Genomic DNA, 245348 nt, shown 5'->3' with positions numbered 1-245348 from the left:
CAGGAGATGGACTAGAAGCCTTTTTTATCCACTTCACTCACTGTCCTGGCATTGTGCTGCCTCCAAAAACCAGGGACACAGCAACGGATAACACCGACCACCCAGAGAAGACTGTAAGAGCTGGATGAGCAGGTAGTGGTATTCACACAAATATTCTCCCAGCTTCCAGCAGTTTGCAGGCCAGGGACGTCCTGAGCCAAGGACACACTTTCCCCCAAATTTGGTGAAGTATGAGCAGCTTCAGTGCAGGGAGCATTAGGGAGGCCTAGTTTTCCTAGTAATAGTTGAGCAGGTATTTTGAGAGTATCCAGCTGTAACCTTCCTGGCTTCCTTAATTTCAACTGACTTGCTGATAGTTAAACTGACTTGCTGACTTGAGATAGGTGTAATTTCAACTGACTTGCTGACTTGAGATAGGTGTAAACAACCATACAGTATGAACCTTGTTGATTATTGTAAATAAGAATATTTTCCAGCCAGTATCTGTATCAGACTGTCTTGAAGAGAAACTCTGTTCATTCCTTTAACTTTGGATTGTTTTCCATTTAATCTGTTTTTGCAAACTGGAAGTGCATTTCCCTAACTCTAGTGGAAAATGAAAGAAGGATTGTTCAAATTTGTCCATGTAACAGAGTTCCACTCTCTTTACAAAATCTGAACTTGATGTTTCCCATCCCCTGAATTACAATGAAGCTGAGTTAGTCTGCTTGAGTTAAAGCCATCCTCAAAGCAAGGACAATCTCCTTCCTCACATCATTTCATAAAAATCATCTTTGCCATGACGTCCACAAAAAAAAGTCCTTGCTAGGTAGCTCATATGCCGTGACTGCTGCTAACTATTCTGTTCACAATAATTTCATTTTTACCTTGTGCATCCACCTTCTGTTACCATATTCAAGTACTTCCTACTTATACTCTGGTTTTATATTGTCTGATACATGAACTGTATTTTATCTGTTTGCATTGTTTCTAGTTCAAAAGGGCTAAGGAGCTAGGTGTCACCATTTTTTCCATATATAAGTAATAATTTATTCATTGCAGGCATTTTACTTTTACAAAAACCTGTAGCATGGACTCTTACTATCTCGCAAACATTCAAAAAAAGGAAAACAGAGGTTAGAATTAGAGAGTGTATGCTTCTTGGGGTATAGCTGGACTTTTGATGAAATATATGACAGTGTATGCATTTGGATGGTTAGGGGTTGAAGTTCTTCATTTCAAAATGTCTCATTCTGTAAAATTTATTCATTGACAGGTATCACAAAATGAACTGTCATCTGTTTTCTTAATCTGTGTCTCTACAAATAGTTCTTTCATTAAGGAATACGTACTTTATGTTTTGCAAGTTTTAATTTGACACTAGAAATTCACTGTCTCCAGAATTACCTGTTTAATTTTCAACTTCGTGTACTTTTTAAACTATACAATTAACTTCATTTTTGTACTACCTTAAAATATGTACTAAAATGAGTATTACAAGTTGATGAACTTGTTTGCTGAGATAACAAAGCAGGAAAACAATAGGCTAATGTCACAGACAAAAATACTTATGTGACTGTGCTCCTATGTGTGTATATTTATTATTTCCATGTATGGTGTCCACAGGTAACTAAACTTTGTACCATTCTGCAATAAATAATTGTATAAGAATAAAATAATTCATAGGAAATTCTGCTTGGTGCAAGCTGAGGTCTGTACAATGGTTCACTATCACTGCATCTTCTTTTGTATACATATGGGAAAACATAGAGATGAGCTCAAACTCATTCTGCTGAAATACATGGTAATCTAGGCACACTTAAGGCTAAGTCCTGCATTTTTCTTAATTACTTGAAAAAGAATCCAAATGAAGTACTTAAGCATTTGATATCTTTTCAGGCATTAGTGATATCTACCACTTTCTAAATAATATTTAGGTAATATTTAAAGAGAATAATATTTAAATGAAGAAGTGTTTATTACCATTTGGCAGCTGCTTTGTTATTTAAATAATTGTCTCAGATGTCTACCTTGGATGTGCAAAGACAATGTTGCTATATTTATGGTTTTAGCAAGTGAATGATGAACTGACCCTTTTTACTCTTCTCCTTTCAGAAGAACGGTCTTGTTTAAGTAAAAAACTTCTGAACACTGCTTAAAGAATACTTAAATATCAGTCCAGGATGTCTGTTTTAAAACTCCATAATGTGTTACTCTGTGGCTAGCACTGCCAACGTTCAGAGATGCTCAGAATGCATTACACTGTCTATTTATGTTGTGAAAAACAGTGAAGTTACACAGGCCTAAACTACCCTCTTATTTTTAGTATTTCTCATGTAAATGAACAAGGGGGCAGAAAGCTTTCTTCTCTGTCCCCCTCTCTCAAGGCAGGTGTACCAAGTGTAAGTAAAACTCCTGTAGATGAAGATCACGTGCTTGACGTTATACTTTCTTTACTCTGGCAGTGGTGTGGTAGAAGTAGCCTGGACCAGTTCAGTAAAATCTACCATTAAAACCTGCCTTGGTCAATCTTTACACCTTGGTGCTGCTGTTGCCTTTTCTTCTACAGGCTGACCACACGTGATGCTTCAAAACACTACTTAGGTCTAAATTATTTAAACAGACTAGTTAAACTATTTAAGCAGTCTAGTTAAAGCTACTTTGTAAAATACTGCCAATTTTTTTCTGCACATCTTCAGTGGCCATATTCCTACAATACATACCACCTTTACAAACACAGAAAAGCATTTCTAGACAGTGATTAAAATCATATTGCACATTTCTAAAATCCAGATGTGCTTTCATTTCTTTTTAAACGTGCTCCTTGGTATCTAACTGTTAAAGCGAATTAGTGTATAATATATTTCATTTAAGTCTGATACAGTTTCTTCTTTATTTTTCATTGCAACTTTATTTGTATTCACAGAGACTGAATGCCCAAAGGAATATAAATGCCTAACATTTCCATTAAGTCAGTGGGATTTTTGAGGATTCTGAAACATAAATAAAACCTCTTATTTCAGCTTGATTTACAGGTATGGAAATTATTTCCCTTTGTATAATTAAAAATCATTCTAAATCGAGCCAGATAAACATGTTTACTGTATTTTATAACTGAAAGGTTGACTGATAATCTCAGAACTCAAAAAATAGCCTTCTACTAGTGACACTATTATGGAAATTTATCTAATGTGGTTAGTATTTTTTTTTAATCTAGTCATCACTCAGTTAAACAATAGAAAAAATAACAGACGTATGTTTCTAATAATGGCCTCTAAATTTAACAGAATGAGAAAAGTTGACTGGAATTCAATGAAATCTCAGTCGAATTCAGTAAAAACATTAAAATATATTCGGCATCAGATGTCTTATCTTTACGTAAACATTGTCACAAAGGATCCTGTTTTAAATGAATGCTAATCCTAAACTGATTGATGTGGATAATTTCTATTTTTCTAATTTTGTTATTTAATAACATTTCAAATACTACAATCCTTAAAATGTTTAACAAAAATGAAATGAAACCTTTTTTGTTTGTATAGCTAGTGTCCTCCATTTTACAATATCATTATAGGTTTTAATCCTGAGATTTGCACAAGTAATAATCTACTTATAATCAGGACACAATGCAGTGGATAATGTAGCAATAGAGCTATATGTATTAAGAAATAAAATGTAAAAGGAAAGAAAGCATATTGGAGAAGAATAAACACAGTAAGAGCATCACATCTATGTGTTTGTTTTCATTTGACTGTTCAAAGTACAGCATTCATATTTACATTCATCCACAGGGAAGACTTGTCGGCATCACTCAGCGGCTGGAAGCAAAGAACTAAACGTGATCCTTTTGAGTCTTGTTCAAAAAATAATTACAAAAGACACCTGGATGGTGTGGTGTCCAAAGATTGCTACATGCTGTTAGCACACAAATAAATGCAATATACAGAGTGCAGTTGTTCATCTATGCCCCCACTGATGAGTCTGTACCTTGAACTGACACGACAGCTGAGGCACACCAGTTTGATTCTGGGCAAACTCAGTGTTACCCTCTCTGCTAGGATTGCCAATAATTTTACCAGTCCTAACAATGGTTTGATTATACGATGTTCCATCAAAACTCTTTTAAAATAAGAGTCCGGTATTACCTCCTATCTGTTCCATTGTAACAGTTGTTATTTTGCTTTAGAGGGTTTAAGGAGTGTACAAAATTACCTTTTTGAGCTAATAATTTTGTTTCTTTAGATACTGTTTTTGCCAGCGACAGGTATTCTGTAATATGGTGAGAGACTGTGTAAGAAATCTAAGATAGAATTACAGGTTAATCCCACCTTTCTTAGGGAAAATTCACATTAACTAGGGAATTATATGAAAAAGTAGATAATAACTGAAAGTATTAAATGAAATGCTTATGCATACTATAAGGAGGCATTAATGATTAAAATATGTCCTCTGATCAATTTAATTATCTATTTAGTACAGATAGATAACAGAGATCTCAGAAAATAAAACAAAGAGATCCTGCACTGTAACTGAACTTCACAGAGATTTTGGCCACACCAACCTGAAATGGTGAGGCTACAAATGCTCCTGGAGAGGTGAAAGAACAGCTCAGATTCTCTCCTAATAGATGAGGACCATATTCTACCTGTGTGAGCTTGGTTCATCTCTCAGCCCCCTCAGATGTCCCTGCTGACTGTGCCCCACAGGACAGTCCTTGGCTGAACAGCTGCATGTTGTGCAGGATTCCAGTTTACCAGAAGCTGGCACAGGGGATACTTCCCACTTGCTCAGATGAAATGTTAATTCATTCTCATTTATCTCATCCCAGAGAGGATCCTTTTAAGAGGAATCGTACATTTTCTGGGTCTTGATTCATAGCTGAAGCAGCCTGCAGAAAGGAATTAACTCAAATAAAGTGGTATTGTTTCCATGAATACTACTTCAATCATACTATTTTTTTATATGCAAATAATTAGTTTCAGTTAACTTAGAGACTTAAAGAAAAATACAAGCAGACTGCTCCAGTAGCAAACAGCACTTTCAAAATACAGGTCAGGACTTTAAAAACAGTTTTACTCCATGTATATATTTGACCCTAATCTTTCTTGTCTGAACATGTGAAAGCATCAGAACATAAAAAATGAAAGCTGAAATTCCATTTTTCGGTGATTAGATTACATTTTCAGTATTAAATGGCAATGAAAAACAAAGAGCTCAAAGATGCAGATTAAAAGATACAATTGCTTTTCCTCTTTTTGTGCACATGGCAGTAACGTGCGCTGAGAAAAGAGTTGACCTTATCCAAAATTATGTATGTGACCAGTCTAACCAGTATAGCTCAATAATTAAACGAATGTTTCAGAGCTCCACAGGAACATCAAGGATAGTAACACTGTATGCTCAAAATCATAGTCACTTGGAAAAATCATGACATTATATCAGGAAATGTTTTATGTCATATAAGGATTTTTTTCTCTTTTACAGTTACTCCCTTCCCCTCTTTTCTTTTATTAGCTCCAGTTACTCAGGAAAGCTATATGCGTGTATTTATAAATAAAAAAATACTTATATCAAATGTGACTTTTACATATACCCTGATATACGTGTGTGTGTGTATAAACAAAGTTGTTCTAGGCATTGGAAATCATCTAGAGAATGTAAGTGGATTAGATGATTTCTAAATAGCAACCCTGGGCTGCTGGAGATAAAATTTGTACAGGTCGCTATTGACTGCTCCTCCAAGTGGGGCTGCTTAGCCCATCTCAACATAGGCTGGAGGATAAGCTGTCACTGCGTCTCCAACGTCCTTCCTCAACACTGAATCTTGCTGGAAACTCTTTTTAAAGTCAAACACAGTTCAGTTGCAATGAGTGTTAAGTACTTGCTTTCCTATCAAGTAAGAAAGCTGAATTCTCACAAAGACAAAATAGAAATTTTATTCTTATAAGCTGGCGCCTGCTCCTGATTCATGGACTTCTGAAGACATTATCCCAAGAGATTCTGACAGTTTCCTGAAATACTGGCACCAGAGATTCAATCACTGCTCTATCTAGTAAGGCACTTAGCAAGGTTCTGCTGTACTTTTAAACCAGGAGATGTTGATGGTGTTTTTCTCTGAGTTAATAATTTTTACTAGCTGTAGACAGCAGTAAGTTCAAAAGAGACTGAACTATTTTGGAAACGCATGCAATAAATAATAATGGGTATGCTTTAGATGGTTGTCACAAGGCTCAAGGACAAATTCTAAACAGCATGACTCTGGCATTTTAATGGCTAAAATATGTTTTCCGTCTACATTGTGAAATAGAAAATGCTGGCAGACAAAAATATACATGCAAAATTGTAAGTGAGTAAAACTGCTGCTCTTTCAGTCTCACTATAAAGATAGCCATTAAAAATATTTTATGATCCTTTGAAATCAAAGAACGCCTGATGCTCTGCAAATTTGAATGCATCTTCAGAATATGTTTTAATAGAGTTAAGGCTACTTATAATTCATTTTAAATAAACTGAGGTACAGAAAGGTGCCAGGATCAAACTGGCAAGCTAGCGGCCAAGACAAAGCTGGAATCCAGCATTCCTCACTTTCAGATCAGTATGTTTAGGACTGAACCATGCAATATCCTGTATGAAACTCTATCGCATACCATACCGGTGTAGAGGAAGAACATAAAATTCAGTACACTGAGTGTCAGAAAGCTTTAACAGTAATAACTGCGAATAAATCAAGAAATATTTGTGGATATTCACCTAAATGTTGGTGGTTAAAAATGGAGGTTCTGAACAGAGGTGCAGAGTGTCTCAGAGCTGCAGAAAAAGAGGACAACACAAACAAGCTGAAGGATATCTCTTTACTGAGAATGCAGTTAAAGTGCAGAACTAACTCAAACTGCAATGGTGAACATAATGAAAGTATTATTAGATAAGCACTTAGAAAATGGTAAACCTACAAAGAATGCACAGATAGGTGGGTAAGCTTTTAGGGAATGTCTGGCTTTCTTCCATCCTTCAACATAATTTTAAACTGTTTATTTGATTGCAAACATTTTTTAGATGTTTGTTAGGTTTTTTTATGCTACATTTGTATAATCCACTGCAATTCTTTTTCAAGAACAGTATAATACTCTGGCAGCATGACTCTCTAAGTTGCAAGAAAAAGTGAGGACAAATATTTTAGAGAATTCAATCAGTAATATAATGACAGCTGCTGGATTTGAATACGATATCTATGGGTAAAGGAGGATGTTGGTGAAAGGGGAACGTTCTTCTGAATAATTCACTTACTAAAGCGAGAATGGTACTACCTGAACTATGGCTTTTCCAATGCATGCAGTGACATGCGTTGTTGTATGTTTATAGTATTTAATTCCTACTAAGAGTCCAGATTCCGCTGTTGTGTAAGTGACATACAATGTTATGCACCTTTGCATGGAATATAATTTTCTTTGTGTTCATCAGAAAGCACTTAAGGAAAAAAGTTATCTTTTTGGAGTCAGAATTTCTAATCATAATTAGCTCAAGACACACTGTGGTATCGAGAGGGAAAAGGGGGTTGGAGGCATTTTCATTATAAAAGAGATACCTTATTAGTCCTGTGAAAATCTTCAAACATGACAACCTTCATTAATGTGAAAATTCAGCAACTTAAATTCTCTTACTGATTCCAGAATACTTCACAAGAGAGAAAATTAGATGGAAAAAAGTTTTTATATTAATTTTCTTTAGGACAGAATTCTTTACAGGTGTAATCACCTATATTAATAACTGTACCCTTCATCCTGGCAGAGGTAGTGTGACAGTGTGCCTTTAAAGTGACGTATTTCAATACTAAGAAAATAGTAGCATGTGCTGCTGATGCATCTAAATCATAAGCAGTATTGCAGACTCTAGCTAAGAGAAATGAGCCTTAGTTTTCCCTGGAGTTGTGCTTCTCTTATAGTCCCAGTGTCCTGGAAGTCTTTTGCTTGTGGAAAGCATTGAAGTAGCTGCAGATAAGAATAGTAAGCATTATTTCTCTAGATGCAGATGACCTGGAGTGGTCCAAAGATGGGCAAAACCAGAGGGGAATAAGAGGTTAGAAAGAAGGGGAAACGGAAAAATACAAAATGAGACAGAAAAAGGTTTTCCAAATCAGAAGGAGAAGGCAACTCTGTTAGTAAGAGAAGATCAGGTCTCATGAAATATTGAAGAGAAAAGTAAAAAAAATAGGCCTAGCATTTTCCCCTGGAGCGATGGAAGCCCCTACGTTGCACTCACTTCATGCTGCTTTTAATTCCTGATGCTAATACAGGGGCATCCCCTAGCGAGCTAGATACACAAGAGTATCACTGGGGAGACACAATTATGATCTTTAAAATTTTACACCTGAGGCCAATTTTAAGTACTTAGCTAAATATATAGTTTGCATATTCAGCGAATTAATTAAAATGTATGTATCAGATAGAAACATAATGGTCCTTGGATCTGTTTTCTGTATCAGTGTTTATAGGTACATGTGAATCTCTCTTAGTTTGTTAGTCGCTGAATGAATAGGTGTTATTTCATGACTCATGAAAGTCTGTTGTCATTTTACATGCAGAAGTCCTTACCTGGTAATTTTAATACATTAGTACCCAAGGTTACTGGCTTTTTTAAAAAAGCTTAAGCAAGGATCTGCAGTCCTGTGACACTTACAGTTCTATCCTGCTCCTCCACGTGCACATTGTAGATTCAATATCAGCTTGGATAATATTTCAAATATAACTTAAATGAATGCATTCTATACACTTATTTTCTGTAGGTTCATGATGGATATGCAAACATTTACCATCCTCATAAGCTTTTGGCTTAAGCACAATGAATCTATAGAATTGTTGCTTAAATTAATATGGTCCCATAAATAAATTTTAAACATTAGGATTTTGGTTAAGGGCATATTGGAAGACATTATCATTTTTCCTGCAGCCCCAACAGGTCTTTATTAAAAAAAAAAAATGCACCTAATCTTTTACTACTGTTAGAGACCATAAAATCACCCAGCTGCCTGCTTTCTTCACCAAGTTGTTGCACAAAAGTATGTTGAGACCAGTTTACAAAAGGGGTCCACAGCTGACAGCAAACATCAACTCTAACAATAAAAGTTAATTTTGAAGAAAAACAATGCACAAATATATTGATGGACCTTTTCAGATCTTTCCATGATTAATAATTCAGCGGAGGATGATTTGGGCCTCTTACAAATTTAGAAAGCTATGATGATAAAGGTACTGTATTAAGAAACCTGAAAACCAAAGTCCTATATTTATACATGACTTAGAAACAGCCTTAAGGAATATATTGCACTGCCAACATATCTCTTCTGTAAGCTAAGGAACCCTCTTCAGAGGAAAAGACTGTTCAAGATCCATGTCTAATTAGTCTATGGCCTTTTTGCCAAAACTACTAACATAGCATTCGACTTTATAGACTAAAGAGCACACCGTCACAAGACAGAAAGGTTGATAACCACTGAGAATACCAGTTTTCACTGGAAGTTTGATCACTGAGGACCAGACTAGGACTATCAGACTTACTCTGTTGCTCTTTTAATAGCCATCAGACCATACTGTCTGTCAGAAATAGTACATCATCTTCACTGAGATATGACCCAGTTAGTGACTGCGAATTGACTCTCACTATATTCCCTTTACTACTCCTTTGAGATAAGGACCCTATTATCTATTACCTCTGTCTTTGTAGAGCATGTAATTTCTTATGAAATTTACTCATTCAAAAGCTAGTATGTTTAAAGCTCTATATTAGATGTCCCTCAGTCACTGCCAAGAGGGAATGAAGTTAACACTAAAAGTTCATCAATGTGTCTAGTAAACAGCAAGAATAAAAACAGATTAGTGAGAGTGGTTTTCACATTTGCTCTGCAACACTGAGTTCTGTAAAAGAATATATACAAGTCAGAATAAATTTCCATATCAAAATGCAGTCAACAACAGGAGACTGTATTTTGATTAGCATAGTAAATTCCATATTGGTCAGCTTACAAATAAACTGGGGAGAAGAATGAGAAGGAAGGAATATACTCGAGATCTTCTGTCTAAAAAGATGTTTCTTTTCTTACTGAGGGGAAAAAATTATCATTATTACAGGTCTGGTGCTTTCTTGTTTGCATTTAACTTTAAGAATATAAACTAGATCCATATTTTGGTTTTATGCTTAGTTTTTATCTTTCATTCTCCTGCCTTGATTTTTTTACATCTATTTCTATATATATAAATATATAATATATATATTTATATATTATATATATAATATATTATATATAATAATATTATATTTATATATATACCTTGCCAGCTTGTTCTTACAGGAATGAATTCAAGCACTCAGTCCCGTTGGCTACTTGGAGACTTGGCAAATATACACCATTGCTGAGCCATTTCAGTCCTTGCTTTTAACTGCTTTACAGGCCATCAGCTTATGGAAGTACTGAGACAGAGGAAGTCATGTCTTGCTAATGCCAATTTTTTAAAAGTAAAAGATGAGAGAAGAAAAATAAGGCAGAGAAGGAAAAAGAGGTCTTCCCAGCTTTTGTTTGCTGGTGGAGATGAGACCACAATCTCAATATTCCTTATCTCTGGCTTATCTATTCAATGTATATCCCTGGATCAGGCCCAGTAATGATGCAGTTTTGAGGAGGGTGTGCGGGGAAGCAGGTGGACTTCTCCAAATCCCAGGGATACTAAAGATGACAAAGATGACAGTAGAATTCCTTCCATCCTCCCAGCCTTTCTCCACAGCCACTTTTTAATGACACTTTTTAATGACTTCAAAAAACATGAGCAGAGTGATCCCCCCATTACCCTGCCTGCTAGCTAATTCTAATTGCCAGCACATCAATTATGATCCATTAATTTCTGGTTCCATTCTTCTCTTGTTTACCAGACATGATGTCAACCCAGTCCTTGGGTTGTATCAGTACATGTTTTTGTTTTCATTAGTTCAGCAAGCCACCCTCTCCACCATCTCTCTCAACAACCGTTGTTATAGGCAAATACGACACTTTATGAAATCTCTCACTTAAAAATCCAGCTTACAGTTAGGTTCGGCCCGATAAGACTTCAGTGATTACAAGAGAAAATCTAGTATGCGAGGGTCTCCTAAGAATTGATCATCTTTGCTCTATTTAAATGTTAAAGCTAATGCCATTACAAATTCAAATTATCCTGCCCTCTAGACCTGTAATAACATTTAAGTAGGAAAAGTATTATGTGCTGCGTTCACTTTGACAACTGTGTCACTACCGAGTGCTCCTGGTACCGAGAGTATTTCCACAAGGGCAGTGTTGGTTTTATTCACCCACTATGTGCAGCATGTCAAGTCATTCTTTTCACATTACCCACTAATTAAAAAATAAACATGTAGTATGACAAGTTAGGTTCAAAAATCTCTGAAGGACAGACCTGCATACAGCAAATCAGCTGACACTTTGTGCCCTCAACTATGACTTACTCCTATTCTCTTAAATTACATTCTACTGGCTGATCGGTTCATAAAGTAAATGGACAGCTGCAGTAGAGAGCAGACATTTTAATAGTAGAGTGCTGTAGACATGGCTGACTGCCAAAGCACACATTGTTAAAGCAAGCAGCATAAAATGAAAAATTAAGATATTGGCACTAAGACCTACTGGTAAGAGCTGAGGGGCAGTAAAGGGCACAGCAATAATCTAAAAGATTTTTTCCACTAGATTAAATTTAGGACAGGCAAAGCATCCTTGCTTTGGAGAAGTGTTCTGCAGTGCTGGGAACTGTGGTGAGTCTCAAACATAAAACACCCTGTTGGCTGTCCTGGCCGCCACAGCTTCTCTTCTTGGCCAGTTAGCAATTTGGTATAATCGTTCTTTATAGCACAACTGTCGCAGCTGGACACACCACCACACGGATCAGTTCTGAAATGTACACTGTCAGTAATCAATACATATTTTAATGTATGTGTTTTATTTGATACTCTATTTTGTTTTGTTTATTTGGAAAACATCAACAATTTCTTGAAATTGCCTTTTGCCTGAAACAGATGCAGAATAACAGCAGCAAGACAAAAGAATACATTCAGATGCTCCTTCCTCAGTAGCTGCCACCGTTATCACCAGTTAACAAACACTGCATATGGCAATGGTTTCGAGAAATTCTCTAATTAAATGGCTGAGCATTCATTATTCAGGAAACTCCAACATATGATTGCACATCCCTTCATCTGGGTGCATAACATTGTGCTCCAATCTTTACTTACTTATCATCATGTACTGTTACTCAAATAGTATCATGATTTTTTTATTGCTGTCCTATACAATGACTACAGTATAGGCTGTGATGTGTCTTTATTCCCCTCAGTAATTCTGTTGTCACTGTGACCCACTGCCTCTTTATTGACTCTGACTTCTTTACATAAGTTGTATTTTACTCCACAGATGCATTTAAATAGTTTGTCAGCATCTGTATACCATCCCATTTGTTTCTGTGCCTGAGAGTACACCTTCCTTTGGAGCAATTCAGAGCTGAAGCAATTAAGCAAACAGCTACAAATTGAGATGGTGAGACTCTTCAACCATGTCTTATAGGACCTGTGACTTAATATTACAGTATAATCCTAAAAAATTTTTTTGCTTGTTTGTTTATATGGAGTCTGTCTAGGAGTATTCCCAGTGGTCCCTGGAAAGCATGCCTAAGAATTAGAAGTCTTCTCGACCTGTGGCTGTTCACAAGCAACAGGCAATCAGAGCCACAGATTTCATTATTTGGAATCATTTAGACAAAACCAAAGGTATGAAATACAGCCTGTGCATGTGCCAGGAAATCTTGTCAGCTCGATGCAGCGAGATTTTCTCTCTCAAAGCAGAGCAGCTCTGAAATTTTTACAGTGAATCATAAAGAACGTCCTTTTGTGAATTTTTATTATAAAGCAGGAGCATTACTAACTCTTTCAATGATTTGCAACGTTTATAGGGATTGAGCCTGAACATCTTCAGCACAGTAATCATTATTCATCTGTGTTAGTCGAGCATAGCTCAGCCTTCCCTATGTTGCATTGGGCAAGAAAGCAACGTGTCTGTGATGATCAGCAAAGACAGAGCCGCGCAAGGTGATGAGAAGAGGGAGAGAGAAGGGGAGATCTACTCAACCAGGACATGGGAGTTTTTGTGCCACATCCAACCATGCTCACATGGGAGAGGGGAGGTATATGCCCCCCCCCCCCCCCCCTTTTTTTTTTCTTCACACCACATAAATCCAGGATATTTACCTGTTGGTTCAGACTATAATTGCTATCTCATTGGACAAATTGTGATTCTTACACTTTAAGGTTAGGACTTTAATGTAAGGTATTGGTCTGACCTTGCTCCAGATTATTTTTAGACACCAGGAATGAATTACTGTTATGAATAATGCTGCTTTCAGACATTTTGGATTAGCAACCTATACAGAAGAGCTTGGGAAACATTACTGATTTCTGTTCAGGGGCTTAATATAAGCAGATGAAACCAATGGAAAAAAATTAGCCTTTTTCACATTACACATTTTAACAGGAAAGCGTGTGACATTTGTACCATCATCTAATGTCTCTTATGCAAATCATCTCAACAGGGTATGAAACAAAAAGTAGATTCATTCTCCTAAGCTTCCTCCATGAAAGTTGCAGTTTGGATAACCCTGTGTTTGACACCCTAATCAAATGGTGTTTAAAAATGCAAGCCTCTGAGATACATAACCAGATAGAACTGCATCCATATGGATTTTTTTGGACTTAATCCATATGGCCATAACTGATTGCGACTGTCCACTCACTTTATTTTAGAGCAGTCAGAAAGCCTGGGTCAATTTCTCAGTAGAAAACTGAATTGCATTTGCATTATGTTAATACAGGATGAAGAAGCAGGCTGAATATAAGGAAAGGTTAAAACCTGGCGCAGAAAAATCAATCTGTGTCTGCTTATGCATGCCTTCCTTGTCTCACGCTGTACCAGTCAGGGCTGATACAGATATTAAGCTTCCTTCCATTTTAAGCAGCATTATTAAAAAGACCTGCAAAGTGGGACAACTTAGCAGCTTCATATCGCTTTAACACAATGTGAAGACTAATCTCTAATATCTTTATTCAGGACACTCTTTCTCTGGGTTCTCTGCCAACACCCTTTCCCTCAGCCCTATCTCAGCAAGGGAAGATCTAGGTCCCAGAGTGATTGAGGTCACTGGGGCAGCCAGCCCCAGTGATATAATCACAAGGCTGCAGACCACAGGCATTTCAGCCTGCCGTAGCTGACAAAATCACAGCTCCTGGCTGACCCACATTAGGGGAGAGAGACTCACAGGTGAGCCAGCCATCGATACAGATGCCCCAAGGCCCACAAACAAACAGAATTTCTCACTGATCCTCAGTCTCTTTGAGAGCATTTTAAGCAACATTTGTCACCAGGATCTCTGAAAAGAAAAACACCACTACTGGTAGTTAAGTGATTATATTAAAAAGGCTACAACAACAGATTCTTTTCTGAGGGTTTATGGAATAGGCTAAGTCTAATCAGGGGCTGAAGATTGAAGCCTAATATGAATAATCTTTATCCTAATACCTCTAACATATTATTGCTGATAAAGTTGAGCTATCAATAGGAAAGTCAATTTTAAGGAAAAAAAATTGAAACACAGGTATAAATTAGTGAAGCTGGAGTCAAATATAAGTTACAATGAGTGCAATAAAAAAATATCAATTTGTTGCATCTTCTAGAGATGAGACTCTCAGAGTAAAAAAAGTAATGTACATACTCAGTAAGTTCAAGGTTAAAGTAACACCAAGGCTCACTTATTCCAGTTCCTTGCCTTCTGAGATCCTCTCTTAAATTTTAAGGCTTCAGTGACATCTGCTGTTGAAGACCTATTTAATTAATTAGTTGTAATTTGATAGTTATTCCCTCTAAGTGAACACATCTTCCACAGAGTTTCTGATATTCGATTCTATTTGTAAAGTTCCCTACCACCACAGAAACCCTTTAATCTGATCAGAAAACCTCTGAGACTGAGCTCTTTTGTTGTTCTGTTCATCTGACAAGCTGTTAAATCAGTCTTGTTTCTTTTAAAGCAACAGAGATTTTCTCTCTGCCTTCCTCCTGCTCTCCCTTCCAGTTTTAATACGTGGAAATTGCATGTTTAACTGCCAATAAAACTATTCCCTATGCATTCAAATTCATCAGTAGAATACCAAGATGGAGTTTATGATCAAAAAGCAACCACGACAAAAGGCGCTGTGTAAAATGATCCCAAAACTTAGTAAAGTAATGCTTCTCTGCTCTCACAATAGCCTTTAAGGAGGACTAGCAGAAGAGTACACTAAAGATTACCCTCATTAATTAATCTGTGGTTCCCTTTCATGTGCGAGCTTAATGCTCCCGAGAGCAGAACAGAAAGGCCAACAGGCTCCTGTCAATCCGCTAATCCAAGCAGTTCAAGAAGGGCTAAAAGTCTGATTCTTCAGCTCAGAGCAGAAGCAGAAGAATTCAGAATTAAACGCACTGCATTGCTGAGTTGACACCACCAGTTATGTGATATGGTGATTACTATCCTGGATAAAAGGTGGTGTGTCAACATAATACCCCATTAACAAGATATGGTCAAGCAGCACGCAGAATACTGCTGTTTAGTTGCACTTCTTTCTTGTCACTCTGGAAAAAAATTATTTTCACATTAAAATTAATGACCCACACTTCTGTGGTGCATTGGAGTTAAGGCTGCAGAGTTGGGGTCCAGAATTTTGCATCCTGGTTCTGCTATAAAATTGCTGTATGAACTTGAGTACACCACAAAGTCAAATCTTCAAAAGCATTCTACATTTCTGGGTGATCAACTTTAGACACCAGGTTTTTCTCGAAGGAGCACCCAGTACACCCATAGCAATAATGGAAGTGACTGGAATATGTGAGTGTTTTGCACCCAAGAAGCCCTAGACCAAGGTCTACCAAGCTGTTCGCCCAGAAATGGAAGCATTTAGCATTAAAGTGCCTCTTGGAAATACAAATCTTCTATCCCATTTCACAGAGGTTTTGTGGTTGATACATGAATTTCCCAGTGTTTAGGCCCTATTTATTAGTATTACTGAGGTGTCAATGAATAAAAAGTAAAATGCGATGGAAAATGTAAACTACCAAAATTCTGACTCCTGTCTTGTATTGTTACCAAATATTAGACACATACTAATAGTGCATTGTCTGAATTGCTTGCAGACAAGGCAAAAAGATACAAAACTGTGACATTTTAATTTTAACATTTGAAGCCCATAGCAGGCAGTGACTTTGTGACTTTTTAACTTTATTTCATTAAAACACTCAACACGTTAGAAGTCAGAGGTGAAGGAGTGAAGTAAAGAAGCCAAGGGGAAACCTGCTGTTGCCCCATCAAACTTTCAGTCCTCCACTTCATTGTAAGCCAATGGAATTTAAACAGTTACCAAATGTAAGATAGTATTATTTATTTATAATCTTTTTAAACTGCGGCTGTGACTGAAACATCCCTTCGCTGGAGCATTTTGACCTTGGGTACAGCTGTAGTAAACAGAACCAGTTCAACTTAATATTTTTTCCTCACTGGAAGGGATCCAGATCCAACTTTAGCAACTGTTTGTAGATTCTTAAGAGTTTCTGTAGAAGCTGCCTAGGCAGGGCAGGGTCCAAGGGTGTGAAAAATAACTGGCTGAGGAAGAGAGACCCCTCTACCAAAAAGAGGTAAGCATCAGCAGTCCATAAATTTAAAGAACTATACTAAGTGGTAAGGAATATAAACTCCATTTTAGCTAATCTTTTTAGGAGTAAATTGTTGCACAGTGTAGAATTAAGTAAGAAAAAAAAAACAAGCAAAGAGAATTCTCTCTTTCCAAAATGTGTTTACAATGTACTTTGAAGTTGGATACATTATGCATTGTTATATATTATTAAATTCTAAAACTGTGGCTGTCATAAGACTTTTTTGCCAATATTTATCAACTAAAGAAAGCTGCTTTAATATGGAAAGCTTATTCCAAGGTTATTTGCCTATTGAATCAAAACCACACAAGTGTTGTACCAGTGAGAGGTTTCTCTTACACAGAATAAGCAAATATTGTTCAGTTTGCATTTTGGACCTTGTCACTTCTTTAATGAAGCATTGGTTGTATTTTTACTTATTTGTATTTGTTAGGTTTCTTGAACTATAAAAAAGCAAAAATTACAAAGTTGTCATTTAACAAATTGAAATATGCTATTTTACTAACATATGAAGTCTAACTAGTAATATTCTATTAGTAATATTAGTAAGTCTATTAGTAATATTCAATATTCTGGTAAGTCATATGATACATTACCTGAGAAATTCTCTTCCACGTTTAGACTTTATGACAAAGTCTGACATATCTGATTTATTTTTTCCATTCCAACACAAGTGGAATATGGATAATAATATAGACCTCTTTTTAAATTAGTTTTCAGGAGAGAGATAACTAGAAGATTTAACTTTATTTAGAATACAGTGCTTACATTTTGCAGAAGCCTTCACTGCACAACTGCAGTGCAAACCTGATACCCAGAAATCCAAGGCTATACTGAAAGCAAGAAGATCTGAATTTATAAATTAAAAGTTACACAGTTTAACTGCCTTAAGAAGCTAAGAATCGCATGCTGCTAGAGCTCTCTTTCAAAGCAACGCTCATGTTCTGGCAAACCTCCTGCACCAACGCAGCTTCCTCTGTGGGTCAAGTCACACGGGGAAAGATGTGTTTATGCAAAAGAATCGCTGCTGTGAATAAAGTTCCTGCAGTCTGTCACAGGGGATTTGTCTTCTGCTACTTGGAATGCCAAGACTCTGAAAGAATGACAAGAACTAAAATAATTAGTGTGGTTTTTTTTCAGGATAGATGTTAATTAGGCTGCTATATTTACTCAGGTAAAATTATGTTTTTACTAATTGAATTAACATCATATTTTGAGCTAAGTAGGTGCAGGATTGATCTTTTTTTGAGCTTCCTGATACTCCAAACTAGGATATAAATTCCTAAAAAAAAAAAAAAAAAACAACCAAAAAAACCCCAAACAAACCCCCCCCCAAACCCAAACCATATTTTAGCTTATATGAAAGTTTCTTTATCAAATAATTTACAGTAAGTTTAAGTCAGGCTTTTGTATATATATTCTTCCTGAAATAACTTCCATTAGAAGTGAAGGACTTGATCCCTAAGTGAAATATTTTAAACACAAACGCTATGATTATCTCTAAGACCTTCACTACTAATTGCACATTTTAATAAAAGAAAGTTAAATACTCTTAAGCTCGACTTGCAAAAGCTACTGCAAGAGTGTAATGCACTTTAATACTCGCTTTCATTTTTTCAGGACCCTATGGGACTCAAGCTGTGAATACCTAGTGACAGTTCATCATCACGTACCCGATCTTACATCCTCTCACAGCTAGACATAAAACTCCCCAGGCTGCTTTATTCTTTGCTAAAAGATTAGTAGAACCAGAGTGCCAATAGTACACTGTCCCCTGAAAGCTGTGAAGGGGCCAAATACACAGATGAATAAAACTTCAGATACCCTCTTTTCTCCGGTCTGTTGTGAACCCTTTTTCTTGTTTATCCAGCTGTTTTACACATGCCTTCCCCCTTTCTGCATCTGCTGTAGTTGTTGTGAAAAGCCTCCATTCGCTTTTCCATTGCCTTGAAATTATGCTCCAAAGACTAAGCGTCTCCTTTTAAATGACTTAAACACTTTTCTAGTCCTTAGACTTGCAAAAATGACCAGAAATATGAGATCAAAGGGGAAGCTAATATGTTGATGCCTGTTCAAGTCCAAGACCACCCAAAACAATCAATTAGTTTGAGAAATGAAGACTGCTGCATTCATCTGAATGTTAGTTCTATTACTTGCAAGTGCATATAAAATAGTGCTTAGCTGAAATTTCCAGCTAACATATTTGTGACAATTCTGAGCTTCTTGCCCCACATTTGCCGATACCCAAATTGCTGTGTCCTATTCAGATAATTCCACTATATTTGAGTGGTTTTAGTATAAAAATGTAGCTCATAGGTAGCAATTGCTAGATAGCAACCTGAATTCCATCACAGTACTGGGAAATACGCTTGGATACCTTCTATCATTATTGTTTCATTCAATGAGATAAATTCAATTTTAGTTTCATTTGACTTATGTAAGAATCTTTGAAACAAGTAAAAACAACAACAGCCAGTAACCCAATTTCTTGTTAGTTCTTTGTACTATGATTTGCAAACCCATGGATGTCCCTAAAGTAAGACTGACCAGGAGATGGAGTTCATATTTTAATGTATAATCCACTGCTCTTAGGCCACACACAGGCAGTAAGTAGGCATCATCTTGACACCAATTCTGCCTGCATGCTAGAATTTTCCCAAACATTACAATGACTTAAATAAAAATTAAAGTGAGTTCCCTCAAGAAGCTCAACTCACTCCCGTTTGCATGAAAAGACCAAAGTTTGAAACACAACAGTCCTAGAAACACCCTTGAGCACATTTCTTTTAAAGGCTGGAAGAAACAGATGGCTTTTGAACCCTGATGCTATTGGCACTGTCTGCATGATTAAGCACTGTATCCCCATTTGTACTGATCAGGGTCAAATCAGCTCTAGCCTTTAATTCACCCTAACCACTGAGTATTTTTTCTAATTACAATATATGTCATTACCTATTCCTACAGTAAAGATAACCTACTGAACTCTAATGAATCAATCCCATCTGCCTTGCTGTGCATATACTCAGCCATTTCACCGCTCAGAATCAAAAGAATTCACCATGGCACACAAGCTAGGAATCAGAAGTGCTGTTCCATGTATTGCAATGTAAATTGAACAGTTATTCTGGGTTGCATCATGATTTTCTGCAGAATTTTATTATAGAAGAGTTTGTAAGGTCATTCCCATGAGAACCTTTGACAGCCTGCAGCGCCAAACACAAAATACAAAGGCACGGACACTGTTCTTCAGCTGAGAATTGATGGTCTTTTGTGAAGGACAGAGATAAAGGGCACCGAACAGATGCATTCCATCTAAACACCAAATTTTAAGCTCCGGTAGGAGTTCATACATTATAGATTGAATTCTGCTGACTTTGACACCTGGTTTGGATCAGAGGCATTTGAGCATCACCCCAACAGGTAACAGATGTGATCCTGGCAGCTACTACAAAGTGATATTCAGAGCCCTCACAGATCTGTTGATGTCCTGGAACACCAGTGCAATAGTTCATTTTATCCTACCAAAGATGCCTTCCAGGCAGGAGAGCTGTGGAAGGCCCGTGTGCCATGTGTTAAACTCAAAAACAATTTAGAAACCGCTGCTTATTTAAAGAGGATTTAACTACTGATTCCAGCTCATTCTGCCATAGACAGGAAGGTTTTGCAGGAAAAAGAGGACAACAGCAGTTAGATTACTAACACTGCATCAGGTTTAAAAACAGTTTTCACAGGTTTATAGTTTGGGGGAGAATAGATTTGCTATTTTTTCCCCCTTAATTGTGCACATTCAATATACTTCATCTCCTTACATTTTTTCCTTCCATGTTTTTCTTCTTGCTTTCATGCCCAACTGACTGTTAATTTAGTAAGACAAGGTGTGGAAAAAAGCTCAGGAACAAAATCGATTCAAAATTGCTAGAAACAATTGTATGCGATACATGAACTGACTACAATGCAAGAGGCTGAATTCACCAGGGAGGTCAGACTCCCTGTGCAGAGGAGGTCTGCTTGCCCCCATTATTTTGTACTACAACATTATCAGCAGCCAGCAGGGATGGAGTTTTAGGAAATATGGAGACCACGGCCATGTTCTTCAACAAAGCCACTGGCCCTGCATTTGCATGCCTACAGGATGGCAAAGAAAGCATACGCATCCTTCAAACAGACACTTTGAAATTTATGCCCATAAGTAGTATTTTACTGTTAAACTGTACAGAAGTCATAGTTCAGCAAAGAAGCAACTTGAGCTGGGAAAAAGATTCATAGATTGGGACAATTTAGGCTGGCAAATATTAATTCTTACCCATTAACTCACAACAGATCCCAGGTGTCTGGATGAGTTACAACAGAGCAGCAGAGCTGCACAGAAGTTGCTTAGTTGTGCATATCAGTAGTGGTAGAAAAAAAATATCTGCTTTGATCAGCCCCGCAAGACCTCTGTGGGAATATTCTCTTTCCTCATGAGGGTGTTCTTTGACACACAGCCTAGTTACGCTGGCAGAAAGATTTGATCTCTCAAGACTGGCTGATCTGAGTTGGCCTGCAATTATACCAGTGGCTGAGAGGGAGGATTGATTAAGTTGTTACATTCTTTTGGCTAAAACACACTTGTGCACATTACGTACAGCTTAAAAGTGGAAAGAGATGTTTCTAGTTTCCAGCTTTTCAAGTTCAGCATGATCCACCCTAGGTATCTCTCTCATTTCCCAAAGGAAAGGCTTCAGAAAATTTGGCCCGACATGCGAGACATCTTCCAATCAAATTTTTATTACTAGATTTTGGCAAGAAAGTCAGATTTCATTTTCAGATTCAGATATGTGCTTCTGAAGCATGAAGAACAAAGGGCTTGTTTCTGGATTTCTCCACTGCCAGTCAGTGATCTGCCAATAAAACACAAACACAGCAACAAACCCCAGAGATTTTGTCAGCATAAAACTGATGCAGAACAACCAGAAATCTGTAATGGTGGATTAAATACCAAGTTCTCACAGAAGGGATGCACCAGGGATGAATTTCTATAGGGAGGGATGTTAGATCAGTATTGTCCAGCTACCCACTGTCAGCTGGCCTGGAGGGTCTCCTGGGTCGCCCCAGGCCAAACAGCACCAGGAACACCAGAGTGTCCCATTAGTATTAATTATCGAAATAACAGGTTGCTTTCTAACAGCTTGGTACACTATTTTCTTTCTAGTCTGGAATTAGCATAAAGAGTAGATGACAACTGCCAGTTTGGACAGAAAAGCAAGATTACATGCTGTGTATCTGTGGAGCTTTATCGGTTCAGGAGAAGGATTATACGACATGGTTGCCTGCAGTACCAAGGAAGGAGACAGAATGACCAAAAAGATCAGTTCTAGCCTCATGGTCTCCTATCACAGGCTAGCCTGATTTTGGCCTGAAATATCATACTTTATTAGCAAGGTTTTGATAGATCAAAGAAAGGATTAAGTGGGTGTAACAGTCCATTAATGCAAGTATTTCATTATTCCATCTGCATGTAGGAGGCGTAAGAGTGGAGACCTTATGAAAGAGCATAAGCAGTCTTCAGTAGGCAACATAAGCACAGATCTACAGCTTCACAGAAAACTGGTCTAGGAAAGATTTGAGAGGTCATTTAGCAGTTTTTGGGGGGTTAGCAGGAAAGGCTATCTTAAGTACTCCTGATAGGACCTGTGTCTGTGGAATTTGGATCAGGCCCACAGCAGCTGTATTAGGATACAGAGGATGGTATCTGGGACAACTTTACTGCATCATCTGAACTGATTGATACCCGGAGCCAATGCTCATCTACAGGGTGAGCCTTTGTCATGGTTTAACCCCAGCCAGCAACTAAGCCCCACACAGCCACTCACTTACTTCCCCCAGTGGGATGGGGGAGAAAATCTGAAGAGTAAAAGTGAGAAAACTCGTGGGCTGAGATAAAGACAGTTTAATAGGGAAAGCAAAAGCCGTGCATGCAGGCAAAGCCAAACAAGGAATTCAGTCACTGATTCCCATGGGCAAGCAGGTGTCCAGGAAAGCAGGGCTTCATCACACCTAACGGTTACTTGGGAAGACAAACACCATCACTCCAAACATCCCCCCCTTCCTTCTTCTTCCCCAGCTTTCTATGCTGAGCATGACGCCATATGGTATGGAATAGCCCTTTGGGCAGTTGGGGTCAGCTGTCCCAGCTGTGTCCCCTCCCAGTCTCTTGTGCACCTGGCAGAGCATGGGAAGCTGAAAAGTCCTTGATTTAGTATAAGCACTACTTAGCAACAACTAAAACATCTCTGTATTATCAACACTGTTTTCAGCACAAATCCAAAACATAGCCCCATACTAGTTGCTATAAAGAAAATTAACTCTATCTCAGCTGAAACCAGCACAGCCTGTTAAAGGGAAAAGTGCGATGTGACATCTAATTATGACATTACATCCCATGATACAACTTCAGGCCAGGACTTGGGGATGTCTCTTCGCTTCTTACATGACTGAAAAGTAAGCTTAGCCCCGACTTGAATATTATGTTACTTTTTTTCTTTTCTTGGCTTCTCTGAGATTTTAAAAATGAGAATCTGTGCTTAACTATTAACTACATTAAAAAACAGTTCTGTTAAGTGTGCTTTAAGGAAGTACATTCATGTTCATAGAATAATTATCATATGATTTAAAATAAAATTTGACCTATACTCAGTTACTCACATAATGGAAATCTCATTGTACTTGTACATCCACGTATTTATACTTCTCATTTCTACAAAAAGTCAAGCCTTTGTGTAGGGCAGAAATCTTTTTTGTATTGACTATTTGATATCATAATCAGGACAAATTCAAGCAGAGAATTACCACATGGTATCAATACCATCTAAAAAAAAAAAATGAAGATCTGAGCTTCGTATCAATAGCTGCGGTAACAGAAATACTATTAGAAAAGAAAGAGTGCTTAAGTAGACTATTTTTCTAGAATGTCTAGATATTCTTCCTTTTTTCTTTTTCCTTAGGGCTAAGCAAAATATGTAAAGTCTTGAATAATTCTTCATCAACAAGGATTAAAATAAATGCTTTGCAGCAATGTGTGGTTTCTCTGGATTTTAGTTTGGAAAAATATTAATGAGTTATTTCACCTTATTGTTAGAATCTAATTGTTGTAGTAATTATTACACGTTATTTACTCTTGATTATCAATGGTAATACAGCTATGCTTGTGTTATATTTCTGCTTCATTTTGACAGACATGTGGATGTAATAATTTAATTAAATTCTTTGCATTCCTTTACTGACTTGGAGCTTATAATCACTAAACACTTTTCAGTCAATGGGATGCTTGACAGTGATGCCATATAACATGGACTAAATCCAATTCAGTTAGTCACTCTTGAGAAAAAGCTTCAGGTTGCTTTTGACAAATATTCTGGCACCAGTAACTGAACAGGCTGATTACAATTCAATCTTGAGGTAGGGATTTGCATGATTTAGTGTTTCAAGCTGCCAAAGTACAAGCGAAATAGCTATCAGGGTACATCCTCATGGTGTTAGAATGGCAATAACAGGAGTTGCTCTAATGTTCTATCTAAAACATAGCCACTGAGCTACAATTTTCAAAGGAGCTCAGAAAGCTAAAACATAGTAGAATAGGCCTATGAACACTTGCTGAAATTCCTTGCAAAACCAAAGCTTTAGATAACAAATGAGATCAGGAAAAGCTTCCTGCGAAGGTAAGAAATCCTATCCCAGTTTCTCCCCCACTAATTTCCAGAGAGTTTGATACATAGCCTTAAAAAGGAAGCACTATTATTATACTATGGAGCTGCAAGTGTTAGCAATTACTTCTAGCATAAGCATGCACAAATATTTTGCAAGCAAACCCAGGAACACACTGCTACTGCAAATGCTTTTCCCCTCCCATCAGCTTCAGGAATATTTCTGACCTTTCCCACAATGTCAATTCCAGTAAGACTCTTTCTTTTTACACTTTTCAATTAACATAGCTGCATATTAAAGTGCAAACAGAGCACAAACTTTTCTTCCTAGGCCACAGCAATGAATGTTTACTGAAGGTCTAAACTATTATTTACAGTAGTATTGGCTTACGCATGTGAAAACACAGTTTAAGTATACAAGGCCAAATCCTCAACTGGTATGAGACATGCTCTCTTCCGTGTAAACACACCTCTGATGGGCAGACCCTTTCTTTGCAGAAAGCCTGAGATCAGAATTGTTCTCCTACCATCGGAAGCAGGGAAGTGTGGGTGAAAAGACAACACAGTGAAAAATTTATACTAAGTGCTCACTAAGATATATTGGGCCAGGACCTGATCTCTCTTATCCTAGTTATTAGATTAGTCCTGGTACACGTTACTCAACTAGCAGTGGGGCTACATGGTGTCAACGTGGGTGATGCAGCAGCCAACCTCTCATTGGTCCCATTTCTGAAGTGATGTACTTTTTACTCTCATGAGACAAGAGCATTTAAATATGCGCTAGTGGAAAGATTGATCCCCTGTGCCAAGTCCCACCATCCAACTCTGCAGTGTTGCCTGCTTGTTTTTCACCATTATTACATCTTTTTCCCTAGCAGAAAACTCCTCTCGTACCTTCATGGAGGGGAAAAAATTCTCCACGTCCTAAAGACAGGCTAGGTATCAGAGCCACGTGGGTTAACTGAATGGGCCAGGGAATTGATTTGTCCACAGTGATATAGCAGAATGATGCATCACAGGATGATGCTGCATCACAGGATGATGCTGCATCACAGGATGATGCTGCAAAATGAGAAATCATACCTTGAGGGATCCAAGAGGAATTTTCCTGGTATCTGAGCACCAGAGATAGGTGTCTACAATAAATTTTAATGTGCTCAAGAGACTGAAATGGACCTCTGTAAGGTCATCCAGCAAATTCTGCAGCAATAAACAAAATGTTTACCACGCAAGTGAGATACAAGTTTAACTTGCAAACTCTACAGAATTTTCCTTATGTTTAATACAAGGGACAACAGTTATGGGACCTTGTTGGAAAATTAATCAAACCTTTCCCCACTCACCCTTCACCCTGCAACAGCTTTCCCAGCTGCAGACTGGAATGCATTCAGCTCAGCTCCTGCCCGATCAGATTCACAAACCAGCTTCTCTTTTTCACTCTGACTTTTGCCTGTTGTATATAAATAGCTTGAAAATTCGAGAAGCTACCTAATCTTGTATCAATGAGTTAATCTTTCAGCTCTTACCGTCATCCTAATTATGCCAGTAATAAAAACAATCAGAACTGTAATAACAGTCATTTCTTCAAAGCCTTTATCCTGTGGCACCTAAAAATCTCCTTGGCCTCAAATGAGAGTACTCACAAGGCAGGCTGTGGAAAGGCAAGGACACAGCCATCCTCCAGGGACCTGGCCACCTGCGCTGAATGTGCATGTCACAGCCAAACAGCAAGGGTCACTTATTTTTTTGTTGTAGTCATTTGTCATCAGTCAGGCAGCTTCCAAGACAGCACAGAAACAGGCTTTTGTGCTAGAAGCCTAATCCTAACCACTTCAGCATATTGTACGCATTACTTTCTTCATCATACTATTGGAGGGTGTTCTTTCTGAGCTACCATGTTCAGAGAGAGCACAGGGTCAATGCCAAAGTTTCCTCCTGGCCATGTAAAGAAAGAGCGAGGGGGGCAGTTGCTGCCTAGCAGCCCTGAGAGCTGGCTGCATATTGAATATACTGTTACCCTGTGAAGGTACTCAGCCTCTCAAACATCACGTCCCAAGGGCACTGTACAACTCTCAAGAGCTAGTGGAGCACAGAGCACTACTGTTGCTTCAACCTAGGCTACAAAGCAGATGCTGCAGCTAACCTATTTCTTCATAGCACTGTTTATTAGTTTAAGCCTGGCTAGACGCAGTATGGTGAATGCATTTTGGGGTTAATTCTGCCCAGATGTATGACAGTTTATGGGAATTGCTTGTAAATACCCAAACCCTAAATCCAGCCTATATAAAAGGGGAGAAAAAAATTCCAGGAGAAAAGGAAAAACAAGTTTCAGCAGTTAGCACATTGAACAGAATATGCTGTGCATCTGCTCTTCAGTTACTGCAATGACATTTGTAGCTAAATTGCCATATCTAAATGGTGATGCTGTAATTATAGTTTAGGAGCTTTTTCTATTCAGGATAGCCATTTTCTTCCTTTTATAACTGTCTCAAGCTGTATAATAGCCTGAAGTAGATCATGTAAGTTCTAGCCCAGATATACTAGATGAACAACATAACCATTTTTAATTAGGTAAGTAAAAGTTTTATTTTAAAGTACCCCATGCCACAGACCGTTGTTGTTATGTGCATCTACCTAACAGCTCTGCTTCTTCCCAGCTCATAAGCCTATTCATGGCAGTACCTAGACATGTGAGATTAACACTTGCCATTGCATCCAAGCCCTTTCCCTTTGCACACAGACAGTCTTTAGTGCAGTCTTAAATGACCATCTGGATCTCAAACAGCAGGAGCCAATGTAGGGCATTTTTATGGACTGCCTTACAAACATAGGAATACTGCAGAGCTGTTGAAGAAGTGCTCTACTCCTGCTGGTTTTCTAGTGTATTTGCTGGGGTGCTGATGGGATGCGTCAGGTTTTGGAGATTTCTGCATGAGTCACTTCTTTCTATTCCAGTTGCAAGCACCTCAGTGACAGGGATTTTTGCCTTGAGTAACAACAGGTAAGTTGCATCGATAACCTGGTACTGTCATGGTTTCACCTGCAGATAGATGCTAGGATATGTAAATCCTTGGCACGCAGATGGCATTAGAGTGCCAAAGCAGTCTTATAGTCTGCATATCCTGAGATAGAGACTGCAGCTGCAGCAGCAGGGGCAGAACCTGGGCTACATTTCATAGACACTTTACACTATGGGCACACAGGACTCGCTGCTAGTGCATGGACAATTTTGCCCTGCAGGAGCTGGGGAAGCCCTGGGGTCAGGCCAAGGTGGCCCAATAACAGCTTATCACTTGCCAGGTCCCTGGTTAATCTGACACTATCCTGACATTATTAAGGCTTGTAATGTATAGGAGCTCTACCTGCTGGTGTACAGACTTCCAGTCAATCTTCTTCCCACCCTGGATGACTAACAGCACTTCCTTGTGCTAGGAGCTGCTGGGGGGCGCAGTGGAGAGCCAAACACATTAGCCTCATGTAGCCCTTGTGCTGGGAAACTTTTAAAGGTGGCTGTGCAGCCACTGCACAAAGAGAACGACATCTGGAGCCCATTCCCACATTACTTTCAGGAAACCTACCCATTGAGACGTACACATTGATGTACTCCTTTATTGCTTGTCTTCTTTCAGTCATTTCTTACAGCTCTGCTATAATTACAAGCCCTACCCATGCCTCCTGAAGTCAGCAGAAGATTCCCATTGGAGTAGTTCCTTTGAAGTTTTTTTTCCATAGTCAATTTAGATTTGAATTAACATTACAAATTTTCTACTGTATTACTTTCATCACAAGTCTTTTTATGCAGTTGAGTAATTAATTTCAATTCTCAGTAAGGGCTTTCATTAAAGTATTGCTATTGTTAAAGCCTTATTTTCACAAAAGAATGGGGTGTTCTTCTCTGGAAAGATATTTAAACGGTTCCTCAGTTTTAGATAAAGTTGCAGTGTGATTGAAATTACTCATTATATACTATTCAATTTAAGTTTTATAATGTTTCCAGGCCCATATCTAAAATTAAAATGAAGGCTAACTTTTTTTCACATGCTCATACAGGAACTGCATTATTTCTGGCTCCTTAGTAGCCAGTTGTTTTGATTTGAATTCACATTGTACATAGATATCTACAATAAAATAATTTAACAAACTGATATGCTCTACTTAATAATTTCACATTTTAAAATAAATGTAAACTACAGGTGACCGCCTACATTTTTTATTTATACATTGCCTCAGCAGCATGAGATTTAATTATTCTATTGAGTTTTATATAGAATTTAAATCTCTTTTGTTCCCTTTTTCTTACATGCCCATGAGGCACTAACCAGCGCTACAGCATTTTATGTACATGTATCAAAGACTATAGGAAACCAGCATGTGAGATCCCAGTTCTCCAGGCTCCACATGGGGAAGGGAGCTGGGAGAAGAGGTTGCCATGTAAAACCTTTGTGCTTTGAAGTTGTTTTTGCAAACCTGGTCGTAATCCAGATTCTGCACAGCCAGTACAAACTGGAACCAGCGTGGGGCATCTCAGCATCTACTCTGCTCCTTATATCCACTGAGGGTGTGAAGAACAGCCGTAGTTCAATGTACTGACCTCCACCCTCCCTCCTGTGTCTTCCACCCTGCCTTGCTGAGGCTGGGCTCAGAGATGCCCAGTGCCTTAGCTGCAGCTCCAGGATGTCTCCCCTATAGGATGGTTTCTGTGCTATTTCCAAATCCTCTATCCGCTGCTAGACCAATGAGATGGAGCCATAAAAAAAAAGCAACAACCCTACCCTAATGTATGGAGAGGCTGACAGCAAGGAAGTTAACTGTCACTGAGGGGAAAAAAAGGACCCATTCCTAATGGGCACTGCTGGGCAGTGTGAAGGCTGACCTCAGCTGCAGCACTATCTCAGTTGGTCTGCTCTCAGTGCTGGCTCTTACTGGGGGCCCTCAGAGCCTCGGGCTTTTCTGTGAGGGGTTCTGGCTGGTGTCAGGGAAGAAATATAGTGTGGTATGGGGTTTTGTATAAAGTGATACGGTGTCTGAGTATTGACTCCCTACCCTGAAGGCTGAGAATAGGGCTTGACCTCTTCCTGCACACATAGTGGTTGCTTTGTCCAGGTTCTGGAAAACTGGGATAAGTCTAAATGCTTATTATTTGACTTCCTGCATTGCTTTTCAGAAGCAAGCAAATTATTTCCTAAAGAAAGAGTGGAACAGGTATGTATTCTGTGAGAGCAAACATGATTTTTCTGTCTGTGTTTTGAGAAGGAATAAAAGGGCAGCAGTAAACAGCAAAGCTTCAGACTCAGTAAGCTACTTAAAGCAGCTGTGCTGATGCCTCCAGCTAGCAATGTGCTCATTTCAACAGCTGCATGGCATAAATAGAAGCTGCTCACTCTTATCTCTCAGCTAAATACAGGCCTATGGGCTTTAACCCCTGTAAAAAAATCCTGTACTGTTCCTTCAGGGGAAAGCAATTGTTTCCTAATTGAAATGCCTCTAGCCACATAAACAACAAGTTAAATCACCAGGAGACCTGCTATGGCTTCCTCTTGTGTACATACTGAGAGTCCCTGAGGTCTCTGCTGGGGTCTGAACTAAGGGAATCTGACCTGCTTACTTATCCCAGTATAGACATTGTCCAGACTATCAAAAATTTAAAAATATTACAGCTATTAGCTGAACACTTAGCACATTTCTTAAGCATCCACAAAAATATTTCAACAAGATGCTGTAAAAGCCAAGATTTTCCCATATTTACACTTTCTTGTTTTAAGAGCATATCCAAGTCTCCCGTACGCACTCCGAGGCAGACTTCTAGTCCATTAGCCACTTGTACACCACAGTGGTCTGGCATGTTTCTGAAACTTCTGACTTTGGCGAAAGAAGCAATTCTAATGTCTCTTAATGCAACGAGGCCAACATAACAGCTTCACAGCAATGTGGCTCACTATAAGGGAAGCATAGCCAGCTCCCTCCCACCCCCAAGTTTGTACTATAATAGCACAGAGTGCTGTTATACCAAGCGCCAAACAAAAACCGGTTTGTGTTGCTAACCATCAGCAAAGGCAGTACATCAAAAGGACGACATCACAAAAATCACAATGCAGGTCAGCAACCGCCATCTGACTCTTGCTAAACACAGTATTTGATATACATTTAAGCTGTGTGTGATCCCTAGGCAGGGAACTGTGGACCACAGGTTGAAGAATCACCACAAGACAGTGGTGCTTTCTCTACAGAAGCCAAGTTCCCCCCCCAGCTGCTGCCTCATATAAACAGTTAGTGTCAGATTTAGGGTTTGACAGGAAAGGACCTTGACTTGATATTTCAGAAGCAACTAGAACTCCAGCATAAGTTGTTTTACAGAGTCTTTGGCATTACACTAAGAAAGTAAAAAGCAAGACATGACTTCTAACACTTGCTTATTAAAAGTAATAAGCAAAACATTCCAGCTGCAAAACAAATAGATATTGTCTAGAATTGTTTGCCTTCCTGTAATTTATGTTAAATAAAATCTTTTAGACATAAGAAAAACATTTTCTAAATATAACTTACACTGTCATCTCCTATGTCCCTCATAAATGGCTTTTCAGTTTTTGTTAAATAAGACTGTTTATTGGATACCCCAATTTGTATTAATCCTTTTTGAGTTTCCTAGTGAGGTGTACAGAAAAGTATAGATTTAAAATGTAGAAGTGATTATTGTGGAGTAATTGCATTTCTTCTTAATGAAGGGAGCTGTTTAACAGCATGCACTGTAATAGAATTTTATTGCATGTATGAACAGGGTGTTAAGTAGTACTTCGAGAGTACAGAGCCTGCAGTGCACCTGACACCACATCTTCAATACAGGAGTAAGTTACCCTAATTATACAAAAGATATATTCCAAGATGAGGAATTTTACTTGAGAAAAAAAATGAAAAAATGGGTTTGGGGGGGCTTTCTTTCCACTATCTGCTGAATTAATGATATTTCAGAGTATTTAATAATGCTTTGCAATCAAAAGTTGAGGCATGAACTATGAAAGCTTCTTTTAATAGAAAAATCCCAAGGAGCTGTTCATATATTCTCTTCTCAGAGCTGAAAAATGATGATTTATCTATGGGTCTAAAAACTGATTGTATTTTTCAAATTGAAAAGTCATAGCAAAAATAGATGTTACAAGTATTTCCAGATGCAGCCTTGTAATTAGCATCAACAGCTACTTAGTGCATTATGCTAATTATGTTACCCAAATACATGCAAATAATATGAAAAATGGGGGGTGGGCATTCTTCACTGCCTTTACAGTATTGGGCAATTATCCAATTAGACTACAAGATGTTCAAGACAGCCAGGCATTTTTAGAAACATTACTGATTGTGTGGAAATGTAACTTATTTGTCAAACTGCATGAATTTTAAGGCCAGAGCTATAAGACCTCCCCATCCAGATAGGATGCGAGAGGTAGCTGTTAAAGAGAAAGCTTTACCAGTAAGGAGAGCTGGTGAGACAGAAGTTTCAGGGGATTTGTAACAGGATAGCAAGCTTTTTACCCGTATGTCACTGGTTCAAATCCTGTCCAGATGGGAAATGAAAGTAACTAGATGCCTTGGCAGCTGGCTAAATGGGTTTGTATTCTCAGACCAGTTTTAATGGGTGAACTCTCTCCTTCAGACTCCAGGCACCACTGCAGGCGTGAGCACCTGCTTAGAGCAGGCGTTCTTCCTTGACACGCTACAGTTATGATCCCTAATTACCAGTGCAAAGCCCTTTAAGATACTGAAAAGTGTTTTGCAGTGCATGGAATAGATGCTCTATGGACCTCGCCACACTAAGTGGCTCCATTTGGTTTTTTTCACATTAGCTCACGATTTGAAATCACAACTGAGGCAAAACTCACTAATTGCTGTCTTTGCCACCATTTTGATTGATTCTAATGGGAGCAGGACAGGACTGCTTCATGTTTCAGCTCCACCTCCTCAGACAGCAGACAAGCTGTAAAGTCTAGTCCAAACTGAAAAAGCAAGATTGGAGTAGCAGTATCAATTACAGGGCTGTCTGATTATGTGGCACTAGACTAGATACCATTACTCCCTTCTCGCCCTGTGCTCCTGGCACATTAAAGCTTCTAGTGTTGCGAGCTCAACTTCGCTGACATACCAGCCATACACCATGGCCCTCAGAGTGCTTTACAATGAATCCTTATTTTGTATGTAGCTGTATTATACTGCACATGAGAATAAATGGCACAGCTGTTAAGATTTATGGCAGATGTATGGCTTTATGTTGCCGTTTCCTGAATGTAGATACACATGCAATTTGTCACAGTATAGAAAGGGGTCATTTTCACTAGCTTTATTAATCCTGAATAAATAATGATGATAATCACCTACTGCGGGCTCAGTTTATAGTTTAACCTGCATCTGCTCCCAAGAATCAAAGGCAGAAAAATATTGTTGAGGTATTAAACGATAGCTACCGTTACACTTTCAGGGCATTACACAAAATTGCAGTCATACAGCTCTTAGTGATTTTAGAGAGAATCATGTGGCTTAAATGGTATGTAAGGGTTTGAAAAATCTAGGAATTAGAAGAATCCATCTGATCTGCTCAGCATGCTGAGCATTCAAGAGCAGTAGTGAACACTTAGCACAAATAACTGAGGGAAAACAGGTTTAAAAACAGGTTTAAAAATTATTGAAGCTCCTAATATGCACTTAAAAAGTTAAGTTGTATAGAGATCTCTGGAGAAACCTCTGAAAGAGGCAAATAAAACTAGGAAATTCAAGAATTATTCTAGAAAACAGTACAAGTCCTTAAGGAGGTATGTCACAACTTAATACATAATATAGCAGTACTGTTAAGTAATATCTAAACATCACTCTGATTCAAGGCCCCAACTCTGCAAGTGGGCTTATACACAAGCTAAGCATCTCTGTTTTTCAGAGTCAGAAAATGGCATAATGGTGCTGTTTTCTAAAGCAAGCACTCCGTTTTTACTTTTCGCTTTGTTAACCCAGCTTCCAAACACAGGGCTGTTCTATCCCAGGCAGTGATGCAACACGGTGTAGATAATCTTCCCAATTCATACCTTGATGTAGTATCTCCAGGGAGGTTATGCTGCAAACAAGCAAAGGCAGATATGGCTACAGAGGTTTATATGGTAAAATCCTCTATTCTCGTTTAGATGCTCATTTTATAAATAGTAGTGGGGTTCATTTTGTCCATTACTCTTGTGTTTTCTAGCTATAAGTTAGGAGGTATAATGCAGCCAAAAAACATTAAGCCTTTCTGTCTTCCAGAGGCTTAAATCTAGTACAAAACAAGACATGACTGACAGAGGTAAGCATAGGAGTACAAAACCAATAAACCAGCATTGCTCATTGTGACAGGCAGCAATCTCAGCACACCAACAGCATTATCTAACTCTTAAACCTCTTCATTTGTTGTTGAGGCAAAGGACAGTTTGGAAGAGATTCAAATGGAGATTCACATGGATATTTTTAGTCAAATTTTTACTAATGTTATGGAAAGCCCAGAGGAATTTAAGAAATCTATTGTACTGAAATAAAACATAACAAGACCCTTGCAGCCAAAGGGATGGTGAAAGTTGTTGTCGTGGGCCAGCCAGAAGCAAGGTGTGCTACCTCACTGCAAAGGGGTCGCAGTCGAAGGAGAGATCAACAACATGTGCTAGAACAGAGCAGGGTAAAAGATGTGAAACTCAAGACAGACTTAAACAAGACAAAGTCCTTGCCTCGGCATGCCATGAGGATGAAGGAAGGTTTGCTAAGGTTGGAGAGGAGCATACTACTGTAACAGATATGTGAAAGGGTTACAGTCTGAGCAGGAGGTTTAGTGTGGACGGAAAGGAAGGACGGTATCCTTTACAGCTTTAATTCAAGGTCAGCTGTAGACCCCTTTTGGACATAAGGACATTTGCAGGGGTCTAGATGATATCGACACAGTGGATATCACCCTGAGTCACAGCAGGACAGTGGTGATGCCTGCAGGAGTCAGAAAGAAAGAGCTCAAAAGCTGTGCTAAGTTGGACACTGACATGGTGCCAGCAAGACTGGCCAAGGCTTTTATTTGGAGGGAGGGGATAACAGAAGAAGGATGCTGAAGGGTGCACATAAAGACAGTGGTTACCTGGGGCTTTGCAGTGAAGATTTCCTGCAGCCAAGCTGTAGAAAGAAAATGGGATCAAAACTCCTGTGATCTTTCCAGCAGCCTCTCAGACCATTAGAGAAAGATCTTCCAGCAGATACTGCTGAAGGGCAGATAAAGGGCTAGACAATGACAGCATCACAGAAAGCAAAGGACAGGTTTTGGGAGGAAGAGCATAGGGAGGGGTATGGAAGGCAGCTGACTGGCCCAGAAGGATGAAGAGGGTGTGCTTGATAGGAGCTCTGTGGGGTCTGAGATCTTTATGAGCACAGGGAGAATTAGCAGAAAAAAAAAACCAGAGCCCCAGGGCCATGCTGGGAGAAAACAGACTCCAGACAGCAAGGATAGACAGCAGTCACATCACAGAAGTAAAGGGGAAAGCAGGCAGAAATTGGAGAAGCAGGTGGAGATCATGGGTAGATTTCCAAAGAACATTCTTTCACACTTTGTGTTACCAGCTAGCAGATGCACGTTTCACATTGTCAAGGTTGAGTTCCAGCTTCCATTATAACACCTCTTTCACTCCCTCATCACTTTCTGAAACAAATTCCTTAAGGATTTTTAAATTCATAAATTCATAATTTAACACACTCCATACACTATTGATAGTATACTGTTCGACAAATGACATGCAATAGAGATGTGGTATCACAAGTCATGTGAGAAGTGACAGGGTCCATCTGGGCTTTGGACCTCAGTTGTGCATTTCTGCACATTTGACTTCAATCTTAAGTTGTATTTCCTGATAAATGCTTGATTATCAGTTTTACTATTCATATCAGCATTATACATACAAAACATGAAGACAAAAGGATAAATACATTTATATATGAAATATACCTACAAAATATCATTCTAACACTAGATGGAAGAAAATATTTCCCAGATGTAACACAAAATTGTTTTAGAATTCAAGCTGAAAAATGCCATCGTTATTTCTTCCTAACCTGTTTTTTCTAACTACATATTCTGAAGGTCCTATTTTTTTCCTGGTAACAGTTGTGTTGCACTTTTCCACATGTAGTTCCTCCCAGATGGGAATACAAGGTTGGACTGGAGAAGTTTATGAAATAGAAAGAATATATTTTCTTTAAAATATGAATGCAGGTCATTACTTTGCAGTGAAATATTAAAGTATTAACCTTGTTTTGCAGAGGGGAAAAAACTAAAATCCACGGGGATGTCACAGAATGAACCAAAATGGGCAGATTTGTTGCCTGCAGCCTTGTGTTCAGCCCCCACTGTCACAGCACTCCAGACGCCATCCAAGCTGCTTGCTGCAACAGCCATGCACAGCAAGGGTGCTCAGAGGGGACACAGTACCAGCGGCACAGAAGCGCAGCAGCCCTTCTCAGGGGCAGCCCATGGACTCTGATAACTCAGGAGCCACACAAGTTCACTAGTAACAACACCATGCATAACTGCTGTAACAAACTTCATAAAGCCAACTGGCCAATACTTCCATCCTCGGATCTGGGACAGCAGAGTAGGGGGGGATTTCCCTGCTACAAGAAGCTGGCACGGTCTGCAGCCTGCTCCAGCAAGTGACCCAAACGTGCAATATGCTCCACGTAACGTGAGCAGGAAGAACCTCTCTGCAGCTCCAAGTGTTCAGCAGCAGCAGTCTGCGTATCCTCCCAGACAGGGACCTCTGAAGTGTTTACATGTTGAAACAGTGACTAACGCAGTGAGGCCATGCCTAGGGCTCACAAAAGTAGGCAGCAATAAGCTAGCAAATGCAGAGCGTGATCTTTATCCAAGCCTGTGCAAAAAGCCTGTCTGAAAAGAGGTGGAGTAACATCCCTCCCAATGCAGGACAGACAACATCTGGCAATGATAATCCATCTCTAGCTGTGTTACACTAGCTGTGACATACGAGAAAGTGAAGTGGCAAGAGGATAAAAATAGTGGGTGAAAATTCCATGTTAATCTTAGAGGATAAACACTTTATATTGATCTTTCAAGGACTAGCTTCAGATATATGGTCTTTAAAATAATTTTTTTTAAATAATGAAATCACTTCATGACTGCTCTTACGGCTTTGTTTTTACTAAAAGACTAATTATTAGCATTTATTCATTTCTACAAAAGATACCATCAAGGATGTGCAACAATATATATTGCTAGCTGAATACTGACTAAAAACAGCATTTACATGACTGGCAAGTTTTAAATTCAAATGTTTTAATCATAAACCAAAGCAAACTTACATAGAAAGGCAATTTAAGGATATTTCTGCATTTCTAATTGTTTTTTGTCTGTTATAGGCCTCTCAGTTATCAGAAGTGCAGCTTTTATCCTCAACTTTGAGCTCAGCCTGACAGCAAAAGAAAACTTTTCAATATTAACCTTTCATTTAGTACCCTCTGCTGGCCAAAACAAGCACAGACAGGGATGCCAAAACTCCAACCTCCACTATGAAAAAGATGCTGAAAAAAACCATCAGTGACCTTCAGCAGAGATGACCTAATCTGTCACAGGGGAGAAAGCTAACAAGCACACTCAACCCGCAGTAGAAAAATCAATGCGATGCAATCTCTCAAAGCCTAAGCAGATTTTCACAATGCAGGAAGTGTCACAAGCGCTCTCAGATGTATCATCAGCTCTATTCACTTTCCTAGCATTAGCTTTTGTTAAAAATAAAATTGCTGCTTAGTCACCAGGAAGGAATGGTGAAAGCCTTACATATTTGTCTTCTCCTTCATCCTCCTACTTGAGGAGGAATGTATGAATCGCATCATAACCTGATCTTCCCTTCTTCTCTCTTTCTACAGTGAAATCTTTTAAGTGAGAAATTTTTCAGTAACTATTATGTATGATGATTTCCTGCCATGAACTGTACTGTCTACAGCTGGAGACACAGACCATCACTGAGCAGGCAGGCAGGGAGCACCTCACCTCTCCTGCAGGCTCTCCCTGCAACCCATGAAGTGCTTTCCTTTGAGCAAGCTCTCGGGCATGGGCCACCTTTCAGCACTGCCCTGCTTTGCACAGTGATTTGCAGCCCAGACTGCTCTCTTGGAGGCACACTGCTTTGCCTCCTCTGGTAGGGGGGCTGTACCTTGGCTATACTCAGGTTCACTTGGCTATACTCAGTTCACCACTCTGGCTGGCATACAGGGTGACTCAACAGGGTACACCTGCTCCAGGTTTTGCCGTAAGATGACAAGAACAGTCACCTCTATGCATAGCTGACTGAGCAGACCGAATAGTTATCCCTCATCCAGCAGGCTTTAGTGTATCACAAAAATATGATCAAGGTAAACTGAGCAATTGCTCTCAGCCTGCGCTCTGCTCAAAGTTCACTGCTGCTTTTCAAGCCCAGGAAAAAGCCTTCCTCCAGCTTGTATTGATCTATCCTAGGCTTTACTTCTCCCTACAAACTGCTAGGATGACTGGCTTGACTGATGAGAGAGTCACCGACCAAGCAGAGCAACACATTTGTCAGGCTCAGCTCTTGATCCAGGGCTCCAGTGCAACCTCAATGCTGGCCCTGGCAGCTGATACTGCAGAAGTGTCTGCTTTCTTCTTGAAATTACCATCTCCGGCACAAAAGGGTGAAGGTAAAGGCAGAGCTCTCCTCGTGCATTTTCTTTCCTGTTTCAGGAAAAAGCTCTGCAGGCTCACAAAAGGTAGCAAAGCTGTTGGACAGTCGTGTCAAATAATGGAAGCCAAGCAGAAGTCTGAAGTGTATGTGTGCATTCACAGGCCTGCCTCAGGTCAGGATGCAGCATGCAATCCTAACAGCCTGGGGAAACCTGTCACTGTGCAACACCACCAAAAAGCTCTGCCTACTCAGTGGTATGACATGCAATTCCTTTTTGTCTACAGGTTATAAAAGCAAAGCCAAAACACTTCACCAAGAGTTAACCATCAGCACAGAGACAGGGAAAGGAGAAGAGGAACGTCTAGGGAGATTTAACACAAAAAGAGACCAGCCTTGCTTACTACTTCTTCGTAACCACATCAGGGAAGCACTTTACTGCCAAATATGTTAGACCATGGTCTAGCCCTGTCAGACAGTGGTTTTTAACTATGTCCTCATGATTAGGGTAAAACCCCAAAGATCTGGCTTTGGTTGCATATATAATCTTGTGACCCATGCTGTAAACAGTCACAGGACTGGCATTTTGTAACAAAGTCATGACCTTAGCAATTGCTGAAGTCCAAATAAACCACTGGCTGAATGGGGCTCTTAAGTGGCACCTTGAGAAGGAGATGCCTTTGCCAGGATCCACAGGGACCCCTGAGCAGCTCTGCCAGGCTGCCCAAGCCAGCAATGTGCCTGAAACAAGTCTGTCAGCAGGGGAGAAGCTCCAGCAAGCAGCAAGGTGGAGGTCTTGTCACAGCCTTTGCCAGCTACAGAGATTTTTTTTAACCCTTTACCCCCATACAATGGAAAGCTTCCCAGCCACCACAGGTAACTGTTAGCTTTCTAGATCTCATGTGATCCTCCACCAGAGGCTTTTGGTTTTCCCTCCTAGCGTGCCTTTGCCAGAATTTGGAAGGATAAGGCTCCCTAAGTAGAAGTGCTTCATCTTTCATATTTCTCATCTTTGAGGATGGCAGGGAAAGAAGGAAAAGCAGAAAGCAGGTACTGGGTATCACCTACCTAGAACTGCCTAGAAAGACTGCCAGCAGGAATAAGGTTAAGGTAGCTCAAGAAGCATCACCCCAGACAAGCTCACCACAACACCCTGATTTCTGCTGGTCCTAATGCAGTTCCCCATCTTCCTGCTACTGCTCTGTACACCAGGTGAACACCTCCTGACCAAGCCTGGCTCAGGAAAGGCAATGCACCAGCTCTCCTCATGCCTTCAGAGGCAGCCCCAGGCAGGTAAAGGGGCAGGGGGACAGCCAGGCACTGTAGGCCAGGTCTACATGAGCCCAGCCAAGATACAGCAGGGGCTCAGACAGGGAAGCTATGTTCATCCTTCTCCAGGCCACTTGATCTCTGCTTAATAGCAACACAGCCACCTAAAGTTCCCAGGACAATTGCCAGCTCCAAGTCACATCTGTGCTGTACTCATGTATTCAGGCAAGAAACCAGATGATAAAGTAAAAACAGGAGAGGGGTAGAAAAAGATTCTTCCTAACTATAGTTCATCTGCTTGAAAAAGCCTGTTTCAGTAACAGGTTCATTGTGAGACCTTCTGGAGTACCTTTCTACCTTATTCAGTCCCAGCTTTCTAATGTACCTCCCAGGTTGTTGAGGACCAACCATGGCATCAGGTAAGATCACTCACATGCTCTGGTATGCGTTCAGTCCTGTTTTCTGTCCCGTATATGCTAGTTACCTATCTTTTTTTTTTGACCTGTCACACAGTGCTGAGCAGTGCACAGTGACATCCAAGCCTTTGCCCAAGTCATTAGTTAACCGGTTAACAACTATTCAGTACATTTGCATGGTTTAAATTAATTTGTTCTTCCCATTAGCATTATATAGCATTTATCGATTCTGTATTTAATTTGCCATTGGAAAGCACTGAAATCTGAGAACTCCTTGAGTTGCCATCATCTCCATCTCACTTAACCTCAAAAACACTGTTCCTTGCATATTGCGTAATTTAACCTGAGTCTTAACAAAATCTTGAGGTACCTCATAATTAACCCAGCTTTGCGCTGAAATTTCACTAAAAAGCTTTTCATCACATTGTCTTTTAACCTGTCTGTAAACCAGGACATTGCTTTAGTTCATAATAACTTAGTATTTTAATAAGCTCTTAAGCATGGTGTTGGCAACAGATTTTTTTTGATATCACAAGCAAAGTATGCCTTTGTCCACTGTTCTGTTGGTGTACTTGAAGTTCAGCAAATTAGAGGAACATGATTTCCTTTGAAGAAGCCATTAGCCAACCAAGTTTATAGAAGGACTTTTAAAAAACTGTTTAACTACTACTGCAGCCAACAACACATGATGGTTGAAGTAAGACTTACAGCTCTGAACCTTTGTATCACTCTTGCTTTCTCACATTTTTAAAAATACATAGAATGTAGCTGAACTTCCACTATTACAAAATGCTTTGATTGTCTAAGTTTATTCCTTCCTTCCCTTTTGGGAATATTGCAGTGGAGAGTCCACATCTTGGATCATAACAAAACCCACAAACGTGGCCAGCAAGGGCTGAAAAAGCTTCATTGCTACACCTTCCCCCGACATAGTGTGCTGAAGTATTTTTCCACTAAATCTTAAAGTGAAAATCCCCTCCTGTTAAATAATAACACATCATTTCTATAAATTGGGCAGGCAGAAAGTTCTGCTTCCTTTTCCAGATGCGCTTCTCTGTTTTCACTCCTCTTAAGTGCAATGCATTTCATTTCCAGGTGCATTACCTGAGGCCCAGGGGATGGGAAGGTACCTCCTGAAAGGTTACATCTCTGGAGAACTCCCCCATCTTTCTCTAAGAATGATCGAAGTCTGCAATAAAGAGCTGATGTGTTGAGTGCTCAGCAGGCAGCAGTACCTCCTGGAGCTCCAAGTTTAACTAAAAATACAACAGCAGGGAGCCTTCAGCTGCACATTTTGTACTTCCTAGAGGCTTTTACACAGCCACCCAGTTAGGTGTACAATGCTGGTAAACTAGACTCCAGTTACCTGTCCTGCCAGCACAGTATAGCAACTTAAAGTTTATGGATTGGATTCTCATCTCACTGAGCCGATTTTTATGGTAGCTTTCAGGCAATGTAAGCTATAGTATAAGATATGAAGAATAAGCCAGTGAGTTGCTTGTTAGGGCGGTGACATGCAGGTGGCTCCACAGAAGAGCCTGCTAAAAAAAACCTGGCTAGTACTAGCATGGATAACATTACTGGCAAACATTTAACGCAGCCTAATTTAGGCTCATGGCTAATATTACTATTGCTTTATATGAAAACTAAGTAGACTTTAGCTACGCTCATTTAAAGCAATTCACAAGTTATTAGCTATCATACACTAAATAAGGATGGTATTTCCAATTTACAGCTCTAGAAGTTTGCCTGTCTCTTGCAGGTATTTGTATGCTCCTCATTTCTCTGAAATGCTCAGACACTGTAAACATTAATGACTTACCTCTCCCACTCCTGGGAGAGGCGTACTGTTTCTGTTGAACAGATGCACTGAGATCAGATTTGCCCAAGGTCATTCAGAGGGACAGCGGAGAACTAAAATATTTTTCAAGTCTTAGTTCAGCCTCAACTAGGAAGCTTTTTAGCCTACACCAGAGAGGACAAACTGAAAGATTAAACCTTGAGAACTATTCCAATCAAACAATAAGCAAAGCATCATGTTTAGCACAGATGACCTCCCTTTTGGCCTTGTTGAGCCAGATTCATGAACTTTAAGACCAACTTTTTTCTAACAGTGGAAGAGCCAATATTGTATTCTTGGCCAAACCTGTGTACTGTTAATCTATTTTAGTCACACAAAATCCAGCCTAGAACTGAGGCCCCTTAAACGCTAATCTCTTCTACACATTTCTGCAGATAAAAATCAGGACCAATGCTTTCTAGCACTAGGTATTATTTGAACCTAAGCGGGTGAGAAGCAGAAAAGGAGAGCAGAGGAAGGAGTGGGAAAGGAATGAAGGAAACAGATGAAAAAGAAATACCAATTGAAGAGAAAAGTATGAATGGCATAAGAATACTGTGCTTTTTTCTCCTCCTGTCTATTCCTCCTCCATCACTTAGTTGCCTTCCAAACACTAATTCTGTTACTTTCTGCTTCATTCCTGGCACTGGCAAGCCTAAGCATTCCTAAATCGAAAGTCAGGCCTTCAGAATTACTTGATTGACTTACAGATCACACAGATCTTGAAAACAGCACCCCTGCAGTGTGCCTGCAGAGTTCTTTTCTTCACACAGAGCATATGCCCACAAGGAGCTTAGAGTAACAGCTGATACACTAAATACTATTAGAGAAGAGAAAGAGCTTCTTACTAGCTCTCCTTAGCCCTGATGTACTAGACCGAGGCCAGCTATCTAAACCACAATGTTCTAGAGAGTTTTGCATTTAAACTCAGACATTAAAAGGACAGGCATGCATACCTATACTAAGCCCTTTACTCTGCTTTCTGATTTTCAGGTTACTAGGATTTGCTCAGATCTTGTTTCTCTGCCATCATATGGACTTTTTTTTTTTTTTTTTTTTTACACACAGAACCTGTAAATAAAACTCAGGAGAATTTAAAAGAAAGCCAGAGTTAGCAATACTCTGGCTTTCTTTCAAAACTAAGCTTATTGTAATTGATATTTTGCTCAGAGGTGTGTTGCAAACACTCGGGGCATTGCAGTGTTCCCACAATTCTTCAAAGAGAACAAGTCTGTTATTTGCAATCCACTGTCCATCCTCTGAGTCCTGTGACACATATGGAAGCAAGAAGGTTAACCTGGATGAGTGGATCAGCTGTTTGGTAGATGGCTCAGAAACCTGGTATGGGGATTTCACAGAAGTAGCAAATCCCTAAAACATTCTGTTCGCATGGGAATCAAGTAAATAACCCCTGCTGGGACCCCTAGGTCACCCAAGCACACACTTGGAGTTTCAGTCTACAGGGTAGATTTGTTATACATATATTTAATTATCTCATAGCCAGAAGGCTATAAAATTACCTGGTTGATAAGCTACAGTTAAAACACATAGCAGTCCATGGGCTCCCAGAAACCAGCCATTTTAAGTGCCAGCAACACAAAGCAAAGAAAACCCACATGGAACAAAAGAATTATTTAGTAGTCAGGAAACAAGCAGGTTATTAAAATTGTGAAGGAGACCTTTAATTACTTGCAGCAATTGTGGGAAACATTACCAGTTACATCTCTGTAATAGATTTGAATTTACAAGTCATCACTGGAAGGCTGTAATCAATCCTGAATTTGTTTTGTAAGCCAGTTCAAAGAAAAGTTTAAATATAGAAACAAATACTGTATCTTTTCTACGGAAAGAAGAGATTTTTTTTTTTTATTTCTACCAGCTTCACATTTCCAGCAGATTATCTTAAAAAAAGCTTTTAAAATACAGCTGCAATCATCAGGCTTGCAAGGTATTACAGAACATGGAACCGCAAAAGGTATTAACTCCTAATATCATCCAGCTGAACAGCATGAGCTCATCTGGGCTTAACCTTCTGAATCCATTCCATTTGTAGGACCCAAGCAAAAACAATAAATCACAGCTAACAAGCAGGCGATTTTTATTTTAAACATTAAGAAGGCTGGATGACTTCTTTTGCATCTCCATTAAGGAACCAAATTTTTCTTGGAGAGGGAATATTTATCCATTCATGGCTGTTATGTTCCCATCAGTGCCAGCCAAATAATTCGTAAGGGATCATCTGGAACAGCATATCCCTTTGAGCTCACAGATTGGCCATGAACATACTGTATTTCTCTCCAATTCATTTGTGAACACAGAACAAGGAGCACAGGGCTGGCAGGTGGAGCACAACCGCCAGTTAGCACAGGGACTTGGGGACACAGCATCACACAGGGTGCAGATCTTTGCCTGGCCCAAATGAGAGGGAAGTTCAGCAAATTGGTTGCAGCATATGGTGGAGAAGGAAACCCATCTCCCATCTCTCACTTGTACTTTGGCTTGTCTATTCATAAATGTATTGGTGGAGCCAAAGCCACCCTGGAGACCTGCTCAGAGCAGATAGATGGGAATGGCCCTTGGGCTGCAATAAGCCCCAAACAGGGAGGAGGCGGCCCCACAGGAATCAGTCTGTGTGCTAAGTTGCCAGTGAAGGGAAGGTGGAATAGCAGGTAAAAGGCAATTCCAGTATGAATTTGTTCAGTGAGTCTCTAACTGGAAAGACTAAGGAATTCAAAAAGGTCCAAACTGCTCCCTCTTTACCCTGCCTGCAACCAAGCTGACAAAGAAAAAATTGGGACAATAGGCCTTAGGAAAGCTTTGTGTTTGGCAGAGAAACAGGACATTACTAGTGGAACATCTAAGAAAGTTCTTTGCTGTTTTCCTGTGACCGTTGACCATAACCTCTGCCCATTATCTGTGCCTGCAATGTCCCTATCCTCATCATCCAACTAGAGTTAAGCGGGAGCTTCACTCAAGACTCCAGTGAAGCAGGACATGCCAATACTCATTTCTGTGCACTGTTGGGCAGTCTTTGGGTATCCCATCCCCTGAGGTAGCTGCACTGCCACCTTGGGAGGGCGCAGAGGGAGGCACTCTGAAATGCTTTGCTGACCATCCTACATGAAGGCGTAACACAGGACTGATCCAGCAAAAAGGATCTCTCCCTGCCCCCTACCAAAATCCCCCACCTCCGTGTCTGAGAGCAGCCTTCCCAGGCTGAAGTGCCCTCCAGCCATCCCTGCCCATACAGGCTCAGCAATAAGAGCAAGCCCAGACTCTGGTTCCCTGTACCAGCACCATGCTGCTGTTTAACCACCTGGCATTAGCCCCGACTGTGTAACTGCCTGCGTAAGGCCTGGGAGGGCTGGCAGAGAGCAGGAACCCTTCTGGGCCCCTCTGGTACCTCTTGGCCCTAAGAAGATTTTAGTAAACGAGCATAATGATGTCAGTGGGGAAGGGAATTAGTGCTCAGAGCTAAGCGCAGACTTAGTGCACAATTTCATTGCTTTCAGTAGCAATGAGCCAGGTGGATGCCAGGCTCTGAAGAAAGAAAACTACAAGTCTTTCCTTTTATTCCCCTTCACCCTTTCAAAAGACTAGTTCTAGAAAAATTAGTGGTCAGGGCAGTCAAACACTGAGTGAAGGGAAAGTTGTCAGAAGGACAAGATGTACCAGAAGAGACACAGAAGCACCAAAACAGATACTGAACAAAGTGTTGTGGATAGGATTATAAAAGCTGAACAGCTCTGGCAGCCTCTCTGCTCAGCCTTAGCTGAAAAGAGGACTCACTACTTTAAAAAAAAAAAAAGAAAAACAAAACAGAGAAACTTTCAACTTCGGTTTCTAAGCTTCCCCAGCATGTTTCCCTCCTGCACAGGCAGGAGGGCTGAAGGGGAAGGGCTGCTGTCACAGCAACCTGACTGCATGTCCACGTTTCAAACTCATCTGGGTTGGAAGGCTGCAGCATGGCTGCTTTTTGGCATAATTACCCTTAAACCACCTGATTATTTTTCTTATTCCATTCTGAGTTATACTTCTTTTGGCACCTTTATGCATCCTGCCTGTACTTTGTTTTGAAATGAAAGCTCCCTCAGGAAGCACCATGGCAAAGCTGTACCTACAGGTCCAGCCTGAGCCATCCAGGACAAACCCAGTCCAAGTGATAACAGTTGAAGCTAATTAATCATTTACAGCATGTGTGACTTATTGCATAAGGCAATTAAAAAGAAGCAGAATTCCAAGTCTGATGCACACCATGGCACAGTAAATAACACATTTGTGGTTCTGGGGGCATGCTCCCACTTCTGCACAGCAGCTCACGCTGCATCGGGGAGGCCGTGCTCTCTACCCAGCAGAGGAGACCTGGCACATCTACCCTGTATTGCCCTTCCTCTGCAACACTCCTCACCACAGGCTTCGTGGGAGCTTCTTTCAAACATTTATCCTTTAATTATAAACCACACTGAATAATTATGCAATTTTTACTGATTAAGCCAATTTGATTGTTTGGGATGATTCAAATAAGCCACACAATGTTAGTTCTCATGAGGGATGAATGCACAAACACTTTTGATACAAATACCCCTCCCATGGTATTTGAACTGCAAATATTCATGTGCAACTATGACATTCACTTGTTCAAAAGGCTTTTATAGAAAGAACAGCTATAAGTTTATAGGAGAAATCCTGGAGCAGTCTGAACAAGCCTGAAATGAAAAAGGGAGGAGAAATTAACTTAAGACTCTAGTCCCTATTCAGAGGTGTTATTACACTCACAGCTGGTATGTGGCAGTATTTTCCTCCCTTCCAAACGACACTGCATAGCTCCATGCAGAAACACTATCCCACTTCAAGCAAATTTCAAAGGCAACAACCAAAAGGGGCATCTGCCTTCAGTTAAGAGCCAGGACTCTGGCTTTTCCCTCCCAATTACAAAGTACACATACAAAATAAGAAGCATACAACCAATAGAGTAAGGCAATGTAGGAATAAGATTCCCAAAAGATAATCTTATTCCTAAATCCCATAGAGAATCCCATAGAGACTTCTTGAGCACTTATCAAGTAATTTAGATTCACCTGCAGGACCACTGCTTGCTGCCTTTGTGCACAGTTGCTGCAAAATTACTTTCAGCTGAGGTAATTTGGCAAGTTGAATATCAAATTTAACTGCTATTTTGCTCTGACCAAGGCAGTGCGTCTGCTATGTGGAACTCTTCCTTACTGTTAGTTTTCACTGTTGATCCCACTGAAAATGGTGAGAGTCTGAGAGCAGAGGCTGGCTCCAGACCTTTTCGGAAAACAGCCTGCCAAGGTCATTGTCCCTGTCTGCATCCCTTCTGCCTGTTATTTATGTCCCCTGCCGCCCTGACAAGAAACACTAACACACAAAGGCTAAACAGCAGATTCCAGATTAGTTCTCACTGCACTGCTCACTGTGCATGTGTACCAAGTTGTAGGTGACAGAGAAAACAAGCAGCATTCACACACCTGCTGGGCTGACTCATGAAGCATATGCAGGGATGCTGCTGAGCAGAAGGACTTTCAGGAATTAGCTGTAAAGGCAGATTCAAAACGGGTGCCTCTAGCTACTTCCACAAACTCACAAGTGGACACCTTTTCCATGCCTGAGCTGAAAGAGAGCCCAGCACAGCTGTAGTCGTGATGGTTGAACTACATATTTGATTTTTGTTTTCTTTCTTTACCTAAAGAATTGTTAAATTCCTCTTTTTTTCCCTCAGCTGTCAAACTGGGATCCAGAAACCTGCCAGATAACAGGTAGCCAGCAATGAGAAACTGTGAATCCACAAAAGCACAATCCATTTCCTCTTTACCATTAAAAGGAGTCAGACCAAAAGTTGACCACAACTGCTGAGACACATGGGTTACAGCTCCTAGCCACAAAATACATTACAGAGCCTCATCTTTGCCTGCTCCACAACAACAGCTCTCCAAAGTCAAGTGCAGGGCTCCTGGACAGTGTGCTTGGTTGACTGCAAGTACAAAGGATGCTGCAATTGTAAACCTAGTTCCACTCTACAAGTCTTCCTGGAGGCATTGCAGTAAATCAGTGCAAAATCAACCTTGCAGGGTGCAGAAACCCAAACAGCATATGCCAGCCTTAGAATCCAGATGTGGCATGGAGATCTCAACTCCAGGCAGCCTCGTGTGGGAAGGAACACCCGTAAGCCACTCTTCAAACACAAGCACCTCTTCCACCAATGCATGAGGCACTTATACTAGTTAATAGATCACAGAGCAGTTAGTACTTGAGTGACAGAAACCATGTTGCTCCAACAGCTACATGCATCCTCAGCTTGCAATGGTTTGGAAGCAGGAGGGAGTCATCTGAATATTCAATGCCATCCTCATATTCATACTTCATTAATAGAGAGGAATTTCTTTCCAGAACTTTCATTTGTAAAAATGTAACTCTCAGCACTAAAGATTGCCCTACATGGCCCTTTAGCACTTGGCTAGGATCAGGAAGCAGCAAGGGCCAGCTGCTCCCTAAGGGACAGGGAAGGAGGTAGGCACAGTAACAGGGCTGGCAGGACAGGTGCCTTACTAGCCAGGGCCCCATCCCACACTACCTGAGCAAGGCAAGCTGGAGATAGCAGCCTAGATCTGACAACTTCATGGTGATGAGGAAGATCCTCGGTTAAGCCAGCCCACAGGTCTGGAGCAGCAGGACCCACCACCAAGCACAAGGATAGCTGAGCTAGAGACCAGCACCTCTGCAACACAGCTTCATCCAGAGCTAAAGGGCCAGGGCTGAGCTTAAATAGAGCTCCTGGGCCCATGGGCAGGGGCTGTGGGTGGAGCCCCAGGTGAGGCTGGTCAGGGCCATTGAGGCCTGTTAGTGGGACAAGTAAGGACTAGTTTCTCTACAAAAGGTGGCAGTTTGGTATCCAGCAGAAAAAGTGAACTATCCAGAGAGTTTGTGTGTCTTTCTGTAATATAGATGTTACTGGCTTGAGCTCATTGGAGTGCCTCAGAACAGCACTGATAGAGAGATAATAGCAAAACACACCAACCTGTCTAACACACTGATTTGTCCTTATCTCCTGGTGCAGTGTGACTTCTCTACTCTAAAAATTAAGTGAATATTGATGGAAGTTATTGATTAGCAGCTCTGCAGATAGATATCCTGTGTCCATACACAGAGCAGCCACTGCAAATAAAGACATGACAAATATAATGTCAACGGATGCAGCAAGACAGTGACAATTCTTCTCCCATGCTATCAGGAAGAAACTGGTCTGTAGAGTGGTTTCATCTGCACACAGAGTGTAAGCAGCGTGCTTGCTTAGGTTTTAGTCACTCAGTGCAATGAGACTGCATAGCCTCAGTATTTAAAAGGCACTTTCAAAACTATTTAAAGTGTTTATACAAGGTGATCCTTTCAGATCTTTCAGGGTAAGAAAGATTTCCATCCAGTTTGCATAATCTCCTTGTGCCCTTTCCAGTTCCTGGTGTGGCAGCAGGTTCTGCACAGCCTCTGACTGTGCTGGTGAAGCATTTGTATACTCTCCTGATCAAAAGTACCCAAACCTGATTATAATGAGAGGTATATTGGGGGAGGAAGGGAGAGACAGAGAGAGATCTCTCACCTGGAGAATAAGACTTAACACCATTTCACAGAGGGCAGTCATAACTCTCAATCACATTAGTAGATCCTAAAGTTACCTAGAGTTGAAAAGCTCCATATTCCATTACCAGAGATCAGGGAAGTGAGATGCCCTGTAATTTAACCCCTCACACAGTGGCATTTTGTCTCCTACTTGAACACTCTGGATGCTTTGAAAAGTGCTATTAACTCTTCGGAGTGATGCTAAACTACTGGCATTTTGCAGTTTCAAATACATATTGATTTTTTAATGATACTGTAATTCACCTTGTAGATCAAGGCTTCCACTTGTGCATTTATACTTTTATTAACTTGCATTCTTTTAGAGACATTATTTTGTCATAGTTCTTCATGGTAGTATAAAAAAATAAGTGCAATGATGTTAAAAAAAACCCCAGCCATTCTTGTCAGCTATTACCACTGAGGACAAGTAGCCATCTGACTGTCTGCATCTCCATCTATTACCAAAACTGCCCAGAGGCCCATCAACCTGTCCTGAGCTAAATGAATGCCTTTCGGCTCCTCACCAGGAGCTCTATGAACCCCAGGAAACACTCAAACATTCCTCTCCTGCTCACTTCACAATCAGAGGGAAGAATGAAGTATTGGGAACCTAAGGCCTGAATTTAAGACTTACAGTGCAATGTGCACTCAAGCATGCCCAAAATAGGCATCTTACTTGTGATCAGGTTGCTTATCTGATGTCAGAAAAAAGACCTAAGAGCTGAGGACCTGTTTGGAAACACAGAGCAAATAAATTTAGGACTTCAGTAGAGGTCAGGAAATTGAGGAATGGTTTGAGGGTTTTTTTTGGCACCATCTGACTTTGAATGGCAGTAGTGTGGTGTAACAGTGAATCAAAAAAGAGAATAAATGATGAAAACCTAAATGGACTCTCAACATCAAGCTGTGCTGTACAAATCTGTCCACCAGTCCATCTCAGATAACACTGCATCTCAGACAACATTGATAAATGCCCTGAGACAAACCATACATAGGAGTAGATTAACTGATTATCATTCGTTTCAGAAGGTATCCATCTACTTGTAAATGTCAGTCTTAAGGAAACAGTCTTGCCTCCTACTTAATCTGCTCTCTTCTGAAAATCAGACCAGCGACTGAACTTTTCCCAGTTGTAAATCCCCACAAAAGTGCACCATTCACAGTACTCTGGGTCTCAGCCAGATCCTCACCCCACCCTGCTCCATTTAGCAATGCAAAAAGGACAAGAGGGTCATGATCTGCAAACAGAAAACAGTTGACTTAAATGTTGGAGGAGCTGCACACTCACATACTTGAATTCTCAAGACTAATTCATGAGGGAGACAGGCAACCTGTGCTCTCATTTATGTCCACTCTGTGCAACAAGTGGCGTCACTAAGTGTGCAAGTTCTCATTCCTGTCTAAAAACAGGAATTTTTTCCCTCAGTGGAGAAAAGAACATGTCGTGGTTTAGCCCCAGTCGGCAATTAAGTACCACAGAGCCATTCGCTCCCTCTCCCCCCTCCTGGTGGGATGGGGGAGAGAATCAGAAGAGCAAAAGTAAGAAAACTCGTGGGTTGAGATAAGAACAGTTTAATAATTGGAACAACAAAAAAAAATTGTAATGAGAAGGAAAACAACAAGAGAGAGAGAGAGGAACAAAACCCAGGGTAAAACAAAAAAACCAAAGTGATACAACCGCCTACCACCCGCTGACTGATGCCCAGCCAGTCGCCGAGCAGCGATCGCTACCCCCCAGCCAACTCCCCCCAGTTTCTATACTGAGCATGACACCATATGGTATGGAATAGCCCTTTGGCCAGTTTGGGTCAGCTGTCCTGGCTGTGCCCCCTCCCAGCTTCTTGTGCACCTGGCAGAGCATGGGAAGCTGAAAAGTCCTTGACTAGTGTAAACATTGCTTAGCAACAACTAAAACATCCCTGTGTTATCAACATTATTCTCATCCTAAATCCAAAACGCAGCACTATACCAGCTACTAGGAAGAAAATTAACTCTATCCCAGCTGAAACCAGGACAGAGTGTGCTTCCCAAAGGCTCCAGGGTTGGAGACACAAGTATGAGGAATTCCTCCCTGAACTCCTTAGTGCAGACTTATATGTTGCACACTATGTGTTTTCTCAGGGATGCCTGGATGGAGCTGATATCCCTGTTTAAGCTGGAAATATTATTATTACATTCTACTAAATTTATACTTGTTTCTAATTATGATAATGTATCTATCATCCCTAGCATGGCTCCTTTCCAGCATTATAAATACACCTGTTCTTCAGCCTGCAAGAGCGCTGGACGGGTGGATCACATATTACAAATTAAATTTCCATTAATAAAGGTTCCTTCTTTCCTCATACCTGTGACAGAGAGGCACAAGAGTCATGCTGTCTGATATTTTGTCCTTTGGTTAGTGGCAGCTCTGCAAGGAGGGAATCTCTTCTTCCTAAAATACAAAGACACAGCAGGTGAGACATGAATCTAGGCTAAAATCTTTTGAATTACAGGCTAAAGGAGCAAGTACCAAATTTGTCACCAAGTATTGCTGCTAGTGTCCAAAAAGCCTATATGCTCTTCTCTTCTATTTTAGTTTAAAGAGCTGCTTTAGTTTAAAGAGTTCAAAAAGATTTCCCACATAGAAAGGGTTTTCCTCTCTGTGTGTCACAGGGACTTCTCCCTGTGAGGAGTACCTCCACGTCTGGTGCAATACTGGCTTGAGATAAGTCTCACATCTGACATTGCCCCCCACCACCCCATCACTACACTGTATGTCCCACTCCTCTGAACAGAAAATGCTTGTAGAGCTGTGCTGGGAGCTAAGAGAAGGGCCCAGCTGCAAATAACCCCACTGAAAGGGTTCACACCACAAGGCCAGGAATGGCTCTGAACGTTGGCATGGGAGAAGCAAAAGGGTTGTCACTGAAGAAACATGCATGCCGCAGTGATTTTGCTTCTAAAGTAAAGTCGTTCAAGCTGACATAGTGAATACATCTGATCATAGTCTTTACTTACTGTTACAGTTCTTTAAGCGCATGGTAAATACAGAGACAGTCTCCACAGTAAAATACAGAGGATTGTATATGTGGGCTTACCTTACAGAGCACCCAGAGCCACCGGAGCTTGGGCCTTCTCCCCAAAAAAAGTCTCCTTGCTTCAGGCCAGAGTGTTACACCCAAGGCTTGTCAGTCAAGCCTTCATCATTGCCTGACTCTTAAAGTCCCATTAGGGGCCGATGTAAAGTGTTAAAGCTGAGTCTGATTGTATCACCTCCTGCCAAAAGTAGTAGGGAAACATGCTGTCTCAGGACTCTGAAGGTCAAAGACAGAGGCCTAATCTGTGCTGCAGAAACTGTATACATCACAATACAATTGAGAAGCTGATGTACCATCTCTCACAGGTGCCTGCTGTCCATTAGAGATTGACAGAAATAGAGGTAATGTCTCCACACAGGAGTCATCAATCAGCTTTTTAAGATATGTTTGATGGCAAAATTTTCAGGGGCAGCACAACCTATCAAATTGCAGGCTAGCTTCTCTACATATGGTTCAGAAATTGGTATTTTAATATAGGGAAAATATAAGCAGCTTTACCCATGCTATGACTATTATAAGTTATGCTTTTATGTTGCTGTGAAACTATTGCTATTATTTCCAGATGGTTATTTAGTTGTTTTCATTTCTGGCACCTAGAATAGTTTGTGTTTTTGCCAGGGTTTGCAAACATTTCTCAAACTTTCTTTAATGTCCCTGACGCTGGGTTTAGTAAGAAGGCAAAAGTATTGTATTTCCCACTGAACAGAAAGGGCAGACCAAAGACACACACCTGCCCAGAATGATACACTGAGTTAATAGTGGAGACAAAATTAGAAATAGGGAGAAAAATGGAAACCCCAGTACTGTACTAAATGTTCTTCATGGGGAAGTGTCATCTTCACAAACAGCATTGCAGAGAATCATGATCAGGATTGACTGAGGCTGTGTGTTCCCGTGTGCCAGGCACAGTGCCCTCCCAAAGCACACTCAACTCAATGAAAAGTCTCCCAGTGATGGATATGAAATTAAATTAATTGGGGTAGGAACACATACTAAAAATAAGGAAGTGGAAGAGTAAGAGACAGGGCTCAAAGGAAATGTAACCAACAAATCACAGAAGCATAGAATCATTAAGGTTGGGAAAGACCTCTAGGATCATCTAGTCCAACCGTCAACCCGACACCTCCATGCCTACTAAACCATGTCCTGAAGTGCCACATCTACATGTTTTTTTAACTCCTCCAGGGATGGTGACTCTGCCACCTCTCTGGGCAGCCTGTTCCAATGCTTGACCACCCTTTCAGTAAAGAAATTTTTCCTGATATCCAATCTAAACCTCTCCTGACGTAACTTGAGGCCATTTCCTCTCATCCAAAGTACCGGATGTGACTTGTCTTCCTCTGTTTTGACCAGCTAATATTACGCCATCCCATTTTTCATATCCAGTTGCTATGGAAGGAGAAGCCTGGGGAGGACGTCTAGGAGAAAGTAGCCTTTTTCTTTTTTTAACAAATAAAACATGATCAGCAACAAAAGCCAAAACAGATTTTAATTAGACAGAGGACCTCTATAAGAGGACCTTAACAGCATGTGCAGTTTGAAGCCTTTGCATCTGCATATATAAATGCTGATATATATTGTTGCTTGGGTAATAAAATGAGGGCAATTCCCTCACAACTGCTTGGGAACATCAGCTAAAAGACCCTGACAACGACTGAGCTCTGGATCTGCAGCAGCTCGGCCACAGTTGGTGACTTTACAGAGTACCTCCAGGAGGAAGAAGAGTTTTAATCCTCTACTTTCAGAGAAGGCTCTTAGCATGTCTTGCAAAGCACATTTGACGTTCAACCTATCCTTGCAGGAAAGAGCAGCTTCTGACACTGTTTCCTACCAGCTTCCACTCTTTTTCCTCCCTGTTTAGCTGGAAGGAGTGTGGACATGTCAGCAGACTGCAGGCCATTAGCTAGCAGGGGCGGTCAGGGAGGTAGGTTAAGACTACTGAGCCACTCTTTGCCACCAAAAACCTCTTTGCAGTATGGTTTATGGTGGGGGAGCTCAGAGGGAGCAGGTTTTTCACCAAGGTATCATAGCAGTCTCTTTCTCTGAGCATTAATATAATCTGCACCTGTGCTCTCTCTGCGTAGCTTTTAGGCACTTCTGGCCAAGAACAAAGCCGCTCCCCAGGGTCAAGCTCAGCCTCTGTGAAAACACTCAGCCTGTTCCTCTGGTGTGGGGCCGCCTGGAGCAGCACGATGCTGTGAATGGTTTGCTGGTGATCACCCGGCATACGGACCTGGCACCTCTCCACTGCACCATGGTACACAGTGTGAACTTACGTCCCTCAGGCTTTCCAGATAATGAAGGTAGCTGCAGTCTCTGATCCTCCTGCGGGAGCTGCCAACATGGAAAAGGGCTTTTTGAGAAGTGGAAAATGTCAGGGAAATCTCTTATGTGGAAAGTTAATAGGTAGATACTCTTGAAGCAGCTTGGAGAAATGGTCACACACATTTCATTTTAATAAGTGGAAAACATGTGGTCAGACTGCCAGATTTGTCAGCCTCTTTTGTGCATTAAGCAGCTATATAGAGATGACGAAATTGTGGGGGGTTTCTATCTCAAAGATGAGGGGCCCACCTCTGGTTAAGCTGAGCTGTTTGTGGCATTAATCATTTTTTAATTGGCTTTTTTAACTGTGCAATTACAAGCACATTCTTAGCACCTTTCTAAACCAGAATGGGTTCTCTGGGCCAAAGGCTCAGCTTCATAACCGATCGCCCCTGTGCATAACTTCACTGGCAGGAGATGCCTTATTAATAATTCATGAGTAGCACTTGCAGATTGAGGCCCTCAAGCACTTTTACTGTTGTTGTGAAGAAAGGAAAAAAGGGTTCGCTCTGTAAAGGTGTGTGACATTTATATTAAAAAAAAACCAACAAAACTTTGAAAAGACTTTGTTGGCTTGGTCATAAGAGCACAATGGAGCTAACTTAATCATCTGCTCTAAAGTTCAGAGAGCTCACGTGTGGGCTTCTGAAACCCAGAAATAAAGCCAACTTGGCCCAAACAATATCTCATTTGTCTTGACCATTTAGACCGCTGACTTTCCTTAGGTGCCTGTTAGATTTCACATCTTCATATGAGTGCAATGTGCATTCCCTAGTTTAGCTTCCTTCTATGGCTGGATCAGATTGGCATGTTGGAGTGTGAAGGTGAATTTCATCTCCTTGCAGTCTTGTAGTTGAAATATGATGGCAGAGAGACATTATTCCTTTAAATGTGTTTCTCTGGCAACCTGCTTTGTATTTCTGAGTAGATCCTTTGAGGAAAATCTACTTTCTTTCCCCACCTTTCTCCCCCAACTCTCTTTTAGCATCTTTCTCTGAGCCAAGATGCTTTATCAGATTTTTTTCCCTCCATCAGATAAATGTGCATACTGCTGTCAAAAAACATTTTTAATCAATTAACAGAAGTTTCCTGCTGACAGCAGTGCAATCACTCAGCTAGCATGATAAAGATGCTCATCAGAGGCGATTATAAAGAGATTAATTCCTTTAGGAATTGACTGTAGCTTCGCTGACAACAGTGCTGGGAGCAGTTTTGCTTAGAAAGATATTCGCCTAGAGTAGACATTTATCAATGTTTAGTTTCCCAGCAGTTGTTTGTTCTTTATTAAAAGTTCCACTTCTCTGATTCTTCCCCTATTCCCCTGTGAAAAGGGGATTTACTAGCATGAATCAGAAATATAAATCTGGGATACCATATGTCAGACAAACTCATCCCAGGAGCCAAGTGAGGGGGGACATGTTTTTATTCTTTGGCCTATATAGTGCCAGGTTGTGGAAACTAAAAAAACAGATCACACATTCATGCATGTTGCTCCAGCCAAGAAAATCTGATAAACCTGCATTGTAAAAATGGAAATAGAAGAGCAGCTCCCCCCACCTGCCAGCACCCAGCCTTTAGAGGCAATGACCTGGAGCTAAAATGGTGTGCCTGTTCCTGCTCCCTCCTCTGCCTGACCTCCTGGCTCTCTATTCACCAACTCATTCCCTTTGCTCCTCAGACAGCAGCTCCTCTCTCTTCCCCACTGCTCCTCTCTGTCGCAGGGAGCAGATACTGCTCCTGCGCTGCCCCTGCCATCTGGAGCAGCATCCCTATTGCTCTGTGCCTAATTGAATTTGAAGAGAAGCAGGGAGTCAATCTCAAGAAGAGACATTGCCTGACCCTGCCTTATGACTCCTCCAAATGTGGTGTCTGCTGAGAGAATTAAACATCTCCTGAACCTCTGCTCCTTTTTGCTTCCACACATTCAACAGTTGCCTGCTATTTACCCTGTGGCCCACCATATCTTGAAATTATGCCTTTCTCCTACAGCCAGCTTGCACTGTAGCTTCCTTCTAGAGTGGCCCCTTCCGTGACAGGAATGTCCCACCCTTGGCCCAGTCCCAATCCCATGTCTTCAGAGCAATGAAATGTGTTTTTTCCTATGTGGAAGGGTCAGACATGGCCCCCAGCTCCCCTCTCACTGCCTGAGTTGTGTGTAAAACAACAGCCAGAAAAATAAGTTCTCAGCAGCCTGGGGGACAGACAGCACCCAAACATGAACAGCCCTTTGCATGAAGGGTTCGGGGCAGGGAATGTCAAAACCTAATGTTTTTGCTATCTATTGCACAGGGTAGGCCGTGCTGATAGATAACCTGTTTTATAGCTAGTGAAATCCAGCAACAAGCAACTTCTAATCATCACTTAAGGAAGGTATGAAAAAACATAATTGACATGCAATCCAGATGAACTTACAGATGCCAAGGCTCTGGCAATATCACAGCGTTAGGTAACTTATTTTTAGTATCAGTCCTAATATTAGACAGACACAAATTAGAATGAAGTCTGACCCAAGCCAAGAACAACTCCATGTAGGGAAAGAACAACAAGGCATTAAATTAAGTTCACAAAAGCTCACAGAGAGAGAAGGAAAGCTCAAGGATTTCTTATGATCACTTCTCTTTGACAACCTGTTTTTCAGACCTTCAAGGAAACTTCAGCCTGAAATGGTTTGGCATTACATTACCAGAACCCTCAAAAGAAAATTGGACATGGGAGCAAGAAGCAAGGGGCTGCAGTGAGTGGGGCTGGCAGTGCAGGCCATCACTTATGGGACAGGCTTCTCAGACCACTCCATGCTGAAGCAGTCCTACTCTGAGCAGCTTCCTGGAAAACTATGCACTAATAGGGAGCACTAACAAGGTGGCGAAATTTCATTTCATGCTGAAATCTAAAGACAAGATTCAGTAAGAAATGGCCACTGGGCAAGTGGTAAAATAAATGATGCCGGTTTCAGGAATAAATCTGAAAAGCTGGACAACACCAGAGCTAATCTAATGTCAGAAACAGTATTTTAACACAGACCGAGTCTGACACATAAGTAGCTATGTCAGTGAAGGGAGAATACCAAATTAGTCCCACATGAGCTTGTGGCTGTGCTTTCTTTGCATACATTGCCTCTGATTCAGTGCAAACCCAGTCCCAGTAAGCATTGTGTAAAGGGTGGAATTTCCCCACATCCTCTGTGGTCCTGCCTTTACAGTGCCATCACCACTTCTTGTCTTGTCATAGGACTCTCCAGAGGCCCATCCATGAGTCCAGGAACTTGCCCATGGAGACTAGGGGTCATTTCAATACAGCAGAGGCACAGAACAGGCAATATCTCTTATCCCTGCCCCAGATATCTCACGTAATCCTCCAGAATGAATGTGCCATTGGAGCTGCCTTAGTTTTCCCTAGTTCCCGTTGTGCTGCAGGAGCCTCATGGGATGATTTTGTGGAGTCACAGTAGGATCAGTGAGCCTACTCATGCTTTCTTGGGGATGGAGATGAAGCCACATGGTTCTGGAGTCAAGACAGAGTCACGGTTTCTACCCAGACCATGCTGGGACTCTAATGGATAACTTGTGATCTGCAGAACGTGGAGGCCAAACATCTGCCACAGGAAAGAGAGAGCACAAGGAAAATGAGCTGAGAGTATTTCAAAGGAAACCCCTCTTCCGCCCAAGGGCTGAGCAGTGCTCAGTCACTGCTGTTAGAAACTGCCTGGAAGCGTAGATATCAATGTTATGCTCGATCCGGTGTAGAAGCAGAGAGATTCATTCCATTTCATTATGAAATGATACCAAGCACCATAAAGTGTCAGCTTTCAAGTTCATAATTTATAAATTAAGTGTAAATAGCCCATATTCTGAGCTCCTCTCCAGCCGCTCATTTATCCTTCCCCTGTGAAAAATTAATGAGTCTATAAAATAGCTTGTAAATTTAGAGCAGTCATTTTTTTAAAAAAAATCAACAGTGCAATTTTCCTAGAGACCCTGAAGCATTAGCTGGCTGCAGCCACTGCTGTTAATCACTGGTCTTAGGCGTGCTACTATGCTACAGCAAAGGTTTTCCACCTCCTGCTAAGATTCCTGCTGCAGACCAGTGCCAGAGACAAGATAAAGCACTCTGGTTATTAGGCTGTCCTAATACAGCAATCCTTGCTTTCAGCAGCCTGGCAGACTGCTTCCTTCGGGGGGTACTTGAGGACTTAACATCTTATCCAAGACATCAGGAGAAGAATTAGCAAGACAATTTTTATAATCAAATTTTCTAAGTGGAAAATTCACCCCAGGCAAAACTTTTGGTCTGTGGGAAGGAAAATGAGCAGAACCAGATCAGCTAGCTCTGTTTCCGCTAAGAGCATTCCCTAAGGGACTCTTTCGCTATTTTGTGACCTTTTGGGCTCGCCTCTGGACAAAAAGCTGTGTTGGTCATTTTGCAAGGCCCTCTGCAACTTAGCTAGGACCTGTATTCCTGCCCGTTGGGCTGCACGCATTTACCAATCCCATGTAAAGATCAGAGAGGGGTAGAAGACAATCAGAGGGGAGTAGGAGACAGGTAGGCTGAGGAACAGACGGGGACAGGCACAATGCTCCTGGTGTTGGAGTCATGAAAGACCACAACAGAGGAGTGCAGAGAATGGGCAACAGACTGCTCCAGAGGTACCCACACAGGTGCAAAGGCAGCTTTCCATGCAGTTGAAGACATGCCCTTGCCTACCTTCATTCTCTTCTACCATCTCTGGGAACTTTGTTCAACACCCAAACAAATGTCCATGAAGCATATTCAAAAACAAAGATGTTCCTACACAAGAACTCTGTATCAAAATGCATTGCTGTTTGCTGGTCTGTGCTCGGCCAGGGATGCTGGTAGAGGACACAGGATTTTATGTCTGCTACGGCATCACAACAGGGGATGTTCTATATCACAAGGGAGGGTGATATCAAGAGATGCAGGATGAGATAGCTGTAGGTTGAGCTCCATGATTTTCTGTTCACTTTTATACTTATGCTTAACGTTTGGAAGGATTTGCTCAATAAATAATTTTGGCTAAAAAGTTGTTTCACAGAAATAAACTCTTATTGTTAAGCTCTCTCTTGAAATATCCAGCTTTTTTTAATTGAACAGAAAAAAACCACATTAGAGTAAACAAGGTGGAGTAAACAAAGCATGGAGATTACTTTTCCCCTTCTGTATATATATGTATGAGTACGTTCTGTATTCCTTCTATACAGTCTAACTCTGACTATCACAAGCAGTAGGTCGCTGTGACGATTTATGACAAAAGTGGCAGATTTTATTAGATGTAATGTTAACTTATTCATTAAATTCCTACAATCAAACATTAAAATGGATACTATTGCTCTGGGGACAAGACAGAGAAACGAACATAATAACTTTATCTCTGTTGCATGTAAAACATTTGTAATTGAGCAGAAAGCCTGATCCCAAATGCTTAAAAATATAAGGCTGGGGCAGCAAATGTGATTGGATTTCTTATAATCTAATCATTTTGCTCCATATGTGGCCCCCAATCTGTTTAGGATTGTTAAAATTCCTGGGTATTGTAGTGCCTTCCCCAGAGAACGCTGGGAAGAGTTACAGACAGCCTGGACCAGATGGGATGCCAGTGACTCCAGCCAGCAAAGGCAGAAAAGAGGACAGTGGTTAACTCCTTCTCTGCTGGCCACCACAGAGGAGGTCCAGACAGGAAAATTAATGTAGGCTGCTTTCCAATACTGTAAAAGGCAGTTTATAGTTTAAAGCTCCTGGGAGCAAACTGCTGCAGCCTGTGGGGACAAAGCAAGCAAGGACCAATAATCACATCCTTCTGAAAAATTGCTCAGTGCTGTAGGTGGAAATTTCAGTTGCTTGCAAATTCCTCTGGGTACGTGAAGGAAGGAGGGCTCCCAGAAGCCCAAGAGGGAAGTGAAATGCTGTAAATGAAACCAGCACCACTTGGTCAGATTGAAGGTGTTTTTAGAAAGCTTACGGAGTAGTGCAGGATCAGAGAGCCTCCCTCCAGAGCAGTGAAATTCGGCAGGCCTGTGCTTGATTTAAGAGCAAGAGTCTGGCTGCTCAGCATTCCCTGCCCCTCTCTAACTTGTCACTGAAAGGAGTTAAACCGGCACTTGAGAACCTCCACCATAGGAAACACTTGGATGCTCCTTGTCCACCAGGGTGGATTAGTTCTATTTATACAAGTTTAATCCTTTGGCATATAAAACAAGCGACACTGTAGCTAAAAACAAAATATAGGATTACCCTATTAAAATGGCGTGCTGATTACAGACAATGCCACTTCTTTCCTTCCTGTGACTTTCTTAACTGAGATAAGCAGCAGCTTTCAGCTAAGCTGAAAACCTCACCTTCTTATTCCTTACCTGCCCAAACTGTTATGCTGCTTTGATGGCTTGAAGAGAATTTTGTAGGTGTTTTCTAAGGCATTATTTAACAGGACTTAACCTAAAACCCTGAAAGCCTAGGGGTATGGTAAAAGGAAAAGGAAATGAAAATAGCAGCTCAGGACCTTCAATATGTTTTCCTCTTTAATTCATAAAGAAGCTGTTAGTGTAATACTGACTCCTGACTGGGGACTTGAAGATTTTTCTGCTGCACTGAATTTACACTTGTGGAGGAACAAATTCTGTCATAAAAATAAGGAATTTTCCCATTAAGTTGGATATAGTAACCTCAGAAGCAATCTCTCACATCCCGCAAGATCAGAGCTTTGCACAGAAAATCTCCCCTACATCACCTCTATTATTTCTCGACAAACTCCTCTGATTAATTACAATCATTCTTAAAAATATGGAATACGAAAATAGTGAGGGGTAATCATGTGTCCATAATCTTTAGATTGTTCCTTACTAAAAGACCCTTCAAGGCTATCTTTAGTTTCAACAGCATCAGAAAAAGATCATTTTCAAGTGTAAAGGTGCCAGCATCTTATCCTGGAGAGGGACTGCTAAGCAAAAACTAATGTGTAATTTTAGTAGATACAGCAATTATCACTATATAATTCCCTGGAGAACTTCTCAACGTAGACATGCCATTATGGGGGCTATGGATCCAAAACGTAGAAGGCCACTGGCTTTTTATCCTACAAAACCAATATGTACTGCCAGGACAACCCACCAGCTTCCAAAACAACCTATTCCTATACTCTCACAGGAGTACATGCTGCAGGAAAATTCCAAGTCTGCTTTTGACTTATAAGTAATTCCCTGTCTCTCCTGCTTATTAATGCCTCTGAATAGGAACAGACTAGGGCTTTTCTTATCAGACAGTCCTTTGAGTGATTGTGCATAGCCAGGATTTGACAAAACCTGGAAGAAATAGAAGCAGCTGGCCCACTGTGGTACCCTGGATAGGTTTTAAGTGCCAAACTTCTGCTTAGGCTCATCTTTCACAGCTTCAAAGGAAAGTGTGATTCTTTCTGGAGCCCAGCTGTGTGTCTAAGATATTTTTTGAGCAATAATACTAACCAGCAGTGTGTTAACTTCTCAAGGACGTAGTAGCTCCGGTAGCTGTCAAGCAATGATTCTGACAATCCCTCCACTTGAGAGGGGATTTTTACAGAAAATTTGCACTCCCCTTTCCATAGCCATAAGGACAAGTCAGAAGTTAGATTCTTTTGCCAAGAGGAATAGATTGTAACTTGCAGCCATGGAAAATGCAAAATGCATTTGGATGCTATAATTCCCCCTGCAGATCTGATATGGAAGACATTAGAAAATGTCAGAAATCCATAGCTACTTCCACTCAGGGCTATGAACATAGTTTATAAATGCTAAGTAGTTAAGAAGGTATTTTGCAGGCAGATAGGTAGCTGGGAGCCAAAGACTAAAAATTTCAACTCAGTTGTTCATAGGACATATGCATGCATGTGTAAAAGACAGAAAAGGAGAATATTACCTGTCTCATAACTGAAAGATTAGATTTCTATTTCTCCATGCATTTTTAATGTGCTTACAGAGTTTCATGAAACAGAGCTCCCTGGGCAGGGCTGGGGGCGCAGGGAAGTTGTCTGTGTTTCGGTAATGGCCTGGGTTACAGCCAAGGCCTGATCCAGCTGGGCGGCGATGGGAAGACCGTACCATCCTGTTACCACTCTCCCATGCATTGTACTTTCAGTCCTGGCACCTTCGGTGTGGGAGCAGTCGCTGGATGTTCTCAATTCTGGAGCTGGGCTCTGGCGAGAGCGAGCGAGAGTGTTGGACCACTAGGGGGGAACTAGAGCTCTCTTGGCCCTTCACATGGATACCGTTTCCTGATGAAGGTGACCTGACCATCTCAAAGGTAGGTTGCCAGGGCAGAGGAATTGCCTCATCAGAAATATATGTGGTCAATTTTTTTGCATGCCCCCTGCCTAGTACGAAGCAGTGCTGCATGGTTATCAGAGGTGTGCTGCACGGGGTGGGCTGGGGCATGCTGCGCAGCTCTCCAAGCATCCTTTTGAAAGGGATGCTGCAAAAAAGCAACCAAATGCTGCGGGCAGGGAGTGTTGTGGGACAGTGTGCTGCCAGTAGTACTGTCAGGAGCGTGGGATGCTCCTCTGGCTTGCAGGATCCCTCACCTGAATATGGAAACTGGGACTACAGTTCCAGGAAATACATATCTGAAGCATCTTTGAGAACTTAAGTGAGATCCCTGACTCTGTGCTCCATTTTCAACAGAGCTCCTTTGTTTTTAGCATTACTGATCTTTTAGCAGATCTACTACATAACAGAGTATAAATCAAGTCTTTGGTGTCAAAGGTGATCATCTCTTGCATTTCTGAAAGGTGTTGATGGCCAGCAGGGTTGGGACAAAAGTAGGATCTCTTGAACAGCCCTCCTGAAGTCACTGACTCAGCTCTGAGGTACAGCAGGGCCTGCTCATTACAGACTACATTTTTCTAGTGAGAAGTCTGTTGTATCAATTTTATGCCAAATCAAGGGTTTGATTTATCCCTGTTGTAACTCCACTGAGTTCAGTCAAGCTATATGAGTCATGAATTTAGCCTTGAACTTTCATGAAAGTCATGAACTTTCTCCGTAGAGAATACTGTTTTTTCCTTTGATACTGCTTCAGTGAACCTCTAAATTTACAAACATGCATCCTGCTCCAGCAAAGCATGTAAGCACACACATGTGGGAAGTATGCGAGAAATCGTTGTGAGAGGAAATGGACTACTTCCGTACTTAAACCATCTTGTCAGCCTCTTTCACCTGATAACCTAGCTCCTATTATTCAGTGGGAGGCAGAGCACTCCTTCAAGCATTTGCATTTGGCTTAACACAGCTGAAATGATGGCCAATGGAAAGACTCCCATTGACTTCCCTGGAAGCTGAATTGTGCCCTGGGTAATGGCTTGTCTTGATGGCAATGGGGACGTTCAGGGAGGATAAGGCAGTGAGTCCATCCCTTCTATAACAAACACTTCCACTGTGTCTGTAGTGACTAGGGATTTTACCAGACATGAGTGAGGTCTGCTCCTGAGCCCTGCCCAAAGATCTTCCTACTTAACAACACTGGTTACTTCCTTACAATTCTCGCTGTTTACTTCCACCCATGAGTGCCTCCAAATCTCAGCAAAAACACATTGTAGTGCCTACACTTATATTATGGCCAATATCTTTTCTGTCATGGCTTGTTTTCAGTGTACATTTTTTGATGCACCTCATCTGACCTACATTTCCCTCTTCCAGGCCTGCTCTGGGAACTTACTGGACTTCGCAGCATCTTTTTCTCATGCTTCTCTTTCATTAGGGGAACGGTTTGCTTCTGGCTAGGTGCTTATATTTTCATCAGTTCCCACGTCTGTTACCCAGACATTACCTGTTCTGGATTTCACACCAGGATAATTCATCTGAAAGATCCTATTTGCTATTTACCCTACTTTTGCTAGTTGGCTAGCATACATTTTGCAACATCCTTTCCTAGCTCGACAGTGCCAATACTCTGATCATATAGTGCCTGTATCAAGGCTCCCATACACTGTCCCTTTGTTAAAAGCCCGGTTGCTCAGCAAAATTTTTCTGCAAATGAATTTTTAGCAAACCTTTGATGAACATCATAATTATTTCTGCCATATTCTGCAGTGAGAGTACACACACTGTAAATATTCCTTTCCATTACACTAGTTGATAAACAAATTTACATTTTCATAAGGATCTGCTATGCAGAATCTGTTGAAGCGTCTTTCGACTTCTCTCTCACCTGCCCCTCTTCTTAGCAAACTTTTAGTCTTGGGAAGGCTTAAATAATACATCTTCAAATCCAGGGGGACAATGGTAAAGGGTGACTGCAAGGCACTCTCTCCAAACACTGAACAAGAGACTTTACTTTAAAATAAATTTAAAAAAAGGCCCAGCCTCCCTACTGCACTCTGTCTTTGCTCCCTGCAAAGTGCCTGTCTAGAAGCTCATGCAGGTTTCTGGTGCTTGCCTTTCTGAGCAGACTTGAAGAAGCCGAGAACACATCCCCACAGGGTCAACCCCAGGGCTCCTTTCCTGATATCTCAGGCCAAGAGGCCAAGAAGTACAAGCAGCACACAAATCCTGGCCATACACTGCTCTCACCGAGCAGGAGCAGGCCCTTTCAGGACCATGGCTTTGCTACAACTGCTTTGTAGCCCCAACTGCAGTAGCAATTGTTTGCACTTGCTGTGAGCCATTTCCCATGCACCCTTTTCCTGCCTGCTCCCTCAGCCACAATACTTTCACACCAGAAATATTCCCCCAGCTCATACGCTTTTGGAGTTTCTTTCTTACACAGCCTCCGCAAGCCAAGAAATCTGCTCAGCTCTATTCAGCAGATTCCTGACAGTATTCAAAGGATTGCTAATTCCAGCCTGCTTAAAAAATGCAGAGCATTCCCTCCCTTACAGCTTTTCTGCCTTCCCTTCCGCAAGCCAGTCAGCACCTGTTGGGCCATAAAAACCACACCAGAAACACGGTACACCTGAAACCATCTGAAGTTCTGCAGTGCTGTGGGCAAGGAGATCACATGCTCCATGGAAGGGCCATCAAGCTACTAATGCAAAACTAGTTTTCTGGAGGAGATTGGTGTGCCCCTGGCTGGCTTGTATTAAGGGCTAACAAGGGTTAACAGTTTGCTCTCTCCATCTCACCCCCTCCTCCTCACTGTGCATTTCTGTCAAAGACCTGCTCTCAGGCCAGCCACCGCTGGGATTAGGCTGCTCTAACAGTCTGGCTGACACTCTGTGCAGGAATAAAGTCCTGCTGTCCGGAGGCAGCACACTCGAATGTGCTTTGCAGCCTCCAGAAGGAACTCTAGAACTGGAAAAGCAACAATCGGAACTTTGAAGATTTCAAAATTATGCAAGTTTAAAATAACCTTTGAAAACACCCAACCTAAGAAAATACCAAAACTCTCTGGTTTTGGCTTTTTTTTTTCTTTTCTTGAAAGACTGCAAGCATTTTAGTTACTATGTCTGTTCAGGAGCCATATGGAAAAATCAGTTCTGTCCTGTTAAATTGGTTGCACAGTTTTGGTTTTCATCTGTCTACAGAGATCTGAAAAGTCTATGTTGTTTTATTTTATGCTTTTTCAGCAAAGAAAGCGAGTGGTCTGGGGATCATCTGGCCAGGAACACAATAGGTAAGCAGAGTATTTTTTGTGTAACATATTTCCAAGAGTCTGAGAGTATACTGTTTGTGTAATTGAGCGAAATCAGCCTTTAGGATGATGTTCTCTTTGGGATAAGCTGATTATAGGTTGGTTGGTCGCTTGGTTTGTTTGTTTTCCTGGACAAGAAAAGCTGAGCTGCCGTGGTATCAGTGTGGTTTGCAAGATCCTGTCATTTAAGCAGCAAAGAGACTTTCTTTTTTTATTTAATCCTCTCGGAAGCACAGAGCAACTCAGATTCCACTGTCAAAGGTAAAACAAAATATTTGGGGTTATATTTTGAATTTGTAAGCTATAGTTAGACTACAAGAATAACAAAGTGGCAAAGAAGTGACTCAGAGTCATAAGGAAAGCTCTGTTATAAGAACATTAAGAATGGAATTGATATAATACTCTTAACTATTCTTTCAACTTGTTCAGGTGGTTGTTTAATCTTGCATTCAGCCAGGTGCTAAAAATATTACAAAGAGGAAGAGAATATCCTGACTTTCTTAGGATGTTAAGTAGGACATTCAGATGACCTGGTAGTGATAATTTCAATAATAATCTCACTGATACTAAAGACGTGCGTTACTTTGGGAATCACAGATGAAAACAAATTTTGTACATAAAAATCTACAGATGTATTCAATACTATGTTTAAATGTCCGTGTTTGAAATGGATTTATAAAGGAACTGGTCCATTTATGAAGTCACTTTAATTGTAATGGACAGCAGGTCTGCTGAATTGTAGATATTTTGACTACCTAAGATCTTCTGCACGTTTGCAGGCACCATGAAGAAAGCGCTGATCTCAGAAACGAGTAAAAATTACAAAGGATGGATCCTTTGTCTTTTATGTTCTCTTCTATCATTAGCCAATAATCAGATTTAACCAGGATCCTTACTCCTGGCTGCTTGTAAGATGCAATAAGCTACTTTTTGCTCAAAAAAGGGATCTTGCTCACAGAGCTCCCTCTGCTTTCCAAATCCCTGAGCTACAGATGGCACCTGTATTAAAGGTCTATGCCCTTCTTTCTTCTCCCTTTTATGCCCTTTCCACTTTTGCACTTTCCTCTCTTTCTGAAACTGGATGTGGCAGACACAAAAAAGTTGTAAGGATAATCTATAACCTGACATAGTAGTATACTGTCAAAATTTCTTGTCCTAACTGGAGTCTCCTGTGTAGCTCTGCAATGTACACAGCACAGTTTAAATAATGTCAGCATTTGCAGAGATGATTTTTCAGACTGTTTGTGTACATTTCTTTCATAGATTCAAAGCTGATAATAAAGCCTCCTGGCATAAGGAAGGGGCATACATGATTTTTTAAAATCTCTTATCAGAGTGAATACAATAGAGCTGTTACAGTTCCAGTGAGCAGCAAATGCTGAGATAGGCTGGAAGTGATGCAGATGTGAAAGGGATGGGCAATACAAAAATCTCAGAATGATTTATCCAGCTGCCCTACAGTAATAAAGCCTTCCTCCAAATGAGATACACAAAGAGCTTAAAATCTCATAAGTATCGGTTATGGGATTCTTATCCAGGATGCTCCACTTTTCATCAAACAGTATCTTACACTGCTCTGAATAAGTTGTTCTGATCCTCTTCTTTACACATACCTACAGTCACGATGGTTGAAATAAAAATTAAATGATCTCTGACAGAACAGCAGAAGCAGTGTTTGGGATATAGTGACCTCCTGTGAGTTTGAAAGTGACATTCTATTACAAATAACCCAGCCTTGAAATTTATCAAATGAACACTATAAACTAGGAAAAATACTTTAAATGTAATTCACCACTCATTTTGTCAGCAGTGAAAGTTTTTTTTATAACTGTCTTGTGATATCACACTTGTGCTACATTGACTATAGTTTTCTATAATAAAAGACTTCATAGCAGCTTCTGCCATTAAATCTTTGCAGAGAGATCCTCTGAGAAATATTTCTCTGTGAACTTTAAGTAATTTCGCAAAATGGAGACTGGCAGTGTTTGAATGCCTGGCTTGCTCTGATAATGATAAATACCAAGAAAGGCACAGAAAGAGAAGGTCACTGATTGTTTTCTCCCCCAAGACAGCAGTTTCCATTCACTTTTGTCATCTCACTTTGAAGTACTGAAGATGTCCTGGTTCTGGTTTTATCTGCCTCTCCATCTTCTCATGACGGCTTACTTGTGTCATTCCATAAAAGCACCCACCACCAGTTCCCAACAGAGCTTCAAGACTGATCTCTTCAATTTCTACCACTCCCTGATACTTGCTGATGGTAAGGAAACTACAGTTCACCTGCTGAAGGATATACCTAAAAGGTAAGAGCAGATCAGTCACTCCTATTCTCAGATACTTCCCTGTGACACTGGTAGTTGCACACTACCAGTACAAACCAAGAATTGCTATGCACCTGCAGAGCTCTATCAGTGTCCACTGAATTTCTGGAGAAATGCTCCATTGCTGTCAAGCTTAAGTGTCATTACATTGCCCAGAATCTGGAACGACCCTCTGAGATGAAGTTTAGATTCACGTATGCATTTCAGGCAGCTTTCTGTGGTGTTTGTCAGAGCAGCAGCACAGCTGATACAGAACGAGTGGGCTCCAACAGCAAACAGTCAAGTCACATAAACAGCCTGGCTCCAGAACTGCAGAGACACATCAGCCATCCTCCGTTCACTGTAAAATACAAGAATTTTACCTAGCAAATTAACTATCTCAAAAATCAATAGAATATCTGCACAGACTTCTTATCTTATCAGAAAAGCTCCTGCCAGTGTCCTGCATGCTGGAAGTGTTTTTGTTGAATGGTACTAAAGCTTGCTAAGATCAAAAGTGCTTTGCATGCAGAAATTCCACAGATTCTTCACTTCCCCAAAATATCTGCAAAGTTTTCTGCCATATCTAGATATATAGGTGATCTAGATATTACAACTGACACTGCATCTTGGGTAGCAGAGACTGATCTGCTTGTTTGGGAAGAGATGCACTTCAAGTGGTTTAATCAGACTCCACTTTGGACAGTGAGCAACACATACAGATTTTGACATACACCCGCGCAGAGTGGTCACGGAGCAGAGTGAGACAGATGGTTCAGTCTTGATATGCATTGCACAGAAAGAAACTGGAACATGGTACATGTTATATAATGTGACGATGCTCACAAGAGCAAAACTAGGAACTCTCCTTGTTAAAGGCAAAGAGGTATTGAAATCTCAGAGAAAAGTGAATTTTGCTATGCTCTTGTGGCATAACATTAAGATTGCAATTAGGAAGCAAAACCCCCTTCAGTTTGATCAGGTGAGGACCTTATGAAGCCCAGAGTCATCCAAACAGGAAACCAAGGGATGAAAATTTTGGCTTAAAGTAAAAGACTCAAGAATGTGGAGCTGTTGCCAGTGAAGCTTGACTCTGGCTCAGTAGCCGTATCCTGAAAGTAAGCCAGACCTCTAAGCCAGACCTCTAGGCTGACATGATCTATCCATAATGACTAGGCTTGTCTCACCAATGAACAAAAAATCCTCGAATTGCCTTCGCTTAACTGCAGAGTGACTGACCCAAGTCCAAACATTTCTGTGGCTGTATACAGTCCATATATACCAAAACAACAGAAATAAACAGAAGACCGAAGGAGTGAGACAAGAGGCTAGGCTTTACCATAAATAAGCAGGAATCAAAACCTGACTGAGTAGACTGACATTGCTTTGTACTGCTCATGCGCAGCACCCTCTGTCACAAAGGCAAGTAAGTCAGAACTTGCCTGGATGAAACTGCCATTGACATCTGATAATCTTCAGGATTGGCTAAAACTATTCTGTTATATCCACTTCATCTGACACCCAGGAAGACCTAGATATGCAAGCACATATGAGAGAGTATACGCTCTAAGAGCTTGCACTGAACTCCCAGTCATGAAATCCTGGGAAAAAGCATACCAAATTTCTCAGAGTTAGCCAATGGGTGGTTATCTGGAAGGCAGTCAGTTTATCACATCCATCATCCAAAATAACCACGTAAGTACTGAGATATGATATTCACCTGAAGTATGTTAAAATTCAGTGGGAAAAATATTGCCTATGTTAAGTGGATAAAACTTCCAGCAAATATTTGTGTATTAGAAAAAAACCAGAGTATGTATTCTTCCCACAGCTGAAGATTTCAGACATTCACCATCCCCTTGTGTCGATGTACCTCAAAGGGGAGTGGTTATTTCTACCCACAGTAGAGTGACCCACATCAGAATGGCTGATTACAAGGAGTCTCAGGCAGACTTGGATTTCCTAACACTTCCCCTCTGTTTTTAATCCACACTTACAGGTACTACTTTGTTTTGGAGGAGGGCAGAGCCCTTGCACCTTTCACAATAATAGTGACCCCCTGTGATGTTCCCATTGAATGGAGCATACTTGTGCACAAGGCTGCAGCAAATTTCCTTGGAAAAGCAGCACGAGGTAAGACCCTTGGTAAGATCCGGGGAAAGCGTAAGTTATTCATAAGAAGTTGTGTTACAGGAAATTTCCCACAAGCTTAAACATCCCATGCTTCCCTCTCCTGTAAACTGCCATGGGCTGAAGAAGACATCTCCATGGGTGAAATGTGGGAGCCCATGGGATTTTGCCATCAACTCAAGTAAATTAAGGATTACATCTCAAAAAGTCAAAATCACAGGGTAATATTTGAGAACAACACTGGGTGTTTGGGGCTCCACAAACACGGATCAGTTTCATAAGCTGTTTGTACTGGCCCAAACTTCCCTCTGCTGTCTCAGCTCTTTTTCTGTGGCTTAAGCCACTTGAACCAGTCATTTTTCTCCCCACAGAAGATTTAGCCATTTATTTTTCTAGGAATACCATCTACCATGGCAGTGGGCATTATGCTGCCTTTAGCCCAAGAGGAAATTCCATTCTCCTTCATGATTTTTTGACTTAATTTTTCAAATTGAAATCTGAAAGCTGCCATTAACAAGTTCTTACCTCTCAGGCAGGTACACCTGACTAAGGAGTTCAAATAACATTTCTTTGAAGTAATAAATTTTTCCTCTTCATAGGAGACAGTCAGTGGCACAAAACTAAACCAAAGAAAGCTCCTTTCATAGAAAGTATGAGTCTCCTTGAAGAAAAGTACCCAAAGAGACAGCCACTGGAAGAAGAAAATTGTAGGGACATCAGGCACAATACAAGTCAAGCTTTTGCAAGTTGTGGTTTTATGATTATATTATTGTTGAAAACATAATTCTACAAATGCACTGCTAAATAAAAGCTACTCAAATTTTATTTTAATAAAGTGCCAGTAGCAAAAAGTATTTTGAGTTGTAATTATTGTTTTCAGGAAGAAAATAGGATGTTCTCTGACATAGGAACAATAAAACCTATGCGATGTGCTGTATTTCATGTCTGTTAAAACAAAAGTTACAAGTCTGCTTTTTGCCTGCAGGTGATCATGATACACAAGAGTTCTCAAAATCTCAGAAGGCTCCAAGCATGGTGTCCACCATTTTTAACTATAAGGGAAATTCTGTAGAGACTTACATGGGTATGTCTTCTCATTCTGCCCTTTACATGCTAGAATTCTTATCCACTGAGCGAGACACACACATTACCGTGTACTTAACAACTGACACATCTGGGCACCTCTATCCAGAACTTCCAATGGATCCACGCATAGATGTTATTGGCATTGGGCATACAACAGTGACTCTGACCTGGAAACACAGTCCCTCTGTCTTGCAACATAGAGAAAACATCCAGTACTGTCTTCTAGTTAATGAAAAGCACAACTATAAGAGCTTATGTGCTGCTGAGACAGCAATCAGATCCTCTGGAATGAAACTGCCACCTACATTAGCTCTGTCTCTCTCTCCGTACCTTCTTGAACCACAGCAGGTGATGATATTGTCCAACAGTGAATTGAGCATAATCAACAAAGCAAGTAGTGGGGAAGTCAGGCAGATATGCATGGGTACCAAGAACACTTACACAGTGCCCAATCTCAGTCCCAGCACTCAGTATTACTTTGATGTTTTTGTTGTCAACCTCCTCACAAATGCCAGCGCTGCTTACACCGGGACATTTGCAAGAACCCTGGAAGAACCTGAACCTAAGGTGATGGAGCTGAAAGATGGGAAAGTGATTCAGGTTGTCCTGGATGGGAAAAAACAGAAATTCTACAGTCTGCAGTACCAGGCGAGGCACAAGAAAATACAATTCATCTTTCAGTTGTGTCGTGGCCAAGTACGGGTTCACATAACAAAGAATGGTAAAACAGTGGCATTGGAGAACATCTCAGGGCTGAGGTATTTCTCACTGAAGGGAAAGCTGCTGGACACATATTTGGTGCAGCTGAGGTCCCCAGAGGAGTCTAACTCTTCTGTGAAAGTACAGGTGTCCCCTCATTTCCACAAGCCCTTATTCCCACTTCTTCCAGAGAGCTTAAAAATCAAGTCCTTCAGTAAACTGAGGACCTGCAACTCTGTCACCATTGCCTGGCTAGGAACACAAGAGGAGAGCAAGTACTGCGTGTACAAGAAAAGGATTGAAGAGGATCAGGTCTGGATGGAACTGCGGAGTGTGGACAGGTGCTCTGGACCTGAATCTCAGCACAAGTCAGAGAAAGTGCTGTGCAAGTATTTCTATGATATAAATCTCCAGCGAGCCGTCACCACAGAGACCATCAAAGGGCTGGATGCAGGGACACTTTACTTGTTTGATGTTTATCTCTTTGGGCCATCTGGCATCCCCGTCAGATATCACAGCAAAGTTGTGAAGACCAGAAAAAAATGTTGAAGGTTTTTAAAGAAACATTTTGAAGTGAGTGAATGAAGACTATTATAAAAATCTATGCCAATCCATGCCATAGCCTGTGCAGTTTAAAATATGCTGACTCACTAAAAATTTAAAGCCTTGAGATTCTATGGAGGAAACATCTTAGTTTTCTAGATTGTTACACTTAGGTTTGCATCTTCTCTCCTGTATAAAGTTTTTTCCCCTCAGCTGTCTCATTCAGACATCAAAAACAGACCTGTGAAACAAATCCATGCACGTGGAAATAAAATACCCACAATGGCACCCATGAGAAATAGACTGGTTACCTAAAATGCTTCTGAAATCCAATACAGAAGTGATGGGAAATGCCTCTGAAGAAGCACACGTCATTATTTTAAAGTCCCAGAGAGTTTTCAACTTTGTCTAACTCCATCAGCTAACAAGGAATTGAGAGACCCCACAAATCAAGCTCCTCTTGAGAAACTGGAATTCCCCACTGCTTGAACAGGGATGGAGACAAAAAGACATTAAAAAAGCAGTGGAACTGGTGTAAAGCTCCACACCTTGACCAAAGCAGGCTGAAATACATCTTCCCCATTACCTGCATGCTTCCTTGGCTTTCATTTCTATAGAGAAACTGTGCTTGGTTAGAAACAGACAAAATTCAGGCCAGGAACAGGCTCTGGATCCAGCTTTTCTGGGGAATGTACAAATATACTGCTGCCCATTGAGGAAAGCAGCAAGTAAGGAATCTTGCCATGGAAAGGAGGTTTTTATCTATAGTCTCCGATATCAAGCCCATGTCTATCACCACCATGTGAATCCTGAGTGTAATATACTCACTCGTTACATCCTTAATCCAGCCTGTATCAATGAATGCGTTGCTTTAGGAAAAATTAAATGTGGTTTTCCTATTAAATATCATGGAGGGAAAATATTCGTAGTAAAAATCCTGACAAACACTTTTTTTGTTGTGTTGTTTCCCTGTTTACCTTCCTTAAATGACAAGAGACATAGTATAAAAAAATTTTGAAAAAAATTAGAAGTCTTCATAAAAAAACCCTTACACTCAATTTCAATTATCAGCAGAAAACATTTTGCACATAGGCTCTTGGCAGGTCTGGAATTTACATATAAAGAGATACAATAGATTCACTGACCAAGAGGTTGCCAGAGAAATCTTGCCTGCTGTAATTCTTCTTCCTCTACAATTACACTAAGCAAAGATATGAATGATTAATTCCATTATTGTATACTTCAGAAGTTTGCTTGCAATTCAGGGTTATCAAGGTTCTCGTTTACTCTGAATAATTGTTACCTCCAAGCATGCTTGGAGGCACTTGGCAAGGACTGAATCAGTCCTCTGTGCATACACAGAGGACTGATGCATTTCCTGCTCCAAAGACTTTATAGCATTGTGCACCCTGTACGGCGCACGCTATACATTAGCAGACTCATTAGTCCCAGAAGGTTTCTGGCCTTCGCATGGGATCAGCTGCAATATCTGGGCTTTGGCTAGGCTTTACATTCCTGCAGGCGCTATTCTGGATTGAGCAGTGCCACGGCAGGAGCCGCGTGCTCTGCGACCTCCTCCCCACACTCTGCAGGCCTTTTGGCTAATTACAGGGGCTGGCAGCTGCGCTGCCTTCTTTCCAAGGCAAGCCTTCTCTTCATTTTGCTCCTGCCAAAAATAGTCTGAGCTCAACGAGCAACAGAGGTCATCTCCACTTGGAAATCTTAATGTTTCATTCTCCTCAATTTCAGGCATTTATATTCTGGATGAACTTCACTTAGATGCCCTACAAATGACTGTAATAAAACCCATAATAATAATAATAGAGGAGGAACAGGAAGATCTGTTTAATTGCAGATACAATATATTCTTAATCCACTGCCCTCAGCCTGTCAGAGCATTAACCCTTGCTTTTGCCCTCTATATACAAATGCCACAAAAATACCACTTGGAAGAGGAAGATACATTGGCACCTTGCCGGATACCAGTGCCTCTGCTGAAGAGTATCTTTCACAACAGAACTGACTTTAGACTTCTCAGCAAAACTTTGGTTTAGGGCTGTAGCCAAGAGGTCTGAGGAAGGGATAGAAGGACAGTCTGGGAGAGGGCAGAAAGAGAGCTGAGCAGTCAGAGGGGGTACATAAGCAAAGGCTTGGTGTAGCACTGAGTTGACTGACAATCAGAATCTGGAGGGAAAGAAGTTCAGGTTTGCAGGTCAGCAGATATTTCAGGGGGACTTTGAGAAGAGCCAAGAGATTTTCCTCCTCCCATCTTCACCAGCTCTTCTTTACTCCACCTCTCCCTGGCCATTGCCACATGCAGAGGACTGGCTGAGGCAGAGACCAGTGAGGAACTCTGAAGACCACAACTTACTGCTCCTGCAGCCCAGGCTGTGACACAAGCAGAGCAGTGACTACTGCTGCTGCTGGGAGGGATGCTAGTCCCTCGCTCACAGGAGGAGCTGCCACCCACACATACCAGTCCCTCCATCAGCAGAGGTCCCTGCACACAGGAGGGAGAGCTTGGCTATAGAGAGGAACATGCTGTTCTGTCAAAACCCATTGCCTCTAATCTAAGCAGAGCAGGCAACATGCCTTCCGGGTAGCAGCCCACTTTGCTTATGCATGCAGCCAGCCATGGTCTGTAATACAGACCCCAGGAGCAAGCAGGAAATATTCCTCTCCATTGATCTTTCCACTATGATTCTGCCTGTGTGCGCCAGACTGCAAACTTGTTTTCAATTCACTCATGCCCATACCATAAGGTAGCCTTTCGGGTGCACTGGTTTTTAAGTTGGGTGTCACTTTGCTGACTGCTATCCTGGGAGTGAAGTTTCAGAGGTTTATCCACAACAAAACTAAAGGTGCTGTGTTATACCATTGGTGCTCTTCCTACCCCTACCAACTGCTTGTGTGCACAGCTCCCTGTCTTCAACACTCAAAAGCCCTTCTCTTTCAAAGCTGTTTGGCATCTTTCCATCTTCTCTCCCTCCCATTTGACTAGTGCTTGCCTACTGCAGTCTGACCATAAACATTTCCCAAGCCACATTTACCTCCTTTCTTTTCTTCATGCTTTCTGCAGTCTTTCTTGCTGAATTTCTAGGGAAGCTCAGTTGCTTCAGTCCAGCCTGTCCTAAGCTGTCATTAGGTCTTCCTATCTGCTGCCTATGCCCACTGAATCTGAATCACATAGGAAGTGCAGACAGAGATCTTCATGGAGAACATTTCAAGAGCAATGTTTTGCTTTTGTGGATCATTTAAAGTCCTCAACATAGTTATCAGGCCAAAGTATTTTTCCTAGTGTTCAGTGGTGGGTCCCAGCTTTTGTGCACTTCCAGCTGTCATGTCTCAAGTCCTGTCACAGCTGAGATCAAAGCCTGGGGCCATGCATCTCTTCCCAGCATTTTTACAGAACTGTTGCCATTGCTAAGCCACCCCTCCACATGGGACGTGGGGGTCAGGGGTACCAAAAACAGAGAGGGCAAGTAATAAGAGAAAACAGGTTTCATATCCACATCCCCTTCCCCTGCGGGCTCAGTCTCACAAATCACCACTTGCATTCTGGAAATGAGGTGCAGGTATCCAAAACAGTGAAATAATAAAGCACAGGCTTCTAAGTTTGCCATTGTGTGCCCATAAGCCGCAAACCAGTACAGCAAGGGGCTCTTCAGCATCAGTTTCCAGTATTTCATACAACTGCTGTTGCTGGAAACTTTGAAACATAACTCAAGATAGTAATAATTGCTCGTTTAAGTTATACACTTTGAAAGATACTACCACCTAAAACCAGCGTAGAGGTTTCTGACACTGGGTTCAAGGACTGATGACATTTATGCGTTAATATTTAACAGACATTGAGAATCATCTATTTTGTCATTCCTTTTTCCCCTAGTATTTAACAGCCCATTTATTCATTCCTTGTTACTTTGAGTTTCTTAACAAATGTAAATACCCTTCAAAGTGGATCCAGTAGTCTTTTAGAAATTGTTCCCTATCTGCCCACAAATACATTCAGAGATGCATTCACAGCTTTGAGCATTTTTTTTTAATTTCATCTTTGTATATTTTTTCTGGCTAATGCCTTCCTACTCAGAAGACTTGCTTCTAGCTTAAGCAACATGTTAAAAATAGTCTTGTTGTTTTGGCCCCAGGTGCTGGACTGAAATCCTGCTCACTAATTGCTTTCAAAGACACAGAGCTGATGTGTTTGTTTACATGTATATACATCACTCCCATTTTGGGTTTCATTACTCTTAGTTGTTGGGTTTTGGTGGGTGGAGTTTATGAACCATGGACAGTGCAGTTAAACAACCTGGCCACATGTAGCTTTGCACAAGGCTGAAAATCTAATTTTGAAAGGTAAATAATATTAGCACTGACAGCACGTCCAAACCAGTGACCCCAAAATGCCAAAGGCTTTCAGGTACTGTTAAAGCAACTGAAGCTTTCTGGCATTTAGAGAAAAATGGATGACTTGGCAGCTGAACACTCATTCAACAAAATAACAAACCCAGGCAAAACAAAATAGATTATTGTATCTTTGGGGATGAAGGTGAACAAAGATGCATGGCTGCTCAGTGTTACCTATTCTGCACATGCTGGATTGAGAAATCAACAGTGTAACAAAGCACAGACAGGTGAATGTTCTTCTCTTGCAAAACAACAGGTATTTCCTGGGCAAGTCTGTCAAGGAATATTAAGAAATAGCATTGTAAAAAGCAGCTAAATTTACTAGAAGAGGCAAACAATATGTCAGACTCCTGCATTGCATTCTTCTGCAGAGAAACATGATATAACTCAAGGATGAGCCCAGAAGATACTGGGCTAACAACCACTGCTGGCATGAGCTGCTGTCAGTCTAGCAGCCAATGCTGCCAGGAGATGGTTGAGCATCCCAGGCAGCACATGAAATGCCGTGCTGCCGCCAGGCCTGTGAGCACGAGAGGGCAGTGTCATGCTGTATGAGAAGCAGAAAGAGCTTACTTGATAAGGCTTATCAGGAGCAAATATTTCAGCAAATTTAACAAGCCAAGCATCTTGCTGATAAGATTAAGGCGGAACGGATAGAAGAAAAATCCAAAGAGCTTACATTTTATTTTCTCTTAGTCTTTCAAGTGTTCCAAGTTTGTTTGGGTTTTTTTGTTTAAAATTAAAGTGCATAAAAAGTGACATCAAGGAACAAAAAAAGATAGGCACTTGCTGAAAGGAGTGTAACACCAGTGTTCCCACTGCCCCCGAGATGTTCAAGACTGCCATCACTGATGGGGCCAAAGCTCCTGTAAAACAGAGAAATACAGTAGTGCCAAGGACAGTCACAGATTTCATTAGGTTAAGTGGGGAGTGTTAGTTCAGGCATCATCTGCCCAGCAAGCTGTGATCCCAGGCACCCCCAACAACCTTGTATCTTCTCCTGTAGTGCCCTTGCCCTGAGGGAGGTTCTCTGAATGTTACTTCCCTGTCTCACTGACAACACTTAGCAGCGACTTACCTCCCACCAATAACTGGGACATGGGCAACAGACCGCAGTTTGTCAGGGGTTTGTTCTTTGGGGAATTTGGTCACTGATCTTGTGGCCTCTGCAAGAGACTGAGGATTTGCTTACAGGGACTAAGAGCTATCCCTGGAAAACTGTATACCCTGTCCTATACTGCTTTTGCTCTGAAGGTTATCTGCAGCGCTGCTCCTCTACCTCAAACTTATGAAAGCATTTGAACAAGGATAGCCTTCCCCTGGCTGACAGCAGAGTAGACCAAGGAGGTAAGCACCAGAGAGTGCTGCTTCTTTTTGCAGGTATTGGTATCAGTGACACAGAAGAGGCTCTGAGGTGACCTGGGAGCTCAGTTTGAAAAGGGTTGTTTCAGACCCTTATGGTAATTTGCTTTGAAAGCAGAACCTAGTAGGAAAGGAGACCAGGGTGGGAGCAGAAGAAAAGCATGAAGAGTCTGAAGGTAATGAGGTAAAATTTGAGTTTGTTAGAAGCTTCTAAGGAAAGGAAGAGCCCAGCCTGGATCCACATTTTACATCCAGCTCTCATTTTTGTAAGTTGCCTACTACTCAGGAAGCCTTTTTGCCTGGACAGAGATTTCTCCAGAATGACATTCATTTTCAGCAGGTCTCTGCAGGAGCCCTGATAAAGGCTGCCAGTGGGATACATCAGTCCTGGCCCTTCCTGCAGCATTTTCCAGGCACCAGCACCACAGTGGTAACTGCGATACCAATCACTTTTTCATTCTCTTTCCAGAAGAAGGAAGATTGTGCTTGATTGAGCCTCACTGCTGATTCATTTCTGTCTCCAAGATTCAGTGCCAGCATATAAACCCACTAAGCCCCTAGTATTCCTGTAGCTCATGACTCACACAAATGGGAGAACTCAGCATGCAGCATGTTGTCTATACTGAGACCATGACTCTAAGGAAGTACTCAATCTCTGAGTCTTCTTTAGATGCCTCTCAAAATAACCACACACAGCACACTGTTAAGGTAATGTGCTGTAAGACCTGGATTTCACATCTAACAGATCAGCTACAAAAAAAACCCACCACAAAACCAGAACAGGGACTTGAAGCAAATAGTCAAAGTCTAGCTCTTCTGCTTTTCACTTTCTTCTGGGAAGCATAGGCCAAAACCAGCCTGGCAACACTTAAAGTGGCACTACACAGCATGGCTGAGGTGGTACTATTGTTGAGAAAAACATCCAATTTAAAGACAGAAAGTAACAGTGTGGGCTCCCATACTTTCTGTAAGCTTTAAACAGATTAAATGCATCTCTACTATGAGTTTAGGGCATGATCTGTCTTTAAGGCCACAGACATAATAACTAGAAAGTTTAAGGTCAGCTATTTGAGTGGATCTCTCAGTTACAGGAGTGCAGAAAAGCAACTTTGCTGACATGTCCCAGGGGAGACTTTCACAGGTATACCTCTGAGAAATGGCTGAGAAGCACAGCTAGCAACTTGACTGGTTTCCTAGGCCTCACTAATGCGGTAAGGAGGATTCAAGGCTGTTGAGAATGAGTGCTATCTGGTTGGAAAATTAAAGTCAACACTTCTGCATGCAAATAACTGACAACATTATGATATACTAAGTACATTTGTAAGATGTATAGGTGGGAATCTATAAGGCCTCCTCCTGAACTCATCTTCATTTTCATAAAACCTATGCTCCAAACAACTTTATATGAAGTTGCACAGTGGTATCTACAGATATCGAGTCATGTCTGAACAATGTGTGCTCTAGGCACTACTAAGGAGGGAGCTAAAGCTCTTTCCACACTCTCTGCTCCTTAACATATCCATGCTTTCAAATACCATTGAACTTGTCTTGGAAGAAGTTAACCATGAGCAGGGACTGGAAAAAAATTGCCATAAAACATACCTCAGAAGATGTTTCAGAAATGAAAAAAGTACCACAGGAGACTGAAACGAGTGGATGGGTCAGAGTTGAGTTTCCCATAATTTCAGGAACTAACAAAGCTACCAACAACATGCACAGCATTGCTGGCTCTCACTGTGTTTCCAGGATGCTTGCAATATTGTGATAAGATTAATGGTGTGGGACAAGCAGAACTATTGCTATTCACTGCAGTGGTGCCAAGGGTTCATCTCCTAATGCTTCACCCACCGAACCCCTATAATTAGGGAGTTAATTCCTTCCTTCACCTTTTCGCATTCTTGATACATAGAAAATCGTTGTATGCATGAGCTCCTTGGCTTAACAGTATCTCAATGTCACGAGTTGGGGCCAGTTTCATGATTTTTAAGCATTTGGACTTGACAGTACCCATGACTGTGGATTGTCATCTGCAGATTCATGAAGGACCACGGTGGAAAGTTTTAACTTGGAGGATTCTTTGGCCTTTTTTCATACAGAAGAATCCCAACCAAAGGGGGAAGCAATATTAAGCACTACTGTCAGTGCTGTGCCTTTGAGGACAACAGCCATCCACCCACAGAGAAGGATTCCCTTCTTTATCTACAACTCAAAGAAGGAAACAATTTTATTATTGGGTTGACCTAAAAATAAATTTCAAAGATTTGTATTCAGGCAGTTAGTTTCATAAGTGGGCCAAAACCTCTGGTTTTGTAACGTGGCACAGTCCTCAAAGCCAGATTTCCAAAAGCATATAGTGCCAGTTTCTCAGCTCAGACCGAGAACCCACAAATTGGCTAGACCATTAGGAGTGCTTTGCACATATTATCTCCTATTGGGACAAAATCTTTTAAAATCTGTCTAACTATGAAACCACAACAGTTATATCTGCAAACAATTTGCCCCATAATATTTTCCTCCCTAGTCATGCTCATGCAAAGGAAAAAAATGCTACTTTTATAGCAACTCCTTTATCCATCTTATTGACATGTACTGATGTTCAACTTTCTCGAATACCTGGGAGAAAGAAGCAAGGTGGGGGTTTTTTTGCCCCAGAACAGAATTTAATTAGCTACAAAGAAAAAGTCACTTCTAACCCCAAAATACAACTATTATATAGCTAAAAAGCAGACTGTTTCACTTTGAAATGAAACTTCCCTAGAAGTAGTATCAGAACTCCTATTCATGCAAATAGGTTTTGTTCACAAGGGTAGTTATTCATGAAGAAAGGACTCAAAGATGGAATTGAAAGGTGATTCAGAACATGCAAAAAACCTAAGTCTATAGTTCAAAACAGGACATTAGAGTGGAAATCTGCAGCTCACATTGCATTGGGCACGGTCAGTTCTGACTAGAGTAACTGACAATTACATTATTTAATGGCCTTTTGAGTCTCAGAAATTGGCAGCAAACCTAACATTTCAGCTATTTGGATAGTACTGTTCCTTGTCTCTAGGGTATTGCTGTTTGTTTGCCTCGACTCTATTAATTCCATCTTAACCAGGTATTCAGAAAATGTGTGATAGCAGAATTGATCAGTCAAAACATACTGAACATTCTTTTCCTGAAGACTGAGAAATAATTCATTTAAGTAGTTGTTTTGCAACATCCTTTGGCTACACTGTCCCTCCCGCTAGCGTCTTATAAGGATAAAGAATCACATCTATTCTTGTCCCACTACAGTTTCTTTCTCTACAGACTTTAGCAAAATATTCACATACACTTTTACTTCATTTAGAGCAGGAAGTTACATTTTTTTCCCCATAATAGAACAGTTCCCCACCCACTCCCGAAGAAAAGTACGTAAATTGTCACAGCGAGGCACAATGACATCCAGTGCTAAAACTGTCAGCATGCTCATGTTCCACTGCTACAGCATATTTAAAGGTAAGCAAATGGAATAAAAAAATAATGGAAAGACCAAATCTTAAGTGTATGAGAAGAAGAAAACTAGAAAGAATTACCTACAGCCTTCACACAGGAAGGAGCAGATCCATGTCTCTTAAGAGTTACTTTGGGCAGGTAGAGATTGGCTTCAGGCTATAATTCATCTACAAGAACCTGACCTCCTCAGAGTGTCTCACCAGACTTTGTAGAGTTTCTGGATTTGTTTTGGCTTGCAGCCTCTTTCACCTTGTTCTGACCCTCACCTGCTGCAGGGGGGTCCCTTTGCACATGCTCCAGCACACTGTGTTCCCTGTAGACCTACCAACTTTGCAGATAGCACAAGTGCTCTAAAACACTCAGAGACTATGAAGATGGTGCAAAATGAGTGGCATTATTGCCATGCATCCATACTATATTTACCACATTCAGAGAAGCATCTTTCTGCTTCCTGGAAATCATGCAGGACCAGCAAATTGCAACATCGTGGCAAGAATATAGAAAAAAAAAATCTAGACACAAACCTAGGATCCCTATCTGAATATCATATTCCCAATAGAAGGGTGAACAGCATATTGAGTTTTTCATTTGGCCTTTTACAAAATTATGGGTTATTTTCAGAATGCAGCTTTGATTTAAGTTCTGGTTGGTTTGGTTCAGGCTTGTATCCAAACCTTTTAAAAACCACTTCAGTTAAAACAGTTAAAGGAAGCAGTATAGAGTTTACTGTACTTTTTCCTTTAACAGTGAAATGTTTTGACTGGAAGCAATTTGGGTCAGGAGCCTTTTTTTATTATATGTATATTCAGGCCACAGCACTGATCCTAATGGACCTAAGTGCAATAATAAATGTGGTGGGTACCCATTATTTATTCTCCCTTTAAAGTAACTGAATAATTTTACCATTAGGTGGCACCAGAGAATATTTTAACATTAATATGAAGGACCACTGGAACTGTAATCTGGAATAGTCTTAAAGCAGATGTAGCCACTAAATTAAAAAAACAGTCATCTTTGCAATGCATATGAGCACTTTAATTACTTGACTGTAAGTGATAGCTTTACACAGCTCATCAGAATGCTAGTTACAGCTAAATCCATGATTTCTTTATTAGCAAGTTTTTTTCTATTCTTAATCACACATGAGAAGTATTTAATGTGAAATTGCCATACAGTTTGATTTAACTGAGATTAATGGCTTTGTAGTGTTTTATTTGTCTTACTGAAAAGAGAAACATATCTCTGCCCAGACAATTCCAAGTGTAGGCTATTAAAAAAAGACCCTTTCAAGGGTCCCTGTGCATATCTGGTACAATTCCAGCTAGGTCTATGAATAATTTACCAGCTAATGAGCTCTTTTCTGTTTATGAAATAATACTCTTAAGAATAGTAAGGCAGGACATAAGCAGTAGCCATATGTTTCTTCTCGAATTCCAGCTAGACAAATGACCTGAAAATTGCTGTTGCAAGAACTTCTAAAACATATGGCTAAGTACAGGGAATTTGTTAACTTCTTGTGTCAGATCCAAGAGTTTCCAATTATCAACAAAAGATGGCATACCAACCCAATTACTCCTGATATATTCCAGTCAAGACAGATTCCAAGTAACCATAGCTGTGTGGGTGTATATGGTTTGAAATAACAGGAATCACTGAAAATTTAGTGTAAATAAAAAAAGAAGTAGACCTTCTACATATCACATACAGACAAATGTGTCCCAGTGTGCTCAATGTGCTTTCAACAGGAAGCAGGAATTTTTAGGCATTGTACCAACACTGATTTCAAGCCATCATAAACTATTAGAGGTACATTTACTTTCCAGCTTTACAGAAAATTCCTGCAACAGCTTATTTATTTCATTTGTCAGAGTGGAAAAAAAATACATGTTTCTTACATAAGATAACAAAAATGTACCAAATAATTTTCAATTATTTTCTTTTAAATTATTAATTGCAGATTGCTTTAAGACAACATCCTTGTAGTGCTGGATAAACATGAGGCTACAATTAACAGTCATAACACTGGTACATTATGCACATTACTGATACATCTGACTAAGGAACTGAATTTGGTCCCATGTTCTTGCTCACGGGAGTACTTAGATGCAGACTCTGTAGACACAATGTGTTTTCATACCATGCCTTAACCAAAGAATCTCTAGGCATTCTACTTGACAGCAAGATGGAAAAATAATGATACATTCACAACAATGAACCAGAATTCATAGAACCACTAAGGAAAAAAACATGAGGAACACTAAACAATATTTGATATTCATACTGTAAATTTTTTTACATAATCTTAAGAGCTATATAAACTGTCAAGGATTATTCCCACTGTACTATGTCAGCATGTTGATCTATGTCAATGACAGTATATTCTTCACTACATATTTTTCTGGGTTAATTTTTGTTTTAATCACACATTCATCTTGCAAGGAAGATAAAGGTCCACAGGTCACTTCATACTGCATTTATATTTGAATTCAGCATGTTGAAAGGCACTGCTTAGGTCCTTTATATTTAGCTTCCAACTCCTGCAACTGTTCTAAGGTTTAAGCCGTGGGTGGTAACAAAACATACTAAATGAAAATTATCCATAGGCAAGCCAGTTACTGAGATGCTTGCCTTTTGATCAGTCACAGCCCTGCAGTCACTTCTCAGATGTAGGTTCCCTTGGGTCAAGTTGTGCAATCCCTACCGGAGCAGAATTCACTTACTACCCTACAGACCTCTGGCTTTGCTCTAGTGGGAGTACAGCCTGACTAAAGGCTTTGGGAACTTCCCTAACAGGCCACTTGCTGAGGAAAAAGCCTGACAGAAATCATGCCACTAGTGAAGTGAGAGGAAAAAGCCCCACAAAGCCCAAGAACCTCCTCATCTTCCTCAAGATTTCCAGCCAGGCAAGTTGATCATGAGGGAGACTGGTCCATTCCAACCAAAGTAAACAAAATGCATGGAAAATGATTCCCAAATACTTAGAACAGACTAAACATTAAAATAACTGCATGTACAAAAGATGTTTTTAAGAGTCTAGAAATGCAATCTTTTCCTAATGGCTCAGTTTTCACTTTCATGAAACTGAAAATCACTAATTTAACTAATCCTTTACTTATTGTATTGACTTTTAAGAGTAGTACCCAAGCTATTAGTGTAAAAAACAGGCAGATTTTTTTTTTTTAAAGACAACTCCGGTCTAATTAATGTGTCATGAGGAGGAAAAAAATAAAGAGGTGAAATATCACATTTTTTACCTGCCTAAAGTTATCTTTAACTACAGTAGGACGATTAAAAAAAATAAAAAATAAAGACAGATCTGAAATTTGCTACCTCCGTGCTGAGTGTAGATGACTGATGTATTTCTCCCAAACACAAGATAAAAACTAAACTGTTGTTCCTTATCAGAGCAAATAATATCTGTCACTGTTCATAGGAATTTCCAATATTAACCCACCTATAAACCAAAGAAAACATTTTCTCATAGCTCAGGAATCACAGTGCCATGGCAGCTCATTTGTAAGACACAGGAATGTTGCTTGTGAAACTTAATCTGGTATGAGCACATGGAGGTTTTTCAATGATTAGCTTTTTTTTATCAGCTCCATGATGCAAAAAGATGAGTTTTCACCAGAATGTTAATTGTATCTAACTGGCAATGCTTCCTCACCACCAGAACAAAAATTAGTAGTCAATAGGTTTTCCTAAATGTCCTTATACAGCTTTTTTCCTACTAAAATATGGACAAAGTATTCAGAAGACTGCCATGAATCAAAATACCTACTTCTAAGCCTGCAACACTTCACCTGCTAAAACACTAGTCCCCACTGCACAATATGCTCCACTTGTCAAACTTGGGCTCTCTCAGATTTGCATATAGCAACAGCCAAATACATATTTTTATCTCCTCCTTTTTGTGCTATTAATTTTGTTGGGGATTGTACTTTCTCCCTGAAGCGCATTGTTTCACATGCTGTAGATTAAAGTATGTGACTCCATTCCAGCAACACACTTAAGCAGACACATGAATTCAGTCATATAAGTAAGCCTATTGATTTTGGTCAACCTATTTGTACATAAAGCCAAGCTTAAGCACCACAAAGATATCCTTTCTTTATAATCTTATATATTGTCTAGAATCATCTAGCTATCTTAATGTCAAGAAATGTATGTGCAATCAATCAGCTTCAGCCATTTCAGAATAGTTGTGTCCATGTTGTTTATGGTATTAGCTAAACATTGATATTGTGGTACCACAGAGTGCCTACCCCAGGGATCTAAATTCTGCTCACCCTCCCTCCTGAGGGATAAGATATTACAGGTGAGTCTCTTGACTACCACACTCTCAAAGGGGATTCAAGAACTCCGTTCCTCTACGTGTTCAGAGTCACTGCAGTAACTGTACATCCACCAGTGGATTATTTGTCTGTTGTACTGTATTTCTGGACTGTTTCTGTATATAAATGATTATTCATCTTTCATCTGCTCTCACCTCAAGACCTACATGCCTTTTGCCACTCCAGCACTATTCAGTTTGATACACAAAATGAGTTCAGGAAGGGTACAGATTACTTAAGTGAGCTTCATTTACCATGCAGCATCTGTGCAGAAGCCCTTGTATTGCAATATTACATCTCAAATGAGATCCCCCCCTCCCATCTCCCTGCTTTCTTACATCACTCTCTGAAATTGTACTGCTCTTCATTAACTCCACCAGCTCTTTCTTGCACATGATGGCCATATGGAAGGGCACTGGTCTCGTTAGTTGGAATCACTGCTGCACCTCTTAAGTTTCATTTGGTTCAATGGTCTCAGCCAGTGGTATTGTACTAGATATTAAAAGATTTGTTTATTTTAAATATTCCAACAGAGTCAGATAAGACACACTCAGCCCATTTTAGTATAAAATGCATAACATTCTTAGAGCAAAATGTGCAAAACTCCCACAAGTATTTAAGTTAATAATTAAAAGGCCTTCCCCTAGGGTTAACCAAGTCAAGTTAGTGATTCATCTCATTTAAAAGTGCACATACTAGGACAAAAATGGAATGGAAGAATGTTTAATTATTTTGCATTTCATCCATGCATAGCTCCATATTATAACTGCATACAGAAGTGCAATATGCATCCAGAGAAGTAAAATATTGCTACATACTTTAGTAGTTGTGACAGAGTGCAGCAAGCCACATACCTTGAAACCATCCAAGCCTCTCAGTGCCCCTCAGACTGCTATACAAGACATACCTGCATATCTGAAACTACTCTGGTGACTGCACCAGTTCAAACACTATGGCGTTCACTCAGAATACAGGGAGACTTGTACATGTAAAAATACATTTGCAGTCACTACTCCAAACAATGCTTGAAAAGCACGTTTGCTTTAATCCCAATATTGTTTGCAGCTTTGCAGAAAGCCTAAACCATAGGAGAAGGCAGCAAGCGGAAAAAACATTTCCAGGGGGCACAAAAAGAAATGAGGTGCTTGATTCCTATTGTAAATGAATCTAAATTGACTGCCTAATTCCATCAGTTTTCTGAGAATCCTTTTTTTTTTTTTAATGTACTCACCTACACCAACTAAATCCAGAAAGACAACGATCCCAGCAGTCTCCCACTCAGCATTTTGGAAAGTAGATCTGTCTCTCCTGCTGCTAGAAAACTGCTCAGCAGAAAAATAATGTTAGTGTGGTCAACCTTACAAAAGATGACTATTTACTTGATATCAGCCGATTGTAACACATAGCTCCAGGGGAGAGACTAGTTGCTGCCACCATTAGACAATAAACAGTGCTTTCATGCCAAACCTAACTCTGTCCCCATGCCCCCTGTCTACAGGAATCAAAGCATTATGCAGAACAAGAGAAAAGAAGCAGCTCCAGTTATCACAGTAGAGGTGCTGTATTTCCCAAAGTCCATTGTCACTCCATGCAGGTGATACATTTAGGAACTGCCTTTTAAAAAAAAAAAAAAAAAGAAAAAAAAAAAAGAAAAACCCATGCACCACAGTCCTCAGGAAAAAATGACATACAAAAGAAATACAAGAGTGCAGCACCAAATCCAAAACTAGAAAGAAGTGGGAGACTGGAAAGATAATCAAAGATGATACTAGAACAAATTATTAGTAAGTGATTTTTGAACACTTAGGACATAAAGAATGGCCAGATTTGTCAAGAATATGTCATGGCTTCAACTGGCAGATGTAGTGCAAGATAAGCCTTTAAGCCTTTAACAAAGTTCCACCTAACAGCCTCATACATAAATTAGAAAATTGTGGTCTGGACTAAGTTTCTAGAGTAAGAACATACAACGGTTTGAAACGTAAAGTCAGAAAAACCCTCGGTATATTTCACATAAGAAGAAAATAGAATCATAGACTGAATTAAGGCAGAAGGTCATCAAACCCAGTCCCATGGTCAAAGCAGGGCCAATTAGATCAGGTTGCTCACAGCCTTGTCCAGTCAAGTTCTGGCATCTCCAACGATGGAAATCTCACACTCTGCCTGTGCAACCTGTTCCAATATCTGACCACCCTTAAGGTGATCATATTCTAAAGGAAATCTGGTCAGGACTTAGTGTGCTAACCTGTGTCCACTACCTCCATCCTGCCATCACCTGACTGCTCTTTAAAAAAAAAAAAAAAGAATGGCTAGCAATCAGGCAACTCTGCTATCTGCAGCCACAGTAGTACTGTAGATTGTGCTGAGGGCAACACCAATTGTTCCAGAAAAATACCGCTAAATTAATTGTTCAAGTTTGGAAATAAATGCTAAGTTATGGCTTAAACTATTTTTCAGATGAATTCTATGTTAACATACAATCTTCATAATCACAGTAGAAGCACAGGTTTGGCTCTACTATTTGTAGCTCATTCATGCAGCAAGATAGCAAGCATTCCTACATAATTAGTCTTGCTAATAATTGTGTTTAGAGGTATTTTTATTTTTTTAAGAGCAATACAAACATTTGCCCAGAAATCAAAACACAGGATTTTTTTTGAGAGTAACATTTGAAAAATTAGCATATTAGCAAATCGAGAGTCAGGTATTTATTTGGCAAAAAAAAGAACATGCTTCATAGTATTGCCAAAGAGTATTTGTTACACTAAGATCTCTGGATCAAATCTTTATCTGTTACATGTGCAAATTCATTTATTCTAACATGTCCATGTAAAAATGTCCAAGAGCAAAATGTATTCCTTCATGTCCACTGAAGTTCTTGGCCATCTACAGTCACTAACCTGATAAAACACTATTACAGACTTGTTTTAGGAATGTAATTCAGTAATTTCAGTGCTTCCTGTCTCTGCCTCTGTGGGCTAGTAAACTTGACTTCAACAGTTTGGTTACATTAACCTAGCTTTTCTTGCCATTACTATGATATTTTTCTTTCTTCTGAGTACTATGAGTCATTTCCTTAAATCTTTGCTGGTTTGGCTGCAGTCTTTAGGATAGTAGGAACTGCCAATGCTCCTCTTCCACTTCTGATTTTAATTCCACTGTGTGCTAGAACCATTTCTCTATTACATTGGTTTTATCTAAGGTATTTTTGTTGAAATAATTAGATTTTCACCTGATGTAAATCATCCAAGCTCAGCTGTCAGCATAGCTTCTTTGAAGCCATACAAGTTTACAGTTGTTGAGAGTCCAAGTCCTGATAAAGCCCTTGCAGATGACTAGCTGTTTCCCATGTGTTTAGAAACATGGCTGTACCACTCCATTCTTTCATTTCTCAGTTTAGACCAGAGGAATAAATGGAAAGAAATCTTTATGCCTAAGTATGTAAAGTTTTCTGATGCATTTTGACAGCTCAGGTAGTCCTCTATGTATTCCTAAGCCTTGGGCAGAGGAAGACACACAAAAAAAAGGAACAAGAATATCCATACATGAAACCTTTGACCTCCTGAATGTGAACAATTATTTTTATGCATCTATTTCTGTACTGGATCACACACAGAACTCAAGTCAATTCTTAATAAATAAATCCAGATGGAGAATACAGGTTTCCTGAAAGACATAGCTCAAGATGATAGGTCCAGAAGAGACCAGGTAAAGGTGGTTTGCATCATCTTTGAACCACTTGGGCTCAAGACTGTTACCACTACTGAAATGGGTCTTATTGATAGCAGACTTTAAAAGACTCCATAAAAGTATAAGATACCAAATGGCATTCCACAGTTAGTGTCTGCTTCGAAGTGTTACACACATAATGAAGAGAAAAAAGGGTGACTGCTGAAACTACCTCTGTATAAGGACAATATACTGACAAATAGGATACTGTGGCCTCTAGTAACCTTCCCACTAGCACCAACAGGAATGGTGCACATTTCTAGTATCACAGGAGCCACCTGTAGTTGCAAAGCCAGGCTGCTGCTGCTCCTCCGCCCCCCCATTTAGATCATGGCTGCATTTGCCTCAGACAGAAACACAATGGAAAAACTAAGGCTACCAGTCATGGCCCATGTTTATTGTGCATGGGCATTAAAATAAACTAGTTTTACCAAAAATTTCATCATGAAATAGCTCCTTGCCCTTGGTAGACCCAACACCCCAAAAGGGAAGAAATCTTCCCCTCTCTCACTCCTAAATTAGATATTAAAATGACAAAATTACACAGTATATAATAAAGTATGAGATCTGAAAGAAAAGAAGACAGCACTGTTCTCACACAACCTTACAATGCAATTTGTACAGTTTGGCTATTGTTTTACACACAGCTATATTTAACATTCAGAGAGGTATTATGCTGAATTTAAGGTAATAGCTATACAAATGGGAAATACAAAGTATTGAGGAGCATTGTCTCCTAAAAATTCTGCCTGTTCTGAATTACTAGAGCAAAACTAAGTTTCTGTAGTGCAGAAGAAAAATCATGCAAGAGAAAGATTATTTCAGCTATCAGCTTCCTTGTGCTTATGATGAAGCAGTGTCCCTGCCTCTTTACTGAGTACTTGTCTTCTCATAAGGACAAAAAGTTTTTTTGCTCTCACAGCCAGTTCTGTGTTAAAGTTCATGGACCTTTTGTCTCCCTTCCTTCACCAGAGGTCATATGTTTATTTTGTCTTTGAAAACAGAACAAAAAGTTCTTCAGGAATCATGCAAAACCAAAGACATCAAAGCTACTAAGAGTGTTAGGAAAGGAATGGAATTGAATAAAAACTAAGAGAAGATCTTTACAAGAGTATTTTTTTTCCCCCTGCAGTTCTATGATTCAATGAAATATCAGGTCTGCCCAAGTCAACAAATCATTTTAGATAAAACAAATTTTAAAAATTCTTAAATTTCCAAAGGGAAAGGAAAGTAAAAATCCCTTTTTTTTGTTTTGATATGACTTTTCACTCCCTATATTTTGTTCAGCTACTTATACTGCATAAAGTAGACAGTGTTACTTTGGCAATAAATTATTGGAAATTCTGAAATAGTAGCATTTGATAATGGAGGAATAAGTGACTACTCAGAGTGAAGGATATTGGAGAAACAATTGCCTGGAGTTCAGATTGCAGCTCATAAGGTTCTCTTTCTTTTTCCTGGTACCATCTCCATATCACTTCATGTTACTGAAAAGCCTGATCTAAAACTCAGTATAGCTCCACTAGCATCACCTCTAACATTTCAGTCACAATTAGAGAATTTAAGTTTGCAGTATTGACATTTATCCACTTGGGAGTTTTGGTTTCATTTCAGAAATCAGGGATAGCCAGCTGATAAGGGGCATTCCTATAACAAGAGGGAAGTTCCTATCAGGGAGCAACAAGGGCAGGCCTGCTCTACAAGGCAGAACAAACTAGGAGCATAGGACAACAGTACCTCACCAATCTAGATGCAATTCCACACTATCTCAACAGATCAGGAAGAACAGGGTGCTAATAACAAGTCCTATCAAGAGTCTCAGACATAGGTCAGTGATAAATCACCAAGACCCATCCAGGAACAACAAGAGCCAGGACAGGAAACCACCTATCTACAACACAGATCCAACATCCAACCAAGCCAGAGACAGGACAAGAGACTGAGCTCCAGTGTAGCTCAAACAAGGAATATATGCTCGCGGCCAAGCTTAAATGGAGCTCCTGGGCCCTTGAGTAGAGAGTGTAGGTGGAGCCCCAGGTGCAGCTGGTCAGGGAAATTAAAGCCTATTAGTGCACTCAGAGCCCTGACAGTGCAAGAGTGGGGCTACTGAGGACTGACAGATGAGTAGTTGCGTGGAATAAACACAAGCAAGTTTAATCACTAAATCTGTCTAGGTGTTTTTTTACAGAATAGTGACTGACAAAGTGCAAGCAATTTTTTAGTAGTGAAATCAAGTATTAGACTTTTATGAGAAAACAAAAAAAATTCTCAAATCACATTTTTCTGTTTGATTTCTGGTAGATAACCAAAGGATGATCTCAGTAGCTATTAGCCTTTACTACTGAAGTGGAAAAGTGTGGATTATACCAGCCATTTTACACAATATGAAAGCCTTGAGTGACCAAGGGTGCCTATGCAGTGTAAAGGAGAATTTTTCTTTGTTGAGGGACTATTATAATAATTCAGTAAATCTTATTTGCTGATACAAATGGAATAATATATTTTTAAAATATGTCATTGTTAAATGCAGCATTTTAGCTATGCAGGATGCTAAGAATGTACACTACATGTACAAATAATAGCAAAACAAAAATGATGAAAATATTATTAATAAAGAAGGTCGATCCATTTGGTACCTGACTCCAGAAAACACTCTAACATATCTATAATTTTATTTCTATTAATTTAGGAACATAGAGGAAAACTGTTTAATTATATATTTGACTCCAAATGAAGGATTAATTCCCCTCAGTGGTAAAGTTATATCAGAAATTCTTTAGATACCCTCTCCCTCTTTTAATAAAGACACTCTTTCCTGCCTGCCACTTTAAACTTATTTGAGTGAAATAGAAGGAATGTGAAATACCTCAAAATCACCTGTGAAGAGTACAGTGGCAAGAGGGGAGCTTCTGAACAGGAATAATTTTTCTTAATCCAGGAGGACTTTTTTCCAGTGGCTTCTAAAGAAGAGAGAGACAGTCTTTCTTTCTCTTAAGTAAGAAAGTGCTAGGGTTATAAAATCCAGGATTTAGTATAAAGATTCTAATTTACTGAAAACATTACAAAACAACTTTTCCTAATTTACAGGTAAATAATGCAGTTCCTTTGACAGCAATGCAGGATACTACCTGACATGACAAGCTGATTCTCAGTGCAGTGTTCACGTTCTCAGTCTTTTTGGTTCTTTATAGTGCCATCTCCAACTACGCTCTAATTCATGCTATTATTTATTAACCACTCTCCTTACAAATTAGGCAATATCAACGTACTTCTTCTAATTGGTAATATTTAAATCTCTCTTTATAGTTGATTTCTAATTAGATTTAGAATGTGAATTTATTACTTTGCTTCTGAGAGCCAAAAGAGACAGGTTGCATTCTTGACAGAAATTGCCACTGCAATTTCCAAGCCTGAAAATTCTTGGATTTCTGAGTCTCATACATTTGTTTCTAATTCTCCTAATGGTTCAGCAAAGACAAGGTTCACAAAGTCAGTCTGTTGAAAAGTCTTCCAGAGATTAAGATGTTTAACACTGTAAGGCTGTAATAAATAACAGTGTATATATAAGGCTATACAGCACACTGAATGTTACCAAATGTTAACACCTTGTGTGTGATCAGTCAGACTTCGAAGCCTAGCCTTTTTTAGATCCTCTGGTTTTCTGTCAGGTTCACCAAGGCTGTATTTATTCCCCTGCTCATTCTCACAACCATTAATGGCTTTCTTCAAAATTCTTTGGTGATGGGTGACCTTTTCCAGAAAGGTCAGAAAACTGGAAAAGGTCAAAGATAGCGACTGTCTTTAAAAAAGGCAGGAAAGGAACCAAGAAATTCTAGCCCAGTCAGTTTAACTTCAGCTCCCAGAAATATTATGGGGAAAAAAAAAAAATCACACAAATTGGAACAGATAACTGGAACAGGTAACTTAATAAGAAGATCTATACACAGCCAGTATAGATCTGACAATAATAAATCTTATCAGACTAATGTGCTACTATAATCAACCAGGAATGTCTGCAGATACAGGAGCAGCAGCAGAGGCCATACTTCAGGACTTGGGCAGAGTTTAAACCCTATTTCCTGTAACATTCCCATAAAGTATAGCAAAAATTGTCAGTCGATGACATAAAAATGGATGAATAAGCATCTTCACACAGGATTGTTATGATTGTTTCACTGTCAAAATGGAAGGATGTATCAAATAGGACTGTGATATTCTGTGCTGGGCCCATATCTGTTCCGTGTTTCATTGATGATCTGGATGAGGAAACTGAAAGTATGCTTCTTAGAGGCATTAAAAATAAAACTGCAGAAGTACAGCATTAGTGCAAATAGCTCTTAAAAAATCAGGAAAACAGTCTTTAAGAAAAACAGGATGAAATTCAATAGGGACAAGACCAGGAGACCATGCTGAGCAAGAGTAATCAACACCACAAATACACAATGAAGAATAATTAGTTAGATAGTAGTTTTTCAGAAAAGGACCTAGGGATTATAGTACATCAACACAATACAGTAACATCATGCCACAGAGACAGGATATGCATGACACAGAGATGGATAAGCAGGAGTACAATTTGTGAGACACCTGATAAGATCGTTGTGCTGGTTTTGGCTGGGATAGAGTTAATTTTCTTCATAGTAGCTAGTATGGGGCTATGTTTTGGATTTGTGCTGGAAACAGTGTTGATAACACAGGGATGGTTTTTTGTTGCTGAGCAGTACTCACACAAAGTCAAGGCCTTTTCTGCTTCTCACCCCACCCCACCAGCGAGGAGGCTGGGGCTGCACAGGAAGTTGGGAGGGGACACAGCTGGGACAGCTGACCCCAGCTGCCCAAAGGGCTATTCCACACCATATGATGTCATGCTTGGCATATAAAGCTGGGGGAAGAAGAAGAAAGGGGGGGACGTTCAGAGGGATGGCGTTTGTCTTCCCAAGTAACTGTTAGGCATGATGGAGCCCTGCTTTCCTGGAGATGGCTGAACACCTGCCTGCCCATGGGAAGGAGTGACTGAATTCCTTTTTTTGCTTTGCTTGTGTGCATGGCTTTTGCTTTCCCTATTAAACTGTCTTTATCTCAACCCCCAAGTTTTCTCACTTTTACTCTTCAGATTCTCTTCCCCCATCCCACCGGGGGGGAGTGAGTGAGCAGCTGTGTGGTGCTTAGTTGCTGGCTGGGATTAAATGATGACAATCATGAAGTTCTGTTCAGCACTCGTAAGGCCTCAGCTGGGGTACTCTCTCCAGTTTTGTGCTTTGTATTTCAAGAAGCATGTAGACTGCTGTGGAAAGAGTTTGTTGGAGAGCAACAAGAAACATGATCTCTGAGAATGGGCTGAAAGGCTTAGGAGTGACTAGCGAAATTAAGAGAACACTGAAGGACTGATCAACGCTTGATAAAAGTTTTCACAAGCATCGAAGGTTGATACAAAGAAGAAATAATCCATTCACCACATCCATGGTGAATGGTGAAGAGGACAAGAACTAATGGCTTTAAGTTGCAGCAAGAATAATTCAAGTTACTTATTAAGGGGAAAAAGTACTTCTTGATGGTAAGTGAAACACAGGAATTTCCTGGAGAGGTCATGGAGACCTCATGATTAGAAATTGTAAAGGAGTGGATAAACAAATATCTGTCAGGAATGAACTCAGCATAGCTAGGAGATTAACTACATGACCTTTTTGAGATCTTTCTCAATCTTTTTTTATGGTCCCATGATTCAGTATAACTAAGAAGATGTTTCAGAATCTCTCTGCTCTTATGGTTAGAAAAAAGCAATTTATCTTGGGAATTTCTAGGGGTGCAAAAGATTTTATAACAGCTGTGGAGGACCTTTTATTTATTTGCTGGTGTGCCTTAAGTGCATGGTACTTTAGTACATAGTAGGCCACATTATATTATTCTGAGAAATTGGAGTTAATGGGGCCTACTTGGGGAATACGGCACAACATCATGAAAGTCAAAATATTACGGGCTCTTCTGCACAATAAATGAATGCAATAAAGAATGCCTTTCAAAACGCCCCCAGCATTAATTTTCACCACTAATAAACCTCTCCTAAACAACTAAAACCAAATTTAGCATTCTCCCTAGAAAACCATTTCTAGATACCACAGACAACTTTTAAATATTCTGTATGCCTCCTTCTCTTTCCCTACCCTCACTTTGTAGCTTTCTGAGCTGGTCTTTTTGCACATGGCTCACACCTCAGAAAAATACATATAACAGCACTTTGCTTCATAATGGTGTTGTGAAGTAAAGAAATTTGAGAATATTAAATAAATGCAAGATCTGGAATACAGACTGTGCTGTATTAATGATAAATTACACTGCATCATTCTTCCATTTATCGATAATCTCTACATCTTGCGCTCATGGAGTGCTGAGATAGCCAGCCATCAGCTTCGTGCTTTAGCAGCAGCCCTAAAGCAGACTCAAAGCCATCTAATGGTGCTCTCTGCGTGGTGAGTGTCACTTCTCGTCTCCAGGCCCAAGGGCAGACCCACATTCTTCACAGAAGAGATCCTATACCACTCTAAGTCTGGTGGTTCTGTGCAGTCCCAAAGAGATGTGACTTACTACAGTAGATCAACCAATTAATGAATCTCCTTTAAATTCATAGGATATATTCCACCCCAACGAATATTATACAATAGACTTTGCATGATAGGCTGAGTGTGAGAATAAAACACTTTTCTATTCAGTTATGCTTTTTCTGAGATTTGCAGATATTATGTGTGTGTGAGGTGAGGAAAAGAGACCAGGATGAAAAAAGAGGGAGAGAATATAGCAAAATAGACACGGTATGCCAAAATGAGAAAGATCCTGTTATTCTTTTCTTTGATCAAGCTACTGGCCACAGAAAAGTGGCCAACATAAATTACATATGCCAAAGTCAACTTTAGCTGATGTTCTTTCTAGCCATTTGATCTTTTATCTGCCAACTTCCACCCATTTTCCCCAATTCTATCCACAATTAATATTATTTTAGCCATTAAAAATGTGGTTTTCTACTTAGTTCAAGTTTTCTGAGTAACGGACATTTTATTCTCCCACTCCAATATACTGGAGAAATAAAATGCCATTTATGCAACAGAAGTGATACTCTACTGAATATATACTACCAAGAATAACTCCTAATCACTAAAACTGTTTCTTTTTTCCACCATTTATATGGATTTAAATTGGAAACCAAAGTGTTTATTTCTTATTATTAGTCTAAAACCATACCATGAAAGGGTTATTTTCAATGAAAAAAACCTAAACTGTGTACATAATTATTTTTTAAGAGATCTTTGATTTATTATATTGTTTACATGGCTGCTGAAAAAAAATACTGCTGAGTTCAACCATAGCTAATTGATGAGAAAGAAGGTTTCTGTGGCTGTATTGCAGGAACTGATAAAACGCAATGAAATGGACCTCCTACATTGAGATCTCTGACTGTAAATCTCACTAGTTTATGAGTGGAAAATACCCAAATAATTGTTTTGCTCAGAGGTGCTAAGCACCTGTAGCTGCTGTGGATTGTAATTGGTGGTGTCAACACTCATAACTTCTGAACGTTTGGATTGTGTAAGTCACTGGTCCTCGCGTGTAGAAGACAGACAACTCCAGCTGGTGCTGATCTGGGGTGAGGCAGCAGACTTTGCTGCATTTCAGGTTGTTTTGATATGGACAATGTTCACTTTCCCATCTACAAAAAAAAAAGGTGGTTGATAACTGTAAACTTCTGAACTGGAAAGAAAAAGACTTTCAGTCTTTCTTCAGACTGCCCTGCACACGTACAGTATTATCACACTACAAGTAAACTATTGAGAGAAATGGAGATTGCGCTGTTTTCATGACCTATATTCATATTTTGTTCTATTGTTTTTTATTTTAGCTGTTTTATTTCCCATGGTCATGAGAAGTATCAGAGGATCTTGTGAGCAGTATGTTGCCTGCAAGCCACTGGCTAGCATCCACAGAGGCTGTGAGACCACCAAGAGAATTAAATACTACAATTGAATACTAAACGTTTCCACTAAGAGTGCCTCTCTCCGTGCACATAATGTTCAGTAGAAATGAAACCATGGGTGTTGTAGAATTCACACTGTCATGGCGCTAAGTGGGAAATACGTAAAGACTCAGTAAGGCAAAATCTGAACCTCTGTAAAAATGTCTGCATATTGTAACTGGACACAGCGCAGTTCCCATCTACCTGGAGTATCAGTGCAGCTCCTGACAAATTTTAACATGGTCCTTTAAGCTGATGTTAACTATGAGGTGAGTAACCACCTAAGTCAGCTGTAATTTTTGCATTGCTTTCCAGTGTGCATACAGCAACCTGGTTTGGCCACCATAAATATGCAGAGAAGACAGACAGCAGGCGTCTGCAGTACTGCAGGTGAGGTGTGATGCTCTAGGGTTGGATATACCTCATGACATTCCAGACACGGTGCTGCTAGAGCATCTTGTAGCAGACTGCTTTTTCACCAGAAAACAGTGATTCATCAAAACAGAAAGCTTTTGTTGGAATGCGTGATGTGTAGCATAACTTTTTTGTCAGAAAGGATTTCTCAGATTCAGGAGAAATGAGCTGGCTAGCACTGGAGAGACCCAAAGAGAGAGGGGTGTGCATGCCTCACTCTCGCCTACCTGATTTGGGCAGCCAAACTCTGGGCAGCAATTGGCCTCCCGCGCAGTGTGTCCAGCTGCAGGGACACAGAAACAGCAACTGGAGACCAGACTGCAACCAGACTGGTGTGAGAGCTCATGCCGATGCTTCCTCTATGCTAGCGCGTGCTTTTGGGCTTAAACTGTAAAGTGATATGAACTGCGCCACAGTAAAATCTAGCACTGGGATGCTGGCGCGGATTAACGCAATGATGCCTTGAAGGTGAGGGACGCATAACACGGTTTCTTGTGGTGCAGCACAGCAGCACAAGGCCCTTTGCCTTTCTGAGGCTTCGTACAGAAAAACCGCCGAGCTGAAAGCCAGGGCCCTTATCGCCATGAGGAGATTTGTCAGCCACGCCAAGCAAACGGTGTTTCCAGGACATGCCGGCAAAACTTTGGCTTGCCCGTTTCTCCTGCACACACAGGCACGTTTCAAGGGGACCGTTTTGGGGCGGGGGTGTTATTTAGGGCCCGCTTCCCAGGGCCGCCACCCCGCCCGCCACGTATTTCACCCGGCACCGCACGATCGCCGCCGACCCTCCGTCAGGCGGCGGAGGCGGGATGGCCGAGGGCGGCCCGGCACCCCCCGCCCCGCCCCGCCCCGGGCACCGCTCACCTCACGACGGGGCCTGCCCCGAGCGAGGGGCGCCCTCCGGGGCGGGCAGGGCGGTGGCGGCCCCCCTAGAGCCCCGCTGACAGGGACCCCGGCGCGGGCCGGCCCTGAGGCGGAGGCGGTGCTGTTGGGGGCGGCATCTCTCCTCCCCCTCCCCTCCCTCCTCCCGCCGCGCCGCGCCGCTGCCCCCTCCTCCCGGGCCGCGGCCGGGGATATCCCCGGCCCCTCCCCGGCGGGCCGGCGGCGGCCCAATGGAGGCGGAGATGCTGTGCGGGCTGCGGGCGGGCTGGGGGCGCCGCCGAGCCGCGGACGCCGCCGCCGGCCCGGGGACGCGCACACTCGGCGGAGAGCCGGAGGCAGAGGCGGGCGCAGGCGGCGGCGCCGGGGCCGGGACTCTGGCAGGCGGCGGCTGGGATGAGCCGGGGGGGCGGCTGTGGGGGCAGATAGCGTCCCGCGGGGAGGCGGCCGAGTGGGGCTCGGAGCGGCGGCGGGGTCCGCCCGGCAGCGCCATGGCGGCTCAGTGCGACCCGCTGAGCGGGTACCTGCAGCAGCCGCTCTCCGATCCGGGCTCTAACAGCGAGCGCAGCACCGACTCGCCCGTGCCCGGCTCCGAGGAGGATTCGGCCGGCCCGCCGCGGCCCCTGCACAGCCCCGAGTGGGGCGAGGAGCGATTCCGGGTGGACAGGAAGAAACTGGAGGCCATGCTCCAAGGTGAGGGCGGGGAGAGGCGACGGCGGTCTCCGGGGGGCGCGGGGCGGTGGCGGCCCGCGAGGGGAGGGGGCCGCGTCCCCGGCCCGCCATGCGCTGCCTTCCCTTCCCGGCCGGGCCGGGGATCCTCCTGTCAGCCCCTCCGGCGCCGCAGAGCTCTCCTGGGGCGGCGGGAGCCCCGCGGGCCGGGCACGGGCTCCCGGGCGCCGTCGTGGCCTCCCCGGACGGGACTGCGCGGGGCGGGGGGAGGAGGCTCCTTGTCTCCCCCTGGAGCGGAGCCGAGCGTCGCGGCCCCTGGCCCGGTCTCGCCAGCCCCGGTCGGCGGGTGACGGGGGCACCCCCGGGCCGTTAGATGTCGCTTGGGACCGGGCCGGCCCCGGCGTCGCGGGTGGCGTCGGTGCCCAGCCCCGCCGGGACTTGCCCCGCACCGGCAGCCGGCGCGCTGAGAGGCTGCAGCTTTGAAGGTCGAGGTCTCTCAGAAATCCCTCTTTAAAAACAGAATGTCCCCCCTCTGGCAGGGTGGTTCAGGCTCTCGGCTTTCGAGGAACAGCCGAGGCCGCCGCGTAGCGGGCAGGGAGCCGCTGAAGCCGGGCGTCCCGGCCGGAGGAGCGGGGACGGCGCCGGGAGAGCTGACAGCGGCAGCCGCTGCATTAGGACTTGCTCTGCCTTTGGCTCAGCCTTTTTTTTTTTTTTTTTTCTTCCCCTCTCCTTGAGACGACATATTTTGTCCCAGTATGTTTTGAATTATCTACTTCTCAGTGGAAGTTACGTAGGCAGTTTTTGACAAAATAGTATAAGAGTAGCAATTGCTGGTTTTTTTGCTAAAGAGCAGATAAATAGATTTAAACCAGCTGGGGATGTTGCTGAGTGGGATAATTCCCCTGGCATGTTCCCTGCTGTCTGCTCTGAAGAGCCCACGAGAACAGAGGTGAGTTTCAGGTCTTACGTTGTCAAATCTTAGGGCGTGTTTGGATCAACAAGGAAAGATGATGATGGTTTCAAGAAGCATACTCTTTCCTCTGGGACTACTGTTTTGTAAACATCTAATGTTACATTTAACATTGTAACTCAAGTATTTACATACGTTTTCAAACCAAATAAACCCCTGACAGCTATTTCACTGTTGTTCATGTGGCGTGTCACATGGAGAGCATTTCATTCACTTACTGGGAACCATAGGTACTTGCTCCCTGACCATCCCCTGTCAGAGCACCTGCCTCCTCCAGCGAAGGGACGCTGCGGGAGCTAGCAGAGGAACAGGAGTGGGTGAGTTGGACTGGCCACTGAAGAGCTGTAGTTTGACTTGGTGACTACAATGATTGGAATTTTTTTAACTGAGATTCTCTCTCCTGGGGGTGAGTTAATCTTTAATCAGTTAATACTTTAGTGCTAGTAGAAAAATCTCATTGTGTAATGCGGTAAAGAGGAAGGAGTTCGGAGAAACAGAAGTCTCATAATCAGCAGCAACTATTTATAAAGATTTGCTCATCGAAACTGTCTTAAAACAAGAAACACGTGGGTATTGAAAAGAAAAAGTATTTCTGTGTATGAAGTGGTAGGAAAAAGGGTCAAAAGTTACAAAATGCTGTAAGAAGATTGAAGGTTGCCTTAACATTTTCCTCTAGTAGCAAAATAAATTTCCATTATCTCATCCCACACACAGTCGTTCCTTCTACTGCCTGAGGTAGTAAGCATGCAAGGGTAAACAAAGCTCCTAAGCAGAATCCAAATACTGTATAGGTTGTGTCATCCAGTAGTAGCCAGTGTCAAAATGTGAGATTTTTTGTTTGCTCCTTTTTAAATTTTTCTTTCTTATCCTCCTAAGAGTGTAATAAAAAGTGCATGGTTGATAGAGTTACAGTGAGTAAGCACAAACAGAATGCTGCCTGCTTTTTGATGAGAGGTTGCTGTATATCCAGTCTAGAATACACATGCTTCAGGTGATGGTTTGAGGAGTTTTTGCATCAGATATTTATCCTTTTTTGTGAAGAAAAGCATGTGTTGGACTCGGGAATAAGTGATTTTGTGTGAAAACCTAAACTTTCTGGCTTACTGGTAATGAAAAACCACTTATGAGGAAACACGAGGCAAACATAATAGTTCTTTCTGTCAGAAAACTGTGAATTGTTTTTTAAACATTATTGCTTTCATTCAGTTTCCTCTCTGTACTTTATGAGTTTTTATCTCATCTCCTGACTTCCTACAAGATAGGTTTTACTTATCCTTTTCTTGTAGGAGAGTACCTCAAGCACTGAGTAGATCTGCCAGGGTGTCACAAAGAGCATCATGAAGCCAGATCTATAATTGGTACCCAGAAATTCGGATTCAATTATACTGCTGATTACAAGCCAAAGTTGATTTTATTTTTTAACTCCTCCCCCCTTTTGTTTTTTGTGGCCATCTTTTGGGTGTGGAAACTTTGACTCCCCCTAGTAGGAAAGGAACAATGGAAAAGAAGCAGTGTGCCATCTCCAGAAACTGACTTTTGTTAGATAATTCATAGGGTTGTGTTTCCTATGGTTTCTAATACCAGATCCTTCACTTGGAAGTTCTTAAAATATGTGAAAATTGCATTGTGGAAGGGAAACATCTCTGTAGTCTAAGTGGTGATGGCCAGATTTCTGATTTCCAAAGGTTATCCAATTTTTTTGCCTTTTTTTTTTTAATTCAAGTTGGTGAAAATACAGCTTCTTGTTCATATTAGATGCTTAAAGGCTCTTCTTTTGCTTTTACCAGCTGCTAGAGAGCATGTTCACACTTGTGAAATTTACTTTTTAAATGATTTAAAAACTTATGATTTCTTCTAGCATTCGACATAGCTTTCTTACATTATGGGAAAGTGAGAATATGTCATCTTTTGTTCAGTTTTAAGCCAAGTTTGAAATGGCATCTGTTGAAAAAACCTGTCAGGAAATGTTCTCATTCTTGCTTGGGGATCCCTAATTGTTTTGCTAGTCAACATCTGTTGTTTACTGTACTAATGGTGAAATGTAAAAAAAAAAAAAACATCAGGATTAGAAAGAATACGAAGAAGCTCAGTGTTTGGCTTTGTGCTTCTGTTGCATTCTGTGATTGTGTTGCTGAATTTTATATGCATTTCTGCCATGGTTATTTTCATCTTTCCTGCACTTGATATTTTGTGGATAGTTTCTTGAGGGACAATAGTGACTTCAGCGAGACTCACGTGGGCATAGCGGACTGTATAGCTTATGGGGTACCTTACTGTCAGATACAGAGTCCACAACTGGAGTAAGTGCTGTAGCAAGACACTCGGTAGCTCTCTTTCAAAAAAGAGTTGATGTGGCTAGTTTGCTACCAGTTGTATCTGAAGCAGAAACCAAATCTGAATTGAGGTGTCAGAAAATCTCTTGAGGGTGCTTCTGGTACTTTTTTTTCCCCCCACTTTGAAATAATAGCTTTAGTATTTTTGGTGTTTTGAAGTTTGGTTCTGAATAGCCTTAAGATAAATATGTTAAATGAAAGGTAGAGGGAGCTTCTTTAAGAGCTTTGCTTTTTCTGTTTGGAATATCAGAAAATGCAAAAGCTGTGGTAAAAAATTTGAACATAAGAACAATTTTTTTTCTTGTTGTGTCCAACTGTTTTGTATGACTGTTTTAGTACTTGCTCATAGATGACTGGAATAATGTTCCATAAACAAATCTCAGTCTTTACAGTGGGGAGTAAGCTATCTTACACTGCATGTCTTCATCAGAGTTTGTTGGTGAACAGATCTCTTTAGAAGAAACTCTTTTTTCCAGGAAGCAAGTTTGAGTAAAATGGATCAGCTATTCTTTTGAGCAGTGACAGAAGATGATATTTCATAGTAGCCCTATCAATTATGGCTGCTCTGCACTAAATTCTGGTGAATGCTCAGGTGACTTAATACTATGGAATAATTTACTTAGTGCATGTTTGAGTGCGTGTTACCATAGCAGCTGAGTATTATTACAAAAATGAAAAACACTGAACTTAGAAAAGCTGACCAAAAAGTATAATCTAACAGCTAATGTCACAGCAATCAATAGACTTAGACAAGTTGGCGATGAACCTTAAAAAGTGAAACAAACCAACCAAACAAAAAAAAGCAACACCTCTTTCTCTTGCATGGTGTGTCTTATTCTTGGCTACAGTGTGTTAATGCCAGTCTTATATTTCAAATAATCCTTTTTCTATATCGTGTTCTTTAACAGACATTGGGGGTTTTGATGGGATGTACGTAAGCACATGCTTAAATACTTTGACTTTATAATGCACTATCACACAACAGGACTTGGGTAAAAAACCAAATCCATGCTGTTTTTTAATAAGAGTCTAACTAGCAGTGGTGTGTGTACCATATTATATATGGCTCTTTCTTTAAAAAAACAATCGTGTGCCTGTTAGAATTTGGTTTTTCTCTGTTCTATTTTGGTTTTTTAATGCATCATCTTTCAGTTTGAGGACTCTTTGCGGTAATTTTAATTATGGGATCCGAAACTTTATGGGTGGTGTGTTTTGTTTTGTTTTTTTTTTTTCTTTCTCCTCCCTCATGAGCTAATTCAGCATATACTTGACTATTGATAAACAAACGCATGAAGAAAAGCACAGACCTACGTGCTCAGAAAACTCTGAAGAGTACTCAGCACCACAAGCACCCTGTTTGCTGTTGCTTACAGAGCAGGTTGTGTTGATACCAAGTGGGAATCTTGCAAAATAGCAGTGCCCTGTGCTGATTTAGTACTGACTGACATTAGTGCCTTCATATGTTAACTGGAGTAGGTCAGAATTATAGGAATCATGTTGATCTTAATTTATGTAATATAGGCTTGATTTCTAAAAATAATACAGGATCATTTATTATTTTCCAGGCAGTAAGGATAAAAGTACTGTAACTCAAATTTAGTATGAACAGTCAGTACAAGCAGGTCATTTGAGTACCTTTGTGTAGCTCTCCCTCCTGCCATCGCAGCATTGGGAGAGCACTCCCCTGTCCTGCTCCCTCGGTTTTGGTGCTTTTTGCCTGTCATGGGGAGTTAGAGGAATGCTCAACTAGTAATTTTTCACCAAAAGAAGTCCTGCTTTTTTTAGAGGGAAGTGACAGAAATACTTAGAAAACTTTTTTTGCACAATTTAATCTAGGTGAAACTTATTTACTGTAAATCTACTGAAAATCAATTGTTAATTCCTTTGCCTGAAGGTCACCCTTGAGGCTGTTGCCCGATCCTAAGACTGTACTTATGCAATGCCTAGTTCTCATGCTTGGATGATAACCCATTTATTTTCTTTGCTGATCCATCAGGTGAAACTTGCTGTATTTAAACAAGTATATTTTCCCTACCTAATGCATAACTATTTGGGAAAGTGTACTTTTAATACTTTTCTTAGACTTCTCTACTAGTTTGTTTCAACTACAGAGAATGATAAACGGATAAGTGTGACATGCAAAGTTGGGGGAGGCAGGGGGGAAGAAAAGCACTTGGATTTGAATGTACTAAAGAAGATGGAGATGCTCTAGGAAACCTGGGCCTCTGCTGAGACTTTGCTACAAACAATAGTTTTATTAGAGGCTAGACCCTGAAGGCATAAATTAGTAGATTCTGAGAGAGTTAGCTGCTTAATAGGCAATCGTAACTTAGTTAGAATGGTTCTGACTGTGGTGGTTTCTGTGTGGGGATGGCAAGCTCCGTGTTAAATTTATGTTGGGTTTTTATGTTTGAAGGGCTAAGCAGGAGTTACTACTTCTCTTCTGGATTTTTTTGTGTGTGTGTGATGGTGGCAGAAATCTGTATAATAAAACTAAATGTACTGTGATCCTTAAAATAATTAGTATACCTTTCTTGCAACTCAAGTTAAAAATACTCAGAGTGCTGTTGATTTATACTTCTGTTTAAAGCTCCACGTGTCCCTGTTGGAGCTTTAAGAGATGTGAAATGTCTTGTCTTTGACCAGATTCTTTCTGAAATGTCTTCTCAAACTCTTTATTTTAGTAGGCCCTAAACACAGTTTCTTTTCCTAGAGGAAGAAAATGTTTTTTCTGCTAAATTGTGAGATTTCTGTTGGTGGTTTTTATTATTTTGTAGTTGTTGTTGTTCCTTGCAAAGTATCAGCATAACCTGGACAAGGACATAGTTGTGGGGAAACTGGAACCTTTCTGATAGCATTTACACTTGGTGTTTAACTTGCATGTAGCAGAAAAAAAAAATTCAAGTTCTTTGTCAGGTTTTCAAATCCCTAAAGTGCTGAATAGTCTCTTTCTACAAAAATAAATATATGAAATGAATTTGTGTGACTCGTAGTTTAAAAATGTTCTTGCATTCCATTGTTAACAATTGTAATAATACCACTTTCTCAGGTTTCAGTGTTTTTTAAGTAGTACAACGGACTATCATGGTTTGGCATGAACTGCTAAGTTAAGTATTGCTGGCTTGCACATTCCTGTTGGTTATATTGTAATCTTTACCTCCATTGGAAAATATGTCCTATTTTGAGTACTTATTTCAGGCTCTTGGCTTTATGCCTGTCAAACAATGAAACATACTAGTTTTCTTTAATTTCAGACCTCTGTGTTGAAGAACTAATAGCTTTTTTAATTTATTTTTTTTACAGTAATATCCCTTACTGTGAAGACTCGGTAGTGACTTTTGTGAACTTTGAGCATAAAAACTAGTTGGAGTTAGAGTTCAGATAGCTTATTAGTTGTGTGTACTTTTTGTAGCTGAAGGAAGGAAGAAGCTTATTTAAGGATTTCTTCTTTAAGATGCTACCTGTTAATCAGTGGTAGTTTTTAAAATAATTTTGACTTAAGCAACTAAAAACATTCCTTGAACATATCTGCAACTTTTGTTCAGTATCTGTTTTAGCTTATGACTAGGCATTCTTGTCTCTGGTTCAGATCAGTATGATTGTATTGCATGGAGCAATGTAACTCTTCACGTTTCGGTGACTTTTATAGCTGATTTATGTAAAGATGTCTACAGTGATATCCTCTTTACTGGGATAGGAATACATAATTTTCAAAAAAATTGTTTCCTGTTAAAGGTTGGTTGATGTTGTGAGAGAATGCTCATGAGTGATAGCAATCCTCTGCCAGGTCCCTGTATGTGTAGAGCTATTGGAGTAACTGTAATCCTCATAGGAAACACAGGGCTGTACCCTTTCTGCTGTTATCTCCCTAGCTAATAGTCTAAGGAATCTGGTTATTCAAGAAGTTCTCTGATTTATATGTAAAAGTGTAGGTTTTGGATACTGAGGGGAAAAAACTCTGGAAGTCTATGCAAGAAAAGATGGGTGTGATGGATAGGAGGTTGAAAACAAATACAGAACAGAGAGAACACTAGGTGTCTGAATGGGTAAGTCACTTGCCTAGTAGCATAACTACGTTTGATTTTTCTGCTGCAAACCAGATTGCATCAAGAGAGGTTGATGGGCATGTAGCAACATTGGTCTGTCCTAGTCATTATCCTGGCTGTGTACCTCTAGTGTAATAGAAACCAGGGCATAGAAATCAGGAAGGCATGCAATAGGTATGTGCCTGCAGGACAGTTACAGAAGCTCTCATACCTTTTCTGGGAAATCCACGAGTAGGTACCTCCCTGAAGTGCCTGATGCTAATGCAGGCGGGATGGATATCAGACAGGTGGAACTGGAGGTCTGCATGCAGTCACAGGGCTATGATCTCGCTGAGGTTGAAGAGGTGTGGTGGAGTAGTTCTTGGGACTGGAGTCCTTCAATAACTGGATACAGGCTCTTTAGGATGGACAGGCTGGGATGCTGAGGAGGTGGTGTTGCCCTTTTATGTGAGAGAGTGGTGGGGTTGCATGGAGCTCTGCCTTGGAGCAGTCAATGAGCCAGTTGAGAGTGCATATGTCAGGATTATTGAGTAGACCAATCTGGGTGGTGTTATGGGTGTCTGCTACAGACCATATAATTAGGAAGAAGCAGCAGATGAGGTCGTCTTCAAACAACTGGAAGAAGCCTCATGTTTGCAAGCCTAAGTGCCCATGGAGGACTTTAACCACCCTGCTCTCTGCTGGAGGAAGAGCACAGCAGGGCACAAGCAATGTAGGAGGCTTCTGGAGAGCATTCATGACAACTTCCAAACATAGGTGATCAAGGAGGTGACAACAGGAGGTGCTCTACTGGACTTTGTACTTGCAAGATAGGAAAAACTGGTCGGGGATGTGAAGATGGAGGGCAGCCATTCAGAGGGACCTTGACAGGATGGAAAAATGGGCCAACAGGAATGTCATGAAGTTCAACAAAAGGAAGCATGAAGCTCTGCACCAGGAGAGGAGTTGCCCCATATACCATCACAGGTTTGGGCCTGACAGGTTTGGGCCTGACAGGAGAGCAACATCCCAGAAAAGGACCTGGGGGTCCTGATGGTCAATCTGATCATGAGCAAGCCTGCAGTGTGGCGTTGTGACAAAGAAGCCCAACAGCGTTCTGGGCTGCATGAGAGAGGGTGTTGCCAGCAGGTTGAGGATGGTGATCCTTGCTTGCTGCTCAGTCCTGATGAGACACATCAGGAGTGCTGTGTCCAGACCTGGGTTCCCCAGTACAAGAGAGACATGGCATACCGGAACAAGTCCAGCAAAGGGCCACAAAGCTATTGAGGGACTGGAGCATCTGACATAGGAGGAGAGGCTGAGATATCTGGGACTGTTTAGCTTTAATCTTGAGAAGAGAAGGCATAGGGAAGACCTTATTAATTTTGTGTACGTGTCTCGGGGGTATAAGCAGATGGAGCCAGACTCTTCTCAGTGGTGCCTAATGACAGGACAAGAGGCAAAATTTCATTTTATGACTTTTGTCCTTTTTCTGAAAAGGAAACAATCCATAAAATCTGGAGACTTGTCAGTTTTGCAGTGTTGAGTGCTGAAGTGAGATTACTAATGTCTCTCTTCTGGAGAGTGAAGGAATCAAAGGACTCTTAACTACAAAGCTTAATATTAACTTTACATTTTCAATTGTTGAGTTAAAATACTAAATCTAATATTGGACTGTAATATTAGAGCATAATATTTGTTAATGTTATGTATTGAATAAGAGTATAAATACACGTTTTTAGGTAAATGCTTGATCAGATACCAGTATTAAAAATGGCACTTTGCAGCCTGAACTGTATTTCAGGGTTGATAAAATTGTGACTGAGTATAGGGGTAATTTTGCCTCCCCCGGGGCAGTGAGAAACATCTGCTGGGAAAAAATGATCTGCACATCTCACCTTTAAAAGTCCTGGTAGGATTTAGATTCTCTCTTTTTTTTTTTTTTTAAAACTTCAGATTTCTTATGCCTGATTATTGATGCTTTTTAGTGTCATGTCAGTGAAACTTAAAATACTGATGGAGCAGTCAAAAGTTATTTAGGTTGCCTTTGCATTTTTAAGCTGTGGTTCTCTTGAACAGGTAGAAAATCACTAATACTTTTAAAATTTTTGTTCTGTTTAAAATATTCTTGTTCTATTTGTTTACTGTGGTTACTGCTGTTTTTTAGGTACAACTTTATAATTTATGGTGGCTCCTAAATATAGGCTGATTATCATCTTGCAAGTCAGTGTTGACCATTTTATAGTGTTTCCCAAAAAAATAGATGTGTCTGATGCTGTTTCACAGGCCAGTTGCTGACTGCTGGCCTCTGCCTGGGAACTGTTGTTTCATGATGAACAGTGAAGATCAAAATATTGGGGCAGCTGACCTCTTCCTCCATATACCTGCTTTTTATTTTTATTTTGATCTTTGTATCATCTCTTGTGCCAAGGCTGTATCCTGTCTTATTTCCTTAAATATTTATATATTGACAAAAAAATAAGAAATATTTTGGATAGTCTGTGTTAGCTGTTGTTGTCAAGGCTTTAAATAAGCGGAACAGAGAAGAAGTGACAATGCTCAGCACATTTCATGTTTCATTTGCTTGCACCAACCTGAATGATGCAGTCACGGTTCGGTGTGTGAGATGACGTGCGGTGACCCCACTGCGTGGCTGGCAGCAGCGTGCGTGCACACGGTAGTTGCGTACGTACCCTAGGTCTGTTGTGTGCAAGGGCTGGGTCCAGCTGATGGGGGCCCAGCTGCAGCCCATGCCTGGGGAGGGTGCTGGCACCCAAACCCCCACCACCCTCAGGGGGATGGCAGCCGGGGCAGGTGGCTGCTGCCAGGGCAGGTCTCGGTAGGCACCTTCTTTTAGCCTGTTCTCGTCCGCGCAAGGGGTGCGTGGGTGCTGTGTTTGGCTGCAGAGTGCAGTCTTGCCGGGGGTGCTCTGGCCCCTGGGAGCGTGACCCTGCTGGGAAAGGGACCTGCAGCCTGGCCAGGCGAGCTGGGACACAGGTCTCCTGTGGCAACGCATTGAGCACTGCTGCTTTGCTGCCTTCAAACAGCTTTTAAAAGCATCATCAGACAAGGATATAACTATCTCTAGTTAGCTTGTGTGTGCTTAACTGCTTGAGCTTAAACTGAGGCATCAGGGTTCACTTACAGGAACTGGATAAACTAACTGGAGGTTCACTGCCCAAGCAGTGGGAACTGGCTGTGGGTTGGAGTGGCCTCACTGGTTCAAATGGTGTAGTTTATGGACTCCATGCTATGGCTTACACTATGTCCTACTGAGCTTTACATTCTTACTGATGGCATGTTAGCAAGTTGTGAAAACAGGACTTCCTAATGCAGTTTAGATTGGAGCACAGTCGTGTTATCTCTATCGCTTGGATTCTGTTGTATAGACCACAGAAAAACTTGTTGCTCAATGTACCCTTCCCAGAAGTCTCTTCCTTGCACGTGTGGGTGAGAACAAACAGGAGATAACTTGTTCTTTAAGATCCTTTTCTTTCAAGGGTGAAGGATTTTTTAAAAGTGTTTATAAATGTATCACTTGTGATGAGAAAGACAGACAATAATAGATGTTGCATGTAAAAGGCACGAGATTTCCAGTCATTCTGACTACCTCCCAAATGGCCAGCTGCCAGCAGTGGTGTCTTTTGACTTTGGCGTCTTGAGATCAACAGTTTTATAAATGCTGTGGAATAAAGCTACTATTTTTAATGCTTAGGTTTGTTTTTTTTTTTTAAAGTTGCCCAGGTTGATATCACTTCGAACTTTAAAGATTAGATTTTGACCCATTTTATTAGAGGCTAAGGACTATTGGAGCACATTGTGATCACTTGGGAGGTCACTTGCCAGGACACACACAATCTGCCATCAGGTGAAGATTTTTTGAAGACATAGTTAGTGCCTGATAAGTGATATGCATGTATGTAGTTACCCCATCTCCAGAGAGGTACAAATACAACCTCATAGAAATGTTACTGGACTAGGACCAATATTATCCTTGATCTGCCTTGAGACCTCGATTAAAGTGCTTTTCTTTCCCCAGTCCGATTTGACTATTAAGCCTTTTCCCAGAGGTAGGAAGCTGGTCAGTGTGGTGCCAGCCGCAACGTGGCCTCAAATTCCCTGTTCTCATGCAATTGCAGTACTCGCCTGGTGTGTAAGGGTTGCAATATACCTTGTGAAAAATACTCCTTATGTAGAAAACTTGATAAACTTGTATGGAGAAGCTTTCTCTCAAGTATTAATTTAAGGAAATAGTGACTCCCCATTCCTCTTCTGGCTTTTTGCCTGTTGGCAACATGTAGATGCAAGTGAAGCATGAGCCGTCCATGTTCCATTTGCTAAACTTCTGCACAGGCCAGGCCTGGGAGACTTTGCGGACTCTTGGTTCCATTTTCCACTAAAACTATGTGTTATGAATCAGGTCTGCAAGAGTTGTTTTCGAGGAAAAAATAAGCAGTAATCTTTCTGCTTGTGTGGTTACTGTGAGGCTTGCAGTATGTAGATGCTGAAGAATTTCTTTGTAAAACTGTGGCTTTTATAGGTACTTTTTTGCCCCTATACCACAGAAAGGTTTTTCTGATTTTTTTTTTTTTTTTCTGTGGGCCTGCCCAACATTTTGTTTAAGAAGCTATGGGATGGTCATTTTTTTAGGTCTTTCAGTCCTTCTCTAAAGCTTTTTAACTTGCAAAGCTAACTTCTATTTGTAAGAGTTACAATGCCATGGGATGTTTTTGCTTTAGATACTAGAATATTACAGAGCTTTTGAAAGCAAAAATTATAAATAAAAATGAGTGCCAAGGAAAGAAAAAATGAAGCCTCATTCCAGATCATTCAAGTAAAATAAGTGTATAATTTGAATATGGATACAAAAAATAGATTTGGCTGTGTTATTTTTCACTTTCTTGGTACGAAGTATCTATAAAAACTAGATTCAATGCCCATACTACCAATGAGATGACTAGCAGAACAAAACCAGAATGCCATTCTGCTGCTTGTAGAACAGGTCAGATCATGGGCTTTGTCTGAATAAACTTCATTCTTGGGAAGGAATTATGCTATATTTCTTTGTGGGTAAAACTTGCAACACTTCTATAATGAAGTTCAGCTAAACAGTTTATAGTATAACATGTCTGAAAATCAGCATTAAGCCAAGTAAATCTGTCCTGAAAGAAACAATGTTAATAGATAATTCGAGGTAGAAATTGGTAATACTAATGATTTATCCTAGTTTTTTAAACAGTGCCATTTCAATCCTTTTGAACGTATATGATATACATATGTGATTTTTTTCTTAATGTAATATGCACATACACAAACCGTCTGTTGTATGATCTACCTGTGCTATTGGTATCTTGCTAGATAAAGTTTTAAAATTTTTAATTGTATTGATACTCTAAAGTTTCATTGTGAGGTTACCAGATATTCCAAAGTTTTAAATATATTTTTACTACTTCCTTTTTTGTTTATAAAATATTTTTTTAATTCTACTTACAGGTGATGATACTTTTTTCCATTTTAAGCAAAGTTTAGTTTTAGGAATCTGTATTGCCACTCTGAATTAGTGGTTCAAACTAACCTTTAAAGTTGCCTTTTGTCCCTATTGCCAATAACTTTGTGTGAATGGAGTGCTTTGATTATATCTATTTTTATTGGCTCTGTTCTGTTCAGACTATGCCTGCAATAAATTTATGGCTGTTGAATATGTGAGATTGGTAACTTAAGACTAAGCATCTTGAGAAATGTAAAAAATGAAATCTGTATTTCCAAAATAAATATTAGGTCAATTAAGTGATGCAGTGAAGCATTTTTATGTTATGTAAAGCTTTAGCAGATTGATGTCTTCTGAAGATACTCCCCATGACCTTTATGGTAAGATAATTGAATTGCTTGAGGGAATATAAACTGGGATTCAGTGAACTGTTTGCAGTGTAATTAAACCAGAAGTTATGTTGTAAGGTAGTTCCTGTGCAGAACGTTACACTGGGCTACAAAAGCCATGATGAGTGAAAGGTTAATCACTTGATGAAAAAAAATCTGTGTTTAAAATCATATCTCTGTGTGTGTAATACATATATTTAAATAACAAATATGTATTTGTGTATAATTCAAATGAAGGATACATATGCATGTTGTCCTTACTGTGATATGGAAATACTTTGTTTCATCATGATCTACTTCAAAAAATACAAGACTTAGTCTCACTTTTTCTGCATGTGTAAGTGCATCCGTGGGTGAGAAGAGCTATAGGACGGTGAAATATTAAATTACGTTAAATGGCCTTTGCTTATACGCATTTAGAGCAGTTAAAATGGCATTGATTTAAAGAGTCTGGATATGGAATACATTTTAAAAATATTGTTTTATATAGTGGAAAAGAATCTTGGTACTTTTTTGGTTGTTTTTTTTTTTTTAGTAAAACAAACATAACTGCTGTTTTTTCCTTAGTAAATTTACTTCTGGAGCATGTGTAAAATAGCAGATGAGAGAGAATCTGTTTCTAATCTATTCCATGTGCAGAAACAGTGAATAAATTTGAAATCTTCAGTCCTTTATAAGCAGTTCCTTTTTGAAATACGAACGTATCCTGCAGAATTTTCTTTTCTCCCTTTGTGTGGAAGACATTACCATCATTAGAGTCCAGAATACATGGATTCTCAATATGTGTGAAATTTTTTAATGCACTAAACAATTGAACATGTAAGGATGTTTTCTGGGTTGCTTAGCAGCAGTCAGGTTTTTTATTTTAAGTGGCCTTCAGTGACATCTTTAGATTGTTCAGAGACTTGCCAGAAATAAAAAAGTCATTCCAATCTTTAAAACATGAGGAATCATTTAAGCCGTGAAAAAAGTAGGGTTGGCTTATTGTAAAGTTTTGTTTATATTTAAACATTTACAGAACTTTATATTCTGTTGTCTTGTAAATGTTTGGGAGAAGTGAGTGCCAGAAGAGTATTCTGTTAAATGTTAAGTATCGTTTTAGGTGACTTACCACCTGAAAGACACAAACTTTGATTACAGATCAATTGTATCTGAATTAATTTTTTTTCAATTGGTATATATCTAGTTGGAAGTATATTTTCTGTATTTATATAGAGAGTTGAGTATTGTTAGTGGTGTTTTGAGTTGAGAATATAATTCAAACCAACTGAAATGTAAAATATTAAATATACTTTTTTCCTTATGGGATATCAAATGCATATTTACAAGAATCTTTTAATTGGGTGGGTCTTCTGTATCACTGCAGAGCTTGTGTTGGCACTGCCTTCCACTCTGGCTTGAATAGCCAGCAGAGAGTTTGAGACTGGTTTTAATACGTGCTAAAGGGTTACCTGCTGTCAGCTTCCTGCTGCGGCTCCCCTCTGACTTATGATGCTTTTGGTGTCTCTCTTCCATGCTACCTTCTTTCTACATTGCACAAGTTAAAGGAGTGTTCATCCTCCAAGCGGAGTAGTGGCTTGGGTCTAGTGGGACCATGCCGCTGGACCGAGTAAGGCGTGGGAGAAGCAAGTGGCTGAGTTAAAGGAAAGATTTACGTAGCTGCCCATGCAGGTTAGCCAGACCAGAGTTTTAGTAGAAGGGTGTAAAGGCCAAGTTTTTCAGACGGATAGGAAATATTTTTAAAGTGGGAAATCTTGGGACCCGAGAGGCGAACGGAGACGTGACTAAGAGGATTATAAAAGTCCAGTAGCTTTGGACACGCACAGGAAAGATCTCCCTGTACGTTGTGCGGCGGCCAGACGTGCTGTTTGGAGAGGAGCTGCTCTCGGTGCTTCTGTTCAGCTTCTCTTCCGCTCCCTTTCTGTTCGTACTGTTTTATGAGAGGAGAGGAGGAGAAGCCACTCACCAGCTCAGTCCTGCCTCCTTTCAGCAGTGTAATGAATCGAGATCAATTGGAGCACATTTGGCATTTTTGCAGCTGGTACACAGACTTGGGGCTGTTGCCGCTTTGTGTGAGCGAGGTCAGGCGAAGGCAGGCATGGGGAGCAGGCATGGGGAGCTGGGAACCCGCAGGGGCCAGAAGAACATTCAACTTTCTTCCCTCTTCTCCTAACCTGCCCTTTCAGAGGAAGTAGAGCTTTGGTGAACACTTATTTTATAGTGTGGGCTTTGGTGTAAATACTTTCCTACTTATATCTGCAGGCTTGCCTTCTTTCCATGTGATGTGTTGAGTAGGGAGATCTAGTGCATATGTCAGAGAAGAGCTGCTCCGGTGGATCAGATCTGCTTTACTGGAATGGAGGCAGTGGTAAGACGATTGAGACTAGTACATTTTCGATTCGCAGTGGTAAAAGCAAATTCAGATGCCTCAGTACATGTTTACTTCCATATTAAAGATTTAAACCGGAGGACCATGATGTAGAGCTGCTGGTTGTGCATCAGTCATCATTGGTTTGCATCATTCTACTCTACAGAGGAAAGCAACAACCATAAAATAAATTTTATAATCTTCTAGATAATGCTAGAGATTTTAAGATTATAGCTTTGAGTACAGCTGAGTATTCACTTTGTAAGGTATTGGTATTGTGCTGTTTTACTGATTATCTTAATATCTTGCAAATTACTTAAAAATAATTTAGGGAATATACATATTTTAAAGGTAGATCAAGTTTTACCTGGTAGTGTGGTAATCAAACTTAGACAGAGCTTCTTACTCTGAAACACTTTAAAGTCCTTAGTATTTAGCATTATGTTGTAATTTATCCTTTCTTACATCATTTTAATAATCAAAGGAATAAGAATGCATTCTTAACAATGTCTAAGTAATTTTATATCCTGCAAAGGAGTTTAGCATCAGCAAAAGTTAAAACATTGTAGTCTCTTCTAATTATAGAATAGAAAAATCTTTCATTGTGGTCTCTTGTAATTCCCAAGTGATGTAGTCTTTTCAAACATTCTGCTCTTGGGCTGTATCTCTTTAGTTCAGGTTCAGAAATGCAGAAGCAATTTATCTTTTGAAGTAGTTCATGAGTTAAACTTTATTGAATTTAAAGGGATAGTATTCCAACATTTTTGAGGACAGGAGATGAAGAGGCTTGGTTAGGAGGAAGACACCTTTTTAGGCAAGTTATTATAACTTTTAATTCAGGTTTTCTTTTAATGTGCTCTAATAACTCTAGTACTTTCTTCTGTAAATGGCAGTTACTACCCCAGATGGACCGCCAGCCCAAACTAGTATATTACCAGCTTCTTTTGCTCCAATACAGACTGTTTTGTGACTTTCTGGCAGGAACTAGTTAATTACTGCAAAGTAGAGGTTGGCAGCTGTCTGAGCATCCACACTGAATACATTAGGGATTGGTACTTGAGCTAGCTCCCTGATGCTATTTCTCTAGCAATGTAAGAATGGTTTTCTTTTCTGGAGAAACCTCTCTAATCTGTGATCAAGTGAGCTCATGCAGGGACAGTTACAGCTGGTAAACATTTCACTGTGACAGCTTAGGCAACAGAAGCCAATTTGGTGTTTTGTTTTTAAAAATGCTTCTTCTGACACCTTAAATTTGGTGATTATTTTTCAGCAAGTTACAGAAAAGATTTGTATCAATTTCCGCAAAGGTTTTGCCAAGGTTGTGGGTTCATAGTAGCCAAGCTGTCTCATGATTTCAGGGTAGCAACTTACAGAGCTGAAAAGTATTTTATGGTTAAAGCCAGCTGAGCTGTAACAGGAAACCTGAATTCAACCAAAATCAAAATAAAAGAAAAAAATGCAAACAGGAAATGTTGCTTTTTTTGGCAGTCTTAATAATAAGGGCTTATGAACTCTAGAAATGGAGTAGACCATCCAGACTTTCACCTCTGTTGGTTCTAGGGGTTTTTTTATTATTATTATTATGCATGATTGAGATTTGCAGAGACTTCCAGAATCTCGTGAGCTTTTTTGGCTTTTATTCTAGCCATTGCAATGTTATTTCCTCTATGTCGAGACAGCTTTGGGAGCTTTGCTGTGTCTATGGAAAAAGAATAATTTATAAACTTAAAAGCTTGTCCTTGCAGAACAATCTGCTAGTCTCTGTACAACTTAATGAGGCAGTACATATAATTAGGACTAATTGTTTTTAGTGATGTGCCAAAAAAAAACCAAACAACAGCCAAATTCTGGTTTAAAGGGACAGCTGAAATAGTTGAAGTAGCACTGGTAAAAACAGCATGAAGGAAGATGCTTAAAAACATAAATTAAGTGATAAAGTCATTGTTTGCACAGTAGAAAACACAGTAGTGTCATGTTTATCTCAAGAACAGGTGGTAGAAGAAATTATTTTTCTCGGATAATAAACTGTATGAAGTGTTGGAGCCGCATCTGATGCGTCGTACATATGCTATTGCATGTGGTTGATGGTTACGCTTTTGTAATATCTTGAGCTCAACAATAAGTAGTACTGATGGTAAGTATTGTCTTTAGAATGTGGCCAAATAAATAAAGTGTGTGTATTGTTTATAACTTTTTTAATTAGAATATCTGGATTTCAGAATCTTGGGTTTGCATTTCTGTGAGTATGTGGACTTAAGTTTTCTTTCAACTGTAAAAATAGACTTAATACAAAATCACTCAGAGTTTCTGCTAACTGAGAAAGTGGGAAAATTCCTATGGATTAATTGCAACTCTAGGAAGACCCAGGTAAATAAAGTCAGTAGTAGGAGGCTTTGCTTGATACTTATGTGTGGGTAGGGCTGTGCTTGCTATTTTTCTGGAGTAGGCATAATGTAGTTGTATGCTTCTTATTCTAAGTGGACACTTCTACTTTAAGGAGGATTTTTCTGAACTTAAAATGCTTATTTTCTCTGGTGTCCATTGCATCTGCAGTGTGACAGCAGAGCTGAGCATCTGCTCCGCTGCTAGAGTTCTCTCTGCGGTGACTTGTCCTTATCCTTTCTCAATGCCTTTGTGATTTAAGATTACTGAATGAGGGCTCCTTTAAGATTTCAAGAGGTAGTTCTTATGCAAATACCTCATGTCTGGAAGTGGAAGTTTCCAGTACGATGCATTTGCAAGAAAGCTCTACTAGTATAACTTACAGTATTATTAACCTTCTTCCTCTTCAAGTGCAGTCTTCTGCATCCTTGAGATACTGTTTACTCTGCTTAAAGACTCATGAAACATGAACTTTCCAAATATTCAACAGAGAAACTAGAGCAGCAAGTCCTCAATTTTCCCTTTCTGCTTAGTTTTAAAGCTAATCCATTTTAACTGCATGAAGAATGTACTTTTTCTGTTAGCTGGTTTGCACTGCACGAAGCTATAGTTCATGTTGTGGAACATCTTGAAGTCTATATTATTGTAATGGAAGGGGAATGTTAGGAATCTCTTGTGGACAATTTATTTTTTGCCACAGAGCTTTCTGTATCCTTGCTTTGGATGGTGAAGAACAAAGACTGTAATTGCTTGTTTAATTTTTCTGTTCCTCTGTAGTAGGCATTTTCTGATGCAAGGCTCCATGATCTATCTTCACCTTCCTGTCTTAGGAAAAAAAATAATAAAAATTGTAGAGTTGGCAATTTTAGGTAAGATACATATCCTTAAATTTCCTGTTTTCAGATGCTGGCACATCCCTGCTTTTTGTTTGTTTTTCTCCTGGATGACTTAGTGGCATTATTCAGTGTTACTCAAGGCTTTACATTGTTCTTGCAAACCTGTGAGAATACTGACCTGGCTTTCTCTGTCCTGAGTTGCTGTGTGTGAATAAGAAGGCTGAAATAGAGGTGACAGGCTCAATATATTAAGAAGAACACATAATTTAAGAGAGTGATCAGTGGAGGTTTTTTTTTTTAAATTATAAGAGGAAGAAGCATTAAAGGGTAAAGTGAACTTGCAGAACTTCCCAGAAGTGTAAATCTCGCCCAACATGTGAACGACTTCTTTTGTGAGGGCTTGATAAAGCCCAGAGGAAGCAATGGAGGACTTTAAAAATTTCAGATTTTTTCTGTGATTGTGATATTTGTCTGTATGTATTGCAATTTGGTGCTGAAAAAAAATAATGTGACTTAAAATAGTCATCAGAAAGAAAGTGAGACTGAGTAGTAGTGTGTCTACCTTTTAGGTAAACTGTATACTTTTTAATGGGGTTTTTATATTCCTGCTATTCGTTATTTATCATTTTCGTGCATTGCTCTCAATACAGACTTTGATGGACAATGAAAACCTAAAGTAATTTTTTTTCAGTATTTATTAATTGGATCTCATTAGGAACTAGAGCAAGTCATTGTTGCACTTTTTAAATCAACTACTAACTGGTGTTTAGGGGAGACAGTAGCCAAATATGAGCACATAAGGAATATTGGCCAATCTGTACTCCAGGGTGGTGGTCGTTGTTTTTCACTGAAATACAAAACTGAGATTCCCTGTCAAGTGGCAAAGGTGCTATTGTATTTTTACTCCCCAGCAAAACTGAGTACTCAAGGTTTGGCTTATTGTTGATTCTGTTGAACATAAAATGCTGATATAGATCCTTTTTGGCTGAAGATACTACTGATGGCTATTGCAAACAAGCATATAGTAATTTGTTGTTGTTGATGGGTAACTTGTCTCCTTCACAGAAGCTTGACCCCAGTACATGCTTATGTCTGGGAGTGCTGACTTTGAGCTACTTTACCCTGCTTTCAAGTGGTATTTCTTCAGGAAGGTTTGCAGTTCAAAGACCCTTGCCTGTTTGAAACAAAACTGTTGTTGAATTAGAAATTATGCATTCATACAGTGTTCTTGTTTTCCCACATATAACTACAGATATGATTATTGTGAATTAAAAATAGTTTGTATAATTGAATTGAAAATAATTTATATATATATGCTCACTTGTGTTTTACATTGTATAAATCAAATGCAGTTAGGTACTTCTCAGGAGCGAATGTGGCTCCATAAATAAAGGAGTCCTTTTTCTTATATTCCATATCTTTATCATTCCCAGCTAGAATTACTCTCAAGAACAATCTGTTTTAGTGTTCCCCGATTATGGCTGTTTGCTGTGCTTCTTTTAAAAAGACTTTTGGATAATGGGTTTCCTTTTGCCAGGCTTACTTGATATTTAAGTTGATTTTTTAGGCTAGTTATTTCTTGGCCTATTTTAAAATAACTTTATCAATACTAATGTACCTTTTAAATAGAAGCATGCTTTCCTGTAGTTAAGTCTAACATTATCTGCTGCCATAGCAATCTAATCTTTACATGTTCTTGGATAACACTTTGTTAATATTTTTTGTCCAACAACTGGCCATGGTTTTGGTTTTATGCACTATCAAGTCCTCAGAGTGACATTATGCTCCTTGATTATAAAATATATCTTAAAAAATAAGGTTTTTGTACTATGTCGGCTCAGCTGCAACAATTGGATCTGGATGCATGTGTTAATTATTTCAGTTAATTATGACTACTCCAAAGAACACAAATTGGCAGGTAACAGGGCAAATAACAAGGTTTTAAAGTGGACTTGATTTTCCTCATTGGTTCACTGACATTCCTCCCAAATTACTGAGATTTCCATGTCACTTAAAGTGAGTGTTTTTGCAAAAACTTTATGCAGGCATGAAACATATGGACAATATTTATAGAAACTAGGATATTTTGCAAGTACAGCGTGTTGAGAGATGTTACACAATGTTTAGTCCATAGTGCTTTATACTGATAGGTGGTAACATCATTCTGATTTAGTGATAAAAAATTATGATTTTTGTATTAGTCACCCCATTACTTAAAATGTGCTCTAATTTGAAAGAGCTATAAGCTTATCAATTATTATGCAGTGTATTGTAGACTGTCTTTAAGTATTTTTCAGAGGAGTAGGGTGGTATGCTGCCTGAGTAGAGGCACTTACCACTGTACTTGAGACTCTGTAAGCTTTTTGCTTTAGTACTAAATAAGCATACAAAAGGAAATGTAAATATAGACTTCAAGGGCACTGTTTATGCTGGAAAATGTAATGTTGGGATATGCTAAATGCTTGCTATGATGCTTACCATCATTTCATCATTTTTTGTGAGGTGTGCCTTGTGCTGATCAGCAGACACTTAAAAATGGCAATTTGAAATACTAAGTCATGTTCGAGGTCATTTATAAATGTGCATTATGATGTATTAAAACTTTTTGCTACAGATTAGGTTTTGATTAACTTATTTCTCCTGTGTACAAGTTACTTTTTCAGTGTTTACACAGTAATAAAGGAGTTGATACTTGACATAACACAGAAGAAAAAACATATTCACATGGACTTTTACTGAGAGGATCTGAGTTGAATAATACTGAGCAGAAATAGTAAAAATTATTCCTGAAAACAGCATTACATTAAATCAGCTGCACTAACATCTTGCTACTTAATACTGTTTTTCTTTGCAAAAACACAGTATTTCTTAAGCTAAAGCTCCCACACAGGAACTGGAGGCAGAAGTAGGCCAAATATTAGTTCCTTACTCTTTATCGTTTGTTTTTCTAGATTTTGGCAGAAATCACACATTCTTTGTTTTAATTTTTCACTTCCCCACAGTTGACACTTTATATCCTTTAAGTTTACAAGTTTCTTTCCAGTTTATTTTGCATGAACTTAAAGGGGTTTGGTATTGTATCAGCTCTTTTAAGCAGGACTTTCTTGAGTCTTAAAAGTGGAAAAGAACAACTTTAATTTCAGAAATACTCAAGATTACTAGATATGAGTTGCATAACTCAGAATTACAGTTATCTAACCACAAAACAATGCTTTCTTGTTTACTTGTGGTCGTTAATTTAGCTTAAGCATTTCCTGCACTGTATCACAACGTTGTGTAAATGGAGTTTTGCAGAATTTCTCTGGCTTACATATTTCTTGTAAACAACAGTTTTAGAAATAGCTTTGTATCCATAAAAATATAAATTGGTTAGCAGGGAGCTAGATACTAGTCTTAAAGTTTGTACACTGTAGACAATGATTTGCTTGCATGTAAAAAGAGAGGAGTCTTATGATTTGAGTAACATGTTTTGGGCTTGTGCGTAGGTAACATAACTTCAAAACAACTCTCCACTTCTGGACTGTTTCTTAAACGCCTTGCTCAGTTTAATAAAGTTTGAATAAAAGGTTCACCAGTCCACAAAGGCTGGCTTTCAAATCTTGTTATGCATACTCATAAGTGATGTTTGTTTAGAATTAGTCTGATACCCATAGCAGTTCTGCAATATTCGCTTTGACTGCTCAAACCTATGAGAGGTTTCAGTCCTCTGCAGGATTGCTTCCTGAATACTGGAAAGTGCAAATGAAGATTTTTCACGTTGCAAGTGTTGCAGTTAAAAGGTGTTACCAAGACTTTGCAGTCTCTTGGGAGCATTTCAGCTACCCTATGGCAGGACCTTGCCTCTAGGGGGTGGAAATCACAAGGAATCTTATCCTTAATAGATCTGGCTTTCTAAAGACCCATCTGTTAAGAGGGTTGGGGTGCGCGGAGCTTTATATTTCTATACATCTCCCATGTAGCCAGAATACATAATTTGGAAACCAAGAAAAATTGACACGAGTATGTTTGTGCATATGAAAGTATAGCCCAAAAATACACATGGGGTTTGATGGTTGAGCTATAAAGTTGGTGATAATCTTTATTCCTATAGCATGTTTTTATATTTTTATTTGTTCAGATAATGCAAAAATTGCATCCTTGACTAATTTTTTTCTTCTTGAGATCAGCCTAAATTTGGGAGGAGTCCCTGTGTGAAGATGGCTAACAGCCTAGATCAGTACTTTAAGGTGAATGGGGCAGTTAAAACTTCTCATCAGTTTTCCACGATCCATACTTAGTCTTAGTGATGTGTGCTTCCAGCATGTCTGTATTTAACTTTAAAAAGAGCTTTGGGATCTTTCTGAGGAGCAAGTCTCAATAGCATTGAGCTATTTGAATATATAACATTGTACGTTCTGCCAAATGAGATTTTGGTTTTGTTTTTTTTTTTTTTAACCCTTGGGTGACTAACTTATGGTCTCTTTCCTTTGACCCTCTGTAATACACAGCGTGAGCTCAACTGCATAATACTTAACTGCCATGCATTCTTGGGAGGTACTTGGTTCCAAGGCAATCTGGAGAAGCTTGTGGATTTATAGCACCTAGGACTGTAAAGCATTACACTGAGCAGTTCTCAACAAAATGGTAATGAATACATTGCTTTGCTGCTTAATTGTATAACCTGACATTCTGCTTCTATATGCCACCCTTACAGTTAGCTTGGCAAGAATACTTAGGTTTTCTGAAATAGTATTTAGTAAACTGAATGCAGTATGCACCTGGTTAGTTTTTTCCCCAATGAAAAAGACTTATCCTCCTGTCCTTCAGCTCTTTTTTCACTGTAGAGAAAATATGTTGTAGTTTTTCTGTAGTTATTGATGAAAAATTGACTAGAAATAGTTAGTGAAAGAATGTAATTATCATTCACCTGAAGTTCACAAGGATTTGCTACCACTCTGCAAACATTTTATGGAAGAAGATTTACTTTGAAAAACATGTTGGTAATAAAAAGATACTCTACCAGTGTAAGTGCAGAATTTCTTGTGGAGCTGCATCTTTTTGTCCAGAAGGCGGCTTTCTCCTGGTGCCAATTTAGAGGAATTTTTTTCTGAATATATGCATGTGCTATGTCTCAGTCCAGTACTCTTTATATCCATAGTGTTGCCTCAGTGAAGAAGCAGGTAGGATTTCCCAAATGGAGTAATTTAACTTGGGAGATAAAACTAATGTAATTGTTTTAATTTATTTTTGCTAACTCTCTAAAATCAGAATGCTTTTGCTTGTCTTAAGCTAGCTGTCCTCTTTTCTGCTAAACAGTCCACAACACTAAAGTAAAAGCTAATAAATTATGCTTAACAGCTAATGCAGTCCACGTCTTCTAACATTGCATGATTTGAGCTGGTATGGATGCTAGGCTCCCGGCTAAATTTTACCACTATAATGTAAACCAGTGCAGGCTTTTATCTTACTGTAAACTGTATCTAGAAATCCTAATTATAGAACATGGCATTCTTTCTTCACTCTGTGTGTGTATGTTTGTATGTTTTTATTTATATGCATACGCATAAATGTAATCATTTAATGCTTTGGCAGCTGTATATAGCAGTTGTGTTTTTTAATATGGGAACTGTTCATAAGAAGAAAAATCATGTAGATGTTGAAAATGTGGACATAAAACCAGCTGTGAAAATAAAACTTTTTCACCTTTACCAGAAGGGTCTAGACTTCTGTTGTGCTTTGATCTTCTTACCTAAACAATTACTTCATTTCCTTAGTTTCTTAAGAGCAGAAAGATCTTGATGTTGTGAGTAAACTTTAGTTTGGCGAAGTAACTTACATTGCTGTGTTTTTGTGCCGATACATAATTTGGATTCCTTGCCTAGCTGATGTATGGGAAAATGGGTGACAAATTAGTGCACGCTTTGTTGTGGTGATACATAGCTCTAAATTTGATGGATGGGTAAATTTCTCATTTCCTCTATCTCCACCCTTTGGGGACACCCATCCCACTCTCTCTTTACACAACTACTTTGCAAGTTCCACACTGATGTTGTTTGCTCTGTATTTTGTAATGCACAGAACTAATGGTATTTATTATTGAGTGAAACAGATGAACTTGTTTTATTCAAATGTTATCTAGATTATGGTGAGATCTAAGAATAAACCAAACTCAGACAATTTTTTTCTGTCTTTAAAGCTGTGAACAGTATGAATTAACACATACAATGCATTGCTGTAAGTTGCGTTACATGTTTAAAATGTGGTTTTTACCTTCTGTGTTAAAGTATGAGTTTTTCTATTTTCTCCATTTTTTAATTAACTAAATACTTCAATGCCTTGCCCCAATGCTTATGCATGTACTTTTTGAAATCTGTTAATATCTTATGCTTTTCTTCTTGGCTTTTTAAACTTTTTGTCCTTTGTTACTTTATACTGGTTCGTAGCCCAGTTATGCTTTTCATTAAGTATCTAACTGGGTTTACATTTTTCTGCATGTAAACTTAGACTTCTGTTTTTTTTATTCAGGAAGAGTAAAAGATACAAAAAGGATCTGATTTACTTTTACCAAATACTCAAAGCAACAGTTGATATCAAGTGATCGCTGCTTCAGTAGTAGTGTCAGTAGTGTAACACATTATAAATTTAATCCAGAAGAGTGACTCACAATTTTACCCTGAACTGGAAATCAGTTATTCTAAATTTAACAGCCCTTTCTAGAATTCCTCTAGAATTCTCACATCTCTAGAATTTCTCACGTGCCTTACATCCTAGAATTAGAATATACTAAAAATAAGATTGAATTTGATTTGATTAATACTTGAAATATTGATGAAGGCATTTTATGCTTCTGTATGAAATGAATTTTATAGGCTTGTAATATATATATATATATGATAATTGATAGAACTTATTTTCATGATGCCAATTACATATAGTGCAATAGGTACTGAACACTTGACCTGAGTACTAAATACTTTTTAAGGAGACTGGGGATGTGAAGCAAAAAGAACAAAAGGATCTGAGAATGGTATCTGGGAAGGAATTTGCATCTTAGGTGATCTATCTGTTTTCAAACTGATTAACACAAAATAGAAAAAGGAAAACATTCAGAATGCTCAGGTTAAGGGGAAAAAATTATGCCAAGCTGCCTGGATGTGTGGATTTGTGAGTGTGGCCTTTTCTATGTGAGGTGTTACCAGCTGCATAGATCTGCAGAAACAGGAGCTCAGATGCCTAGAAAAGGATTCATAACGTGTCCTTTAAAAACTCTGAGGCTGTTGTTTTTTTATTCCGATAGAGACAGAAATGAAAGGAAAATGTTTTTTTGGACAGAAAAAGGGAACTGTTTGTGTTTTGTTCTCCAAATGTTCCAGTTGCATCCAGGAAGCTGGAGAGTGTGGGGTTGGTTGGTTTTTAGAAAAGGAAGAGACCTCTTAATTCCAAATAATGGGTTTTGTCCTCATCCATATGTATTTGCAGAATCTCGTTCAACATAATGGTTCCAGATACGTATAGTTTCTCATTACTGTTTGAAAGGGTTTTTTTTCCTTGTAGCTCAGTATGTAACCTGCATTGCAACAGACTTAAACTGGTTTCCTGTATAAAGCTTTGTCTTTGACTTAATCTTGGCTTCTCTCCTGTAACTCCACATCTGTGAATGAGTCATAACAAGCAGGGCCATCAGAAAAATATTGTGTACATTTTTGTTCAAATCTGTAGGGTTTTTGTTTCTAATTTTTTTACAGCCTTGCTACATTCTTCCCTCCCATGTAATGAATCATACAGTATCTGTGCGCATACCTGACAAGAAAAGTGGTTGTGCATTGAAAGTTGAACGTTAAACAAATAGAATATCCCCAGCCATCAATCTGCTGAGAGCAGAGCTTTGTATTTGGCAGTTATCCTCTGTTAGCCCCTGGGGCACTTCTGATGTTATGATTTTCTTTCCACCTGTAAACAGCAAGTTCTGTTAAATGGATACCCTGGCTTGGGGGCAGAGTTGGATCTGTCGGGCACTGGCAGCAAGAGAGGTTCTGCCTCCTGAGGCACTCGAGGGCTTTTTTTGAGCCCTCACAATATCCAGTGACTCAAGAAGGCAGCCCCGCTGCAGAGCTTTTTAGAAAAATGCCAAGCTTTACATCTCTTGCTCTTACCTTAATGTTTTAACTCATTTCCAGATGTGTGACAGCACAGGAGTAGCTCAATCAGCTGTCCTGTCCCTTCTGGAGTGTTTATGGTGGCTACGCTGCAGGGAACAGGGAAAGTGCTAGAGCCTAAAAGATGGGTCCTTGTCTTCTATCTTTTCCTCTCACTAAATGTCTTCCTAGGTGAACAACAGTCCCCAAATTCAGCATGAGTTAAGTGCATGTCAGCTTATACACTAATAACAATAAGGGAGTCAACTGAGGTAGGCAAGATGAAAACGTGGCTGGAATGGCTTAACCCTACTGCATTGTTTTGATCTCTTCCCTTGTGTCAGGGAGTAAGCATATAGTAATGGAAAAATCATTTGCTGGCATAAATAGCTTTTCGTTGGTGTGATGAGAAGTATTTTATAACAGCAGTGGGTCCTATGAGATTTTCTTACAGCTACCAGAGCAGACCTTCTTCAGCTGTCTCCTCCAAAACTACCTCTCTTTGGATCATGGGTCAAGGGAATTGATATTGTCTAAACTGTGTTGAATGTAGGAGAGAGCTCTTGCTGACTTCATGGCTGGCTGCTCACTGCTTCTGTCAGTTGTGTGTCTACAAAGGATTTGGAACAAACTAATACAATGTGAAAGTTGTTTCTGGCCAGCCTATCATTTTGACCACAGTTTCCCAAATTTCCTGAAAAACTGAAATGCAGAAAGGCCCATTTGAAGGAAGAGAGACAACTAACTTACTCCTTGAATAAAATAACAAAAGCTAAACCACCTCATCTTTCCTCTCCACATCTCAGTAGAGGTGACATTTCTTGGGATGTGACCACTTTGCATCTTTCTGGAGGGCAGCTTGGGCAGGGAGTGTAGGAAGACTGAGGTAATGGATGCTTTATTCTTAAATATTTAGAAAGACAAAATGTTTTATGAACATTAGAATGAATCATTCTCTTCCCTTTTTAGTACTATATCCAATATATTCTCAAAAAACATTTTCTCAAAACTGGGGGGAAATACTTGGGTGAGCTACAGTGCATGAATGTACTTAATACAGCATTTTAATCAGGTTTCACTCATGGTAATAGCCATGGATCTTAATAAAGCTGTCTCCTTGTAATTGACAGTGTTTCATAGTTTTACTTTTTAAAAACTGATTATCAGTAGCACAGGTACAAATTATTTTCTGTCTTAAGAGAAACTAGAAATAGGTTGTCAAACTCAGCTACTACAATATTTAGATGCTGAAAAGCTGTCCTCATCCATTGATTAAAATGGAAGAAAAATGTTGCTTATAATTAAAAAATCTGATGATAGTAATCTGGGAATCTCTTGGTGAAAAATTATCAAAAGTTAGGTCTCTGTTCTTGAAAATAAACCTCTTCACAAAGCAAAGAAAACCTCAGTTTGCCCACATCAAGTACATTCACTAACTTTGTATAGTGTATCTGGAACTTTAACAGTGTTATTTAACTCCTGGTGATAAAACAAGAAATAATTAAAATTATAAGTTTTAAAATTTAATTTATGAATGCTTACAGTAATGCACCGACTGTTCTTCTTGTTTCGGAAAAATATCCAGTATCTTTTATGACCAGCAGCCCTCTAGTTGGGATGCTCTGTCTTGAATTCTTTCTTCGTTTGAGTTCATCTCCTTTCCTACACCCCGGCAGCTGGCTACGCTTTCTGCATGGATGTTCTTCTATAATTTTAACCTTTTACAATACAATTGAAGTACTTACAAACTTGAAATGGAATATTTGCATTAGCTTGAAACTCCTTATGCTTTAAGGAAAATCTTCAGGTTGTTTTGTGGGTGGTTTTTTTTTTTAGACTTCAGTTGATTTTTTATTAGCTAAGGAATTCCCAACAAGCCCTCTGCTGCTCCCAGAAGCAGGGCCATTGATTTAATCTCTGTCAGTCATTGAAATCAAGAATTCGGAAGGGTTTTTTGAAGAAAAGTGTAGGATATATAGTGACTTCCAAAGACACTCTTTATTCTTTGGTTTATCAGGTTATGGTTGAGCAACTGAGTATTCTAAGAGAAAAGAGGGTTTGGGTTCAACCTAGATTTTGACAGTGAGAAATATAATGTTTTATTAAATAGAAATAGAAGTGAGAACGGGCTCTAGAAATGCTAGCATCAAACTAAAGAAGTTGGTAAAAGTTTGGATGAAGGAAGAGGAAGTTGAAAACTTCATCTAGAAACATCAGCTGGCATATCTACTACAGAAAACAGCAGAAGTCCTTGAATGCATCTGAAGGATGACAAAGGAGACTTCAGGAATATTCTACCCAGTATGCTAAAGCACAGAGTAGAAGAATCGACTTGCGCAGTGTTGGGATAGATTGCCAGTAATCACGTTTGCTTTTTGGCCTCCTCCTGATCTATGATTGCAGTTCTACCATAGCAATCCTAATCCAGCTGCAAAGGGGAAGTTTTGTTACTGGGATTTCTATATGCAAGGAAAGAGAAGCAAAGTGATAGAGATGACAGGGTGTTTGGGGCTTTAATAGTGAACAAGTGTCAATCAGAGGCAGCTAATAGACTAGTTTTAATCAGGTAATACAGTGCTGACAGCTAGTCAGTTTTCCTGGCTTCATTCTTAAGAGTAGCTGGCAGGAAGCGATGCGTTCACTTCATTATCTTCATTAAAATCCTAAATCTTGTGCCAGGCACTTGACTGTGCCTCCACATCACATAAGGAAGCATTCTGTGGTTTTGTGGATGAGCTAGACCCATGTGTGCCTTTCAAAGGAGAGTTTTCTACCAAGGAAAAAGGGGCTCCCAAAGCAACCCCAACTTCACAGCCTCCTTTCAAGCTGTGACTTGGCTGTAAAAATAAATAAATAAACAGACTTTCTCTATGCAGAGACTTGGCAGACAGCTTTTTCCCTAGAGATAAATTTGTTTTGCAAAATCAGAAAAATCTGTTATATATCTAAAATTTACAGTTCTTATGTATTAGATGATTGGTTCTGGATAGACTTCTATAGTTATGCAACTCTAAAAATATTGATGGGGGGTGAGAATTGACAAGGCAAGTAGCCTTCAGTGTAACTGAACTATTTTTTTTTTATTTTTTTTTTTCCCCCTGATGCTATTAGTCACCAAATCCATAGAGTCCTTATGGAAACTAGAAGCAAATCTCTAGGAATATTTGTTCCCAGTCAATGTCTTTTTGGTCTCTAGAGTGTATGTGGTTATTTTTTTTTTCTTGCATTCTTTCTGGGCAATGTATGCAGAGGTAGTGTAAGTAAGCAGAGTTTATTATAAGCTTTCCCTTTTTCCCCGCTTTGTTGTTCTCTTTATTCATGGCAAATGATGGATGGATGTAACTTTATGAATTTTGGTTGTAGGATGGTTTTAGTTATTTGCCAACAATCTTAATTTTAATATAGTATACAGGGGGAAAAAAGGGTATTGAAAAGTAAATATTCTAATAAGTGAATATGCCTATATAGTCTTCATGATTCTGTATCTGAGAGGAGACGTGGGCTTAAGAGGAGAATGAAGAATATGAACATCTTACCTGTCTGTGTTTACATGCGCATTCAGATGACATAGGCCTTGATCCAGGAAACCTCATCCAGCTAGCAAATAGACCGAAAAGAAGCCATAGACGCTGGACTTCCAGGGAGCTCATAGACACTGTATTTCAACAGCAGGGTAAAAGTATCCAACACTCAGTCTGATTTTTTTTTTTTTTTTTTTTTCCCCAGAATTAGTTACGTCTGTCAGAAGTTATAGCACATCTGGCCTCTTTATGGATAGCTTAGGTTGCATATCAAGTTCCTTCTAACAGAAGGAGATGCAGTGGAACCCACCCAAAAATGTCCAGATATTTAACAGTCTATTTATTGTCATTTACTGAGATGCTGAAATTCTTCTTTGGCTGCTCTACCAGAGGAAGAATGCTCCCATATAAACATTTTAAGTTTGTATCATAGATATCTTTTTGTCTGCATTTTTTAATTTTTTTTTTTCCCCCTAACTTGGTAATAAAAGGCGACACTCTTATTTTCACTTCAGTGCAAGAGTCCTTTTGTTACAGAAAATGTAGACATTGGGTAATTTTTGTAATATTCCAGATATCATGTAGGTCCTGACTCGACAAATTTCTCAGCATGATCTATAGACAGGTATATTTTTGCTAGTTTTCTTGGTTGTTGAGTGTGCCAGTAACTTCTTGAGTATTTTGGGTTTTGTCTCCCTTTGCCCACCTCCCCTTTCTGATACTTCCAGTTGACTTTGTGGCTTTATTCTGACCTGTCTACGGTGAGCATCCTCAAAACCTAAAGGTTGCTTTGTATATGAATTTAAGAAAGCTTAAATGCCTGATTTGCATTCATTGACTTTGGAAGACTTGATCGTATTTATGAAGCCACTTGAGACACCAAAATACTGAGATTGATGATATGTGTTACAGGTTACTTAATGAAATTTATTGTAGTAAATAATAAAGTGAGAATAATATGTAATGTTATTGAAAAGCCAATTAAAAAATAGTATTCAAGATTGTTTGGTATGCAGATATCTTGTTTGTTTAGGCCTTGTTAATTTTCTTGCCAGACCCTTTCATTTTACCTGAGTTGTGTCTCTGTCTAACTTCTTAGTTTTGAAGCTGAAAACTGGAAGTGAGACTAGCTTTGTAATTACAAGAAAAATGGAAAATTGTTTTGTTTGGGTTTCAACAAATTCAATTCAAGGTCAGATTTTTTTTCTTTGACAATGTGTGCTCTATCTTTTTGTTCCTAAAGGCATATTTTCAGCAATTTGGCTTAATTCTGTGGCCATTGGGGTGGAATTCTTTATCTTGGCTTGATATAAGCAAGCTTTCAGAGTATGTATGGGTTAGCGTCTGACTTTGTGCACAGGAAAACATAATCTTTTTGTCAGGTGGTTTCTGGTTCAATGAAAAAAGTTTTTGGTTAGGGTTTTTTTTGTGCATGATAACCAGCTTGGTAACTTCTGAGAAACAGCTCAGGCTTTCCATATGAATAACTGTCCATTTCACTTAAAAAAAAAAAACAAAAAAAAAAAAACCACCCAACAAACCAAACAAAAAAACCCCAACCTGGCTATGTAGCTAGCATGTTTCTATGGCAGTTTCAGAAAAAATCAAATCTAATTAACATGAGGATAATCTCAACAGAAGTGTTATGAATTCTTTCTTATTCAGGGGATAGGAAAGGTTAAGGATTATTGATTATTTACCTTCGGTATATTATTCTACAGTTTCTTGAAATCCTGTTAAGTTGATTTTGTCTTGCTAAAATTAAAATAATATGTAGTTATCTCTCCTGTTAGAGTGTTTTGATGCAAGGAATAATTTTGTTCCATCATAGCTGAAACCTGAAGAGCAGAACATGCTTTTATGTTCACTTATAAATGTAGTCTTTCACTGCAGATAGAGGTTTGATACTAATCAACGTCAAGGCAAATTCACAAATGTATACTACATTGTGTTTTCAATAACAATTTCGAGAGTTTAGAAAATGAGACACAAAGCTGATGTGCGAGATCAACACAAAGTTACAATAATTCATTTGCACTGATTAAGTCAAGTCTTGTTTATCTTGGGTTCAGTTCCTGTAAAATATGGCCTGTATTGTAACAATTTTTTTCATAATTAAGATAACATTTGAAGTAAAAGTTCAAATTCATTTTTCCATTTGAACTTAGAATAAATTACAATTACACTTTTTAAAATGATTTGGTGATTAAGTATACAAGCCGTGTACTTCATGGGTACCATAATAGTTAACACCTGTTTCAACTGTTTAATATTTGTATTGGATGGAAGCTAGGCAATCCAATATACCTTGAAAAGCAAAAATCTAATATAAAATATTTCATGGTATGGAAGAAACTATAATAAACAGAGTACAGCTTAAAATATAAAATGCTTATTATGCACATTTACATAGCCTTTTGTCTGTATTTCTGAAACCAGTGCTACCATTTTGTATAAAAATAATCCTAGTTTTTGTGAAGGTCAGTTAAGTGATTATTCAATACCATAAAATAAATACTGTTTCTAAGAAAACAGTATTTTCTGAGTAGCAGAGGTTGGCAGAAATGAAGCAATTTGTCAGTCAGAAGTCAGTGCACTCTATTAATAACCATTTGGTTTGTGGCTTCTCTCAAATCTGCTTTGGGGACAGGCACCATTGGCAGAAGGGTGGAGTGGTCTCCTAAGGTGGGTAACCAGGCATGGCTTTCCAGAGCTCATCTGGAAATCTTGTCAAAGCACTGATGCTTTCCTGTTTCTCATTAGAGACCCTGTTAAGCAGTTGTCATTGTACACATTTAGTTGAGTTCAAGGAGTACTTTCATTGACTTGGTAGCACTTTTGCTGTAAAATGTACTGTTACAAAGTCAACTGCTCTTATCCTACTGGGGTTATATTTGTGGTGTCTGGTCCTGCTGGTGGAGGAGCCTGTGGTTCTGGAGAAGAGTTACAAAAAGATAACTTTGACTGCTACTGCTTCTTGAAGCTGTAGTTGCCTGAACACCTTCAGCTGGCATATGCCAGAGGTGCCAGCTAAGTGAGCCCCGAAGATCTCCTTCCCTCTGCCCTTCCCAGCTAAGTAAGACCAGGTAGCCTATTCTAGTAAATGCTACTTTTTCTACCAAGTTATAAAGCTAGACCTGGTCCCCACTGTGGCTGCACAGAAAGCTGTGCCATCAAACGAAGGAGAGCAGCACAAGGTGGAAGAGAGCAGCAAAGGCTTTTTCTTTTGGTGGCTGAAAGCGTTCTTGTAAAACAGAAGTCTGTCTTCCACAAGTAACTACTTGGACTTGTCTTTTTTTAAAAACATTCTCACAGCACCTCAGGATGGTGGGGCTCTAGTGACCTGCATCTGTAGGAATAAAACTCTAAAAGTGTTTTTTAATCATTATTTGAAGTGGAATTTAGTAAGCCATTAAATAACTGAACTGCACTTGTTGACATAATATTTCCTAAATTGGGATTAGTGATGGTAACTTAAGTGTAGGCATTAGTGTCAGTTCTTAATGTTGTTTGTTATTGGTATGGTGTTTTGAAATCATTAATTCTGTTTGTAAAGTCAGAAAATGCAAAACTTTGTCTATTAAAATCTGAAAGTTTATTTCAAATTTAATGATCAGATGGGCTACATTGTGCCTTCCACGCAGCACAGGTACGGCACTGGCAGCCCTTTCCGCCTCCCACAAAAGGCTTGTTCTTGCATGTCTGAGAACTTGCCAAATTACTGCTTTTTGAAGAAAGCTTGGTTTCATATTAGAATTTTAATTAATATTAGTAAGATTACTAAAATAATCTGCCAGGGTACATCTGTCAGATGTAAATTTTGAGAGCTTCTCAATAGGATATTTCAAAGATGAAGTTATTTTGAGAGTTGGGGTTAATACTCTCAAGATTTGTTCAGAAAGAAGTTGAGCTTAGGTTGCAATGACCTAGCAGACTTTTTTCCTAAACACAAATTAACACTTGCTTTTATCTCAGTTTATCTGATTTGAGGTAAACCTCAATGGCTTAGTAAATTGCAGCTTGTTGTAGTGAACATTGTAAATGGTTTCCACTTTTAATGACTTGTGTATACATTTCATAACTCTTCTCTTGCTCATTTCCCTGCAAAAGATGCTGGTTGTGTCTTGTTGTTTGAACAAAATCTGTTTAGCCGTTCAATTATGAAAGAAATGGATAAATTTCCCCTTGTGTTTGGCTACTCTTACTGTTTTCAGAAGTGCTAGAACTGTCTTTGCCTGCTTTGGAGAGGAAGAAAGGCTTCAAGATAATTTCACGTGAATACTAAATGTTTCGCACACACGTTGGAAACTTTCTTAAATATAGGTACTTAGTTTGGAGGTAAACATAGATTAAAATGTATGTAATTGTGGGTAGCATCCCAAAATTTTTAAACTACTGATGAAATTTAATTTTTCTTAACTGTAATTTCTCCTCATAGAAGTAAGAAAGCAAATTTTAGGAAGCTAAGTAAATAAGAGTGAACCAATATAATTGGTACAAAGAGTTATATCAAGAGGAGGGAGGGCAAAAGGAGGAAATAGGTGGAGAATAGCTAACCTAAAAGGAAACGCAATATACTGCTTCATGTAGTTTACCTTCAAATTTTTAGGCATTTTTTTTCTTTTATAGTGAAAGATACCATCCTAAGTGTAACTCTGTACTTTAAGCCACAATTCTGAGCATTTTTTTTTAATTCTGTTCATAATGCAGATGGTAGTGACTAGATCACCTTAATATACAAAAACTATTTTATATGAGAAATGATTAGAGGCGTATGCCTTCATGGATTAAATAGGGCTGCATCATGGACACAAAGTGACAAAATAGTAGTATATTGCAATATGTTTTTAATCATGTGAAGAACTGCTTTAAGGTATAGAGACTTTAAACTTTGGTGCCTTTTCCAAAAAACACCATACAGTCTTCCCTGCCTTTTCGTAGATATCGTGAGACCTGACAAATGGGTTATCATAAAACATATCTTAGGTGCTGAAAAGCTATCATGAAAGACCATATCTTTATAGTATGGTATAACAACTAAAACCACTGATTATTAACTAAAGATGTTTCTAAAGTGCCATTTGCTCCAACTTCACTATTCTCCATACTGGGGTTTTTGTGTGAACCCAGTTTAGGATGTTCTCATTCCCTGTTCTTCCTTGCTTCGTCCGTGCTTGTTGGAGTCCATCTGTTGTGCCATACAGTTGTTGGTGGGGCCAAGCTGTAAATCAGGTCCAGAATGATTCAGCTTAAAAATAAACCTACAATAAAAAGCTTGGAATTTGCTTTGTCAGCATTCTATTTAAATGCCCTGCAGAGCATCACTACTGTTATCTAAGCCATCTCTTGTTTGTATTCAGTTTAGAAATCATGTATTTGCAGCTGGAACAAAATCTGTCTATTCTCAAAACTGCGACTTCAGCCTCACATCTGTCAAGTTCTCATCTCCAATCTATCTCCTGTACCCTCTGATTAAAAGCACGTTGGTCCCGTGTTTCACTTGAAATAGTGTGGGTGGTACTCACTTCCCAAAAGTGTTTCATAGCTACTCCTGAGTTAATGGAAAATTTGTAAAACAACACGCATCTATGAAGTGGCTGCTGTCAAAAAGTTGTGTTTTTCTGCTAGTATCTGTAGCTTGTAAATCTGAAAAACTGAAATCTTCTCGATTGTTTTCTCTGCTTCCAGAAAACCTTGTTCTGGTGAAACTTGCACCAGTTTTCTCTTCTCTTAGAGGCACTTGCGGGTTTTGAGGGCAAGGAGGGCTTTGTTTTTTTCTCAGACTTGTGGAATTGCGGATTCTGGCGTTGCTCTGCAGCAAGGTGGCTGCTTGACAGGCTTCATTCACTGCCTCTGCTCTGACTACATTTGAGTTTAATACAGTTCAGAAGTTCATGTTACTTAATAAAACCTTGTAGTGTACACTTTTTCCATGGCATTCAAGTGGTGTTATTGATATTTTGAGAAGCCTATTTCAAATGTAGTGGCATTGCTTCCTCTGGGGTAGAAGAAGTTGTCTCATGCCACTAGCCTGTGTCTGCTCAGTTGCATTTGTTCTTATGTTGCATTAGATGAATTAATGTTAACTGAAGAGTTTGGGATTGCTTGTGTAATAGACAGAGTGGGGAGAACTAAGTACCTGAAACAGTTTTGAAGCCAGGGTGATGGGGTGAGGTTTGTTTTGTACATGAGAAATACAGAAAAATCACAATGACTGAGTTTCTTCAGCAATCCAATACCATTCAGGAAACTTTTTTTTGCACTTGGAGTTCCCTTTGGAGGCATCCCTTTGTCCAGGGAAGAGGAAATGATCCTCTTCATAATTAGTTTGACCTACTGTGTTTTGAATTGGCTGCTAAGTCTCAGGTTGCAACACAGATAAGCTACAACATAAGCTATATGCAGTTGTATCATTTTAAGTGCAATAATTTACATTAACTAAATATACAATTATGGGTTTAAATACATGCGGGCAATAATCCAGGCCCTAATGCAGGTCTTGCTCTTGAAATTACATTACTGAATTACACGATCGCTTCTTGTAAGCTTCCAAGCTGTGTTCTACAATGATGTTTTGTTGTCCCCACTGTTCTTGAAAAGTACTCTGAAGCCTCTATACTTTGTTTACAGCCTACATGCTGACAAAAGTAAGAGTGAATAACAACTAAATGCATTTCCTTTTATGTAAATACAAATGTCCCAGTGTGACCAGTACAGCCCTAGAGTACGGGGAGCATTTCAGTGTGCTGGCATGTGTTCCTCTGGGGATGCCTGTTTTCCCTGCTCATCCTCTCTGAAACTGAGGTCCTGGGACACCCCCTCATGCTTAGCCCCTTGTACTGGGGCAGTTGGCACTGCAAGAGGTGTGTGTTGGATGTGAGGCAGGGGGTGGAGGGTGATGGAGGGTTCTCCATTGTCTCTTCTCCTCCAAAAAGGGTTGGTGTGAAGAGTATTTTCTGATGGTGTTTCTCTTCCTCAAGTCAAAATTTTAAGCTTTTAGGCTTTGATTTCCTAGGCTAACAAGGTCAAGATCTCTTAGTTTTTTCCCTGCTTTAACAAGCACTTCTTTGCCCAGAGTTGCCAAGCCCTACCAGCAGCCATGTTCAGTGCCACTTGTAGCTTCGAGTCATCTTTCTTGAATGTCATTCTCAAATGTGCTCATGCCTCTGGTTTGTACAATGGCTCCATTTCTAGTGGAAGTATCTAGGGTTGCCTTTTGGTTTTCAGCTGCTTTGAATGTAGTAGCTCATAAACATTGGCTGGTGGAAATTACATGTTGCAAAATGTCACTGGATAACAAGCAATTGAGAAAGGAATATTCAACAACACTAATAAGTATTTAGATTTTTGTGTCACTTTCTAAGGCTCAATAAACCACATAGCAGTAGCTCTATATTTCACTTCAATATAAAAAATAGCAGAATAGAGGAAAAATATTTTTAACATGATTCTGGCTTACCGTAATGCTTATTCTTGTTTTGGTTCTAATTTTTAATCTTGATATAATAGATCTTGTGCCCTCCTAGCTTTCTTTTGATCCTTCTATTAGCAGAATTACATCACAAAGTGTGCAGTGTGAATAAATCCTTAGACTTACATGACCATATTTACTTTGTAACTCAAATATGTATCAGTATATTATAGCTCTAGTATGCAAATACAAACATCTGCTTGGGCTCCATCCTTAGCAAGTGACTTGCAAAAGGTTGTTCCGGGTATTAGTCAGTTGTTAACAAATGTTTATTGCATGAGGAAAAATTACCCGGAGTTATAATTTCACAGGAGCGCATACTCGTTGATAATTTCAATATGTAAACCTGTACATTTTCTCCTATGTATTTAGTAACCAGATCCCACTTTTGTTTTACAGCTGCTGCAGAGGGCAAAGGGAAAAGTGGGGAAGACTTTTTTCAGAAGGTAAGAAAGATATTTCAATGCTATAATATCAATTGACTAGAAGAAAAATGATGCCTATTGCTCATTCATGAGATCAACTAGTTAAACTTAATGTGCAGTTTCCACTGTGTTGATCAAATCTTTTAAAAATGTTTTTGTCATTTAATGTCTACTAACCATCAGCTGTGCATGGAATGTGATGAGAAATATGTTCTTTGTATGCTACTGTCATTAATGCACAACATCTTAAGTATTCTTTAATTGAAAATGTCAGAAAATGCATTATGAAAGTTTATTTTGCTTAATAGCAGGGGGTTCATCCAAAAGAGGTTGTGAGGTGTTCTGAAGGTTTTTATGTCTATGTATAAATGCTACACCCTGTTATTGAAAAACTGACATGAAACTTATTGTGATATCGTTGAAAGCATAAGTATTTGGTTGAGAAATGCAAAGGCCTTTTAAGAAAGAAATGCACAATCCACAGAGTGATTCAATAAAGTTTGTGGTTAGACAGAGGCACGGAAGGACTGGAAAAAATAGTCCTGCAGCAACTAAACTACAAAGAGAAACATGGTCAAGAGTAATGATTTTGAAATTACTTTTGCAAAGCAACATGGTTTGTTTTGGTTGTTTGGTTGGGGTGTTTGGTTTTTTTTTGGGGGGGGATCAAGAATAGTGTGTAAAAAATATTATTTATGAGTTATGCTAATGAAGATCTGCATATAGTATGCTAATGAAAATGATGAGATGTTTTGTGTTTCTGAACTATAGAGGAGGCGGTGTAAATTTTCATGCTGTATACTGAAATGCCTTGAAACTGCTTTTTGACTGGTTGTCCGGTAAACAAGTAGCATGCTGTATTTTCCATGTTTTCTTTGTAGTTATAAGTGGTACTTCTAAAAAGGTCTGGTTTTTAGATGTGAAAGAATACTTTATCTTGCACGTGGTTGTCAGATGCTTTGATGAAGGCTGGTGGGGAGGAGTATGTATACTGCCAAAATGTTTGTTTTAGTATTTTATGGGAGTCTTCAGATTATGACTGACAATGAGTTACTTTTCTGAATGTGGTGCTTGTGCTTAACTGTCTAATATTAGTGTGCACAGAGGAGAATTTGTCAATAATTCTTCTTTAGGTTTTTATCAAAACGCATGTTTTGTTTTGTTTTTTTACTTGCTGCAACAAAGCGAAGCCATAGTAGTGTATACTTCATTCTACACATCACTCATTTTACAACAGTGTTTTCTCACACTTGTATAAATCTGCTCATAATTCTTGAAGCTATAGAAAAAATATTTCCTCTGAGTGGGACTGAGTGTCTTATATATTTGACATGTGTATTTGGATATTTGATTATTTACTGTAGATATGATGTACCTTACAATTATGTAGTTATTAGTATAATAGCAAAAAATACTGTTTTGAATTTAATAGGAAAGCAAAATGTGCTAGAACTTCAAGTATGTGAATAAGAGTACACTACTTTCCTTATGATAATAGATGTAGTGGCTATTTTGCCATTAATGTATTGTCATACACGTGCATAATTATATAGGCACAGTGTGGATGCTGCAATAGGTTAAAGTTGCTTAATTTTGACTGGCATTCTTCTTACAGGCTCAACTCTATAGTTTAGATTACTGAAGTTTCTAAGTACATACACACGATACTACAGCTAATAAAAACAGATGGAAACTATCTTCTTTGCGAGTTTTCTTTTGTTCAAAAAAATCTTTGGACAGTTGCTCATAGCTTACTCACCGTCTCTGTCTGTGCAATTTCCTTTAATCAGGGTTAAGCTTTTTCCTTTTTCATGTGAAATGAATAAGGCAGAGTTTCTGGGGGTAAAATGAAGACTCTTTTCATGTGTTTCAGGTTGTGTAGCAAGGAAGAAAGTGATTTGTAGCATTAAAAACACATTGCAAACTAAGATGGCAAGATACTTTCAGAAACTTAATATGAATGTGAAGCTACAGTAAATGCATTTTTCTAAATAGTTTTGAAAACGAGACTTTCTTCAGGGCGTTATTGGCAGGCTTTTGAGTGGAACGGGATAGGGAAATGCATCATTTAAGAGGCACATCAAGAACTGAGGTTGTAATTTGCATAAATAGTGCCACGCATAGTATTTTCTGACAAACTGTATCTTCGATGTGCTGAAGTTATTGTTGGGTGGAAGGGGTGTGTGAGGTGAAAGAAGTTTTCGTATGAATGTTGAAATGACAGAATTGCCAAGGGCAAAGATTCAAGAAGGTGATTCCATATGTCAAGACACGCAGACCAAGACAGAGGAGAGAGGAGGCTGGTACTGGAGGGAGTGAGACAGTGCTGACTTCTTGCAGATGGCTCTAAGTGGCTGCTAGGTCTTGCCTGGTGGCTAGTCAACAGGGGACAGTGCTCAGTTCTTTATTAGCATGCCCTCAGGAGGAACAAGTTGCTTGTATACTCTTGGAGCTGGGCTTGAAGTCAGGGACTCAGCATGGATTGTTAAACTACGTGTAGTATGCTCTAATGAATCTGTCATGCTTTTAAAGAAAGTTAAGTTAATACAAGGTTTTGGTGCTAAGTGGTCTTTTGCTGGTCTTCAAACATGTGAGCAAGCAGTGTTACTTTCTTCGATTTTCATAGTCAAGCAGACGCTCAGTGGATGTGAACTGGTCCTATCAACTTTTAACATATGAAGTTGAATAACAATTTAAATGCCAAAATGCATTATTTCACTGAGCGTTTTAGCAGAAACAAGCACGTGCTCTGCAGTTGCTGGTGGAGTTACAGAATAAGCCCCAGTTCTTGGCTGCAAAGGGTAAATTAAGCTAATATTTCTGCCCTGTCATGGCACTGAAGATCAAGTGAAGTGCCCCTTCCTCTCCTCCTGAATTAAAATGAAAAGTAGATAAATAATTTTTGGTAGTGTCACTTTAAAAAATCTGAAGACTTTAGCATACTTTCTTCTAATATTTTTTTTTAGTTTTAGTATTGCTTCAAAGAAGGGAAACCTAACATAGTCTAATGTGGATTTTTCAAAACCAATGGGAGCTACTAATAATTTAGCAAGAAATAAGTAAATAACGTGATAGTTTTCTCTCTAGACCTCTCTGATCTGCAGTTCAGTGACCAATAATCTTAAATAAACATGGATTGGTTTGCTGTTGTGTTACATACTATTTATGTAAAAGATCCTTGTGGACCTTGCTCTATATATTATTGTCCTAATTTATTCTGTGAGAGTAATACATAATATGAAGTTATTACTTGTTCTTGATCCAAAGCCCATTTTCAGTTTATGGTGGAATTTTTCCACTGAGTTCCATAACATCTGGTTCACGCCTCATAGGCAAGCAAGGCCCTTCCTAGACAAAGCCAGGACATTGTTCCAAGGAACATATAATTTATGTAGCACTATAGATATGCATGGCACTCATATAAAATGTAAGAAGGTGGTGGGTCTCTGCCCTGAAGAGTTCATAATCCAAAACAGATGAGGGTCGGCCGTGTGGACAGAGGGGAATTTAATGTGTCATTTCTGTTTGCTTTTAGTTCTTGCCTCATCAAGTCTTCTTTTTCTTAAACACTTGGAAACCTTAGTGCTGATGATAACCTTTCATTCTGAAATTTCTCAAGGCAAGAGAAATTTTCTCATCTAGCCTTATCATGGGACTGTCAACAGTATGGTGGGCAATAGGTGAAGGTTGTGGGTTTAGTAGAAGTTGGATGGAGTTCTTGGGCTAACATGGGACTGCACGTGCAGAAGGTAGTGACTGGAAATGATGCACATGTGGTGCTCTGCTCAAGTGCTTGACTCTAGGTCAGATGTAAGCTGCTTATTTCGGCATAATTCACTGTATATGTGTGTTAGTCATGGGCTTTTGGAGTGTTTCTGAAGGGGCTCCTTAGCTCTTCCTTTCCTGGCTTTCAAGAGTTCATTTGCAGAATTTGGTTTTGTGGAAAGCCCAATATACTACCAGCCAGCTGTAACTGGTGGGTTTTATTGTTTCTGAATGTTTGAGATTATTCAGGTTTTGTGGGGGTTTTTTGTTTGGGTTTTTTTTAATCGAAGAAAAATGGTGTTTGTAGGAATATATTCATTTGCACAGTTGCAGATACTTAAGGCTTTTTAAGATATCACTGGATTTAGGCAAACAGTCATTGAAATGCTTGTGCTTCTCTTGACTGCAGACTCTGTTATTCCCTGAAGGGGATGTAATCATGCTTGGAAGTGTGAAGATGCAAATCAGCAAATGTTGCATGTGTGTACCAAAATCTCTCCTGTTAATTATTAGGAGCTTAGGAGTGTAAAGGAAGACTAGGGTATTCTTTTTTTTTTTCTTTTAATTTTCCTTCATGTCCTTACATGTAACGTGTTTCATCTGTGGCTTCTTACTTTATTAAATGAGTAGCACCTTAAAAGATATTGAGGCCATTTTGGAAGTAATACTTGGTGAAACCATCCTTTAAAAGCAGTTTATCTTCCAGTATAGATATTGGAAACAGTAGCACTGAGAGATTTAAAAGAAAACAAAACCAAAACCAAACAAAATTGCGATTATTTGAAGACTTGAAAAATAGGTAAATCTAATTGCATCTTTAATCACCTTTCTGTTAAATTCCTCTTCGGTTTGCAGTATTTATTAATAAATGTACATTACCTTTTATTTGTGTAGGAGGCTCTGGCAGCAAAGGCAGTAAGGAAGCTGCCTCAAGCTCTCTTCGTTTATCTAAGACAGTAAAAGAGCTTGTTTTGCAACATCCTGTGTTTTCACTTGTATCTTTGAAAAATGTTTCTTAGGTTGATCTGGGGCAAACCTTGTAACTTCTGCAAAATTCTTATGTGTGAAGGTATTGATACAGTGTTTATGTATACATGAATGTTTTTCTAAGTATAGGTAGTATATACTGATACAAAGAAATGTAACTAAAAAAAGTTACATTTTTCTGTCTGCAGTAGGTCAGGCTTGAAAGTTGGTTGGTCTTCCTTTTTAATATCTGAATATGAAATGTGTAGGTAGAGCTTCAAATGCAAATGGCTTAGGACATTTTCAGGCATAAAAAATATTAATCATTGACCTGAGAATAAGATGTCTCAGGCTGATTGTTGTCCATGTTCAGCAGTAACTTTTGAAGGGCTTTCCATGTGTCTTCATCCATGACTTCTCTTGAACTGCCTATTTGTAATTATAGTTTCCCTAAGGCTATACTCCTGTTTCTGATGGCAACCACTCAGCTATTGGTTTCTTCCAGTGCTATTTATCTTGCTAGTGAGACAGAGTTCATGGTTATTTACACATTATTATGGGGCTTGTCTCTATTTCAACCACAGGAGTAGTTTTGAACTGCAGAAACTGGTTCCACACCTTCCACTTTTTCTGGGTAGAAATCAGTATCTGCATTAGCATTAAAATAACCTCTTGATGTAGAGTTTAGCTCATAGCCTGTGACAAGGATATATTAAGGGCTATACATTTCCAGAATGTGCTTGAAATGCCCGGTTGTGCTAGGCTGTGATGGGAACACTGGCATGCACTTCTAATTTACATTGAGCTTCTTCTCATTTAGCTTCCCGGGAAAAGGAAGTGACTGCTCAGAGAGGGTGGTATGGATTAGAGAGTTGAAAGAATGTCAGTGGCAGTCAACATTCACAGGAGATCTTGAGATTGAGAGGTTTGTCTCCCTTTTGGCAAAACCACACCCAGTGGAAAGGAGGAGAATGTTTAGGTTGGATCGGTTTCTCTAAAAAGGTAAATCAAAAATGCTTACTTAACTTTTTGCTTAGTTTGGGCAGAGCTAAGTGGTGGGAAGGCTTCATTCTTGTGGAAAACTGCATTCATCCAGTCTCTAGTATGGCAATAATTCTGTGAAGGGAATGGAGTAATTACAAGGTTTTTTATTTTTTTTATTTCATCTTTAGTTTCTTCTGTGTTGCTTCTGCTATAATGGGGACAATCTTGAGAGTCTACCTGTAATATGAAAATGCTCTCTGATGGGCCTAATCCGTGGAGTGCCCACTGCAGGTAGAAGTCTTAAAACAGCAACTGTCCTTGCTGAGTTCCTTGTGAATAATTCCCTTGGCCAGAAACAGTGAGGATTTTGATCCCATAGTATTACACTGAGTGACTTTCTACATCACCTTTTGGAGCTCGATCTGAGTTCCAAGTGAATCGGAGTTTTAGTTGATGGTGAAGTCCTATTTTATGCCACCTTATTGCTATACTTAATGTTTTGTGCAAGATCTCTTGAATTGTAAAGCAACAGAGAAGGAGCAATTTGTCACCACAGTCTTGATTGAGATGCTTAATCCTTTTCACTCTGAAAGTTAAATCCTCTCTTAAAATAGAGAAGGGATTTCGGTGTTCAGAAATGCTTGTACTCTTTTCTTTCCCTCCAAAAAAAGAAGAAAGAGGAGGTGAGTATGAGAAAGGTACAAATGAATAATATACACTGGGTTCCTGATTTGTAGGGAGGAGACTTGCTGCTTCTGCTTTTGGAGAAATGAGTTGGCTGCATATTGGTGTTTCTAATGATGTGCTGGGGGGGACTTCATTTTTAAGTAGTATTTTTTTTCTTAGATAAATTTCCCCCTTTTTCTATTACTTGTGTAGAATTAATTAATGCTGTACACAGATACAATTATAGCTTTTTTTTTTGCATGCTTAGATAATCCCTTTACATTTTTGACTAAACTTAATTTTATTTTAAATAAATGACTGAATTACCTGTGACCCTTGATTAATATTTCCATTGAGGGTGAACAAAACATTCAAGTCAAGTAAAGGAAGGACTTTAATGTTTCTCTGTAGGTAAGGGCATTTGATCGATAGAGTTTTCTTCTTGCTTAACTTTATTTGCTGTATTTGTAAATTAAGTACAAAGTTCTGGAAATGTTATTGTTGCAGAAGGTTCACTTAGTGCAGTTTTTGGACGCAGCAACAATACTGCAATAATTGCCTGCTTAAACAAGACCCTTGTTTTAAGAATGATCTTTCCCAGTTCATTTCAGGTAAAGGGAAGGTTAAAAAAAGATGCCGTGTGTGTGTGCATGCATGTGTTCTCTTCCCTTCTAAGCTAAAAATGCCTTAATGGAAAAGGAAACAATGTAAATTCCAAAGCCATATCCACATAGGTAGCTTTCCCCAATTCTCTCTTTACTGATTTAGAGCTTTTATTTATAGCCTGAAAGTTTGAGTTGTAAAGCTGATGTTGTTTACAATGCTGCCTTTATTACCTTTACATATAATCTGTTAATGAGGTTTTTTTTGATGCATGATCAGCTGATACCCATTGACCAAACTATGAATTAATGAATACATTGCCTATGATGTTAATTGTGTCCTCTAATTTTAGCTTCAGTACCTGAAGCTAAAATTATCTTTGTGCAAGATGAAGTAAGATGAAGACATCCTGCACATGCTTGCCTTAATTCTTGATAAAGTCATTAGAAATAGCTGTGAATACCTAGTGAAGATGGTAAATTTGTTTGGAGTTAATCTGGGCTAGGATATAGACCTTGACAACAACAAACAGCTTGCTTGCTTCTTTGTGGAAGTCTCAAACTGTACATGCAGACCACAAAATTATTGGTCATGAGAAGTTAGAGGAAAGCATGTTAGTATTTTGCTTAGTTTGACATGAAGCTGTGTAGAAGTATGCAAATGGGTAACAGGCATGTCTTCCTTCTGTTGCATTTTTATTCCTGAATCTAGATTAGTTGGAAAATTCAGAGACACTTTAATTCTTTGGATAAAGTTATTTTGGCATTTAGTAAAGTTAGCTTAAAACAAAAATCAGTTTGACAAAGATGGACAAATTAGTATGTGAAGATCAAATTCCTGCAGTATTGAAACAAATGACTTACAGTGGAAGCACGAAAAAGTGGTATCGAACCTTATCCATACAGCTTATCCTATATGATAGTCTCTAAAATAATTTAAATATTACCCTTTTCAAAGACAGATAAAGTTAGGGGAGAAGGACTAGCCAAGCAGTCACATACAGATACTTTTCTAAAAATGTGTTTGGGGTTTCTGACAGTCGGAATATAAAGTAGGGTAGGGGTACCTGATTTTCCTATAAGACACACATGCACTCATGTCCTTGCACTTGGGAAGGCACTTTTTTCATACTGCTCCTTCCTGTACAGAAACTTACACAACTGGGGCTTGATCCTTGTCCTCCCTATGCCTCAAAACAATGTATTGTGTACTTTTAAGTAGTTTATGCTTACATGTAAACTGTTAGTATTGGCAATCTAAATTAAGAACAAACTTGCTCAAGTGTTTTCTGTGTTTTATAGTTTTAATTCTTCCTATGCTACCACTCGGCATAGGAGATGTTTTTTCTGTCACACAGGAGCAAAAACTGCAAACTCTAAATCATGTTTTAGTCTGGAAAGCGTGGGTGCCTCGGGGCCATCTGCTACTGCTTCTGCTCAGAAATAGCCCCTCTCCCTTACCTGCAGAAAGGTAGCATTAATACTGTGGAGTCTGTACTGTGTACAGTAATACTATGGATGCACTGTACTACCTTCTTTTTAGAGTAGTATTTGTAATATAAACAGTGAATTCTAATTTTGAATTTTGTATGTAGACCACCTTAGGGGGTAAAAAACCACAACAGGGCTTGGGATAGGAATCCATTGCTATACCCCAAATGTAGGCTGGACTTGCAAAAGAGCCACATATTTGCACTTAGCTTTGGGCTAAGTTTTGTCATCTGTTTTTTAACTTCTTATATGCCCCGTGTTTCCTCACCGAACCCAGTAGTCCTTGATGGTGTGCCATTGATGTGTTCTGGCTCTGGCATCTCAAGCCCTTACTCTGGCCTCACCAGTTTTAGAGGCTGAATTTACACTGTGAGTTCCTGAGTAACATTACACATTTCCTTTTTGTGCCTTGTTCTTCCTTCCCATCCTTGTTCATCCCCTGCTTTCTCCTCCCTCCCAACCCCCAAAAAAACAACAAACCATTAAATATAATACTCCTTTTGGTTCCAGTTACACACATTGCTCTGTTCTTGCTGCCAAAACTCATGTTCAAGGATTAGTCATCTTCTCAGATACTGCTGCTTCACCACTTCGCCATTAGAAGAAGGTGAAATAAGTATCAGCCCATGTAGAATTTTACTTGTCTATGGCGACTCTTCAGCTCAGGTCTTCTCCTGCTTATATAGAAATTTATTTTTTTTTATTTTAATGCAAATGATATTCCATGTTTCAAATAAACTATAAGAGTAAAGTTGTTTATGCTGCTCTAAATGCATACCTACTGAGGGAGCCACACTAACTTAATACAACTTCTCTGAAAGCAGAAGATACTTTCATGAACATTTTATGTCTGTGAAACAAAATATTCAGAGACTGGCAAAATTTCTGTGTGTTTTTACTAGGCATCCTGAGGTCTGATTTTAAAAGTGTCACATCACCATTTGGTTAATACTGAATTAGACTGTACCTGTAATGGTTTCATTTTCTAAAATGAAACGCTCATTTGAATGTTGAAAATTTTTAACTAGTGAAATCTGCAATACTGAACTTTGGCTTTTTTTGTGAGAGTTAGTAAATTGGATAACTAATCCCTTTGCCCTCCTATTCTTGCCTTGTTGATTACAAGCAGATTTTGCATCAACACTGTGACTGTGTTTATGTTGAACTTTTGTCTGTGTGTCTTCCTTCTTAGAAAAAAAAAATGTTTTTGTTGTCAAAATTAAAATAAAATTGCTGATCAACTGGAACTTCAAACTTTTAAATTTTCTCTGCAGAGCCCCAGCTTTCACTGTGGTTCTTAAAGCTGTATTCAGAATGCAAGCTTATGCTTTTCATGTCAGTTTGATTTATAAATACTTGTTGAGTTGGCTGTTCACTTTGTGGCTTTTTTGTTGAGTTGAAGCAGTTGGAGCACTTGATTTATGAAAACTGCACATTTTAGCAGAAAGTGTTGGTATCAAACGCAGCTTCTGTACATTTTTAAATGATGGTGGATAGGGACCTGTATCTGTCTTAATATTTATGTCTACTAACAAGCCATTTTACAAATGTTGCTGGGATTAAGACAGTATTACATGTCAGTTTTATATTAACCAATGTCACTACTTATTTAAGATTGTTGAAGGTGTAAAGGAAAATTAACAGGCACAAAATGAGGACAAGGTTTATCTTGTGGTAAAATAAATGTGATCAGACCACTTTGATCTCTCTCATAATATTGTCAGTTAACTACTGAATTAATTTTGTATCCTGAAGAATGTTTTAGGTAATATTTGGAAAAACAAAATCTGTATCAGGTGATGGATGACAGTTAGTAAAATTCCATCATGTTTTGGTCTCCTTTTTGTAAGAAACCTGGCTTTGGAGTGGTTTTGACACTTAAAAAAAAAAGAATCTGACTTGGTACAGCCTTTGTTTTCTAAAGGTCACTTTATCATTCAAGACCATACTTACAAAGCTTTTGCAGGTATTTAATCTTAAGGTTATTGAACAAGCATTGTGATTTAACCTCACTGCTTAGGTATTTTCCATTTTATCCTTTAAACAGTGTGTTCCCTGTGAATAATTAAGCAATTAAAATGTACCTGTAGAAGAGCAAAAAGATATGCGGTAGGGTTCAGGAATCAGTTGTGCTGGGAGAAGTCAGGATGGCTGTGGATGGCAGGAATCTTTCTTCTACAGTAGATCTTAGTAGAATATCAACATAATGCTTGGCTTGCTTTCTGCAGCCACAACTTCTTGACTGTTTTGGATCTGCAAAAAGAGTGTTAGTTTTTGTAACAGTAAAACTATCTTCACATTAATATTGAATGTTTATGAAGGAACATAGTTGTCAGGTTTTGCAAGGTCATTACCATGGTACTACTTTTGCTTTTACTATTGATATTCCTGGATTTCTTTTTCTCTGCCATCTTGTGCAGTAATTTTCATCTTTGTGTTCTGTAAAATTGATGGAACAAATTTTCTTGAGGATCGGGGAAAAATGGTTCTCAGAAAACAGTACCATTAAAAATGGGGATGGGTACAGTGATGTAACAAAACCATCAGTCACCTTTCCTTCAGCAACTGTGTATGAAATATTTCTTGGGTATGAGTTGTCCTCCATAAATGTATCAATCTACGGTAATCCATAAAGAACTACTGTGTTTTCTTTAACCTGATGGAGATTCAACTTCAAAACAAGATTAACAAACACCCGTTTATAGAATTTCTCTTATCATGACCTTTATGTAAATAATACTTTTTCTAATCCTCTGTCCTTCCCTGTCCTCGTCCTACCCTCACACATGGGATTTTCTCCTCTGCAGCAATTTTTAACTGTACACATGTACACTGGGAAGCACTTGTTTCTTAGTACATGTTGGGGGTTGCTTCTGGCCCCAAGCGCTTTACAGTTCTTATTTTATGTCAGTGGAGAAAGGGATATTTATTGATGCTTTGTTAAAATGGGGATTAGGAGCCATCTTGGACTTGCAGATGCAATTGACTCTGAAGTTCCAGATGGTCATGTTGCCAATAATAATGCTCTAGAGGTGCCCTTATACTTGCTGCTCCGAGGCGTGCTCACAGAATGTAAATGAACAGAGTCTATCCTGCATTTCCAGTCCCTCCCCAATATCTGCTTGATGGAGAACTTGATCCTTGCAATTTTCTTTTTTTTTTTTTTCTGGGGGGGGGAGGGATGGCTACTGATGCAGCTCAGCCATCTATATTTTGTCTCATATGTCAATGTGTTTTTTGTTCTTTTTTTAATTCACAGTAGTTTCCCCCTCTTTCCCCATTTGCTTTTTTCCCTTGACTTGTTACATTTGCATTGCATCAAACTTTTTTCAATTTTAAACTTCATACTGCTTGGAAAAATTGCATCTTATCTGATCATACCTTTTTGTCTTGCTGGAAGATGATTTTATACTAAGAAATGCTCTCTCTGTGAGATGTGTAAGCGCCAGGTTGAGAATTACATGAAGAGTGACTAAAGATAATTCAGAATGTAATTTGGGCCCTGTCTTGGTTGTATGCTTTGTGGTAATTTTTTTTTTGTCTGCATGCAGAGGCAGTTTCTGAGTAAAAACCAAGATCTGTAAAGATATAATTTTTTCCCTACAGTGTCCTTTTTTGCTTTGTCACTTAACCTGCTGAAGGAGAAAGACCTGCCCCCAGTACCCCAGAGGGAACTGGATCACTTTTAGAAGAGTTAATGAAGTTAGGAGAATCACTGCCTCATTCCCTCCCCTGCTTCTCATCTACCTCTGTGTTTTATTCTGCCTCAGACAATAATGATTTTTATTTTCATGGATATGATCACCTGAAGTTACTCATCTTAATTTTCTTTTGTATAATTTACTCAACCAGTCTGCTCCAGCCGTTTTTACAGTCAACTCTTGTAAGAAGTGACTTTGCCTCCGGTCTTGAGATTGCTAGAGGTAGTTCCCCTTGTTAGGGAAGGGATTTTTGAAACTTGTTTCTTGGTGCCAAATTAAAATGGAGGTTAGTTTCTTGCATTATCTCCACTTACTGAAATTTTAGGTCCTTGCTTACAATGTATTCTGGATTTTATTGCAGTGTTGTGGGGTTTTTTTTAAGCTAAAATACTTCATGCAGTATTTTCAGCTTTGAGCATTTGTCACCAGGTGCTTGGACAGGATTTGTAGTCCGCTTATCAGAAATTAAGCGTAGTCTCTGAAATATTCCAAGTAGCAAAGAAGTTAGGTGCTCTCTGAGGATTTGCATTGTTTGATAGTTGAAAATAAGGTACTGTTGCAGTACTTCACGTTTAAATATCTAGTGCCATTGATGTTGATCTAAACCTAGGTGTTTCTGCTTGTTTTTAACCTGCACAGAGGAAATCCTAGGAAAACTCTTTGAACACAAAACCACAAAAACTCAGCTGTTCAAAACATGACATGGACAGATAAATAGAAACACCAGTGGGCATACAATTTCTTTGCTTTCTAGGGTTTTTAATAGCATGAAAAACTCAGGGTATTTACAAAACCTAGTATTGTGCATTTAAAAAAAAAGATTTTCTTAAATATAGATTAAGATACATTTTTATCTGTTCTAAAAATATAACTTAAATGTTTACAAGGTTTTTAACATCTATGCTTATTCATTGTCTAAGTACTCTACATGTTAAAATGGTGTATATATCTTCTGTTGTATTAAGCAAGGTTGAACTGACGAAGCTAATTCCTTACACTGAAAGAGAGGGTTTTTCCATTGATGAAATAACAAACTTACTTTTTTTGGCAGTTACACTTGCAGTTCTGAGAGTTACTTTTGTCATTTCAGTGGGAATGAGCTCATTGAGCTCAAGTTGAGAAAACCAATTGCAGAAACCCACTGGCAGATGCAGGTTCCTCTCTTACTCTTCTTTTCCTTTCACCATGAATAAGAACTGAGGCCGAAATGGCTAAGATGCATGAATCCCAAAGGTGGGAAGATCAGAAATAGGTAACTTCGTAACAATACTAACTATTAAGAATACTACTGTCATTTAATGTGCTTGTTTTAAATGAAGAAAGGTCTTTTTGATAGGTTGTTCTCTTTCATCTACTGCCTGTAAAATACTTCACTTGAATTCTGAAATGCTTGTGGGCTTTTGGGGAGTTTTGGTGGTTGGAATTTTTTTGCATTCAGGACATTCCAGTTTCCATCCAAAATCAGTTAAACAAAAATTACAATGTAAGGAGAAGTAACTTCTTACTGTCTTAATGTAAAAACTCCCCAAGGTGCCTAAACTATACATTTTTTCAAGCTGGAATACAAGGAAGCCAAAAGCTTTTCATCCAGCTGCCTTACAGCTAGAGGGGTTTTTTTCATGAAGGCCCAATGATTTGCAACTAGAACCAGTTTTTTCAGGGTCAGGGCACAGTCTTATTTATTTTGTTGGTATCTTCCAGTATCTTGTGTCAACTTCTGTATGTTGTCCCCCAAGAATAGCTTACGTATTTTTGGCTACGTAAACACCACAATTTCTCCTGGGGAAAGGAGAGGAAGGGAAGATGTAGATAAATTATTTCTTGGGATTCCCTGCATTTTGAGAAGCAGCAGCATGGGGTTATTTACTACGTGATTAAATCTTGCTGCCAAATGTGCCTGCTCCTTTTGGTCAGTTGATCCTTCGAGGTGAGGAGAGTACTGATTAGTATAAACCCTATCACTTATTTTATGTGAAAAGAAGGGAAGCCGAAGCAGAGGTGCTGTTCTACAGTCTAGATGATCATGAACTCTGATTCACTCATTCCTAGGCTGAATTTCCTCTAAATGTTTTGTAACTAAAGTATTTATACAATTAAAATACATGTGTATATATCTACATCACTTGTAAAGTGAGTTCTGTTTTCTGTTTTGTTCATTTAGGAGCAGTACTGTTGTTTTCAGGGCATGTGGCATAACACTGAGTTTTCACTAATAAAACTATTCCATTTCAACATGAAGTTGAGGGTTTTGTGCAATGATTCCAAATGTGTTTCAGGAAAAAAAAAAAAAATCCTGGCACTTAAAACTGCCTGGGTTAGAATGGTAAAACAAAACTAAAAGTTGATTCAGCAGTGATCTACACTATGCAGAGTTTTACTGTTGCACAGTTTTCAACATCATCTTTACCTTCTAGTTTAACAGTTCTAGTAAAAACTCAGTTTCTTGTTTTCTAGAGCTTTGTGACACTCCTGCTGTTACAATAAATAAAATACATAAATAATAAAATACATACAATAAATAGTTAAAGTAAGCAATATAGTTTAAACTCTTCTTAAGGGTTCCTATGAAAGCCCTGATTTCTCAAAAATAAAACCAGAAGTTACTTTCCATTGCAAACCTTTTTAGGCAGTTAAAATTCTCAAATTGTTTTACAGGCAAGATAAATTATTTTCACTGGTGAAAAAAATAAGTGCTGCAGCAAAAACTATTTTATTTTTTTCCTATATAATATGTGGTTTTCAAAATTGTGGAAAATATGATTATTGCAATTAGCTTGGAATTTATGATAAAGTTTACTACTTGGAGTTGAAAGCCAGCACATACTCTGAGCATTTTTGTACTTCAATAAATGCACTTAATTTAAATGCATCCAGACTTACTCTTTTTTTTTTTTGCCTAACTGCCTAAGACAGGAGATAAACTTTGTCTTTGTAGTGACCAAACTGAGTCGTCTTTTTGGTCTAATGTGGTAACTTTTAGCATTGCATTCTCCAAAGAGCTTAAGGATATTAGGTGGCCAGATCTCAGTGGCTGCCAGTCAGACTTCTTTTCCTTTGAAGATCTCGTATGCATCTTTCTCGTATGTCCCCAGAATGTGTGCATCTCTGAAGTTGTGGGCTTTCATTTTGTTTTGGTTTAGCATGAGAAATGGGGAGGATTTAATTTCTTTAAGACAAAAGTCTCCAAACTTTATTGAGAGGGTAAAGGACTGATGGGATGTAACACTTGTCTTGAATGACATTCATTCACCCCTCTTCTGTCTCCTCTCTTGTGGTTCCCTTTATGTTGCATCTTCTTTAACTCAGTCCTGCACCATTCTTTGTTTTAGCATTTACCTTCTCCTTTTAACTAATGCTTTTCTGTTTTCTGTGTATTTCCTCACCTGTTGCACAATTAAGAATAATCCTGGCCCAAAGCCCTTTATCAGACACAAGTGAGTTCTTTGAAATAGCTTTTTTCACATCTGGATTGGCAAATGGTGAAAAGTATGTGTATGTTGCTGATAGAATTTCACCCTCCTGGAAATGTCTTATTTCAGCTGTAACTTATTATCCAATAGTTGCTGAAACAAAAAATATAGTATAATGAAGTCTGGCTGACACTTTCAGTTTTTCCACATGGTGTACTAATCTGGAAGTTCTTGCGGTGTCCCAGGGATTTTGATGTAGAAGATAAAAATTAAGAATTGTTAGAGAAGTCTGCCTTAGTTCTGAATTATACTATTATTTAAAATATATTGGTATTGTGTCTGTTTTCTTAATGTATTCATTCTCTTCTTGGAAGTGGCTTTGTTAATTATTTTGGAATTTGAATTTTTTTATTATTGCTTATGCTTGTTGTAGATGACTAGAAGTACTAAAATATACTGCTTTGCTTAATATCTCCCCCCCTCCTCCCCCATTTTGCTGGGTTGACTTTTTTTAATAGAGTCTGCTTCTTACGGCAATAAAGTATTCTTTCAGTTCTTCTGATTTAGGGTTTTTTCTAGTTTACAGCCTAAGTTTACAGTGAGCACTTGTTTACTTGTTACCATTATATGTTTTAAATAATCTCCTTAATACTTATTACCCCCCTTTTTGGCAAAAGTATTTTCACATAGACTCAGTAACTAAAATAGTATGACCCAGCAGATCAAGGGAGGTGGCTATTCCTGTCTGCTCAGTTACTGTGAGACTGCATATGGAGTACTGTCCAGGTATGTCCCCCTCAGCCCAAGAAAGACGCTGACAAGCGGGAGTGACTCCAGTGGACGATCACCAGGTTGATCAAGGGCCTGGAGCAGCTGATGTACGAAGAGAAGCTGAGAGCAGGGTTTGTTCAGCATGGAGGAGGTGAGGTAAAAGAGGGATCTAACAGCAGTCGTCCGCTACCCCATGGGTGGTTAGAAGCTATACTGAGTCAGGCTCCTCCTAAAAGTGCACAGGCAACAACGGCCAAAGGTTGAGCAAAGGAAAAATTAACCAGATATGAGAAAATAATTTCTCGGTAAAAGTGGTGCACTGGAATAAGTGTGCAGAGAGACTGTGAAATGTCCTTCCTTGAATTGGAGGTAATGAGAGCTTGATGGGCAAGGCACTGACAGCAACGTGACCTAACTTTGCAGTTGGCCCTGCTGTGAGCATGAGGTTGGACTTAAATGACTTCCAGAGGTCCCCTTCTTCCAAATTTGTTCTGTGATTCTAGGACCACTTCTAATTAACATTAGTCAAGCTGAGCAAACTGTTTGCTCTTAATCTCTTTTATAATAAGCTACTGAAATTTTCGAGGGAGTGAGGACCCTTTTGCTTGTTGCTGTACAAGATCTTGTCCATGTGTGAGCAGAACTGGACAATTTGTTCCAGGTGAAAATTCATCAGGGCCTTCTATAATCAACATGTCTATTAAAAAAAACCCTTGTCTGATGCGGCCTAGTATGATATTTGTTTAATAGATGCATTTTCTTGGCGTCCTACAACCATCTTGTCAGACTAATATGGGTAGATCTTTCTCATTTCTTCAGGCCTTCATAATGATGAGATACTCTCTTCTTACTCATGATGATCGGATACTCTCATCTCAAGTGTGGTGAGAGATATGATCTCATCATACTTATTGATGAGATCTCAATATAAAAGAGAAATTCTTTAGTCTCAGACAGGCCCAGCATTTCTTAGAACTGAATTTCAGTTCATATATATGAAGTCTGTGGTGTCATTCAGTTCCTTCTCCTGTATTACTGCTAAATGTGTTAGTGATGCACTGTAACTCTGTGCCAGTATTAAATTTCAGTATCATATGCCTGTGGCTAGTGGATTTATTCACTAAAACAAGCAGCAGAATGAGAGGCTACAGGGAGCCAAATGACTACATGGATTTCAAAGTATAAGCGTGAGTGTGTGCGTTTTGAAGTCTGGATAGACTGACAATGAAAAGTTGCTTTCAGGTAAAGGTGAGGAAAAAAACCAACCAAACGTGAAGGCAAACTGATGTATCTTGACTTATGGAGACTCAAAAGGACTTGATTTAAATTTGATAGGCTTTACTTAGAAGCCATTTTGAGATAACTAAAGAAATATTTTTATTGAATTGTAAAGCTTTGAAATTTCCTCTGAGATGGACCTAGAGCATGCTGTAGCTAGTAGTGGTTATATGAACTTCATGGAAACTGTTGAGCATCTTGGTTTTCTCTTGGTTTTTCTTTTGAATTATCAGAACTCAGCTCCACCTATCACCAGAAAAAAATTCTTCTCAAGAAACCCAGAAAAGTAGTTAATGACTTGTGCTATGTATAAGTAATAATAGTCAACAGATTTAAAAATTGTAAACAGCATCTTTTCCAAAAATGAACTTTTGACTTTGTAGGAGAACAATAAAAACTTAATTTTTCATAAATGCTTTCTTTTAACAGATTATGGAAGAAACAAATACACAGATTGCTTGGCCATCAAAATTGAAGATTGGGGCAAAATCGAAAAAAGGTATTTAGTTTTTTTCTTTATGTGTGGAATTAGTTGTTAGAGTAGTAAAACCACAGAATAAACAATACTGTCTTTAGAGTCACCGTATCAATACTGGACACCTGAAGTATTTTAATTTCAGTCTACTGTTTTTACAAGAATTTCTTGAAGTTATCTCAGCTTTATGTAGATATTTGACGTACAAACCCATTTTTAAGTAGCTTGCAGTATTTTATTATCAAGACTATTGTACTTACTCTCTATGGCATGTGTGCTTTCTTCTGTATAACTCTACATCTAACCTGAACAGTTTCTTTATTTTACAGCAGCCAAAAGTAGTTAGTCTTTCTGGTAACATTGTAGATTAGTGGGTGTTCTGTGGGGTTTTTTGTTTGTTTTTTATACAGTACAAAGATGTGTGTTGGTTAAGTCCAGTTAGAACAATATATACTCATTGTGTCCCTGACAGAGACAGTCTGTATGCTTTTTTGGTTTCTTTAAGAAACCTAAGCACAGCTGTTTCTTAGGAATGGCCAGTATTATGTGTTTTAAATTATACTGCTTTTGGAAGTACAGTCTATTAATGTGAACCAAGTACACAATCTGAAACATCTCTTTTTGAAATAAGCCTTCTAGTTCTCTTCTTGAAATATGGCTGTGACTGAATGAAAGTAATACTTAATTCCTCTTCTGCAGGAAAAATGAAATTGGGAGTGATTTCTAACATTGCTTGTATTTTCTGTTCAGGCTGATACATATTAAAACCAAGAAAGTGGAGTTCAAATAATTCCTCTGTACATTATATTTAGGATGTATATGTGGAGATGTGGGATAACCTTTGTAAATAAAGAAGGTCTCATGGGAAGAAAAATAATCTCTTTAGAAAGGTGTAGGATTAATAATAATTTTATGGTGTAAAGGGAGATTTAGTCTCTGAGGTACTTTCCCACATGGTATTGAAGTACAAATTGATTGAATCCCCCCGCCCGCCCCTTAGAATAGAATCATTAACGTTGGAAAAGACCTCTGATCATCTAGTCCAACTGTCAACCCAACACCTCCATGCCTACTAAACCATATCCTGAAGTGCCACATCCACATGTTTTTTGAACTCCTCCAGGGATGGTGACTCCACCACCTCTCTCTGAGCAGCCTGTTCCAATGCTTGACCACCCTTTTCAGTAAAGAAATTTTTCCTAATATCCAATCTAAACCTCTCCTGACGTAACTTGAGGCCATTTCCTCTCATCCTAAAAACTTGCATGGAAAAAGAATCTCACTTGAGAGGGGAAAAATGGGAAAGGAATTCAGACTGGAAAAAATGCAGGTGTTGTGTATGTATATATTTATATGTGGAACTAATGTTTATAGTAATGTGAGAGTGACAAGGTCTCTGTGCAAACCTGTGCTCTACCTGTGCTGTTCTGCATACTTTCTGCCTGAGGTGCTATGAATTGATACACAGCTAGAGCTCCTCAGGAAGCTGAAGCAGGAGAGTTTGTTTTTTCTTTTGAGGGGAGAGAAGAGGAAATAAAGTAGTACCTGCATTTGTTTTCTTCCAAATCTAAGTGAGCCTAGTTCTGAAGATGAAAAGCATGGATGAAAGGCCTCGAAAAGAGGGATAAGAGAGGTGGCTGGCTGGGATTCTGGATTGGTAACTTAGAGATGCAGCTTTATATGTAGATTAATTTAATCTCTTTATTAGTGATCTCAAAGAGAAGATAATGTTAGATTTGTGGTGAAGCTTTATCAGTATATGGAATGAATTTGAATACTAGGGGAAATAAACCAGCTAAAAGTTATAAGCTGACAATAACTAATATAATAGCTAATATAACTAAAAATTGAGGGGAGGGAACGTGTAATACAGCTGGGCATACTGAGTGCATCTGCAGCGGGAACGATTATCCTGGACAGTCTTTATGCCAAAAGAAATGTTAGGTAGTGATGGGCTGCAAACTAGGCATTTTAGCAATATGCTATACTATTAAAAAAAGGTTTAAAATGCCTGTGGACTGCAGGGTGGCTCTAGAGTTAAGACTTTTACTCTGTGGCTAGCTTTGCTCTGGGAAGTTATCTGTGTATATACACATAAGAGAGTAAATTACAATATGTGTACAAAGAACCCCTTAACCTAGAGGTTCCTATTTCTTGTGAAATTAAGTGTAGTTTATACATTCTGTTTACGCTTGGTATCAATTGTTTGCAATTCTGTAACTTTCCATTTGCAGCTACAGCAGCTGTTTATATAGGGAAAATATTCTAAGTATTTAACATACTCAAGCTTCACTTAATGACATTTTGTGATTGAGAGGAGAGTCTGCAACAAATAACTGGGTGGCTCTCCGGGGACTTGAACTCAGAACATGCTATCTTTCCCTGTCTCCTTGGCTGGAAACAGTGTGCCTGATAAGCAGTCATTCAGTGAGGGAGAAGTAGTTACAGATGGACAGTCTTACACCCCAGCCATACACTGTCCCCTATCACAGTCAAGTGATACAAAAGTGTTCACATAATTTTCTAGTATAATTTGCCTGCAGTTTCAGTAGCATCACATTCTGTGGATGTCTGTTGTGGCCTTTGGTTGTTCATAGCTTTCCTCCCAAATTATGAGGGGAAAAACAATCATTAGGAAGACATATCTAGCTGTGTTGTTGTTTGTCATGTTGTTCAGTCTATCATGAAACATTTAGGGCTTAATGTAGTGTTCTTCTCACTGCTGTTGTCAGTTTTTAATTTGAGATTGTGAATACCAAATCAATAAGGACAGAGTACATATTTTCTTTGTAATTACAACACATAGGTATTGAAATTTGCAGAAAAGTTGTGCATAACAAGGTTTTAAGATTAAGTTCTGTACAAGACTCAGAATCTTTTTCTGATCTTGTGGGGGAAAAAAATTACTGTAACGAAGCTGAAGCACTAAAAGTAGATGACCTGCAAGTTGCTAAATTGTTTCTTTTCTGTGTTATGCTGATTACAGCTTTGAAATTGATGATTGCAAAATACTATATATTGAGTCTCATAATGGTGATTCATTAACTCAAACTTGATAAATATTTTCTGAAAACTTTGAATTGTAAAATGCTAATGCCTGGGTTTAGCATTACGCAGAAATTAAACCATTTGCTAAGTAAATTTTCTTCTTTACTATGAAATTGCTAAAATAGCTCTTTGCAAAGGCTAGAATTCAAAAATCAATTATCAACTCTCAACAGTTTCATAAAGACCAAAACAGGAATTTCCTGGCTTTAATGAGCACCAGATGCTGCAGTCTTGCTCTGGTGATGAGGGTTAAAGTATTTTGAAATACATGTTTAGAAAAGACAAACAGATATAAATCTTCCAGTAGCATCTTTAAGCAAGCCATTTGTTCAGGTTGACAAAGAGATCCCATAACATTAAGGCTTCAGAGAGGGAAGTGAAACCATTTAAAGCACTTCTGTAATGACTGATTCCTGTCCAGCAGTAATGAAACAATTGGCACTAGCGTGGTCTGCTCTGCTTTGCATGGGTGCTGAAGAGTTCAGGGCATACCAAAGTCTCATCTTCTGGAGGTTTCAGATCTTCTGTAGTCCAATGAATTAAAGATCAAACCGAGAGACAGTAACTTTTCTATCCATTCCCCTTTTGCTCTCAACATGCTTTTTCACTCTGTTATGGTTACTGTTCCTTAGGAATGCTATTAATTGTCTTTTAAAGATTTATTCAGTGGTATAAAAGTTCAGAGTAGATTGCCAAATCCTAAATGGTCAGATGCTATAGTTGCACAAACACTTTCAAAGCAGGCGTAAGCTAAAATTTTTCCCTCTCCCTTCCCAAAATACTGGCCTGCCCTCTCTCCTGTTGTTCTTGTCTAGCCCTTTCTGCTGTGCTGTCACTGGTGCTTATATTGTCACATAGGGGACCAGGCTGCCTTAAAACTAACTATGGATAACTTTTACTGTTGGAGAGGGTTGGCTTTTTTGGGCATTTACTAGCTATTTTAACCCAAACTGTATCCTCAGTCTGCTTCACCATAGGGTTGTGTGACGCTGTAATGCTTAATGCATTGGGACCAGGTGAACACATGTTATTCAACAGCAGTGCTTGTTGATGCTAATTTAAGGTGCTTTTTAGGAACTTTAGGAAATGGGTATATGTGAGTTTAGATTTCACCCATATTCCTTACTCTTTTTCTTTCCTTCTTTTAATCTCCCCCCCCACGCCAGTGCATGCCTTTGTATTTCAACAACCATAAAGAAGTTATGGGGATATGCATGCACTCAGAATGCAGAGAGGCTTGAAATAGCATTTGGGTAACAACCAGCATAAGAATCATTTCAGCTCCTGGAAACTTAGTGGCTCTAGGCAGGAATTCGTTCAGAGAGTTGGTGCAGGGAAACTTCTGGGAGGTTAATAAAGGTGGTAAGGGGAAATGCAAAGTAAATTGAGCTTACAGAGCAGGGATAACTGGGGTCGCTTTCACTGTTCACTCTAAAAAAAGGCTGCTTTTACTGAACTTCTGTTGTTCTTTTTTCTTTCTTCCTGTTCTTCCCAGGTTTTCATTCCTCTCCCGCTTTCTCCAGATTAGAATGTCCAGCTCTTCTTTATGTGTGTCATCTGTTGAAGTTACCCATTCATTTCTTTTCTTTCTTTCTTGAGGCTGCTCTTATTTAATTTCACCTGTTCTTTCATTTGCTGTTTCTGGTTTGGGGATTTGTTGGGTTTTTGTTTGTGTGTTTCTGTTTTTCCCCTCTTATTACTGATGCATTTTAACTTGTCTAAGAAAAAAAAAAATTGAATCCATGTTCTGTTTGTATTTTTTTCCTCACTTGATTTTTCTTTTTACTTATTCTTTCATCTTCTGTTTCAAAAATCAAGCTTCAGTAACTTTTAAAAATTTAAACTAGTTTCTATTATCAAAACATTTATTACATGCTATTTTTCATTAGCATATCTCAAAGGCAAGTCAAGTACATAACATGTCAAATTCATATCTAAGGAGAATAGCAGGAGTGGGGGAGGAAACATAGTGGCACTGAAGATGTTAGAAGGAAGGCAGCAATAACTAGCAGTGGGCACTGCTGGCATTCATTATCTGACAATTTGGTTTCACACTTTCCTTAAACTTTGCCTTTTGCAAGCTATCTTGGAAGCAACATCCACTATTTCCTTCTTTGCATCTTAAGCTGCTGAGACAATATGCAAAATAAAGTTAGCAACTCTAATACTATATTTGAGGCAAATCACTGTATTGAGAGACTTCAACCAAATTAGTAAAATATTGCTCCCATTTATTTGAATGTTGTTTAGACACAAGGGAAGAGCTTTGCATACTCCGGGAGGCATTATGATAACAGCTGGAGACTTACTTTTTTGTTAGAACAGATATGTCACTACATGGTGAACTTAAGGCCAAACTTGCATGCAAGATACTGCCTTAGATATCAAGAGTAAGCTAAAATGTAATCTCTGTTGCTTCAGACCTTTAAGTCAACTTTCAATTGTTTCCCAATATTGTAATAAAAGCTGAAGTTTACATTTTGAGAGGACTAAGGGAGGGAGAGGAGAGATGATACGGTGTCAGGCTGTACAGCCTTATGAATGTGTGCAAAAACAATGCTGGGTTATTTACTCTTTTTGGCATAGGTTTTCTGATAAATCTCCAATCTGATTTTATGCTTTTCAGCTAATTTATTTTTCTATTTAGAAATACTTAATTTTCTCAATGTAGTTTCTCAACAAAATCTTTAAAAAGAGTGAAAATGGCTTTCAATGCTAAATCTCTTATAGTAGAATATCATACATGGAGAAGTGGTTAACATAAGAGCAGTTCAGCATTGTACTTGACAGTTTTTAGTGTCCCATGTGCAGACACTTCATAATTTACTCACGTGTTCCATGGAGAGATTATATCATTTCTTAACACATAAACGTATCCCTGACAGTTATGCAATATTGCTTTCAATATTGGAACTGAGCTGAATCCCACATTTGTACAAAGGAGAGACTGCCTTTCCCAAGTAGACATTTCAGTGAAACACGTGGCTAAAAAACTACAGATAAAACCTCAAATTGTTTATTCTGATGTATTAATGGATGCAAGTAAGACATTTTCAATGGTCATGTTCAAACTCAATATTTTATGATGAAATGTTAGTGAAAATGGAAGAGTTAATAACCCTGTGCAGCATCATCCTGTAGGAGTAATGTGAGCTTTAAACAGCATCATAGCCTCTTCTAGTGTGTCTGGAGGCCTCTGGATTCTCCTTCCCCCCAAAAAAAAACCCAATCAAAAACCACAACCCCAAAAAAACCACCAAGCCAAAACACCCTTAAGCAAAGCAATGAACCTAATGGCGCAGCAGTTGAACTGAGTCCAGCGGAAAGTGTCTGTGTGCCATAAAGTGATCTTGGACCCTCACTTCAGGAGATTGTCTCATTGTATTGGTGATATTTTGTAATAAATGCAAAGTTTAGAGAGATTAATAGATTTCTCTGCTTTCAGTTGTCACTGGAATACTAAAAGGATTTCAGTATATGGTACTAAACTTTAAGTTCCATACTTAATCTTTTTCTAACTACCAGGTGGCTTGGTGTACTTCAGAGGCTGGCATGTTTGCAAAGTGCGGTTATATAATCTGAAATTTTCCCCAAGAAATTGGCCAAGTCTGAGTTTAGTCAAACAAGCATAAAAGTTACTAAAAATTACCTAATAGTTTAGGCCATTTACTTCTTTGTCTTATATAACTCCTTAAGTTGAAAACTGTAGACTCTGTTTCCAGCAGTTTGGCATCTACAAGACTGAAGACCTTGCAGTTTAAAAATATAATTCTGTGCTGTATACGTGTGTGTGTGTATGCATATAGAACAATGACTGTTAGGATTGCTTGATTTTTGAAGTCTTCAGTGTTTTCCTTTTCTCAGGCTTTACATGTACATGTTATCACTACTTAATATAGTTGCAGGCATAACACAGCTTTGTCATTCAGTGTTCTCCTAAAATGACTTCATTATTCTGGGCTGAAGAGAGATTAGTTTATTTTTTCCTTTTTCACAATGCATATATATTATGCCTGCTTTTAATTTTGTTTTAATTTTGTTAAAAAGTAATTCGGATCTAGTTGTATTGTGGAAAAACTGCAGTTTTTGGCAACATAGCATCTAGTAATTACCCCTGTTGAGCTTGAAGACCTTTACCTTCTCATTTTGATTGTGGGCCTGGGGGTAGTGTTTCTTTTTTCTTTGGCTTTTTTGGATTTTAAAAAAAAATCTGCCCCAAGAAACAAAAAACCAATGACCAAAAAAGCAAACAAACCCCACAACCTCCCCACAATCCAAAACCCAATACTGGGCTATGAAAACCCATTGATTTAAACAGCAAGAGCTCTTTTATAATAAATTCTGTCCCTGTGTGTTGCTTTCAATAATGGTTACATTCTGTACAATATCATAAGACCATTTCTAAAAGGGTTCCTAGAAGTGAATGGTAAGGAGGAATTGCTTGATTTTTTTTTTTTTTAAATTCATCTATGTATATAAAACTGGTGTTTCAAAAAATGAGCAGATAAAAATATCTAACCTATTTTGGTACTCTTAAACTAGAGTCAATCGTGTCAGGCTAGCCGGGTTGTGTATGAACCTCTTTGCTGTATGTACAATGTAGTAAGGGAGTATAATATCAGCTTTTTTACATTTGAATTACTGAATTCTTCATGGAGAAGATCAGTATGGTCTGGAAAGTTAAAATAAAGGTATGTGTGAAGGTGTGCATATATTTATATATATAATGGAGGGAAAATAAGCAACTCTTCTGTGAATAAGGGCACCGAGGTTAAGATTATTCTCAGACTCCTTTATATAGATTTGGACAGTTTATGGCTGCAACCTGAACATAGAAATGTTTCAAATCAATTGATATTTATTATATACACTCTGCTTGGCAAATTGAGACTTAAATCTTAAGGCAGGAAGAAGGGGAATTCACATCTGTATATAAACTTGAGCTACTGCATCAGCACTTTTTAATTTCTTTTGGGGGGGGGAGGGAAGGTTGTATATTTCAGAGATGGTTTAAGTTGCATGAAAACTTTCTTACAGAGGCTAAATTTCTTAATTACACCTGATTTAATCTTAATTCTTTGAATATAAAAGTGAATCCTGCTACTTTTGTAAAGAACATGCCCATGTAAATTGTGTGTTAAAAGTCTTCATATACATAAATTATAGGAGGACTCTTAGAATTTCATTCACTTCTAAAATGACAACCTCTTCATTTTTAACCATATATAACCTCTGAAACTGCATAAACATGATGTGGTGAATAATGGAAAACAGAGCTTAATATGCTGGAATTGCTTGTATGCTTGCCAGTACATATCTGTGTAGCTAATTTATCAGTCTTTAAACTTAAGAAAAATACTCTTTACTGTAAATTACTGTAAAAGGGGTTCATAGTTTGTGCTTCTGTAAATGCAATAATGCATTGAGTTTTACTTTTGCATGTCAGTCTGAAATGCTAAGCCAGCCCCACCTGAGAAGGTCACATGGCATCACAGGACTACCAAATACTTCTGACTTGTTAATGAAACAACTACTGTAACAGTAATTTTGGTCATAGTTTTGGTCAATTTTTGTTCTTGACCTACTTTCACCTCTTTGTGTGCAGTTTCTAGTTACAATAATTGTAGCTTCTGCTGTCTCACAAAAAAAAAAAAAACAAACCCAAAACAAATAGAGTGGAAGAGGGTGAACATGGGATATAATCAACTAATTTTCCTACCTTAAATTCAGTGCTATGAATAGCCACCTAATTGGCTTAGAGCCTTAGGCTTCAATTAAAAATAAAAGGGGGGGGGGGAATTAATTAGGCTCTTGGAGACCTGCAATGGTATATGAAGCTTTTTGACAAACTTTAGCTTCTAATCCACTAAGATGCTTTTGAAAACTGTGCCAACTGTCCTGCAAGGCTGTACCCTAACTCTTGATAGGAATCAAAAACGTATGGAGTGATGTCCACTTCTAAACAACCACGGCCTGTTCTATCATCTTTAACTAGGGATGTAAAGTGATGCAGAAAAGAGAGCACCTAAGCCTCTGAAGTACTTATATGCTTAAGTGCTTAAAAACAAAGTTAACTTTTGTATTAGTTCATGATCAAGTTTTAACTTCTGTTGTCTCAGCATTGATTTCAGTGCAGATGAATGGAAACACAGGTTCGAATTGCCCAGTGTCATGCTGCTTCTTACAAAGAAAATAACATACTGTATACTAGCTGGAACTCTGCCAGCAGCTCTATCATTGCTGCCTGTCCAAGGATTATTTTTTTTTTAGGCTCTTGCAGTACTGTTGGGTGCCTTCCCTTGTTTGTGTGGATCACCACCTTCACAGGGCAAGGGAAATAGTCCCCTGTCTAACAGATCAGGTAAGGTGGGTGGAGGTGATGATTTGATGGCTCTGTACTGTAGGCACTTCTTCCTGCAGGAAGGAGAAGAGCTCTCTGCCTGGTTCCAAGTAGATCAGCAAAAAGGTGCTGTAAGATGCGCTTTTGAAGTTATTCCATGTGTCTTTCCCATCCATAAGTGAAAACGGGATCTTAGTGCATCAATGTGAGACAACTTCATCCAATAGCAGTGGGCACAATAGTTTTTGATCGCCATACCCTTAGGACGACCTTACTCTGTATGTTGTGAATAACTATAAAGCCGCACTTGGTTGTGCATTTTCCAAGTACTCCTAAAGGGAAGACTAGTAACTACTTTTGCTAGAAATGAAATCAGGGGACACAGAGCTGTTTTCACAGCTGCTGAACGGCACAATTGTGGTCTTATCTCTCCTGCTTTACTGCATGCTTAAGGTCTGTCCCTCTGCCTCCATAGCTACCTGCTAGGCAGCTCAGCCCTCCAGCCTGGCATGCCCTGGTGTCAAACCCACTGCAGGAGAGGGCATTCAGGGCCACTGGTTTATTGAAGCCTGCGCTCTTTTGTCAGCAAAATTTTTCTTAAAGCTATTTAGTTTTGGTTCCCAAGGTATAAAGTTGTAGGTCTGACTTTATACCAGTTCAGTAAAGGTTTTCTTAAAAGTCTTGGCACTTAGATGTTTTTTTCCGTGTTGGTGCCCATGACAACAGAACCGTTGGTTTAGGTATTCTGTGTCAGCTCTCTGTGGAGCAAAATTCCTTTGCAGCTTTTATTTGACCCCACCAAAAACAAGAAAAAAGATTCACCCTGTTATGCAATCATCCAGCTGATAACTATGTATATAAGTAGATTTTTTAAAAAACTTATGCTCATATCTTAGAAGCACATGAATTTCACAACAGTATGTTTCTGCATATTGAAGGTAGTCATGTCAGGAGATAAAGGATGCTCTGTGATGTTTCTTGAAAGTGCTAACAAGATTTAAGGGGGGGGAAATAATTTTTTCTATCTGCAGCTGCTTCATAAAATAAAATTTCAGTCAGATGTGGTACATGATCTGGGAAATTGCCAGTTTTTTCTGTTCCTTAGAATGGCATTAAACTTACTTTTGTGCTTGATCTTTCTACAGCAAAACTAATGCTATTTTGCATTTCTCTGTAGGTAAAAATGGATTAACTCAATCAATGGGGCATCTTCTGTTGTTTTTTTAAAATCATGCAACTTAGGTGAAATAAACTGGAACAGTTACATAATCTGAAATGCAGAATACCTTAATTTTGGAAGTTCTTTATAAGATGGAGAACTACTTGCTCAATTATTTTGTGCCTTTCTCTAATTATGCTGGATTGTAACTGTTGTCCCCTGAATTGCTTAAAATTGGTTTATCTGACTTGATCTTGCTCTGATCTAAATCAAATGGGCATTTTCAAAAGAAACAAGATTTAAAAACCACATTAATAGCCTGCATCATCAGTGACAATCATCAGAATACAGAAAATGATGATCATATAATTCCTATCAATCAGTTATGTATTTTAGCCTGTTGGGCTTTAGAATGAAGCTCTTGAGGAGGCTGCAGTCATCAGCTTGTAATGCTATATGGTATCTGCTTGTTAACTGTTACCACTCATTAATACTTTCTTCCTTTTGAGAAGGAATTATTCATACTCTTCAGGATTTTTCATAAGAGAAGATAAACTCTTGGTGTCAAATGTCAGTTGAAGCCCATAGTATGTTTTTGTTGTTTTGTTTTTCAGCATGTACTTTTTCCTGGGTTTGGTTGGAAAAGCGTTGAGAAACGGGAAGTGTCATGTTTCATCTTTTTTTTTTTTTTAAATATAACTCACTCTTGCTTCCATGTGTTTGAATCGTAATGGTTTGGAAGGTTTCAAGGGATGTTGAGAAGGTCTTTATGCCCATCTAATGCATTACTGTATGCAAATATTTGACACTAATATGAAAAACATATTGCAAACCTAGATGAAGATGCTAATTTAAAAACATCAGGTATGCATTAAGCATTGGTCAGTAAATGGTAATGATGTGTTAGGTTAGTAAACACGATTCAAATTTTTGTTTTGATTTGGAACAAAAATGGCTTGACTGGAGGAGGCCAGGACTCCAAAATGACTTTCAAAAGCATGGAGAAACTAACATGCATAGCAGAAATCTACTTAAGGATCTTGTCATGTTTTCTTTTGTTTTTTTTGTTTAAAATCATATGCCCACCAGCATTACTGGGGAGAACACTACATTTTTATATTCTGAAGGAATAATACCTAATGTGTGATATTCTGTAGATGATAAAAAATTTTTATAGTCTTTCTTGCTTCTAAATACTGTATTTCTGTAGCTGCCATCCAAAGACCAATCTTCCTTAAAGAAATCCAGTGACTCACCTGATGCTCCAGGCTTTCCTGCTGACAGTAGCATTGGCAGGTAGGGCTGGCTACTGCAGTCCCCTCTTCAAACCTGTGCAACTCCTATAAACTGTCTAGAATTACAGTATCAGTGAGTATCATCCTGTCTCTGCAAATCTCTTTGTATTATAAACAAAATTCTGATTTTTTTTAATTCCTTTGGTTTCAAACATTCTTTATAGTGTGCATTCTAAATATAGACTGAGTCTGTGCCAAAGACCAAGTGAAAACATACAAAACCATCATTGATAGAAAGCCTCTTTAATGACTTCCTCTGGAAACTATAATTTGAATCATATGATTTTTGTGGAGTAGCAGTAGGAGGGAATATCTGAAAAATAACTATAACACAGTTTTCAGAATTTTAAGCTTTTCATCTGTACAAACTTAACTTTGTATAAACTGTGCTAGTCATTTTATTCCTTGATTATTTGGCAAGACTAACATTTCCTGTAAAGCAAGTCAGATCTAAAGAAAACAAAATCCAGGGTATAAAGTGTTCTTGTGATTTTTTTTTTCTTTTTTTTCCTTCAGATTTGTAGCAGTTAGAAAATAATTATTATTTTATGGTAAATGCCTGTTGGGAACCCTGGTAGCCTGTAGTTTTGGCTGTGTGGCAGCAATTGAAGCTGCTGAATTGGTATAGTTTAACTAGTGAGACTAATACCATCTGGCAATGTTCATCAACCAAGGCTAGTCACTGAGGACTGTTTGCAAGATATACTCTCTATATTAACTCCTGTGAAAGGGAAAGGCAAATGATCTCATGTTAATGGGAGGAAAGCTGTGGGAAAGGAAAAAGTTGGGAATGAAGTGGAACAGGGGAAGCGGGAGACATGGAGAGGAAATGAGAGACTGATGAAGAGACTGAAGACAGTTGGAAAGAGGTAGATGTGATTCAGCAAATGAATGGCAGGAAACATGAGGTTAGAGTGGGAGTCTTAAAGAAATTAGGCTTTTGAAAGAGCAGAATAATAAAGAGTAAATTACAAAGATGGTATAAAGATAATGAGAAAACAGATGGGAGGTGGAAAGAGGAAGATGTGGGGTAAGGACTGGGTGAAAACGTATATACGAAGAAGTGGAGAATACCTAACATGTCACTATTCTCATCTCTAATATCTTTGTGCTACTTCCATAAAGATGCAATTTAGACAACTGCAATTTCAATTTGTTAAACATTTAACAGACGTCTCGTCTTGCATAAAAACATATGTATGATTTAAAATACTGGGAATGCAGAACCTTAATTTCTAGTCCATGGGAGTTGAGGATATTGGCACTTTCTGCTAAAAATCACAAAACAGAATTAGAATGTGCACAAGTAAAACAAGACGGCAATAAAAAGGATTAAATTTGAGTGCAACTGTCATCCAGCTTACTAGATTTGTGTTCAGTGCAATGTCAAATAATGTAAACTGCTTGGTTTCGCAATGCTGGAGGAGAATTAATAGCCAAGGAAGTAAGTTGAGAAAATATTGCGCTTGAAGAAAATGCGAACTGTTTTGTGGAACTTGCTCAAAATATATCAATGCCAAACAGTTCCCACCAAGATTTTTAGCAATAAATTTGTGGAGTTATACTAAGCTATACGTGTGCAAAATACATTCCTGTGTGTATTTGTCATCTCATGTTTTATTGTAATGGAGTGCAGTAAGAAGTTAAGCTCACGTTAGCTTTCCTGCCTGTGGGTGCTGTCACGTCAGGAATTACAAAGATGAGTTGACTGACTTAGATATGCATTTGGTCACTTCAAAGAAAATCCAAACTTTCAGAATGAGCATACGCTTTCTGGGAGGGGAGAAAAACACTGAACATGACTGGGTGCAGTACTTGTTGTTTTCTTTTCTGCTTGCAGGAAAATTGCCTGAAAATTGCCTAAGGAGGTCCAGTGACTTCCCATCCTTAAAATGATTGACATGTAGCATGTTTCCTTCTGTTAAATATTCTGATGTACTGTCCCATACTGGGCAGTGTTTTCATTGATGGTTGATTGATGGGATAATATGTATTTATAAATTTTTCAACTGGCATCAAATTGACAGAATACAATTTACACTTAAATTGGAAAAACAATGCAAAATTAGTAATGACTCAGTAATGGTAATTGAACACAGGTTGCTTGGAGAAGAAAGATCAGGTGCAGAGTATAGAAGAAAGGGGTTTAAATGTCATTGTGTACCACAGATTAAACAGGCACTGGAGTGTGATGCTGTATCCCAGAATAAAGCAAACTGGGATGTATATACAGGCTCATTGTTTGTAAATAAAATAAGTATTTATTTTGTGTAGCTTAGTACTGCTGAGGTTTCACCTGTGAAATCATACCAGTTACCAGTGCTGGTCTTCAGAATTTGGACAATTTGGAGAAAATCCAAGGGAAAGCAAAGGAGATGCTTTGAAAACAAGAATTGGGAGGAGTTTAAAAAAATGTAATGTTATATATAATTAAAAAAAAAAAATTAAAGCTATATGGGAATAGGAAGAAGGTGATTGTTACCAGTGTCTGTTTAGGATTAAAAACAAACATTTCTGTTAGAGATTTATCTTAGATTTTAGGGAGGACAAGGATAGCTAATTATTGTAATAAGTTGCATAGGCTTAGGGGTCCCTACTAGAAGAGACTTTTCAGGACAGATTAAATAACTATCAACAGTGCTCTAGTATACTAGATCCTGCCACAAAGGTGGCTTAAATGACCACCTGTAATAATTCAGTCCTTCACTTCTGAGAGTTCTTTTTTTTTTAAAAAAAAAGAACTGATCCCGATTTAGATGTTTACTGAAGAATGCTGCAAGAAGGAATCCATGTAGAACAGCCACAACAGTGCACATCAGTGCACTAGGGAGGGGAGCAGACTCTTGGATTCTGGTAGTAAAGATGGGGTTTGTTCCAGACTTGAAGGGGTTAGAAGAAAAATAAACAAAAAAAAATTACTATAGAGAAGGCCATTTGTAGCATGAATTATTGGTAAAATGCAGGACAAAAGAGATAATAAAGTCTATGAGCTTATGACAAAATAGATTATGCTTTTAATCAGCTGACTCATTATATTAAAAAAAATACTACTTAGCAGCATAAATAGCATATCAGCCCAAAGGAAGAAATTGTCAAGAAGTAAAAGACTCTTGGCAATTAACAGCCCCCCCCCCCCCCCAAATATACAATGACAGACAGGGAATTTTTTTTGCATATTTTTTGCTGCTTCCTCTTTTGTCATTTTAGTAAATAAAACTTGAACCACAGTCATTGCCGACTTCAGCAGCAGCTGAAAATGGATGTCTGGTAACTTATATTTGAGTACCTAAATTTAGGTTCCTAAGTCTGTATTTGCAAGCAGTGTCCTTTGCTGTTCTGTTCTCGTCTGCTGGCAGGGAAGAGATGTGAGCACAGAGCTGGGCTGAGAGTCGGTGCTCGGGGGGGGCATTCCTCATGAGTGAGACTCTGCAGAATATTTTGGCTTTTTTTAAGTTCTTGTCGCTTTTCCTGCCACAGCCCCAACCATGTGTAGTTGTATTTTTCACAACCAGTATTCTGCCATTAGCAGTGCCTAGGTATTTAAAGCCAAGTGGTGAATATTATGCTATCCCAGCCGATTTTGCTAGTGGATGGCAGAGGACCCAGATTTATTGTGTTTTTGAACCAGGGCTGTTATGCGCAGCGGCTCAGCCGTTCCTCCCCTGGCCTTTCACTACCTTATTAGGTGGAGAAAAGCCGGTCAGGTACAGAGGAAATGTTTGGAGTAGATCAGTGAGTGGTTATAAAGAGCCATACGACAGCTCTGCATGTCCATGCTTCATCACCCACTAAAGCAGAGGAGAAGGAAGCTGTAGGACAAGCAGCTCTCAGGCTTGCGCTGAGCTGAAAGGGCAGGCTATGAAATTGCTGTGAGTGGACGGAGAGTTTGCTTTTTAAAAGCTCCTGTGCCTCTGCAAAGGAAGGTGGGACTCCAGAGGGTTAGATGAGTAAATTGGGACTTCTGGGAGACAGAGGGTTTGTATTTGTGCCACTAAAGAGTTTTGTTCTGAAAATGTTGCAAGTCTCTACTTCCTGCTATTAAAATGGACTTTTTCCCCTCACTTGCTGACCTTCTTCAGTTGCCACTGGCTTAATCACCCTAACCATAGAGCTTTTTCTTTCTTTTTTTTTTTTTGGCATAGGCAGGCTAAAGTTTATCTAGATAACAAGGTATGTAAGACTATAGCTGCTAATAAAAATACTGACATAATCTTATGCCCAGCATTGACATTAAGGAGTTAAACTGGCATGGTGGCATATGGGGAGTGCTAGGTTATATTTTTGGAGTTTCTCTCAAGCGGCGTCTTTGTTTTCTAAGTCTTGTGTTTGCAGGTAATTCTTGGAGTGACTCTTACGCCTGGTAGTATCAGTAAAAAAAACCAAGTATTTGCAAAAATTCTTTGTTTAGTTCTGGTTGAAATTTGTTAGAATAAAATTAGTTGAAGGCAACTTTTTGAATATGGCATAAATTAATTATTGACTGAATTATCAATTTGTACTTTTCTACTACACTTGTGAGCTCAAATTTTACTTTTCTACACTTAATGGAAAATTTGTCTTCTCCCACAAATAGACAGCTAAACTGTGGGGACAGTTTTCAGCTGTCTTATGTTGTTTGTCCACACCTGTTGCTCTCTGTTTTTCCTGGTTTAAATTGATGGGACATGATGGATTTGTATGAGATACTGGAAAGGGGCTGTACTTTTTTTTTTTTGCTATAGAGAAACAATTGGTAGAAAACTAACACTGGAAATTTTTTTACTTTAAAATGTGAATATAGAACTTGAAGCAAAGGTGACTTTTGAGTTTCTCAGCATCTCAGATGAAACACTCCTGCCACCCTTTTTCTAAGCAGACATATTCTCTACCTGAAGGCCCAAATTTCCTATACCTCACTATCTTCTGGTCTAGTTTTTCCATAATTTGCCAAGATTGACAATATTTGTGTCTTGCAGTCTGAAATGCATGCATGCACACAAAGTGTCCAATCTCTCTTTTGTGAGTGGCTGCTCTTCTCTAGGCTGAGATACAGAGCTAGAAAAGTTCAGCTGTTTTCTGTGTTTATGATGTTTGGCTTGTGAATATACTGAGGAAAAGAAACTTTGTAGTTTTATTAGTTCTCCAAGTATTCACTTTAGGTACTGGCTGCTAAGCTTCCTAGTTAACCTACAGACTACCTGTTGCAGTTTAACTATTGCTTATCTTAACACAACTTTGTAAATGGTAAATATTTTCTGTAATGTGTTGCTAAGGCAATCAGTACATAATTGACTTAAAGATTTAAATCAAGTCTCTTGCTGACATTGCGTTTATTGTTTAGAATGCCAGATTAATTACAGCATGTATTGCAGTTGCTGTATTATGAGCTACATCTGCTTTTTGTTAACTTTCTCTGTAAATGAGAAACTGTCAGTGCATACAGTTTCTCCATACTCTGAAGAAAAATTCCCCAAACCCTATAATTGTGTACTTTAATGAACCGTTGTGTTTAGATCACAAGTTCGTTTATTTCTTTTGTTTCTGGAGGAGCTGACCCAAGCATAGATGACTCTTCCCTGTTTTGCAATATAAATGAACAGAAGACTGTCTTAGGCCATTTGAAACTTGGCCGCAGGAGCTCATGTTGATTCTCTTCGATCTGAGCAGTTAGACACGCACAAATCCACAGCATCCCTTGTGCCAGCAGCTGGCAGCAAATACTTCATTTACTGGAGTTATTTAAACGAGCCTACAGATTGCTACCGTTTCAGAAACCAGCCAGATCAATTAATGCTCCCCCCTTTGCGTGCAGGGTAGGTGACAATGAGAGCGCTTTTAAAGTCAAGTTTGCCTGAGCCTTTTATCTTGTTTGGGGTTAGCTTGTTGATTCTCTGGTGCTCGGTGTGTGTGTGCCTACAGCAACGAATGCTGGTTCTATGGAGAAACGTAAACTAAGGTATTTATATCGGCTCAGAGAAAGACTCAATACATTTATGGTCACATTTCTGAATGATTTAAGGAAACAAATTCTAAGTAGCAAAGGAGCCAGCAGGTGGGCATGGTACTTTAAGTAAATTTACAGCAAAGTAATTTGAACTGTGTTCTTTCCTGTAAGAAGAGTAGGAACAAAGTTTTGGGCACTTTTATTTTGGATTAGGGCTTGCTGTACTTGCTGTAAAGAACAGCAATTTGCTTATACACAGCAGATAAGGGAGAGCCAAAATACAAACATAGTTGTAATATGAAGGGAATTATGAAGGGGCTCAACATCCAGTGAGAGTGCTTGGCAGTAACTGTAGAAAAAACTGAAATTTCAAGCCCTGGAATGTAGCAATATAAACTCTTATCATTGTAATTAAATTACTTGGGAATACAACTTTGTCATAATCTTTCAGTGAAAACTGGAATTAGCTGATGTATTGGTTTTGGATTTTTAAAAGCTTCTAGCCATTAGCAGATACCTTGCAATGTGCTCCATACTGCTTTTACACATAAACTAGAGGCTGACATAGTCTTTCACTCTGTGATCCCCATCTTTCTATTTAAACTTGATTTTGGGGCACACAAAAAGCAATTTATCAGAATGACTGCTGAAATTCACATCACACAGGTGCTCAACAGGCGATTAATTTTCTAGAGGGGAGTTTTGCTATTGGTCTAATATTGGAGAGAGACAGGTAGACAGAAGAGATGCAGAGAAAATTTATCTGAGAGCAGCTCGGGGATGGTTTACTGATTCAAAAGGCAACACTTGACATCTGTCAGGTGTGGGGTGTTTGTTGTTTGTTTTTTTTTTAAGCGTATCACAAAGAAATTACTCTTACAGAGGAACAATGTGGGTAGTGTGGTGTTTACTTGCTATGAACCCCTCCCTGAAAAGAAAAGCAGAAGCTATTATGTAGGTCAGTGGTCTTCAGGAGATGAAGGTTCACTTTCTGGTGGACTTGGCAGTGCTAGGTTAACGATTGGACTTGATGATCTTAAAGGTCTTTTCCAACTTAAAGGATTCTGTGATTCCCAGATCAGCTGCAAACTGCCTGTCATTCTAGAGAAAATAATTTAATATCTGTGAATAAGAATAACCTTTTAATGTAAGATATACAACTGTTACAGTGCCATGCAAATATTACCATGCTAAAAGCCAATAAATGGTAGATTTTGATTAAAATGTGTAATTCAGTATTCACATCAAAAATTGCTTGTATAAAAGCATCCTGAAGTCTTCAACAGTCATAAATAGTTTCCACTAGATGACTAATTTTTTTTCTTGATTAGGTGCATCACAAATGGATTTAGAAGAAAGATGGAAACAATACTTCCCCTATCTGCCTATTTTCTTTTTTCTTCCTGGAGACCACAGCATGCATAGCAGTGATGCATGGAAAAAGCTATTACATTGCCATGCTGACTGTAAAAAAACAAACAAACAAAAAACAACAAACCACTTTGTGCTTTTAAAAAATAAGAAATCATCTTGCTCAATGAATAGCAGAAACTAGTTGATAGCAATCAGCAATTTTGAGTCAAATTACATACATGTAATGTATGTGACAATGATCTAACTTTCTGTATCAAAAAGAAAATGACTGCCTTCTTTATAGCTTCAAAAAGAGTTAAGGAGGCTTTTCTTCCATGGTATCTATCTATTGTAAGCAATGTTATTTGTATCTGGTAGATGAAAAGACAAAAGAGGCAGCAAATATGATCTGCTTGCACTTGAGTTCTCTTTGATAAGAGACTACTAAGCCATTAAATCAGTATTAGACTGTGGACTGCTAGACTAGAGTTTTACTGGATTGTCAGCGCTGTAAGAAAACCCCTGTATTGTGCTGCTGTGAGTCCTTATTATGCCTGTGTCTGTTTGCATGCTCTGTGTACCAACACCACACAGGTAGCTGATGCGGATATGTCATACACTAGGATTTATGAGCAATAAGCCAATGATTTTTCAAAATACACAGGTGTTATAAGTAAGAAAAAGTAAGCACTGTAAATAATGTGTGTTCAAGATGAGTAACAAAAGGTCTATTAGCTCTAAACTCAGTCTTTAACAATAGTTCACTATAACGCAAATAGTAAAACCATCTAATGGGGCTTTTTATGCTTGGTGTTTGCAATATTTGCTCAAATCTTAACTGTTGACAATGCAGTGGCCAGAAACATCTCTCTACTATCTGCCAATTGGTCATATATAACCATTCATATTCCCTGATTGTAACTCTTCCTGCTGTTGGGCTTCTGGTCTCAGCAGGTACCAATCTGTTTCTCAGACCCCCGGTTCCAGCTTTTGAGCTACTTGTTACTCTGCCTCCAATATTAGCTCATTGGAACCTGCCTGTAATCTCCTGCTCTTGCAGAGGCTGTTTGCTGATGGGGATCTCCTCACTGGGATGCTCTGCTCCTCTGTGGGGTGTTGCATCTTTGCACTATGTTCATTGCACTTCAGATCTTTACTTGGCAGCTGATTAAGTGCTTGATGTTGTGCATTTATACCTCCTATGTTTGGGTTGGGGTGGGAAGCTTAGAGGTACTCTTTGAAAGGCAAATACACTCAGAATGCATGATCTGACTAATCATTTTCATGTACTTCATGTAGCTGTTGCTACTTGCTTAGCTCTCAAGAAGATTATACAGATGTTTCTTTATTGGACTTTCTATTTTTCTCTTTATTAAAAAAAAAACAAACAACAAAACAAACAAAAAACAAAACCCCAAACAAAACAAAATACCTGTTTGCCATGTTCATCAGAAACACAACTGAAATAAGAACCTCTAAAAATATAATAATCCAGGAAAAGGAAACTTTTATGAGGAGAATCCATTTCACTCTGGAGAAGTGTGATATTAAAGCAGAGAAAGTACTAGAGTATTTGTAATTGTAACCAAAAATACTATGTTTAGCTGTCTTTGGCTTTAGTCACCAGGTGTCTGATATCCTATCAAGAAGCAGCTGTTTCCATCTTTCTGATAACAATTAATTTCATACTGATTCTCAGGAGGACAGTTCTGTTTGTCCTGTTCCCTCAGGTATATCTAGTGCAGTAGTCTTTGAAGACTAGCTGCATCCTCCTGTTCCATGGCTGTGTAAAAATCAGCTCGCACAGTGGAATGCAGTCAGTTAGAGCAATAAGACATTAAAAGGCGCAGCAGTAATCAGGAAGCATGAAGATGCAAAGTAAGTGTAGTCAGATTTGGATGTGGGAGAATTTGCAAAGAAGGTTGAGCCTGAGGCATGCATTTAGGCTCATGAGTCAGATGTTATGATGCTTTTAATTTAGCAAAACACAGCCACAATGGCTTTTTCACAAATGTGTGTGTAAAACTAAAATTATCTTGAGGCTTATGCATCAAAATTGTAACTTTGAATATGAGTCTGTGTGCAGTGAAGATATAATGGTGTTATTTTTGATAGGAATGTTGTGGGCTGTTTTTTATGTACTCTATTAAGTTGATCTTATAATACTATAGCTTTTTTTCTTCCCCTTATTTCTTATTTTCTTTCCCAGGCATTGGGGTTCTGTGCTTGTGCTTTGAGATACAATGGCAACAGACATTTAAGTAATGAACTGTGAATTCATTGGTTCCATGCTGAAAAAATAAAACATAACAGACTGTGTCCTGCTGAGAGATTCCCTTGCTTTGGGTGGCTGCTTAGGCTAAAGGCTGAAGAACAACTGCCCAAGAAGTAGCAGAATTGCAGCATGGCGTGTGCCTTTGAGTGTCTGAATGCATTTATAAAATGTCCCTAATGACCTTTTTTAGAAAAATTAAAATAAGGAATTTAAGCTAATTATGGTGGTAAGAAACTAAAATTGTGTAACTGAAATGGAGTGTCTGGGTGATTACAATTAATTCATTCTCATTTCTTCTTTTCAGGTTTTCTTCTTCTCCACCTTGGCCTTCCCCTTCTCCCTTCAAATCCGGTCACTTTTCTGTTTAAATTGCCATATGTTCTTGTTACCTCTTCCTTGTCTTACCTCTTTGCTTATGCTTTAAGAGAAGTCTTTTCAACTTCATTTCCTCTGTCACTGGGTCCGAAATCCAGTCATCAGTAGTTTATTTCTCCAAAAGTAATAAGTTGTACAGGTAATCTATTTTTTAAAGCTTATCTGATGTTTCTGGCTGATTTTCACTTAATTCTGGGCATTCTGAACATTAATTTTTGGTGTTCTGCTGGGATGTTTCAAGGCTGCTAAGAGACCCAAATGTGGGATTGAGCTATGATTTGATGTAGAAGTGCACCTCATTTTACTTCTTTTCATTTGTGAGGGCTACATCAAACAGCTATTTCACTTTAAGTAGCCATTTTATTTAAAGTAGCCTGTTACAGGTTTTAAAGTTTTCTTTTGAACTACACTATGCAATCTTTGAGAAACAAAATATTCTTTGCTCTACCACATGTTGCACAGCATTTCTTTGTTTTTGTGTGTGTAAGGCTGGTAGTGTTTTACCCAGTCTCTGCTTCATGAATATCTATGTATATGTATGTCTGTATATGTGTATATACATGTATTTATAAATGGTGGAGAGAAGTAAGGAGGAAATAGTATGCTTCACCATCATGGTGGTGTTACAGTGCAGGATTGAAAAGCAATGCTCTGATATTTAATGCTCCTCAGGTGACTACATAACAGCAACCAAAATGTAAAAATAGGAAAGCGTCGTGTGTAAACTGCTTTCCCTGGAGCTGTGGCAGAAGCAGTGCAACATATTCAGAGTAGAACATAAATTCTTCTGAAGATGGTTTGGGGTTAGATGCCATTAAGGAGGAAAGTTAAGAGTCAAAAAGTTCTGAGGAGACAATGAGTCTTTCAAATGTGTGCACACATAGGCAGTGGCTCTAGCTCTGCCCAAGGAAGTTTCATAATCAGCTGTTTGTCCACAAGAAGCAGATCCCCTAGAATGCCCAGAGCCTCAGGACATGTCTACTCTGAAGACACTATTAATTGTTTGCAGCCCATGTTGAATTTTGTGATGCTTTGAGTAGGCTTTTGATCATGCCCAAGTTAGCTAGTTGAAATCTCATTCAGAGATGATGATGATGCAGTCTAATTTAAACTACAGAAAAAACCCCATGTGGTTGAGTGATATGTCTGAGGATACACGGGGAGTCTGCAGTAGGAAATGGCCCATTGCATTCTGCCTTAATACATGAGTAGCTTTTTTCTTCTGTGGTTTAGATACTGGGAGGTGAAGTTAAGCGCACTGAGGTGTGTTGGAGAGAAGGTGAGAATCTTTTTAAACTGATAAGCCAAAAGCAAGAAGTGCCCAAGTAACAAATTTCCTTTCTTATTCAACTGAGTTACTTTGCATATGCCCCTAATAATGAGCATTTGCTGCATGCTTTTAGCCTTGATGTTTCTTCTCCATGGGAATAGGTTGAGCCTATTTCAAATCTATCTTGGCCAGCATAAATCCATCTAGTTTGGTCAGTGAATATCCACTCTAACAACTGTATACACAGTATTTCCTAATTTATTTAAAAGCATTAAATAAATTGTTTCAATTCAGTTATCCCTTTTTCCATATTTAATAGCAAGTCCTACTTGACCTTTTTGATTAATTCACTTGTTTTATAGACCTATGTTTCATCTTGTTGTAAGGTGAATAATGTACTTGCTCTTTCAGTTGAGAACATCCAACTTAGATGTGTTCATTTGGCTTTCTTTATTTAATTTCTCACATAGCTTAGTGCATTTTTGTTAGTAATTTTGCGGCACGTATTTTCATAACTTGTCCTTAAAATTGCTAGGTCTCTTTTGTCTTTGTTTTTCTTTGAATGGCTCAAGTTCAGTAATACTCATAAGCTATTCAGATCTTAATCAGCTACTTATTAAGAATGACTGTCATCTGCTCTGCTGTTGCCCAGTTGTCTAGCTATTTTTAGACTAGTGGCATTTCTGTAACTTAAGTAAAAGCCTGTTCATCCTTGTAAACAAGCTAGATGCATAGCTGTGGTCTGAAGAGCTTGCCCGGACATTAAATGTAATGTCTGATTTGCAGGAGAGGCCTACACAGTTAAATGTCTTAATAATTTGAAATACTTCTTGCCTGGCAAAGGTTAGTGTAGATGCATTTGCACTGGCACAAACGTATTTTTGCTTGGAGGAATTATATTTTGTTTACTGAAATGTTGCTCACAACAGTAGCAGAAAAGCCGGAGGCTTGCTGGTATAGCTGTGGACAAAGACCGAGGAGGTGGAAACCCAGCCAAAGTGTGGAGTGAGGAATTTGAGGATAGGAGCAATAAAAGGCCACTTCAAGGCAGGAGTCTGGCAAAATGAAGACTGAGAAAATTTTCCAGCATTTTCTGTTGTGTAACTTTAGCTTTCTAATTTATGTAAATAGACCCCATTCTTGGGGTGGGCAGAATCTGTTAAACTTAAATTTATCTTTTCTGTTATTAGGGAAAAAGATACTGCCCATCAAAATCGATTAAAAGATAGCTTACTATTCACTGAGGTTTTTTTATATTCTGCAAGACACTAATTATGTTGTTTCTTATGAGTCAAACTCTTCCAGTTTCTGATACTACCCTTGTATTTAGAGTGTTAGAGCCTTATATGCTTTTAGCACGCAGGCTTCTTCAGAAGCCATTGTTCTGTGTTTGCAAATAGTTTGTAAAGCTTTGGTGTCTCCTTTCTTTGTTCATGGTAGGCATCTGTTCTTTGCTGTAACTTTAGTTTTATTTAAAATATACTTCCAGTTGTGTTCAAAAGCTTAAAAAAAAAAAAAAAAAAGGCAGGGTAATGAGGATTTTTTTCCCCAGTAAAAATAGGTACCAAAACCAGTGTTCCTCAGGGTTAAAGAATGGCATAACGTCTTGGTGATCTGATCCAGTTGTCATCTGGACAAAAATGGCATTGTTCTGGCCCTAGTCTCACGAAGAGCCATTTCTGTGGGAATCAGTTGGCCTTGTTCAGTGGGTGATCTCATTCCAGTTAAGACTGTGCAGGTGCTGTGGTCAATTGGGTCAGTCTAGATACTGACTGGAGGGTGATTTTATGTTTATCTGTATTGACAGTACTCTACATACATTACACCTGCTATACCTTTATGCCTGACAGTCCTCTTCAGACTTTTAAGAGTGCCAATTAGCTTGTTTTGGACTGTCTTGAGAATGCATTGCTACAGTCACACCCTGTAGGTATTTCAAATATTAAATGTAAAACTTTATCCAACAAACATTTTTGTCTTAGTACTAAGGCAAGGTAGTAATTTTTTTCTAAATTAAAAAAAGTAAAAGTAAATCCATGGAATAAATAGTTACACCTGAAAATTAGGTGGTGGGGAAAAGTTTTATGTTCAGCCTAGTCTAGTGTAAATACAATAGCAAACAGACATCACTTGTCATACACAAGTACTGAACACCCTAAGTTTGTGTTGTCAAGAAGTAACAATTGTCTGGAACCATTTTTAATGTATTTGACTCCTTATTGGTGGCAACAGCTTCAGAAAACATTTAGAAAGCTTAAGTCAACTGTTTTAATTACTCCCTTGTATTGATGCGCAAAGACCTTACATAGTCATTTCATCCCTAGTCAGGTAGAAATCCTGAAAACAATTTTCAGATACTATCCAGTTTCAGTCTTTTCCACAAAATAGTTCAGATTAACCAGAAAGCTGAAACTGAAGGTAAATGCTGATTCCATTAGTGACAGATTTCCTCTGTTTAGCAGATAGTTGTTTGAGGTCAAATGCGGCCTGATCTGCACTGGGCTTCCAAGAAGTTTGGGAGAAGCTTGCCTTTTGATTATCTCCTGTGGTATAGTGTTTAAAAACAGAAAGTCCTTTGCTCTTGAAAATAAATAATTTAGCTAGGAAAAAAAACAGGCAGCTTCTCTAGCTCATTTTTCTTAATGATTGGTCAAATTAGAGTATTTGGGGTTGGGCTCAGAAAAAGAGTTGGTATAATGACAGGTGATTTGCTAGCATTTGCTAGCATATATGGACCGTCACTAGAAGACACTATTGAACACTTAAGGGTTCTTTAATCTCAGGGGTGGGGGGAGGAGGGGGAAGGTAGTACAAGAACCAGTGAGCCTAAGTGCAAACCATGGCACAAATCAGGCACAAATCTGGGAGGCTGAAATTGATGAGCCATTAGTGCAGACAGTTTTCCACTTGTCCACATTTTCCAGAGGAAGTGTGATGCAAACAAGCTAATTGATTCCATAGACAGGTATATTTAAGAAATTTAAGGGTCTGTAATATACAGAAAATCAGATTATATGATTGAATTGCCCCTCTGAATTTTTAAGCAGTTCCTGAAGTGATCTGTTTGTTCTTTGATTCAGTATTATTTGGGTACCTGTTGGTTTTCCTGTAGATCATACATAATTTCAATGTACATTCAACTCCTGCAAAGCCAGTTCAAAGAATTCAAACTCTGTTAGTTGCAAGTAAATCTTCTCATGAAAAATTCTGATGTGGATGTCATATCTAAATTGTGTTTCCTTGAAGGAAAGAGTGAGTGAGTCTCAAAGGAAGAATTCTGTTAACTCAAAAACAAGTTGGTTCATACCCATTACCAACCACTGTGTCATTGAGAAGAAGTCAAGTAAGGAGAGGGTACTTAAGACCAATTTTGAAAGATTTCAGAGCATATTTTAGAATTGTCACTGGCATGAGTGGATTCTTTTTTGCTTTGTGGATTCTTCTTTGCTTTTGTTTTTAAAGTGAGTAATTGAGCTTTTTTCCCTCTAAAAAGAACAAAGAAAGGTTAAATGTAGAAAAATGGGATTTTTTTTGCTGAGAGTATCGGCAAAAAAGAGGAGTCCAACTGAGGTGAGAAATGGAAAAAATAGGTATTCTAAAATGTATTTTCACCCATGGATAAATAAATAGTATTATGGAGTGGTAGTAATCTTCTTTTGGTACTAGTAGGATGCCAGGCTTATTTCAGATATTTTTCATACTTGTGACCAAATGTGTGTTAAAATATAATGTTTACAAATATGTGAAAATCAACCCCAAAGTGGTGGTGGTTTGGTTTTGCGTTTTTCCTGGTTGCCTCTGAAGAGCACTTGGAGCATACATCGTGTGCTAGAATCTGCTTCTGGGAATTTCTGACTGTGACATCCACTTCAAATATCATTCACAGCTTAAACACATTAGAACCACATGGCTTACTGTCAACTTAAAAAAGAAAAGAAAAATTGCCCTTAAGACTATTTTGGTTTGGGTTTTTTTCTTACTTTGCTCCATTATGAAAAGGCTGAAGCAGCAGATTTTTGGAGCTTCTGTAGATTCTATGCGCATACCATGTTTTTGCGACTACAGTTTTTCCATTTTTAAAAATGAAATATATCCGTTTCTCAGAACTCAAAATGCTGCATTTTTCTTGACTTTCATGAAACTTGGCAGTGAATCCTGTGTTCCTTCAGCGTTTCTGTAGCCCCAGCTGAATGTGCTCAGAACTTCCCAGTGAAAAAGTTTTTATTGTTGGAACGAAAAGAGTATCCAGGCATGGCTTAAACAGTTTCGATTTTCAATTGAATACAACAGATTTACAGTCTGAAGTTGTATTATTTGGCATTTCTTTAGTAGTGAAGTGATTTTAATCATTGAGGTGATGGGAGAGGCAGATATGTTGTATTACAGCTATGTGTTCTCCTGCCATTGAGAATATATTTACTTTTATATACCCTAAGATGTATGTATCTGTCTAGCATAATGAATTAGATTAATTCATTAGCCAGAAGAGGGGTTAGAATTTTTTTTTGAGAACAGTTCATGCCGTCACAGGAGAAAAAGCACTGTTACACTGCAAAAGGGCAGAGGACTCAAGCACTGGGGAAAGAGAAATAGGCATCACCTGCAAAATCTAACACTTAGAAATTTGGGTGGTAGTTGTGGAATTTTTTTTGTTTCTTTTAATTGAACCTGTATTTAATGTTTTGACAGTAATTTTGCATTGTGGCACTTTATGCTTCTGGACACCAGATGGTGCTGCTAAACTATCTAAAGTGTAATTTTCACACTTTTGAGTAATTGATACTTGATGTATTTCCAAGGTCTGTTCTGTATTTTCCAACCAGGTGTATATCCAGGATGCAGAACTGTACCTGCTAGCTCAGCACACCACCTTCTGCTGTTTAAGGACAGTGGTCTGAAAATTATAATGTAAACTGAAGTGTGTCGTAGAATCAATGTTTTAGATCTCACTGGGCAAAACCTGCCATCAGCTGGTGTTCCTCCTGGGTGTGTAGCTTAGTAGCAAGTCTTAATTTATATACTTGACACTTCAAAGATTTGATTTATTATTTAAGTGTCACTTAAATTTTGATAACTTCAATCAGAAAACTTCTGGTGGAGGCGCCTTTATTGCCAGGTTAAAACCGCACAGGGTAGTTCTAGAGACTGATTAAATATAACAAAGTGATGATGAGGGTGGGTTTGAGTTTGGGGTTTTTTAGATATTGTCTGTGTTAAGCTGGAGTAAGGCTGTCAAACTTTTAGTTGCCCTCTGTTAATATTTGTTTGAGAAGACATGATGGCTTAGCTATGTAATTGCATTGCAGACAATGTTTTTAATACTGTAATATACACTTGGCATTTGATTTCTATTTATTTTAAGTTGGTTATCATGTTTATTAAACTCATCTGGTAATCCTAACCGTGGGGCTGAAGGGATGGAAGGATACATTTGTTTTTTAGCTGAATTCCAAAGGTTGGTGATAGTTTATTGCTGAACTATAAATAATGGATTGAAATCTGTTTAAGCAATAAGGAAATTTTTGATAGATATTTTACTGTATTTTTCTTACAAGTCTTTATTTCTTTTATAGATCCCCATATTAAAGTCTCTGGAAAAAAGGAAAATGTTAAAGAAGCAAAAGAGAAAATCATGTCTGTCTTGGACACAAAAGTAAGAAAATTTATTTAGAATGACACCTTAACCCCTAATTTTGTGGTGACATTGAACTCTTTACCTTCTATTTAAATGAGTCCATTTATTTATGGACACTCCAAAGCAAAGCCTCCAATATATTCCTTCTGGATGTTGATATGTGGTGTATACACACATACTTAAACATGCAACAAGAAAACATGTGCTTAAAGCACTTTTTCTAGATCTGAACTATATAGAAATAATATTTCCAGCCATATGGCTAAAAGCATACATAGTTTGTTAATTGGATTGGGTTTTTTACTTTAAAATACAAAATACAGCTTCACTGCAAACAGTAGATTATACAGCCACTCCAGTGAACCTAAAATTTTGGTTTTGTTTGAAATTAAATTTTAGGAGCATTTATGCAGTTCTGTTTTTAACTGTTACTGTATTCTTATACTCTGAAACATTAGGATCAGAATTTCTAAAACATCTAGATTTTGGCCAGGGGTCTCAAACATTCATCAGATCTTCTTTTCATCCAATAGCAAGTCTGTTGGGGCAGTGTATAGGGCTTCTGCATAGCTGTACGCCAACTTTTTGATTCTCTAAACAGATTGCCAAAAGGAACACTCCAGTGATAAGTGCAATTTTTTGAACAACTACTAACAACGTTATTATGGACTGTTAACAATGTAGCTTTTAAGAACAGCTGTAGGCAGTGTTTATGTATTTTAAAAATTGATGTACCAGGAAAATTTGGTATGTTTGTTAAAGGAGGAAAAAATCTTGTTATTTTAGGTCCCATGGCTTTGTGATTTGCCCAAGTCTTAATCATATGATCCTTTCAGATCAGACAGGGGTGTGAGACTGCAATTGAAAGAACACAGAATTAGAATAAATTAGAATGGATTGCAAAAGGCCGTTTAAGTCACAGTTGATAAAATCTAGTACACGTTTTAAAAGCCTTAGACAGTTTTTTGAAGATGTATCTCTGGGGTATTTATTTCCATGTTATTTCCTCATTGGAAAGAAAATGTGAATGGTTTAGTATCTGGCTGACCTATATTAAAAACATCTTACTTGAATAGACATTAAGCCTCTGCAAAAATACTTTGGAAATACAATTTTGAATGTCATCCTTGAGGTTACATTACTCTAAAATACTCAGGTTCTGCTGTGAACAAATCTAATCATGGGTACTTGATTTCCAGAGCAATCGGGTAACCTTGAAGATGGATGTTTCACATACAGAACATTCTCATGTAATAGGTAAAGGTGGCAATAATATTAAAAAGGTGATGGAGGAAACAGGATGCCATATCCATTTTCCAGACTCAAATAGGAATAATCAAGCAGAGAAAAGCAACCAAGTAAGTATTGTTTAATATTTTAACTCATTTATACTGTAATTCCTGATAGTATAAAACACTTCTAAACTTCTTTCGTCAGTTTGGGTTTTTTGGGGATGGGTGAGTTCATGTTCAGGGAAATAGATTTTTGGTATTTATACTCTGTGGAAAGCATGGAACTTCCTAAGTGAGCAAATCTTTAAAAACAGATGGAAGCAATTTGTGATGGCTCATGAATAATTTTAATTTTTTTAAACTAAAATTATCTTGAGCATACAGAAGTCAACAACTTAGTGTGAATGGTAGAGAAACAGTATGAAAAGCACAGCTTTTGTAAATTTTTCCTGTTCGACACCTGACTTAGCATATTGATTAATTTCTTACTGCTTTAGGCTTATGGTGTAACCTGGTTGAGTACTAAACTTGGTGGATATCTAGCAAAAATGAATGTCCTATTGTGAGAGTTCAACTTTATTCGAATAAGTCATTGAACCTGAATTGTACATCTTTTGTAATGCTAATATTACTGGAATGTTTACTTTCAAGTCTTTCATAACTGTACTTAGAATTCCCTTTTGTGCATCCTAGTGGCTGCTGAGCAAAATACAGTAATTTCAAAAACATTCCAGAAAACCTACTGAACCTACTGTTGTTGAACATTAGCATTGAGCACATGTATACAGTAGTAATTCCATTATTTGATCCAAACAGCTGTATTGTTTGATGTATCAATTTTTTTCTAGTTGTTTAAGCCTATGTAACCTAAGATGCTATAATAGTCATAGGTTATTTTTTTCAACTGGTTTTAGTTTTCAGCTACTGTTTAGAGAGCACTTAAGACACCAGGTGTGAAATAAGTGTTAGTTTTTAAAATTTTTTTTGAGAGAGATAACACAGGTATCTGAATCACTTTTTGAATGCCTCATTTGAAAATGTCATGCTATGTTTTCTGTATTCTTACTCTTCCAGGTGTCTATTGCAGGACAGCCAGCTGGAGTGGAGTCTGCAAGAGTTAGAATTCGGGTAATAGTCTATTTCATTATAGTGTTCCCTTGAAAACACCTGAAAGGAAAAAAAATATAGTTTTGAGAACCGTAGGGTTGTCTGGCTCTGTCTTATGACAGCAGAAATATAGGAACAATGTGACTATCCATATGAGTAAAATGCAAAGGGTGTTATAAAAACAGTGATTCACATTCTGGCCAAATTTTTAACTAGCCCAAGGTGGATCTTGAACATGAAGTCTACAGTATAAGCAAGGTGTAAAGTATCCCATACTGTGTCTAAAATTGCATCTTAACTAACCCTCCATAGATGGCCTGTAGAAGCTCAGGCATCCTGTGTGAATCTATGACTTAGGAAAGGCAATCGCTGCCTTTTTAATTGTAACCATTTTAATGTATAATTTGCGTAAATAATTTAGTGGAATTCAGTTCCATTCTCCACTCGTAGTACTTCTCTATCTTTACCTTCTATTTTTGATTTGTATATGTATTTTGGCATGGATAATAATAAATCTAAAAATTATGAAGACTTTTTCGCAATTGTTGTAGTCAGGTATGTTGCTTGCACAACCTGGATTTTGGCAGTCATGAAAGCAGCTGATGTTTACATAGCTTTAGCTGACTTCAGAGCTCCAATTAATCCATGACAGAAAAGAGACTTCTCTAGGAAGTTTTACAAATATTGACCTGTTTGTAGGTCAGCATGGATAAGGATGGGAAATTACCTGAAGAAACAAACAAAAAGCCCATGCAAAACAAACTCTCATGGCCCTAGAAAAATTGGTGCCTTTTTCCAACTCAAGATATGATAATATTTTTATCGGTGAACCCTGGGTAGAAGATGTATTATGTTGATTTAATCATCACTGACCAATACATTATGATTCAGTAATAAAATTGTTGTAGTTTTAGTGAGTATTATTTCAGTTTTCAATATTTGCTCTTTAATGTTGTTGTAGGAGCTGCTTCCATTGGTACTCATGTTTGAATTGCCTATTGCTGGAATTCTCCAACCAATCCCAGATCCTAATTCTCCCACAATTCAGCATATATCTCAGACGTATAATATTTCAGTTTCCTTTAAACAACGCTCTCGAATGTATGGTGCTACAGTCATTGTCAGAGGGTCACAAAATAACACTAGTGCTGTGAAGGTAATGTGTCATCTTAAGTAGGTTTCTGCATGTCATAAATATAATAATAATTTAGATACTTAAGAACTATATTAATGTTATCCTGCCTCATCAGTACCTGTTGTTATTGTATAATCACTTCTGAACCCGAAGGGTTTGGGTTTTTTTAAAAAAAAAACTTAACTGGTATAGGTGAGGTGTAAAAATGCATAGAAAATAATTTTCAGTTTAGGGTTTAGCATTGTTTGTGCTAAACTTTTAATCTGTTTTTCATCTCTTGCACACAGGTTCAGGTTTCCAGCAATTCTGGAATATGTGTTAATCTTACCCATCTTTTAATTAAAACAAACAAAAACCCACAAAACAAACAAAAAAACCCCCCCACAAAACAAAAAAAACCCCATGAATTCTTCATGCTTTGATCTTCTCAATGTGCACTCAAATATATAATCTTGAAAGTTGCCATAACAGTCAGTAAAACTGGTCGTACAAAACCAGAATTGGGAGATGTGAATTTAACAGTCAAGTAAAGGAACTGCCATGAGCCTATTTAATCTCAATAAGATAAAGTTTCCATGTTAACAACTGGCAGTGAGACAGATTAATATGGTCTCAGATTGGTGTATCTCAAGCCAGTAAGAACATCTTAGGCCAAAATTTAAAGACAAATTTTGCAAGTATACCTACCCAAATAAACCTCTATCGACTTTCTTATTGCTATATGTGGGCACAGAAGATCTATTGGGACCAAAGCATTTGATGTTGTCTTACTGCCTTTTACAATGGCAATTAAATGCTGCATTTGGTCATAAAAAGGGAATGGTAGGTAGAGTTTAGTCCATCTGTTACCTTTAACAAATCAACTGGGTTTTTAAACAAAACAGAATTTTCTTTATCTTGAATGTGGAATGCATGACAAGTAAGGAAACAGTCTGAAATGTCGTTTTGTATGCCTGTGAGCAATGTTTCACAGGTTTCTTACATTTCCCCCGCAGGAAGGAACAGCCATGCTTTTAGAACACCTAGCTGGGAGCCTGGCCTCTGCAATCCCTGTGAGCACACAACTAGACATTGCAGCGCAGCATCATCTCTTTATGATGGGTCGAAATGGCAGTAACATCAAACATATCATGCAGAGGACTGGTGCTCAGATCCACTTCCCTGACCCTAGTAACCCACAGAAGAAATCCACTGTCTACCTCCAGGGCACAATTGAGTCTGTCTGTCTTGCCAGGCAATATCTCATGGTAAATACTTTCACTGAAACTTGCTTGAAAAAAAGGCCAGACTATGGAAAATATGCTCATTGTGCATGTATTTATTGGTCAAATCTAAATTAGTCTTAGAGAGGAAGGATTACTACTCACATTGCAAAAAGCTGATTCAGGTGAATGCTCTGTTTTTGTCAGTGTTTTGTGAGTGTTTGTAGTTAGATGTTTGTAATCTGTTATCATGATTTGAAAAATGTCCTTGGCAGTATAAATGCAACATAAGCAATTTTAAATTTACGATAACAATATGCTTCTGAGTAGAAGGCAGACTTTTTGGAGGGTTTTGTTGTTGTTGTGTGGTGAGTTGTTTTGTTTTGCCAGCCTGCCTTTTCCATGTTTGTCAGGTAAGTAGGTTTCTTTTGGAAGGAAGTGACAGGAATTTCTTAGTTCCTGTGTAGGTGAGTTTTCAAGGAAACTGGGGAACCATAGGAAGTACTTACTCATTCTGCAGTCTTACGTTCTTTCTAGTATCATAGCCTCTGTACTGTAAGGCCTGTTATAAAAATAGCTCTGGTGATTAATATTATTCTTGTTTGTACAGGTTTTTGTTATATGGTCTTTAAGCTTCACAGGAGCCTTTAGGCTTTGTTGTAGTACTAATGTTTGTACACGGATTTTTATATATATATATATATATATATATATGGATATTTACAAACAGCACATGGGAGGATTGGATTCAAATCCAATTCAAAGCTGGTATCAGGATAAACCATGATACCGTTAAATTCCAGAAGTCCACATCTCTCTTACATTGCACTGTGCCTTGCTGTATAGTAGAAAACAAAAACATGGTGCCTTTCTGTTTATACAGTTATATTCATGGTTATTATATTCTAGGATATTATTCTCTGTAAGTACTGAGAGAGTCTTATCCTATGTATTTCCTTGGTAAGTTTTAAGTAGTACTTTTTTGGAGGTTCATGAAGTAGAAGGAAATGCAAACAAGCTATCATATGAACATCAAAGTACACCTTTACTCTTGAAACTTAGAATTACGCGAGGGCCATTTTTTAAAAAATATTGATGTTTGATTTAATAATTCCAAACACATCAGTACAACTTAGCATCCCAAATCACATCCACTATATCACCCTTTAAGAACTGTACTGGCCAGGAGACTTGGTCTGTTTCAACTCACATGCATTATATGTCCCAAAACTTGTTACCAGTTTTGTAGATAAAACAAGTTTTAAAAGCAAATTTTGCAAAGAAGGAATATATCTTTTAAACAATAAAACTTGAAAAGCTGAGGGAAGAAGTAACTAACCAGATAAAAACTTACCTCCAATTCCTAACTTAGTAAAAACCATATTTTTCAGCTTTACATAAAAACACTTAAATATGCCAGCCATGCTGATACCTACATACGACAGAGAGCTGCAGTCATTCTCAGCTGCTTTTGAAGTAAATTTCACTTCACTTGTTTTCTTCTTGGGCATTGTTCAGTGGGGTGAGGTTTCTGTGGAGTGATTTCCTGCAAGGTGCACCTGCATGCTGGCCTTCTCACCATGGTCTCCGTTGTTATTGCCTCCTGCCGGTTCATCTGATTCAGTCAGAATAACAGCTGATGCTGTTTCACAGCTAGGCAGCACAAGTGTCCTATGGAATTGGAGAGGTGATTTTTAAAAAGTGATTTGATCTCTGCAGAGCTCCTAGAAATAACTATCTAGAAGCATCTGAACATCAATACCAAGAAAAGAAATACCATAATGCTTTTCTGAACTACTAAACTGTTATGATCTGTAATTCTCAAAAGAGACTAAATTTGAGGCAGAGTTTACAATATCAATAGAAAATGCAGTGCAGTGCATAGATACCTTACATATGTAAGGGACATATGTAATGTATTGGTGTTATCTTTAAAAATTGCTTAGCAGTATGTCTAAATGGAAACTTTAATATCGACTAGTAACTAATTTCATTGAGAAGGCTATGAATTCTGTGGTGTATAAATTGTGCATATCCCTTATCTCTGACAAGCGTTGCTGATTATTAGAAACAGACTTGCATATTGCTTGCAGGAATATATTTAACGTGGTGGTTAAGACAATACTCATAGTAGTGATGAGGGCAAATTGTAAAAAGAAGAAAGGATACCCTGTGATTTAAAATTAAATACTTATCTAAGCGAGAGAGGTTTGGAGTCTTGTTTAAAATGTTCTTGTTCTCTGTCTTCCCCTCATTCCAAACCCTTTGTTTTCATCTGTATTTTGATCATCACTAAAAAATACTGATACTTACTATATGCAAAACTAACAAAAAGTAAGGAGGACTGTACTATGTTTAATTACAGAAGACATCTTGACAACTTCAGTTTTATTAACTCACTTCCTGTCAAAGAACATTATTTGGTCTTGTTCCTCTCTTATCTTCATGTAGGTGCTCTAAGCATACAATAACAAAACAGTAGTGTAAAAAATGAGCCTTTTAATATGCTTATAAAACCTGACATTTCAACTTTGAAGCTTCTGTTTTTCCTGTTAACCTTTAGTTGCACTTTTGTTCAGCAGGCTTTTGGTGAGACCTTCTGGTATTACTTTCTGTAACTTTTTTACAAAAACATTTGGAACATCCAAGTATGAAATGCTCTCAGCAGTTCTGTTACTGTAAAATCCTAGATTATTGATTTCAGTGGTTTTAGATAGACTTTATTCATAATTGTTCTTTTCAGACAAGTTCACTTTGTGGAGTTAAGCTGTGTTTGTCAGTCTTCCTGAAGTCAAAATAGTTAAGATGCCTTGCTTTAATTTTCCTTAAGTTAAAATTACTTTAAGTCTGGGAAGTACTGTGTAGCTATAGGTGGTACTGTTGAGAAGTGCTATTTAAATATAAAATGATACTGAACTAGTGATCTGAAGAATAAATATACCAGTTTGCTGCTTTTCATTCTGAAGCAAAAGCAGGAAACTGATTAAATAAGACCACTTTCTTGAATGTATTTTACTGTGGCTTTTTTCCTGATATGTGTGATACTATGTTTACTTTATTGTGAATCCAAAATCACAAAAAGTAGGATTTGTTTTCCACTGACTTTGTACCCTCTATTTTTGTTATTTTATGAGAAGTAGTAGTCTAATAATTTCTAGATATCCTGTGACTGAGTTTTTGTTATTTTTGGGGTTTGGGCTTTTGTTAGGGGTGCTTTTTTTTTTTCTTACTTAAAGTTTTAGTATTTCAGGTGTTTCAGAGATGTCATCCATATCACTGGAAAATACTTATCTAGCTGATCTAGGACAAGGGAAGAGAAAGGTAAAAGTTAAGACTTAGGCAATAGTGACTTACAGAGAATTTTTTTCGGAATTGTGTTTCCTTATCTCAAACGTAGTTTAGCGTGAGCCATGCAAGAGTCCTGCTATCAATTCCGGACAATATTTTGTTCCAATTTAATAGATAATAGTGGTTTCTGAATTTGAATCCTCTGGACACCTCTAAGTCTGTATAAATAGCTAATGCAGGATGCGTATGTGCTGATTGGAATGTCAAATATTCAGCAATCATTTCACCCTTATACCACCAAACTGTTTGTTCAGAATCCCGGGGTAGGAAGATACACCTGTGTTCTTGCATACAAGGAAATGGCTTTACTTAAAATTTCATCCTTGCTATTTTTTCTGAACTTACTGTATCATGATGTACATGTGTTGCAATCTCTATATTTCAGTTTATTGCTAACCTTTTCATGGGAAAAGGGTAGGTTATAATTTTTATGAATTTTTGCATCTTGTCTTTTCAGGGTTGCCTTCCTCTTGTGCTCATGTTTGATATGAAGGAAGAAATTGAAGTAGAACCACAGTTTATAACACAGCTAATGGAGCAGTTAGATGTCTTCATAAGCATTAAGCCGAAGCCAAAGCAACCAAGCAAGGTTGGTGAAGAGCTGATACGTCCTTTTTAGGCTTTCATGACAACTTTTCAGAGCTGATGAGTTGACATATCTGCTCCTCCTCCCTAACTTAATGGATCATAAACTTGTAAAAGGCATATATATTTTCTGCTTGAAATACCAATTTAAACATTACAACAGCTCTCCTTTATGGTAATTTGACTTTTTCATTAAATATTGGACAATACAGAGATTAGCTTTTGTATGGAAGATACTGATAAAAGAAATAAACGATGAGGAGATAAATTGTATCTGACTAGAACTACTCTTGATTTGTTTCCAAAGAAATTCTTCTTAAATTCCAGCTCCCCCACATAACTGCAGTGTTCCTTAGCAATCAGAATTAAACAAAACAAACAAACAAAAAGACCCCAAAAAACCCAAATAATATGACTATGAGAAAAGTCTGACTGTGTTCTACACAAGATGTTGAAAAGAACCACAAAAAAACAGAATTACAAAATACTTCTAATGGGAGATGTTAATTGTAAAATACTCAGGCGAGTAGGGATAGGAGACTCTCATAGTTATCTGCATTGTTGTATAGAATGCCATAATAGACAAAAATTTCAAAATATTAAATGACCGTTCCATTGTGTCAATAAGTAAACTTCTCTGTGTAGGGATATATAAAATCAATACAAAGAAACATCATGTAGAGAATGTACAAGAAACAATGTTTTTTGTAATGTAATTTTCCAGGCATTTGTTAGTTTATTCTCAGACAGCTATGAATTTAATAGCTGAAGTTAATATGAACAACTTTTTTGTCCACTTCGAGTTATAGACCTCTGATAAAAGAGAAGATAAGATTTTAATTATTGGTTCACTTCTGTAGATCTTGGGGCACTTAAGATTTGATGTACCAAATAGCACCAACGTACGATAATAATTGTTTTTCTTAGACAGAAAGGACTTTCATCATCCTTGTTGTCAAGTGCATACAAAATCCCTAAGCTTACCGTCAAGGCCGCTGAATTTGAGTGGCTGCTAATGGACATTATCTTGTGCTGTCTCACACTGCTATGTTACTGGTAGCCATGAGGGAGTATTAAGAAGAGTTGTGTGTTTTGCAGATCCATGTTATATAGTTGTGTTACTCATTGGTTTTCCTTTTTTGTTGTTTTTTGTTTTCTTTCCCTACAGTCTGTGATTGTAAAAAGTGTTGAACGAAATGCCTTAAATATGTATGAGGCACGGAAATGTCTCTTGGGACTTGAAAGTAGTGGAGTTACCATAGCATCAAATCCTTCTACTGTCTCGTGCCCTGTTGGTCTGTCTTGTCCTGGTTTGGATATCTTGTCCTCGGCAGGACTAGGACTCACGGGGCTTGGTATGCATTCCATTCTATATATATATATTATTTTTTTTATAGATGTATATTTGTTTGAGACTTAATTCACTTGTACTAGAAAAAAGGACCAGATGTGTGTTTTGCTTAAGGAATTAATGTTAAAGCATTAGAGAATTCCAAAAGCATCTGGCCTTTCAAGGGCTTGTGGTAAAACTTCCTCCAAGGCTTTCATAATCAGCTGTGTGACTCATCTCTGTAGAAAATCCTCCGGAAGCTTGCAAACCACTCAGCTGGAAGTGAAAGGGAGGGAAATACAGGTGAAGTAGGACATTGCTTTTACAACTTGCAGAAGAATCTCTTTCTTTCAAATGAAATTTCTTCTTTGGTAATATTGTGATGTCTCAGGCTGTTCTGAATTTGGGTAGGTACTGAAGCCTGTCAACAGTACCATTAAAGTTAACATAGCTAATGCCACATTTCAGTTCTGGCTGTATCTCACTGTAATTGAGGGATGCATGTGCTACTAGTTTAGACCTTACTTAACAGTATGAAACTTAGGACAGAAATGTGTAAGCTTTCTATTTTAATGTAATTTTATAGAAGAAGTGCATAGTCCAGACTGGAATTACCATTTTATTTTCAAGCTCTGCAAATACCCTATTATCAAAAATGTACAGAAAACCAAGCAGTCTCAGAAGAATTTAGTGACAAATCTTGACACTGGTTCTTGAAACTCGAAGTTCTCAGGTGACCACCATGCTTCCTTGTGACCTGCCATCCAGGAGCGCTGCATAGTTCCATGTCACATGCTTTCTTGGGGGTCGCACAGGGGCAAGTGTTTGTGCCATTTGACTGTGGGTTTTAATGCTGGTTTTGTTACCATTGTCAGGCCTGCACTTTGGGGTTGTGTTTTTACCTCTCTAGAGCGTAGTGCTGAACTGTCTTGTGAATGCTCTTACATGAAGAGCTGGTTTGAGGGAATGCTTTGGGAATAAGAAATGCATTTGGGGGACGATTTGCAGTCAGTATTGAAGATGCAAAAAGGAATTGAATAGTTCTTAGTGTGGAAGTAGGGGTTCGTTCATATGAGCTTCTGAGGGAAAGGTTATTGAAATGAAAGTAAGGTTGTGAAGTGCAGTTGCTTTCTTGTTCTCTAAGTGACCCTTCTTTGAAACAAACTGGTGGAAGTAATGAAGGGGATACAAAGGGATGGTGGGGCCAAGAAGCAGCCAGTGCAGACTCTTTATTCTGACAATAGAGTCCAGTAGAAGGACATAGGAGATGCTACAATTCTTCTTGGAGATATGATTCCCAGTTTAAGAATGCTTGTTCTTAATGTGTTCTCTGCACGAAATTAACAGCAGATTTAATGTTAAAATTTTTTTGTAAAATATATGCTGGTGCAATTTAGGAATTTTTTGTTTGTTTTTAATTGGTACTTTTGTAAAAATGTGTTTCTGTAAGTCTTAACTAAATATTCACTTGTATAATTTTTTGCAGGCCTTTTAGGTCCAACAGCCCTGTCAGTCAACACCTCAACTGCTCCAAACTCTCTGTTGAATGCCCTTAATAGCTCTGTGAGTCCCTTACAGAGTCCAAGTTCAGGCACACCTAGTCCCACGTTATGGGCAACATCTCTTGCGAACACGAATGCCACAGGTTAGTAGAAGTTAAACGTAAATTAAATGAATTCTGCAACAGTAAGTTGTTAGAATGACAATTGAAAAGTCCAGAATCATTCATTCTTTAGAGCCTTAATAAATCTTAAGTTTACCTTAACACAGATTAATAAATATCCAAATTTAAAGTTACAATTTAATATGAACTTATGACATGCTGTCACATGCAATATTTTGATCTGTTTCATATAGGAAACCATATTAACCTACAAAGTGATGGTTAGATAAAGCATTATGTTTTTGGCATGCAATTCTAATGGAAACTTGTTTAGTGATGTATCAAAGCCACGTGGAGATTTATATAAAGTACTATAGTACTTTATATAAGTTAAATGAGAAACTTAATCAGAACATGACCGAATTTTGTTACAGGTTTTTCTGCTATTCCACACCTAATGATACCGTCTACCGCCCAAGCAACTTTAACTAGTATTTTGTTGTCTGGAGTACCTAGTTATAGTCAGAACACTCCATCTCCACCACCAGGCTTGACTCCTGTTGAAGTCCATGTCAATGGCATACAATCAGAGAGTAAAAAAGGCTCGCCTTCTTTAAATGGTCATGTAAAGGTAAGTGATGTTATCTCTGGAGAACCAGATCTGTTTCTAATAAATCTCTATTAAGAAGAGCTGAAAGAGAAAACTACCTACATTAGTAGATTCTTAAAGCTACTAAGTTTAGAAACAGAACAGTGGTGTTTTCAAAATATGACTTAAAGATTGAAAAATGGAACATTCAAGCATATTGTTCTCCTATATCAGGAATTAATTTCTTGTTCTCCTGCACAGATAGAAAAGGGAAATTCTTTCAATATATCCTTAAGCATAACAATCACTTCAGTGTTTTTTTGACAATCATTTCAGACCTCAAATATCAAGTATGCTGCACTGTCTGCCACATCGCTAGGAGAAAATGTGTTGAGCACAAACCACAGTGATCCAGTAAGACAAACAAGTACTCATGGTGCCTCAGAACAAGTAGCTGCTAAGTCAAATAGTGCAGAAGGTAAATTTTTTTTTTGTCTGGTAGTGTTTATGCAGTCCATGTACAGTTCCTGAAAGAAAAGTGTAAATATATATTTCCTGTGCATTGGTTTGTAGCCATGTTGAATTAAAATATTGCTGGATCTCCCACATTTGTTGTCAAAGAAAGTAAATAGAAGTTGTAGTATCTGAGCTGTACTGCTAATAGAAACACCTTAAGTCAACATAAATGTGCTTGTAACATTTTATTTATTCTCAAAGAGCAGAGGGAAATAACCTATGAAAATGTTAGTATGTTTTACAGCAGCTTAACTTCATTGCTTAAAACAATCTCTGCTGGTTGAAACAATGTTGTATTTTTGCTTTTTAATGAAAGGAAAGAATTAATGCCTTTGAGAAGGTTATTGCAGAAAATTATGTGTAGATCAAACCTAGATGACACTGGCAAACAGAATTTATTTGCGTGTTTTATAACAACATTTCAGTTACACTGCCTTTTAGGAGCTAAAGGAACTAATGAACTGTTCCCATCATTCTTGGAGGGAGGGAAAGCCAGTTCCACTTCAAACTTGAGCAAATATGTGTAAAGGCGTTGTTTCCCTTGCAAATACTGATCACCAAGGAGATGCTCTTTTATTGAGGGTTTGGTCATTTGAAATGCTGATTTGAATAAAAGGTACATTGCCCAATTAAGGTGATAAATATTTGTGAAAACATATTCTAAAGATATTTGAACATTAAGTGGGAAGCTTTTAGTCCAGAAAAAGTTATCTGAGCACCTGGTAAGGTTTATTAAAACTCGATATAAAATCAAATTTGTTTGAAATACTTAGTCACTTCTGATTGTCAATCTACAGATTTAATAATAACTAATATTACTTAAAATAAATTTTTTAAAAAAGAAAATACTTAATGTGTCTACTATATTTGTGAATACTAACACCTTTTTTGTGCATTTGAACTTACATTTCTGACTTCCTAAACCTTGACCAAGTTGGTATCCCTGAAGACTAGAATGATTCTATAAGGAAGAAGAGCAGGTTTTGTTCTATAATTGTAATTCCTTCAGTAAGATCACTGGAACGTAAGAGGGTTTTTGTTTAACTATTCTCTTTATTGGTCTTGTAGGCTGCAATGATGCTTTTGTAGAAGTGGGCATGCCAAGAAGTCCATCCCATTCAGCAAATACCAGTGATCTGAAGCAGATGATGAGCTCTTCCAAACAGGCCTGTTCTAAGAGACAAACAGTTGAATTACTGCAAGGCACTAAAAACTCTCATTTACAGTAAGTTAAATGTGCAAATACAGATTAATGGAACTTTTGCCATGCAAAAATACTTAACGTGTTTTTGTAGGTAGAAGACGTGGTTCAGTCATAAGATACTCAAAGAGCTGATTTAAATTGGGCTTCATTTCTAATCACATTGGGCATTAATATATCCCCCAGTTTGTCTGATAATTGCAAATTTTGAATGCTTTTTGCACATGCTAACTATTTTTCTTTGGTTTGAAAAAAATAAATGCCTTTCCTCTCCCACAAAAGAGTGGGGATTTTTTCAGAGTAGCTTTCATTACCTATTTCTAAAGGATACATTTTTGCACTTTCCTTTTTTTTTTTTATTGATTGCTTTGAGAACAATTCCTAACTGACAGCTTTTTTCCTTTTGTGTGTACTTGAGGCTGTTTTCTTCTTAAAAAAACGATATAGGGCATAACAGCATGTTCTCAAACACTTGTCTCCATGATTTTTTTGTTTGGTTGGGTTTTTTAATGAGCCAGCAGTGGGAAAGGCTCTTTTGAGTCATAATATGTCTTGGCAACACAGGTTTTGTGCTTAATGCAATGTTTTGTCTGATCTACTTTTAAGTAGTGTTTTCACTATTCCTTTTGGGAACTGTTTATCATCACTCTTTTGAGATGCATATTTTCTCTTACCCGATCTATTTACACTGTTAAAGCTATAATATGTATTTCATTAATTCTGCTCTCATAGTTTAGAAATCCAAGGATTCCTGCTACCCAGGCTCAGTTGTTTGTATGTCACTCCGTTGTTTGTATGTCTTGTTCTTTTTGTTGAGGATATAGTGCTCACAGTTTCCTTAAGGCATTTTTCTGGGGTAGTCTACAGCATCTAAAACATGGTCTCTTCTAGAGTAGTCTTCTAGAGTAGTCTTCTAGAGTAGTCTTCTAGAGTAGTCTTCTAGAGTAGTCTTCTAGAGTAGTCTTCTAGAGTAGTCTTCTAGAGTAGTCTTCTAGAGTAGTCTTCTAGAGTAGTCTTCTAGAGTAGTCTTCTAGAGTAGTCTTCTAGAGTAGTCTTCTAGAGTAGTCTTCTAGAGTAGTCTTCTAGAGTAGTCTTCTAGAGTAGTCTTCTAGAGTAGTCTTCTAGAGTAGTCTTCTAGAGTAGTCTTCTAGAGTAGTCTTCTAGAGTAGTCTTCTAGAGTAGAGTAGGCATAAAATTTGGCTGATTTTTAGAAAGAAAAGAGGCACTTTGGCATGTAGGACTGCAGTTACTGAAGCTTTAAAAGCAAGTAGGACCCATGTTAACTTTCTTAGGCCCCATTATGCATCTCTTTATCCTACTACTATCAACCTGTTAGAACTCAGCCTCAGAGCTGCTGGCCTGAGCAAGGCGAAACGGTATGAAGTCACACTGTGTAGGGATTGCATGTGATAATTCCAGATACCAGACTGCTCAAATATGAATCTACAAACTATGCCTCATACTTGGTAATATAGGAAGCAGCAATACATGCTTTGTTTCACTGGCAGAGAAACAGGTAAAGGAAAGCTGAGACTTTGGAAATATTGCTAAAAACGCTGAGATGTTTTGTGTACTGGCATTTCTTGAATTTTGCTGCCGAACTTCTCAGGGTAAAGCTCAATTACCAAAATTGCATTGAATATTCACTGCTTGTGAAAAAAAAAAAGACAACAACTGGAGTTAATACTGACTTTGCTCCCACAGTACTGCAGAGAGGCTGCTCTCAGATGCAGAGCTAAGTGCTTCTGAAAGTCCCGTGGCTGATAAAAAGGCTCCTGGAAGTGAAAGGGCAGCAGAGCGAGCAGCAGCTGCCCAGAACTCTGAAAGAGCACGTCTAGCTCCACAGCCATCATATGTAAATATGCAGGTATGTTTCCCTGAATAAACCCAAATCTAGTGCAAAACTTGATAATTGCGAAGTGAAATTACCACAGAATGCAAGGAGACTGTTGACCAGCAGACTGACTTGCCATTACCATTTCAGTAAAAGCATTTCCCCCCCAGCAAAGTCATTAACTCTTTCAACTAAAGAGTGGGTTGCTAACTAAGTCTTGAAGACAAAAAAGCCCTTACGCTTCTGTTGAATAAGAAAAATTTCAGAATAAATTCCATGGCTGTATTAGTCTACACAGCATCATTTCTGTGTGAAAAACAAACAAACAAACAACTTTATTGTTGCTTTGAGAAGAGAGAATTATATATACAAAAGACACTTTACAACTTTTCATAAGCAGTGTCAACACAATCTTTTTTCTGTAGCTTCAGGTTCATATACAGGGGGATATATTGGAGTAACTAACTGGTTTTGCTTTACAAATATGGATTTGTACATATACTCTTTTTTTTCTTGTACTATTCCTACTTGGTTAACTACAGCTTACTACTGTACTATAAACTACTTCCATGTTATTGCAAATCTCCCCAAAGAGAGATACTCCTTTGATTGTTTGTCAAGCTGTAGTAACAAAGTAGTTTTCAGTATAGATCTATCAGCGTGGGAATAACTAGACTGCATGGAGTAGTGGAACAAGATTAAGGTTAGTGTTTTGCAGCCCTTATCAGAGCTCTAGTTATTCAGGTAGTGAATTTAACACCTCAGGCTAAATACTGCATTTTTGTAGTTTTATGAGCATGTTTAGATTTGCTAATCTGTAATTCAAAGAAGTGTAACTTGTTTAACCAGGGGTATTTAAACTTCAAATCTTCCATTGTTATAGGCAGTGCAAATAAAGGTGTGGGTTTTTTAATTCTCTCAAAACTTAGGTTCTTTTCCTTTCAGAAGATGAGTGCATGGAGAAGAACTAAACTTGAAAGAAGATTATTAAGAATAACTGTGCTGCCTACATTTGCTGTTTAAGTTGTATATTATCTTTTTTGTACTGTTGAGGAATGTTTTAAATGCTAAGAACAGATGACTAAGGAAGAGAAACTATGCCTGAAAAAATGTCTTATTTAAAAAAAAAAAAGTTAAAGAAAAATTCTGCATAAACAGTTTGTAAATACTGCTGCAGCCTCACGCAAGTGGGTATCAGATAGTTATTTACAATCTTTGTTATCTATGTTTGAGTGAACGCTTTAAGTAACTAAGGCTCTAACCGGACTGCTGTCAAATTATTGTGCAGTACTTCAGGTTTCTCCTAGATGTATTCACTGGCCACTTTCAAAACCTTTGTTTTTACAAAGAGCTGAGTACTGGAATGACGTTTCGTTAGAATAGCAATTAAGTTATCTTCTGCATGTTTAATTTTTAGGCATTTGACTATGAACAGAAGAAGCTATTAGCAACCAAAGGTATGTGGATAAACAGTGACTTCTGAAAAGTTTGTTAGTACATGGCTGAAAGAATTTTCTGAAGTTTCAGTTCTGTAATCCGATTTTTTTAATCCAATTTAAAGCTGATAGTGAAAAGTTTGTATATGAGTTTTCATGTTCCAAAAATTTCTTAATACCGACATAGTATAAAATACAGTATAAACAACTTGCAGATGGGATATTCTCTGTGTGAGTATATCCATATGCAAATGATCCATGTTGTTTTCAGAGACCTCACAGCTGTAATACTTGATTTTATTTGGATGCAAATTAAACTTTAAGATGTTTGTCATGTTGGCAAAGTTGCTCCTTATTTCAGAGATAAATTAAGTTACAAAATCGATAAGGGACTTAACCATATCTTTCACCCTGTCTAAAATAAACCAAAAACCCCCACACCAGAAGAAAACCAGAAACCTTCTTTTTGAAACAAATATGATTCTTTTGGCTTCCTTGCAGCCCTCTGGGGTCTAACTATCTTCTGACAGAGTAAATTGCCTTAAGGAAGGGTAGGATTCAAGCTGTGTAGCAAGTGGAGGCATTTAGAATTTACTGTTTGGTAGGCTGAAGTCTATTAGCATACATGACTTCAGGGTTATCATCTCAGTACCTTTACTAAGGTTGAGATTTACTAATTTGTCTCTGTATTTTTTCAGCTATGTTAAAGAAGCCAGTTGTAACGGAAGTGAGAACTCCAACAAATACGTGGAGTGGTTTGGGGTTCTCTAAATCTATGCCTGCAGAAACTATCAAGGAACTAAGAAGAGCAAATCATGTATCATACAAGCCATCTATGACAACTACATACGAGGTATAAAAAAAACTATGCTGTAATGGAAATGTTATTTCTAGTGAATGATACAGTTGTTTCTCTTGAGAAATGTCTATAACTTCTTTTATAAAAGAAGTCTTGTAGATAAGATTTTTAGCTTTCCTCTTAGGGTTCTAAATATTTTTTTATTGTGAAAACTGTTTCTTACATAAATATTAAGTCATATGGAATACATTCATCCCAACACACAAAATTATATTCACTTTATAAATCTTACTCTAGCTTTATAGAAGTCTGCTCATGAAAATATATTTGTTTAAAAATTAAAACAACTTATGGGACCAAATGTCTCAATAGTTGTAGACAAGTGGTAGAAATTTTGTAACCTAATTAAAACAATGTGTATATAACAGATAAACTATATAATGTGAATCACTGCATGGTGGAGCAAAACGTTAGAACAAGAAATGGCTGCAGTTCATCTCATCTTCTGTTGACAAAGCTGTAGAACTGGAAGAGCTTGCTCTATTTGCACTATTCACTGGGCCCAGAAATATCCCAGGAAGAAGGCAGCCATAGGGTCCAGCAAGTCTCTTCAGAGTCCCACCATGGAAACCTTGCAGGGAATTATGTTCCTTCCTTTTCAAAGGCGTTCTGAAGTTGCTTTTTAGTGTGTTTCCTTGCTGTAATTTTTCCCAACTTCCATAGACACCCCTTTTTCTTTATTTCTGTCCTACTTATATAAAATGTAAATCGTATGTTTCTTCAGGACTAGGATTTCATACAGCTTTTGTCTAGGATATACCTATCTTAATGCAAAAGAAACATTCAGCTATGGTGAAAATGTACCTTGGTGTTCCCCATTTGACATGTGAACTTTTCGTGTCATTTAGCTACGTGTAATAGGTTTGGGTAAATGTAATGAGCTTGCACTAGTAACCAGGGGGAGAGAAAAAGCTACAGCCAAAATCTGTGAATTTTTTTTACATGCTTTTCTATACGGATTGAGCTGGGGTAGGGTTTTCGCCCAAACCATGAACTACTGCTAAAAGTCTCTAAGCAGGCATGTCATTCTAACCAAGAGCACCGTATCTTAGTCACTCGGAGTCTGCCCATGTGCAAACCACAGGCTTAGCTCTTTCCAGTGAAATGATAGCGTGTTAGGACTCCTGTTTCCATTGTTTGGTGTGAGCTATTGTGGAAACATCTGGGGAAGCTAAAAAACTTGGATTCCTTGTATCCTTCTATTTAGCAGTCTTGAACATCATTGGTATTGGAGGCAGTACTGACACGCTTTCTCCGTACACGTGCACGTTTGAGTCATGTGCTGAAGTCTTTGAACAGACATAGTAGTGGTATTATAGTCTAATGTCTGGGAAGTTAATTTGTAAAATAAGCTCACCAAACTTTCATCTTCACTGTGATGTTTTACTGTGCATTCAGTTTTCCAGAAACATTGGATGACATCTTTTTACTTCACAACTCTTAGCCTTCACTATGATCTAACATAATGTAGAGGCCCTGTATCTTCTTGTTTTTCTGTAAGACCTAAAGTCAATTCCTGCCTTTCTTCATTTGTTGAGTCATTCTAACCATAGCTCCCACCTTCCCGATTTTGCCCAGGACAAGGAGCTTTTGCCTTTTTTTTTTTTTCTCCTCAGTGGTGTCAATTTTCCTGAATAGTAGACAAGATTGCTGCCTCCTAAGTTATGCTTTTCAATTGGAATTTGATGCTTGTGTATAAAATTAAATTGTTCATTTGGTTCCACAATTTTTAGTTCATGTAAGTGTGTGGTATCAATAATGTCCGTCTTTTTTGAGGTACATCCCTACCAATTCCACAGCTAACTGTTGCTTTCAGAGAATACTGTTGCCTTATGTTGGAGCATACTGACCCACAGTGATGAGAGTTGATAATTAGTACTTTAAAGGAATATTAAAATCTATTTAAAAAAAAAAAATCTGCAAATTCACAAACCATTGCAGAATTTTTGTTGTTGTATTGTATATCGTATTGTTGTCAAGTATTGTGTACTTGATCCACTTACCTTCAGGTAGACGTTCTGTTATATTCTCTTCCCCATGAAGGGATATAGTAGATAGACTGCTTTGTCTAGAATTTGTGTGGGGAATTTGATACCATGGAATGTTTTGGAAACAAACTTAAAAATTCGGAGCAATTTATTTTGAAGCATGGTCTTTAAATAACTTCTGCTTAAAATCTGTAAACTGCATGTTTTAAGCACACCTGTTGTTTTTGTGTCCGGTTTGCAATTATTTGACTATTGATCAACTGCCAAAAGAATGTTTGCAAGCATTAAAAGCTGGGGTTTTTTTAACTGAGCTGCTTCAAAGAAAACATCTGAGTCACAGTGAAACTTCTGTTTTCTGCCCAAATTTTCTTTTTTTGATTTGCAGGGTTCATCGATGTCTCTCTCACGGTCCAATAGTCGGGAGCACCTGGGAAGTGGCAGTGAATCTGATAACTGGAGAGACCGTAATGGGCTTGGACCCACAGCTCATAATGAATTTGTCTCCTCAATTGGCAGCCCCAAACGGAAACAAAATAAATCAGGTTAATAATTTTTTAAGATCTGATTTTTTAAAAAAAAATTCATATTGATATCAACGAATATTTATTTTAATATAAATGTTTCCTGATATCACTAGGGATTTAAATTACCAGCATCTGTAAAGTAAACTTATTTTACAAATTGAAAAGTGAAAGCATGTGCAAGATTGTGTAACATGATATACAATAATGGTACAAAAGGAAAAAATTTAAGGAAATCTTTTAAATGAAAGACATTCTTGCTGAAAGCTCTTTGCTGTCTTGGAAGGGGTTTTTCAAGGTGTAGTGGAAACAGATCTATATAAAAGCTTATTTCTAGACTACTATTGTTCTTCTCTGTTATCGATGCAACAACAACAGTCAGGTCTTTACTGCGATATTTGCTCACTGGTGGAGAAGTCATAACCTGTGCTGATCTTGAATTTTAAAGCATGATTCTCTTTATGGTGATAAAATAAGACTGTCCATATGTTTGGCATGGCCTAGCACATGATTTTAAACACTGGTTTCTGTGGATACAGTCTGTAAATTTTGCAATTACTTTTTAAACAATGTTTAAAACCTACAAATTAAAATTTTACTTCAGTTGAACTCTTTGAAACTTAATTTCATGGTTTTTTAATAACTTAATATATGCCCTTCTGAAAGAGTGAAAAATGGAGGTAGAGAATACTGGTCCTTACTAACTAACTGCATTATGGGGAAATAACTACTATGGCCGGTTTTACTTTTTTATTGCATTTTTCTTATAAAGGTGAATAAAACCTAAATCCCAGATTAACTGCAAAGTACACAGATAGTAAAAGCTGGACATCCAAAGAAAGGATAGCTTCAATTATAGAAAATATTCATGGTTGGTATACTTGTAATTATTTATGATTTTAAAAAGCACTTTAGTTCAGCTATGAATGGCTGCATACCATATTCTAAGTACTCACAGAACAAAAGAGATGAAAAGTTTATCTTTGAAATCAAGCCATTGATGTTTCCAAGTTGTTCGGACAAAAATGGAAGCTCTAGGTTAATCAAAATAAATAAGGAATAAAAATGTATCTACATATGCATTAGAAGAAAATTAGAAACATGAATACACTGGCGGTGGGGGAAACTGTTCTATACTAGCTGTAGCTTTCCCAGAGCATGAAATGTGTGGAGGAGGGACGAAAGAAATAGTTATGAGTTGGCTGGACAAAGGTATTTACCTGAATGTATAGGTGCCAGAGTACTAAAATATGAGTCTTCATTAACACAATTGCATAGTAGTGTTGAATTTCTTCTTTGTTTTTAAGATAATGCTTCCTGACTGCACCAGTGAGAAGTACTTCCTAATACTCAGTTTTCAATACATGACCTTGCATCATCTGCCCTGAGTGTAGGACCATGAATTTCTGTTTGGGTGTTTTTAGTGTTATCTTACTCTGATAGTGAAGAAATTGAGGCACCACCTTTTAAAGTCTAAAAGATCAACTTAGTTATTGCTTCGTTTGTCAAACTTAATGTTCATGTTTTCAACATTGAACACTTTATTTTAAAACTTTTCCAAAATGGAACTGAGGTTGATAGAAATTTTCCAAACTCTGTAAATCCAATCCCAAATGCTTCTAACTGTGCACGGAAAATAAGAAATGTAACATAGCCAGTTGTGAAAAATGATGTTTTTCACATCCTCTTGGCATTCTATAGTGGAGGCCATAGCATAAGTCTCTGGGGCAATATTACTTTTACTCACCTGGGAAAGTATCCTTTACCTGCTGCAAGCCTCTTCTGCATTCACCGTTATTCTCTCCTGTGTCTGTAACAAGGGAGGGAGCGCTCACAATGGCCCCATTTACACAAATGCCTGATGCACTCCCTGGGAGCTATCCTTTTCTTACGCAGCATGAGGAAAAATAATTATGAACTATGGGATTACATACTATCAGTATGCACACACAGAGGAAAGGGATTGCACAGCTAAATCCATTTTCCTGGGTTTTTTAAGAACCTCACCATGGAAACTTTTTTTTAAAGATATACCTTTTAGGAATGTAATTTAAAATTGTATAGGGATCGTATTTCCAGTTTTTGTCTTTTATAAAACTGTTGCATTTATTTTTTGTCTGTATTACGCTAAAATAATAGCTAAATCATGTGGCTTTACCTTTACCAGGAATTGCTCCAGACCAAAAAGGGCTGGTTGCATTTGTGTGCAATGGTGTTTTTCAAAATATTCACTGGAGAAAAGAGGAGAAGGACTCAAGAGGAGGAAGAGCAATGGGGTCTTGCAGCTCTTTCCCCTGTATGAGTTCCTGACTTGTATCCATGTGACAGTTCACATAATGCGATTTTATTCTTTCTGTAGAAGACAAACACTGGAACTTAATTAACAAAAAATTTGCTTTATGCTGGTCATTCTCTCAGACCACTGAGAGGCTTTTTTCTGGATAATAAAGATTTCAATACTTTGTTAATTTAATGATCTAATTGAATACAATGTTGATATGGCAGACAATTGTGCATTTCTGTGATGTGACTAAAAAGTGCTCTTCTTCCTTTTCAGCTGAACACTATCTTAGTAGCAGTAATTACATGGACTGCATTTCCTCGCTGACAGGAAGCAATGGCTGTAACCTGAACAGTTTGTTTAAGGGATCTGATCTGCCTGAGCTGTTCAGCAAACTTGGTTTGGGTAAATACACAGATGTATTCCAACAGCAAGAGGTTAGTAGTCCTTTGAAAGACACTTTTGTATTTGTAGCATGTTTTCCACCAGTAGTTGCTCTGTCTTTTGACAAAAGCCACTAAGAAGTCTCACTTTGACAGGATTTTTGTGAGCTGTTTTTTCAAAGCTGTATCATACATCTTTAAATTTCCAGATAGGCAGCCTGGACACGAGGACTATTTTGTCCTGCACCTTTGATTTATACTTAATGAAGAATTAAACCAGGGTTTGTTTGTTTGGGTTTTTTTTCTTCATTCAAGGAAGTTTAAACCTTGGCTCCTACTTGTAAACTAGGATGCTAACTAGAATTTAATAGCTTTTGGTCAACTTCATTTATAGGTTATAGAAATGCAGTCTGCATTCAGTAGTAATGTCCTGTCTCGGCTGATGCTGGGGTCACATACATTCATCCCTCACCTCTTCCCCTGTGTGCCAGTTAACTTCCTTTGATCCACTCCCAACAGGGAGATATGGTCAGTCATCTCTGTGAGCTTTCCATCTCCATACCAACTCATCTCAGTTTAGTCCAAGTGGTAGTATTCCATGTCCATAGAATACTATATAGGCAGAGTCAACTTGGTTATCTGCAGATAGCTTATTCTGGTGACAGATTTAACTGTGTCACAAAAGTACTGTGAGCCCAGCTGCAAGACTTAGTGGCTTAGACATAGAGCCCCTGCGCTTGTCCTGAAAGCACTATAGTTGCACGTGGGAAGTTGTACGTGTCACACCGCTGGAATTAGGTGTACTAGGGAGCAAAAAAGATGTCCATGTGGGTTGTGTCAGTACCTCATGTGGTACAGGGGAACGACCGCCATTGGATTTGGGATCTTTCTGTGTTCTGGACCCATATGTCCACTCCGCATCTTTATCAGCAGTGAGGTCTGCACCAGTTGCTGGTCTCAGATTTGCACCTGCATGTCTTCTCCTAATACAGCACACAAAGTGGGTTTATGCACAGTTTGCCGTGTCATTAAGAGAACAGTGCATGTGTTCATGACGAACAAACTCCAAGAGGACCTTCCATTCACGTTGCACGAGTTGCCCTGGTGTGCCAATATTTAGCTTCAGATTTGCTTCCATGAGAGGAAAACAGTGCACACCAGGGGCATATTGAAGTGCATACTACGCTATTCCAAGGGTAGACATGAGGCAAATTTGTACCTTCTTCTGTGCACTAAGGCATTCATGTATATGTGCTCATAGAATCATCCGGAGTCCACTGAAGTGTATTGCTGCTGTCTCAGCTCGGGGGCAGCTGGATCTGGTGTGTTTCCTGCCAGCATTTCTTGTCTCTCTCTAATCGTGCTGCTTAAGTGCTGTGGGGGAATTTTATTCCTGTGCAGTACTGTACAAAAGTGCTTAGGAACTTGCTGCACCTGAGCTAATGAACTCTTTTTGGATTGCAATGCACTGGCAGGTGTGGGATAGACACCAGCATGGGTTTGCCTGCAGCTGGTCTGAAAGTGGCAAGGTAAATCCTCAATCTGAATGAACAAATCCAGCTGTGCCTCAATTCTGTGTATAGTTCCTCAGGTTTATCTCCTCTGTGCTCCCCTGGATGTTCCATAATAGCTATATTATCCAGTCATTAATTCTTTCCTATTATCTTAGTCACTCTCCTAAAAAGGAGAGATGGCTGTGTTGGTTTCTAACACTAAAGATGGCTTTTGTTTGATAGGTGGGGTTTTGGTTTGGTTTTTCTTACCTCGAGTTGCTGATTAGGTGTGAGATGAGCCAAGTAGTTTGGCCAGAGTGAAGCTAAACAACTTTCCACTACACTTCTGTGCATTGTATTGGGAGCAAAAAAACCACAAAAATACATGGTTGCACACATTTTGGAATGCTATGAAATACTCGGCACTTTAATTCAAATGCGTCACCAGTAGTTGAGCAATCATCCTCTAGTAACCTACTATAGTCTGAAGCACTTACCATATCGACAGACATACATACCTGGCTATTCCCAAGTACCTTGTAGCAATTGTGGTAAATACTCAAAATCTCAAGAGTCACAAATAAATAAGATTAATTGATCTTCTGTGCTTTTATAAAATTACTTGCTTTTTAGTTTCTCTTTATCTGTCAGAAATGCACAGTGGCAAATTGAGCAACTGTGTGAAGAAGCCATTGGAAAGCAGTGATTGCTGTTTAGATGCAAAGAATAGGCTGGCAGAGTAACTGTAAAATGCAGTAGGAAAAAAAACTGTGAAGCTATTCTGAACCACATTTATGGCATAATACTTTTGGGGAGAGACTTGTTTTGCATAATTTTCCTATTTCTTTTTACTCTAGATTGATCTGCAGACATTCCTTACTCTTACTGATCAAGATTTGAAAGAGTTGGGAATTACCACTTTTGGTGCCAGAAGGAAAATGCTGCTTGCAATCTCAGGTAAATAACACATTGTCATTTGTTGATTTTAAGTATTGTTTGTATTCTTCTCACTTGAATTGTGTGTTTATAGTTGACAAAGGATCTTGAAAAGACTGAAAAGTAAGAATCTAGTTGGGTGGCCCCTCATCAGAAGGCACTTAAAACCAGGCTTTATAGAGCTTTCACATTACTGAATAGGATTTCAGTTGCATAGTCCTGTGTCCCCTTGTAAAGTTGGAGCCTGGTAGAAAGTTTGTTTCACAGCAGATTGTGAACTTCGTTTTATGCCCCAAAACAGTGGGTCTTAGAAGCTCTGGGATTACAGGCTCTGTGGAGTCTGAATGTCACTACATACTGGTCAGAACTGGCATTTTCAGGCTTTTGGTTCCCTGTCCTCCACTTTATTGATTAGCAGAGCAATTGTCCTACTGGGAAAAACTGCCTGGTTTTGGGGGGGGCTTTGGTTTTCGTTTGGTTTTTTGTTTGGGTTTTTCCAAGGCCAGTTGTTTCTGCAAAATGTATAGGTTTGAAAAGAAACGTGTAACTCTTATTTGGAATTTTTCCAACCCACTTTAATTAAAAGGTTGTCTTGTACCCTACATGCAGAAAGACGAAGGCCAAATACAACTTCTTACAATGTGTTGTAGTATATAATGCCTAACTAGATTTTTTTTTTCTAATTGTAATAAATAGCATGAGATTTCATGTTACATTGTCTAGGCAATGAATCTGTATCGGAGGAAGTTTTCTTCAGATGCTTCATTGTAATGCTAGATCATTTTTTCTCCCGATTGCATCTCTCCTACTGATGCCATTAGTGAATGTTTTCTATGAGTTTAAAATGGTGGCATAAAGAGGGTAAAAATGCAATGTACTTAGATTTTCATGACTGCTATTGAACTATGTAATCTCTCTGTGATTTGTACCTATCACGGAGTTTGTTTACAAGAATAGAGAAGTGGGGAAAGGAAAAACATTTTGGATGAGCACTTGCAAATACAAGCTTAGGGTGCATGTTTGGGAGGTGAGCATCTGTTTTTTCTAACAGTCCTTATTAAAATATTGCTTTAGTGTTGTGTTTAAAATAAAGAATTGTGCATTGAGAAATGATCAAGTTGCTAATAAGCTTTTCTGTCATCTCAGTTTATATTGCATGATTGTGCTGCAGCTATACATTCTGTGTGCATGTACCTTCAGGAAGATTGTACCTTCAGAAGCCTTTGAGTATTATAACAGAACCTTTTTAAAGTGTTTCAGCTATGTCAATTTGATCTAAGTCAATATTGCAAGATATTATCTAATCCACACTGTATCAGTGCCAACTAAGAACTGCTCCAAATAGATGCTTGCATCCCAAGCAGCCTCTTGAGTCTTAACCTGGCACTCTTACTATCCTGTTGAACTGTTAAATTGAACGAGTACCTCACAGGCATTCCCAGTTGATACTGTTCTGTCTAAAATATTTTGTTTGCTTACACAGAAGTTTTGCTTTTGGTTTAGATCAAAATATTAAAATTAATTTCTGATGAGAGATTTGTGGTTTTTGTGTGACCTTTATAGAACTGAATAAAAACCGAAGAAAGCTCTTTGACCCATCAAACATACGTGCCTCATTCCTGGAAGGTGGAGCTAGTGGAAGACTGCCACGTCAGTATCATTCGGACATTGCTAGTGTCAGCGGTCGCTGGTAGCAGTAAGTTGTGGCTCGAAGTCAGCTGTAAAGATGGACATGGCAATCCTGTGGACAGCCTTCACTGCACACCACCCTCTGCACTTTGGGAGTTTGGGTGTCAAGGACCAAAGCATTTTGTCTGCACAATACTGTGCCAAAAAAAAAGAGAAAACACATTTTGTCTGTTGTCTTTCAAAACACCAAATGTGGGTTACGTTTTACTCATGTAGATTGGACAGAATTTGCAATAATAATAATATAGGGTTCTTTGTTTAGTATTTTATTACCTATAACTATAATGTATGCACTGAATTTTTACTTTGTTGAATGAAGGAAGAATGAAGAGCTGGGATGCCAGAGAGCATAGATTTTGGTTTTATCAAGATGGATTTTTCTGGTACTGCTTAAAATAATTATTGAGGTCTTTCTGCACTTTACATGTTCTGATTTCTTGTCCTGTGGAAATTTATTTCTCTTTCATTTCCATATCAATTTTTATATTGGCACTAATCAAATTTTTTTCAGGTGTTCCTGCATTAAGTCACATCTCACTATAATGGTACTAGAAACTGGTTCTTATGCAGATTTTTCTCCCTCTCTGCCTCCCCAGCAGTTATCTGAAGAGATTGTTCCAAAAATCAAGCCACTTGGTAGTGGACCAGTCCTATTATGCTCTTATGAAGCAGTCTAATGCTGCTTGCAATAATACTCACTCACTGTAACAGATGCAATGAAAGACCAAAATGGACCTTGCAATATTAACCCTTTGCAGTCATCATATTTAACTGCTGCCCGTTATGCTAAAACTGTTTTTAATGGTTGTCTCAAAGCAAAGGGCTATTTTTAGTACCCTGCCATTAAAGGACACTTATTTATATCAGACTTTTTATTTTTAGATTCTATACACCTACAATACGTAACAGATTAAACTGATCTACTGCAGATTTATGGTAGAGAATGAAAGGCATTCATCAAACTAGAGCTCTGGGCTGTCAGTTTGATTAAACAGACAACTAATCTAATTTGACAAGACAGCACTGTTGCCATTTAATAAATGACGCATATTACTTACATGACTATGCATGCAGCAATTAAGTGACCTACATAAAATAGGTGTAATAGCATCTGTTTTGTTCAACCTAGATTTGTAATTGTCAGCTGCAGAAGTGTTTAAAACTCTGGAGATGAACTATTTCTGAAACAAGTTATGTTCAACAGAAAGAGTCCATATTATAAGTGGCTAGAGCTAACTATTGCATTCTTATACTGTGAAAGTCCAAATAATTTGGCAATATTATTCCTCTGTCTTTACAGATGTCTTGTTATGGGTTTATGAAGGGTTCTGATATAATGAAGGAATTCACGAAGTGCCTCTTTCTGCAATGCAATATGAAGTTTCCAAGCATTAATTTGTTGCAAAGCATTCCCATAAGAAATATTGTGAATTACCTCTACTGTAATGTATTATTTATGTTCAGTGTACAAGCATTTTGAGATGGACATAAACCACTGTCAAGTGCTCTTAACAGAAGGCATTAGAATAACATTTACAGTAGTTGGTTTTTACGCAAAAATGGGTGAGAGATAGTTTTGACACTTTCCATGGATAATTCTTTCTTTTAAGGTGAGAATACAAAATGATGTATAGAGAAATTTGCACACACAAAGGGAATTTAAAGAAACTATTACTTGAGGGCATAGATGATCAAGCAATAATATAAAGTCTTGTTGTGGTTAGCAAAAAATAACTGCTCAGTACTTGTTTCAGCCATATCCACTTAATGGTGTGTAGCTGGGTGACTTCCCCTGTAGATCAAGTAGCAGTTAGCTTCCTCTGGTTTTAAAATTGTACTAGAGATCTGAATGGATAAAACTGCATCTTGTACACACACAGTTGTTCACATCAAAGTTACCGTGCTCAAATGCCAAAAGTCAATATCCACATATCTATGAGATATTTGTGTGTATGTGTGTTACACGGGCAAGAGCAGCTTCATGGAAACCCTTGTGGAAGCCACAATTTCTAATTCTAAAATGGTTTACACTTGTCCTTACTTCTAAGCATGTAGACAGTTCCATTCACATGGACTACTTATGTGCTGACAGATAAGCTGTCATTTAAATGTTTGCATTTGCAAGACCAGTGTTTGCAAATCAAATTGTATTCAGTCATGTTAATTTTATAAAATATTTTTAATTAAATATTCAGCAACACTTTGTACAGAAATTTCTGCAACCCCTTCTTGCTTACTTTGCCTAAACTTAAAAGCATCAAAAAACCTTTACACTCCTAGATTTTTAGTCTTTTGTAAGTACATACTATGTATCTAGACAGTACTATACTCAGAAACTGATTTTATTACAGATTAAGTTGATGTGGTTTTTTGCTGAGCAGTGCTTATATCATCTACACCAAAGTGAAGAATTTCCCATTAACAACATTATTTTTCAATAGGGCTTCACACAAAAAAAGAACACACTGGAAGAAAAAAATTTCTCACTTATTTTGATTCCACAAAGGGAATATGACAGTACAGTGTACCGTATTGTTAGTGTTACATTATGCACAAATATTTGACTTGCTACATAAAAATGTTAGTTTTAAATCTGTGCCTTAATAGTGACCAGTTATCTGTAAATATAGAGCAGATACAGATTGTATTTTTGTGGGTTGTGTCCTTTTAGTGATTTTTTTTAAATAAAAGATGAAATTAAAACATTAAAAATGGGAACTTTCAAAACTAATCAATGTTGCATAAAATAAATTTATATAACTCCCTTGTATTCTGATTGGTTAATGAAGTATTTTTTATATAGACCCAGTTCCAGGGATGCTTGCTTGTTAATAAAATATAAAAAGCAGTATTTGACATAATTGCAACATGTTTCTTTCACATGCTAATGCTCCGTGTGTTTTACTGTTCTTTTTATATCACATACAGTGTGTTTGTATGACTTCTAAATGAGAATGCTTTTTTGAGGTACCTCTCCTTAAAAATGAATATGAAAGGAGTTAAATTATCTTAGGTTCAATTCGTAGCAGGTTTTAATGGTTTGGCTTACATGAGTTTTATTCTTTCTTTGGTCTTCCTATTTTAATGACTATATATGTTTTGGTGTGGTTAGCAGGACAGTTGTATGTACTCTTTCATGATGGTCATTATACTATCATTTCCAGTGTAGAAGTGGAAAAAAATAATAGGGATTCTTTATTTGGGATGCTGGCCACGCAACCAGTTTGAATCTAGCAAGAGGCATAGCTTTCACACTGAGGTAATATGTACATAATGTCACATCAGTCTTGTCTGTTTGCTTGACGTACAAGTTTAATATTACTTACCTCACTCAGTGCATTCAGGCATTTCATTATTCCAGCCTAATGTGTTTTCTTTTAACTATTTTATACACGCAGGTCTCCGCTTAAATTACAGTATTCCTAGCTCACAGACCTTTTAAAAATCTGTGAGTTATTTTTCTGAATACCTACTGGGAATTGCAGATGTGGGAACAAGTCTGGGAAGGGGACAGATCAACAAACTCTTCTGTTGAGGACAACTGCAGGGTATGGTGCTGAGTACCAGCCCACAAGGCATTGTCATAAACTATGTGGAAATTGCACAGCCTGAGCAATAGTGAACTACAGAGGTCTGAAACAAGATCGTTTCCTTTGTGGACCATTTGGGAATATTGCTTCTAATATACCACCATGTGGCTTCAGTCAGCAGAGTGGTAAAGATGGTGTGGGAAAGAGGAGGAATGACGATGGAGCATCAGAGCTAGATGGCCGCTCTTCTTGTGGTGCAAGCAGTGTTCCCAGCAGCTGGCATGGCATGGCATGAACAGGATTGCTCTCTGAACAAAGAGGCTTCACCATCCAGATGCTCATCACCTCTCTCTCCTACCAGTCAGAAGAGCAAAACTGGTGATTTCCAGTCTGAAGATGATGATGTCTACTAAGAAATGTTGCCAATACACAAGAAAAGAGATGGATTCTCCAATCTGTGCAAAGGTTAACAGTGAGACGTGTCCTTGCTGTTTGACCCTGCACAACTCAAATGCTTGGTGAGGAGACTTATTTTTCCAAAGCCTTGGAAAACATGGTTACAAAAGGTGTATGAGTACTGTTGCAGGCTGGTCAGGAAAGGTGTGGTAGGCAAGGATATTCAGAAATTTGTGCTTGTACTGTGAAGTAAGCCAAGAAGTATTTGATTCCAGGTAAGTCTGGACGCTGCTGGAGCTACCTGTAATACTTGAAGCAATGGCTTGCTTTGTGTCACAAAGATCTGAGCAAAAGAAAGGCTTGGCTTTTATTTGGAGTTGCTGCAAAGTTCTTGAGGATTTGAGAAGATGGAAAAGCAAATGGAGTTCTAGAAATTTTTGCAATATGCATCATTGGTGTCTACACTATTTTTGACAGCTTCTCTGAAAGTGGAGAACTGTAAAGATATGTAAGCAGCTAGGGAAAGTGTTTACAGAATGCCTGAAATGGTTAAAAGATAAATGAGCTCTTATTTTGAATTGGGGGTAGTTGTGAGTGAGGAAAACCTGAAAGCTGAAAAGCACCACACAATAAACTCATGCTTTTTGTGTAAATTTCCTTTCTTTTTCTTTCAGCTTAATATACTATCTGGGGCACTTCTATATATGAAAACTAAATCCAGAAATTACAAGAGGCTTTTTGCAGATTATGATTTGCCATTGTATTAAGGAAAATTTGGGGTTTATCTTTGTTTCCTGTGCTACAGACATACAGAAGTTTCTTTTTATAGTGTTCCTGATTTTAATGTTTTACATATCACAAATCAACAAAGCAAATTTTATAAATTTTATAGGCTCAATACGAGTCAGCAGTGTGCCCTGGCAGCCAAAAGGGCAAACCACATCCTGGGATGCATCACACGCAGTGATGATTAGAGGTGATCATCCGTCTGTATTCAGTGTTGGTGCGGCCTCACCTGGAGTACTATGTGCAGCTCTGGGCCCCACAATTTAAGAAGGATGTGAAGGTCCCTGAATGCATCTAGAGGAGGGCAACAAAGCTGGTGAAAGGGCTGGAAGGAATGTCCTGTGCGGAGCAGCTAAGGACTTTGGGCTTGTCTAGTTTGGAGAAAAGGAGGCTGAGGGGTGACCTCATTGCTCTCTGCAGCTTCCTGAGGAGGGGAAATGGAGAGGGAGGTGCTGAGCTCTTCTCCCTGAGATCCAGTGATAGGATGCGTGGGAATGGTTCAGAGCTGCACCAGGGGAGCTTTAGACTGGACCTTAAGAAGCATTTCTTTACCGAGAGGGTGGTCAAACACTGGAACAGGCTTCCTAGAGAGGTGGTTGATGCCCCAAGCCTGTCAGTGTTTAAGACGCATTTGGACAATGCCCTTAACATCCTTTAACTTTTGGTCAGCACTGAGTTGGTCAGGCAGCTGGACTAGATGATTGTTGTAGGTCCTTTTTCAACTGAAATATTCTATTGTATAAATCAAAATAAAGTAGTAGAACAGTCATATTTGCCATTTTTTAATATTGACATAACTATTAACTCGTAACTCCTCATCAAAAAGCAAGTTTTTAGCCTTGAAAGAGAAAAATTGTTTGCAAACTCTCAAGTTGTTGGTTGGGGTTTTTTTAATAAATAGTCCAGAAAATACTCTGAAATTCTTGGAATTACATCTAAGTATATTTACAGTGTATTGTTTTGTTATTCCCAGTACTCTTCAGAATATCTTGATCTATAATTAGGAGAAGTATTCTGTGAATTTCTTTTGACATTGAATTGAATCAGAGTAGATATGAATTATGTTGGGAAATGAAGATACTTGGTTGTGAAGATGCAGAAACTTATGCACTAGTCAAAGCATCATCTAGTGTCAAGTTTCTTTCCTCTTCTAAAGAGTAAGATTTGGGCAATATTTGCTCTACTGAGAAATGCAGAATGATTCCAGATGTTTGACGAAAATATGAAGATGAATACATTGTGATGGAAATTACCTAGTTTGTGCCAAAAACTGTGTTGCAACTTCATGGAAACTAACAGATGGAAAAAGCAAAACATAATATGAGAAAAAGAACCAATTACATAATGAAGTAAAAATTTGTCACTTCTAACAATGGGTGATGAATGTTTTAAGAAATAATGTTGCCACTAATGTAATAACCCTCGGATCATGAATTGATACAGATGTTGTTACACTTTTTTGCTATGGTAAAAATCACAGTTTGTCATCTATGAAGGACAGAAGATTTGAAGAGGCCTGAAATACACGTGGCACTAGGTTATGGTTCCCAAAATTGAAACCATCCACGGAAAACGCAATCTCATGCTGTATATGGACCATATAGAAGAGAAATGTAAAAGATGTAAGATTTTTGGGAGGAAGGATAACATGGGACCTTCAATAGACAGTAAATCTTGCCATATGTGACATGTGAATGTACTAAGGGAAAAGGAAGATGGAACCCAAGAATGAATCTATTTTAAAGCAAAATAAAACTAAAGTTCAGATACCACAAAACATTCACAACCTTTTCCTCTAGCAGGAGTCTTTCCACCATGCAGCAGAGCAGTTTTTGGTTTCTCAAGAGTAACCCTCTATTTTCATTCCTAAGCTCACCTCAATGTGAAGTTGCTATTGCATGGTACCAAAAAGATTCTTATTCTGAAATAGCTTGAATGCAGCATTGGATGCTTAGCAATGACAGTTCAGTACTAAAAATGCTGATCCTTTTGGTACTGAAAGATTTTTCTTTTTAATGTAGTCCAGCATCTAGAAATCAGTACAAACAAAGCTAACATAGTAAGTGAGGCTAAATTGCTGACAGATTTGAATCTTGCTTGGAAACTGGATGGGAGACAACTAGCTAACTAATCCCTATGGGCCAATAGATATTTTTGTGCAGCTATATTAAAATTATCTTTGTCCCAGAAGTGTTTCTCCTTGCACCAAACGGTGACAATAGCCAGCAAGCTGGAATGCTGAAGGCATCTGTCACGTAGGAAGGCTCCTCCTGAGCATGCCTCCAGCACTGGTTTAATCTTCCATCTTCACTGAAAGTGGTTGCAGATGCTCCACTGTTGACTCAGTGCTTTCTTTCCATTATACTTTTGGACTCCAAATGCTAGAAAGGGCTAGTTTTTAAATTTTACATGCAGTTTCATGAGCTTTTTGCTTGCACAAGCACAACGTTCACTTCTTTTCCTAAGATTGATTAATGTGGAGAGTATCCAGAACCGCCAGTGTGGATGAGAGCTTTGAAGAATTTTTTTGAAGAGATTTAAAAGTCATGACTGGAGACTGGAAATAACACTTTTGGCACTGCTGCCTTTCTTGGCTGCTGGTGGTGTCTGCTCACCTCTCCTAGATCTTGGCTCTCCCATACTTGGCTCTAGTTTCTCTTCTCTTCTGGTGAGCAGTCAAGTTTCAAACAAATACTATTGGGAAGTTTTGAAGCATTTTAAATTTTCAGGCAAACTTGTGTTTGCTTTTTGCGTTGGACTTAAACTATGGCTGTGAAGGTACAGATGCTAATGGTCATCATCAGCCAGTGCGAGGAATGAAATTTGTAAGCACAACATAAACAGTACATTGTGATTATAAGGCCAGTTTAGATGAGGGCATAATTTCTTCAGATGGGTGGTTGTTCATGAAGAATAAGTAAAGGAAACATTCATTTACTTGTTTGGTTCATTTTTTTTATACATTCATAGAAAGGAGCATTTATCCTTTTGCGTGGTGTTCTTACTACAGTTTAAAAATTATTATGCAAAGTGACTCCAAAGGGCACTTCCTTTAACCAATAATAAATACATAATTATTCATAGACAGAAGGATTCTTTAATGCCCACCCATTTCCTCTTTAACATCAGTTATTGGAGTACAACAGCACACTTCTTCCTTGCTTCCCATCTGTCTGTAATATTTCTGCTGAGGCTGATGGCCAGTGCATCCATGTTCTTCAGTTGCATGTTAATATGTTGTTATCCTCTGCCCTGGAGCTGCCGCAGAGACAAGATAATGAACCCCCGAAAACAGAATCGCTTATGGTCTAGTTCCTAGTGCATCTTCTCGCTGTGTAAACATGTCAGGAGGTATGAAAGAATTTCTGGACTGAACAGGTATGTTGGTCTGCTAAAAACTTTGAAACCCTGTATTTTCAAGTCCTCTCTCTGCTTAATCATTATGTGATGAATTTGTAAGCTTCAAGACGTTTTACATCTGGTTCTGTTGATAAAATCACTTTTAAATGTTCAGTTTTCTGTGATTATACTATCTAGGATAAAATAGGCATTAAATCAAATACTATATGAAAATGCATTGTCTTTTCAGGGCTGTATTAGAAATTGATTATTGGAGGGGCTTTGTACCTTTGGTCTATTTGGAGTTTAAGTGAAATTTTTTTATGGACCTTTCAGAACTTGTGTGTATACATAAAAACCTAGAATGTTATGACAAAGAATCACTGAGATGCTGTCCCTTCCACCTCCCTTCCCAAAACCAGATAACAGTTCAGTGTTTCATCTTAAAGCATTTTTTTATCTAATTAAGATTTTCCAAGCTCATAAAATTTGGCAGGAGACAAATGAAGTTCTTTATGGTTCTTGAAGGCAAATAATTTTCTGATAAACATTCTGGTGTGTTTTCTTGTGCTATTCAACATGGGAGGTGTGTGGAAATATCAAAAAGATGTTGAAAGCTTTCTTGCTTGATCTCTAACTCTTCACCAGGTCAGCTTTTCCTTTTGCTTGAATCTAGTGAAGTTGTTCTGTGTTTAAGCACAGAAAAGAAATCCATGGTAGAGCAATACTTCCTTCCTCTGTGCATGCTGTGATCTTGCCTACATTTTTTGAAAACAAGTTCTCCAGAATTCTGGACCTGGTAATATGTTGTAAGAAATGTCTAGCTGCTACATGCTCACCTACTCAGAAATGAGAGGCTTGTGCTCCATGATGAACAGGCTCTGAATTTCTGTACCCAAAGGAACCAATTTATGCCCGTGTTTCATGCTCAAGCATGAAAATGCAGAACTCCAAGATAGCATAAATTTTCAGGTCTTCCTTTTCCCATAAAAGCTGTCTCTTGCTAAGCTGCTTCTGTGAAAGTAGAGCTCTTTCAATTCCTGTTAAATGAACTGCCCCTGTTAGGTAGTTATTTGTCAAAACAAATGTTGTGGTCTATCTCCTGGCAGCTACTCAAGTCTGCATAAAAGTGAGTTTTACTCCATGGGGACCCATAACTGAAACCAACAGTGGCAAATTCTTGCTTAATGGTTTATTTTCCTTTTGCAGCATTCACAACTTTCGTTATGTAACATCCTAATGAAGAACTCTTCCAGCATGATTTTTCTTATTTGCAAGGTACGATATTGCCACGTTATAAAGAAAGTGAGGAGTTGGATGGTCAAAGATTAACATGAACAGCTATTAGGAAAACTGGATGAAAGTGTCCTTATTTGACTTTGGGAAGAGTTGCTGCAACAGGTCTTGAAGGAACAGAAAATACTGCAAACCATTGCTTCGCCGTTGCTTATTAGCTGGACTGGTAATGATTAATGATTAGAGGAGGAAACCAACTGTGCAGTGCACTGTGCATTTTCAGGAGCTTTATCTCGAGTGAAAATGAGCAAAGGGAGCATCTGCTTGGAAGTATGATGCACCTTTTAAGAAACATCACCAAATCACTGCTCTGAAGAGAGAGAGGTAATGTTTCATTAATGTTTTTAATATCTCATCATTAAGTACTGAACCTATTTTTGATAAATGTGGGTTCATACCTCTACTGAGAAAGTGTTTGAAAGTTTTCAATTAATGACAACAACAAAAAGCCCACTCTCTTTATTTTCAATGGTTTGCCAATCTTTAGCAGGTATTTGAATGGACAGTTTCCCTTCTAAGCAAAAAGTCTAACCTTTAAATCTAGAACCGATTTCCAGCCACTTCTTAAGATTTGTCATATAAATGAAACAAAATCATACCTCAAATTTCCACAAGGAGATACTTAGGTTGCAATAAAGTCATGCTTCAATTTTTGCCCCTGGAAGTTAGCTAGATGGTATTGCACATAGGTTTTTGGATCTCTCTCACCCATTCTCCATCCTTTCTGTGCACTGTCATTTAGTTCTTCCGCACCCTTTCTGAAATGGGAGCACCAGACATGGACACGTTATTACTGCAGCAGCACGGGCAGTACCTAAGACAATGGCAATACTCTAGCTTGACAGTGGCACAGGGATACTTGATCCCAGATTTGCTGTGCTGTCTTCCAGCCCTCAAATATTCTGAACATTGAGCTTGACTGAAAACTGGAATATAGACTCCTGGCTTTTTTTCTTTTTCCTCCATTATTTTGAATCTGAAATAAAAGCATATATATTTTTTTTTATAGAGGCGAAATCTAGAAAGCTTCTAATGCTTTGCTGTATAGGCACTGTGCTGCCCTGCCCACTGCCCCTGCTATGCTGTGGGGCCGATGCAGGGGCCAGCTGCTCTGGGCAGTGCCTGGGGAGCAGGCACTGGGGCCTCAATGAGGCTCAGGGCCCCAGAGCACCTGCCTGTGCAGGCAGAAGTGCAAACAGAAGCTGTTTTTCAGAAGATGTTCAGCCAGCTCTGAGTGCAGGTTTGCTGTTTACTTCTATAGGTGCTGGAGGAGCTCCTGCTCAGCTGATTTACCTCCCCTCTCACCACTCGCCCTTTTCAGTGCTTCCAAATAATCTGCCTGGGTCACAGTCCCAAGCTGGGTGTCTTACGGGACACTGCTACATACAGGTTTTATTACTTTAATTGGTACAAAGTGGCCAAGGTGCATCTTGAGCCTCTGTGGCAGGCCAGCTGTGGCCAGATGTTAGGCACCCACCCAGCTGCTCTCTCACCTCAGCAGGGCAGGGGAGAAAATAAGGTGAAAAAGCTCATGGGTGGAGATAAGAACAGGGACATCCCTTGCCGATTACTGTCACAGGTGAAACAGACTCAACTTGGGGAAAATTAATTTCATTTCTTGACAAAATAGGTTTTGATGGTGAGAAACACAAACAAATTAACCCCACCACCACCCCTTTTCCCCACCCCACCCTTCCTCCTTTGCTCCCAGCTCCTCTGCTTCTCCCCACTCCTGGTGGCCCGGTGGCATTTTCCCACCTCTCACCTTCGTCCCCCCAGGGTGCCACCCGTGGGGCTGAGGGGCCCGGAGGGGCTGCCAGAACTGGCTGGAAGTGGCCATATCCCGCCCGAGGCAGCCCCGACCTCTCCCCACAGAGACCCTTCAGCCCAGCTGCTGCCCTGGGGCGCGGGTACCTGGCGCTGCCCCAAATCCCTCCTTGGCCCATCTGAGCTCCCTCTCCCCAGGGTGGGTCTGGGAGCAGCCCCGGCCAGCTCTGACACAGAAGAGGCTGCCACTGCTCACGGTGTCCCTCCCCTCAGCACCTGCCGGTCAGGGAGCCAAGGCCGGTTGTGCTGGTTTAACGCACAAAGGCGTGGATGTCCCGGCTGCGGGGAGCCGTGTGGGAGTGATGGTTTTGGTGCACCATGAGGTGGCAATGGTGAGCCACCCCAGGTCCTGGTGGGGCCACTGCTGGTGACGAGCTGCCCCCAGAGCCCTTCCTTCCCTGGGCGCTGGCCAGATCGGGCAGGATGGGGCTCTTCAGCGCTGTGGTTTGGGGTTGTGAGCAGCGTGTGAAGCACATGCCTTCATTGCCACAAGCTCCTGCCCGAGTTAGCCTGAAATGAGGAACGCTAGCCCCGATGAGCAGAGAGAGGTGAGGCAAGGCAGGAGGAGCGGTGCACCAGGAGCGCCCACGCAGTTAAGTCTTCCCTTTAAATCCTGTAGAAGAACCGAGTCGATTGCCAAGCTGCCTGTGGCACAGCTGGGTCGGGGCAGCGTGTTCCCTCTCTTTGCTGTCTCTTACGTGCGTGATGTGGTGCTTCGTAGCAGGGGCTTGGGTCTGCTATCCCTGTAGGCAATATGTTGTCCACGTGCTGGGTTGTCCTAGAAGCCTTTAGTGTCTGGCTGTGTGGCTGAGCATCGATGCCTGTATTTGGACCACGGAGGGATTGTAGAGGATACTTTAGTCTCCAAATGCTTGTTTTTCCTTGTTCTAAAATGCTTCTTTGTAGCCAGGCATATTTTGAATTGCATATCTAGCCTCATCTAGGGCTTTGTTTGTCACGTGTGGGTGTAAATACTTACATTAAATCAAATAATAGCACCCTGAGGAAGGTCCCCTCCACTGCTGCACGCTTGGTCTCCAGCTCTGGGTGCTGCATGGGCAGAGACAGTGTGTTTCTGTGTATGATACCGATGGCTTTAAATTGCATTCCAGTGCAATAAGTTGTATGATGAATTTAGGTCTTGGCTTTGGGAGAGAATCCTGTGTTATTCACGCAGGTGAAAAGTCATCCACATCACAGTTTAAAAAAAAAAAAAAGTTTTTGTAAGAAATAAGTTTGGGGTAGACTGTTGAATATATTTAGTTATTTAATATCCATACAAATTTGACCTTGCATCTTTATTCCTTAATCTGTGCTGATTTGTTATGTTTGTGTGAATATAAGAGCAATCAAAAAGCAGTCATGATTCAAATTAATGATGTTTTTAAACATCTGATAAAGGAATTGCTTTCCATTTAGAGTCACCAATATTTTTGTGAGGCATGGCAGTAAAGGCAATAGCAGATGGCAAAAATTTCCAGCAACAGGCAGTGTGACATCTAAGCAGAGCTTTCCCAACTCCCCTGCTGTGGTAGCAGATGGAGAGATTGGCAAGTAGGGAGGAGGTTACTTTTATAGTGCACAGTGCTTCGAAAGACGGGCTTTGCTGGGTGAGCCGGGGTTGGCAGAGCTGAGCACTCTGTGGCAGACAGGGCTGAGGGAAGAGTAACAAATGCTAAGAAAGGGGATGCCAAAGGCACTGCAAAAATGTAGCAAAACTCCTAATGGTGTTTTGAGGTTTTCCTTGCTTTTGACCTTTTATGACTTTTTCCAAGGCAAAATATCAGAATTGCGGCTTTCCATCAACCTGTGCGCGCGCGTGCACACACACGCAGAAGAAGCCATTTCAGCATTTTGTAAATCTCTGCAAAACATTCGGAAACTTCAAAACCTTTCTGTTGTTTCTGGGACAAATCAAACTTAAATATCTGAGCACGTCATTCAGATAGCAAGTGTAGATAACAGCAATTATCAGAAGTTTTTAAAATAATGTTTAATTGTGCTAGAAAATGAACCCTCCTTTCTTCTGCTACAACTTCGATTTTTTCAGACCTGGTAGAAATGAATTTTATGAAAGCTTCTAGGTTAGTTCTTATTTTACATTGTGTTATCTACCCCATTATGTTTTCTTGCAACTTATTTTCACTTAATCCATCCAAAATGATAAAACTTTACTATCTCTTCATAAGCAATCTGTAGAACTGATATTTGGAACTGCAGTTCCAGTGGTCAGAGTAGTATGTGAAAATCTTCACTTTTTGGGCTTGTGTTGACTAGGTTATTATTTTTAGGGGCTTTAAAATGATATCCTGATCTAGTTGAAAATGCCCCTGCTTGTTGCAGTGGGGTTGGACTAGATGACCTTTAAAGGTTCCTTCCAACCCAAACCATTCTATGATATCCTTAACAATTGAGAAGCACAAATTAAAAAGACTCGCAAATAGATTAGTTTAAAAATTGAGGATTTTTAGAGTTGTTGATTGATTGTATTGCTGAATAATGAATATGTTTAAAGGGAAACCGTTTACAGCATTTTCTTCTCTGCTTCTCAGGCTTTGCTATCAGCTTGTGGAAATAAAAAATGTTTCTTCAGGTACCTATGGGGCTGGCATGTCAAACAGCCATGAATCTCCTAATGTAGCTGTAGAGAAGCGTGCTGGGACTTCACGGTTGCTCTGGTATGGTGCAGTGAGAAGAAGTGCACATCCACTGTACTGTTAGACTGGTATATGAGAGGCTAAAGAGTTTCTGGTGTCAAAGAGGAGCACAGGGGCAGTTGCAGCTCAAATTTAGGTCAGAAGCAATAAAAGTAAACCTCCCTATGAGTCTCATTGATTAATCATTAAAGTGAAAGATTTTTCTTCCTTTATATGTAAAGTTGCAGTAGGTTAGCATTGCACTCGGTGGGTTGTTAGCACAATACGCTTATATCTAGCTGAAGCTTTGTCTGAGGATAGTGACCTGTGAATTGTATTTTAAAATCTGCCACTGAGCTTTGAGGTGTCCAGAGGCACTGTCTGGACTCGTCAGGAATTGTGAAGCAGCTGTATTTCATAAGAGTCTGGAAACTCGCCAGGTAATAGCGAAATAACATAGTTCTGGCTGAAATGATAAACTTCATTAGGTCAATATAGCTACACATACTAAAGAACTCAAAACATACTTTTACAAGATTACATAAAACCAACACATGCTTACAGGCCTTGTACAAGCTTACATGCTTATAACTAGTGAAGTCTGAGGAAAATTACCTAGTGCTTATTAAACTTTCTTCCATCCTCTGAATTCTGTAGTCAACAACATTGACATACTTCAGCTGTTACTCTCTTACTTTTTAACCAAAGAGAAGAAAGTAAGTTAAATGTTTTAGTAGTTTAGACATTTCAATACTAAATAGCTCTGTATTTTATAAGGTTTGTGGAATCGCAGTAACTTCCACTTCAATTTTTTTATTTGAGTATATGATTTATGTAACTTCAGGAAGGCAGGTAGAAGACTTGAGAAGAGGTAAGGGAGCCAATGACTACTCCTTTATTTCTGTGAATGTTGTACTGTATTCTAAATAACTTCAGATTTTGAGAAGCTGTTTTTGAGCAGTCACAGGGAGTTGGTGGTGATGGTGGTGTTCTGAGTATATTTATCCCTACTTTTTTCAGTGGTTAATATTGAATCAAATGTAGTACTGGAAATGGAAGATTCAGTGCATCTCCTGTTGTTTGCACAAAAGCTTAAGGTAGATTAAGTCTTTTGGCAAAATCTAATTGCAGGGGTTAAGATAAGCTTGTGTGGATTGTTTGTTTGTTTGTTTTTTAAACCATAAAAAGGTATTTTTTACATGCATCTGTGAATGTGGGATTTTAATGCAGGTTTCTATGCCATGCTACTTTTTGTCTTGTTTTAAATTGGGAGATTAGCTAATGGTTCATCTGTAGAGGTCCTGAAGTTGTAGAGAGGAAGAGCTTCTTGGTGATAAATGAGAAACATATTTGTGCTCCCCAAGCGACGGAAAGAGGAGAGGTAAAACTTTTATAACTGCAGGGTACTGCACAAGTACTTCAGCTGTATGTACTAAAAAAAAGCAACTTTGTAAAGCCCCGCTTGGTCGAAGCAGACAATGCCATACCTGGCAACGGCTGCGCTGGGGTAGGTCAAGGTCTGTCCGGTCCAGGACTGTGCTGCCAATAGCCGTGAACATTCCCTAGGATTTCCTCCTGGGCTCCAAGAGATTACTCGGAGGCTTCCACACAACAGGATCAGCTTTCATTTTGATAGTTATGTTGAGAACATGGAAAAAAGGTCCACCATTTAATTTTCTAAATGTCTTTTTTTTTTTTTTTTTTTTTTTCTGAGTGCATGTGAGCAGAACACAGTCTGGGTGCTCGCCTGGGACAGCCCAACCCTTTCTGGGGTGTCTGTCCCTCTCTGCCCACTTTGCAGGTAGGGGCAAATTTCCATTCCTGCCACAACATTAACCTAGTTTCTCCAAACTCGTGACTTCTTGGGGTTTTTGGGTTTGGTTTTGGTTTTTTCCCATGTTTAAAAATGTTAACCTCATTTCTTGATCTACCTTAATATTGCCTGAGTAAAATACATGGATGAATGGGGCAGGGGCAGGCAGGCAATGTTGTCCACATGTTCCTATGTTGTCCACGCAGTAAAAAGAGGGTGAAACAAACTCTTCGGTGGCTCAGGACAGGCTCATTCCTTGGTTATATAGGTTGCAACACTTTCCCCATGAGCGATGCTCTCGTGGTACAATGCTGGGAAAATTTTTTGGTTTTGTTTTTTTTTTTAGAAGAAAAATGTTGTTTTTGTTATTAAACTCTACAAGTTTCCTTTCAAGTTCTCCAAGAAATCTCCAGAGCTTCCCCTTCCCAACCAGCACTGCCCTTGATTTGCAGTCGACCCGTGGGATGAAGTCATCAGGAGAAAGTTCTTGTTTTCCTGTATCTGTTTTCCTACACAGCCTTGTTGCTTTATTAATTTCACCAGAGTAGGCATGTGTTTTAAGTCTGATGACTTGTATTACGTTAGGAAATCCTCCCACAGCACAGACCTTTCTAAACATTGTTTGTTGACTTACGGGAACAAGATCATTCCTGTTGCTCCATGCTGGCCTTCGGAAATGGGCTAACATTTGTGTGTGGCAGCCACATGCTCTGGAAGATGGGGACGGCTCAGTCCCCTTCCTGTTTGCAGAGTCAAATGAATAACAACAACAACAAAATAAAAAACCTGTTGTCTGAGAGGGGTCTTTCTGTGTTAAAATGCATGGCAAGACAGCTTTGAAGAGGCATCACTTTTATTAAAAAGAGGTGTTTGCAGCCAGGAGGCTCCCGAGAGCCTCGCACGCAAGCTTTTAGGGGGTAGGTGGTATGTCTGTATCTGTCAGCCTGCCTGAAAGAATCAGGGCAGGAGTGTCTGACTGAAAAACAAACAGGCACCGACTTCCTCTCATCCTAATCCCCATCCACCAAAAAAGAAGTGAAAAACTGGCGGGGGAGTATTTGGCATCTCCCTGAGGAATGCAATAGTCCCAAACGCAGTGTGAGAGCACTTCGCGATAACACACTGGCACTCGCTCCCTGTGCTTGCTGCCAGTTTCCCCCCATGCATGCTCAGTCTCAGAGGTGATGGGAGTCTGGATGCTGGGCAGTTAATCAACTGCAGGAAAATTAACGTTTTGGAGACTGTTCTTCTGTTGCGAGGTGTTTGCTGTTTAATAAAACGCAGCACGCTGCCACGTATCGCATACTTACACGACCCTGCGGGCTGTCTGCTCTGTTGGCTTTTGTTTTTGGCTGGGATTTAACATTTCTCGGTGTTGAATTTCTCTCTTCTGTTGCCGTTTTCGAGGGGAGGATGGGCTGTGCCGTGCTGGAGAAGGCAGCTGAAGTCCGGCCTCGACTGCCCTGCATTTTCTCCAGGGCTGTGTGCCCTCAAGAGAGCAGTGTCCCGTTGTCCCTGGGTACCTGCGTGCAACTGGGGGAAACACTTGCAATGTGGAAATTGCATTTTGAACAGTCCTTGTGAGACTATTGTGGGGAGAGGATGATGAAGGGGAGGTGAAGGGCCATCTGCTAAAGGGTACACAGGCATTTCTTGCAGTGATTTCTGTGCAAATGAGAGGCTGCAAAGCTTTTTGCTAACAATGGCTATAAGCCTGCAGGTGTGGAGCCAAAATCCCCTCCTATGGCAGACCCCTTCTCCCTTCAGGACAAGGATCATTGCACAGTGTGGGGAGGCTTTCCAAAAAGAGACTGACAGCAATGGTGGGGTTGTTCCCATGAGGGCAGACCTGTGGGACAAACACAGGCCAACCATGGAGGGGAGGGGAGGGGAGGGGAGGGGAAGGGAAGGGAGGGGAGGGGAGGGGAGGGGAGGGGAGGGGAGGGGAGGGGAGGGGAGGGGAGGTCTGCAGGCAAATCCAGCACCTTAGGTTGTCCGCACCTGATGGTGGTCAGGACCCTGGCACGTGAAAGCCAACCTGTCCCTAAAAAAAACTTGAAGTCATTCTTTTGCTATGATGAAATATATGAAAAATATTTGCTATGAAAAATAACTCCATTGAGATGCACGTGAAGTGTTTTGCAATTTACTGCCTAGAGTTTGGGTAACAGTAGTGCTGTCTCCTTCCAGTGAGGGTGATTTAGGGAGTGGTGTGTAAGTTACGTATGTAAATCCCACGTCAGCAGTATGTGCCTTTGGGATGTGTTGTGGCCCAACGTGGCCCGATACACGACCCCCGTGCTCTGACCCAGCTCATGTGTTTTGCTCTGGAAGGGCTCAGCTTGCCCCAGCCCACTGGCCAATAAATGTGTACAACTGCTGTAATTGTTTTCCTTGACCTTTAGCTTTGGTTCACTTTTATCATTTAAATAAATGTACGGAACATGATAAAGAATAGAACAATGTATGTCCTGTGATAAAATATCCAAAAGAGACTGCAAACAATACACCCTGACTCTCAAGGAGGATTTTTTGCATTGGCTTTGCTCAGATAGAAATCTCCATTACTTTACCTTTTTCTATGTCATCTAAATACTCTATTTTCCAGCTCCGTGACATTTGAAAAATGTAACAGTAATCTTGTTTGCTCATTTGCAGTTTCTTAGAGGGCTTGGCAGCTCTGCCAGCCTTCCTTCTCTCAGGCACTGATCTCTGTCTTGGCAAAACACCCACAAATTCAACGTTGGAAATGTAATGGACTGAAGTTTCTCTTGTGAAAGGTGGTTTGTTTGTTTGTTTTTTTCCTGGTATATGAAGTGATTTTAGGAACATAAGGAAAAAATATTCACGTAGCATATCATTTAATTGACCTTCACCTTCAGAATGGTCCTTTTTGTGCACACTGGGGGAATGGCTGGAGAAGCTCTCAGCAGCCAAAAAAACTGGTTGCTGTCGAGCAGTTGGGACGGCGCAAGTAGCGTGTTGCACTCTGGGGTTATGCTCACAGACCAGAAAATGAAGCCACAGCTCAGAAAACAGCAGAGGCATGTGGCTGGAAGAGGTATGCAATTTTAGGCTTGTCCAGAAACAACTGAGGTAAGGTTTTAGAGGGATAATTTAGTGAAAGGAATTCGCTCTCCTCCCACCCGTTGCACGCAGGCAGGCAGATGCAGGGAGGGGTGGCTAGACAGAGGCAGAGGAGGGGGAGATGTTTTGTACTGACACGGCAGCGGTGTTGTCTGGAGAGCAGCGGAGACTTTGTCACTGTTTCAAAATAAACAGATGACTTTGGACACAGGAGAAAAAGCAGCAGCTCCTCAAGAAGATGTTGACTGCTGCCGTCAGCAGACCTGCGCTCTCTCACCACAGGAAGAGCAAAGCTTTACCCCATCTTTAAATGAGGGCTGTAAAGAGAAACTCGCTGTTTTCTGGCATTGGTTTGCTGGCCAGGCAAGAGAGGAGCCTCCAGGGTCTGAGCTACTGCCCATCCAGGTCTGTTTAGCTGCCAGGGGCCGCTTGCCTTTCCAGACAAAGGCATCGTGATGCCTCTGAGGAAGGACAGCACGTGACCTCCCACTCCTATGCTCTAGAAGGAAAATCACTGTGAAGTCACTATGGTTGTTTCCACCGTTAAGGAACAAATGGAAAATATCAGCATGGGAAAAATTTTAATTGTTAGGGTGTTAACCTTTCCTCACCAATGAAACCAGTCCTGGCATGCGTCGGCTCTTGTTAGGGAGCCAAAATACAGTCCCAATTCAATTTAAGCTCTAACGCTTTATTTTATTAGGTACTTTTATATCTTAATATTTGTCTTAGGTGCCTCTCTAAAGTCCTGTCAGTAAAGTAGACATTATTGCAGCCAGCTGAGAGGTGCAGGATCTTGAGTGTGTGCCCATAAGCTCGTCAGGGCTGCTCCTGCCTTGGGAAAACAGAATCATAGAATCACAGAATCGTATAGGTTGGAAAAGACCTTTAAGATCATTGAGTCCAACTGTAACTGCACTACCAAGACCACCACTACACCTTGTCCCTAAGCACCTCATCCAAGCATCTTTTAAATACCTCCAGGGATGGCGACTCAACCACTTCCCTGGGCAGCCTCTTCCAATGCTTGATAACCCTTTCAGGGAAGTAAAATTTCCTAATATCCAGTCTAAACGTCCCCTGGCGCAACTTGAGGCCATTTCCTCTCATCCTAAAAAAACACTCCATGGTGCTCCTCCTCAGCAGTGCTGGTCTGTGATGGCTTCCCCAGTGGTGGGTGCTGAGAAGATTTGTGGATGTTTCACCTTTCGCAAAGCAAGGCTCCTCACTGAGCCAGCCTCCTGCTCTGCTTATTGCAGAAATGCTAATTTTGCACTGTGGCTCCCTTGTGCTCGAGCTCTCCTCTCTGCCCCTATTCTCCAGCAGACCAGGACTGGCCAGGTCTGTTAGACTATTGATTTTTTTTTTTTTTTTTTAATTAATTTTTCACTGCAAGGCTGCAGGCGCAGCATTGCTTGGTATTGATTTCTGGCAGTATCACAAAGGGTGCGCGAGGCATTGCGTTTGCAGGGCCAGCCCATCCGTGGAGGAGAGCTGAGCCCCTGTGCTGCAGAGATGCACATCTGTGTCCCCCTAGTCCCAAAGGAAAGCACAGGGGAGAGGGCTGACGCAAGAGGGGAAGGGCAGCACCCGTTGAGTGGCTGACAAAAACACACACCTAAGTTTATCAGTGGGGCTGCATTGGGCTCTGACTGCAGAAACCTGGAGTTTTCAGAATCTGAGAAAACCTACACCATTTCTCAATCTGTTCCAAGAAAAATACTCTGCTGCTCCCAGTACACAATAGGGGCTGGGTTTGTTCGGCACCTAAATAAAGACAAAGCAGAAGTGAATTGTTCTGCACATCATAAAGCACATTGTTTCCAAAGAATTGGACCCCAAATTGTTTTGGTCACGCAAACATCTGCTCACCTTTGACTGTTATATCCCATCGAGCTAAAATTGCAGTCACACTTTTAGTATTTGTCTGCCTGATTAATTTCTAATGGGCCTAGGACTTCTGTAACTAGAACTGACGCTCAGACTGCAGTGCTATGTGCTCCTGCTGTCCACATTTGAATTGGAGATAACTACGGCTTTGCAAAGCATTTCGTCCAGATCTGGACACGAAATTTAGCATTTGAGAGGTTTTGCAGCCTATCGGGATACACAGAGCACAACACTGATGCAGGATTTTACCTGACTCAGAGTTGAGAAAATCTGGGAGTTCAGTCCTGTGAGCTCTCTGAAACGTTTTCAGCTCCAGTTGCATCCCAGGGCTATAAATGGAAGTTGCGACTCATGGATAGCGCAGCAGCAAGGGCCATAACCTGCAGGTTTTTTAGCTTAAAGCAAGTAACAGAGGTGCAGGCGAGCGCTTGCCGGTGGCTTTTGTCTCCCCAGCAAATACAAAGTTTTGGTCCTAGCACAATGTCGTGGTAAAGCTAAGGTCAAAAAGAAAAGACTTTCCCTGCTGCTCTGCTCTCCTTTCTTTCTTTGTGCCTTTCTGGTGTGCTGTCAGAGCTGGTATTTTGCAGAAGTGCAAGGCAGAGTTTTTGTTACAGGACCTGGGCGCTTTGTTAAGGCACAAATGCTGCCGGGGACCACACGGCTGCTGTTCACTTGGGAGTGGGGCAAATCCAGTGCTATTTAAATCCCGTCGTGCAATGGGTCCCCTTTCAGCATTTACAGCTCGAAGAAAGATTAAAAACAGGGACCTATTCAAGCATTTATTCAAGTCCTTCCGGCAAAAGTCAAATGTGTGCTTCCTTCCTTCTTGCATCTCTATTACAACAATTCAGGCTTCCCATACAATAAAAGGTGAATTAGTTCACCAAGTCCCAGGGAACACCCATATATAAAAAAAGCCAAAAACACCTCATTACTTTTAATATATCTCATATGCCACTTACACCACTGTTTTCCCCACGTTCCTGGTGGCCTTCTTACAATGTGAATTTGCCTGAAAATAAATGAGAACTGTGTGACTAATGGCTGTAACGATGGGGGTTTTTTTCCTGTAAAGCAGGAAAGAAAAAAAAAAAAAAATCTGTTCTCAGTTCCTCTGCTTAGGTGTGAAACTTGCCAGACGGCTTTCAAACCATGTAGGTGCTTAATTCCCAGGAAAAAGCGGGATTTGTCTCCACAGTAATGAACTCACTTTTTTAGATGTTGGTGCTATAAGATAAGAGGGTTTTCTCAGCCAAGTGAGCATTTCCATTGCTTTATCATCCTTATCGTAAAGTAACCTAAGAAGCAACAGAATGAAATTTAATGTAATAAACTGATGCATTTAATAAGCTACCAAAAGTCTTTATATTTTTTTTAAAAAAACAAACAAAAACCAAAACAAACCACCCCCAGTAAATCCAAGAGTGGCTTGAATTATTCTCCTCCCTTCAGCTCAGTCTGAGCTTCCCTGTGTCCGATCCTAAAGCAGTTGGGTCAGCGCATGTTTGGAGAGTGACAGCTTGACTAAACCATTGATATGAAATTTCAGCAACCCTGTATGTTACTGCTGTTTACAAAATGATTTTGAAGTAATAGACATTGCAGAACCATGGCTGGTGGTTTGTTTTTGGTTTTGTGTTTGTTTTGTTAGGGGTTTTTGGGTTTTTTGTTTTGTGGGGTTTTTTTAATAGAGACTTTTCAAATTAGCATGCATGCAAACATACATGGTTTTGAAATTAAAATGAAAACTTGGGAACTGGGGCGCATAGAAGCTTTTCTCTGCTTAAAATCTCTACCAAATGTCTCTTCACTAGTTTCTGTCTACATAGGAGCTAGAAATGGGCTCTTACTAGGCAGATTTTTGCCTGAGGAGCAATATCATCAAAATATTTGCATTGCCTTTCAATCCGAGGCACTTAGATAAATAGCAGCTTGATTAACAGTGACTACTCGTTCCTTGCACGACCATTTTAAAGACTCTAGGGCCTGTGAAGACACAGCAAGTTCTGAAAGGGTTTTTCGACCTATAGAGTAAGGGTGCAAGGAACTTAAATTTGGTTACGCAGACCTCAGAGGTGCATTTTGTTGGAGTGGCACTTGCTGCAGGTGCGCCTGTGCTTTCCGCCCCAGCCCTGAGCAGCAGCAGCTCCTGAGCAGAGAGGCATTTACTAACCGCTAAACTCGCTTGCTTACAAAGCAAACATGCTTTGGAGGACCTGCATCCAACATGGTATCACTGTAATGGTATCACTGGGCGTGAGTCAGTGTAAGCCATGGTGCAGGACCGAGTGCTGGGGGCATCCCTCGACCCATTGCTGAGAGCAATGATGGTGGTGTTTGTGAAGCCTCAGAGCAACTCTGAGGTTTGAGATCTCTTCTTGCTTGAGGTTTTTGGGAATTGTGTACTGCAATAATGCATTAATCTCACAGCTTCTAAAAACATTTACTGTTAACAATGAAAACATGTTGGTCTTTGCGGGAAACTTGCTGCACTTCCAGAAATTATGTCAAGGATGGAACAAATTCCCATGTTATCAGCCAGGACAGTTTTATGGTCATTTATAATACAGCTGAGAGTGCAAAATGCTGTGTATCATCAGGACTTTGGTATAAGTTTCTATAGTGCATTTTCCTTCCTTTGAAATGCTCTGCATAATTGAAATTGCAGAAGTCTTTTTTGTAAAAAGGAAAAAACCAACTCTGCAAATAAAAAATAAATGTGAATATTGTACAAACTCTTTTTCACACACAAAAAATTTCTGGCCCATTTGTTTTTTATCTAGTTTTCCCCATATGTTGGGAAGCTTTTATAGACCTGAAGCCACATTCCTGCATGCACTAGGAAGAATTTATATCCCTAGGATAAGGAATAAGCTATTTACAGATGTCTTAATAGCAGTTGTTTCTCTGTTCTGATGAAAGCCCATTAAAGGTATATTTAAAAAAACCCAAAGTTATGAATACTTTAAAGTGTTCTGGTTTACATACAGTATTTAAAGCCTTAGCGAAAGAAGTGAGTGAAATTAATCTTGTAATCAAAGCCAAGCTCGCCAAGGTACAATTCCCTCAGTGGAGGGGGTTGATGGCCACAACCTTGGTGGCTGCCATGTCCCTGGTGGAGGGAGCCAGGGAGGCTGTGGCTGCCTGGAGGAGCTGCTTTGCCTTCCTCCTCCTCACTGGCCAGAGCTATTGGGGAAAACCCTCCCAGGAGGGTGAACTTGGCTTTTGTGATCGTCCCCTCAGGCAGCTGCGGGGATCTGGGCAGTTTTGCAGCCCAGCCAGTTTCTTCTTCAACTGCAAAGCGAAAAATCCCCACTAACGTTTGCGCAGAGCAGAAGTGCTGCTCTTTACAGAAAGGCCCTTTCCCTGAAATATGGAAGCTAGCCCAAAGTCCCCTACGGCTTTGGACTCTGTGGGTATGGCACAGCACTGGTCTGTTTGGGAGATGAAGGGCTGCAGTGGTCCAGAGTGAGTTTTCAGCCAAGGATTCATTCGGGTGAGGAGGAGAAGCCCTGTGGGTGACTGGATGAGGTCTGGGGAAGGGGAGAGGGCGTTTGCCATACGCATGTCTGTGCTGGAGGTGCTGCAAATTCCTGTTGTGCTGCCCATGCACTGTGAATCAGATATCAAGGGCTTTGGAGCATAGGTCCGGAACACAAAACCTGTCACTGAGAGCAGAACTGTGTGACTTCCTTCACTCAGGAAAGATCTTTGTGTTAAATGCATGTTAAGCCCTTAAAGCTGAAATGGAGTGTAAGCCAGCACAAGCCTTTCTCATAACCATAGAAAATACATTTTAAAGTTAGGGGGAAAAGACGGAGCATTCATTTCCCATTTATCTATTTCTGTATTTCTCCATTTTCTTCGAGCTAGAAAATAAAGTCCCCAAATGCCGAAAATAATTTTTTCCACCTTGTGTTTCTGCTGCGAGCCCAAAACAGAAGTTCTGCAACTCTGATCGGAAACCTGTTCTCGTGGAATTGTCAATCTGTATCCAGGTCAGGCACGGACTCGGCTTTAGTTCAACAATAAACCAGTCTCCAGATGTTTGGGGCTGGTACTAATAGCTGAGTTCACCCATTTGTTCTCCAATTATATGCCTTTTGGGCTGCAGAGAGTGTTCTTTGACAGACAGCCGAATATTGGCAACGTGACTGCTGACTGTGAGGTTGATGACAGCTGCACGGGCTCAAACTCTTAAATCCATTTTTCAGGGATATGCATGTACGTACTAGAGAAAGTGTTAGACCTTGGATACACAAATCAGTAAAATTCAGCAACGTTAGCTGGCGACCTTGGATACACAAATCATTAAAATAAGGCAACAGTAGCTGCCCAGTTTCTGAGTTACTTGGCTATAGCATCACCTTGTGCGCTGGGATGTAATTTGCTCTCTGCTGTCACAGCCAGGTTGTCTTTGCTGTCACTGTTTTTGAAGATTGACAGAGTACCAGTTACATTCCCTGTTTCCAGACACATTCGTGTAGGCAATGTCCCACACAAACCTTGCTTCATTAGCTCTGACATAGAATCATAGAATCATTAAGGTTGGAAAAGACCTCTAAGATCATCTAGTCTAACCGTCAACCCAACACCTCCATGCCTACAGGTCTCTCTCATTTTCTGCAGTTCTCTGGGTATTTAGTGCCGTCTCTACTTGAAAACAGAAGCTTCTCCCAACTTGTCTTTTTGAGTCCCTTATGCTGAGTCAGAAGGACCTAACCTTGCTCTGTTGAAGCTCTGGTAGATGCTAGGAGGACTCTGGTTTACAATTATGCTTTTTTCTGAAGCTCTGTGGCCTGCTTTGTATCAATTTAACTGCATTTCAGAGGAAGCCAACTTAATTAATGGTTTCCCTCAGGATATCAAACAACAGTATATCAGATTTCTTACTGAAATCCATAAACATTAAATTGTGTCCGATTCATTTATTTAGTCTTTAACTTTTTCAGGTTCTTTAAAAAAGAATACAATCAAGCTTGTTTGGCAATATTTTCCTTTAATGAACATATGTTGTTTGATTGTCAAGACGTGAGTCACCTTGACCTTGTTTTCAATTAGCATTTCATGCTCAATAATGGAAAAGGTGCCACATCGTCTGTTGAAAATCCACTTTTCATGTGAGTCTTCGGAAATTTTAATTCCAAATTCCCAAATAACCAGTTTTTCTACTTCCTCACAGATAGCCTTCTGTCAAGGAGCCTACTAAGGAGGGAAGGGTTATCCTTAGACTCCTTAAAAATAATGATTGACTGCTGAAAAATATTCTGCTCTGATTTTCCTCTCCGTTGTTGCTATGCCAGCAGTTTCCTAGATCAGGGAGGCTTCATCTGTTCTTTTTTTCATTTTTTACCTCGCAGTTATGAAAACATCTAAGGGTTTGATTGTGTTTCACACACAATCTGTAAAAATTGCGCTGCTGAGGTGGAGGGGAGATTTGCTCAGGAGCGAGGGGAGGGGAGAGAGAAGGGCTGGGTGTGTGTGTTGTATTGATGGCTGCACTGTCACACCGAGGGTGCTCCTGCAAAGGCACAGGGGATGCGACCAACTGCAAAGTCAAGGCTAAGAAGTAAAGGGGGATACCTGGTTGAAAAGGTAGCACTAGGATGCAGAGTTTAGGCTTCTTAGGAAGTGGGACAGCTTTTGGAGTAAGCGTACACAAGAAATATGGTCTTCACCTGAGCCAGGCCTGCTTAGTTCTAGTTATTCTGGTAGCATTATACCTTACCAAGGCTTATATGCGGGGGTTTTTTCAAACTGGAAAAGTCATTGTGCATGGAAGACTGCACAAATCTGGGTGACACATCCCAAGCAGATGAAATAATGAAAATCTTGTAATCCAGGAATAAAAATGATAGAATGTAATAAAATTTGTGAAGGAATAACAAAGAATATTACAACTAAATAGCCCCTGATAATCACAGCACATAAAACCAGGCAAGAAACAAATGTAGGAACATTTTATACACAAATGCCGCAGATCTAAAAAAAAACCCAAACCCCTACAGTGCATGAAAAAAATGTCTGGTTTAAGTCAGAGTATAGATATAAAGGATATGCTAAAAGCTTGGTAGAAGTGGAATGCTGTAATAAAAAGAAACAAATCATATAGGCATGACAGCTCCCACCATGAGAAGTCATATTGACTAATCTATGAGTTCTTTTAAGGTGTTGTCAAGAACAAAGCAACCTACTTCACATAGTGTCTTTGGATGTGTAGAAAAGTTATTATAAGTGCTTTGGCACATGTCCCTATAGACACTAAGCTGCTGTAGGGTAAGAAGGGTTGGTTTTTTTCATGGATTAATAAACATACATAGATGAAGTGGAAAAAAGGGAGGAACAAATGGCCAGTCTTCACATGGGAGGAAGGCCTCCCCTGAGAATCCAGAGCAATCAGTGTTCAGTGAACTCATAGCTATGTGGGAAAACAGGTGACTAGTGAGTGACACAGTTTGCTGAAGATGTCGAATCATTTGGGCTGGTTCAAGCAGATGTTACTCAGTATTATTCAGGGTTGTGGGAATGTGGTTCTTAGAATTCTGAGTGGCTAGATGAGAAAATGGCAGGGACTTTGTATTGATAGAAACTGAATTTTAAGTTCAATACCAGTAGGAAACAGCTCCAGCAGTGCAAACCCAGGGATGGGCTCCAAATGAGCTACTGCCTTTTTAGGAAAGAGTTGGCAAGGTCATTATGGAAACTTGCCTGAAAATATTTGCTCAGTGCCACTAGTGAATATATCTAATGAATTTTTCCTCCTTGATGACCAACAGGTAGGGTTTTCCTTATAAGATGTCTCTTGTTTCAAGTAAAGGATCCTCCTCTTGCTATCATGTTAAATAAATGAAGTGCATTATCTATCCCTTTCACTTCCCAGTTTAATCCTCTGGTATTTGGGAGTGTGTGTGTGTACGCACATTCCCATTTTAAAACATGCTATCTTATTTCAGGTCCAGCCTAGTTTCTAGTGTAAAGGTTTTGCTCTGAATTTTCTTAAAATCTTTCTGTCAGTATTTTCTTTTAATCAGTTTGTGTAGAGTTTTCTTAGTGTTAGAAACCTTTGCTTCCTCTACATGAGGGATTTTTCTTAATTCAATGGAGATCTAGCACTGGTTAGGATTTTATACAGTTGAGGTGATCTATAGTTTGCAAACGTGGTGGTATTTGTAGATTTTCTTGAAAGAGTTTGTCTTTTTGCTTTATAGGCACTAGTTATCTATAGTAGATATTCACAGCTTCTTCTGTTTGCTCAGTTTTCTCTTGACATTAGTAGGCTTGGATGCAGTTTGAGAATTATACCGGAAACAGTTATTTAATAAGAACAGTAAACCGATTTCATAAAAGTTTAATTTCTGAAGGATTAGGTCTTTATGAGCTTTCATTCAGAGGTTGACTGCATACTGTTTAAAATAAACTTCTCTTAAATAATCAGAAAAGAACCTTCTGGTTTAAAAGCCTCTTGAAATCTCCCTTGCAATTTTCACCATCTATTTAATTTTAAAAAAACCCCACATTTTAGTTTTTGCAGCATTATAACATGGACATGAATATTTAAATTGTGTTCGGATTGCTGACCAGAGCAGAAGCTATTGCAGAAGAGTCTCTTGGATTCACTGACTTCAGAATTGTATAGGAAAATAATCAAAACATGGTAAATCTCCATCTTCGTTTTCTGGATCACTACACTCAGAGCGAAATTCACTCCCCCCACATTCAAGCTCAATTTTGCTAACCCAGACTGCTGGGCGGGTGAAATTTATCTCCTCAAGGAACTGCTTTTGGGATTCATGCCCAAGAGCAGCTGACCAGGTGCCTGAGAATTGGGGCCCACCACAGTGCAGAGAGCATGAGGGAGTAGATTGTTTGCTTTATGAAATTTAATCAGCAAAATGAACTGTAAAACAGTTTTTTTCATGATTGAATGAAGGGTCTGTCTGCATATAGAAGTATTCATATTCAAATGTATTTCATGCAGAAATATTACACAACATACAAGCTTTTCCTTCTTACTGCTGAGATACTCATTCAGCAGATTTGTTTCCTGCAAATTTGTTCACTCCGTTGACCACACAGATGCGTTCGCTATTCTGTACTGAGCTGATTCACATTAAAAAAAACCCTCTGAGGGTTTTCACTGGAGTCGCTTTTCATTAATGCTTTGCTGATAATATATGCAGGAAGATGGAAAGAAATAAGTCATTTATTGTTTCATTTGAAGAAGTCACTTAGTATTAATAAGATTATTCTTTTTTTCATGGAAAGTGTAATAGCTGACCTTTAAAAGAATGGGTTTATTGTTCTGACAAGATATTGAAGTCCATTTTTAATGAAAATATTTTTTCTAAGCTTCACATTCTTAAATGAGAAAATATAAATTATTTCATTGCTCATGGTTACTTATGCTGCACCACTGAAATCATAAACAAGAATTTAATTGGAAGAAAGATTAGCGGCTTCTTCTCTGTTCCTCTCTTCTTTACCCCATCCCTTCCAAGTCTGGTACAACTATGAATGCAAATTGTAAATAAGATATTTTAGAAACAAGTGTTTCTTGGTTACATTGAAACTCAACCAAGGTTTCAAATCTAGAACACAAATACAGAATTATCTCTATATGTTAATTGCTAATTACTTAGACCTAAGCTGAAGAATGGTTGCAACTGTCACAAACATTTTCTTTGATATCTTTTAAAATTAAATCTTTTAGAATGTACAAATACTTCTGAAAATCACATTGGTTCAGTTGAATTACAGACAACTCATCAGAAAGATAAGCTCAGTACCCTGCTGTAATTTATTTTCCTTTAATTAAGAAAATAATACATTGTCCTATTTTATCATCCTCTGAAAATATCTTGGGAGTATCCTCCATTAAGTGAGAGCTAATCTGAGCTGATATCCACTTTCTCTTTCCCCATCACTTAGATGGGAAGATTAATGTAATGCCTGGCTTTCAAGTAGGAATCAATTCATAGGATCTTAAATAGGATCAAATAGGAGAATTTAGACTTTCATGCCATCCAGTGCACCTTCCTCCATCTGGGGTATGCCCAAATATCGCCGCCATTGCCTGCTGGCTCCAGAAAACATAGAAAATGGTTTTTCCCACACATTTGTTGCACAAACAGAGGTTCTTGTAGGTGGTGGGTCTGTAACCCTATTGTGAACACCCCTGTTTTGTCAAGCCTAGGGGAGGGATGTGCTTCCCCACCTTGGCCTGTGTTTCTCACTTTCTTCTTCTCTGTGCTGTGTGCTACCAGCTCCTGAATTGCAGTTCTTTAAGAGAAAGGAACAGCAGTTTCTGCAAGGAGATGATGATTGGCAATAAAGTTGTTCCTTGGAAAAAGCAGCTGGACATGACTGTAAATGGCTCCAGCATCAGAGGATGCATCCTGCCACGTCCTCCCAAAGCTTAAAACAACGGAGAACAAACGCCTTAGAAGAAATATAAAACTGTATATAACAAAACCCACCCTCATCACGCTGCTCATGGAGGCAGTGACAGCCCTGTTTCCCTCCCAGCTCTCTTTCTCTGTTCATGGCTTCAGGTTCTTGCATGGAGGTTTTCGGTCCCACTGCAGTAGAGCTGTGGATCTCCCTAGAGACTGAGCGAGCTCCTCTTTCTCCTTGACTTTGCCCTACCCAAACTTTGGTGACTTAATAAGAGCTATTTCTTATTTCCATTGGTGTAAATAAAGGGCTCAGCAACAAAAATGCTCATTTTAGCCTCCCAAAGAAAGGCTTATAATGAACCGCTATGTACTTTCTACCTCTGGATTCTACTGATCTGCAGGAAGAGCAAAGATGAGCCTGGGGTGGGAGAAGAAACATCACAAGAAAATATTTTATTTCCTGAATGCTCCCTCCCCCCAGTACCGATATAACATTGATCCTCTGCTGTCCCTGTGGCCTGTGGCTTTTGACTCCATGTTTTATAGTGTACAGAAGTCTTGCAAAAAGGGCACTTTGTGCCTGGAAAGTACCTCATGCCTTTGAAGCAGTAGGCTATCAAGTAAGTAAGAGTTTATCTGTCTGGAGACCTGCACAGCCCACTTCATTTCAGGCTCCTACTTCACCTATCTTTTGTTTGTTTTAGCTACCCCGAGAGGAGACCAACCCTCCGGCACCATCCTTTCAAGTTGGCTGAATTGTGTATATTTTTTACTTATATGTGTATATATCAGTATGTATTAGTTTTGGGTAAGCTAATGCAATTGTGAGAACTTTTCAGATATTTTTTTTTATTGCCATTGGCAGAGTTTGAAACCATTTGAAATGCAGCCACATTGGCTTGTGCTCTATAAGAAACAGGGGGGGAGGAATCAGCATCTGCCAAATGGAAAAGGATAAAACTGGTGTAATGATATGTTGCAATCACGCTGCAAAACCTACCACAGTAAATTACTGCTGTAACAACCTCCTTCCTGTTGCGAAAGGCTCCAGCCCAGGCTTTCTTGTGTATCTTCTGGACATTTCAGTTCTTGAGAGAAAGTTATCTCTGCGACCCTTAGCACTGAGTGACTGCTAAGCTTCTTGGAGGAAAACTGAAAAGCCAGGATGGAGGTCAGGAGGGGCAGGTGCCTGATTTTGGGCTGGGTGATGCTGCCAGACGTGAGCGCCATCAGTCTGTGGCAGCTGACCCACAGCGTTGTGGGCAAGGCTTCATCCAGCGTGTTGGCCTTGCTGTGTAGAGTCTTCCCCCCCCCCACCCCCGTTTGCTTGCTGGTGGTCGGTATCAGTATTTGTAGGTCACCTGAAGTTTTCATGGCATTGCCTGCACAACCCGACCGCTGGGATGCTCTGCCCTGTGCCTGCAGCAGCGGTGTGGCCAGGCTCAGTGGCCCGGGGGAGCGTTGCCCTCTGAGGTGGCCTGTGGGAAATGAGCTGCAGCTCCTCCTTTCATCCATCCCAGATGCATCTTCTCTCCACAGATGTTGCACTGTGTTTGGCACACAGTCCTGTTTTGTTAACACTGAATGAAGGAGTGAAAAGGGAGAGAGCCAGAAAACCGAATTACTGTCCTGGTTTCAGAGAGATCGTCCTAAGGGGAGGGGAGAAGGTGACAACCTCAGTGTGGGAAAGTTTTCAGGCTGCTCTCTAAGTTGTTTATATTCTGTGGAGAGAGTGGTTTGGGTCTCCTGAATCCAACTGCATGTTTGAGAAAGAATTATCCATCTGTTTAGGGGAAGGAGGAAAGAAAGCCTCCTCTTTGAGGGGAAAGCAATGAGATCCTGGTGGTTTCAGAGGTGTAAGGTGATGGCCCTTTGACAGCGCTTTCCAGAAAAGCATCATATAAAACTTCATCTGATGGTTAGCACTAAAACAGGAAAACACTGGGAGGAACTCAGAGCTGCCACGCACTTAAAATGTGCAAACCACCCAGTGTGATCCAGGATACAGGCTGTCGGACTGGTGACCGGGGGGCATCTCTTCCCAGGGGTTTCACCTCTGGCTAGTAAGATGGACCATGAGTACTGAGGATGCTGGGAATTATACAGAGAGAAAATCTGGGAGGCCCTGAAAGCTGAGTGGAATGGAAACTCCCTTTTCTCAAGGCACTTTCCAGATTGGCAAATGATGGGGCTCCCAGCACCCTGCGCTTGCGTGCATGCTTAGCTGGGTGCTGCTTCAGCTGGTCCTGGGCTGTTCACAGCTGAGCCTGCTGTGCTGTTTCTCCTGGATGCGAATGAACTCCTCCTAATTTCTCTTCTGCGGTGTTTATACAATTAAATTTCCTTTTTTTTAAATTTTTTTAAAATGTGTTTGTTTTTTTAAAAACATCATCGTCTTCCCGTACTTGAAGTTCACTACCACATCCTTGCACTCCCCAAGTCCCCAACCTCCGCTGCTTCCAATAATAATAATAAAACCTGAAAAGGCTTGTTTTGTCCTCTTTACAGCTACAACAAAATGGATGTAGATTTAGCTGTGCTTTTTCCCTCAGATATCTGGCAGTGCTCCCTTTCTCTCTCTCCAAGTCCTCCCTGTGAGGAATGAGCACAGCTGATCACAGGGATAAGAATCAGCTCAGGGGAGCATGTGCGGGCCAGGGAAATCTTTTCCCTTTG

The 245348-nt window shown here is 39.2% G+C and overlaps 2 protein-coding genes across 2 annotated transcripts; both read left to right on the top strand.

Annotated features, from left to right (window-relative positions):
* The first annotated feature begins 68386 nt into the window (after positions 1-68386).
* On the top strand, positions 68387-73035 carry LOC140655110 (protein NDNF-like). Its single transcript, XM_072869111.1, has 3 exons — positions 68387-68574; positions 70571-70704; positions 71687-73035. Exons 1-3 carry the CDS (start codon positions 68387-68389, stop codon positions 73033-73035), a joined length of 1671 nt encoding a protein of 556 aa, XP_072725212.1.
* A 26772-nt stretch (positions 73036-99807) lies between these two features.
* BICC1 (BicC family RNA binding protein 1) lies at positions 99808-215447 on the top strand. The gene is made up of 21 exons (XM_072869942.1): positions 99808-100329; positions 138602-138648; positions 156691-156760; positions 185348-185427; positions 186609-186767; positions 187716-187769; positions 188710-188904; positions 189879-190130; positions 193891-194022; positions 195187-195373; positions 196835-196993; positions 197386-197582; positions 197877-198018; positions 199125-199281; positions 200962-201124; positions 202509-202548; positions 203226-203380; positions 205760-205916; positions 208453-208613; positions 210910-211009; positions 212552-215447. The coding sequence occupies exons 1-21, from the start codon at positions 99870-99872 to the stop codon at positions 212680-212682; spliced, it is 3198 nt and encodes a 1065-aa protein (XP_072726043.1). The 5' UTR covers positions 99808-99869; the 3' UTR covers positions 212683-215447.
* The last annotated feature ends 29901 nt before the right edge of the window (positions 215448-245348 follow it).

Source organism: Ciconia boyciana, chromosome 8, assembly GCF_034638445.1.
Source record: "Ciconia boyciana chromosome 8, ASM3463844v1, whole genome shotgun sequence".
Lineage (NCBI taxonomy): Eukaryota > Metazoa > Chordata > Aves > Ciconiiformes > Ciconiidae > Ciconia > Ciconia boyciana.
Note: the sequence above shows the minus strand (reverse complement) of the source record. Positions and strands in the feature narration are given on the sequence as shown.

Excerpts from the sequence above, each read along its gene's own strand:
- BICC1 (XM_072869942.1), top strand. The coding sequence starts at position 99,870 with ATGGAGGCGGAGATGCTGTGCGGGCTGCGGGCGGGCTGGGGGCGCCGC. Across the intron at positions 199,282-200,961 it reads ACTAAAAACTCTCATTTACA|TACTGCAGAGAGGCTGCTCT; the intron begins GTAAGTTAAATG and ends TTGCTCCCACAG. Across the intron at positions 211,010-212,551 it reads AATGCTGCTTGCAATCTCAG|AACTGAATAAAAACCGAAGA; the intron begins GTAAATAACACA and ends TGACCTTTATAG.
- LOC140655110 (XM_072869111.1), top strand. The coding sequence starts at position 68,387 with ATGTCCTGGTTCTGGTTTTATCTGCCTCTCCATCTTCTCATGACGGCT. Across the intron at positions 68,575-70,570 it reads CTGAAGGATATACCTAAAAG|GTACTACTTTGTTTTGGAGG; the intron begins GTAAGAGCAGAT and ends CCACACTTACAG. Across the intron at positions 70,705-71,686 it reads CCTTGGAAAAGCAGCACGAG|GTGATCATGATACACAAGAG; the intron begins GTAAGACCCTTG and ends TTTTGCCTGCAG.